At 48.6% G+C, this 254,673-nt stretch overlaps 111 protein-coding genes and 2 non-coding genes across 113 annotated transcripts in view; 58 read left to right on the top strand and 55 right to left on the bottom strand.

Moving 5' to 3' along the window:
• ASPWEDRAFT_342168 (uncharacterized protein) overlaps positions 1 to 1,721 on the top strand; it is a 3,903-nt gene extending 2,182 nt beyond the window's left edge. The window contains exons 2-4 of the mRNA XM_040833948.1: positions 1 to 675; positions 729 to 1,111; positions 1,164 to 1,721. The exon at positions 1 to 675 is cut by the window's left edge and continues 1,719 nt beyond it. Coding sequence (XP_040692471.1) covers positions 1 to 675; positions 729 to 1,111; positions 1,164 to 1,485 — 1,380 coding nt within the window. The 3' untranslated portion in view covers positions 1,486 to 1,721. The remainder of the gene's footprint in view (positions 676 to 728; positions 1,112 to 1,163) is intronic.
• Positions 1,722 to 2,352: 631 nt separating this feature from the next.
• ASPWEDRAFT_36463 (uncharacterized protein) lies at positions 2,353 to 5,343 on the top strand. The gene is made up of 9 exons (XM_040834468.1): positions 2,353 to 2,578; positions 2,632 to 2,763; positions 2,848 to 2,900; positions 2,950 to 3,852; positions 3,904 to 4,404; positions 4,454 to 4,623; positions 4,683 to 4,743; positions 4,807 to 5,026; positions 5,123 to 5,343. The coding sequence occupies exons 1-8, from the start codon at positions 2,461 to 2,463 to the stop codon at positions 4,921 to 4,923; spliced, it is 2,055 nt and encodes a 684-aa protein (XP_040692470.1). The 5' UTR covers positions 2,353 to 2,460; the 3' UTR covers positions 4,924 to 5,026; positions 5,123 to 5,343.
• A 935-nt stretch (positions 5,344 to 6,278) lies between these two features.
• ASPWEDRAFT_36462 (cytochrome b5-like heme/steroid binding domain-containing protein) lies at positions 6,279 to 6,900 on the bottom strand. Its single transcript, XM_040834467.1, has 3 exons — positions 6,692 to 6,900; positions 6,544 to 6,645; positions 6,279 to 6,472 (listed from the first exon to the last, which is right to left on the bottom strand). The coding sequence occupies exons 1-3, from the start codon at positions 6,813 to 6,815 to the stop codon at positions 6,330 to 6,332; spliced, it is 369 nt and encodes a 122-aa protein (XP_040692469.1). The 5' UTR covers positions 6,816 to 6,900; the 3' UTR covers positions 6,279 to 6,329.
• A 395-nt stretch (positions 6,901 to 7,295) lies between these two features.
• Positions 7,296 to 11,247, top strand: ASPWEDRAFT_24688 (uncharacterized protein; the record flags this gene model as incomplete). Its single annotated transcript, XM_040832650.1, has 16 exons — positions 7,296 to 7,449; positions 7,504 to 7,546; positions 7,597 to 7,646; positions 7,705 to 7,854; positions 7,907 to 7,991; positions 8,044 to 8,201; positions 8,253 to 8,335; positions 8,388 to 8,457; positions 8,505 to 8,523; positions 8,577 to 8,867; positions 8,929 to 9,322; positions 9,353 to 9,578; positions 9,634 to 9,825; positions 9,876 to 9,952; positions 10,024 to 10,261; positions 10,316 to 11,247. 16 exons carry the CDS (start codon positions 7,296 to 7,298, stop codon positions 11,245 to 11,247), a joined length of 3,162 nt encoding a protein of 1,053 aa, XP_040692468.1.
• Positions 11,248 to 12,526: 1,279 nt separating this feature from the next.
• Positions 12,527 to 14,385, bottom strand: ASPWEDRAFT_48935 (uncharacterized protein; the record flags this gene model as incomplete). Its single annotated transcript, XM_040837186.1, has 6 exons — positions 12,527 to 12,910; positions 12,961 to 13,121; positions 13,178 to 13,681; positions 13,738 to 13,809; positions 13,960 to 14,134; positions 14,314 to 14,385. The coding sequence occupies 6 exons, from the start codon at positions 14,383 to 14,385 to the stop codon at positions 12,527 to 12,529; spliced, it is 1,368 nt and encodes a 455-aa protein (XP_040692467.1).
• Positions 14,386 to 16,646: 2,261 nt separating this feature from the next.
• ASPWEDRAFT_48934 (uncharacterized protein) lies at positions 16,647 to 17,378 on the top strand (the record flags this gene model as incomplete). Its single annotated transcript, XM_040837185.1, has 1 exon — positions 16,647 to 17,378. The coding sequence occupies one exon, from the start codon at positions 16,647 to 16,649 to the stop codon at positions 17,376 to 17,378; it is 732 nt and encodes a 243-aa protein (XP_040692466.1).
• Positions 17,379 to 17,878: 500 nt separating this feature from the next.
• On the top strand, positions 17,879 to 21,416 carry ASPWEDRAFT_149311 (uncharacterized protein; the record flags this gene model as incomplete). The annotated part of the gene is made up of 2 exons (XM_040829570.1): positions 17,879 to 19,276; positions 19,329 to 21,416. 2 exons carry the CDS (start codon positions 17,879 to 17,881, stop codon positions 21,414 to 21,416), a joined length of 3,486 nt encoding a protein of 1,161 aa, XP_040692465.1.
• Positions 21,417 to 21,698: 282 nt separating this feature from the next.
• On the bottom strand, positions 21,699 to 23,347 carry ASPWEDRAFT_57397 (uncharacterized protein; the record flags this gene model as incomplete). The annotated part of the gene is made up of 3 exons (XM_040838333.1): positions 21,699 to 21,987; positions 22,042 to 23,041; positions 23,101 to 23,347. The coding sequence occupies 3 exons, from the start codon at positions 23,345 to 23,347 to the stop codon at positions 21,708 to 21,710; spliced, it is 1,527 nt and encodes a 508-aa protein (XP_040692464.1). The 3' UTR covers positions 21,699 to 21,707.
• A 166-nt stretch (positions 23,348 to 23,513) lies between these two features.
• On the bottom strand, positions 23,514 to 25,141 carry ASPWEDRAFT_735414 (sulfatase family protein). The gene has a single exon (XM_040839346.1). The coding sequence runs from the start codon at positions 25,078 to 25,080 to the stop codon at positions 23,647 to 23,649; it is 1,434 nt and encodes a 477-aa protein (XP_040692463.1). The 5' UTR covers positions 25,081 to 25,141; the 3' UTR covers positions 23,514 to 23,646.
• A 1,393-nt stretch (positions 25,142 to 26,534) lies between these two features.
• ASPWEDRAFT_106433 (Rcat domain-containing protein) lies at positions 26,535 to 27,246 on the top strand (the record flags this gene model as incomplete). The annotated part of the gene is made up of 2 exons (XM_040827808.1): positions 26,535 to 27,115; positions 27,171 to 27,246. 2 exons carry the CDS (start codon positions 26,535 to 26,537, stop codon positions 27,244 to 27,246), a joined length of 657 nt encoding a protein of 218 aa, XP_040692462.1.
• A 367-nt stretch (positions 27,247 to 27,613) lies between these two features.
• ASPWEDRAFT_36458 (Zn(II)2Cys6 transcription factor) lies at positions 27,614 to 29,332 on the bottom strand. The gene is made up of 4 exons (XM_040834466.1): positions 29,246 to 29,332; positions 28,743 to 29,195; positions 28,549 to 28,692; positions 27,614 to 28,495 (listed from the first exon to the last, which is right to left on the bottom strand). Exons 1-4 carry the CDS (start codon positions 29,303 to 29,305, stop codon positions 27,752 to 27,754), a joined length of 1,401 nt encoding a protein of 466 aa, XP_040692461.1. The 5' UTR covers positions 29,306 to 29,332; the 3' UTR covers positions 27,614 to 27,751.
• A 308-nt stretch (positions 29,333 to 29,640) lies between these two features.
• On the top strand, positions 29,641 to 31,729 carry ASPWEDRAFT_48929 (uncharacterized protein; the record flags this gene model as incomplete). Its single annotated transcript, XM_040837184.1, has 4 exons — positions 29,641 to 29,686; positions 29,769 to 30,345; positions 30,393 to 31,547; positions 31,711 to 31,729. 4 exons carry the CDS (start codon positions 29,641 to 29,643, stop codon positions 31,727 to 31,729), a joined length of 1,797 nt encoding a protein of 598 aa, XP_040692460.1.
• Positions 31,730 to 32,034: 305 nt separating this feature from the next.
• On the bottom strand, positions 32,035 to 33,725 carry ASPWEDRAFT_103026 (uncharacterized protein; the record flags this gene model as incomplete). Its single annotated transcript, XM_040827534.1, has 4 exons — positions 32,035 to 32,142; positions 32,195 to 32,602; positions 32,651 to 32,999; positions 33,052 to 33,725. The coding sequence occupies 4 exons, from the start codon at positions 33,723 to 33,725 to the stop codon at positions 32,035 to 32,037; spliced, it is 1,539 nt and encodes a 512-aa protein (XP_040692459.1).
• A 793-nt stretch (positions 33,726 to 34,518) lies between these two features.
• ASPWEDRAFT_36457 (BTB/POZ domain-containing protein) lies at positions 34,519 to 35,478 on the bottom strand. The gene is made up of 2 exons (XM_040834465.1): positions 35,403 to 35,478; positions 34,519 to 35,328 (listed from the first exon to the last, which is right to left on the bottom strand). Coding segments are annotated over exons 1-2 (594 nt in total). The 5' UTR covers positions 35,404 to 35,478; the 3' UTR covers positions 34,519 to 34,735.
• Positions 35,479 to 36,217: 739 nt separating this feature from the next.
• Positions 36,218 to 38,307, bottom strand: ASPWEDRAFT_36456 (uncharacterized protein). The gene is made up of 3 exons (XM_040834464.1): positions 37,551 to 38,307; positions 37,355 to 37,501; positions 36,218 to 37,308 (listed from the first exon to the last, which is right to left on the bottom strand). The coding sequence occupies exons 1-3, from the start codon at positions 38,172 to 38,174 to the stop codon at positions 36,370 to 36,372; spliced, it is 1,710 nt and encodes a 569-aa protein (XP_040692457.1). The 5' UTR covers positions 38,175 to 38,307; the 3' UTR covers positions 36,218 to 36,369.
• Positions 38,308 to 39,419: 1,112 nt separating this feature from the next.
• On the bottom strand, positions 39,420 to 40,271 carry ASPWEDRAFT_106000 (ATP-binding protein; the record flags this gene model as incomplete). The annotated part of the gene is made up of 1 exon (XM_040827780.1): positions 39,420 to 40,271. One exon carries the CDS (start codon positions 40,269 to 40,271, stop codon positions 39,420 to 39,422), a length of 852 nt encoding a protein of 283 aa, XP_040692456.1.
• Positions 40,272 to 41,861: 1,590 nt separating this feature from the next.
• On the top strand, positions 41,862 to 44,072 carry ASPWEDRAFT_105830 (uncharacterized protein; the record flags this gene model as incomplete). The annotated part of the gene is made up of 1 exon (XM_040827761.1): positions 41,862 to 44,072. The coding sequence occupies one exon, from the start codon at positions 41,862 to 41,864 to the stop codon at positions 44,070 to 44,072; it is 2,211 nt and encodes a 736-aa protein (XP_040692455.1).
• Positions 44,073 to 44,871: 799 nt separating this feature from the next.
• ASPWEDRAFT_36455 (uncharacterized protein) lies at positions 44,872 to 45,548 on the bottom strand. The gene has a single exon (XM_040834463.1). The coding sequence runs from the start codon at positions 45,176 to 45,178 to the stop codon at positions 44,936 to 44,938; it is 243 nt and encodes an 80-aa protein (XP_040692454.1). The 5' UTR covers positions 45,179 to 45,548; the 3' UTR covers positions 44,872 to 44,935.
• A 626-nt stretch (positions 45,549 to 46,174) lies between these two features.
• ASPWEDRAFT_149298 (uncharacterized protein) lies at positions 46,175 to 46,888 on the top strand. Its single transcript, XM_040829569.1, has 3 exons — positions 46,175 to 46,443; positions 46,502 to 46,572; positions 46,624 to 46,888. The coding sequence occupies exons 1-3, from the start codon at positions 46,214 to 46,216 to the stop codon at positions 46,665 to 46,667; spliced, it is 345 nt and encodes a 114-aa protein (XP_040692453.1). The 5' UTR covers positions 46,175 to 46,213; the 3' UTR covers positions 46,668 to 46,888.
• A 2,188-nt stretch (positions 46,889 to 49,076) lies between these two features.
• On the top strand, positions 49,077 to 50,349 carry ASPWEDRAFT_24673 (uncharacterized protein; the record flags this gene model as incomplete). Its single annotated transcript, XM_040832648.1, has 5 exons — positions 49,077 to 49,223; positions 49,270 to 49,374; positions 49,424 to 49,821; positions 49,871 to 49,935; positions 49,982 to 50,349. The coding sequence occupies 5 exons, from the start codon at positions 49,077 to 49,079 to the stop codon at positions 50,347 to 50,349; spliced, it is 1,083 nt and encodes a 360-aa protein (XP_040692452.1).
• Positions 50,350 to 51,201: 852 nt separating this feature from the next.
• Positions 51,202 to 51,381, top strand: ASPWEDRAFT_104217 (uncharacterized protein; the record flags this gene model as incomplete). Its single annotated transcript, XM_040827629.1, has 1 exon — positions 51,202 to 51,381. The coding sequence occupies one exon, from the start codon at positions 51,202 to 51,204 to the stop codon at positions 51,379 to 51,381; it is 180 nt and encodes a 59-aa protein (XP_040692451.1).
• A 1,575-nt stretch (positions 51,382 to 52,956) lies between these two features.
• Positions 52,957 to 53,849, bottom strand: ASPWEDRAFT_168660 (uncharacterized protein; the record flags this gene model as incomplete). Its single annotated transcript, XM_040830328.1, has 2 exons — positions 52,957 to 53,491; positions 53,542 to 53,849. The coding sequence occupies 2 exons, from the start codon at positions 53,847 to 53,849 to the stop codon at positions 52,957 to 52,959; spliced, it is 843 nt and encodes a 280-aa protein (XP_040692450.1).
• A 1,455-nt stretch (positions 53,850 to 55,304) lies between these two features.
• Positions 55,305 to 57,351, top strand: ASPWEDRAFT_168659 (F-box protein; the record flags this gene model as incomplete). The annotated part of the gene is made up of 4 exons (XM_040830327.1): positions 55,305 to 55,385; positions 55,446 to 55,855; positions 55,912 to 56,782; positions 56,836 to 57,351. 4 exons carry the CDS (start codon positions 55,305 to 55,307, stop codon positions 57,349 to 57,351), a joined length of 1,878 nt encoding a protein of 625 aa, XP_040692449.1.
• A 650-nt stretch (positions 57,352 to 58,001) lies between these two features.
• On the top strand, positions 58,002 to 59,840 carry ASPWEDRAFT_127531 (uncharacterized protein; the record flags this gene model as incomplete). Its single annotated transcript, XM_040829229.1, has 4 exons — positions 58,002 to 58,932; positions 58,978 to 59,105; positions 59,152 to 59,264; positions 59,313 to 59,840. Coding segments are annotated over 4 exons (1,544 nt in total), but the record flags the coding sequence as incomplete, so codon positions are not given.
• Positions 59,841 to 60,062: 222 nt separating this feature from the next.
• Positions 60,063 to 60,596, bottom strand: ASPWEDRAFT_36449 (uncharacterized protein). Its single transcript, XM_040834462.1, has one exon. It carries the CDS (start codon positions 60,498 to 60,500, stop codon positions 60,312 to 60,314), a length of 189 nt encoding a protein of 62 aa, XP_040692447.1. The 5' UTR covers positions 60,501 to 60,596; the 3' UTR covers positions 60,063 to 60,311.
• A 418-nt stretch (positions 60,597 to 61,014) lies between these two features.
• Positions 61,015 to 62,628, top strand: ASPWEDRAFT_127527 (uncharacterized protein). Its single transcript, XM_040829228.1, has 7 exons — positions 61,015 to 61,034; positions 61,103 to 61,390; positions 61,465 to 61,473; positions 61,531 to 61,575; positions 61,638 to 61,750; positions 61,802 to 62,305; positions 62,355 to 62,628. Exons 2-7 carry the CDS (start codon positions 61,295 to 61,297, stop codon positions 62,440 to 62,442), a joined length of 855 nt encoding a protein of 284 aa, XP_040692446.1. The 5' UTR covers positions 61,015 to 61,034; positions 61,103 to 61,294; the 3' UTR covers positions 62,443 to 62,628.
• Positions 62,629 to 62,949: 321 nt separating this feature from the next.
• Positions 62,950 to 64,387, top strand: ASPWEDRAFT_149284 (uncharacterized protein; the record flags this gene model as incomplete). The annotated part of the gene is made up of 3 exons (XM_040829568.1): positions 62,950 to 63,438; positions 63,480 to 64,173; positions 64,220 to 64,387. Exons 1-3 carry the CDS (start codon positions 62,993 to 62,995, stop codon positions 64,385 to 64,387), a joined length of 1,308 nt encoding a protein of 435 aa, XP_040692445.1. The 5' UTR covers positions 62,950 to 62,992.
• Positions 64,388 to 64,453: 66 nt separating this feature from the next.
• On the top strand, positions 64,454 to 64,525 carry ASPWEDRAFT_t75. Its single transcript has one exon. It is a non-coding gene; the product is annotated as a tRNA-Ala (tRNA).
• A 1,172-nt stretch (positions 64,526 to 65,697) lies between these two features.
• Positions 65,698 to 67,393, top strand: ASPWEDRAFT_180261 (cytochrome P450; the record flags this gene model as incomplete). Its single annotated transcript, XM_040831835.1, has 5 exons — positions 65,698 to 65,902; positions 65,949 to 66,796; positions 66,848 to 66,955; positions 67,004 to 67,170; positions 67,219 to 67,393. 5 exons carry the CDS (start codon positions 65,698 to 65,700, stop codon positions 67,391 to 67,393), a joined length of 1,503 nt encoding a protein of 500 aa, XP_040692444.1.
• On the bottom strand, positions 67,360 to 69,169 carry ASPWEDRAFT_149277 (uncharacterized protein; the record flags this gene model as incomplete). Its single annotated transcript, XM_040829567.1, has 4 exons — positions 67,360 to 68,398; positions 68,451 to 68,711; positions 68,762 to 68,862; positions 68,914 to 69,169. 4 exons carry the CDS (start codon positions 69,167 to 69,169, stop codon positions 67,589 to 67,591), a joined length of 1,428 nt encoding a protein of 475 aa, XP_040692443.1. The 3' UTR covers positions 67,360 to 67,588.
• Positions 69,170 to 70,055: 886 nt separating this feature from the next.
• On the top strand, positions 70,056 to 71,542 carry ASPWEDRAFT_168652 (uncharacterized protein; the record flags this gene model as incomplete). The annotated part of the gene is made up of 7 exons (XM_040830326.1): positions 70,056 to 70,439; positions 70,481 to 70,544; positions 70,588 to 70,673; positions 70,720 to 71,004; positions 71,052 to 71,333; positions 71,380 to 71,431; positions 71,484 to 71,542. The coding sequence occupies 7 exons, from the start codon at positions 70,056 to 70,058 to the stop codon at positions 71,540 to 71,542; spliced, it is 1,212 nt and encodes a 403-aa protein (XP_040692442.1).
• A 385-nt stretch (positions 71,543 to 71,927) lies between these two features.
• Positions 71,928 to 72,359, bottom strand: ASPWEDRAFT_168651 (uncharacterized protein; the record flags this gene model as incomplete). Its single annotated transcript, XM_040830325.1, has 1 exon — positions 71,928 to 72,359. The coding sequence occupies one exon, from the start codon at positions 72,357 to 72,359 to the stop codon at positions 71,928 to 71,930; it is 432 nt and encodes a 143-aa protein (XP_040692441.1).
• Positions 72,360 to 72,456: 97 nt separating this feature from the next.
• On the bottom strand, positions 72,457 to 73,654 carry ASPWEDRAFT_48919 (uncharacterized protein; the record flags this gene model as incomplete). Its single annotated transcript, XM_040837183.1, has 3 exons — positions 72,457 to 72,528; positions 72,871 to 73,492; positions 73,524 to 73,654. 3 exons carry the CDS (start codon positions 73,652 to 73,654, stop codon positions 72,457 to 72,459), a joined length of 825 nt encoding a protein of 274 aa, XP_040692440.1.
• A 791-nt stretch (positions 73,655 to 74,445) lies between these two features.
• On the bottom strand, positions 74,446 to 75,823 carry ASPWEDRAFT_341898 (uncharacterized protein). Its single transcript, XM_040833941.1, has 2 exons — positions 75,671 to 75,823; positions 74,446 to 75,619 (listed from the first exon to the last, which is right to left on the bottom strand). Exon 2 carries the CDS (start codon positions 75,598 to 75,600, stop codon positions 74,638 to 74,640), a length of 963 nt encoding a protein of 320 aa, XP_040692439.1. The 5' UTR covers positions 75,601 to 75,619; positions 75,671 to 75,823; the 3' UTR covers positions 74,446 to 74,637.
• Positions 75,686 to 76,755, bottom strand: ASPWEDRAFT_168649 (uncharacterized protein; the record flags this gene model as incomplete). Its single annotated transcript, XM_040830324.1, has 3 exons — positions 75,686 to 75,961; positions 76,010 to 76,259; positions 76,316 to 76,755. The coding sequence occupies 3 exons, from the start codon at positions 76,753 to 76,755 to the stop codon at positions 75,686 to 75,688; spliced, it is 966 nt and encodes a 321-aa protein (XP_040692438.1).
• Positions 76,756 to 79,262: 2,507 nt separating this feature from the next.
• On the top strand, positions 79,263 to 80,484 carry ASPWEDRAFT_168648 (SDR family oxidoreductase; the record flags this gene model as incomplete). Its single annotated transcript, XM_040830323.1, has 5 exons — positions 79,263 to 79,284; positions 79,330 to 79,503; positions 79,553 to 79,657; positions 79,705 to 79,916; positions 79,963 to 80,484. 5 exons carry the CDS (start codon positions 79,263 to 79,265, stop codon positions 80,482 to 80,484), a joined length of 1,035 nt encoding a protein of 344 aa, XP_040692437.1.
• Positions 80,485 to 80,781: 297 nt separating this feature from the next.
• ASPWEDRAFT_36444 (FAD-dependent oxidoreductase) lies at positions 80,782 to 83,025 on the bottom strand. The gene is made up of 5 exons (XM_040834460.1): positions 82,574 to 83,025; positions 82,319 to 82,519; positions 81,318 to 82,274; positions 81,153 to 81,270; positions 80,782 to 81,099 (listed from the first exon to the last, which is right to left on the bottom strand). Exons 1-5 carry the CDS (start codon positions 82,831 to 82,833, stop codon positions 80,929 to 80,931), a joined length of 1,707 nt encoding a protein of 568 aa, XP_040692436.1. The 5' UTR covers positions 82,834 to 83,025; the 3' UTR covers positions 80,782 to 80,928.
• A 621-nt stretch (positions 83,026 to 83,646) lies between these two features.
• Positions 83,647 to 84,745, bottom strand: ASPWEDRAFT_36443 (SDR family NAD(P)-dependent oxidoreductase). The gene is made up of 2 exons (XM_040834458.1): positions 84,205 to 84,745; positions 83,647 to 84,155 (listed from the first exon to the last, which is right to left on the bottom strand). The coding sequence occupies exons 1-2, from the start codon at positions 84,491 to 84,493 to the stop codon at positions 83,665 to 83,667; spliced, it is 780 nt and encodes a 259-aa protein (XP_040692435.1). The 5' UTR covers positions 84,494 to 84,745; the 3' UTR covers positions 83,647 to 83,664.
• A 497-nt stretch (positions 84,746 to 85,242) lies between these two features.
• ASPWEDRAFT_48910 (uncharacterized protein) lies at positions 85,243 to 89,694 on the top strand (the record flags this gene model as incomplete). The annotated part of the gene is made up of 7 exons (XM_040837182.1): positions 85,243 to 85,404; positions 85,468 to 85,765; positions 85,816 to 86,056; positions 86,114 to 87,173; positions 87,229 to 87,494; positions 87,551 to 89,489; positions 89,569 to 89,694. 7 exons carry the CDS (start codon positions 85,243 to 85,245, stop codon positions 89,692 to 89,694), a joined length of 4,092 nt encoding a protein of 1,363 aa, XP_040692434.1.
• ASPWEDRAFT_341690 (uncharacterized protein) lies at positions 89,632 to 90,287 on the top strand. Its single transcript, XM_040833938.1, has 2 exons — positions 89,632 to 90,115; positions 90,233 to 90,287. Exon 1 carries the CDS (start codon positions 89,720 to 89,722, stop codon positions 90,014 to 90,016), a length of 297 nt encoding a protein of 98 aa, XP_040692433.1. The 5' UTR covers positions 89,632 to 89,719; the 3' UTR covers positions 90,017 to 90,115; positions 90,233 to 90,287.
• A 1,205-nt stretch (positions 90,288 to 91,492) lies between these two features.
• Positions 91,493 to 93,916, top strand: ASPWEDRAFT_106212 (Zn(II)2Cys6 transcription factor; the record flags this gene model as incomplete). The annotated part of the gene is made up of 2 exons (XM_040827791.1): positions 91,493 to 91,719; positions 91,780 to 93,916. 2 exons carry the CDS (start codon positions 91,493 to 91,495, stop codon positions 93,914 to 93,916), a joined length of 2,364 nt encoding a protein of 787 aa, XP_040692432.1.
• Positions 93,917 to 94,624: 708 nt separating this feature from the next.
• On the bottom strand, positions 94,625 to 100,499 carry ASPWEDRAFT_36436 (type I polyketide synthase). The gene has a single exon (XM_040834457.1). The coding sequence runs from the start codon at positions 100,236 to 100,238 to the stop codon at positions 94,866 to 94,868; it is 5,373 nt and encodes a 1,790-aa protein (XP_040692431.1). The 5' UTR covers positions 100,239 to 100,499; the 3' UTR covers positions 94,625 to 94,865.
• A 203-nt stretch (positions 100,500 to 100,702) lies between these two features.
• Positions 100,703 to 102,081, top strand: ASPWEDRAFT_36435 (uncharacterized protein). The gene is made up of 3 exons (XM_040834456.1): positions 100,703 to 100,805; positions 100,856 to 101,306; positions 101,355 to 102,081. Exons 1-3 carry the CDS (start codon positions 100,756 to 100,758, stop codon positions 101,934 to 101,936), a joined length of 1,083 nt encoding a protein of 360 aa, XP_040692430.1. The 5' UTR covers positions 100,703 to 100,755; the 3' UTR covers positions 101,937 to 102,081.
• A 1,082-nt stretch (positions 102,082 to 103,163) lies between these two features.
• ASPWEDRAFT_65714 (cytochrome P450) lies at positions 103,164 to 105,021 on the top strand. Its single transcript, XM_040838816.1, has 2 exons — positions 103,164 to 104,119; positions 104,166 to 105,021. The coding sequence occupies exons 1-2, from the start codon at positions 103,314 to 103,316 to the stop codon at positions 104,812 to 104,814; spliced, it is 1,455 nt and encodes a 484-aa protein (XP_040692429.1). The 5' UTR covers positions 103,164 to 103,313; the 3' UTR covers positions 104,815 to 105,021.
• Positions 105,022 to 105,076: 55 nt separating this feature from the next.
• Positions 105,077 to 106,246, top strand: ASPWEDRAFT_149251 (amidohydrolase family protein). The gene is made up of 2 exons (XM_040829566.1): positions 105,077 to 105,211; positions 105,257 to 106,246. The coding sequence occupies exons 1-2, from the start codon at positions 105,163 to 105,165 to the stop codon at positions 106,177 to 106,179; spliced, it is 972 nt and encodes a 323-aa protein (XP_040692428.1). The 5' UTR covers positions 105,077 to 105,162; the 3' UTR covers positions 106,180 to 106,246.
• A 69-nt stretch (positions 106,247 to 106,315) lies between these two features.
• On the top strand, positions 106,316 to 108,294 carry ASPWEDRAFT_36431 (cytochrome P450). Its single transcript, XM_040834455.1, has 4 exons — positions 106,316 to 106,541; positions 106,590 to 107,033; positions 107,079 to 107,651; positions 107,700 to 108,294. The coding sequence occupies exons 1-4, from the start codon at positions 106,439 to 106,441 to the stop codon at positions 108,155 to 108,157; spliced, it is 1,578 nt and encodes a 525-aa protein (XP_040692427.1). The 5' UTR covers positions 106,316 to 106,438; the 3' UTR covers positions 108,158 to 108,294.
• Positions 108,295 to 108,653: 359 nt separating this feature from the next.
• ASPWEDRAFT_168638 (uncharacterized protein) lies at positions 108,654 to 109,201 on the top strand (the record flags this gene model as incomplete). Its single annotated transcript, XM_040830322.1, has 2 exons — positions 108,654 to 109,127; positions 109,172 to 109,201. 2 exons carry the CDS (start codon positions 108,654 to 108,656, stop codon positions 109,199 to 109,201), a joined length of 504 nt encoding a protein of 167 aa, XP_040692426.1.
• Positions 109,202 to 109,528: 327 nt separating this feature from the next.
• Positions 109,529 to 111,142, top strand: ASPWEDRAFT_127484 (uncharacterized protein). The gene is made up of 5 exons (XM_040829227.1): positions 109,529 to 109,585; positions 109,628 to 109,731; positions 109,775 to 110,122; positions 110,165 to 110,305; positions 110,350 to 111,142. Exons 1-5 carry the CDS (start codon positions 109,556 to 109,558, stop codon positions 111,080 to 111,082), a joined length of 1,356 nt encoding a protein of 451 aa, XP_040692425.1. The 5' UTR covers positions 109,529 to 109,555; the 3' UTR covers positions 111,083 to 111,142.
• A 116-nt stretch (positions 111,143 to 111,258) lies between these two features.
• Positions 111,259 to 113,169, bottom strand: ASPWEDRAFT_168636 (uncharacterized protein; the record flags this gene model as incomplete). Its single annotated transcript, XM_040830321.1, has 9 exons — positions 111,259 to 111,498; positions 111,544 to 111,680; positions 111,730 to 111,800; positions 111,844 to 111,927; positions 111,973 to 112,143; positions 112,190 to 112,526; positions 112,570 to 112,851; positions 112,899 to 112,972; positions 113,018 to 113,169. The coding sequence occupies 9 exons, from the start codon at positions 113,167 to 113,169 to the stop codon at positions 111,259 to 111,261; spliced, it is 1,548 nt and encodes a 515-aa protein (XP_040692424.1).
• A 307-nt stretch (positions 113,170 to 113,476) lies between these two features.
• On the top strand, positions 113,477 to 115,373 carry ASPWEDRAFT_168635 (Zn(II)2Cys6 transcription factor; the record flags this gene model as incomplete). The annotated part of the gene is made up of 4 exons (XM_040830320.1): positions 113,477 to 113,501; positions 113,548 to 114,177; positions 114,222 to 114,493; positions 114,537 to 115,373. The coding sequence occupies 4 exons, from the start codon at positions 113,477 to 113,479 to the stop codon at positions 115,371 to 115,373; spliced, it is 1,764 nt and encodes a 587-aa protein (XP_040692423.1).
• On the bottom strand, positions 115,349 to 116,429 carry ASPWEDRAFT_127480 (phytanoyl-CoA dioxygenase family protein). Its single transcript, XM_040829226.1, has 3 exons — positions 116,197 to 116,429; positions 116,055 to 116,147; positions 115,349 to 116,011 (listed from the first exon to the last, which is right to left on the bottom strand). The coding sequence occupies exons 1-3, from the start codon at positions 116,421 to 116,423 to the stop codon at positions 115,399 to 115,401; spliced, it is 933 nt and encodes a 310-aa protein (XP_040692422.1). The 5' UTR covers positions 116,424 to 116,429; the 3' UTR covers positions 115,349 to 115,398.
• A 267-nt stretch (positions 116,430 to 116,696) lies between these two features.
• On the top strand, positions 116,697 to 117,667 carry ASPWEDRAFT_149237 (uncharacterized protein; the record flags this gene model as incomplete). The annotated part of the gene is made up of 2 exons (XM_040829565.1): positions 116,697 to 117,259; positions 117,319 to 117,667. 2 exons carry the CDS (start codon positions 116,697 to 116,699, stop codon positions 117,593 to 117,595), a joined length of 840 nt encoding a protein of 279 aa, XP_040692421.1. The 3' UTR covers positions 117,596 to 117,667.
• A 1,032-nt stretch (positions 117,668 to 118,699) lies between these two features.
• Positions 118,700 to 119,244, top strand: ASPWEDRAFT_36428 (uncharacterized protein; the record flags this gene model as incomplete). Its single annotated transcript, XM_040834454.1, has 2 exons — positions 118,700 to 119,104; positions 119,153 to 119,244. A coding segment is annotated over exon 1 (377 nt), but the record flags the coding sequence as incomplete, so codon positions are not given.
• A 1,483-nt stretch (positions 119,245 to 120,727) lies between these two features.
• Positions 120,728 to 122,158, bottom strand: ASPWEDRAFT_48900 (uncharacterized protein; the record flags this gene model as incomplete). The annotated part of the gene is made up of 3 exons (XM_040837180.1): positions 120,728 to 120,743; positions 120,861 to 121,976; positions 122,028 to 122,158. 3 exons carry the CDS (start codon positions 122,156 to 122,158, stop codon positions 120,728 to 120,730), a joined length of 1,263 nt encoding a protein of 420 aa, XP_040692419.1.
• A 731-nt stretch (positions 122,159 to 122,889) lies between these two features.
• ASPWEDRAFT_65708 (cytochrome P450) lies at positions 122,890 to 124,611 on the top strand (the record flags this gene model as incomplete). Its single annotated transcript, XM_040838814.1, has 4 exons — positions 122,890 to 123,376; positions 123,421 to 124,078; positions 124,129 to 124,395; positions 124,448 to 124,611. The coding sequence occupies exons 1-4, from the start codon at positions 122,924 to 122,926 to the stop codon at positions 124,609 to 124,611; spliced, it is 1,542 nt and encodes a 513-aa protein (XP_040692418.1). The 5' UTR covers positions 122,890 to 122,923.
• Positions 124,612 to 124,861: 250 nt separating this feature from the next.
• Positions 124,862 to 127,392, bottom strand: ASPWEDRAFT_341528 (ATP-binding protein). The gene is made up of 4 exons (XM_040833935.1): positions 126,339 to 127,392; positions 126,051 to 126,291; positions 125,494 to 126,004; positions 124,862 to 125,442 (listed from the first exon to the last, which is right to left on the bottom strand). Exons 1-4 carry the CDS (start codon positions 127,227 to 127,229, stop codon positions 125,088 to 125,090), a joined length of 1,998 nt encoding a protein of 665 aa, XP_040692417.1. The 5' UTR covers positions 127,230 to 127,392; the 3' UTR covers positions 124,862 to 125,087.
• On the bottom strand, positions 127,393 to 128,266 carry ASPWEDRAFT_341527 (uncharacterized protein). The gene is made up of 2 exons (XM_040833934.1): positions 127,605 to 128,266; positions 127,393 to 127,554 (listed from the first exon to the last, which is right to left on the bottom strand). Exon 1 carries the CDS (start codon positions 127,930 to 127,932, stop codon positions 127,606 to 127,608), a length of 327 nt encoding a protein of 108 aa, XP_040692416.1. The 5' UTR covers positions 127,933 to 128,266; the 3' UTR covers positions 127,393 to 127,554; position 127,605.
• ASPWEDRAFT_180238 (uncharacterized protein) lies at positions 128,186 to 131,510 on the top strand (the record flags this gene model as incomplete). The annotated part of the gene is made up of 3 exons (XM_040831834.1): positions 128,186 to 129,087; positions 129,137 to 129,427; positions 129,817 to 131,510. The coding sequence occupies exons 1-3, from the start codon at positions 128,601 to 128,603 to the stop codon at positions 131,508 to 131,510; spliced, it is 2,472 nt and encodes an 823-aa protein (XP_040692415.1). The 5' UTR covers positions 128,186 to 128,600.
• Positions 131,511 to 131,686: 176 nt separating this feature from the next.
• ASPWEDRAFT_24640 (DUF899 domain-containing protein) lies at positions 131,687 to 132,398 on the bottom strand (the record flags this gene model as incomplete). Its single annotated transcript, XM_040832643.1, has 2 exons — positions 131,687 to 132,337; positions 132,387 to 132,398. 2 exons carry the CDS (start codon positions 132,396 to 132,398, stop codon positions 131,687 to 131,689), a joined length of 663 nt encoding a protein of 220 aa, XP_040692414.1.
• Positions 132,399 to 133,071: 673 nt separating this feature from the next.
• On the top strand, positions 133,072 to 134,199 carry ASPWEDRAFT_168625 (uncharacterized protein; the record flags this gene model as incomplete). Its single annotated transcript, XM_040830319.1, has 1 exon — positions 133,072 to 134,199. The coding sequence occupies one exon, from the start codon at positions 133,072 to 133,074 to the stop codon at positions 134,197 to 134,199; it is 1,128 nt and encodes a 375-aa protein (XP_040692413.1).
• A 145-nt stretch (positions 134,200 to 134,344) lies between these two features.
• On the bottom strand, positions 134,345 to 135,001 carry ASPWEDRAFT_735355 (uncharacterized protein; the record flags this gene model as incomplete). Its single annotated transcript, XM_040839345.1, has 1 exon — positions 134,345 to 135,001. The coding sequence occupies one exon, from the start codon at positions 134,999 to 135,001 to the stop codon at positions 134,525 to 134,527; it is 477 nt and encodes a 158-aa protein (XP_040692412.1). The 3' UTR covers positions 134,345 to 134,524.
• A 347-nt stretch (positions 135,002 to 135,348) lies between these two features.
• On the top strand, positions 135,349 to 136,307 carry ASPWEDRAFT_341487 (uncharacterized protein). Its single transcript, XM_040833933.1, has one exon. The coding sequence runs from the start codon at positions 135,708 to 135,710 to the stop codon at positions 136,206 to 136,208; it is 501 nt and encodes a 166-aa protein (XP_040692411.1). The 5' UTR covers positions 135,349 to 135,707; the 3' UTR covers positions 136,209 to 136,307.
• On the top strand, positions 135,350 to 135,449 carry ASPWEDRAFT_t76. Its single transcript has one exon. It is a non-coding gene; the product is annotated as a tRNA-Ser (tRNA).
• ASPWEDRAFT_180237 (uncharacterized protein) lies at positions 136,002 to 137,422 on the top strand. Its single transcript, XM_040831833.1, has 2 exons — positions 136,002 to 136,697; positions 136,760 to 137,422. Exons 1-2 carry the CDS (start codon positions 136,222 to 136,224, stop codon positions 137,229 to 137,231), a joined length of 948 nt encoding a protein of 315 aa, XP_040692410.1. The 5' UTR covers positions 136,002 to 136,221; the 3' UTR covers positions 137,232 to 137,422.
• A 234-nt stretch (positions 137,423 to 137,656) lies between these two features.
• On the top strand, positions 137,657 to 140,008 carry ASPWEDRAFT_36423 (tryptophan--tRNA ligase WRS1). The gene is made up of 9 exons (XM_040834453.1): positions 137,657 to 137,951; positions 138,002 to 138,261; positions 138,338 to 138,352; positions 138,402 to 138,624; positions 138,742 to 138,780; positions 138,829 to 139,080; positions 139,133 to 139,172; positions 139,230 to 139,326; positions 139,382 to 140,008. The coding sequence occupies exons 1-9, from the start codon at positions 137,803 to 137,805 to the stop codon at positions 139,669 to 139,671; spliced, it is 1,365 nt and encodes a 454-aa protein (XP_040692409.1). The 5' UTR covers positions 137,657 to 137,802; the 3' UTR covers positions 139,672 to 140,008.
• A 183-nt stretch (positions 140,009 to 140,191) lies between these two features.
• ASPWEDRAFT_168621 (ankyrin repeat protein) lies at positions 140,192 to 140,851 on the bottom strand (the record flags this gene model as incomplete). Its single annotated transcript, XM_040830318.1, has 1 exon — positions 140,192 to 140,851. One exon carries the CDS (start codon positions 140,849 to 140,851, stop codon positions 140,192 to 140,194), a length of 660 nt encoding a protein of 219 aa, XP_040692408.1.
• Positions 140,852 to 141,065: 214 nt separating this feature from the next.
• Positions 141,066 to 143,823, top strand: ASPWEDRAFT_36421 (tRNA ligase). Its single transcript, XM_040834452.1, has one exon. It carries the CDS (start codon positions 141,321 to 141,323, stop codon positions 143,793 to 143,795), a length of 2,475 nt encoding a protein of 824 aa, XP_040692407.1. The 5' UTR covers positions 141,066 to 141,320; the 3' UTR covers positions 143,796 to 143,823.
• A 105-nt stretch (positions 143,824 to 143,928) lies between these two features.
• On the bottom strand, positions 143,929 to 145,823 carry ASPWEDRAFT_341356 (putative Golgi traffic protein SFT2). The gene is made up of 4 exons (XM_040833931.1): positions 145,365 to 145,823; positions 145,050 to 145,170; positions 144,638 to 144,788; positions 143,929 to 144,215 (listed from the first exon to the last, which is right to left on the bottom strand). Exons 1-4 carry the CDS (start codon positions 145,582 to 145,584, stop codon positions 144,063 to 144,065), a joined length of 645 nt encoding a protein of 214 aa, XP_040692406.1. The 5' UTR covers positions 145,585 to 145,823; the 3' UTR covers positions 143,929 to 144,062.
• Positions 145,824 to 150,392: 4,569 nt separating this feature from the next.
• Positions 150,393 to 151,886, top strand: ASPWEDRAFT_104785 (basic helix-loop-helix domain-containing protein; the record flags this gene model as incomplete). The annotated part of the gene is made up of 1 exon (XM_040827675.1): positions 150,393 to 151,886. The coding sequence occupies one exon, from the start codon at positions 150,393 to 150,395 to the stop codon at positions 151,884 to 151,886; it is 1,494 nt and encodes a 497-aa protein (XP_040692405.1).
• Positions 151,887 to 153,138: 1,252 nt separating this feature from the next.
• On the bottom strand, positions 153,139 to 154,608 carry ASPWEDRAFT_36409 (putative mitochondrial 2-oxodicarboxylate carrier protein). The gene is made up of 5 exons (XM_040834450.1): positions 154,349 to 154,608; positions 154,269 to 154,279; positions 154,159 to 154,188; positions 154,015 to 154,098; positions 153,139 to 153,953 (listed from the first exon to the last, which is right to left on the bottom strand). Exons 1-5 carry the CDS (start codon positions 154,421 to 154,423, stop codon positions 153,242 to 153,244), a joined length of 912 nt encoding a protein of 303 aa, XP_040692404.1. The 5' UTR covers positions 154,424 to 154,608; the 3' UTR covers positions 153,139 to 153,241.
• Positions 154,607 to 156,266, bottom strand: ASPWEDRAFT_36407 (putative GPI anchored protein). Its single transcript, XM_040834449.1, has 3 exons — positions 156,074 to 156,266; positions 155,453 to 155,998; positions 154,607 to 155,394 (listed from the first exon to the last, which is right to left on the bottom strand). The coding sequence occupies exons 2-3, from the start codon at positions 155,988 to 155,990 to the stop codon at positions 154,796 to 154,798; spliced, it is 1,137 nt and encodes a 378-aa protein (XP_040692403.1). The 5' UTR covers positions 155,991 to 155,998; positions 156,074 to 156,266; the 3' UTR covers positions 154,607 to 154,795.
• A 538-nt stretch (positions 156,267 to 156,804) lies between these two features.
• Positions 156,805 to 160,048, bottom strand: ASPWEDRAFT_24630 (formin-mediated actin nucleation enhancer; the record flags this gene model as incomplete). The annotated part of the gene is made up of 2 exons (XM_040832642.1): positions 156,805 to 159,786; positions 159,854 to 160,048. 2 exons carry the CDS (start codon positions 160,046 to 160,048, stop codon positions 156,805 to 156,807), a joined length of 3,177 nt encoding a protein of 1,058 aa, XP_040692402.1.
• A 1,325-nt stretch (positions 160,049 to 161,373) lies between these two features.
• On the top strand, positions 161,374 to 165,749 carry ASPWEDRAFT_36403 (putative PAB1 binding protein (Pbp1)). The gene is made up of 5 exons (XM_040834448.1): positions 161,374 to 161,938; positions 162,280 to 162,460; positions 162,518 to 162,791; positions 162,849 to 165,209; positions 165,268 to 165,749. Exons 1-5 carry the CDS (start codon positions 161,769 to 161,771, stop codon positions 165,474 to 165,476), a joined length of 3,195 nt encoding a protein of 1,064 aa, XP_040692401.1. The 5' UTR covers positions 161,374 to 161,768; the 3' UTR covers positions 165,477 to 165,749.
• Positions 165,750 to 167,879: 2,130 nt separating this feature from the next.
• On the top strand, positions 167,880 to 170,722 carry ASPWEDRAFT_106016 (COPI-interacting protein CEX1; the record flags this gene model as incomplete). Its single annotated transcript, XM_040827781.1, has 9 exons — positions 167,880 to 168,002; positions 168,078 to 168,215; positions 168,304 to 168,414; positions 168,479 to 168,625; positions 168,675 to 169,048; positions 169,105 to 169,399; positions 169,460 to 169,663; positions 169,719 to 169,891; positions 169,951 to 170,722. The coding sequence occupies 9 exons, from the start codon at positions 167,880 to 167,882 to the stop codon at positions 170,720 to 170,722; spliced, it is 2,337 nt and encodes a 778-aa protein (XP_040692400.1).
• Positions 170,723 to 171,386: 664 nt separating this feature from the next.
• On the top strand, positions 171,387 to 173,462 carry ASPWEDRAFT_80095 (uncharacterized protein; the record flags this gene model as incomplete). Its single annotated transcript, XM_040839558.1, has 1 exon — positions 171,387 to 173,462. A coding segment is annotated over one exon (2,076 nt), but the record flags the coding sequence as incomplete, so codon positions are not given.
• Positions 173,463 to 174,107: 645 nt separating this feature from the next.
• On the bottom strand, positions 174,108 to 174,917 carry ASPWEDRAFT_103931 (peptide alpha-N-acetyltransferase complex A subunit ARD1; the record flags this gene model as incomplete). The annotated part of the gene is made up of 2 exons (XM_040827607.1): positions 174,108 to 174,490; positions 174,548 to 174,917. 2 exons carry the CDS (start codon positions 174,915 to 174,917, stop codon positions 174,108 to 174,110), a joined length of 753 nt encoding a protein of 250 aa, XP_040692398.1.
• A 314-nt stretch (positions 174,918 to 175,231) lies between these two features.
• On the bottom strand, positions 175,232 to 176,242 carry ASPWEDRAFT_36397 (NAD(P)-dependent oxidoreductase). Its single transcript, XM_040834446.1, has 2 exons — positions 176,189 to 176,242; positions 175,232 to 176,143 (listed from the first exon to the last, which is right to left on the bottom strand). The coding sequence occupies exons 1-2, from the start codon at positions 176,228 to 176,230 to the stop codon at positions 175,271 to 175,273; spliced, it is 915 nt and encodes a 304-aa protein (XP_040692397.1). The 5' UTR covers positions 176,231 to 176,242; the 3' UTR covers positions 175,232 to 175,270.
• Positions 176,243 to 180,043: 3,801 nt separating this feature from the next.
• Positions 180,044 to 180,909, bottom strand: ASPWEDRAFT_735332 (uncharacterized protein; the record flags this gene model as incomplete). The annotated part of the gene is made up of 1 exon (XM_040839344.1): positions 180,044 to 180,909. One exon carries the CDS (start codon positions 180,907 to 180,909, stop codon positions 180,112 to 180,114), a length of 798 nt encoding a protein of 265 aa, XP_040692396.1. The 3' UTR covers positions 180,044 to 180,111.
• Positions 180,910 to 183,400: 2,491 nt separating this feature from the next.
• On the bottom strand, positions 183,401 to 184,979 carry ASPWEDRAFT_180225 (uncharacterized protein; the record flags this gene model as incomplete). Its single annotated transcript, XM_040831832.1, has 2 exons — positions 183,401 to 184,715; positions 184,773 to 184,979. The coding sequence occupies 2 exons, from the start codon at positions 184,977 to 184,979 to the stop codon at positions 183,441 to 183,443; spliced, it is 1,482 nt and encodes a 493-aa protein (XP_040692395.1). The 3' UTR covers positions 183,401 to 183,440.
• A 1,133-nt stretch (positions 184,980 to 186,112) lies between these two features.
• Positions 186,113 to 187,338, top strand: ASPWEDRAFT_735324 (uncharacterized protein; the record flags this gene model as incomplete). Its single annotated transcript, XM_040839343.1, has 1 exon — positions 186,113 to 187,338. One exon carries the CDS (start codon positions 186,113 to 186,115, stop codon positions 187,325 to 187,327), a length of 1,215 nt encoding a protein of 404 aa, XP_040692394.1. The 3' UTR covers positions 187,328 to 187,338.
• A 1,236-nt stretch (positions 187,339 to 188,574) lies between these two features.
• Positions 188,575 to 190,027, top strand: ASPWEDRAFT_149185 (uncharacterized protein). Its single transcript, XM_040829564.1, has 7 exons — positions 188,575 to 188,713; positions 188,761 to 188,927; positions 188,973 to 189,348; positions 189,398 to 189,518; positions 189,571 to 189,638; positions 189,684 to 189,714; positions 189,762 to 190,027. Exons 2-7 carry the CDS (start codon positions 188,769 to 188,771, stop codon positions 189,880 to 189,882), a joined length of 876 nt encoding a protein of 291 aa, XP_040692393.1. The 5' UTR covers positions 188,575 to 188,713; positions 188,761 to 188,768; the 3' UTR covers positions 189,883 to 190,027.
• A 194-nt stretch (positions 190,028 to 190,221) lies between these two features.
• On the bottom strand, positions 190,222 to 192,927 carry ASPWEDRAFT_24619 (uncharacterized protein; the record flags this gene model as incomplete). Its single annotated transcript, XM_040832641.1, has 3 exons — positions 190,222 to 190,791; positions 190,841 to 191,413; positions 191,467 to 192,927. 3 exons carry the CDS (start codon positions 192,925 to 192,927, stop codon positions 190,222 to 190,224), a joined length of 2,604 nt encoding a protein of 867 aa, XP_040692392.1.
• A 1,043-nt stretch (positions 192,928 to 193,970) lies between these two features.
• ASPWEDRAFT_24618 (uncharacterized protein) lies at positions 193,971 to 194,441 on the top strand (the record flags this gene model as incomplete). Its single annotated transcript, XM_040832640.1, has 1 exon — positions 193,971 to 194,441. The coding sequence occupies one exon, from the start codon at positions 193,971 to 193,973 to the stop codon at positions 194,439 to 194,441; it is 471 nt and encodes a 156-aa protein (XP_040692391.1).
• Positions 194,442 to 195,451: 1,010 nt separating this feature from the next.
• On the bottom strand, positions 195,452 to 196,680 carry ASPWEDRAFT_105181 (esterase/lipase family protein; the record flags this gene model as incomplete). The annotated part of the gene is made up of 3 exons (XM_040827705.1): positions 195,452 to 195,652; positions 195,704 to 196,132; positions 196,195 to 196,680. 3 exons carry the CDS (start codon positions 196,678 to 196,680, stop codon positions 195,452 to 195,454), a joined length of 1,116 nt encoding a protein of 371 aa, XP_040692390.1.
• A 3,040-nt stretch (positions 196,681 to 199,720) lies between these two features.
• On the bottom strand, positions 199,721 to 200,588 carry ASPWEDRAFT_48879 (uracil phosphoribosyltransferase; the record flags this gene model as incomplete). Its single annotated transcript, XM_040837179.1, has 5 exons — positions 199,721 to 199,775; positions 199,823 to 200,027; positions 200,073 to 200,173; positions 200,223 to 200,370; positions 200,417 to 200,588. The coding sequence occupies 5 exons, from the start codon at positions 200,586 to 200,588 to the stop codon at positions 199,721 to 199,723; spliced, it is 681 nt and encodes a 226-aa protein (XP_040692389.1).
• A 109-nt stretch (positions 200,589 to 200,697) lies between these two features.
• Positions 200,698 to 202,845, bottom strand: ASPWEDRAFT_36387 (uncharacterized protein). Its single transcript, XM_040834445.1, has 3 exons — positions 202,552 to 202,845; positions 201,827 to 202,463; positions 200,698 to 201,765 (listed from the first exon to the last, which is right to left on the bottom strand). The coding sequence occupies exons 1-3, from the start codon at positions 202,814 to 202,816 to the stop codon at positions 200,934 to 200,936; spliced, it is 1,734 nt and encodes a 577-aa protein (XP_040692388.1). The 5' UTR covers positions 202,817 to 202,845; the 3' UTR covers positions 200,698 to 200,933.
• A 126-nt stretch (positions 202,846 to 202,971) lies between these two features.
• On the top strand, positions 202,972 to 205,616 carry ASPWEDRAFT_340476 (uncharacterized protein). The gene is made up of 5 exons (XM_040833916.1): positions 202,972 to 203,495; positions 203,573 to 205,098; positions 205,152 to 205,319; positions 205,394 to 205,485; positions 205,541 to 205,616. Exons 1-4 carry the CDS (start codon positions 203,127 to 203,129, stop codon positions 205,452 to 205,454), a joined length of 2,124 nt encoding a protein of 707 aa, XP_040692387.1. The 5' UTR covers positions 202,972 to 203,126; the 3' UTR covers positions 205,455 to 205,485; positions 205,541 to 205,616.
• ASPWEDRAFT_340230 (uncharacterized protein) lies at positions 205,503 to 206,200 on the top strand. Its single transcript, XM_040833913.1, has one exon. It carries the CDS (start codon positions 205,544 to 205,546, stop codon positions 206,150 to 206,152), a length of 609 nt encoding a protein of 202 aa, XP_040692386.1. The 5' UTR covers positions 205,503 to 205,543; the 3' UTR covers positions 206,153 to 206,200.
• Positions 206,201 to 206,275: 75 nt separating this feature from the next.
• ASPWEDRAFT_36385 (uncharacterized protein) lies at positions 206,276 to 207,228 on the top strand. Its single transcript, XM_040834444.1, has one exon. The coding sequence runs from the start codon at positions 206,318 to 206,320 to the stop codon at positions 207,140 to 207,142; it is 825 nt and encodes a 274-aa protein (XP_040692385.1). The 5' UTR covers positions 206,276 to 206,317; the 3' UTR covers positions 207,143 to 207,228.
• A 7-nt stretch (positions 207,229 to 207,235) lies between these two features.
• ASPWEDRAFT_36384 (uncharacterized protein) lies at positions 207,236 to 209,342 on the bottom strand. Its single transcript, XM_040834443.1, has one exon. The coding sequence runs from the start codon at positions 209,231 to 209,233 to the stop codon at positions 207,275 to 207,277; it is 1,959 nt and encodes a 652-aa protein (XP_040692384.1). The 5' UTR covers positions 209,234 to 209,342; the 3' UTR covers positions 207,236 to 207,274.
• ASPWEDRAFT_36383 (SIMPL domain-containing protein) lies at positions 209,337 to 210,374 on the bottom strand. The gene has a single exon (XM_040834442.1). The coding sequence runs from the start codon at positions 210,249 to 210,251 to the stop codon at positions 209,589 to 209,591; it is 663 nt and encodes a 220-aa protein (XP_040692383.1). The 5' UTR covers positions 210,252 to 210,374; the 3' UTR covers positions 209,337 to 209,588.
• Positions 210,375 to 210,580: 206 nt separating this feature from the next.
• Positions 210,581 to 211,386, top strand: ASPWEDRAFT_180217 (uncharacterized protein; the record flags this gene model as incomplete). Its single annotated transcript, XM_040831831.1, has 3 exons — positions 210,581 to 210,831; positions 210,880 to 210,989; positions 211,056 to 211,386. The coding sequence occupies exons 1-3, from the start codon at positions 210,769 to 210,771 to the stop codon at positions 211,384 to 211,386; spliced, it is 504 nt and encodes a 167-aa protein (XP_040692382.1). The 5' UTR covers positions 210,581 to 210,768.
• On the bottom strand, positions 211,378 to 212,397 carry ASPWEDRAFT_65682 (uncharacterized protein; the record flags this gene model as incomplete). Its single annotated transcript, XM_040838810.1, has 3 exons — positions 211,378 to 212,001; positions 212,047 to 212,188; positions 212,236 to 212,397. 3 exons carry the CDS (start codon positions 212,395 to 212,397, stop codon positions 211,619 to 211,621), a joined length of 687 nt encoding a protein of 228 aa, XP_040692381.1. The 3' UTR covers positions 211,378 to 211,618.
• Positions 212,398 to 213,544: 1,147 nt separating this feature from the next.
• Positions 213,545 to 214,308, bottom strand: ASPWEDRAFT_24610 (uncharacterized protein; the record flags this gene model as incomplete). Its single annotated transcript, XM_040832639.1, has 2 exons — positions 213,545 to 214,187; positions 214,238 to 214,308. 2 exons carry the CDS (start codon positions 214,306 to 214,308, stop codon positions 213,545 to 213,547), a joined length of 714 nt encoding a protein of 237 aa, XP_040692380.1.
• Positions 214,309 to 214,837: 529 nt separating this feature from the next.
• ASPWEDRAFT_168597 (uncharacterized protein) lies at positions 214,838 to 215,559 on the top strand (the record flags this gene model as incomplete). The annotated part of the gene is made up of 2 exons (XM_040830317.1): positions 214,838 to 215,450; positions 215,513 to 215,559. 2 exons carry the CDS (start codon positions 214,838 to 214,840, stop codon positions 215,557 to 215,559), a joined length of 660 nt encoding a protein of 219 aa, XP_040692379.1.
• Positions 215,560 to 215,622: 63 nt separating this feature from the next.
• ASPWEDRAFT_168596 (uncharacterized protein) lies at positions 215,623 to 216,692 on the bottom strand (the record flags this gene model as incomplete). The annotated part of the gene is made up of 2 exons (XM_040830316.1): positions 215,623 to 216,582; positions 216,639 to 216,692. 2 exons carry the CDS (start codon positions 216,690 to 216,692, stop codon positions 215,623 to 215,625), a joined length of 1,014 nt encoding a protein of 337 aa, XP_040692378.1.
• Positions 216,693 to 216,736: 44 nt separating this feature from the next.
• Positions 216,737 to 218,954, top strand: ASPWEDRAFT_168595 (uncharacterized protein; the record flags this gene model as incomplete). The annotated part of the gene is made up of 3 exons (XM_040830315.1): positions 216,737 to 218,040; positions 218,090 to 218,843; positions 218,907 to 218,954. 3 exons carry the CDS (start codon positions 216,737 to 216,739, stop codon positions 218,952 to 218,954), a joined length of 2,106 nt encoding a protein of 701 aa, XP_040692377.1.
• Positions 218,955 to 219,122: 168 nt separating this feature from the next.
• On the bottom strand, positions 219,123 to 220,701 carry ASPWEDRAFT_48878 (MFS transporter; the record flags this gene model as incomplete). Its single annotated transcript, XM_040837178.1, has 5 exons — positions 219,123 to 219,628; positions 219,676 to 219,759; positions 219,812 to 220,091; positions 220,137 to 220,550; positions 220,600 to 220,701. The coding sequence occupies 5 exons, from the start codon at positions 220,699 to 220,701 to the stop codon at positions 219,123 to 219,125; spliced, it is 1,386 nt and encodes a 461-aa protein (XP_040692376.1).
• Positions 220,702 to 221,105: 404 nt separating this feature from the next.
• Positions 221,106 to 222,724, top strand: ASPWEDRAFT_180214 (fungal specific transcription factor domain-containing protein). The gene is made up of 2 exons (XM_040831830.1): positions 221,106 to 221,253; positions 221,301 to 222,724. Exons 1-2 carry the CDS (start codon positions 221,244 to 221,246, stop codon positions 222,674 to 222,676), a joined length of 1,386 nt encoding a protein of 461 aa, XP_040692375.1. The 5' UTR covers positions 221,106 to 221,243; the 3' UTR covers positions 222,677 to 222,724.
• Positions 222,725 to 223,179: 455 nt separating this feature from the next.
• ASPWEDRAFT_168591 (uncharacterized protein) lies at positions 223,180 to 224,051 on the top strand (the record flags this gene model as incomplete). The annotated part of the gene is made up of 4 exons (XM_040830314.1): positions 223,180 to 223,250; positions 223,301 to 223,585; positions 223,822 to 223,922; positions 223,993 to 224,051. 4 exons carry the CDS (start codon positions 223,180 to 223,182, stop codon positions 224,049 to 224,051), a joined length of 516 nt encoding a protein of 171 aa, XP_040692374.1.
• Positions 224,052 to 226,092: 2,041 nt separating this feature from the next.
• Positions 226,093 to 227,178, bottom strand: ASPWEDRAFT_75347 (uncharacterized protein; the record flags this gene model as incomplete). The annotated part of the gene is made up of 3 exons (XM_040839536.1): positions 226,093 to 226,727; positions 226,775 to 227,053; positions 227,103 to 227,178. Coding segments are annotated over 3 exons (990 nt in total), but the record flags the coding sequence as incomplete, so codon positions are not given.
• A 158-nt stretch (positions 227,179 to 227,336) lies between these two features.
• Positions 227,337 to 228,664, bottom strand: ASPWEDRAFT_36379 (uncharacterized protein). Its single transcript, XM_040834441.1, has 3 exons — positions 228,572 to 228,664; positions 228,258 to 228,520; positions 227,337 to 228,210 (listed from the first exon to the last, which is right to left on the bottom strand). The coding sequence occupies exons 2-3, from the start codon at positions 228,263 to 228,265 to the stop codon at positions 227,385 to 227,387; spliced, it is 834 nt and encodes a 277-aa protein (XP_040692372.1). The 5' UTR covers positions 228,266 to 228,520; positions 228,572 to 228,664; the 3' UTR covers positions 227,337 to 227,384.
• Positions 228,178 to 228,754, top strand: ASPWEDRAFT_36376 (uncharacterized protein). Its single transcript, XM_040834440.1, has 2 exons — positions 228,178 to 228,210; positions 228,258 to 228,754. Exon 2 carries the CDS (start codon positions 228,275 to 228,277, stop codon positions 228,545 to 228,547), a length of 273 nt encoding a protein of 90 aa, XP_040692371.1. The 5' UTR covers positions 228,178 to 228,210; positions 228,258 to 228,274; the 3' UTR covers positions 228,548 to 228,754.
• Positions 228,325 to 228,819, bottom strand: ASPWEDRAFT_36375 (uncharacterized protein). Its single transcript, XM_040834439.1, has one exon. The coding sequence runs from the start codon at positions 228,740 to 228,742 to the stop codon at positions 228,566 to 228,568; it is 177 nt and encodes a 58-aa protein (XP_040692370.1). The 5' UTR covers positions 228,743 to 228,819; the 3' UTR covers positions 228,325 to 228,565.
• Positions 228,820 to 229,105: 286 nt separating this feature from the next.
• On the bottom strand, positions 229,106 to 230,373 carry ASPWEDRAFT_180212 (uncharacterized protein). Its single transcript, XM_040831829.1, has 2 exons — positions 229,944 to 230,373; positions 229,106 to 229,886 (listed from the first exon to the last, which is right to left on the bottom strand). Exons 1-2 carry the CDS (start codon positions 230,230 to 230,232, stop codon positions 229,243 to 229,245), a joined length of 933 nt encoding a protein of 310 aa, XP_040692369.1. The 5' UTR covers positions 230,233 to 230,373; the 3' UTR covers positions 229,106 to 229,242.
• Positions 230,374 to 232,519: 2,146 nt separating this feature from the next.
• On the bottom strand, positions 232,520 to 233,595 carry ASPWEDRAFT_168588 (uncharacterized protein; the record flags this gene model as incomplete). The annotated part of the gene is made up of 2 exons (XM_040830313.1): positions 232,520 to 233,493; positions 233,535 to 233,595. The coding sequence occupies 2 exons, from the start codon at positions 233,593 to 233,595 to the stop codon at positions 232,520 to 232,522; spliced, it is 1,035 nt and encodes a 344-aa protein (XP_040692368.1).
• A 228-nt stretch (positions 233,596 to 233,823) lies between these two features.
• Positions 233,824 to 237,051, bottom strand: ASPWEDRAFT_168587 (uncharacterized protein; the record flags this gene model as incomplete). Its single annotated transcript, XM_040830312.1, has 3 exons — positions 233,824 to 234,354; positions 234,422 to 235,274; positions 236,585 to 237,051. The coding sequence occupies 3 exons, from the start codon at positions 237,049 to 237,051 to the stop codon at positions 233,824 to 233,826; spliced, it is 1,851 nt and encodes a 616-aa protein (XP_040692367.1).
• A 2,216-nt stretch (positions 237,052 to 239,267) lies between these two features.
• Positions 239,268 to 241,501, bottom strand: ASPWEDRAFT_180209 (HET domain-containing protein; the record flags this gene model as incomplete). The annotated part of the gene is made up of 3 exons (XM_040831828.1): positions 239,268 to 240,282; positions 240,329 to 240,745; positions 240,821 to 241,501. The coding sequence occupies 3 exons, from the start codon at positions 241,499 to 241,501 to the stop codon at positions 239,668 to 239,670; spliced, it is 1,713 nt and encodes a 570-aa protein (XP_040692366.1). The 3' UTR covers positions 239,268 to 239,667.
• A 1,082-nt stretch (positions 241,502 to 242,583) lies between these two features.
• On the bottom strand, positions 242,584 to 243,597 carry ASPWEDRAFT_340114 (uncharacterized protein). Its single transcript, XM_040833910.1, has one exon. The coding sequence runs from the start codon at positions 243,432 to 243,434 to the stop codon at positions 242,730 to 242,732; it is 705 nt and encodes a 234-aa protein (XP_040692365.1). The 5' UTR covers positions 243,435 to 243,597; the 3' UTR covers positions 242,584 to 242,729.
• Positions 243,598 to 245,142: 1,545 nt separating this feature from the next.
• Positions 245,143 to 246,857, top strand: ASPWEDRAFT_65672 (uncharacterized protein; the record flags this gene model as incomplete). Its single annotated transcript, XM_040838808.1, has 3 exons — positions 245,143 to 246,389; positions 246,448 to 246,575; positions 246,851 to 246,857. The coding sequence occupies exons 1-3, from the start codon at positions 245,391 to 245,393 to the stop codon at positions 246,855 to 246,857; spliced, it is 1,134 nt and encodes a 377-aa protein (XP_040692364.1). The 5' UTR covers positions 245,143 to 245,390.
• A 477-nt stretch (positions 246,858 to 247,334) lies between these two features.
• On the top strand, positions 247,335 to 249,004 carry ASPWEDRAFT_36368 (uncharacterized protein). The gene has a single exon (XM_040834438.1). The coding sequence runs from the start codon at positions 247,471 to 247,473 to the stop codon at positions 248,611 to 248,613; it is 1,143 nt and encodes a 380-aa protein (XP_040692363.1). The 5' UTR covers positions 247,335 to 247,470; the 3' UTR covers positions 248,614 to 249,004.
• Positions 249,005 to 250,046: 1,042 nt separating this feature from the next.
• ASPWEDRAFT_340074 (uncharacterized protein) lies at positions 250,047 to 250,425 on the top strand. Its single transcript, XM_040833909.1, has one exon. It carries the CDS (start codon positions 250,081 to 250,083, stop codon positions 250,285 to 250,287), a length of 207 nt encoding a protein of 68 aa, XP_040692362.1. The 5' UTR covers positions 250,047 to 250,080; the 3' UTR covers positions 250,288 to 250,425.
• ASPWEDRAFT_36367 (uncharacterized protein) lies at positions 250,198 to 254,017 on the bottom strand. Its single transcript, XM_040834437.1, has one exon. It carries the CDS (start codon positions 253,962 to 253,964, stop codon positions 250,563 to 250,565), a length of 3,402 nt encoding a protein of 1,133 aa, XP_040692361.1. The 5' UTR covers positions 253,965 to 254,017; the 3' UTR covers positions 250,198 to 250,562.
• Between the last annotated feature and the right edge of the window lie 656 nt (positions 254,018 to 254,673).

Here is a 254,673-nt window from a genome sequence, read left to right as displayed (position 1 = left end):
TCCATGACGGATGAAACGACTGAGAACCTCGATCGGATCATCGACACGTATGCCCGACGCTCATTACGACCAATAATGTTAGTCTTCCGGGATTTCGAGATCTGGCCTCTTTCCTCTCAGGAAGATGATTCCGACACGGTGAACATCGGAGATATCCTCCATGATCTCACCTTCCTTTGCATTATGGGAATTCAAGACCCGCTCCGAAAAGGTGCGCGGGAAGCAGTGCAGACGTGCTATAAGGCTGGGGTGGTGGTTCGCGTTGTGACAGGAGACAATCTTCTGACGGCCAAAGCGATTGCCGAAGAGTGTGGGATTATCTCTGTTCCCGAGGATATTGCAATAGAAGGGCAGGAGTTTCGCGAGCTCGACGAAGAGCAACAGAAAAAAATCATACCTCGTCTGAGGGTTCTTGCGAGATCCAGTCCTGCAGATAAGCGAACGTTGGTTCTTCGACTAAAAGAGATGGGAGCAACAGTTGCTGTGACAGGTGATGGAACAAATGATGCTCCTGCGCTCACTGCAGCGGACGTTGGCTTTTCAATGGGCATTTCTGGTACAGAAGTCGCTCGCGAGTCTTCGTCTATTGTCCTTATGGATGATAACTTTGCATCCATTGTAAAAGCCATCATGTGGGGGCGAGCAGTCAGTGATGCCCTTAAGAAGTTTCTACAGGTAAGATATTGTTGTCTTGTATTGATCTTTGACAGTATCACTTACAATGATAGTTTCAAATCACCATCACATTCACCTCAGTCGGTCTAGCCTTCGTTTCATCAGTGGCTAGTTCGAGCGAGGTTTCTGTTCTGACAGCTGTGCAGCTGATGTGGGTGAATTTATTCCAAGACACATTAGCAGCTCTCGCCCTCGCGACAGATCCTCCACCTCCCAGAATACTAAACCGAAAACCTGAACCCAGATCAGCCCCTCTGATCTCGACAATGATGTGGAAGATGATCGTCGGTCAATCCATTTACCAGCTAGCCGTGACACTCGTTCTACACTTTGCCGGCAAATCCATTTTCTCATATACTACATCGCATGAGGGTGACCAACTGCAGACTGCCGTGTTTAATACATATGTCTGGATGAACATTTTCAATATGTACAAGTATGTACTTCCACAACAATCACCTACGGCTATAGACTAATACGATCCACAGCAATCGTCAACTTGAAAATCGAATCAACGTTCTCGAAGGCGTCACTAAAAACTGGTTATTTCCCTTCATCAGCCTGGTCATGATAGGAGGCCAAATCCTGATTATCTTCGTTGGAGGGCGAGCGTTTTCTGTAGTCCGCCTCACGGGGGACCAGTGGGCTTACTCGCTTGTTCTTGGGTTTCTATCCATCCCAATTGGGTTTGCGATTCGATTGATTCCCGATGTAATATGTGAGAGGGTCTTTTCCTGGCTCGGTAAACCGCTATTCAAGTTGGGTTCTTTTCGTTGGTGGAAGAAAGGGGCAGAGGACGGAAACTCGTGAGAAATATATATTTTGAGGCAAGTGGTTTGACTTGAATTGTCATACTGATTCATCATACATGTGCGGATTATGATATATATATCAAAGATCAATCAACGTCGAGCACCCTTCGATTCTCCTTTTACACGCCTGCCCATTCTAATTGTTACTACAGCCAGGTCTATGCTTAAGATTCCTGGGGTTTCCTTGGGTCTGGTTGCGATTCTAGCTTCGTTATTAATGAATTCAGCTGCAACAGCGTTTCGCAATGCATTTGATGTCGAACTTGACAGAGTATCTGTGGCTGAAGACAACCCGATCGTACATGAGGCAGATCTTGAGATAACAGTGGTTGCCGGGTTCAAGGTGGAGATGCTTTAGATGTACCTCAAAGTCAGGGCGTGTCTTCGACTGCTCTTTGGCAGAAGTGCAAATTGGATGCTTATCCACCAATGGAATTATTCCCTGCCCATCAGTGCCCACAACTCTAGCCATGTGCGCAGATGCACCATACCTACAAGTTCTCGGCCGTGAAATTTGTGATGGTGATCAACAAACAATCTCCAATATGATTGGCTCCCTGATCAAGACAGGCGGAGCAGCTTACTTGGTGGGCCGATCTGGAACCTTCTTAGCGCCTGTTTTCCTCAGGCTCCATAAACATGGATAGATTGTGACATAGGACAATTTGAAAGAATTGGAGAGAAGAGGACAAATAGATCACACGAAGCTAGTAACAATCAAATGAGCACCTCTCAAAGATGCAACCAATGTGTCAAAAGTAGAACATGACCCTCGCAGCAATACGACGATCGAAAACATGCCAAGCCCGCGCTAAAATACGCACAAATATCGCAGACCCTGAGGGGTGAAACGGCCTTTACACGGCAGGAAGCGGCAGACTCGATTTGAAATCGAGGATTATAAATACGGAGGGTTCTTTGTGCAGATGGAAGGTTTGCTATCTGTGACAACATTCCTGTTGATGTTGTGACAATGTTCGCTCACCAGACATTGTATGCCGCCTGGCTTGGCTTGGCGTTCTTTGTTTCTTTTACTGCGGCAGCTCTCCGAACATACAACCTCACAGTGCACAGTGATGTCAGATCTCCAGGTATAAAGAGCCTCCTCACTCAGAGCTGGATGTTCGAGCTGACTGAAGGAAAGATGGCGTCAGCCGAGAGGTCTATCTGATCAATGGCCTGCAACCAGGACCACTAATTGAGGCAAATGAGGGCGACAGCTTGGAAATCTTTGTCAAGAATGGCCTCTCTGTCGATACTTCTCTCCACTGGCATGGTAAGTGAACGGTCAACTCCAGATAATTCTTTATCTCTTATTTTATTTTACCAATTTGCAAGGACTGACGGTGCCTGACTGCAGGAATTTTACAACAGGGAACTCCTAACATGGATGGAGTCGTCGGCGTGACCCAGGTCAGTTTCTGCACCAAATCTCAACGACATCAGTTGCTAACCTCGCCAGTATCCCATCCCACCCGGCGGCAACTTCACCTACAAATTCTCCGTCCACTCCCAATATGGCTTTTTCTGGTACCACACCCACGTCAGAGCATACTACAATGATGGAATCAGAGGCCCGCTTTTGATCCATCCCTCTCCGTCGCGAGTACGTTCTTTTGAAAAGCTTGCGAACAGCACTCGCGAGCGTGATGCTCTTCTCCGGGCTGAGAAGAACGCTACAAATATTCTGTTGAATGATTGGACTCATGAGGTTTCGGATACTATCTATTCGCAGTATTTTGAGACGGGCGCGTATCCGTTTTGCGTTGACAGTATTCTGGCTAATGGGTTGGGAAGGGTTGAGTGCTTACCGGAGGATGTGCTTCAGTCGGAGGGAGGATCAGGCATGGGGATGAGTCAAGAGGCTATGAGTATGAGTATGACGCAGAATTCTGTATCTCCGTCTTCGTCGATGACAATGGCAATGAAGAGACAGATGGATATGGGTTCCATGGAAACGGAAACTGCCACATCTTCCCAGACGTCAACAAGCACGATGGCTATGGATATGACCATGTCCGCAATGCCCATTCCCTCGCAGCCTAGTACTGGCATGTCAAATATGGGTACAATGACAATGTCGGGCATGTCTCCGTCTATGACTGGAATGACTTCATTAAGTGCTCGCGGCTGTTCGCCTCCAATGATGTTTAGGGAAGGCTACAATGCTAGTTCGCTCCCACCTGACACATGCACCAATACCTCTTCGCCCTTGCTCACTATCCCTGCGGACTTTAAGAGGGGTTGGCTTGCACTGAACCTCGTCAACTCAGGTGCCGTTAGCAAGCTACATGTCTCTTTGGATGCGCATTCTATGTATGTCTACGCTGCGGATGGGCTATACGTTGAGATGCAGGAAGTAAAGGTAAGAATCTCATAAAGAGTATTCAAACCTTGTGCTTACTATACATCTTAGGTCTTGGAAATCGAAATCGGCCAACGCTATTCAGTGATGATCCGACTAAACCAGAAACCTGGAAACTACTATCTCAGATTCGCAACCTACCCCGACGATGATATGATGAAACAAGTGCTCGAGGGACAAGCCATCTTGTCCTATACCATGCCTATGATGAGCGGGAGACCTCCAATGAATGTCACTGCCGATCCATCCATGGAGTGGATGATGATCAACGGATCAGCGAAACCTGATACCAGCGTTCTTAATCCTTCGCTGCTTTCTCCCTTTGAACCTGTCAGCCCACCATTAGGAAAGGCAGACCAGACATACGCCTTTACAATCAACCAGTCTGACATCGTCACCTGGACCATGAACGGCACTCCATACATGGACGCAGAGATACCGATAATCCAAGGCAATGTCTCTGATGGTTGGAATGCGAATACGACCATCCATCTACCGTTCAACTCCACAATCGATGTTATCCTGAGAATCGCAAATGATACAATGGATAAAGTATGTCTATTCCTACGAGCCTACATGCAGACAATGCTAATAAATATAGATGGGCCATCCAATGCATCTGCACGGCCACAACTTCTGGGTGCTAGGATCCGGTACTGGTTCTTTCCCGTATGATTCAGTGACAGAAGCTCCTGAGTCCCTGATTAATCTTCGAAATCCTCCTTATCGAGACACCACGAATCTTCCTCAGGGTGGATGGGCTGCTATTCGGTAAGTTTCCTACTCAATCTTCTGAAGTTTTTGATCATTCCTGATTATTCGGTCTTTAGCTTTGTTTCAGACAACCCCGGTGCGTGGATTTTCCACTGTCATATACAGTGGCATATGCTGGTAAGTATCTCTAATGTGCACTGTTGCAGTCCGGTCTTGCTAACGAGGTCTTTTACCTTACAGAGCGGCATGGCTGTTGTGTTTGTTGAAGGAGAAGATCAGATTCCAGAATTGATTGGTCGGTCTGGTAAAGGCTCTACTGCAACTGTATCAGCTGGTGTCTGCAGGAACTCCCTATGAAGCTGCCTGATAACCGGCACTAGATGTACATCCCTTGAATAAATCTACAGCTATACCAAAGTAGGATCCATATTTATAAGTTTCAAGTATTGCTCATTTAAATGTAAGATTACAAGTACGCCCAAAACCTACCTTTGTTATCTGCCATGCCATGATTTCCCTAGATTTTCTGACACATTGTGACATCCACTCAAAACAGGAATAGATTCACTATTAGGCCTGGTACATCTTCTAGACATCATTCGGCTCACTTCATATTGATCATTCACATTGCAAGTTGTCTCTGCTGGCGCTCCAATACCAGTTCGATTTTACACCTGAAGCTATCATTGCTGCCGTGACGACCTTGCATTCTGTTCCTGGCTGATATACTGGGATGTTTGCTTTACTTAGTCTGTTTAGATAGTTTATCATATAAACCTAACTACTATATTATAATACTAAAACTTACTATATTTTCTCTTTCTCTCTCTATACTAGAATTATATTAAAATACTATATATAAATTTCTACTACATGTATTCTGAGTGGCTCACAGCTGCCACAGCTGAAGAAGCAAAACTTTTCATGGAGGAAAACCTGCTGTTCAAGATCCAAAAACGATCTATCTCTATAGGAGATATTCACTAATCCAAGAGATGTGAGATGTGCATCACGCAGCCATGGAGCTGAACTTGGTAAACCCCTATTCAAGTTGGGTTGGGGAAAGAAAGGGCCAGAAGACGGCAACTATGGCCATATCTCCTGCAGCAGTGCCACGGACAAGAATTTCTAGAATAGTATGAATAACCTTCTGATGGTTTAAGAACACCAAAATATCAGAAAAAATAAAGAGCAAAAGAAGACAAAAACATACAACAGCAGGGATTCGCTGGTGGTCACCCACCCAACTACTAACCTGCCGGCGTGTGGCTTAAGTACGGCTGAGCGGACGGGAAGCCCTGTTCTCCACACCCTGTGGTCGTATGTACTGGAACAACTAGTATTATAGAATATATAGAACGGTATTATATAAGTCATGGAATGTAGAAAGTTTCTAGATTAATCATGTGATCAGTCAATCCCAGGCTTAGAGCCAGTATGTACATCTAGGCAATATCTGGTATTAGAGAAACGATCGGAGGAAAGACGGAGAAAGGGCCGGAGCAATGATCAAGAGGTGAGCTCTATCTCCAATCGGAGAAGCGTATTGAGCTTTTGCCAGGCATCTTATGGCTTGAAATTTGTAATTGGGGGCTGCTGATTGCTACTAATCCTATGGCCTGGAAGATATTAATGTTTGGACTGGACAGACGTAGCAGATAATTGACATAATATCTAGAGACAAAGAGAGAAATACGTGAGGGTGAAATATAATCAAATTACAGTCATAAGAGATGTGTTTTATTCACTACCAGTAAGATTCCTCAAAACAGACGCGACCACAGCAATCTGGGCGAAAACTTGGGCTTTGGCTTCTCATACGGATTCGGAACGCCATCTGTCCGTCCCACTTGTAGTTCTCTATATCTTTCCAACGTCTGGGGACCATGGATCTGACGGAATTGCCCTAGCATCATCCATGGTTCAGTGTTCCCTTCTTATATGGAACCAACGACAGAATGAAAAAGACAAACCAACAAGAGCACGACTGGCCAGCAAAGTGTCTCAACGGCATTTCTCCCCCCGGGTGTCGCCGGCAGAACTCGGTCACGTCGTACACAATGTCATCGATTACGATCCCTCAAAACCGATCAGCACTTGATAATGGAAGGGAGAAGACACCCACAGAGTCTGGATCCATTCTTGCCATCCGCAGCCTGTACCTGAGACGCGGGGATATGTGGTAGGTGGTCTGTCGCCTGGGCTGTCTCGTGCTGCATCGAACCGAGCTTCGAGGAATTGTCTTCCATCTTCACTTTGATTCTCCAATTCTGGTCAAGTCAACGTATCCATTCGTTGAAATAATAAACCTCATCCAGGTCTCTTCCACTTGCTTTCTCCGCCTTCTCCGCGATTTTCGTCATCTCCGATGCGTCTCGGAGATGCAATAATATGGCTTACTCCGCAATACCCACAATTCCCCCGCACGGGACAAGGTTTGGAGCCCCTGGGGTATATTGGATTCGCGGTAAGTCCGCGGGTGATCGACATCTGCCATAATGTTTGTTTAAGACGTTAGCTTGAAGAAAAAGTTAGTATTGCAGGGATCGGAGACAAGTGGCTCTCAACTCTTATTCCGTGGTAGGGATCGGAGATGTGACCATGGAAGAATATGAATTTGGATATATAAGTCTCTCGAAAGGACTGCATTGTTCTATGTTGCATCAAACTGTTTAACAAGGAATTATTGCGCATTGAATTTGCAGATTTAACAAGTTGACCAAGCAAACATGTCGCCTGCTCTCACAATCACACCCGATACCGCGACAGCCATTGGAAGGTCAATGAAAAGTTGGGGTACTCCTCTGCCTACGAGAAAGCTCTCTCCTCACGAGGATGTTCATTTTGACAAGGCCCTGAAGCCTCGTGCTTATGAGATGGCTGGTAGGAAATCTCTCTCAATCAAAATGAGGTTCAACATGGCTAATATTACAGCAGGCACAGACAAAGCGTCCAAGGTCTTGTTTCTAAATGTTCAAATGTGGGTACTATTTTATTTACTGTTATGGAAACATCACTAATGATATGTAGTCTGGATTCCACTGGAGCCGAACCTTTCAAAGGCGACGTGTACATCGAAGGTGCCTTGATCCGAACCCTGCCAGTTAATGCAGATAACTGACACGGAATCTACAACAGGTGCTCATATACGGTATGTTGGGACCGTTCCGGGAATCGAAAAGCTTCGACTGGACCCCAGCGTCAAGGTGATCCAAGGTGCTGGGAGAACTCTCATGTCTGGCTTGGGGGATGCCCATACCCACTTGACATGGAATGGAGGCGCAATAGGTAATGGATCGATGAGCTGTGATTAAGGTTGGAAGGCTGAATATCGATACAGAAAACCTGGGCAATCTTGGAGTCGAGGAACATACACTGACCACGGCTCGGTCGGCGATGATGTATCTGGACTCTGGATATACCATGTATTTCCCCTGTCAGCCAGTCCCGACAATTATAGCTTATTGAGACAAACAGGTGCTATGGAGCCGCCTCAGCCAAGGAACGCCTGGATTGTGTTGTCCGCGATGCCATCAACCGGGGAATTTTGCCAGGGCCGCGATATCTAGCAAACGGCAAAGAAATTGCTCGAAGGGGAGGAGAGCTCGCACCAGGAATCACGGCCTTTGCGGACGGTATGTTTTACTTTACCATGTTTGCATGAATTCGCCATATTGATTTCTCAGGCCCACTGGAGATGCGAGAGGTCATCCGGAACCATGCGAAAATCGGCGTTGACCAGGTTAAGTTGAGCATGTCAGGGGAGGAGGTGAGTCTGTACTATGATGAGCCTTGTTGATGGTGATAACATTTGAGAATAGATATTGGAGAGCCGGGCAGCCAAAGACTGCTATTACACGGATGAGGAAACGGCAGCTTGTGTTGACGAAGGTATGTCGGCCTGTTTGCTACAAGATAAAACTGCTAACTCTGCAAAGCACACCGACAAGGCCTTAGGTAAGATCAAACTTCAATATAAAAAAGAAACAACGAGACTAATACGAGCTTAGAGTCTGCTCCCATGCCCGGTCCCGCGACTCGATCGCTCAGTGCGTCAGGCACGGTGTGGACGTGATCTACCATGCTAGCTACATCGATGAAAAGACAATGGATGAGCTCGAACAGAAGAAAGATAGGCACATTGTCGCACCAGGTCTGAACTGGCTGTATGCGACTGTCTACGAAGCAGGCCCTTTCGGCTATTCATTCAATCAGGCTGAAAAGGCCGGGTATAAAAACGAGCTGGAGGTAACAATCAAAGCCTGCAAGGAAATGCATCAGCGAGGGATTACCATTCTTCCGTAAGAATGCGCCTGTCCGCTTATTTGTCGAAGGTATTGCTAATTAACGTTCCAATTTCAGAGGCGGGGACTATGGCTTTGCCTGGACTCCCCATGGTACTTATGCCAGAGACCTAGGGCATTTCGTCAAACTACTCGATTTTACACCGATGGAGGCTATCATTGCTGCCACAGCTGGAGTGGCGAAACTGTTTATGGAGGAAAGCCAGCTGGGCAAGATCAAGCCGGGTTACTATGCAGACTGTATCTTGGTGGATGGACAGCCGCTTCAAGATATCAGTGTCTTGCAAGACCATGATCGGCTAAATGTCATCATGATTAATGGGCGGATCCATAAAGCATCGCACCGCGATTTTGAAAGCACTACGGCTATAGATGCCACTCAGGACGAACCGATAGAGCATGAGGAGTTCTCCAACTACATCACTTACCTAGATGACCAGAACAAGCCTCATGTAGGTCACCTGGACTTGGATAGATCTCAGATCACCCCCTTGGCCATGCTTTCCGGGGCGCCGGTCAGCTCTTTGTATCAGGTAATCGAGCTTCAAAATGCGGTTGTTCCTATGGGCGAGCCTTTCGCTTTGGATAGTGTACGGATTCAGCCGCCACTTAACGACCGTGACATTCTGGCCGTGGGTAAGAACTATGCAGATCACGCAGTCGAATTCAACAAGAGCGGATACGACTCGAGTGACAAGATTGATCAACGTGAGTCTCAAAGTTTCTCTTTTTATGTCGCAGTAACATTAACCGTTGACGATAGCCTCCCATCCGGTAATCTTCACCAAGCGAGCGACCAGCATTATCGCCAGTGGCGAGGATATTTATCCCCACCCAGAGTTCACCACGACACTAGACTACGAAGGAGAAATTGGTGTGATTGTCGGTCGGCCAGGGTTCCAGATCTCGGAAGAAGAGGCTATGGATTATATTTGGGGATATACCATCATCAATGGTAAGACCTTAATCTCTTGACCTCTGCTTATTCTAACCATAAAAATGTAGATGTCACCGCACGTGAGAGACAGAGAGACCATAAGCAGTTTTACCTGGGCAAATCGGCCGATTCTTTCTGTCCAATGGTATGCTATTTGATACTACAGCTGTGATATAATACACACATAAATGTATGTATAAAATGCTGACTGCACAGGGTCCGATTGCTGTACCAGCGGCACACCTCCCCAAGAAGCTGCGCGTGCAAACGTTTGTCAATGGCAATAAACGCCAGGATGCAACTACAGAGGATCTTATCTTTTCTATTCCCCGGCTTATCAAGACTCTTTCCGAGGCCATTACTCTTCGAGCCGGGGATATCGTGGCAACCGGAACTCCTGCTGGAGTGGGATTTGGGCAGAACCCGGCTAGCTTCCTCAAGACCGGAGATAAAGGTGAGCTTTCATTCTGTAAACCTGGAACCGACTACTGATGACTTTGTTCTCCAGTTGAGGTATCTGTCACCGGGCTTGGTCGTCTCTGTAATGTTATTGGGTCTCCCTCATCGGACAACGCCGTGGCTTCACGAGTTCCCCTTGAGACCCATCTTGCCAATCTTAACATCGAACGCACTTTGAATGGTACAGGGTTGACAAATGTGGGCGGAAAGCATGTCCATGTTCGCAAGATGGGCCATGGACCTGAAGTTGCTGTCTTTGTTCATGGTCTCGGTGGAACCGGTGAATACTTCACGCCCATTATCAAATCTAGAGACTTTGAGTCTCGGTATACAAGTTATGTTTACGACCTGGAGGGCCACGGATTGACGCCCACAAACATCGCATCCAAAGTCACGATTGAAAGTCTCGCGGACGATCTAGCAAATATCGTCACTTACACGGGTTCCACCAAGCCCATTACACTCATAAGCCACTCACTCGGCTGCATGATCGCAATGAGCTATGCTATCCAAAACCCCGAAAAGATCGACAAGCTTATACTTATGGGGCCCGTTGCGCCCCCTCTACCCCCTGCCAACCGTACAGCCATCGCAAGCCGTGCTCTCGCTGTGCGATCCAAAGGCCTCCTTGGCTCGGGAACGGCCGATGCCGTGAGTGATGCGGGCACATCCAACGCCACGAAAATGTTTCAGCCGGTTGCATATGCTGCTGTCCGGTCATCACTTCTTTCGCAAATCCCAGAAGGATACGCGAAAGCGTGTATGGCACTGGTAGAGGCCGAGGCGTTGGAAATCGAGAAGCTCACAATGCCTACTTTGGTTCTGACGGGAGATGAGGACAAAACGTCGCCAGTCGCGTCGGCTGGAAAGTTGTGCGAGCGTCTTCCGGATTCACGATTTGAAGTTCTACCATGCACTGGACACTGGCATGTGTATGAGAATCCGGACGGTGTGTCAAGGGCGATCAAGTTGTTTGCCTGACTCGACGGGAGCCATGTTAAGATACTAAGGCAAAGCGGAAAGTCTGCTGTGTTACTGACTTCCTTGTTGATAATTTTATACCTGAGTTATATCATGTAGGAATATCTATCAGAATATACTGATATAACTCTTTGATCTTGATCCTTGAGAAATCCTAGAATACACAAGCACGCCTATCACAGAGGATTATGGCAGTTTGACTTTTAGCAGTAACATTGATATATTTCAGAATCGCCAGTGATAACACAGTTCAATTTTTATACATACATCTAACAAATATTGTAACAATTTGCAAATCTGTACTCCTCCTTTCCTCAGTGTAATCGCAACCCTCAACCATCAATCATTCAATACAACAATTGGGTTCTTTTTCAATGTCAGCTTTAAACCCTGTCCATATGGATGAGGGCGACAAAGCGAATCAACTTCCTTCTTTACTATCCCCCACCCGCATTCCCGGAACTGATACTTCCGCATGATAAACGCCCTGGAGCCCTTCAGAGCACATCAATCATATCTCGTCCGTATGGAGCGCAATATTTCTCCACGACAGCATAGCGTCAGTCATCTGCGTCAAATAAACAATGCATCTATTATAAGAATCGGAGGTGCTTGTCATCCTACAAAGCGCCATCCAGGTGGCTTGTAGATTAGTATAATTGCTTATCCAGCTTTGATATATTGAGATAAAGTAAACATTGGGTGTGGACAAGGTGATGCACTCACCCCATCTATTCTGTACGCCCAAATCGCCCCAAGTTGAGCGACTAAAAGGGGCTTCGCCTCTATCCACAGACAGTATTGCTTTTTCATATTTTCCTTCACATATAATCCCTCAATCTATTATATCCGGTACATACGACCACAGGGTGTGGAGAACAGGGCTTCCCGTCCGCTCAGCCGTACTTAAGCCACACGCCGGCAGGTTAGTAGTTGGGTGGGTGACCACCAGCGAATCCCTGCTGTTGTATGTTTTTATATTTTTATCAGTCTTTTAACTCAATTATAAAACTATAGTGGTAATGTCAAGCAGAGCTGTGTGTTTTCATTGGATTTTCTCTTTTGGTCCCACACGGGGAAAGCGGATGAAACATCTATCAGCGCCTGCCTATCCTTTATCAAACTCAAATCTGTTAAAAGTATACCTAACAAGGCTACGAGATAAACTCAATGTGCCATCTTCACACTACTCTATCATTACTCTGACAACCCCATATCTCAATCTTTTAAGCAGTCTACAATGTTTAATCTATCAACTTTCATAACAGGTAAATTGGATCTATCTGCACCTCTCCTCATCCCCAGTGGCTTGTCGCTTTCTTATATTTTTCCACCCCATCCCCCACGCCACACAAAAGCAGCCGACGCCTATACCAGCCGACAAATAAAAGACATGGTCTATCCCCTTACTATAAGCCATCAACACCCCTGCCAGTCTATCCTTTGAAACTAGGCTCCGGATCGCTCCAGCCCCAGCAGAAACCACGGCCCCGGAATCCACGGACGGAGCGTATACCGCAAGCCCGGACTTCAAGCTGTTGATGAAGATGACTTGGCCCAGAGTCAGGAATATCGCCTGACCAAGAGTTTGGCTGAAGAAGAGGAGAGACAGGGCGATGGAGGTTTCGGCTTTGGGGAGGATGTTTTGGACGGCAATGAGGGGCTACATTGAGATATCAGTATATGTTTATAGATTGGAAATAGTCAACTCACCGCTTGAGTACCAAGACCCCGCCCAGCTCCGATCAGGATCTGGTATCCAACCCATGTTCTTGTTGGAGTAGACGATGATAAGAGAGATAGCAACCCGTTTCCAAGTGATAATAGTCCCGCGCTACTGATACTAAACGGAAGATAGTAGCCCACCTTTCTCACTAAAAAATCATCAGAGTCAATGCTATTTATGGAAGAGGTCGGTGAGATTCCTTACCCAGAAACCCAGAGAGAATAACAAGAATCAACTGGCTGATGATGCCTGGGAGCGTAGAAACACCACTCATCATCGGAGACACCCCCTTCACCACTTGAAAGTAAAGAGGAAGATAATATGTTGCGCAGGCGTTCATCCCCCCGAGGAATAACATAAAGAGACAGGAGCAAGCGACTATTCTTTGAGAGACCATGTGAAGAGGGAACATGGCCTCTGGACCGGTGCGGTACTCCCATGTCAGAAACAAGATGAACATGGTGGCTGAGCCGCAAAAAAGACCAATGACAGTGGAGCTATCCCAAGGATATTGGTTTCCACCGTAATCGAGTGCCAGGAGGAGCTGGATGATGGCTGGTGCGAAAATGAAGAATCCAATCAGATCTAATTTCTCTCGGATGATTTGGATGGTTGGGAGATGATCATTGGTAGATTTCGGTTCTGGGATAGTGACGAAAAGCAAGACAAGAGTAATGACGGCGCAGATTGGAAGATTGATGTAGAAGCCTGCAAGATAGATAATCGGCAAGAAATCCAGACAAGAAGACACACAGAGTACTTACACCATCGCCAGGATACATATTCCGTTAGCGCTCCTCCAATCAACGGTCCGAGGACAAGGCCGAGCTGAGCAACTAAAAAATCACAGGTCAGAGGAAATATACCAGGATGTATCAAACTGGCTTACTTACTCGCAAGCAAGATGGCGGTCATGGCTGTCAAAGAGCAATATTAGTGAGATTCCATTCAGTCTCCACACAGTAGAAAGGTGCCATGATGCATACGTGCTTGTTTCTTCGGTGGAAGGGATCTGGTAATAATCGTCAAGGCACCATTTTGGATACCTGAAGCTCCGATGCCTGCCAATGCCCGTGCAACAATGAGCATTTTCGAGCTGGATGCTAAGGCACAGATCAAGGAGCTGAGCATAAAAATGCCCAGCAGCGTAATGAAAATCCGCTGTCAACTGTTAGCTATTCCGCTAACAAGAAAATGAAATATGGGCCAGCGCACCTTGGTGTTGAAGTATGCATATAGCTTCCCGGTCAGTGGCTGAAAAGATGCACTGGATCAGATGTTAGTGGAGCCAAAAAGATAGTAATAATGACGGTCATACCTGGTGAGCTGATATGCACTACCATACCACGCCACATCAGAGAGAGAATGAAAATGGCTTGTGATTTGGGGAATTGCCTATGATGACATGTCATTAGTCAAGAGGAACATGGCCTAACTAGCAGTCCCTAGTATCTCAAAGCAAGCTTACCGGGGCAACGATAGAAGTATCAATAAGCACAAGAAGAGCAGCCGACGTCAAGGCCGACAACAGCAGCGCAAGCCTCAAGCCAGTGATATAGTCTTGGCGCTCTATTGCTGGCTCTTGCTCTTCAGTTTTACCCATTCTACCATCTTCTTCCAATATCTTCTCTTGGCTGGACTTCGGGGCCTGGGTTGAAGTAACATCGTATTTCAGCTTTTCCATTTGCTTTGGTTGATGTGTCGATATAGTTGCCGAAAACTCAAGATGTTTAGGAAATTGGAGCAGAAAGCGTCAATCAAAGACGAAGAGGATCAAAGGGGGCAGTTAACTCACGTGACCCCTATTTTATTCATTCTTGCGAATTGCAGCTGAGGTATGGTGGGGTAAATACTATGGAGTAAAGAATACAAAAAAGAAATGATAGCCTAGAGATCTGCACGTGGTTGATAATAGTACCGCAGAAATGTACTAGGTACTACTACTGTGGCTCCAAGGCAATGATCACAATTTGCGTAGACCACTACACCATCGGGATTCCAGAAATTCGACTGTTCAATTTCAAAAGCTTTATCGAACGGAGCTTGGCACTATCGGGCTTACCTACCTTAATTTTATAAAATCATTTAATTGGTTGGTGGGGGAGACCTCGAGAGCAAATATCAGACCCACCAACAATCCTTCGTGCTAGTACAGTAGTAGACCGTACCGTAGTAACTAGTGCCATCTGATCTCAGTGGATATCCCATAAAATCTCGAATCTGCATAGACGCGGGAAGGTTCAAACTTCAATAGTCTGAAAAACTCTGTTAAGCTATTTGACGTGTCTGATCTCAGCTGGTTCCGTTCCAGCAGATCGAAAATCGGTAATCAGAAGAGAGAAAGGAAGGGAAAAAAGATGCTTGACGATCACACGATCAATGTAGTCTTGAGTCTTGATAAAGATCAATTTTGTATTATGAGAATAGGACTTTTACAGAGAAAATGGGGATTGTCCTTAAGCTGTCTATAAAGAATGAAATGGAAGTTACTGAGTGGTTGTTCTTATAATTATTGTTAAATTCAGTGTTGGGTAGAAGATATATTTATATTATAGAGCACTGGAATCAACAAAATCGGCTTTGAAGATATCTACAGAGTAGTATACAGAGTAGAGAGATAAAAAATCGAAATACATACTAGCTAACGGAATCATCCCGTACAACTCACTAGATACAAATAATTAATGAATATTGTGGGGTTAAGAAAAAAAGCAAATACATATGAGGAAAATAAAAGAAATGACATAGAGGCTTATGATTAGCCAGATCGGAACAGCAAGCTGTATTGAGATCCTAGCTCCAGTACGCTAAGAAAATTTCATCAGGACCTAGTATTAATAGTGGGTCCTTCTTGTCTATAAGGCAGTCGTTTCTTTACAGAGTATATCCAATTCAGCTGTTAGGAAGGGGCACAGTCGACTAGCGAAATCGACTTTACTTTCTAGCTAGAGTGGCTATCTGAGGTCTTTAATCTATATAAAATTCCATAGCTTAGTCTGTCCTGATACCCCTAGGGAGGTCAGCATTAGGGGGGTAATTAGGGTTGTTTGGCGCATGCCTTAGGAACATATAGCTCCGCCTTCGCTCCACCAGGATGTTAATTCATACATAACAACAATAATATGTTAAAAGCTATACAAATAGAAGGAAAACATATTGGCTACATGGAAATAAACCTAGATATGAGCGGTGAAATGCTGCAAAGAAAGTGCAGTGATAATGTAGTAAAATCGTGAGCGATGATATGAATAATCAGTATAGCGTTTTTATCAATTACCATGCATGTTCATAGATAATTATTTATCTATCCAGATAAAACTCAAGCATCCACTGGGAGCATATTACTTATTGTAAGTCCTAATAGTTTAGATAAATCAATATGTAGATCATCGCAGAGACAGCCAAATATATTCTACGATGACTGTGAATATCCGCCATGTTGGATGATCCATAACAATAGCCGACATGAATGGCGATCTCACTCTCTACCGAACCCACTTATTCTACTAGCACTGAACGCTGGATTCAGCTGAGCTCAACTGAATGCTGCAGAATTTGTACTTCTTGAGTATTATATAAGACATAGACACTCGGGAGACGAAGATAAATTCTTGCGCTCTGTCCCCCAGACTTGTCATTCATTCAGGCAAAAACCAACTCTACCATTCACATCATGCCCCCGCTATCACAATATCACTTCGAAATACTACCTCATGACGAGGCGAGTGTACAGCAATGGGTCCCAAAATACATCGAATATCGCCTGAACGCACTCAAAACAGCCCCTGACAGCTTCGGGTCCTCCTACGAAAAGGAAGCCGGCATGTCCGAAGCACAATGGATTTCCATGCTCTGCGAGCCTGCTTTTAGGGTCATCATCGCTGTTCCCCGGGCAGATGATGGTACCCTGCAAACCCCTGTTTGGGAGAACGAGTGGGCATTGATTTCCAGTCTCTACGGACCTCGCTGTCACCACGAACCCTACCACGACAATGAAAACGACTGTCATGAATCGTCCTGGTTCCTCGGAACCTCGTTTGTTTCTCCTCAACACCGGCAACGGGGCATGATTCTGGAGGCCTTTGCCACAGCCGAGCGAGCAGCTGTCAGCGAGGACAGCCAGACTTTCCAAAAGCGACAGCAAGCTCAGCTTCAGCGCCGATCTGGGCATCGATCGAAGCCATTCCGAACACGCATGTTGGGCTCGAGCACTACTACGCACCCCACCGTCTTGAATTACTACCGAACAACTGGACTTGAAGTCTCGCATACGATCAAAAGGAGAGACGTTCCTCGACTGTGGAGGTGGAACATCTCGGTCAGCCCTGATAAGTTGGATGAGCTGGCCACTATATTGGTGAAGATTATTCCATGGGAGGGTGAACCTAATTTGGCGCGGCTGTAACAAGCATATTTGACTTTAATATGATTACCGAAATAGGAGATTTCTGCATAGTAATTTATGTCAAGCAGTTTGTATTTGATTATTTGTTTACCATGAGTTCAGGCCTATTGGTGTTAAAAAGGAACTGAAGTCGGCTTAGTAGTGAATTGATAATTCCATAACTTCTGCCAGCCCTACCCTGTCCAGCTAAGAAAGTAAACAACAATAAAAAGAAATCCTCTTCAGCCGATCAGAGTTGGTTGGGTCGATCTGGTATCCGCTCAAGAGAACACTATTGAATTCCAGCCCTCATGGGAAACTTAATATTGAACTAGTGATTCTCGAACTTTTAATTCCCGACAATCCTGATGGACGATCATTCAGCTCGGCAGTACAGGGGTACAAGCCATGAAGTCTAGTGAGAGGCAGATGATATAGAAACCCATATGAGATATTCTTCGTACGTCCGATCTTTCTTCTACCATATTTTCTTTCGCCTTGTATCTCAATCCCCATCAATAATGGCGAACTATTTGCTGGCCGAAGCCTGCCATGAAAACCAAAAGGCGTCAACCGCCCATTTAATCACACTTCTCGATCAAGTCGCCGACCAATTCCCAGATCATGATGCCATCATATCTCTCCATCAGGACAATCTGCGCTGGACCTTTGCTCAGTTACAGGAGAAGAGCATCCAACTGGCCGCCCGTCTATCTGCCAAAGGTGTTGGTCATGAAAGTGGGATCGTGACCCTCATGTATAACCAAGCCCAGTGGGCACTTCTTTTCTGGGCATCTGCCCGCCTGGGCTGCCAATTCGTGCCACTGGATCCGCGGGTGCTCGATCGCGACGCACGGGATGTTTTGTTTCTCCTGGACCAGCTGGAACCAGCAGCAATCTTTGTATCGACCGAGGCCATGGCGAGCCGGATTGACCAGATCACAATCGATCAAGGCCAACGGCCTATTGTACAGTGCGTTGTCAGCGACGGTGAAGAGACTACTATATCGGCTGGGTGGACGACGCTGTCCACAATCATGTCGGAACCCTTACTAGATATTCCTGCTTTGCCTGAGCCCGGGAGTCCAGATGATACATTGCTTATTTTGTTCACGAGTGGTACCACTGCACTCCCCAAAGGTTGTCCGCACACATCCATCTCGATCGGTGCCCAAGGGTTGGGATTTATGCAGGAGTTGAACCTAGTCCCCAGTTCTAATCTTTGCCAGCATTTGCCCAATTTTCATGTCTTCAATATTGCGTTTACTCTTGCATTCTGGCTGGCTGGTGCTACTGTCATCTTCCCAAGCTTTTCTTTTAACCCACAGAGCACCTTGCAGCTGATCAGATCCTACCAACGGGTTACAGCCCCCTGTGTCCCGGCCATGATACATGCTTTATTGAACTGTGTGTCGCCTCAGCACAGCTCTGGCGTTTCGTTTGAGGTTCTTCTAGGCGGTGCTCCAGTGACATTGGACGTTGTGAAACGTTGTAGGGAGCTGGGGGCGACAAGGGTTATGGTAGGATATGGCATGACGGAGGGCATACCTTTCGTCAATACCTCCCTCGATGACACGTCCTTGGACCTGGCAAAAAGGGATGTCTCTGTTGGGAAGGTATTCTACGGTGGGCGAGCCCGGATCTGTGCTGAAGGAAGTCGCGTCCCTATCCACAAAGACGAGATTGGCGAGGTGCACCTCGGTGGTCTTCCAGTGTTTGGTGGCTATATGGGCTTGAGTAATGGTTCATCGTATCATGAGGACGGGGTGAACTGGATAGCTACAGGAGATCAAGGGTATATGGACGGCGAGGGCTTTGTTTATATACTCGGCAGGTATAAAGATCTCATTATCCGGGGTGGCGAGAACATATCTCCGTTGAAAATCGAACAGTGCTTGGGCGAGGTGAATGGGATCAAGGTGAGTCAGCCTCGACCTGGTTTGATCAAGGGGTGTTGACTTTTTGTAATAGGACGTGTATGTTGTCGGAACTCCAGATGCTGTTGCGGGCGAAGTGCCTGTTGCTGTGATGCGAAAAGATCCTTCAGGCCAATTGCCAGTGAAAAAAGCCCTTCAGGTGAAGGCTTTGAATGAACTCGGTCCATTATTTGCCCCAGCGCGCATTCTTGATCTCCAGGATGACCTTGGAAAGGATAACTATCCCACTACAACCTCTGGCAAAATCCAGAAAACAGTGCTTCGAGAATGGGTGACTGAGCATCTCAATCAGGTCACCGTCGACAATCCAATCTCTTCCGACGACCTTACAGCAGAATTAACCACACTATGGTCCGGCGTAACGGGTTTGGAACCTAGGGACATCGACCATGATGCCTCGATACGAACCTTCGCCGATAGTATGATGCAAATCCAGTTTTGCCACCTGATAAGCCAAAAGCTGCAACTGGTCATCACGCAGACTGATTTGATCAAGTTCAACACAATTCGAAAACAGGCACAACTGCTCAACGAAAGAAAAAATGTCAACGACTCTCACTGTCGTGACTCAGTCCATGCTCTTCCGGCACAGCTCGACATGGAGCGGGCAGAAAAGGTGGCCTCTTCCAAGTTGGACGCGATTGGATTAGGATGGCATGATGTCGAAGAAGTCGTGCCGGTTGCAGACTGTGTGAAACGGACCTACTATGGATACAGGCCGAACTCGTGGAACACTCGGATGTCGTGGATTGCGAACTCATCACTCACTGTCGCAGATGTTCAGGCAGCCTTGCACACTTGGCTACAACGTCATCCACTGCTGCGGTCTACGCCTGTTACATATGATGCGGAACAAGATCTATATCTGGTCATGCATCCCAGTGAGGATTGGATGAGGCTACAGGTTATTGACGGCGGGATTGTTGAAGACATAAACAGTGTCGAAACATATAAGCTGAATGATCCCGACTATGACTACATCGATGGAAAAGGGCCGTTGTTCAGGGCTACTATTGTCAGAGTGGAGAATCCATCAGTTGTTGGAATCGTCATGCATCTGCACCATCTTACGTTCGATGCCCACATCCTGCTTCGATGGTTTCAAGACCTCAAGGATCTTCTAAACCGCAAGGACCAGCTTCTCAATTTCCACCCATACCGTGATTATATCGCAGACTACCAAGGAAACCGAGCTGGGCCCGCAGCCCAGAAAGCAGTTGACTTTCACGTTCACAGCATTCGAGGAGTATCGAGTGCAACGGATGCGCTGTGGCCACGGCAGATTGCACCACACTGGCTCAAAGGTGACAACCAAGGCTGGGTCCACAGCGACAAAACCCCCGGCCACCCCAGTGAGCGACCTCTTCTGGATGGAGACAAAAGCGTTGGAACCAGAGGTATCACCCGCGCTGTCCATGTGCCCAAGATCCCCGAATTGCAACACAAGTTTGCCATCACACCTCCGATAATTGCCAGATGCGCCTGCGCATTAATCAATGTCCGCATGACTGGAGCGAAGGAGGCAATCTTTGGACTTGTCGAATCAGGCAGAACCTGGCCATCTGCCGACGACAGCCACCCCGACAATAAAGGTATCGACATTTTAGAAATCGACGGGCCTACAATCAACCAATGTCTCAGCCGCACGACAATCACACCAGAGGAAACGGCATTCCAGCTTCTATCCCGGATGAGCAAGGATCAAGATGATATTGTTTCCCATATATACGCTCCCATGGATGAAATATGCCGAAAGCTGGATGAAGCAGACTCCAAATCCTTCCTCGACATCATCTTCCGCCAAAGCCTCAACTGGAGGATGGGAGGATACAAGGAACACGCCTCCGATCCCATCAAGGTCATCGAAAACATTTCTCGGTCCGACTTTGGTCTTTTCTGGCTGCCCGGGATGATGGAGGGTGATCTGTTACGACTGACTGTGAAATACGACGATGCTCAGTTGAGGGCAAAGGATGTGTACAATATTATGACGGAGTATCTGTGCGCAGTGGCCTGGCTTTCTGATCCTGAGAACGTGGATAAGCCGGTGTCCGAGTGCGAGTTCCAAGGTCGTGATATCGTGGACCTGGATCGCGAAGGGCCAGCTCGCTATCGGAGGTGATTATATTAGCTGATTATTTTGGAAATGAATGCATTGAACTTTTACTGTATATTGTAGTCTTCGTATGGCTCATATGGTCCATTACTCTGGGATTACTGCTGTAAAGTAGAGATTTAATATGCGGTATGTGCTGCTATAAAGATCGCGAAGACCATAAGGCTATGAGTATTCCACAAAAATTGTCTAAATATTTATTTTTGATCGAGCTTTCTACGTCTATTCCCAATACTAAAGGATTAGTTGTCTAGTCTATCCAAAGGAAAACACACAATCCAAGAAAGCACAGCCTGATCAAATCTTCGCAGTGCCCACCACTTCGACATCTGCATCCAGGCTCTCATCAGCCATATCTTTCAAAGCGCTATTCTCCCTGTTAAAATTGCGGACCGGCACCCCATCCTGAAACATCCGATCAACCTCTTCGAGAGATTTGCCCCGCATTTCCGGAACGCAGAAGTAAGCAAAGACAAGAGAACAGCATGCAAGACTCCCGAAGATGAATCCAACTTTTGCATGGAGATTCGCATATGGGGCGTTGAGAAGGTAGGGAACGCTGAATGAGAAGACGAAGCTGTTGATGGAAATGGATTAGTACGCACAGTAGTAAAAGTGGGAGGACGCATACTTTGTAAGAATATTGACGAACGAGGCCACCCGCTGCGTCTTATCACGCAGTTTCGGGGCCGGAAGCTCCGTCGTGATGATATAGTTGAGCGGATCCCAGCTCATACACAAGCTTGCAGAGGACAAGGCCGTGACGGCAACGATCGTTTGCTTCTGTGCCGCAGATGGAGAACTGACTGTTCCCAATGCGGCCATTGTAAATAGCCAGACGATCTGGAGACAAGAGCCGATCATCAAGAGGGGTCGTCGTCCGATGCGATCAGTGATGCAGATGGCAACCAGGCACGAGAGGGTGTTGATGCAGGAACTCATGATGGAGAAATCGAATGGATTTAGCGAGTTGAGCGATTGCACGAAGAGCGTTCCGTATGCGGCGGTAAATGGGGAGCCGGTTGCCTGGATGAAGAAGTTCATGCCGATGGCGATGAAGGTCCGTTTTCGGTTGCTTCCTTTGAATAGATCCAGGTACGTTCCTTGGTCTTTCTCTTCGTGCAGGGATAGTCGGAGAAGGGCGAGTTCCTGCTGGGGATCGTAGCCGGGCTGAGAAGATCGGAGTCGTTGAAGTGAGTCCAACGCTTCTTCAGCACGATCGTTAAGCAACAGCCATCTGGGCGATTCGGGAATGAACCAGATGCTACACGCTATGATTGTGGGAACGATATAGAACAGGCCTTGGGGGATTCTCCACGCAGCATTGCTATCGAGATTACTTGTTCCGCGACAGACACTGTTGATGATGATGCCGCCTAACAAGAGACTGGTCTGGTATGTCCCTACCGCTAATCCTCTGATCGGGGCAGGGACGATTTCCGCTTGGAAAACCGGACAAGTTGCGAGTTCCATGCCGATGTATGCATAGTTTAAGATTCTGCCCGCGAGGACTTGCTCGATTGTCGAGGACGTGATGAGAACCGTGGCAGACATCAACGCCCACAGTGACATGCAGAACATTGCCATTCTGCGGCCGTACCGTGCGCTGATGAGACTTCCCAGATATAGCCCTGGCGGTAAATGTGTCAGAGGCATCATTTGATCATTCGAACCGCAGAATTAAACTCACCTACAGCAAAACCGATAAAATTGAGGCTATTCAGCAAAGACGTCCAGTACGTTGGAATTGCCCATGTGTGCGTCTTTGCATTATAAACACCAAACTGTCGTTTGTATGCTGCCATTGCCTGGCTGGTAGCGATGCCCTGGTTATCGAACCCATAATTGAACGTGGATAGTGCGATCAAGCTTACAGAGCCTAACAGTTGAGGAGTGAAGCTCTGGTAGAACCGGCTGTCTTTGTATGGAAAGGGCATTTTAATGTTCTTTCTTCTCAGTAATTCTTTCATGGCGCATCATACGGTATTTATATTCAAGCCTAGGGAAGAGAGTGTGCCGTTCGTATCTTCATCTCAGTCGTGATACCTAGTATGGGTTGCGCAATAGAGTGGATAAGTTTGATTGGAAGGATATAGTTTAAGTTTGAGTCCGAGCACATGGTCGAGGAGATGATATATTGACACGACGGGAGGATTGGAGGCCTTAGCGCAGTCGATGCAGAATCCTCCATTAAGAATGAATACAGAAAACAGAAAATTAAACCGACCCTATTTATCTAATTATTAGATCCGGGTATCGCAGCATCAAAATCAAATCGATCGGGTATCTCCAGTCCCGCGTCAATGTGACCTTTCATTTCCAGCAGAGAGACACCGTCTTGGACCAGCCAAGGATCCTGCGTGTCGTGTTGCCATTTCTTCATTTCTGCTCGTAAGCTGAGCAGCAGAGTCTCGTACTTCGAGTCCAAGGCAAGATTGACAACTTCATTAGGATCTTCCTGCAAATCGTAGAGCTCTTCGGCTGGGCGACGGATGTACGCTTCCAACGGGCGCCGTCCAATCGTCACTTGCTCTCCGCGACTATTTCGGATACCCTCCCAAGAAAGCGATGCGTATAGATCCGTTGAGAACGGAAAGTCCAGTTTCCAAGCTATGTTGCGATGATACTTGTACCGATTTGTGCGGATGAAGCGAGTGGGATAGTAGTTGGTGATCTCGTGGAAGGTGTGTGAGCCAAACACCTTCTCCCAATTGCCCTCTACTGATGGATTGGAAAGAATCGGTAGGAGGGATTGGCCCTTACGCTGGGGTGAGGGAGAAGCATCTGGAGATTCGCGATACCCAGCCCAGTCGAGAATGGTCGGCAGAATATCTGTGAAAGAGATGAGGTTCTGGTTCTTCACCTCTCTAGCACCACCAGGCTGACGGATAATAAGAGGCAGATGGATGCCTGCATCATAGAGCGTCGTTTTGGAGTTCAGAAATGGCGGGCCGTTGTCACTGAGGAAAATAACCAGTGTCTCATCATCCACGTTATACTTCCGCAAAGCGTCCATGATCAAACCGAGCCCGCGATCCACTCTCGCAATAGAACGGTAGTATTCAGCCAGCTCTTGACGGACCTCGGGCATATCGGACAGGAAATCAGGAACCACCACCTGTTCGGGCTCGTAGATCTCATCCGCAGATGACACCTGATCATCACCGTTCCCGAACCCGCCTCGTGTAGAGTCCCGATGAGGATCCATGTATCCGACTGTAAGAAAGAAAGGACGCTCCTTGTCTTGCGCCAGGTCCAGGAACGACTCAACTTCGTCCGCCACCCATGCCACGTCCCGGCTTGGGCTTTCTACCACGACCTCCCAAGGATAAACAGTAGGAGGCCCTACATGGATCTTCCCAATGATTCCAGTCAGATAGCCATGGTCGCGCAAGAGCTTTGGCGCTGTTTGGATGTGATCGAAGGTCATAAAGTGATGCGTGAAATGGTTCAATCCATATTGGCCGTTTTGATGCGTGTGCAGGCCAGTGTAGATCACAGAGCGACTCCCACTGCACGATGCCGTGCTGGCAAAAGCATTCTCAAATAAGGTGCCATTTGTGGCGAGCGCGTCGATATGAGGCGTTTTGATGGCTTTCTCTCCATAACAGCCTAACGAGCGGCCTAGGTCGTCCGCAATGACTAGGAGAATGTTCTTTCGAGAAGCCATTTTAGCAGCTAAAAGAAGTTGGTAATCGATTGAGTATTCATTGCGCCATGGCTTATTTATCTGACACGGTATTATAGTTGGGATAGAGGAGGTCAGTGCACGTTGTTAATTGCTATTCCAGATAGCGTCAAAAGCATATTTCGCACCTCATACTACCGATGCGATTCAACCAATCAGTATATATCTGGCACAGCAGCCCGTTTCAGGAAAATTCCCGACTTCCGTTGAATCATTCCCGTGGTCAAATCACGCCATAGATAAGTCCTAGCCCCTGAGTAGTGTTGGAGAGCAATCAACTCTAGATATCAAATCCCCGAAAACCTTATTTGCTCTGGCTTTGCCTAACCAGTCGATTTGGGAAGCCTTTTCGAGATGTGGATCCTCGTCGCCATGTTGCTAATTGCATCTTCGACGTTGACAGCAGTGTCTGTATCTTTGATGAATCGAACCTTTTGTATTGGATTTGTGCGCAGCGTAAAATTATGCCTGGACCGCGTAGCCCAAGGCTGTACTTGCACTCGACTGTTGCTATGGATCTTCAAACTACAATCATCATCCTCATGTCCTTTATGTATGTTCATCGTTCTCGTCTTTGCATATGTCCGGGGAGACAAAGTTTCACCAAGAAAACTAGCCATCAAATCAAGTAACGTAAAGGAGCAAGGAGCCAAAAACTCTGTCGTATACTTGCCAGGAGCTCATCAGCACAGCTATCCCAGTGTTTTTATGATGCCATTCTTCTTTCGGTTCTTTTCTCGCATATGTTGAGCTCTTCCGGGGAAATATTACTAAGGATTCTTAGTAGGGTTTGCGGTACTGCCATGTGGTTGCTACGAAGACGCGACAACTGTCGGTGGTGACTGAGACTGCAGGACATTAATTGCTATATTTCTTCTCGTTGAAATGTTATGATGTGAGGATAAAAGAGGATTCCAAGTCTTCTGGCCTCTGGTGGAATAACTTCGATTGGTAAGTTTGGGAAAGATGGTAGGAGCCTGGAATGTGAGGCGATGTCGACTGCCTAAGCTATTGCCTGATTCGGGTGTCTAGGCATCATCTCTGTTTCACCCTTTCCCTCACAACCCAACATTCCCTTCCTCTTCCCTTACGCCTCGTTCTCTTTCTCATTTTTTCCGCCATCGCCAGATATCTGTCATCTCGACAGGATGGCAACTCCAGAGTCCTTCCTGTCAAATCTCAACAATGAGATTCAAGCTGTCGTCGACCGACTCGAAGAGCTGACTCATCTCTACAACTGGAGAGGCACTTCAGATGCTGACCAGGCCATTCACTTTCTCCAAGAAGAGTTGATCACGCGTATCGAGTTTTTGAAAAATCTTAGACGGGGTCACAGTATTAATAGAGCGCAGCCCGTCGCGAATGAGACACGGATGGAAATACAAGCAGAGGGTGACGGAAACCTAGCTGAGTCTAATACTGGCCAGAACGCCAGTATGGATGATGTGGATGTGCCAGTTGCAAGACCCGTGAAAATCAAGATCAATATACACCGACTGCCTGCTTTGTCGAAGCCAGCCCCTGCTATTTTCAGATGCACGGTATGCTACGACGACTATCAACCATCGAAGCTTGTCCGGTTGCCCTGCAAAGATCTCTACTGCACAAACTGTCTCAAAAATCTATTCCTCCTATCAACAAACGACCAAAGCCTCTTCCCCCCGAAATGCCATGGCCAGGTGATCCCCAGTTTTCTAATCTCGGGCAAAATGACACCCCAACAGCTCGATTCGTTCAGCAACGCCGAGATCGAGTTTTCCACAGTCGACAGAACATACTGCAGCAATACCGAGTGCAATCGGTTCCTTCATCCGCGCCAGGTCACATCAGATAGAGCGGGATGTACCCACTGTGGCAGCGTAACATGCACCATTTGCAAGAAACCTGCTCATCGGGATGACTGCCCCGAGGATCACGATCTACAGGCTACATTGGCTCTTGCTTTGAATGAAAAGTGGCAGCGTTGCTTCGCGTGTAGGGCCATTGTGGAATTGGATACTGGGTGTAATCATATGACGTGCGTGATCTGTTCCTCTCGCAAGATATGTAATGCCGCTGACGAAATCAAACAGATGCAATTGCGGAGCGCAATTCTGTTACCTCTGCGGAGAAAAATGGGGAACGTGCTCCTGCGAAGGAGACGAATGACATTTTTATAGATTAAGACATCCCAGGTTAGCACTGTGAAGTCGCTGGGTTTATTATAGGAGGTTGATTTTGCAGTGCCGTTGCTTTTATGTCTGAATATGTGAATATTACTAAAGAATGGGGATAGTAAAAGTAATTCTAGCTCAGAGACCTCTTCAGGATCTAGAAAGAGTCTGCAGGTGATAGTATTATTATATAGTAGAAGGTCCCACTCCCGCTAAATTCCTAATTCGGAAACCCCACACGATAACATTGGTGTAGATACTTAAGGTAGGTAAAGTATGACTAAATAAAGCAGTAAGCGCCCGTGACAGATTGAGCAGAGTCACCATACTTTTGTTGTTGTATGTTTTCTTTTTAATTTTTGGTCTTCATATCGATGTCACTATGACATAGACCAGGCTTTCGAAGAGAAGTCCTAAAACTGTATTTATGCAGTCTGCATGACTTGCGTATTAAATATCGAGATGACGTGTATATAAGCTTGAATATACAGACATATATACTACGCCACAGGGAGAATAAGTGACAAATTCTCCTCCGTCACAACCTTCGACATTCCAATGGCCTGCTGCAGACCCGTACTCCTCCCAATCTCATCCAGCGTATGCAGTATCCACTCCCTTACAGCTGATTCAGTGGGTGCAAATTTCGCCGCAAAGAACAACGGCCACAACAGGCGGAATGTACCCCCAAAAACCACCTCACCGGAGATAAAATGATACGGGACACTCGCACAAATCTCATCTGCCATCTGGGCGATGTTGGCGATACACTCAAGCACGAGAAGCTGATATTCAGGTGTCTGTTGTAGCGCCCCCAGACGGAGAGACATTGATTTGATGATCTGGTTGAGGATGATCCGTGTTTGGCGATAGTGGTTCCAAATTGAGGCAATGACGACACTGTTGTATACATGGTATCGGTCACCATACATAGGATATATATGATTGCCTAGTGATCTATCAACGACAGTATACTGCCAAAATGAACTTTGCGAAATAGCCCACGACTGTAGCTTAGCATCTAGATGGAGAGCTCTCGCGATCCATGACTCGATAGATTCGTGATTCAACTTTGCGCCATCAGCCTCGATATACAGATCGTTCATCTCGACGAGTAGATCGAACAAATCTTCAATTGGCTGGAAATGTTGGTTCCCCTTGGCTCTTGCAGCTTCGGACAATGCTGCTATCTTTGGCGAATTGTAGCTGTGGCTGGGAAGTCTGAAAAACATGCTGCTGATTGCCTGCAATAATGTATTAGAGTAGAATAGAAAGCTATTGGCGAATAAGTGACTACATTTTGAATACGCACGATGATAAACAATTCCAGCCCGGCCTGCGTGTCTAACTGCCCTGCGCCTCGTAGCTCGAGTAGCTTCGTCGCGCCATGAACATGGTTTATCCAGTTATGCAGAAAGTCCGAGGCTTGACATGTTATCATCTGCCATGGATGAGAAAGTCTCAGGTGACAACGTGTGGTAGGAAACCCACCTCATACCCACCCAGCAAGAACACAGCACCCAGAGTGGAGTCGGACAATGCCGAATCAGGGTGCCTGAGCGCGTTATTGGTCGCGCGCAGGGCTATGCCGTATTGCTCCGCTGCCAGTCGTTTTAATTCCGGCCTTCTCGGTATACTGGCCAGCCCTATGGCTTTGATGGTGGCTTGGAGCGCAGGAGAGGGATCTGTACTCAGTAGGGCTGGCAAGTACGACATTACACCTGGGTTTTGCACAGTGCCGACATAGTAGTGGAAGAGGTGAGAGATGGCTCGGTCGTCATTGGTGATTGAGACAGGCTGAGGAACTATTCTCTCCACAGTCGCACTGCGTGTGATGACTTCCTTGGTCTGATCGTAGACCCGCAGTGCATTGGGATCTCGATATCCATAGCATTTTTTATTAACTCGTAAGCATTGCGAACACGACGGCCTACCCCTATCGCACTGTATATTATATTTCAGCTAATGATTCCCCACTCTAGACACGTACTCACTGCCAGCCGTCGCTTGCGGCACAAGGCACATCCTAGGCTGATTTTTCCTCGGTAAATCATCGCAGGATGGATGTGGGTCTGATGAACACCCCCAAAGCGGTAACAAGTTCGGAGGCCCAAGAGCTAGCTGGGGAATTGCTTGCTTTTTAACTCCTTGGCTGCAGGAAAAACACAGCCACGGTTTGCAGATTCGGGCCGAAAGGCTTGCCTGCCCTGTTGGGGGCCTAAAAACGTCACCTGGCCCCACCTGTTTGGCCCCCACATTTCCTGGCTGAGCTCGTTGCTGCATTGGGGTTAGCGTCTATATTAAGATTTAAATCTGTATCTATGTCTATATCTATAGACAGACAAGCACATTCCTGGTTCTCAAAATAGTCACTTCAGTCACCTGGATCATGAAGGCTACTCTTTCTCTCTCAATTGCCTTGGGCCTGTTGCCCTGTAAGTCACTATTTTCGGTTTTGTATACAAATACTAATGCGTCCAGATGCAACTGCTGTTCCTCACCCACCAACCCACCGAGTTACACCGAACGGCTATGCCCCAGTCCATGCTACCTGTCCAGCAAGCCGACCATCTCTTCGGGGCGCTTCCACTCTGTCCCCCGAAGAAACATCTTGGCTCACCACTCGACGCGCTAAGACCGCATCAGCCCTAAAAGACTTCTTCGGACACGTCGAGATCGACAACTTCGACGCCGTCAGCTACCTCAACAACCACTTTTGCAACCCATCCAACCTCCCCAATATCGCCCTCGCCGTATCAGGTGGTGGCATGACAGCCGCCCTAACCGGTGCCGGCGCCATCAAAGCCTTCGATGCCCGTACCGAGGGTACAACTGCACACGGCCAGCTGGGTGGTTTGCTGCAGTCGGCTACTTATTTTTCAGCACTTAGTGGGGGCTCGTGGATGCTGGGCTCGGTGTATATGAATAATTTCACGACGATCTCTGCGCTGCAGGAGGACTTTTGGGATTTTTCTTCCCCGGCTATTATTTATGGGCCGGATAGTATGAATCGTACGCAGTTTTGGGCTCAGATCACGGCCCAGGTCAAGGCGAAGAAGGACGCTGGGTTTGTGACTAGTGATACGGATTTCTGGTAAGCGCCTTCTTCTTGCTGTTATTAAAGCATACTAACCGTTGTAGGGGCCGGATGCAAGGGTACTACTTTTTCAACGCCAGCCATGGCGGAGTCGACCTTACATGGTCTTCCATTGCAAAGACCAGCGCCTTCCAACACGGCGATATGCCACTCCCTCTGGTCGTCGCTGATGGCCAGTTCTTCGACAAGTCCTCAGAGGACGCCAACATGACAGATCCGATGTATGAAATCTCCCCGTGGGAATTTGGCACTTACGACGACAACATCTATGGCTTCGCCCCACTCGAGTATCTGGGCACTCGATTTGTGGACGGTGTCGTGCCAGATAACGAGACTTGCGTGCGTGGCTTTGACAATGCCGGTTTCATCACCGGCACGTCGAGCGATACATGGAACGAGGGAGGGAATGACATTGCCCAGACCCTACGTGCATTGATACATCAATACCCAGCCAACTCTTCCGTCGCAAAGGAGGTAAATACCTATCTCAATGACTTCCGAAGCGCCGTCAGCTCATCCAACTCAACCACCAACGGCCCCGCAGCCTACGACCCCAACCCATTCTACCAATACAACAAAGCCACATCCCCATTCGCACAAGACACACGCTTAACCGTCGTCGACGGTGGCGAAAACAGCGAAAACATCCCCCTCAACCCTCTCATTCAACGAAAGCGCAACGTGGACATCATCTTCGCCGTCGACTCCTACAATAGCTATGGCGACAACTGGCCGACTGGCTCCTCGCTCATGCACACCTACGAACGCACCCTCGCCGGTCTCGCCAACGACACCTCCTTCCCTTCCATCCCAGACAACAATACCTTCGTCAATCTGGGTCTGAATGCCCGTCCGGCCTTCTTCGGCTGTGATAGTTCCAATATGACCACCCCCGCGCCGTTGGTCGTGTACCTCCCCAACCAACCCATTACGTACATGTCGAACGTGACGATTACCGAGACGAGTTACAATGCGTCTGCCCGCGACGCCATGATTACTAATGGTTATAACATTGCGACTCGGGCGAATGGCACTTTTGACTCGAATTGGTCGACTTGTGTGGGATGCGCGGTTCTCAGCCGGTCGTTTGATCGAACTGATACGCCTGTTCCGGAGGCTTGTGCTCGGTGCTTTCAGAAATATTGCTGGAATGGGACGATTGATGATAGGACTCCGGCGCCGTATCAGCCGGAGGTGTTGTTGTCTTAGTCGCGATCTTGAACATGAGCTTTTCATCAGTATCTGTATAGTAATATAGAACACTAATAGAATTATATCCATCAATGATAGTCCAAGTTTGAAGTTACTGAACATGGAGCAAGGCGCTGAATAATTCAAAAAAGGGATAGGAAAACGGACTAGCTTTTATATTATATTATAAAATTCATTGTATCCTTTTTCCAGTGATTATCTTCAGTCGGTAATATTACTCGTCTCTAAGCGATCTTCTCCTACCTGGCTTACAACCCTTCGAGACAAGTAGTCTTGCGTCAGTGGTTAACTTGCTCTTACGATTCATTCTATTCTATTTACTATGCTAGGAAGACTGCAACTGGCAAAACAGTAAATACTAAGACTATTGTGATCTATAGACTGTCATGTATAATTAGATTATATTCGGATGAATTAATTATACTAGCAAGATAGGATATCGCAAATAAGAAAACGACACGATCTATAATAAAACTAGAATTCCTGTTGATGCCCCTGGATATTCCAGTCAGCAGTCAACCGTTGCGCTTGAGCCATTTCGTCGTCAGTTGGCATGTTGACGACCATTAGGTAGAGTACTTTCTGTATGAATGTCAGTCAATTCATGCGATATATCTGGGACCAGACGACTTACCGAACGAAAGAGGTTGCCTAGGCTTAAACCCCCAGCACCAGCTCCTGCACTGCCTTGTTGGTATGGTTGTTGATATTGATATTGTTGCTGTCCCTTGTGCTCATCGTAATGTTCAGAGTTAGAACCGTACGGGGCAGGTGGAGTACTCCGATTTTGGCCATGATCACCAACAGCCTGTATAGCCATGTTGACCAGTCCCAGAGGACCGCCACCTCCTCTCCCTCCCATCCCTCTTTCCATGCCATCCCGTCGTCCAGAGCTGGTTCCTCCGCCAGAGCCACCGTTCTGCTGTTGGCGGCCCATAATATTGGATAAACCGCTATGCATAGGATGCGTAGGATCAGCATATTTAGAGACGAACTTTGGTTTTCCAGCCTGGTTGAGGTGGCTATTTGGATTCTCCGCGATCTGTCCAACGTTAGTACCTCGAACAAGTAGGTATAGGTGTATACTTACAAACTTCGCCTGTGCCTTTCGATCCATATAATCATCCACAAATAACTTCCCACGTTTCATCTTCTCCTTGAACCCCTTCTGCTCGTTATCCGTTGCAGACGCGAGAAGGTCCAGACCCGGGAAGACGAGCTGTGCAGTCTGCATATTCTCCATTCCATTCGTGATGCCGTTGGAAGATTGAAATTTATGTTTCATTTTGCCCTGGCCGTCGATTGTGTTTTGGATGGTTGTGTGGACGTTGACGTTGGTGCGGGCGTTGACAGATGTCGGATCCCAGGTCATTACTAGACAGAAGAGGCCGCGGGGGTTGAAAAATTCCTTGTTGAGTTTGTCGAGGGCTTTGTTTTGTCTAGTCACTATTAGCATCTTATTCCTTAGTGATAGAGCTAGAGGGATCATACCGATACCGACTCTGCGCCTCAATAGCAACAGTTGTAGCAACCATAATCGCCATGGAAATCGACTGCGAAATCACAGTCGGCAGAGGCGAAAACGCAATCGACGCCAGATTAATCGCGTTGATCCACGGGTTCGCAAGACTGGCTTCATTCAGCGTCTCGATGAAATCAAACCACATATCCTGGTTGATGCCCATGTTTTGTAGGTCGGGGGCGTAGGCGCGGATAAAACCTCGCTTTTTATCTTTGGGACGGCGCTGGGGGATTGCGATGGGGTATGTGAGTCTGTGTATGGGGATGCCGTCTGCTGATGATGAATATGGGGGAGGTTGACGTTGGAGAAAGGCGCCGATGACCTTATCTGGGTTGGCGACGCCGGATTTGCTTTTGTGGGGTTTAGATTCGACGAGGGTGTCTTGTGCTTCGTCGAGTTGCCATGAGCGTTCGACTTCGTCGTGGGCAGCATAGTCTGCTTCAGTTGTCTTCTCGTTTGGAAATCCATTCTTCTCTTCTCGGGAAGAGTCGGAAGGGGATGGTGATATTTCACGTTCTTTCTGCTCTCGCTCCTTTTTCGCTGCTTTTTTCGACTTTTTGTATCCGTATACTTCGGTCGCAAAGCCAATGCCCGAGGTGACTCCGTGAACGAGCATACCAAGGGGACCTTCTGAACGGTTCATTTTGTTGTGATGTGTTTTCAATTAATATGTAGTAAGTATATGAAATATGAATCAATGAGGTTTCTAATGAATTCAGCTGCCCTTTTATACAGTCATGATGAACTTCAGAAAACACAGCCTCTATGCAGCATTTCCCAATTAGGCTAGTTGTTCGGAGGAGCCACAAGCCACAAACCTGCTTGGATCAAAACAAGTGGGTCTGATAAGATAGGCTAAGCCTGATACAGTAACCAGATCAGCCAAGAAGAGCTTGACCAGATTAGGATTCTAATAATAAAGTAGGAATGACTGTCTGAGTACTGGAAGACTCGCGCTGCGCACGCTATAGGCCCTGAAATGGTGAAAAGGAAAGAAGATGGATATGTGAGAGCCTTACGTATTCAAACTTGCCTTGAGATGGTATTGTTCTTTTGCGTGTGTTTCGAGGCTTGGTAGATGCTTCCGTCTTTGAAGATTTTATTGAAGAGCTTCTCCAACATTGCGGGAATGGCCTGAGCCAAAGTCTGCTTTAGCTATATATAATATGTCTTTCATTACCCCTTGCAGATAGAGCAAACTTGCTTAGAAGTGGAAGTCAAACTAGTATATTTGCCGCTGTACTTGCTGGACCTGAATCCTATAAATGAGTTTTTTCACTGAACTGAAAGATTGTATTAAGCGGCAATGGAGATCATATAGTGTGTTGGTGTTTTGGGTGCAAAAAAAGGAAGTGCAAAATAGCATTGTCGGCACGTAGGTCTGATCGTTGATATGAAGAGGTATAATGGAGTTACAGTTCTTTGCAAACTAGTGTCACCAGTTTTGTATACATACTTCGATTCTTCTTAAACCCTAGCCAGAAGACATTAACTACTATAGCGAAGACCCGGGATATTAATACTACTGAATGTTTGCTTGTATAATACATAACTGTAGTGATACAAGTCTTGAAATTTCAACCCGAGATATCTCGGACGCCCCGTAACTTTAGAGTCCTCCTTCATCAAACTTGACAAATCATTAGGAACATTTCATTCATTCGAGCCATGACTATGGTACCTTTCAGCTTCCAGGGAGACTCCAGACTTAACTCGCCGATCCAATAATTTCGAAGCGAGCTTCAAGAGAAAAGGTTGCGGAACATTTTCTGGTTCATTATAGTCTCGGAGCCAATCGCTGTATCCGTAATAAACGTACATATCCACAAGTAATTCGCGAATTGGAGCGGACTCATGTGTATTGCAGTATACATACTCTATCACTTCGCCAACAGGGTACCAAGAAGCCCCATCTTTTGCTTTTGAGAGGCTTTTCTCGATAATGGCGTCAATGACCGTGTCTTGGAATTTGGAATCTAGCAATTTATCGCCCAGGACATAGGCCTTGGCCAGCTCAAGGTATTCAGAATTCCCTGCGAGACCTGGTTTGTCGCAATACACAGGAAGTGCACCATAATAGAGCCAGTGCAGGTACAGCGTAAATATGTTCGGTTCTTCGTCTGGGAGTTTGACAGTGCGTTGTAAAGATTCCCTCCATTTACCCGCCATAGCCTTGTCAAAGAAACGAGAAGATGTGCGGACCAAATTCTCATGGACACTAAAGGGTTCTTGCTGATTTCCTACCACTACATCAACAGATCGTCCCATAAGTCTTTGCTAATGATTAGCCTGAAGCAAAGCCAAAAGGGGGAGGACTTACTTATTGCCCTCGTCCTTTGAAATCCTAATTTTCATTGATGACATATTGTTCTCAAAAATATCCCCGCCAAGTCTCGAATTGTTTACACAGGAAGACAGTGCTTGTGGGAAGGTCTTGTTTGGGTGGGGTAATGTGGGGCGTGATAGGAAGTAGAAAGGTTTCCAGTGCTTGACCGATACGTGGCGATATCCCTTAAGCAAGGTCACGTGTTCAAGGCGCTCCGCTGACCAGTGCATGGATTACTAACTAGTTAGTTAACTAAGGAGAGATCAATTGGAATGATGAGATGAAGCCGTACAGCATACGTGTATGTATGAAATGGATATATATGAAGGTCTGAGTTGCTATCTAATGAATGGGCGAAGCATTAAATAATGCTGTATATCAATAATTACATGAATGGGATATGTAGCGACCCAGGGTCATTAAGAATAATGAAAATATGGAACGAGCGAATGTAGTGGCCGGATTGGTCAGACTAAGCAATAGTGAAATCCCACTTTAACACCTACAACATGCGCATGATGTCACATGTGATATGGCGGGTTTGTTATCAGCTTATACTCTATATCTATTCTAAGGTGAACACTGAAACCTTAACACTGAACATATGAGGTTTGGGTCCAGATAAAGAATTCCTATATTCCTAAGACTTGGCGAACCGAAGTCATCAAAAATTGGAGATTCTAATAGTGATAATATGTATGCCCTCGTAGGTTCGTTGACTTTTTACCTTTTTTTCACTACGTTCGTTTTAGGGCACCATCAAGATCTGATTTTAGAATGAATATACAATATTATTATTATTGTTAACTCTCCCATATCAAAATATGCCATGGCCTAATCCTGTGAAAACTCCACTCCAGGGAACCAGGTTCGCCTCATTATCACCAGTACAAGACTAGTGACAGGTTTCCAGTCTGTCCTCGTCGATGAAATATCCTAAAGCTGGAAACATCATGTACAGTCAAAGCTCCTTCAGAAAGCCGACCTCGATAACTTTATCCGTTGGCACACGCAAGTTGGCCATCTTAGTCCGTGTGTTATCCCTCAACCAGAGAAAGACATGCAACAGAACCGTTCGCGCATAGTTTCGGCTCTTTTTGATTATCATTTCTTCTTTGCCGATAATGTAAAGCTGGCTATGTTTGTATGCGTCGTCGAGCCGGGCCAGGTCGCCACCTAGCTGCCCTTCGCTGACCGAGGGGGCGCCGGAGGGGCTGTCATGGGCAGGGGAATCCGGCAACTCGGCGTTCGTGAAGAGATATCTACGGATCTGATCGGTGATGACTGATGCCAGGTCAGGTGTGATGATGTGGTCGTTGTATCCGTAGCGCAGCACGAGACGATAGCAATTTGGGATGGCGAGGCGGGAGACAGAGTGCCGGTTTTCCAGGGCGACGGAGGGCGTCTCGAGGGGTCTGAGATGGAAGAAGACGACGACCTCGGGGATGCAGAGCAGTTTGACGAGGAACTGGGTGAAGACGATGGGGGTGGTTTCGCCTGCTTTGTCGAAGAAGATGCCTAGCCCGCGGGTGGTGCTGATGGGGGTGCTGCCGAAGCGGTCGGTGAGATGGAGATGGCCATCGGTGGTGGTGACGAGGTGGGATGTTGGGAAGCGGTCTTCGGCCTCTGCGAGCCATTGTTGTTCCTTGCCGTATCGCCAGAGGAGAAGGAGGAGGGCGAGGAGGGTGGCGAGGGTGATGGTGAGCCAGGCGCCGACGGGGACTTTGGTGAGGGCGGACGAGAGGAACGTGCCGTCCAGACAGGCGAAGACGAGGAATGGCAGGACGATGATGTATGGGCTGATACGCCAGACAAACATGGCAGCTAGTGAGACCATGCAGGTGTCGAAGAAGGTCACGAACATGACGCACACACCGTAGGCATTGCCAAGGGAGGTGGTCTAGAGGGAATAAGCATGAGGAGGAAGAAAACGTGGCGATGCTTACATTGTTATAGATGGATGCTACGAGTATTGTCCCGATCATAAGCAGCCAGTTCGCTACGGGGATATAGAGCTGGGCGTGGAAAGCCTTGGAGGTATGGATGATTTTGATCTGCGGAAAGTACGAGAGCTTCATTACTTGAGCAAGGAGCTATGCAAATAGTCAGCGCAGAGTGATTCTATCGTATGGATTGCCTCACCTGAAACGTGGCCGTGATGATAGCTTGCGATGCGACAATGGCAGCCAGAATTGCGATAATCAGAGCAGGATACATGGTTCCCGGCGGAGCAGCATTGAAGAAGGGATTGGCGTACGCCTCTGGATGAACGCTGATATAGGCTGCCTGTCCGATATAGGCCAGCAGCAAGCACGGAAACGTGTAGCCCAGCCAGCTGATCTGAATGGCTCTTCGACTGAACGCACCCAGGTCTGCAAAGAGCGCTTCGACCCCTGTGAAGGTCAGCAGGATGCCACCCAGCATCTTCCATCCGTGCTCCCCATGGCGGATCAAGAATTTAAATCCCAGAGCAGGATTGAAAGCGACAAACACGCCGGCATCATACGTGACGAGATTGTATATCCCAAACCCGGCGTTGAACCCAAGCCAGATAATCACTATTGGAGAGAAGGCAAGCGTGTTTTTAGATATCCCAAGCGGCTGCAGACAAAACAGCACCACCAGGATTGCGTCCGTAGTGCCGATAACAGTTCCCTTGGAGATGCCAGGCTGGACAACCTTGATGCCTTGGACGGCGCCCAGCACCGACTGGGCTGGCGTGAGCAGTCCATCCGATATAACCATGGTAACCGCCAACACGCCCATGACTTTCAGCAGCCCCTTGGCGAACGTGCTGGATTCCAGAATATGGCGCGCATGCTGGCCGGCGCTTTCGAGATCGCCCGTCACTTACCTCTTCATCTGGAGCAGAGAGCTCTCGCGCGGATCGCGATTGGTGATGTTCATCTGAGACAGTATTAGCTCTTGGCCATGTAGCAATGATCGGATGCCTACATAGCGACTCAGCAGAGAGTACGTGCTAAATGTGCCCCCTTCACCATCATTATCTGCACGAAGAATGATAAAGACATACTTCACCGTCACTATCATAAAGAGACTCCAAATGATGAGGGAGAGGGCACCGATAAGATCCTGTCTAGAGGGCGCCGACGTGAACGTCCCTGAGTAGACGTAGAGCGGACTGGTCCCGATGTCGCCGTATATCACGCCCAGCGATTGATACGACAGCCAGAGCAGCATTTTACCTTTGAAGACCTGCCAGGGTGAGTAACTATTCTAGCTAGACTGGTTGGATGCTTTGATACCTGCTTCTCTTTGAAATCACCAGGTCTGCGTAGCCCTGGGTTTTCATCCTCCAGGGCTGAGGGCATTCCAGCACTGGCCTGCTCGGGAAGTTTGGAGGGGGGGCGGATGTTGTAGATGCCATCGTGAGTCGTTGCTATGTCTGATTTGTCGTCAATACAGGAGCTGCCTGTTGCCATGGCTTTGAGGGAACAGAAGACGGAGTGATGTATAAAGCTTCACAAAATGATAACTGCAGAAAGGGTCACTGCAGCTTCAAGTTAGATGGTCACCGCCTGTCTTTATCATCTCAACAGCCTGTAACCACGGAAAGGTGCCTAGAGAAGAGGTAATTTTCAGAGCCAATACTCCAACCGTATACTTTGTGCTGGTGGCTTGACTGCGCCATTGTCAGCCACTTCCAAGTGCTGGTAGTATAATTGTGTAGACAAGACCTTGTGGTACCCAATCACAAAGCTTCGGACCAGCAAGAATAAACTTTCTGGGCTTAAGTGATATCATCATACAAACATCACGATCACAGTATTCTGTAGTGTTTACGTTTATATCTCTCCTTTGGTTTCTATTGTAGGGATGAAATCGTTTATTAAATATTCATCAAGCAAAATGGACCATCAATAGACAGTGTCCGGGTACATTTTAGCTTAGCATATTTTAGCTGAAAATATGATTTGTCTGGCTATATATATTTCTTTACCTCTGCTGAATACTATACATTAGCCCTGCGCTCTATCGACATTACTCCTATTACTCTTGTCCACCATCTTCCTGCCGCGTCCCCTTTTGAAAGTTCTGAAACTCGTTCGCCATGACCTTGCTCAGCCCTACAGGCCTGACCATTCTTGTTGCAGTTAAAAAGTGACGTCTCGATAAAGTTCGGTCATGAGTATCGAATGGTTGCTCCCCCACACACTCCGTCGCTGCAGTAACACACAGATTTTTCAAATCCGAGCCAGTATATCCAGGCGTCAGCTTGGCTAAAGTAAAAGGATCAATATCACTGGAAAGACGCTCCTCTCTCAGTAATAGGTTTAATATCCCAACTCTTTCCCTATCGGTAGGCACGTCGAGGTGAATATGGATAGGGGCACGTCGAACCACTGCCGGATCAAGATCCGTTGGACGATTTGTCGCGAGCAGAACGAAAGGCGATTCCAATCCACTCAGTATTCCATCCCATTCCATCAGAAACTGATTCAGCATCGACCGAATGTGTCTTTTCTCGCCGGCCTTGCGTGACCCCAGCAATGCATCGGCCTCGTCCACAAAAATGATGCAGGGGTACAGCTTGCGAGCCATAGAGAAAACCGCCTTGATGACTTTTTCATCCTCCCCGTGACATTTCTGCCAGATCTCCGCGGTCGATATTGATATCATGTTGAAGTTGGACGCCTTTGCCATGCCTTTTACTAGGTGACTCTTTCCGGTTCCTGGTGGGCCGTGGAGAATCGCCCCTGTCACTTTATTTCCTTTCAGCACACCGTGATTAAATGCGTTGGGCCTCTTGAGAGAAAGAGTCGTGACCTGTTCGAGCTTTTTGATAATTTGGCGATCAATGAAGATGTCCCCATAATCAGGGCAGATATTGTCTAGCAGCATAGTGGGGGTGGTTGGGCATCTCATGTGGGTATACTATAGGTAGTTATCGAACGCAGTCTGCCGCAGCAGTACTATCTGGAAGGTACTACGAATCATGACAGCTCTAGCGTATCCATGATTGGCCAGACTGACTGGACTGTTTGGCTAGCAAACTAACGGTCCGTAGGGACTTTCCTATACCTAATAACATCTTTGTAATTTATAATCCATGGAAGTAGTGAAATTGTTCAATTTTATATCTTAGAATTGTAGAATTAAATTTGGCCACATCACTCATGGTCCCCTGTAGTCATTGATATTCGATTACTCGCACCGATTTATCATTGATAGTGACTTTCCACCTTCTCCAACTCTTATATTACTACATTCATACTACATTCCAGTGTTCTCATAATCGTTACTGCGGCGATGGAAAACTATACAGAGCCAGAAACCGGTGTTTCGGGAGAGGAAAACCCCTCTCTAGAAGTGGAAGATACAGGGGAAACCAGGGAGAAAGCCGCCCAGAATATTGATGGAGATGAGCGTGCCTCGGGAGAAGATGGTGCGGATGAGGATCTACAGGAAAATGATTCGGTTCAAGGTCCAGTTGGGCTTATAACGGAAGACATCTATATGGTCGAAAATCAAAACGTGGTACCTTCCCAGTCGACAGAGACAGGGGCGGAGGAGGGGGCTGACAGTCTATGGCTATTAAATATACTGCTTGACGAGACTCCGTCAGCTGGAAACATCGCCGAAACCATGGAGACTGATATTGAAGACACAAGGCAAGGTTCTCAGGTTGGGCAGGAAGACCAAAACGGCCCCAGTGGTGAAGACACCTCGGTAATTCGTCAAATACCTGGGGACGATAGCAGCGGTCGATACGTCAAACCGGATAGAATGAGTGACTTTGGAAGTAACAGTAGCAAAGGGAATGAGGGAAAGTCCAATGCTTTTGCAGACCAAGAGCAAGAGGAAAAACAGGAAGAAGAAAAAGATGATGATAGCGACGAAAGTGATGACAGTGATGAAAGTGACAGCGGGTATGAATCATCTGATGAAGACCCCGACGATATCGAGGAAATCAATGATACATCGCCAGCGCGCCTGGAGTGGATACAGCAAAAACGGCTGGGAAACACACAAAAGTTCAAACATTACAAGCACATGGTGAGACAGGTGGATCGACTGATGTGTATGGTGGGTCTGGAAGATGTGAAAAACCACTTCCTAGCCGTCAAAGCCCGGGTGGAAACTGCCAAACAACGAAGCCAGAATCTCTCACAGATCCGGTTTGATCTCGTTCTGCATGGAAACCCAGGAACAGGTACCTTCATCTCTTGTGTTCTCCACTCATCTTCAAGCCCGGGCTCATGTAACTAGGTAAAACAACAGTGGCAAGGCTGTATGCAAAGTTTCTTGCCGGTCTAGGAGTTGTACCACCAGCCAGCTATACCTACCAGCCGGGATACTTCTTCCATGACAGAGTTTTTGACGTTAGTGATTTTAAATCAAAGCTCAGGGAAATGGACACAGACGGAGGGGTAAGAAGACATTACATCACATTCTTGATCCTAGGGATAGTTGGCTAATACGACACAGGTTATGGTGATTGATGGGACTCTTCAGCTCGTCAAGAACAAAATTGCCACCGAGGTATTTTTATCCGTGACGAAGGAGTACGCCGGAAAGATTCAACTCGTCTTTACAGGGGCCACCAAGCAGATAATGGACTTTTGTAATAACGGCGAGCTCCGATGGCGTTTTCCAGAGAGAATACAGCTGAAGGACCACACGGATGCCGACATACGCTACCTCATATTGCAACATCTCAAGAGAAACATAAAAGTCTCTTCAGTCGAGGGTGGTTGGGAGGGAGTCTACATTAATATCCTGGCCCGCAGGATTGGCCGCAGCAGGGGAGGAAATCAATTTGCAAACCACTGGACATTAGAAACAGATCTCGCAAAAGTCTTTCATCGTCAAGCGGACAGAATTCGGCGGCAACAACCTCTAGTCGCTTCAGAGGAAGCAGGAGACGATCCGATTCACTTTCTCACCAAATCAGACCTGATCGGACCTGAGCCGTCGGATATCAACAGTCAAATTGACGCATGGAAGGATTTACAAAGCATGACTGGCCTGGAAAAAGTCAAGGCAGCAATCAACGAGCTCATGCGACGCGCCCATACCAATTATCATCGCGAGCTCCAGGGAAAGGAGCCGCTCCAAACAACTCTCAACCGCGTCTTTCTCGGTCTACCGGGGACAGGCAAAACCACAGTGGCCAAGCTTTACGGACAGATCCTGGCCTCGTTGGGTCTTCTGTCTAGCAGCGAAGTTGTGATTAAGAATCCAGCTGACTTCATCGGGCAGTATATCGGCGACTCGGAATTGAACACCAAGTCAATCCTTGAGGCTACCGAGGGGAAGGTGCTCATCATCGACGACTTTCACATGCTGTATCAAGGGAATGGACATGGAACCAATGATTCAGACTCTTTTCGACTGGTCGTGGTAGATACGATGGTTGCTATACTGCAGAACAAGCCATCTGATGACCGTTGTGTTATCCTTATCGGATATCCAGATCTCATGCAAGAGTTTTTCAGGAATACAAATCCAGGGTTGCAGAGAAGATTTCCACTCGAGGATGCTTTTGTTTTTGAGGACTATGAGCTGAGGCATTTGAGTCAGATTCTTGACCTCAAGCTATCCCGAGACCAAATTCAAATATCAGAGAAAGCCAAAACTGTCGCTCTTGAGATGCTTTCCCGGGCTCGTGATAGACCCAATTTTGGAAATGGGGGCGACGTCGAGAATCTGCTGGGCCGAGCCAAAACAGCGTGTCATACTCGAACCAAAGACTCCCCGCAGCCGCCAGAAGTGACTATTCTAGAGCCACAGGACTTCGATTACGATTACAATCGAGCGTCACATCCCGGTGATGTTTGCGAATCACTATTCTCTGGTATGGTTGGCTTCGAGGAAATCATCGCTTTATTCAAAGGCTACCAGGAGATGGTAGCAGCGATGCGGCGACATCATATCGACCCGCGCCCCTATATCCCGTTTACTTTTGTATTCAAGGGGCCGCCTGGATCCGGGAAGACAACAACAGCCCGTTTTGTAGGCCGTATCTTTTATGAGATGGGCTTTCTTTCAACCTCCGAGGTAGTCGAGTGCTCTGCAACAAACCTGGTCGGACAGTACCACGGCCACACAGGGCCGAAAACAATAGCGCTACTGGAGAGTGCTTTGGGGAAAGTGCTATTCATCGACGAAGCCTACCGCCTGTCGCACGGGTTTTCCCCTCGAGGCTCCGGAGGAAGCTTTGCGCAGGAAGCAGTTGAAGAATTGGTGGACTGCATGACGAAGCCGCGCTATGCGCGCAAGGTGGTCATAGTTCTTGCGGGTTATAGTGGAGATATGGACAGGATGATGAGAATGAATCAGGGGCTGCGTGGTCGATTCGCCACGGATATTGTCTTCCCACAACTGCTCCCCGGTCATTGCTTGAAGCATCTTGAAGAGCAGATTGGAAAATCAAAAGTCACAATCAGATATGAGCCTGACCCGAATCGTGAAAGGAAAAAAATTGTCTTTCGCCTTTTTGCAAAGCTGAGTGGCACTAAGTCCTGGGCGAATGGACGAGATGTGGAGGCCTTGTCACGGAGCATCGTTGGCTATGTATTCAAAAATCAGGGAAAGGTAAAGCACGTTGACCAGCTTTCTATCTCTCTCGATGATCTTATTCTGTTCTTGAAGGACATGTTACGAAAGCGAAAACAGGGCCATGGGGACAAGGCACATTGACATGGATAGTGAGGAATGGCATAAGGATAACACACTTGTTGATAACACATTAACTGTACAAGTAATTTCAATTCAACTAATAAGGATAGCAGTGATAACTCAGTATATTGTAATAAATTCTCATAGGACACACTTTTTCAATCCCATAATCCCTGTTCCACTCCAAAATCATGACGGTTAGCGCCAAACTGGAGACAAATGCGACAGATTCTATATTTCCTGCATCCAGAACCACATTCAATGCCTTGGTTATCCTGGGCCAGATGAAGAGTGCAGATGTCACAGATGTTGACAGATGTTTTTTGATTTCATATAAATATAGGAATAGGTTCTCTGTCTATCGTCTCCCAGCTTTGTACTGTAACTAGGCATAATGTCTTGCATATCAGTGTTACCAGTTGCTTGCATCCACCATGCTAGCTTGTCGCCAAAATTATCCTGAGACTTGTGTTTTAGTGGATGGTTTGTGAGAATCTCGTAGATGATATTTGTATGGCCCTTCGGCACGGCCATAAACAGAGGCATGATCTGGGTGATGAACATCATGGCTATAAGATCTAAATATGAGCTGGTCCAGTCTATGGGATTTAACCTGGGCTGTTTGAAGGTATCCTTGCAGCCTTTGACTGCTGTATAGAAGAAAGTGTACTCCTGTCCATTTAGTATAAATTGTTCTATCTGCTTCTAAGGGTCTTTAAGATATGTGTAAAAATATCTATATAGCCTCTATTATCTGCCCAGATCTGTGCATTGTGTCTGTAAAGATTGTCAGTCTCTTGGATAGATGTACCTTGTTTAATTAGGAGCTTGATGATATTGACTTTGCCATGACTTGTAGTATAATATAATAGAGGCATACTGATTCAGCTTTGTTTTATATCACTGCCTGGGCAGTTGAGCAGTAGCTTTACTATTTCTAATTTACCGATGGTGATGGCTGTCCCTAGAGTGGTTGATCCCAACACAACATGTCTATTGTACGCAGCCTTGTGAATCAGTGCTGATTTGGATGAATCTATGTCCTTCTCATTCACATTTTCACTGCTCTCCAACAACATGTGAATAATCGCTGTGTGACCTTCTTCCGCGGTACACAACAGCGGCATCCGTCCAACGACGTTCTCCAATATCAGTCTTCGAGCTGGCTCCTCCGGCGGCACAATACGGTCAAAAGCGTGTTGGTAGCCCTTTGCCACTGTCAATTACTCCAAAAAGCCATCACCACTGCGGCATCGCTTAATCTCAGTCTTCATTTCCAGGAGCTGCTGCACAACGCTTTCGTTGCCAGTTTGGCGGGCTATTGCCAGAGCTATGCGGCCGTCTTTATCGTCGCAGTCGCTCTCGAACTGGCCGTTTCTCCGTCCGAATTCGATCTGTTTCCTTCCGGGGAGGATAGCTACTCATTTTGCGATCAGGGTGATCTTGGGTGCTGGGAATGTGAATGAGAAAAGATATTCAAACTATTCTAATATTCAGATTGATGAGTCCTGATTATAGTACTCATGTGTTGTGCTTTCCTCCGTCTATATAAAACAGACCCCGACGCAAGGGGTTTTGTGGATAGGCAACAGGACCTTTGTTGCCTGGTATATGAGGGTTACTGCCTATATTGACAGCAAAATGCCAGTAAGGGCTTAATTATGTGTCACATCTGATTGGGGACAGTACTCCCCCTTATTTGTGTATTAAGTAAAACAAAGCTACGGGCTATACTAACCACCACTATATAAGTCTTCCAGGGGCTTTCTGGCTTTCTTGTGTATACAGGCATAATTTGCAGATCTGGATGTAAAGAAAATGTTGGTTGAAGTATGAGCCCGTTAGCAAATATATATTATCTGAACAACACGACAGCGACATCTTGATAATATGGTAGATTATGCAGTACCCTACAAAATGAGGCTATCTTCATCGATATTAGCCATGTCCTATTTTATATTTCATACTTGAACCATGTCTCGTTCTCCAGACGAAAAGCTTGGCATCGCTGCTATACGAGATTGAGTTTTTTTCCCTCCGCCCTCGATCAGCCCAACTAAGATCTTGGCGGGTATACCCCTATATAACCTCGCATAACCCCGGATTCTTTTGTAGCATCTCTACAATCACAACCCAATATCCTCATATCCTAAACCATCACAATGCGCCTCAGCATCTACACCATCCTCAGTCTAACCCTCCCCCTGGCCGTCACCGCCAACCCTCTCGTCAAACGCAAAGAAACAGAGTGCACCATCGTCAGCCACGGCGATGGATGGGTCAACTGTCGGCGCCAGCCTCGTGTAAATGGAGAATACTGGGGTAAGGTTCAGAATGGAGTCAAGTCGGATTATTTGTGCTATGCCATTGGGGATTGCTATGAGGGGAATTGGTGAGTTGCCCCTACCAGTTCAGCTTGGTGGGCGTGGGTTTAGCTGACTGGGTTACAGCACCTGGGACTGGAATTTCGATATGGGGTGCTATATTAATGGGTACTATACGAGTTCGAAGTGCAGTACTGGTGAGTTGTCCTGGCATATATCTGTCGATTATATCTGACGTGTGATTCTAGATAACCTCCCCAAGTGCAAGGGGGAAATCCCACAACTATCTTAGAAATTGAGCAAGATAATACCATTATAGCAAGATAATACCATTATTATTTTCGTCTTTCGTGACTGGTGGTTGTGTGGCACTTTTAATACTCAAATACGAGGTTTCGCGAAATGCCACCGTTTCTGGTAGTGATCACCCCTTGGCAGTAGACACTAGTCATGGAACTAAAGCGGCTTCACTTTCTAACTCACTCTGGAAGACTGTATAAGGCTGCCCATGGGTTGGTATTACCAGTTGGCTATCTCAGACCGCGTGCTCGGCCCTCATTCGGTTGAACGGTCTGTTCCAGTCGAGAAGTAGCATAATACAAAGTCGAGAGCTCGCCGCGGATCTGGAAGCCTACTTGTAGAAAGACATTTAGATCTAAATGATCTCCAGCCTAGAAAAGGTTAGTTGGGCTACTATCATATTGGGATAGGTCTTACAAGACGACTCTCAACACTGGAGAAGCCGACATCTCGACACCGTTTGGTCGCCTTCCTCAGGAGGGTCAAAAAGCTTATGAAAAAGCGATAAGCGGATCGATTAGGATACCCGCACAACCAGAGGCCAAGGTAGGGAAGTAGTGCTTTGTCAGTGAAGAGCGGTGGCTATACATTATTGCCGATGCCACGATAAACTTTGGCTGGATTGCGGACAATGGTCACTTCGGAACCGTTTCAATTGCAGATGGGTACATTTCTTGCATGATCTCAGGATGCAAGAGGGTGCTTTGATTATGTGTATGTTGTGTGGGGCATTTCGTGCTGTGGTCGAGGATGTCGAAATCGAACTCACCACTGGCCGGTAAGGTTTTGCATGTCCAGAGATGTAGTCCGAGGTTGGCAATGGTGTACAGCTCATAACTTCCCCGACTTTGAGGATATACGGTTGTCGTTTTGTCGATTCAGCTCACCCCCTTGGCGTCACAATTAGCTCTGGCTCATATTTTCCGCCGTGCGGAAAAGCCTCACCGATTAGGTATCCATTTCATAAAAACAGATGGTTTTTCCTGATTTTCCGGATTGCAAAATATCCCCAGCACCAGGCTGGTATATCAGAACCCGGCTGAATATCGCGGGTATGATATCGATGAACTAAATGTGAAACCGCCTGTTGGTGTAGAGGATGGCCGATGTATAGTTTTCTGTTTTCCGGATCCACGACCAGGAACGTGACAGACCCCCGAGCGATAGATGGGACATGGGATACGACACAGACACCGTAAACAACATGGGTGCGGGTGTTTTTGGCAATTGAGATGGTTGAATCCGGCGCGCGCAAGGTTTCATGCAAGAGAGCGTGGATGGAATCCTTGGTTATATTATCTTTGAATGGGGCCCAGGCATTCTTAGTATGCTAACCATGGTTCCAGAAGCAGGACAGGTGGCTATTTGGTCATTTACCAAGTTGCGCTGTGTTCCTTGTTGAAAATGCCACTCATTCTCAGGTCCGAGCCAATACTCAGTACTCCGCATCGGTTGACACAGCTAGGAGGTAGGCCTTGGTCAGAGGGTAAAAAGAAATGGAAGCAACTGGACCTTGAAAAGCTGGAGTGGGGCGAAGAGGGTATGAATGGCGTTATTTTGGCAGGGGCCAGGCCACAAAAGCTCATTGAAAACCTCGATAAACAATATTTGTGGGCGCTGTTATTGAATCGTGGATAAACATGCCAAACTGAGGTTACATAAATATATATGCAAGGAGAATTCAAAACCCTTATATTAGTGATGATCAGGAACCCACGCATCTTGTAAACAATTACATCTCCACCCACGGAGAACACACTGGAAAGAGAAGGCAGCGCCGAGGAATCGGGGTCCACCGTCAAAATTTGTCTCAGCGCCCACGATCAAAAGAAATATTTTAGTGCTGATCAGATTGAGACTCTAAGGCTTCAAGATGTGATCGCCATGATCATCATGTCAATGCTTATGGGTCGATAGCTTAATATCATAGGGTACCAAACAGCCTTATGCTTTATGCTTTGTGATATGATGTAGGATGTATGGATGTACACAATGTCGACTATTGGCAAGAAACTTCTATGCTTCACACCACTCGCTTACTCTCGCCCGAATGTTGATTCCAGGCCTAGATTTACGCTTTTTAGTAGAATCCCATCCTGGCCGCTCGCACAAAACTCCCGATCGGTGGTAGCGAGAGGCCACTGGGGCGGGTCCTTTTCAACGCTTTGCCACTTCCACATGGTTTACAGCTGAGATCATGGTCGAGATCTAAGCCCTTCAGCCTATCACGGTGGACTATGCGCATGTCTTGCATCTCATTGCGGGCCTTTATCCACCCTTGAAACCCACCGAACACCTTTGCGTCACCCAGTCTCACCATGCGGCAGCCTTGCGGTAATTTTTTTTTTCTCTCTCTTAGGCTGTGCGTTTCGCACGACATTCGACGCTGTCAAGTATCGCCATGGGGGAGAATCGCAGCGTAGCGGTTCAGACCGTGGCGGCGGTGTTTCTGGCTTTGGCGTCCGTTACGACGATTCTGCGGTGCTATGTTCGGTTGGCGATTGTCAAGGGCTTTGGGTGGGATGATGGTATTATGGTTATGTCCATGGTATGTTGATAGCATTTTCAAAGAAGGCATACTCACGTTCAAAAAGTTCTTTTTCGCCATGTTCTGTGGATGTATGATCGGCGGCAGTATCTATGGTACTGGAAAGCACTTGACAGACCTTAGTGACGCGCAAAGAACTACAGCAATGGAGGTATGCTGCCTGTCTTGTGATATATAATGACCATAGCTAACAACAGCAGTATTGGTTCCTTTGCGACATTGGCTACTGTATATCCTCTATCCTGTGCAAAATCTCTGTCAGCATCTTCATACTGCGCATTACAATTGACCGCATGCATCGCCTGGTCATTGCCCTCATGGCAACTTTCGTGATCATCACCGGAATCATCTTTTTCGTTCTTCTCCTCGTCCAATGCCACCCCCTTTCCTACTTCTGGATGAGGCTTTCCACTGCTGCCTCGGGATCCGGCACTTGCATCAGTATCGACATTGTCATTGGTTCTCTATACGCTTTTAGTGCTGCGTCTGCCCTGTTTGACTTGACTATTGGTGTTCTTCCCATCCTGCTGGTCAGGAAGTTGAAAATGCGCACCGATGTCAAAATGGCTGTGGCTGGACTGCTGGGCATGGCATGCATGTATGTATTCCTCTTGGCCATGAGTGTAAATATACTAACCTCGTGGCAGTGCCTCAATTGCGGTCATCGTTCGCATTCCCTACATCCACACCCTCCACAACCCCGACTTTCTCTGTACGTCTCATTATCTTCATCTGCATCTCCTCTATTGACAAATCAGACGCAACAACCGGTATAGCCATCTGGTCCAACATCGAAACTGGCCTTGGAATATTCGCTGGCAGCATGGCAACCCTTCGACCTCTCCTCCGCAAATTCCGGGCCCCAACAAACCCCAGTTCACGCACTCGCACTTCGCCTCCTTCGCGTAGACATCGTTCGGTCCCTTTACATTCGATCGAAACATCACACGGACAGCATCAGCATCTTGATCCTATCGACGACAAAAGGTATGGTTCTTCTTTTGCGAGCGTCGAAATGGGACTGGAGAACGAGTCGGGAGCGGATCAGCAGCCTATTCTTTCGAAAAATACTTATGCGGCCTGTATCAATGTTAGGCGGGAGGTTCATGTCACGAGTACGAGATAGATCAGGTAAAGGATAGGTATAAAACGTTTTGAACACTTCCTGCAGAGATACACTGCTGACTTTAGAGCCCCCTTCTAAAATCAGCGCGGCTTGTCTTAATCGATTCGAGAACCAATCTATGCACGTCAATTGGCGCATCACCAGCACTGTGACGCGTTATCATCTGACAGTGGAATACCTTGTAGATAGAAGTTGCATCCTTTCTACGCGAGCTTGCACCAAGCACTAAACCAATCGTACGTCCTGAGAATAGAGCCAATATAGCTCCATTTCCTATTTGGACCTCAGGAACATTTCGGCCATGAACAGTTTCTGTGTTATCACCCGTGCTCATTTTGTGAACTAACACACCCTGTTCTGAGGACTAGGTGGCCTTCTAGGTCTACCTTCAGTTCGTTAGAAAAGGTGTGATGCCAGCTTAGGAACTGTTCAAGAGCCTGTACATTTGGACAATCATCGATTGAACAACTGATTTAACCGCCCTCAGAAGGGAATACAACCGCAATTCTGACACTACCTACAGGGTCTGTAACTATGCTGCTGGTCAACAGAATTATGGATTAATACTCAATCTTCGTGGAACCGAATATCTGGTCAATCAAGTGTCAAAGATTTACCCGACCGAAGCCACAACTGCTGGACCGGTACCAAAATAGTAGAAAATAGAGTCAATTCCTTTTCAACCTCAATTATCTTTTAAGGGTTAGGGTCGCATTTTCGGATGATGAGTGCCATCTCGAGGTGAAAGACTTGTTCCTTGGGTACGAGTTCAAGGCTACTTCTGTGTTGCCATGGCCCCTCCATTCTCTGAGTATGCGACGTTGAGCTATGTATGGGGAAATGCTGTGGAGAATGACCTACCAGCAACAACAGCAACCATTAGCATGCTGGAGACAGAGAACTTTCTTTTCCAATATCCAGCCTACAACAATTCAAGATGCTATGACAGCATGCGGGAAACTTGGTATCCGCTATCTCTGGATTGACAGACTCTGCATCATCCAAGATAACCTAGAAGAGAAGATAACTTAGATTAATGCCATGGATACCGTCTATAGCGGCTCTATTATTACGTTGGTTGGTTGATCCGGAACAGATGCCAGCTACGGTCTTCCTGGTGTTTCTAGCAGAAAACGATATCAATTTCCGGTCCTAAAGACACAAGGTTTACGCCTTTTCACGCAGAAATATGTCTATGATCATGCCTTTTCCTGCTCAAAATGGAATACCCGAGGCTGGACATTTCAAGAGGCAGTACCGTCCCCTCTTCTTCTATTCTTCTCTGACACTGGTGTCTTCTTTGAATGCCATCGCTATTGCAACATCAAGCAGGAAAGCGCCCCGCCTAGTCCCCATTCCTTAATTTTCACACTTCCAAGGCTCTCTCTGTCAAATACGCCCTTGCTTTTGGAAGAATACACGCGCCGAAGCCTCACCTTTGGAACAGACATTTTATATGGAATTTCCGGGGTCCTGAATGCAAAATTTGGGCCACACCACTATCTCGGTATACCGCTATATGATCTTGATCTCTATATCTGTTGGGGAGCATGCAGGCCAAACGCCTACAAGCCAAGGACCCAACCAGACAATGGTAGTATATTCCCATCGTGGTCGTGGTGCTCCATGGAGGGGCAGGTATGCTATAGCTTTAGTCAAACCAGCCAAGTTCTAGCACCACTGGCACTATGGGCATTTGTCTCTACTGGCTCTAAGGAGCATTCACTGCAACTCTTACAGTATGGAAGCTGTGATATATGGCATTCCTGGGAGGATGATTCCACTCACTCTGCTCCGGCAGCAATCCTTGATGCATGGCGGGAAGGATGCTATCCAGGAAATCTACCACCTGCGCTAGATTTCTATGGAACAATGTATCTGAATATTGGACATAGGACATCCTCAATGCTATTATATGACTTGTGCAAAACAGCTTATGGGCTGAAGGAGGATGATATGGCAGCTAAATCTGATTTGAACCGATATTTTCCCTCTTCTTGTGCTGACCTTGCATCTCAACCTGGGCGCCTTATGGCTTTTACTCAGTATATTCAACTTCCATTGAAGAAAGTACCAAAGGACAACTATCGCGAAGGGAGCTTCTGGCTTTACAATGCCGAGAGACGTCCTACAATATTCATTGATTGCGATTACGCGCATCTTGCCAGGCTTGATGAAATATCTTCGCAAACCCCAAATGCTACAGTCCACGTTATTGCTTTATCACTTGGGGAAGATGGCCCGAAAATACGTGATGACCTTAATAAGAAGATGGAGGAAATGGACCAGGATTCAACCAACTCTCATAATTCAGCAAGAAAATTCTCATTTTGGGATGAGTTGGAAAGCAAAAATTATTATTGCTTTGATTGCTATGGGAAAAAGCGGAAGGAATTCACTATTAATGTGATGATTGTTGAGATTAATGGTGGAATTTGCAAGCGACTTGCCATTGGAAAAGCCTACCTGAGATGGTGGGCCAAGCAGAGTCCCAAGTTTAGCACCTTCGTTCTTGAATAATGCTGATATTCAGTGTATCAGTACAGCATACCTATTCGCTATGACAGACAATCTTATCTGAAAAAAAAGGGCTCTTTACATGGTATATCAGTCGACAAAAGCAAACATCTTAATCTCTACACTGACCCGAGGCTTACAGTCCACCGTCTCTGGATCCTCAAACGCCGTATGTGCCACAGTGGCACCACCACTACTCGCCTCTGCACTGTCAAACTGTTTGAATATCAACGCTTCGTCCGGCCTCTGCCCGCTCAGATAATACCACCGATGGCTGTCCCGATACGCCACATGCCCCAGTTCATTCCACCCATGGGGAAAAGTCATTCGAATCGAGTGCCAGTCTTCTTGAGGATTGACAGATAGCCAGTCACACACGGCCAGAGGATCTTTGCGAACCGTCTTCAAGGGTCGCCAGACATTGATTGCCAGTACTTGGCCTTGTTTTAGGGCAGCCAGCTCCACGGGGTCCTTGACTACATTCTCCAAGTGATGTCTGGCTCCCTCGACGGTAAAATCCGAGTGCACGCCGTGAGCGGGGGCTTGGTTAGCGGCAAGCTTGTTGGTGTCGGTGGCAAAGCAGCGGATTCTGTGTGTAAATGTGACTGTTTTATGGGCGCCGGTTCTATCTCAGTCAGCTGTCTGCGCTATATTTGTGCCAGCAAGCAAACCTACACTTTACGAACGAGGTCTTCTGTCGCTGGAATCAGAGACTGTCGTATTTGCTCCTCATTCCAGTCCTCTAGTCCAGGGACCTCATGCCGGACATATTGAAAGCCGTTGGTGTCGAGAGTGAATGATGATTCCTCGCCTCGTACATCGTGAACCAAGACAGGTCGTTTTTCTTGATTGTCTTTCATGTTCACCTCAAACTGCTCGGGACTTGTCTTGGTAAAGTCAATTGTATCATGCTGGCTTGCGGTGCGCTTCCGGAATACCATGTCAGTCTGGACATGTCGTTTCGTGTCGAGTGAGGTTGCCATCTTGGATATCTTTAGTGCTTTTAATGGATAGTAAGTATAGTTTGATAGATATAACAATCGAGGTTTGACTTGCTTCTGCTTTTATATCTTTTCCCTTTGATTGTCTTGACGGTGATCTTGCCCAGATGGGCTGTTCTCGGCTCGGGTTCGGGATGAAATGCGCATTTTATGCGTGTTTGATGCATTGCAGGGAGGTTTAAGCAGGCCTGAGCCCAATTTCATGCGGGGTAGACCCACTTCCCGAATACGAACCCGAATACGTATACGAATACGAAATACCGGGTATCTTCAAAAATAGAAATGCAGATGAAGACCTAGGCTCATCTTGCCTCTGTTTCGTTGAACTGCTATTCCATCAATTAGCAATTCTTAGTTAAATATCAAGCACCTCGTTAACCACGTTCACTAACACCCGCAACCTGTTTAGCCTGCTTGAGAGTGAGATCAACTTCAACAACATGACCCGTCCCACCAGCACTCGGGCAAATCTGACCAAAAAATCTTCTTCGTCGCCGGTAATTCATCGAGTGTAGACAGTAGTGGCACACGGACTCAGAGCCCTAGATCAAGCATCCGAAGCGACCCTGCAGTTGGCGACAATATAGGTGGTTCGGGCGGTGATAGATTCCAGGGCAAGGAGGGTCTGGGTTGTTGTCAGAGGAGGAATAGTGCGCTTTATAGGCTTTTCTCTTTACTGCTAAGACAGAAACAAATTCTACTTTTCAGCCAGTAAAAACAACGTTGTATGCAGCTCACAATAGATGACGCTGTGCCAGGAATAGTCGTAGTTATTGATGTGGCTGCATGGATCGACGGCTATCTCCACGGTATTGAAGCTAAGACGCCCCATCGATGGCATTCAGGCTTTAAATCTTAGTAGCAACTCGATCTGTTTGTTTGGGCGTTCCATGGCTAAATCAACTTTGTTATGATTGATGTCAAATTATTCGTCCGTGGATCCGTGGAAGACTACAATGTGTACCAAGTGCCATAGAAGAGTAATTTGAGTACAATAGACAAATCAATATATAACCTTGGGTCTGTTTTATTTCTATATCAGCTGGTTAGTAGAGAATGAGGAGGTGGTCTTTTCTTTAGTTTCCTTTCTATCTGCTAATTGTTTTGAATATTTTTGTATTTCCTGTCCTTAGGTTGTCTTCTGGGCCATGTCAAATCTACTCTTACAGGTCAAGGCAGTGAATGTACCTGTCGGTGCCTTGCTGCCTTGCTCTTTGTTGACTCCCCCCATCTCTTTGTTGACCAGCCCTCCTCCTCGCCTCAACTTCCTCTCTTCTTTCTCCCTCTCACACAAGGGGATTGAATGTCCATATTCCTTTGGTCTGGTAACGAAAGCACCAACGACTAGGTTAATTTTTTTTTCTCTCCATACTCCCTCTGCATCCGTCTTTCCCTCACTTACACCCCGTGTTGACTCCAGATCTGAGCAAAAACGCCATGACTTCTGAGGGGGGTTCGTCGAGGTCGACCCTCCTCAAGCGGCTTCCAGAGGAACTGCTTGAGATGATTGCTAATCGGGTAAGTCTGAATCATCATGGATTAGAATTCCTTTACCACGTGTCAATCTAATTTGATCAGATTGCGTCTGCAGATGTCCCGAACCTTGCCCTTTCCTGCAAGACATTTCATCGTCTTTTGACCAGCCGTTTATACGAAGACCTGATTCTGGTTCCTTCTCGAGATGGCACTTTCTACCAATTCGCCAACCGGTCCCAAAGAACCTACTTTACTGAAGATGGTGCTCCAATCAAGATATCCCCTTGGAAATTTCTCAAAAGTCTGGAATTCAGAGCTTTGTCTCAGACGACTGACCGCCGTACTTGCGCTCTAGAATATGGAGATTGGCTAGACAATTATCTCGACCCAACCTTGAAGGAGAACTTCATTTTACGCCATAGAACACATCGTTTCGAGTTTCTGTCGTGGGTGTCTGGCAAGATCAAGGATGTATTTGGCCACATCAAACCAAACACCCTGTCTGGATTCAGGTAACACTCTATTTATCTAGGATGAGTTCCAACCATTGGCTGACTCTTTCAACCAGATGGCACCTGGGATGCTGTGTTCCGAATTCTATTCTAGGAACGTCTGGGTATATCCCCCGTCACCAAGAGCGCATTACGAGCTTGTCTCTTGATATAGATGGCTCATGCAGACATGCTCCATCTTACGAGGGACTTCTTCAGCTCAAACAACTTTGCGAATTCTCATGGCAGAATTTCAACCCCGAAGGTAATGACCTCGTGATATTCAGATCAGTCCTTCGGAACAATTCAAACCACCTTATCACTTTGGGCGTCAAGGGACCATCCTTCCTGTGGCCGACGCTCAAAGGCCTCGGGCTTGTATCTTCTGACGAAGACGAATCCATTGAATATGAGTACGCTGAAGATGAAGATCCCGAAAACATCGAGCTTCATTCGCTTCAGCACCTATCTCTCAGCCAGGTCGATATTGGTTCATTGAATGAGATATATGATTTTTCCTTTGATCTCACGAAGCTCCGCTCTTTGAGGCTGGGGAGTTGCGGGAATGTACCTGATCTGTTTCGCGCCATACAATTGAGGGCTGTGGTCAATCTACGAACTTTACATTTCATAAATACCAACGATGATGATGATACCTGTCCAAGTGTTCTCGACGCTCTTATCTCATTCTTGGAATCGTTCAGCGGTCTTGAAGAGCTTTTCATACTCAGTATCTACTTGAGCTCCCGCCATTCGGATTCTCTAGTCGCCACGGAACCCTTCCAGTCTCATAAAATGAAGTTGAAACGACTACTCTGCCAACCAATATACCACTATGACGGCCAGAGAGATTCTTACGTTCACGACTCTCCGCTGATGTTTCTGTCTCAGCTAAAACATTTGGAAGCTCTGGAATGTTTGGGAGCCTGGGTCAGCCCAGGATACGTGGTAGGTTTTCATCTTTGGTATATTTATGAATCCCACTAACACGCTTTCTCCAGAAACAGCAAATTCGGTCCAGCAGAATTTCCAGATCCATCAAGCTTATCCATTTTCGAATGGAGGGAACTTACTACTTACTACAGGATGTCGTGAAGGAGCTAGTCAAGTCTGGTTATCCCACAGACTTACTCCCTCCGTCTATCCATACAAGAGATCAGCAGGCCCCTAAACCTGACGACAGTAACGAGGCTGAAAGAGCACCAAAAATTCCCGAATCTCATTTTCTACCTAAGTTATTCCAATTCGCCAAATGGGCATTTCGACCAGAAGGACTTCCCAGCTTGCAGGTTCTTGCCTATGGCGATTTTGCAAACAACGACCAAAAGTGGACCCGTCTTCTTCTATGCCGCCATGACCCGAATGTTTCTCTTGACTCTGGGGGTGCATCCGATGATCTCCCATTCAGACTTGTACACCCAGAAAACCAACGCTGCTTGGGGGGAATTGAACGAGGTCGAGAGCTACTTCATGAATTTTCGGCTGCGCCTCCAGTTTACAAGCGAGGAAGTTTCTAGACCACGACTTGGATTGGAGCTAGTTTTGAGGTTGGAAAATTAGGCAATGGTGCTTTGAAAATGCTTGAAATCGTCCTACGATTTAAGTTGCAGTTTCGCACGTGTAGTCTTTTTCTTTTCTTTTCTGTTTTGTCTTGTTTTCAATTTTCTTCGACAAATATTTGGCCATGTGGAATGGTGATAATAAGCTGCCACTGAATCAAAGCTCCTTTAAGTAACAGTGAGAAATATGAAATCGGCTATCTTACGTTCAAGTCGATCTACGAACCCACTAAGTTCTTGGTGATAGAATAACGGTATCTATCATCAACTGGATGTACTCATCCCCGTAGAACTGAATACTAATTGCTTAGGAGGTGACATATTTGACATATTTTGGAAATTGCTATTTCCATGGTGGTATCAAATATTAAGTTCCGCCTAATTTTACCGCTTGAATAGAATAATAGATAATCGAGCATAAATTAGCCACTGACATCACTTTCTTCGTATTCCGATCATCTGCTGTGGTGGTCCATGGAACAGCTCTGTATAAGCCTTTTATTGTCGGGTTCTTGACGTAAGTGATGCGGGATAAGCCGCTGCCGCGTATATAAGAATATAGAATATCACAACTGCATTATTTCAATAATTATAACAACAATCCAGCACAATGGCACCGGTAAAAGAAGAAGATAGCAATAACCACCCAAATAAGATTGAACTCACCGAATCCACTGCATACGATAAACTAGGCTATAGCTTTTCATTCTGGAAAAAATGGCTTATCCTATCTGTGTGCTTCTGTATCCAAATCTCGATGAACCTCAACGCGAGTCTTTATGCCAACGGTGTGGCAGCGATATCTGAAAAACACAATGTCAGTGAACAAGTAGCGCGCATCCCACAGCTGACATTCCTCTGCGCGTATGCCTTTGGCTGCGAGCTATGGGCACCCTGGAGCGAGGAACTAGGCCGATGGCCAACCCAGCAGCTGAGCCTGTTTCTGGTGAATATCTGGCAGCTGCCGTGTGCGTTGGCGCCGAATTTCGCCACGTATGTCATCTGTCGGTTGTTGGGGGGATTATCGACGTCTGGGGGATCAGTTACTCTCGGAGTCATTGCTGATATGTGGGAAGCTGAAGATCAAGAATACGCGGTCGCATTTCTGGTTCTATCTTCTGTTGGAGGGTCGGTCGTTGGTGCTGTTGTGGGTGGGTTTGTCGAAGACCGACATCCTCTGCCGTGGATATTCTGGGTCCAGTTACTCGCCGGCGGAGTGGTGCAGGTCATGCATCTATTCCTAGTCACAGAGACACGATCGACGATCATCTTGGATAGAGAAGCGAAGAAAAGACGGAAGAATGGGGAAATGAACATCTACGGTCCGCACGAGATGCATGGCTTTGAATTATCAGCTCGCGATATCTTTATCGTCTGGAGTCGACCGTTTCATATGCTCTTCACGGAGCCAATTGTGCTGTGGCTGTCGTTGTTGAGTGGGTTCAGCGATTCGCTCATCTTCACTTTTTTGCAGGGGTTTACGCCGATATATAAACAGTGGGGGTTTGGGACGATTCAGATTAGTCTGGCTTTTATTCCGTATGCTCCCCGTTTTGGATATATTGGATGAAACTAATGTGATAGACTACTTATCGGATATTTCATGGCGTATATATCATTTCTACCGTCAATTCACATGTTTCGCAAGAGACGACGCAAGAATGGACCTGATTCTGTTCTGCCTGAAGCGAGGTTATGGTGGCTTCTCTACGGTACCTAGTTTCTACAAAGTTGATATGACAAGTCTAACATATATAGTGATACTCTGCCTCCCAATCGGCCTTTTCGGCTTCGCATGGACAAGTCTCGGTCCACCTCAAGTTCACTGGATCGCCCCAATGATCTTCACCACCATCATCGGAATCGCCAACGTACGTCCCATCAATCTTAACCATACTAATTACTAACAAAATGCTTAGTACTCAATCTACCAATCCTCAATCGACTACACCGTAGCCGCATACGGGGCGTACGCTGCCTCCGCAACAGGCGGCAACGATTTCGCCCGCGACTTTCTCGCCGGCATCGCAGCGATGTATTCAACGCCGATGTTTGAGAATATCGGACACAAATACTCATATGAGTATGCATCGACGATTCTTGCATGTGTTTCTGTCGTGGTTACCGTGCCGATTTACTTCTTTTATAAACATGGGCCTGCGATACGGGCGAGGTCGCCGTTTGCGAAGAGGATTGAGGAGGAGAGGCAGGCAACTAGACGGAGGAGGGAGAGTCTAGTTGAGAGCGAGAGGGAAGAGAAGAGAGGGGAAGATCATTTGGAGGTTGCTTAATGTTTATTTGTATTTTGATATATTTCTCGGTTATCCTTCAAATTATTCGCTATATCGTGAGAAAGCCACCCAGTAGGACACAGTGCTATAGTTTTATTCTATCGGGAGGAACCAAAATAGAATAAAAAAAAAATGAACCCAACCCGATTTGAACGGATAACCTCTCGATCTGGAGTCGCTGTTGTGCTGTTAGTGGAAGTTTTTAAAACCACACTTGGCGGTGAAACTTACAATGCGCTGCCGTTGCGCCATAGGTCCTATGGTTAGCAGTAGTTAGCGAAATAGATTTTATAGCCAAAGCCTAGATAGTATCATTGAATATCATCGAATCGCTTTCCACTTGGTCGTTCCTTACATCTGATGTTTCAAGGCTGGAGGCAGAGATTAAGATTCATTCAAAATATACGGAACTGCTATCAAGTTTCTAATATCACATATGGTCTATTTTGCAGTGTGAATATAGCTAATGACCAACCAGGCCCAGCCCTAACCCTCACCCTTATATCAGGACAGCTCAAAGAAAAATATGCTAACATAAAACATCGTATATTTAAATTAAGGTATCACAGTTATTGACTGATATCTAGGTCGTACATCAAGTCCGTCTTCATCACGTATTTTGTCCCGTTATGCACCGAGGTTCCCGAATGGAGGAGACCAGCTGATTAGGGCCTCGCATTCGTCTGCGTCGAGGACATCGTCGAGGACCCAGGCGTAGCAGCCGTCGAGGTCGGGGAGGCCTTGTTTGACAAAGTCGACGCGGCGGATGGTGGGATTGGCTTTGGTGTTGTCTAGGATGGAGGAGGAGAGAGACATTTTGAGATATTAGAAAGTTGATATGAATATGATGCAGTGATTTCAAGGATTAAATGCCCCGGGGCCAGTATTAATACTAAGATCTATCCATCCAGGGACAGAGCCTTCTAAAGGCTTAGACCTACGCGTACGCAAAGTGGAGAGCACAACCCAGCTTTACTTTTTACTGAACTGATTTTTTCAGCTGACCGATCTCCAACCATTGCTACAATCTCACCATGCGCCAATCGGCCACAGCCAGCCACTTGGTAGTGATTGAAGCTAGTTGGCCCCGATCTGTGTATGAATCTGTATCTGCACCTATTCGCGGTTAGCGGTCACGTATTATTCGGCTATTTTGCTGTAATTACGCCTAAACAACACCCACCGATCGCAATGCCAAGCCGCTAGCATAGATCGGGTAAACCCAACACACGCCCAAACAAGGCGGCTTGTGGTTTCGTGGATGCGCCATCTGCAGTCCCCATCTGGAGAATAATTCCAACTTATTATCATTGGCTGTGCGGAGACTGTCTTGCCGTCTCACTGAGAAATGTCTGCTTACTTTGAAGCTATCCATACCGACGATCAGTCTTGAATCATACGCTAACCTCGTATTACAGCGAACGGTCGATCTCAGCTGAAAATGCCTGACTAGTGGGCGTGAAAACCCCCGCTGTGTGCCGATGCGGTGGGATAGTTACTCCAACTCGTGATAAACCACTTTGTGATCGCCAGGTCGTCGAGACGTTGCTTCAGATAGTCTGCTGCTCAGTTGATTTTTCTCCTTTCTCATTTTTATCCCTACTACAGAAATGGCTACGCCTACAAGTGTTATCGCCGAGCGGGGTGTGTGTCCGATTCGCACCGCAGGATGTTTGATCATCGGTGACGAAGTCTTGGGTGGAAAGGTGAGTCGCGTGTACTTCAACTTGCACTGAATTGTATATATCCAGCAGACATAAATACTAATAGGTTCCGACAGATTGCCGACGTGAGTCACTTGATGGATTGAGGTCAACAAAGATATCCATATGACTAACCAATACAGACCAATTCGCATTTCATGGCCCGATTTTGTTTTGAACTCGGAATAGTACGTCATATTGAATGCGGGAGATATCCGCGTATCACGAGCTATGGCTGAGATTCTGCTAGGAATTGATGCGAATCGAAGTCATCCGCGACAATGAAGGCGAGATCATCGAGGCCGTCCGCCGCATGAGTAACGCATATGATCTTGTCGTGACAAGCGGAGGAATCGGTCCGACGTCAGTATACTGCATATTTCTTTTGGGAAAAACACTAATTTATTTTACTAGTCACGACGATATAACATTCGCCGCCGTCGCAAAAGCTTTCGACCTCGATCTCATGGTACACCCAGTCGCCCTGGAACGAATGAAGAGCTGGCTACAGTCCCTACGCCCCGACACCCCCGTCGATGAAGAATCCCCAAAATTCAAAGCCTTACTGCGTGAAATCAACATCCCCGTCGACTCGCGACGACCCCTCGAAGAGCAGGCCATTTTCAACCTCGAAGACAGCTATTCTCCAGTCCCAGTCGTCAACGGAAACATCCATATGCTCCCTGGAGTCCCCTCGTGGTATGAGAGATTGCTCGACGGGCTGAAACCGTATATTCTGCCCCGTCTGGATAGCGAAGCGGGCAAGATTCATCGCGTGTTGATTTCCACACCTCTGCCGGAGAGTGAGGTTTCGCTGTTTCTGGAGGGTTTCGCGAAGCGGGTCGAGGCGGATGATATTAAGGTTGGGAGTTATGAACGGACGGGCTATAAGAATAATACAGTCACGCTTGTTGGAAGGTGTGTTTTCCTTTCAGAGTAAGAGGTGTTAAAATACTGACTTTTTCAGACATCTCGATCAACTCGAACGCCTTGTCCCAGAGGTGGAAAAGGGAGTTAACGGTCGTCGCGTGATGACGGAAGGAGAGGATGATTAAGTATGATTATAGATAAGCTAAATTTAAATAGATCTTGGCTGTCGATCCAGCCAAAAAGAGTTTACGATTAAGTTACTCTGCATAACCCAGATTCCATTATAGATTGCCCTTCTCAATTCTATAAGTGTGATGGAAAGAACGTTTTCGAGAGCTGACACCCTACAAAACTCCATTTCTCGGGATGAGACAACCAAAGAACAGAAGAAGAAATTTTCGTTTTCTTTTTCTTGAACATAAGCAACCATTAATAGAAAACCATACAACAGCAGGGATTCGTTGGTTGTCACCCACGCGACTACTAACCTGCTGTATAAATCCATGAAAACTGCATATAGTATCGGGTATTGCCGGCTGTCCTGCGCCCTGTGACAAGTGCAGTCTCCACTCGGGCCATTTTTCGCATAATATCATTGGTTGAAAAACCACTTATGTCGATCTCCGGTTGTACCCGAAGCCCTAAATTTGCATATTGTAAGTGGAATGGATATTCTTCAACCTTGATCATTTCACACATCTAATAACTAAACCACAGACTGGGTCAGCTATCAGCATGTCGACAACCACAACAGCCGTCGAGCTGCAAGAAAGCCACGCAGCGCACAGATCTGTCAGGCCGTCTGACGTGGTGCAGGCGTCTCTCCAAGCCGACGCAGAAGCTCCCGACGGAGGTCACGCCTGGGTTGTCGTTTCCGGCTGTGCCATTCTCACCTGGTGGTTCATCGGCACGTCGTATTGCTGGGGTATTTTGCAAGCCGCGCTGGTCAAGGAGGGCGTGTCCTCGCCTTCGACGCTGGCTTTTGTCGGGTCTCTTGCGCCAGCGTGTATCTCGTTTCTGGGAATCGTCAATGCCAGAGTTATTCGCAAGCTGGGAACGAGGACGTCTGCGTTGATTGGGGTGTTCATATTAGGACTGGGAGAGGTGTTGAGTGGGTTTGCGGTGCATAGTATTGGGGGATTGTTTGTGACTGCGGGGGTTGTGTTTGGGGTTGGCATTAGGTATGTTTATCCTCTTGGTGGTAATGTGTGCTAATTGGCAGTCTCTGTTTTATGGTCGTGTCGGTTGTTCCAGCGCAGTATTTCAAGGCAAAGAGAGGGATTGCCAATGGGATTGTGTATGCTGCGGGTGGGCTCGGCGGTGCGGTCATCAGCTTCATCCTGAATGCCCTCCTGCAACATGTGGGAACCGCCTGGACATTCCGCATTCTCGGCTTCATGACATGGGCCACTGGCTTACCGGCTGCATACCTCATCAAACAACGCACCTCCATCCCGCCCACAGCCCTCATTGACTGGCAACTCCTCCGCGACCCCCGCTTCCTCCTCCTCTTCGCAACCGGCGCCATCGCCACCTTCCCGCTGCTCGTCCCGCCCTTCTTCCTCCCCCTATACACAGACTCGATGAACATGGCCTCCAGCGCAGGCGCAGGCCTCGTCGCCGCATTCAACTTTTCCTCCGCGCTCGGCCGTCTCCTCTGTGGTTTCTGCAGCGACTTTATCGGTCCTCTCAACACGCTCGTTCTCTCCCTCCTTCTCAGTGCGTTGAGCATGCTCATCCTCTGGCCTGTTTCCACATCCATCGCTCCGCTGGTTATTTTTGTCATCATCAATGGAATGAGCAACGGCGGCTTCTTCTCGACTATGCCCACAGTCGTGGGGAACGTCTTTGGCTCGGCCAGAGTGTCTGTTGCGATGGCGATGGTGGTGACTGGTTGGGCCGGGGGGTATCTTCTGGTATGTACCTTCTACTGTTTCCTAGGTTGTATGCTGACTGTTCTAGGGTGCTCCAATTGCTGGGTATATCCTCGACGCGTCTGGAGGGGAAGATAGTGGAATTGAGGCATATCGGCCGGCGATTTTCTACGCAGGAGGAATGGCGCTGGGAGCGGCTGTTGTTGCGCTCGTTATAAGGTTGAAGACGGATATGTCGCCGGTTAAGAGGCTGTAACTTCTTGCAAAGTTTTCAATTCAGCACTTCATAGAATTATAACACTCCATTTCACTCTTATCCAATGGGCTTGTGGTTTAGTGGTATAATACTCCCTTAGCATGGGAGTGGTCCGGGGTTCGATTCCCCGCGAGTCCATTTTTTGTTTTTTGTTGGTCTAACTAATGGTTAAGACACATACTTCCTTCTCTTGTAAAGAAGCATTGATGATGCTTTCAAGAAGTCGGACGAATGTTAATAGGCCAGACAGATAGTCTTAGACCCAGGCCAGATTGTATTTGAAGCCAAGTATTACCTTGATGTTGGTAATGGCGACCTGGTGACTGTTGACGGACTGTGGCGAGGTTATCGATGCGCTTTGATTGGCTTTTGGCTGAAATATAACAAGGTAGGCTGGTTGTCACTATCGAATCAAACTGTGTCTGATAGTATTTAAATTCCATCAATGCCGCCTGTCTCTCTCATACTCACATCTACCAGCCTACTATCAATCATGTTAGCCAGTAAAGGAACTACTGGGAGTTATATATAGCCCACATTGATTGTATATACTTTCAATGTTTAAAGACATGCGCTTGGCTTTTTCTACCGACTTTATAAATCTGTCTGTAATTATCTCAGGGAGCCTTTATTGTCATAAAATATGGAGTAAATCCCTGCTTTATTCAGGAAGAATTCATTCCATCTTCCAAGAGATGCTTGTGAGAAGGATAGAAATTATATTCATTGGTTATCTTTTACCTATTTCTTTTAGTCCTAAGAGCCCCGCTTTTCCTATTGTAAATAGCAGATCTATACAATCCATTATATACCAAGCACAAGGAATCAAAGCCTCTATCTTATCCCTCTTCTACTTCTACAATCAAAGTAAAGGCAGTGGAATTCTGGGAAAGAGCCAGTTTCCCGTTGCACAGAGATATTCCATTAAAGTGTTTACCTACTCTGGGGTAACGTGGCGTGAATTGTATTCGGACAGAATGACCAATCAGAAGACATGTTGATACATGACCCAGTAGCAGTTGCAATTCGTTCTTCGCTGTAGATAGAACACATAATCCATCATATAAGTTCATTCTGCTTAGTTTGCAACATTCAATGCCTAACTATCACGGATAGATATGATACCTGTCAAATGCTGACATCAACCGTGTTCTTACTGGGCCATGGAAGTTGGTCACTGCGCCGACTGGTGATAGCCGTTAGAGATGGTCTTAGCGTCAACTAATGGACCACCGGATAATCTCTTAAACCCTGTTAGCTGATTTTTGACAGCTGAAAATTTGCATCTGCAGAGAATCCTCATCACCACCATGGGGTACCAGCTGCTTTGCATCGGCTGCGTGGCAGCTGTTATATATCTCGCCATTCGAACCATCTATCGTCTCTATCTTCATCCCCTCAGTAAATTTCCCGGACCGAGGTTGACTGCCATTACACACCTGTATGAGTTTTATTACGATGCGGTTAAAGGGGGGAAGTTCATGTGGGAGGTTGAGAGGATGCATGAGCAATATGGTCAGTCCTGCCAGTATCTCTTGATGATTATCTAACGAGATAATAGGCCCCATAGTCCGAATCAACCCGCGCGAGCTACACATTAAAGACCCCCATTTCTTCGACCGAATCTACACCAGCAAAAGGCAAGAAAAGGACAAGTACATGGTGCGAATCTTCGCGAGTCCGCTCTCCGCCGCCGCAACAGTCGACCATGACCTTCACCGAATGCGTCGTGAGCTGGTGAATCCCTTCTTTTCAAAGCGATCAGTCATGGCGCTGGAGCATCTGGTGCAGGATAAAATTGAAAAGGCCGCGTCACGTCTTGAGCAGGCTCACAAGGACGGCACGGTGGTGTCCGTGGATGGGCTTTTCGCCGCGTTGACGGCCGACGTGATCTCGCATTATACATTTGGAGAAACAATGAGAATTCTGGACACCAACGACCTGCGAAATGACTTTCGAGAGGCGGTGGTTGGGGCGGGTGAGATGTGTCATCTGGGACGGTTTTTCGGATTTTTCCAATCGATTCTGGAATACGCGCCTGATCTTATTGAGCGCGTTCAGCCAAGCGCGAAGGGATTGTTTGATTCCAAGCGTATGCTCGCAAATAGGGCCGAGGCGACGATGAAGGGTGATTTTGGAGAAAGTGCCGGCGGGATGAGGACAATCTTTGACTCGCTCTTGGATAAGTCGGTTCCTGAATCCGAGAGAGCAATAGCGAGGGTACGCGATGAAGCGATGACGGTGCTTGCTGCAGGTACGGAGACAACGGCAAGAGTGCTCGCCGTGGGTACATTTCATCTATACCGTGATAGAGAGATGATGATCTGGCTGCGAGAGGAGGTGAGGCAGGTGATGCCTGAACCGACTAGCAGTGTTCCATTGTCGCAGCTGGAAAAGCTACCATACCTGGTATGGATCCATCGCATACCCAAAATTCGACTGTACAGCTAACCAGATCAGACGGCCGTGATCAACGAGTCCCTTCGCATGTCGCATAGCGTGTCCATCCGACTACCACGTGTTGCGCCGACACCGATCGAATACAAAGACTATACCATTCCACCGGGAGTAAGAACTGCAATCAATTCCCCATTTCCATGAAGCTAACAGCCACAGACACCCGTCAGCCAAATCCTCTACTTCATGCACACAGACCCCTCCATCTTCCCCGATCCACACACCTTCAACCCATCCCGCTGGATCAATGCATCCGACAAGGGCGAACGCCTGACTAAATTCCTCGTCCCCTTCACCAAGGGTCCACGCATCTGCGTGGGAATGAAGTACGTATCTTTCGTTCAATTTAAATAACTTCAATTAATAGATGCTAGTTTGGCATTCTCGGAACTATACCAGATGTTTGCGGTTCTTGTCCGTCGTTTCGATCTGGAAATATACAAGACTACTCCTGAGAGTATCCGTATTACCCGCGATTTGATGATTGGATTGCCAGATTCAGATGCGCTGAGAGTGAATGCGTTGGTTTCGGGTGTTGTCAGAGATTAACTTCAATGTATTTAATTTACGTGATACCTTGTAGTTTTGTCTATGCCATTTGTCCCCTGGGAAAATTACTCCCTATAATGGCGGCATGTGCTTAGTATATGAAATAGGATTTTAACAACATATATTCAAGACAGTTCAAAATCTGGTCCTTCACACCATACTATCCATGCTACCTACCCGCAATGAGTTCAATATTCAATGAAGCAGACCCAGTTTGCGCGCCGTGAAGCCCACCACTCCGAACGACGCCGTGACCCCCGTGAAGACAATAAGCCCACCAAAGTTCGTTCCATACGCCAAGGCAAATGACCTTCCTGACCAGGGCCACTTGGAATTAATCACGGCTTCACTTATCGGGCCACAGGCTATGGAGCCGACACCGCGGATGGCCGTGAATGAACCCAGCAAAAGGCCCACTGGAGCCGACTGGTCTTTCTCTTTGACGTTATGCACGATGCCAGGCCATGTTGCGCTGGCACTGCCGGCGAAGACACCGTAGAGGACGGCAAACACGCACAGAGGAGGCAGGGAGACAGACACGCCCCATAACACGACCACGCAGATGACAGTGCCTATCGTGGCTAGGAAGATGACGTCGGCTACGTGCCAGCGGTCAATGAGAAATCCGACGAGAATGAAGCCAACTACCATGCCGGCGTTCATGGCTGTAAGCGCAACTGTTGTGCCGAAGCCGGATTCGCCAGCTACTTGTCTGGAGAAGGTGGGGAGGTAGAGTGTTGGGGCAAAATATCCTAAGCCTTGGAGGAGATTCCCAAGTTGAAATATAAGGAATGAGGGGGACTTGAGGAACGTAAAGCTGATATGTTGTGGCTTCCGGGTCTGTGTGGCGGATACTTGGACACGAGGCTTCACAAATGGTAGGAAAGGAGACACAAGCAAGAAGACGATGACAGCCCATGCCCACATGGTGACTCGAAATGAGAAACGTGAGAGTGCCAGCTTTGCAACGTTTGGAAATATCACACCCGCGACGCCGGTCCCAGCCTGTATTTGTCAGTATCACTCTGGGTATAAAGAATTATGGTAGATGACTTACCCAGCAGGCTCCATATGCCAGTCCTTTTCTCCTTACAAACCACTCGTCAATGAATACTAACACTGGATAATAGAGCATACACGCACCGAGCGGATAAACAATTCCTTGGGTTAACAAGAGCTGCCATACACGGGTGGCGAACGAAGACGAGACAATCGCAATCAGCACTATCGCAAGACCAACAACAATGCTCACTCGACTGAGATGAGGCCATCGTTGAATGATAAACAAGCTGACAGGCGAAGCCAAGTACATAATGCCCTACGATCGAATGAGTAATCTGGCCCTTTGTCGAGCGAGGATACACATACCAAGGCGCATGAACCTATCATCGAGACAAGCGATTTGTCTTGGCTGAATGGCTCGTTTGTGGTATAGTAGTCTTGGAAAACACCGAAAGAGTATGGAAAGCCTGGACATTCGTAACATTAGTTGTATCCCAAGATATCTAGAAGACACGTACCCCAACTCATCATCTCAAAAACAAACGCTCCCGCTAGGCATAACCAAGCATCTCTGCCTCCATCGACCGGCGGTAAAGAGAATTCTCTTAGCCCAGATTGCTCATTTTCACTCTCGTTCTGCTGATTCACTCTCACTTGGGACTCCTGTAGCTCGATTTGACATTCAACGTATGGAGAAGATGGCCCTGCTGACTCTATGTGATCATGGTAGCCACCAGGAGTCCCGGTACCACTGTGGACAATCAAGCCATCCATTTTGATTTTTACGACTACGAAGAGTTCGATGGTGTGGGAAGAGGACTCTTTGTGCCATCGAATAACCCCACCCACGTGATGAACTGGCTGATAAATCCATCATCTATCATATGCAGGCCAGATGCAAATCGGATGGAGAAGCCGATGTGAGCTGTTTTGGGAAGAAACCATTGGAGGACTGATTCATCAAAGCCAATGGATTTTCATACTGAAACAGGAATGTGTCTCCATTCTGAATACCTATATGTGGCAGGGCTCATCAAATATTGGATGGTACCTAGGTCATTTCCCAGAGACGCCGGCGTTGCACTGTTGGACGATACCTCCTTCCATATCCTTCGGAGTACATCGAATGTCGTAGTTATGGCCCGATCCACCCAGCCGCCCTAGAAGTCGTAGCTTGTCATGGTAGAAAAGATAGGAGGGGCAAAAGTTACCCGTTCAACATTCTGGGTAGGATGTGAGGCTTTTTGTAGCATGTGTACTTGAATGACCATACCCCTCTTTAGGTACTAGGGTCGGATAGAATACCCGGTGATACCAGGATCGGGATACACTGCTATTGGAAAGAGGTGGAAAAGAACCCGACCTGATCGGCATACTCCATACCTTATCGAATACCTAGTAGGATAGAATACTACAAAATAAAGGATTGAATCAATACTATATCTATAGAGATGGTAAAAATTAGGTAAAAAATATAATAATGCGTAGATATGACAGTCCGCGGACTGATTTTCCGGGGTACATCAAATGTCAACATGATATCACTGGCTGTCATTGTTTGTGTCTATAAAAAGACAAATAATAAATCCCCAGACTTATTCTACTAAATATAGTCCTAAAAATCAATTCAATTATATTCAAAAGTAGAAAATAATCTAAAATGGCCTCAGCCCTCCCCAAATACAGTGTCACAGACGCTCCTCCCTCCTACGACTCCATTCTCCAGAAAATCGACAACGCTGTTGGCAGAGACAGATCCCCCGAAAAGTACCTCGCTGTCGCCAATACCCTCAGTGACAGGGAGCTCACCGTCATCACCAACGAAGCAAAAGACAAGCCTCTCCCGCCGAGGGCGACAGTCGCCATGGCCAAAGCGGCGGAGACTGAAAAGGCGCAGCAGGGCCTGAGGGACGCAGCGGGAAGTGCGACGCAGGCGGCACAGGATGTTCTGGGTATTTTCGAGGCGGTGCGGTTGAAGATTATTGAGATTGGTAAATTCACAAGTCGGATTTTCTGCCGGCTTTGCAAGGACATCAGCAGGTTGGTTCTATTATCTTGTGAAGATGAGTATGCTAATGGTGGTAGACGTTTGAGCAGATTCTCACCGATAGTCGAGATTTGGCGGTCGATATCGGTCAATATGCATCTTGTAGGTACCTTTAAGTACATAAGAACACAGGTAACACAGACAGCCTTTGACCGGGTCGTCGTCGAGTTCTGCGCCAATCAAAGCAACACAGTCGAGCAGGGAATCGCGCAGATCGAAACCTTCATCGCAGTAGGCATCATCTATCCACCTCTATCAGACCTACTAACAATCCCAGAAAGCAGACGGGCTCGAAACCAAAGGCAAAGCCATGAAGACCCGATTCGAAACGCTGGGCAAGGAGTTCGGCACATTCGTCGTTTCTTTCAACGACTGGGCCAAGGACAAACAAGAAGGCATCAACAAGGAGGTCCAAGCGCTGCAAGACCAGATCAACGGATTGAATGAAAAGGTGAACCGCCTGGAAAAAGCGCTGGAAGGACTGGGTCTTTTCCTTGGTGTTGGATTGCCTGTGCTGGCTGCTGGTATTGCGCTTTCTGGTCGTTTTGCTCCTTTGGTTGGAGTATGTTGTCTTCCTCTCCTCTTCTATCTGCCATACTAATAACATAGATTGTCGGTCTTACCGTTGCCATTGGAACAGCCGGCTCAATCGCCGGAATCGCCTCTGCGCTCTTAGTATTCCGAAACCAGATCCGAGGCAAGGAGAACCAGATCAACAAGCGAGGGCAGATCACACAGATCCAGGACGCTCGTAATGGGCTGACCAAGCTGGGCACCGAGAAATTGACCAGCTTCTCTGAAGCCGTCAATATGCTGTCTGGGTTCTGGCAGAATGTTGCAGTGGATGCGCGTGCAATTAGGGACTGGCTGAAGACGGGGGCGGATTTTGCGGTAGGTTGTCCATTGTGATGTTATAATGGGTATACTGACAGAGTAGTCTTCCCCGGCTTATATGAGAACAAATCTGGACCAAGGGTCAGGATCTGTAAGTTTGATGCTGGATGATGGTGCTATACTACCAGTATGTACTGACCGTTGCAGATCAAAGCATGTCGACCTATCTCGATGCGTATGCTCGAGGCATTCAGCCCATTACGTAGATTTTACTCGATCAATAGGCAACATAAGAAATAAACTGGATCGCCTGTGTTACTATAGACCGACCCCGGAGACAGTCAATGAAAAACCACAACTCTTTTAAGATTGAGTACTTTAAAAAGATTCATCCCAAAAACTTTAATCTTGATAAATTAATGGCTTTAACCAGACCTCTTTATACACTTGAAACATGGTAGGCGTAAAATGTTCTCTTCAAAATGAATTTGTCAAAGCAATATAATACTGAAAGGAAAATACGATGCTATCTTGAACAGAAGAATGCGATCGGCTGAATTGGTAATTGAGAGAGACCGGTTTGTGCAGATATGCGTTGACACTGCCTAGATAGCTAGGCAGTAATCAGAAATCATTCCAGTTACAGAGCCATCAAGCTACCCAGGAATGGAGGTTCGGCGTCCGAGTCCCCGGGACGTGGAATTCGGGGTCAATAGTCAGCTGGACGTAATACACCCTCTTTCCTTCAATTTGGCTAGGGTTAATGGCAATGGCATTTCCGCCCAATCTTTTGCGATCGAGATTTTGCCACCGAATATCCCGACCGTCTTGCAGATCGGGGTGCCAAGGGTCATTCCAAATGGCAGTCGCTTCGAAATTGGCGTCGGTGGTAAGGTCACACCACACACTGTAGTTATGGAATCCGATGACTGCGGCGAGATTCTGGTGTCCACGACCTTGGAAGAGAAGAACAGCCGATCCTCCACTCGGTCTAAAGTCCAGCTGGATGTAGCTGGCGTTGTGGTGGGTGTTGATGGACCACGTTGCTTCGTGGCCATCGGTTCGGCGCACATTTTCATTCATATTCCCGACCGGAATTGAGAAGGTATACCGATCCTCAACCCTCATCCAGCCCGTGGCATCAAACCGGCTGGTGTCTGGCGTCCGTATGGATATCTCCCTATCGTCTGTGGGTGGGGTTTGCTCGAGCTGATTTTTTTTCGTCGCTGGTTAAAGGTCTCGCATCTTCAATCTTGATGTATTGTGACGGGCCACCTTCGGTTGCTCGCTGCAGAAGAATTGCCCGTAGACCGGTTGGATCTCCTTGGCGCGGTGGGTGACTATGGCATCCAAGTACTCCCAGGGCTTTATCCGGCTGCCCTTCGATGGCAGGCAGTTCAATCAAAGGCAGTTTGATGTGCAGGCCTGCATTCGTCATCTCATAGGGCCGCGACGGCTCCCTTGTCTGTAACACTTCCCCACTCAATTCCCTTCTCCCCCGCTCATTCATCTCCCTGCAATTCCCAAAATCTTCAGGGCATGTTGCGAGTACATTCCGAGCTTCATCGCGGTCCGGATCTGTCGCGTCAATCACTCTCCGCCGCAACTCGGGATTTCTGGTCGTCCGAGCGAACAGCGTCTGGTCACTAGACACCTTCATGATCTCCAGCTGCAATCTCTGAAAGGCCATCTCCCCCTCGCCGTAGATCATGGGCATGTGGACTCCAAACAGTCCCATCAGGCTGTAGGCACGGTCTTCCAGTCGGCTTGTCTGTCTGCCGCTCGCCCACGACATCCGCTGCGCAACGCTGGCTGTCGGGTCGTTGAACAGCACAACCCCGCTTGGGATTCCCGTCACCTGGCTGATGATCCTCTGCAGACTGGCCTTGGTGCCGATTTCATCCCAGTGGGAGTTGAAAAAGACCATGTGCAATGGGGCCAACAGCTCCTGCAATGTCCATCCACGCGTAAACCATCTACTATGGTGCAACGCAGCAAAGCCGGCATCGCCGGAGTTCCTGACATCCGATATGTAGGTACAGCAGACTACTGACTCACGATACCACAGAAACATGGAGTTGAGGGCATGGTTGAGCTCGACCGGGTCGGTTTTGTTGATGCAGCAGGTATCGACCCAGGCATAGTCGATGCGGGCTTCCCTTGCCTTTTGGCAAAAGGCTGCGATTTTTGCTGTATCCGGTCTTTGCCGTTGGGCGCTCCCAGACGGGCTTGATGATGTCTTGATACGAGACTTCCTGCTCAGATGGACCCCAGGTATGCGACAGGATGGCGTATTTGGGAACGGGGGTTACCGTCCCATCATTGTTTCTCCTTGGAAACTGCTCAAGCTGGAGGGTGGTTGTGTTGAGGAGCTTCATTTTGAGGGTTCAGAAAGATAATCCAAGATGTGCGTGCAACAAAAACAAGTCGAGCATTTGCTCTGCTTTTATCGCCTCGTTGGTACTTTTATCTCTTTCAGCCTGGCAGACACGGAGGGGCATACTGCTGAACTGGTCTGCCGATGAATGCACGTCATTCTCAATTGGGTTTATGCGGTCTTTCCATGCATCCCATGCATCTAATTCATCTTCTATCATGCATGTATATGTACACCGTTTTGTAAGATCCCTGGACGCAACACGCCCCTCATACTGCGAGTCTTTGTCCTGTGGCCATTCGAAAACTATCCCGCGCTTTCCGTGGTGCCACGTTGGGCACGAAATTTGTGGCCGAGTGCTATATCGGCCTCAGTTTTCGACTTTTCATCCGCTCGGCCGAATGTGGTATGGGTTGCCAAAGAATATCACGGATTTTATCGAGCAGTGGAATCAAGCTGTTCCATGACTCGTAAAAGTAGAGTCGCGCCTTGAAAGCATCCGAATAGAGCATACATTTATTCAAGGTAGTTTTCAGCACACTTATGGATGATATCCAGTGCGAATTTCTCACTGGATGCAGTGTTTCGGTCAATATCCGCTGGATAATCGACACTTTGGCTAATGCCTCCGGTTGTGCTGGATAGGATATTCATGATACGAGGGTGAAATATGGTGGATATTCCTTGGAGCTCAAATATACTTCGGGTGCCGACTAATTACTATAACCGTGGTTGCTTCATCAGGAGAAGTTATGTTGGCATGCGGTATTTCGAGAAAGCCACGAGAACCACATTTGTACTACGCAGAGACGGAGGCCAACAGGGTGAGCATGGAAAAGAGATAATTCATTGTTTGCAGAATGACGAAGAGGCGTATACCCGATCTACTGGATAAATGGTGAAGATTGCCACATTCCAACTGAAGATGGTCATGTGGACTTTGGACACAGAATACCATCCGCATATATTCGTACAAATGATCTCCTAATCCAGATATCCGCTTATGGGAAGATAAACACATAGCCGAGTTTGCCAACACCAGTCTTCTCCCAGTCCCATCCAATCTTTCTCGGGCCGTTTCCCCAAACACCGGGTGACCTGCACCACAATGGCATCTGGATTTTTTGAACTGGTCAACTTCACTACGCGTGCATTGCATGAGCGACAGGCTGGGCTGGGGATGGCATGCACATATTTCGACAGAGTTCGATGCGGACAGATGAATATGTCTTCCGTACGGACCGCCCGAGTGTCATTCGGGATGGAATATCGCGTACAGATAAACATCTTCTCGTCAGCATGGTAGAGCAGAATAGCCATCTCCACATTTCTGTATGCATAGCACTCATGCACGAGATATCTCCCCTTCGCATGGGGAACAGACACAAGAACCCCCTTATCGATATATCCACAACTCCTTTTCTTCCTTCCCAGTAAATAATCCTCGATCCGCAGTCTATCTCGAAACGTAATCACGATACACGGACACAGGTCAACGAGACCACTGGAGATTGCACAGTATCTCGTCAACGGGTCATTCATAAATTTCGCAGGACTAGTGGGAAATTCCTCGCGCGGATGCAGTTTCTGGCATCCTTGGCAATATGCCCAGTGGGTGTCTTCTAGTGCGATTAAAACATCTGCTCGTGTGTAGTTCCGGTCGCAGTATGGTCTGTAAGGGAGGAGGCGAGGGAAACGGAGGTCGTCGGCTGGGAGGAGGGGAAAGAGAAGGTGGTATAAATCTTTGCAGGTTAGAGTCAGTCGGACTTTATCTGGGAGTGGGAGGAACCATAGGATGGCGAAGAGGAGCTCGAGGGGGAGTTCGAAGAGGATTGATTCGGTAATTTTTCGGCAGAGGAGTTTTTGTATTATTCTCCAGATTTGTATCATTTTTCTGATGGTTGATGGGTTGAGGTGGGGGAGTTGAAGTGAAGATGGAAAATACATCACGATTTGTTGTGCATCGCTGCCTAATCAGAACCACAATATTTCTCGTTAGGTTGCCTCAAGATTTTACCCCGATTTATGGATATTAAAAACGTTTCATGATAGTCCTCCTAGCCAACACTCCATAAGAAGTCAATAAAAAGAGCAAGGCCGACCAGGGGCCCTGATTTCTGCTAGCTAACATGAATGCCTTGGTATTTCCAACTGGCATGCTTGCTAGGTGCTCCACGAAAATATCAAAAGGGGCTGTCTCAAAGTCGGTGAAATTGAAGAGCTGGCTCTTGCATAGAATCAAATGTCCGCCATCAAAATAAGCCTGGATGATCCGTCCTTGTCGGCCCATAAATGAAAACAGTTGAATCTATAATCCTTAGCGATGGCATGAATAAGCCCAGATGATAAAACATACAGGGATGATAACATGCTCTTCAAAAAGCTTGAAACACATTCTACTCTGCATAGCTGCAAGAATCACCAATATCTCGCCCCTTAAAACTCTCTCATCGCCCGTAATATCATGCAGTATGGTAATCATCAGATGCGGCGTATCCAGTTTATTCTCAATTCTTTCCCATGACTGAGTAGCACGAAACTCAGGGTCTTGGTCATAGTAAACAGTGGCTGCGTATCTCTCTTGTATCATCGATTGCGAAAAGCCCCTTCATTATCACGTATTAGCAACTTTATCGAGTTAGAGGGCCATGCGTGATCTTACTCTTGATACCTCCAGCCCATCAAATTCCCCAAAGAATGTTTGAAGCCATCAAGTGGTGGCATTCCATGTCTTCGGGCGCCATTGAACCTCCAAGCCATTTGGTAGCTGAGATCGATTGCTTGAGTGAAGGGGCCGGAGCGGGATATACTCTGTAATTCGTAATCAGTTACTGCCAGCCATTCCTGCGATTCACCATCTTCGACAATCGGGTATTGCTCCAAGATATCGGCTGAAGAGGACTGGAAGAAGAGTCTTGTCGGGTCATTCGCAGAATGGACTTTGATCTTGAGCTGGAAAAGATCATCGTCGTCCAGGGCATGCTTGGTCATATCCCGGACAGTATAGAAAATATCAGATAGGAATTCCAGTATGTCTGCTCTTTGCTTGTCCTTCTCATCTCCCCACAACTGTTGCTCTGTCCACTTAAAGTAGCCAGACATGACGCTGAAGATATTATAAATGTATACTTGGGTAAATATATATATAAGACGTACCACGAATGTGACGCAAATTTTATGGAAGATGACATAGTGGTGTCTGCCTGGTTTTATCCCATCCATGGATCATACCGCACATAAAACCCAACGCATAATTAGTAATACCTCTAAACCCCTCGATTCGACCACTTCATGCCCAATATTATGATATCATAATCTCCAATCAGTCGTCAAATTAAGCTCACTCCTCATGCAGGGGACAAATGCCAGATCCCCGAAACGGTGGGTACCACAACCCTAATAAGCCTCCCGGATTCCCCGCAGATCAAGATTCAAGGCTAATGCCAGAAAGAACCCATCCGCCGGTCTGTGCCCTGCAAACACCCGTAAGCCAATGGGGATTTTTGCGTTTTATGTTGTGCTTCGGAAAGGAACCGGGTGGCTTGTGTGACTGGGCCCAAGCTCCAGAGTGACACGGACTCATGATCCTGCATGCAGAGTGTACGGTAGATCGTGGGCTGGCTGAGGCTATGTGGTTAAGCAGGTTCGAAGATCTTGGCAGGACAAAGCGTGTGTGGGATCTGCTGTAGGGCGTGATTTACTTCTGACAAGGCTTACCTTCAGCTTCTAGCCTACTGCCGTAATTCCGAGGGAGGTCATATTATGGGGCACGATTGAGGAATACCACTGGTCTGATCAGCGACAACCTCGTCCTTCTACTCCGTATTTCCGTATACTAAGACAATAGACCTCTCCGGTCCACTATTCCTCCGAACTGTTCATCCTCGGCGACATTCTCGATTTGTCAGCCCTACACCAGATAAACCCTATCGGCATTCCCCCGTTCCTCTATTTGTAAGCAGTACTTACACACTAACCCCCCTAATCCAAAAACTCCCCGAGAAAACAAAAACCCACCGTGTTCTGGTTTATCTCTCACCCGTCCCCCGTGTAGTCATGAGAATCGGTAGACATCCTACCCAATTCGGTTTAGCGCGTCGTGTCAATCGCGTTTAAGCTTAGTGGGGCGCTAACCTAAACCGAGTGGGTCCCCACCTGTCAAAAGGAGACGTCGGAGATTCGGAGTGCCAGATTGGGATAGGGCATGCCACGTCTTCGGGTGCTGGATTATTAATGCCGGACAATACTGTAGAATGTTTCCGTGCGGGGGAATGCTGGTCCGTTGTTAGTAAGTAGGCAGGGGGGTTTACTTTTTGTGTCCTTGCGGAGTATCGACGGTGTGTAGAGGAAGTGGTGAGGATGGCTGTTGTACCTACTCTACCAGTTGTTTTGGGTTTTTATTATCGCTCATTCCGGTGCTATGTACCATCATGTGAAATGTTACTGATTACGCGATATATAAGAACGGTGGTGTTGAGTAGACCAATATGTGTTGAATACATATATATTCGACACCACGGGTATAGAGCCAACATAGGGAGACCAGCACCACATTCTTAGCATCGTTCGAATAAAGTACGTGCTCAAAGGAGTAATCAACCAACACAATTTAAAAATATTTTATAAAAACCTCGTCCCCCCGCCTCGAAATCCAGCCTGATCAGGCCTCGATTCCATGGCTGCAAGGCCTGAATACGACTCATGTCTCATCAGATAAGATCTTCTCTGCCCTGGATGGAAATAAATTCCACGTGGGCACAAGGCGTTCCTCAACAGTCATGGTTTGCACGTGCAAAGCTCGATAAGAGTAAGATCATTCATTCCCAAAATGGAAGATACATCTGGATCAATGAGTCCAGAGTCCATTTTGGGACAGATTCTAGAAGGAGTTTCCGCATGGAGATGAGGATGGATTACTAGATTGGGAGATACATAGACAACCAATGAAACTAATCATTGAATGGAAACTACCATTAGTCATTCCCCTCTTACAAAACAATCAACGGAGTTCTGGAGTCGGAGTTGGGCTGTGCTGTGTTCTCCTTTGGGCGGGTGTGCCAAGTCCGAAACTCCTTTGGGTAATGCGTTGACAGGGATCTGAGTCGCCGAATCGGGAAAGGCGAGGTTTTGCTTTTTGCTTGTATTTTTTAATTCTTGATGACTAAGGTGTGTATGGAAGGGCGAATACGAGTGCTCTTATTCTGTACAGTATATAGATATTAAAAATAAGAATAGATCGACAATTAGATTGAGTTTATCTAGTATTATTGATATTGATATTGAATATCGTGGTTGTATTGCGTTTGCGTAAATGCTACAGTTCTAGCCTTCTAGATGGCTTTAGATGGCGAAGCGAAGGCGCATACAGATCGAGCTAGGAACCAGACTGCTGGATATCAGTACTGACTCAAAAGCTTTCCTCCGTTAAGTCCGCAATCCGTGTCCGCATCCGTTTCTTTTTTATTGTCCGGATTTAGGATTTATGAAGCGTATATTAAGGCCATGTCGCCGTTGGATAGAGAATACAAAGACGAGGGTACTATTTAAATACTTCTTCATCCTCATCTTCAACTGATTGCTTAATCTTTGCTTAATCTACCGTTCTAACCATGACTCGCGTGCTCCTGACAGGTATGTTCCCTGTATGCTAATGAAAGACTATACTAATTTTACCAGGTGGAAGTGGCTTCATTGCCGCCCATGTCCTCGAGGCTCTTCTAGCCCGCGGCCACTCTGTCGTTACGACTGTTCGCTCCCAGTCCAAGGCTGAAGCAATCCAGCGAACCCATCCAGACATTGGTAAGGATCGTTTGTCGTTTGCTGTTGTTGAGGATATTGCTCAGCCGAATGGTAAGTCTGTTCTGCAGGTTCTAAAGGGATAAATACTAATGAAGAGCAGCTTTCGATCGCGCGGTCGTGTCTGATCCTCCTTTTGAAGCTGTTATCCATACTGCTAGCCCATATCACTTTCATGCTAAGGATGCGAAGGAGCTGTTAGATCCTGGTATGTTTTATTTATCATTCCTGTTGTGACAAATTCTGACTGTCTAGCTATCATCGGAACTACTGGCATTCTCAAGTCCATCCAGCAACATGCGCCTCTTGTTAAGCGAGTCGTCGTGACATCCTCTTTCGCTGCCATCAACGATGTCTTTGCAAAATCAGCCGGCAAGATCTACTCAGAAGCAGACTGGAGTCCTATCACAGAAGAACAAGCCAACGACAGTCCTGCGAATGCATATCGCGCCAGCAAAACCTTTGCCGTACGTATCTCATCTACTTACCAAGACTATTCTAATATGCGTATAGGAAAAAGCAGCCTGGGACTTCATCTCTACTCAGAAACCCCCCTTCACCCTCTCCGTAATCAACCCCCCTCTCGTCCTCGGCCCCATCACACCAACCCTCACCTCCCTCTCCACCCTCAACACCTCCAACCAACGCATCCGCGACCTCATCTCCGGCGCCGCAAAGGCACACTGCCCACCAACAGGGAACTACCTCTTCGTCGACGTGCGCGACCTCGCCCTCGCGCACGTCCTCGCCGCCGAAAAACCCGAAGCAGCCGGGAAGCGCTTCTTCACCGTCTCGGGCCATTTCTCGAATAAAGAGATTGCGGGGATTATCGGCGAGGAGTTTCCTGAGTATAAGGAGAGACTGCCGACGGGTGAGGCGTTGGTGTCCGGGGATTATCCGGCTGATGGGGTTTATGGGTTTGATAATGGACGGGCGAGGGAGGTATTGGGGGTGAAGTTTCGGGGGTTGAGGGAGTGTGTTGTTGATGCTGTTAGGAGTTTGGTGCTGTTGGGGGCGGATGAGTATCAGGGGTAGAATTACAGTTATTGGTATAATTTATTTAAATTGGGATAGATTAGATGGTACCTGGTACCCTGCTTGATGCATGAATCCATGGGTGATGCCATGGATATAGATTACACTGCATTCCATTAGTGACAGATTTCAAGACATGTGTTTACAGGGATAAATATCTTATAACAATGTCATTTTATAAGATAAATACTTCTTAATAGCAATAAGAGAAAAGGTTGCGGTATAAATAAATGGTATACTCCATTCCAAGAAGAAGACGTATTTTAACCCGCGGCTTAGCAGTTGCGGTAATAATACCCCATACCCAAATTACATCAAACAAGTATTTATAACAGTAAATTCAAATTCTCAAACTCTCAAAATCTTCACCTCGATCTATAAATATCTACATAAACAAAATCGCAAATAATTAATTAATACCGATCAATCCAGACACCTCTACGATTAAGTAGCCCGACACAACCGTCCATCATCTTCCTCCACCCACTTTTCACTGCCCACCGCAGTGTGCGCATAGAACTGGCCCTCGGGATCGTACTTTTGCTTGATGGATAGGAGACGGTCGTAGTTGGGTCCGTAGAAGGCTTCTTGCCAGTTTGGTTGTTGGGGGTCGGCCTGATTTATTAGTTATTTTTTCTTTTGTATACATGGGTGTAGGTGATGCATACCTCGTTCATGTAGCAGCCACGGTCGTCAGTGAGTGACTCCAACAGTGGGACCCACTTATTGGTCATATCGTTGGCTAGTTGTTTCATCTTTTTGAGGTTCGCGTGTTCGGGCCAGGATCTAGACGGATTAGTATGTATACTTGATGGGCTGGGAGTAGAACGTACGTTGAGAGAATAACATCCATCGCGGCCGTTCTCCACGTTGGGAGAACAGAGTTGTTAGTCTGTCCGGCCACAGCAGATGAGACATTCAATCCGATACTGACAAAGGTCACGCCGTCCTGGGTGATTTTGCGCATGGCAGCGGTGAGGTCAGAGTTGGACTGTTCAATCACTGACAGTGGGATCAATTTGCCGCCGTATTGGCCGTTGTCGACGAGTTGGGTTGGGTTTGGCTCGATGAGCGTGTTGTAGTGGTCCAGGTATGACGGGGAATGTGTGAGATTCATCGCGTAGCTGATGTTCAGGCTGTCCAGCTTGTCGGTAAAAGGCGTGATCAGTTCAAGGGCCTTGTCCAGAGTGGTGTCGGGCAGAGTCAGAGGCGTCAGAAGGAACGAGGAGCTCTGGACACGCGCAATGGCCATGCCGCCAGCGGCTGTCAGAACAGGAACAAGAGAGTGGTAGTATTCCACCGCTTCGTAGAAGGGATCGAGGTTGTTAGGGTCTGACTCGAACTCCAGAACGACACCGGCAACGGGGAATTCGGGGAAGATCTTGGCTGTCATCGAGGTGACGACGCCGTAAGTACCACCGCCGCCACCGGTCAGAGCCCAGTAGAGGTCTGCATTCTCCGTGGGTGAAGCGCGCAGCTGGCGACCTTTACCATCGATAACTTCCCACTCCAAGATCTGATCGGCTGCGAGTCCGTATCGTGAGCTGAGGGCCGAGTGACCACCTCCTTGCGCGTACCCTCCAGCAGGACCGACAGTGGCGCATTCACCACCGACCATGACCATGTTTTCCTTGTGCACTGCAGCATAGACTTCTGCGCCCTGGACTCCGGCACCAATGGTGACTGCAGGTCCGGTGTATTTTGCCGAGGAATAGTCGTGGATGGTGATGTTCTTGAGATGATGCGTCCAGATGGAGAGACCACCGGCGCCTGAGGATTTGCCCATGTAGCTATTTTCGTTAGCTTTGTTTTGTGCCATGATAGAGTAACTTACTCATGGCCAGTGTTACGAATCACAAATCGGATGTTCTTTTCAGCAGCAAAAGACATGGTCCGGGCGATTTCCTCTGCAGAAGAGACATTGACAGCATACGACACCATATTTCCCAGACGACAAGGACTGGATGGAGATGTGAATGGGTCGCAGCTTCCATTGGCCACAGCAGCAGCCATGATAGATGAAGAAGACTCATCACTAATCGATGGTTAGAAAATAACTCCAGGATAAAATATACTAAAATATACATACTGCAAAGCAGGCTGTGTCCACTGATCCTGGAGATACTGGCACTCAGTCGCATTGTAGTTGGGAGCATGGCACGGCGAAGCCAGAGGAACAGTCTTGATCAGTCTCCCCGCAACAGAGGAATTGAACTGCGACCATTCATCAACCGACGGCCAGCAAGACGAATTCGGCATGCATCGACACTGGGCCGCAGAAGTGGTGTTCTGCAGAGCCGACGTGGCCCCGACAAGGGCGAAGAACAAGGATGAAGGCCTGATCTGCATTGTTGCAACTGCGATTGCGATGAATGAATGATTGCATCTGAAGTTGATCGAGGGGATACATGCCGGTAGATATAGAGAATCGAACACGGGAAAAGCCTCGCCCGGGACCGCGTCATGATGGCACGATGCTGCATGCAGAGGCAAGCAATGACCCAAAGGAGCTGTCTGGGTGAAGGTGAAGGTGAAGGGGGGACAATCCTTCGTATTTGCGAATTAGCCCCAAAGGGAAGTGGATGACTCCGACCGGAGTAAGCAGCCAAAGGGGAAATCTGGAATAGTTCGGTTGGTTAGTTTCAGTATACGAGCAGATCAGGCCATTGGTTGGCTAGTCTTGATAATATTATTGTCAAAGATAACAATCGTGATTATTATTCTCAGCCCATACAACAATTATATTATTATTATTAGACCCACGTTATTAGACCCACGTGCTGCCGGGAATAAATCTGGACGACGCGGTAAGATACCCCGCCACTAGTCCTAAAGGGGTATCCTGGGTCTTTTGCATACTGTGCGGTATTTTTAAGACCACGAGGGTTTTATACTGTGGAATATTACTGCCTACCAGGTACTCTCAGCTATGTCTATATCATTGAATATTAGCAGTGGTTTGATAGAATTTAAAAAGATATTGATATTCTAGACTAAATATCCATGTCAAGTCACTCATAATAGTGTTAAATACTATTTCCATATTTGATACAATGCATAGGATCATCAATCTGAAACAACTGATCATTACAGAATGGAATAATATGAAGTGTGAATAAAATCAATTAAGCAACTGAGCAAATCATTATACTAAATCTAAATCATCACTGCTATATACATCTAAAACTGTGTGCCAACGTGGATACCTCCATCAGCCAGGATGTTGGTACCAGTGACAAAGCTCGACAACGGACTGGCCAAGAAAACAGCAACGTTCGAGATCTCCTGGGGCCCTCCCAATCGCTTGAGGGGAATCTTCAATCGCTGCTCCTCAACCCACTCGGGCATCAGCTTCGAGTACTTCTCCCACGGGCCACCCTCGCAGAGAACAGGACCAGGCGAGATGGCGTTGACACGGACACCCTTGGGGCCCAGGTAGTGCGACAGCTCCTGCACATGCTGCAGCTGCGCGGCCTTGCAGGGTCCGTACGCGGCCGGAGGGCTGCGGTAGAACTCGCGGCCCATGAAGGAGCTCTGGACGATGACGGAGGCCTGAGGAGACTTGATCAGGTAGGGCTCGGCGGCTCTGACAAACTCCACGAAGCCCATCACGTCGATGGCGAAGCTGCTCTCCCAATGTTCTGTCTCGCCTTCCATGTGCATGGGGGATGCTAGATTATGTCAGTATTTATCCATCATCCAATGTCAGGGAGAACGAACCATTGGCAATGAGAACATCGATGCGTCCGTGACGCTCTGCAGAGGCGTTGACCCAGTTCACAATGGCTTCCTTGGAGGCAACGTCAAAGGCAGTTCCAAAGGCACGGGCATTGTTGCCCTCAGGCAGAGACTGGTGGACGTCGTCGTATTCGGTGTTGGTGACAGTACGGGCGCAGTAGGAGACGTTGGCACCTTCACGGAGGAATTGGCGCACCATGGCCTGACCCATACCACGGGTACCGCCAGTGATGAGGACGTGGGCGCCCTGGAGACCGGTGTCGAGAGGCATTGTGTAGATGTTGGAATTGAAGATAAGTTAAGATATTTTGAGAGGAAGAAGTATTGGAAGTTTGTTGGATTTTGTTTGGAGTTGGAGAGACGGTTGGGAGATGATTCTGAAAACAAAGAGGGGCATTTGGCCAGCTATATATGTCTTTGTTCTGAGCCCCGCTGGCTAGCCCCTCTCTACTACTACCCACAACATGATCGACTGAATTTTCCACACTGTTCGGAGCCTAACGGCTGCCACTGCCAGCATCCGAATCGGGATCTCCAGGGCGTTTCGCCGACTGCCTATTGGGGCAGATCGTTTGGCTGCTCCATTCTCCTTATGGACGGCCCAATCGGGCTAGCGCGCCCCACTAAAGCTCTGATGACAAACGAGCTTGACGCTGGGCGCTAGTCCCGATCGGGCCAGGGGAACTCCGAAACTCCTTTGGGAGGTCCTTGGATGGCTTCCCTGCCTTCCCAATCGGGACAGACAAAGATGGAATGCGATGGCATTCACTGTCTTGATCGATAATCAGCCTCTACGCTCTGGCACGGAGACTTTTTTTTGATTTATAAGTCTGCTAAAGCTCCGTTCATCATGGCATTATCAACAATCCTCTCTCATTATTTATTTAAGCTTCGCATGGTGCATCTAGAAGGCGATCATTCAATATCCACAGCGTCATGGAGAAGCACCACGACACAGCTTCTTTACATCAAGACTCTGGTGACAGTGGCATGGCGACACCCGTCAACGCCGAATCCATCATGGCCAAGGAACACTTGTCCGATTCCTCCAACAGCGTGGCCGTCGAGCCAATTGCCCTGAGCGTGAAACGCTTTCTATCTTCGCGAAATGGCGAAAAAACCAACAGCCAAGCTTCCAGAATTGTCATGGACCATGTCACGGTCGAAGGGAGTGGTACAGGAGTAAGTCGCGACTGTTCTTGATCATTTGTTTTTCAACGTTGGACGCTGACACACGAGTTGTAGGCCCTTCCGGCCCCCAGTGTTCTCTCCGCATCCAAGTCCCTCTTTGGCGTCTTGGAACCTGTTCAAGAAAGACTGCACAAGCCATCGTCGCGACCCATTCTTCGTGACTTCTCTGCTGCCATCCAACCAGGCGAGATGGTCCTGGTGATTGGAAAGCCTGGTAGTGGTTGTACCACCTTCTTGAAGACATTGGCTGGCATGTGGGAAGAATACAAGGATGTCCAAGGAGATTTGACTCTGGGAGGAGTGTCCATGAAGGACGTCATCGACAAAGATCCCCAGGATGTCGTGTTTTGCAGTGAGTCTTCCTCTCCTCTCTTGCGGATCGCAATGACTGACCAGACACAGGTGAATCCGACGACCACTTCCCCACACTCACCGTGTACGACACGCTGCGCTTCGCAATCCGGGCCCGCTGTGGTCCCAAGCCATCGTCGGAGCAGGTCAACGAGATGGTCCAGCATCTAGCCCAGCTGGTTGGACTGGGCCATGTGCTCAACACCAAGGTCGGAGATGCATACGTCCGGGGTGTCAGTGGAGGTGAGAGACGCCGCGTCTCATTGGCTGAAGCCCTGGCAACATGCGCAAAGTAAGTCGATCTATCTGCGATCTGCATGCTAGACAAGGGAGACTAACCTTATCCCAGACTGATCTGCTTGGACAACCCGACCAACGGTTTGGACTCGTCGACTGCTCTGGAGTTCATGGAGATGATGCGCGAATGGACGCTGCAGAGCCAGTGTGTGACTGCTATGAGTGTCTACCAGGGCAGTGACACCATCGTTCCATACTTCGACAAGGTCATCGTGATCAACTCCGGACGCCAGATCTTCTACGGCACCATCCAGGACGCCAAAGAGTACTTCCTCAGCCTGGGCTTTGAGTGCTCCTCCGCTACCACCACCACCGACTTCCTCAACTCCATGTCCGCCGACCCCGAGGTTCGCCGTGTGCACGAAGCCCGCCAGAACCAGGTTCCTCGCACAGCCGACGAGTTCCAGAATGAATTCCGTCGTAGCCCTCACTTTAACGAGCTTCAATCGTCTGTCCAGCGGGCCAAGGCTCTTCCTGTTGTGCCCCGTTCTGGCAAGTCGACTCACTATGCTTTGCCTCTTTACCAGCAGATTGCATACTGCACTACACGCCAGGTGCGCATCATCAAGCACAACTACAGCGCCTTGGTCACGGAGGCTATCTGTATCGTCGTTCAGAGTTTGATCCTGGGTACCTTGTTCCGCGACCAGTCTCGCAGCACTGGATCTTTGTTCATCTTCGCCTCTGCCCTCTTCTACTCGGTTCTTGTTCCTGCTTTGCAGGCCATGGCTGAATTCCGCAGCACATTCGACCAGCGCCCGCTCATTCTCAAGCACAAGCGTTACCGACTTTACACACCCATGGCTTATGGATTCGGAATTATCATGACCGATATTGTTTGGAAGGTCTTCGCCATCTTTTGGAACATTCCTCTGTACTTCCTGACTGGATTCCAAATGAATGCCGCCAACTTCTTCACCTGGTTCGTCGTGGTGTACATCGAGCACCTTGCCTTGTCCATGTTCTTCCGCTCTGTTGCAGTGTTCTCGTCCAACATGCACCGTGCTGTGCTCCCTGTCGGTATCTTCTTCAACATGTATGTCTTGTACACGGGTCTGTACGTTCCCGCACCTCAGATGCAAGTGTGGCTCGGCTGGTTGCGGTACCTGAATGTAAGTTCTTTGCACCCTTTTTGATCGTTGGAGTGTTTGGCTAACAAAATGACAGCCCCTCTATTATGGTTTCGAATCTGTCATGATCAACGAGTTCGCCAATTTGACCTACGACTGCAGCCTGAAGGACTTGGTCCCATCTGGGCCTGACTACACCAATGTTGCCAACCAGGTTTGCGCTGTCGTCGGCTCTGAGCCTGGACAGAAGTTTGTTTCTGGAATGGCATACATCAAGGCACAGTACGGGTTTGAACAGTCGAACCTGTGGCGCAACCTGGGAATCAACGCTGCCTTCTTCATTGCTTTCGGTCTGAGTTCAGCGTGAGTTTGACCCCTTGCTACCCCCAATACCTGATCAAGTTGGCTGACAATGATAGTATCGGTATGGAGCGCCTTAAGCAGCCCGCAGGACAATTGGCAACTGTGTTTTACCGTGGCTTGGACAAGAAGTCTTCCTCCCGCCCAGGATCTTCCGACCACGAGAGTGGCCCCGTCGATCTCGATGTTCCCCCGGTACAGGAGGAAATCACAACCCCGAACGCACCCATCGAACAGCAGCCTCGCAGCCTGGCCTGGAAAGGACTCAACCTCGACATTAAACTCAAAGAGGGTCAGAGACGTCTCCTGAACAACTTGAATGGATCTGTCCACAATGGTCAGATGAAGGCTCTGATGGGTGTCTCTGGCGCTGGCAAGACCACTTTGCTGAACGCTTTGGCTGGTCGCTCAAAGGTTGGAGTCTTGTCTGGAACGATGACGCTGAATGGACAGGTTCTTCCCAAGTCTTTTAACCGCCACATGGGATACGTGCAACAGCAGGACATTCACCTCCCCACCCAGAGTGTACGGGAGGCCTTGCAGATGACCGCCCGACTTCGTCGCGCACAAGAGGTCCCCCTTGAGGAGAAGGATGCTTATGTCGAACATGTGATTCAGTGGCTAGACATGGGATCGATTGCAAACGCTTTGATCGGAACTCCTGGGGCTGGTCTCAACCTGGAACAGCGCAAGAAAGTCAGCATCGGTGTGGAGATGGCTGCGAAGCCGGACATTCTATTCTTGGACGAACCCACCTCTGGTCTCGACGGACAATCGGCTTATTCTATTATTCGACTCTTACGACGACTTGCAGACTCTGGACAGGCAATCGTGTGTACCATCCACCAACCCGCTGCTGAATTGATCTCGACATTCGACGAACTGTATCTGCTGGCCCGTGGTGGTAATCTGGTGTACGATGGCCCATTGGGAGAGGACTGCAACCAGGCTGTCGCTTACTTTGCGCAACACTCTCGCCCCTGCCGGGCGAAGGAAAACCCTGCTGAATACTTCCTGGAGGTGATTGGCGCCGGTACACGTCAGGATGTCCAGACAGACTGGGCGGAGATCTGGAAGCAGCACAGTGGCAAGGCCTCGGACAAGGAGAACGCACTGGTGCCATCTGATGGCGGCTCATTGGAACGTGGGGGCCATTCTTCGATGTCACTCTACGCCGCTCCATTCCACTATCAGATGCTAGTATTGCTCAAGCGAACATGGCTCTACTACTGGCGGGCTCCGGACTATGCCAGTGCGAAGCTGTGGTTGAACGCTGGTAACGCCTTGTTGAACGGATTGACCTACCTGAACTCGCCCTTGACCCAGCGCGGCGCTTACAACCGCGTCTTCTCATCCTTCATGTCGCTGATTGTTGGCCCTCCATTGGGACTGCAGGTACAGCCGCGGTTTGTGACGCTGCGAGACCTTTTTGAGCACCGTGAGCGTGAGAGTCTGACGTACCACTGGTTGGCATTTGTCTTTTCCGCCATTCTGGTCGAGTTGCCTTACGCCTTTATTACATCTCTTGTATACTGGCTGTTGTGGTACTACCCCGTTGGCTACTACACCGACTCCAACCATGCCGGATACAGCTTCCTGATGTATCAGCTTTTCGCCGTATTCGCCACCAGTCTCGCACAGCTGTGTGCCTCGGCAATGCCCACAGTGGAGGCTGCCCTGTCTGCCAATGGCTTCTTCTTCATGTTCTGCAATACCTTCGCTGGTACCCTGTCGCCTCAACCAGACACTCCAGCCGGGTGGCGCTGGTACTACAAGGTTTCGCCCCTCTTCTACTTGAACGAAGGGGTCGTTGTGGACACCCTGCATGATCTTCCCCTCCACTGCGATGCCTCGGAGGTGTCTACCTTCCAGCCGCCCAGCGCGTCGACATGCTACGAATATGCTGCCTCCTTCCTGAAGGATGCCACGGGCTACCTGGTCAACCCCAACAGCACAGCCAACTGCGAGTACTGTCCATACGAGAACGGCCAAGCTTATGTGAGTAATTCCCGCATGCTGTATCCACAGCGCACGAATATTTTGACGAATTGATTGGCTAACTGGTTATCCCTCTTAGTACACGCAATACGACTACAGCTACAGCCACCGCGGCCGAAATGTCGGCGCGTTCATTGGGTTCATTGCATTTAATTTCACCATGGTCTTGGTCATTACTTATCTGACGCGTGTTCGACGCCGCTGACAGGGGATGCGTTAAGGATTGGAGTATGGTTCATTTCTGGGATAATTATGATTTATTTTCAGGGATTGGTTTCCTTTGGGTTTTTTCTTTTGTTTTCTGGAGGGATTCCCAGATAAGTCTTTTTTTTCTGTTATTTTTTTATTTTTGTTACCCCATCGATATATCGATACTGTATGTAATACCGGCCCAAAGATCGACCGGCCCGATCCGGAGGGTCAGCAGGGCAAGACGTGATGAATTTGGACGTTTTCAGATAGAGAAAAAAAAAACAGCAATAGAAATGATTGTTACTGATGAGTCACTCCCTCTGGATAGAAAGTGATGGCAGCCCAGCTGTCGTGGAGGTGTCGGGGAGGAAAATAACCTTCGTCAGGAACCGTAACGGAGGCAGATCAGGACAGCGTCATGGCGGCCCGATAAGGTAAGATTCGTGTCGGAGCAGGCCCGAGTGCCGATTGGCCAGAGCAGCCCACGTGACGGTACTTTTGCCCTCCGATGTTACCCTTACTCTGTTGATTATTTCCACTGACACAGACAGAAACACTGATGGACCCCCGTTGAACCCATTGGACCCATTGGACTCGTTCGACTCGCTACCAAGATGTGCCGCCATGGATCTCGATCCTTCTGCCGGTCGTCAGCATCGTCACCCGTCTCGGAGATGTGACTGAATTACCCTTCTCGGCCATTTCTGTTTCGGGCGGGGGAACAAGCCAAGCGACAATCTCATTTATTCTTCGGTAGGCACCGTTCTAGCGTGCGCCCGTGGCTTTGCGGTTTTCTGGTACCGACGTTAATCGTTATGAAGGCGATGGATGCATAGTTTGACATGTCGAGTTGAGGCTTTGCTGATGGCTCGTCACATGACATTCTCGGTGTTGTCCGTTCGTACCTTTTTCCCCACGGCCGTCGAAATTGGTACTCCTGATGGGGACGAGGGAGAATATGGAGCAACGGGAATCCTTCAGGCGACAATCATGACAATCCCCTCATTTCTGAGTCTCCCGCTCTCTCGTGTTCAATGTCGTGCAACCCCCCAATCTCCAGGGTTGTCACTGTCCGGATCTCAACCCGAGCCTCTCACAGCCGGTCCTTACACAGCAGAAACGGATTGCAAACCCTGGTTGAAGAAGCGGATGAGCCAGAATAGAATTTGAATGGAGGTTACCGCGCCAAGGCATCTGTATGGACCGCTAAGGGGTTATCTTCGTGACGAGACGATCTGGATGAGTCCGGCCGGGCGGGGATGAGCATCCCTCTCATGCGTGTCAGACGGGAGAATCAAACAGACTGCCAAAGTCAATAATGGCGCTATTTTGGCGGCGACGAGGGCGAATACGATGGGGAGAAAGAGGGAAAGAAGGGGACGAAGAAGAGAAAAAGAACGAAAGCGGGATATCGTCGGTGCTGCTTTGGCTGGGCCAAGCAACGATCACCGGCTGGCTGAAGTGGTGAAGCGATCATGGAGGCTTATGAGGGGGAAGAATCTGATCTGACTTTTGATATATTATATTAATGGGTTTAATATAATATAATATTATCCGACTGCGTCCGTGCTTGAAACAGACAGAAAATAAAAAAAGAAACCAAAAAGGCGTCCATCAGATGCGCGGCTGTTGACTCCGTTTTCTTTGTTCCTTTCCGTCCCCTCTTCCTCTTCTTCCTCTTCCCTCTTCAGCCTCGACTTCGCTATTTCTGTCAGTCAACTCCTGCTTATTTTACATGTCCTCCCATCGAGTCTCTGTTTAATCTCTCTTCCATCTCCTTCTCTCCTTCTCCCACCCTCCCTCTCTCGGCCATGTTCTCCACCTTCTCCGCCAATCTCAACTCCACTGATCGCCCCTCCGAGCAACCTGCCGCCGCTCCCCGTCCTAAACGTAACCAAGTCGTGCGTGCCTGCGACTGGTGTCGCCTGAATCGCATCAAATGCGACGATAAACAGCCATGCCAGAACTGTCGTAACCATGGTGGCTACTGCAGTAACACCAAGCAGTTTGAAGCCCAGTCCCTGCCCGCGGCTAATCGGTAAGGTGCCCCTATTCCCCTCCTATTTTTTGCTTGGTAAGCAAATGCTGACAAATGCAGGGAAATCCATCGCCTGCGCAATCGCCTCAAGGACCTGCAGGAACAGCTAGACAAAGTAACCGAGGAATCTAAAGCACAGGCTGCAGCTGCCAAATACCCGTCCCCGCAATCCTCGAATGCCTCGATTTCCAGCCTTACCGCACCCACTGAGCTCCCCGTTTCGGCCCGCAAAACGTGGGATGGGATTGCTGACCCGGAGTCTCGGACTGGCCGGGTCATCCATTATGGCCCGCTCTCGTCGCCCTATATGGTGCTGCGTCTGAATCGGCACTTGTCCGACTCGCTGAACCAGCCGCATGTTAAATCCCCGCTTCCCGTGCGAATCTCGCAGCTCCACCGTCACGCTCCCACCATCTCGCAGGAGCAGTTGTCGGATGACTCGGAACGGCCTGATCTGCGTGTCGGGCTGAACGAGGTCGAGGATCTCTCCCGCGACCAGGAAGAGTACTTTTTGGTTCTGCTGTGGCAGGCCTATCACTGCATGTACCCCATCATCGCCGAGGAGGAGTTTCGAACCTATTACGATTCCCTCTGGGCCGGGACTAACGGTCAGCAACCGCGCCAGCCATCTGCGCTTGTCGACAGCCTGTTAGCTGTCTGCATGCAGTATGGTAGCATGTTCCTGGTTGATGATGACGACATGGCCGACAGCGACAGTGATTCGCAGGCTACCCATTTTACTACAGCCGCACATGCTTTCTACCGTCGTAGCCAGCGCACGCTGATGGAGAAACTGGAGAATCCTTCGGTGCACACTCTGCAAAGCCATATGTATTGCATTATCTACCTGTACAACACCGCGTCACTGGATACCGCCCACATGCTCCTCGGGTTGGCCATTCGGATCGCCCAAATGCTGCGCTTGCATATACGACCACTGGAGCCGACCCCGAAGCACACACAGGAGCTGCACTCCCGTATCTGGTGGACTTTGTACCAGTTGGATAGCCAGATCTCGATGACGCTTGGTCGTCCACCGATTATCAACCCAGATGACGTTGGTTGCCCGATGCCCGGGGATTCGGGCGAGGCCGTAGAGCTCTCAGCGACGGTGCTGGTATCGCCTCCGGACGAGGACATTAGCTGGCTGAGCTTCCACACGCAGTACGTCCGTCTGACTGCCGCGGCACGTGCGGTGCACAGCGCCTTTGAAGCTCGCACTATGCAGGTCTTGCAGTCGAAGAATTTCCAGGATATCCACGAGGATCCGCTAACCCTCGAGTCGCTCGCGGGCTTCCTGGGCAGCGAAGTTCGTACATTGTATGACTGGGTACAGGGCGTTCCAAGATCGCTGAAAAACCAACGTAAAGGTTCAGCTGAGCCCTTCTCCACCGATCGGAAGGTATTCAACTTGAACCCTGCTAGCCCGCTCTGGCTGCAGCGTCAACGCCTTCTCCTCGAACTCATCTACCACCATTTGCAAATTGCCACCTTCCGCCCCTTTGTGCGGTTCCCTCCACGGGACAGATCTGTCACACCCTTGGCAGACAGTCACAGCATTTCTTGTCTCAACCATGCCGTAGTCCTAACCATGTTGCTGCATCAAGTCCTGTCGGAAACAGACCTCCTGCGCGGATGGACCCCCATCTTCCAGTACCAGTGGGACGCCACTATCTGCATCATGTCCTTTGTGCTCGCGAACCCAGTGTGCCCCCCCACACCGGCCGCGCGCAAAATCCTGCCGACAGCACTCCGCACTCTGGAAAAGCTAGACCCATCCTTTGCAACGGCAGCCAGCGCCGCCCAGATGGTCTGGGAACAGTTCCGCTCCTCCTCGACGCCACGCGGATGGTCATCGCTCACTCCCCCAAGCCAGGGCCCACCAGAAGTAAACCAGCCCCCATCCACAGGAATGCCGTCCAACGGCATGACCACCACCGCACCCGGCGCCGGGCCAGTGGTCGTCGGGTCGAACATGTCGCCCACAGACCCGTTCTCGGGCCTGCTCACCCCAACCAAAATGCCCCCCAGCATGATGATGGGCAACAACTTCCCAGACCCAAACATCACCCCACAACTAGATCTCATGGATCCGTCCTTGAACCTGCCGCACGATCTCCTGATGGGCACAGGTACACAGTGGATGTCAAATGGTGCCATGGTACTCGATTCCTGGCTGGGCTATGGATCTGAATGACATGACCTATCTTCAATTCATCCTGTTCTACCCATTCTCATGAGCTGACGATTCTGATGACTTTTGCTTCGTGTAAACGCCGCTTGGTGGTAAATATGATATGTAGGCGGTACAGATTGCTTCATATGTTATTTTATTTTTGTTGGAGTTTGTCTTCTTTTTCCCTTTCCCTTCTTTTTTTTTTTCACTTTCCTTCGATTTAGATTGATTTAGATTTCTGGATATCGGTCGTTGTCTTTCAGGCTCGGTGGTCGTGGTATTCAATCAATCAATTTCTTTCATTTCAATTTTTTTTTTTTTTTTTTTTTTTTTTTTCATTCATGAATGTCGTATGTTCTGTCTTGGGCTCGTCGATTAAGTCTTCGTGGTCTCGAGGTTGTATCGAATGTTCAATCCTAGAATTAAACTTAGATATTGAACAAGTAACAATGCCATTGAGAACTTACTATTGTCTCACTGTCTTCGAGTATTGTTTAGACCTCTGGTTATAAGGGCAAACGCAGATACCAATCTTCTATTCACAGCGCTGTATATAGAAGCAGAAGGAGACGTGCCCGGCACTGACGAGTCAGTTTACGCCATTATCAGAAACACCAAAATCAACAAGTTGCTTTTTTACCAAATTTACTTTTTCTTTCAAACTACTACAAGCTACAAGGGAGAAAGGTTTCCATCAATCATTATGTATAGATTAAATCACCCGACTGTCTAAGAAGCACAAGTCCAAGTCTAGCATAGCCCAACAAGTCGATCCAAGCGAACACCAAAAAACAAGCAAAGACAAAGTAAGCGCGATCAACAAATTCAAAAACATAAGCATAATCAGCAGGGTAAGCAGAAACAATCGTAACAATCTGGTCAATCTATATAGTAAAGGTAAAAGGGAACAGTAAGAGGGTGATTCTGAGTCTATCCATCCATTTTTGCACACATTTGCGCTGTCATGCAGCTACTCCTTGGAGCCGATCTTCTCGGCGAACCAGCCGACGAGGTGGCTGACGGTGGGGTGCGACCAGGTCAGGGTCGGGGGAACCTTGATCTTGAGGGATTGCTGCAGCTGGCGGCGGAGAGTGACGGTCATGACGGAGTCGATGCCGAGGTCGGAGAGGGCAGCCTTGGAGTCGACGTCTTCGGCGGCCATTTGGAGGACAGAGGCGACGCAGTTGCGGATCTTGTCGTCAAGGTAGGTCTTGAGTTCGGGACCGGAGGTGGGGATGGCAGCTGCTGCGTCGGAGGGACCAGAGGACTCAGAGTCCGACGAGGCGGAGGCCTGGCGGCGGACGGCGATGTCAGCGAGGGCTGGGGAGGGGAGAGGCTCGCCCTGGTCGAAAGTGAGGCTGCGGAGGACGACACCGTGGTCGATGTCGTATTTGGCGAGGTGCATCCAGGCGCCAAAGGCTTCGTCGGCGGTGACGTCGGTGATGCCCTTGCTTTCGAGCTCGGCGTTGATGAAGTCGGTGGATGCGCCCATGCCCATTCCGCGCCACGAGGTCCACTGGAAGGCGACGGCGTTGTCGCCCTGGTTGCGGCGGTGGGTGGCGAGGGTATCGAGGAAGGCGTTGCCGGAGCCGTAGGAGCTCTGGCCGGTGAAGCCGACGAGCTGGCCGCAGGAGGAGAAGAGGACGAAGAAGTCGACGGATTTGGCGGGGAAGACCTCATTGAGGACGAGACCGCCGGTCACCTTGGGGGCGAGCACGCGGGAGAAGGCGTCCTGGGTAGTTTCGAGGACGAGCTCGTTGTCGAGAACACCGGCGGCGTGGACGACACCGCGGACTGGGGGGAGAGCGAGCTGGTCCAGGGCGTCGGTGAGCTTCTCTGCAGCGCTGGGGACACTGATGTCCAGGGGAAGGACGTGGACGGTAGCGCCGCGAGTCTCGAGGTCCTTGATCTTAGCGATGACTGGGGCCATGGCGTCTTCGGCTTGGATGTTGGCCCAGGTGCGGCGAGAGGGAAGAGCACGGCGGGAGATGAGGACGACTCGGCGAGCACCCTTGGTGACGAGGAAGTCAGCCACCGCGAGACCGAGGGCGCCGAGACCACCGGTGATGAGGTAGGTGCCGTCAGCGCGGGGGAGGAGCTTCTGGGTGGAAGAAGCCTTGTCGGCGGGGATCAGACGGTTGCGAGGAAGAGAGCGCAGGCGCATGGTGCGGGCAACTCCATCGCGGATGCGGATGATGTCGGAGCCTTGGATGTAGCGCATGGTGGTGAGAGGGAAGTTAGTAACTTCAGTGTCAATGAGACCACCGAAGTGGTCGCTGTGCTCGCTAGCGATGACACGACCGAGACCGACAAGAGGAGCCTGAGCGAGAGCAGTGGGGTTCTCGCCTTCAGCGGTAGTGGTGGTCACTGCGAAGACCTTGGAGGGCAGCGAGTTGTTGATGACAAACTTCATGATCTCGAGGAGTTGCCAGGTGAAGGCATCAGCCGACTTGGGGATATCCTGCATAGAGTCGACCTGTCCGGGGATGTAGACAATAGCGGTCTCCTTGCTGTTGAGAGGGAGGACATCGCGGTTGGCAGCGAGATCATCGGCGTTGGAGAGTTGGAAGATCTGAGTCTTGCCGGAGATGGTGGCAGCGTACTTCTCGCGGAGAGCAGCATCGTCCGAGATAAGGACAAGCTGGTTGATGGGCAGAGGCTCTTCGGCAGGGACAGCTGGGGGCCAGGCCATCTGGTGGACAAGGCTCTCCATGCTGCCGCTGACACCAGGAGTGCCCTCGATCTCAGAGAAGCGCATGGAAGTGAACTTGGCGACGACATTGCCAGCCTCATCGCAGACACTGACGTGGGAAGCGAGGGTAGAGTCAGAGGCCTCCTGGACATACAGCCAGCCGACCTTGGGAGGGTTCTCGCGAGTGAAGATGTCAACACGTTCGATCTGAGCAGGCATGCGGAGACGGGGCTGGTCGAAGAAGATGGTCGAGCCGACCGAGGTGGCAGCGTCCAGAATAGGAGCCCAGGAAGATGCATCCCAAGGAAGCTCACCATCGGCGGGGACAGCAGGAGCGGCATCGACTCTGGCGATCATCTCCTTGGTGTTTCCGTAGTGCTCGGTGATGGCCCAGGGGAAGCCCATGGCAGAGACACCGACCTTGTCGAGGTAGTCGATGGAGAAGTCGTCACGGAGGCGGGTACCAATGCGGGCCTTGGTGGCTTCGACATCAACGGGGGCATCGGGAGTGTTGTTCTGCTTCTCCCATCGTGCGGTAGTGTGGGTGACCCATGAGGAGTCATCGCTGGAGCTCTGGTTCTCCTGGATCAGTCGAGACATGATCTTGACTTCATCGCGCTGGGCGACAACCTGCACGGATCGAGGAGCGTTGATCGCGACAGGGACGCGGAGGACCACATTGTCCAAGACAGTGGCGCCGGTGGATTTGACGAAGGTGTTCACCAGACCAGCAGCAGGAACGATCTCAGTGCCGTGCAAGGGGTGGCTGCCAGGGAAGGGCTTGCTGTCGTTGTCCAATCGAGTGGTGTAGACAATAGTGTCAGTACCGGCAACACCAATGCGCTGACCGAGGAGAGTGTGCTTCTCGACATCGTGGACCTCAGATGCATTGACGGGGCCAGCGGCAATGTTGCGCCAGTAGGGCTTGTGCATCCAGCTGGTGTTGGGAACACCGCCAGCCCAAGGGCCAGACAGCTGGGACTTCCAGTCGACCTTGGTGCCGCGGGTGTGCAGCTGGGAGATGGCGTGCAGGATGCTCTTCTCGCTGGGCTTCTTGCGGGCAAGAGTCGAGATCATGGAGTAGTCTTCAATACCGGCATCCATGATGGTCTCGTTGATGGAGTGAGAGACCAATGGGTGGGTGGAGACCTCGAGGAAGACACGGTAGGAGTCGTCAACAGCAGCGCGCACAGCCGAAGTGAGGTGGACGGGGTTGACCATGTTGTTGGCCCAGTAGGTGGCACCGCGCAGATTCTGGCCGCGGGGGTCACGGAGGGAAGTCGAGTAGAGCTTCGCGCGAGTAGGAGCGATCGGGTTCAGGCTGTCACCAAGAGACTCCATGAGAGGAGCGACCAGCTGGTTGAGCATGGGGCTGTGGAAGGCAATGTCGGTGCGGACAGTGAAGGTTTTGATGGATCGCTCCTTGAACTCCTCGGCCTTCTGGGCAACAGCCTCAGTCGATCCGGCGACGACACAAGAGGAGGGAGAAGAGTCGATGGCGACGACGAGATCCTCGCGACCGGCGAGCTCCTCAGCGACCTCCGCATATGGCTTGTTGACGAGGATCATACCACCCTGGCCCATGACCTTGCGGTAGAGAACAGAGCGACGGGTGATGAGGACAGCTCCCTCTTCGGGGGTGAGGGCACCGGCAACGACACTGGCGGCAATTTCACCGACGGAGTGACCGATGATGGCCTGGGGGTAGACGCCGCGGCTGTTGAGGACAGCGGTGATACCGATCTGCATGATGTAGGTGAGGATCTGAACGTGGTCGGAGGCCTCGAATTCGCCGCTCTGCAGGAGAGAGATGGGCGAGAGACCGATCTCAGCCTGGACGATCTCATCGAGAGGCTGGATGGCCTGGAAGAAGACCGAGTTCTGAAGCAGCTCCTTGCCCATGTCGGCCCATTGAGCACCGTGGCCAGAGAAGACCCAGACCACGTCCTTGTTGATGTCGGATCCGTAGACACGGCTCTGCGAGGTCCAGGCGTTGTTGGTGCCGCTGGCGAGCTGTCCAAGAGCCTTGAGGGCGTCTTCCTTGTTGTCGACAACGACGGCAGCGCGGTAGTCGTGGTGGTCGCGGCGGACGGCCAGGGTCGATGCGATACGCTTCAACTCCTCCTGCGAGCCAGCGTTCTCCATCCATTCCTTGAGGACACCGGCCTGGATGGCGAGACGCTTTTCCTGAGGCCCAGAAAGCAGCAGCACGGTCGGGCTGTTGGGGCTGGAGGGAGACAGGTCGGGCGTCTCAGGGAAGTTGAACTCCTCGATGACGGCGTGAGAGACAGTGCCACCGTATCCGTAGGAGCAGATGGCAGCGCGGCGGGCCTGGTCGCTGGACGGCCACTTGGTCTCCTGCTGGACCACCTTGAGGCCACTGTTGGCCCAGTCGACCTTCTTGGTGAGGTTGGTCAGATTGGCCTGGGGAGCGAGAACACCCTTTTGCACCGACATGACGGCCTTGATGAATCCCATGGCACCGGCACCGGCCTCCAAGTGACCAATGTTGGGCTTGATAGAGCCGATCAAGCAGGGGGCTTCGGGGTCGCGGTTGGCACCGTAGACAGCGGAGACAGCGGAAACTTCGGTGGGATCGCCCAGAGGAGTGGAAGTCGCGTGGGCCTCGACATATCCGACCGTGAGGGGATCGACGTTGCCGACCTTGAGGGCAGTGTTGGCGACGAGCTGCTGGGCTTTGGCGTTGGGGGCCATGATACCGTTGGTCTTGCCATCCTGAGCGACGGCAGTGCCCTTGATGACCGCCATGATGTGGTCGCCCTCCTGGATGGCAGTGGAGAGGTTCTTGAGGACGATGGCAGCGGCACCTTCACCACGACCGTAGCCGCGGACATCGTTGTCGAAGGAGCAGCAGCGTCCCTCGGACGAGACAGCGCCGGCCTTGTCGAGAACGCGAGTGAGACCAGGGCCACAGAGAGCATTGACACCGCCGACAATGGCCATCTTGGATTCACCAAGGATGATGGACTGCACACCGTGGTGGACAGCGACGAGAGAGGAGGCACAGGCGGCGTCGACAGCGGTGCTGGGGCCCATCAGGTTGAGGTGGTAGGAGATACGGTTGGGAACACCGCAGTAGGCCGTGCCGATGCCCATCCAAGCCTCGACGTTGGGAAGATCCTCGAGGACCAGCTTGGAGTAGTCGTCGGAGTTGACACCCCAGAAGACCGCAGTGTCACTGCCCGACAGGTTCTTGGCCACGATACCGGCGTTCTCAAGAGCCTCCCAGGTGACTTCGAGGGAGAGACGCTGCTGAGGGTCCATCTGCTCGGCCTCCTTGGGAGAGATACCGAAGAACTGGCCGTCAAAGTCCTCGAGACGGTCGAGGAAGTAGCCACGCGAGGTGGTCTCCTTGAGGATCTTGGCGTTGCGAGGGTCGCGGCGGAGATACGGCTCCCAGCGCATGGCGGGGATCTCACCCGAGGCATCCTTCTGGTTGAGGAGAGACTGCCAGAGCTGCTCGGGGTTGTTGTTGCCTCCAGCGACACGGCAGGACATGCCAACGACGGCGACATCCTTGGAGAGGTTGAACTGGCTGAACTCGGTGTTGGGAGTGCTCAAGCCAGAGTCGTGGACTTCGGGAGTCACGTAGGAGGAGACATCGGAAGCGGCAGACGAGAAGTGAGACATTTTGATTGAAGATTAAGATTAAGATTAAGATCGAAATCTGAAGATTGATTGAATGGATTGATTGACTGATTGATTGATTGCTTTGCTTTGCTGTTGCTGATGAAGAAGATTGAGACGGGGAAACAGGGCCTTTTATCGTTGAGCGAGTGTGAATAGCTTCGTTCCCCTTTGAGAACTCCATCTTGAAGAGACCTAAAGTTAACTCCATAACTCCATCGACTCCATCGGCTGCCATCTCCAGCAGATCGAAATGCACGACAGATTGGGAAAGACGTTTTGGGAGCAGGAGATCGGAGTGCCCAAGTGTCGGATGTGAAGCGGCAGCATAAGCCCTAGGCGGAGTTGGGGATGTCCCAAAGGAGCAATTAGTGTGCCACTCCGAGGCAGGGGTCTACACACAGACTGACACTTCATCTTCAACGAGTCTATACAATATATATATTGAACTTTAAGATGTACTTGTCCTCATCAGAGTTACAATTCTATCATCATCAGAATCAATACCATCAAAGTCATCATGCCCTTCGTCCCCTTCCACAACTCGGCCGGCCAGTCCAAGATCGTCAAGTAAGACCACTCCGTCACACTAAAATAGCTTCATCTCACCACCAAATCAGATTCGGCGGGCTGCTCACCACCGAATTCCTCGAGCCCCCACCTGGAAGATGTTTCCTGTTCCGCCAGACGTATCGCCACAACGTCGAGGGCCCCATCCCCGACAATCTGCGCCAACTGATCAACAGCCCCAACCGACCTAAAGGCCCTCCCCCACACTTCCACCAGTTTCAGACCGAGTATTTTCGTGTTGAGACCGGGGTTATGGGGATTAATGTCGATGGCCAAGTTAAGCGAGTTACCAAAGAGGATGGCGAGGTCTCGGTCAAAGCGGGTAGCATTCACAACTTTTTCATCCACCCCGACTCGGAGGAAACCATGACGGTCTATCTCAGTGCGTCGGACTCCGGGATGGACTACCAGCTCGATCGCATTTTCTTCGAGAACTGGTACGGATACTGGCACGATGCTCTCCTCCACGGTGGTGGTCTCGACTGGATTCAATTCCTAGCAGTGCGTTTCCTCTTATAAATTAACATTCTCTCATACTAATTCCACCAGATCCAAGACGGCGGAGACGCCTACACCCCCGCCCCCGCCTGGGTGCCTTTCCGCCGCCAGGTGGGCTACTGGACCTGCGTGATCGTCGGCCGCTGGATTGGCGGTCTTCTCGGCTACAAGCCCTTCTTCCGCGAGTACACCACCGACTGGGACTTTGCAGTGGCCAAGATGAAGGGCTCCTTCTTCCAGCGGCACCTCGTGCACGAGTCGTATGCGGCGGAGAAGTCGTGGAGTGAACAGGTGGCTCTCGAGGCCAAGTCGAGGCCGGAAAATGCCGAGTTTGAGCCGTGGGTGCAGGACATGTCGCCGAAGCAGTTGGAGTTGGGGGAGCCCAGCTATGAGGGGGGTGTTTTTATTGACCATGCCAGTGGTATTAATGGACATGCCAATGGACACACCAATGGAGTGAATGGCGTCAACGGTCATGCTAATGGCAATGGATACACCAATGGTACTAATGGATATACAAACGGCCATACCAACGGCAATGGCTATACCAATGGGCACACCAACGGCAAGGCAACCAGCGTGGAGATTGAGAATGGAAGCGCCCTGAAGAAGCGACTGGCCAATGGGAACTGATCTATTTTTACTTTTACTGTTTTTCCTTTTTTGCTTTTGATTACTTAATTTGTCTGTTTTAGCTTGATTGAGTCATTTAGCTTCATTATTTAATGATTGATTTTCACTATTTTACACTATACTCTTTTGGCTATCTTGTTCAACTTACTGCACAACATTATAACATTATATAGACAACATGCTACTTCTTCATCTTCAAATTCTGTCTCTTTTGAATAATATTTGATATTATCTACCCGAAATTAATTTTAAATTCGATGTAACTGTTTAGAGTTCCACTGAACTCAATTCTAGTTTGCAAATATATATATTTCCGACACAGAAAAACCACCGTAAACTGAACATATAATGAACTATAGATCAAATGAAAATTGTGGATTCTATAGAAATGCTTTTAAAACATTATCTCTGCAGATATTATATGTATTTTATACATGCCTCGAGTTCTTCATGATTATTTGACCACGTTGACTATCGTTGCTCATATGTAAGATAGGTTTCTCGTTATCTCAACCACCGGTTAACCGAACCAATGACGCCATTCAGAAGTATACCAGATAGAAATCTATCAACAATGAATATGCAGTACTTCTGAATATATCAAAGTATACTACAGACCAGCAATACAATGCCAGTAGCATGTCAAGAATGATCTTCATATGATATACGTACTATACACATGCCAAGTACAGCATCATCAACTCTACTAACGCACTGCAGAACAGTTGTCAACGCTTTGTCCTCCCATCATATCCAATGCAACATTCACAATGCAGTGCATTGATCTCGGCTATCCTGTCCAATACTTACACTTTCAATAACTTCCGCCGCCGTCCGAACCGTCCACCGTCCGCCAACCACGGCCAGCACGCAACCTGATCAGCACCGTATCAGCCATGCCTACTGGAGAATCGACCAAAGAGGCCATTGACGGATTGGGAAGACAGAAGAGGGAGAGAGACTCCGAATCTCCTTTTGTTTGCTACGTTCTGGCTTTCTGTGGGTGTGATTTTGTAGTATATATACCTCTGATTCCCCTTCTTTTGACCACAACCATCCACAACAGAATCAGAGAACAGCCAGAGCAGAGCAGAATCAGCAGAATCACCATGGCACTCTCAGAATCTCCCTTTTTCGTCTTTTCAGCTATCGTTGCGGCCATTGTTGGCGTTTTGTGGCTTATTCGTGCTGCCTTGCAAGCTGGCCATCGTCCGGCTTCACTTCCTCCGGGTATCTATCTATACTCCTCCATATAGCTGTTTCTGACCAGATAGGCCCTCCCACCGTTCCGATCTTTGGCAATGAATTGCAGATTCCAAAAGCACACGCTCATTTTCAGTATCTCATCTTCATCATCCTACTCTGGTAAGTACTAACATGGCCAGATTCATGAAATGGGCCCACGAATACGGCGGCATCTTCTCGCTGAAACGCTTCAAAAACACCACCATCGTCATCAGCGACCGCAAACTCATCAAAGAGCTCGTCGACAAAAAGAGTAATGTGTATTCTCACCGTCCCGCTTCCCTCGTCTCCCATCTAATCACTCACTCGGACCATCTGCTGGTGATGCAATACGGCGACACCTGGCGCATGCTCCGCAAGATCGTGCACCAGTTCTTCATGGAGCCGAACTGCGAAAAGGAGCACTGGAAGGTGCAGGAGGCGGAGGCGAGCCAGATGCTGTATGACTTTTTGACGTCCCCGGGTGATCACATGTTGCATCCGAAACGGTACAGTAATAGCATTACCAACTCGTTGGTGTTTGGGATTCGGTCCAAGACGGTGCGAGACGAGTATATGGAGAAGCTGTTTGCGCTGATGGAGAAGTGGTCGTTGGTTCAGGAGTTGGGGGCGACGCCTCCAGTGGATGATTTCAAGCTGCTACGCATGCTCCCGCAGTGGATGCTGGGTAACTGGCGCAATCGGGCTCTGGAGGTGGAAAACCTCATGCAGTCGCTCTACTCGACCGTGCTGAATCAGGTCCGAGACCGCCGCACAAAGGGCGTCTACCGCGACTCCTTCATGGATCGAGTATTGGATAAGTTGGAAAAGACGCCTCTGTCGGAGAGTCAGTTGCGGTTTTTGGGGGGCGTGCTGATGGAGGGGGGGTCTGATACTTCGTCGTCGTTGATTCTGACTGTTATTCAGGCTTTGACTAAGTTTCCTGCGGTGCAGGCTAGGTGTGTATACACTGTATACAACTGGTATAGGAGGCTGACTGAATAGGGCACATGCTGAAATCGACCGAGTGGTTGGGAGTGAGAGATCGCCAGGATGGGCCGACTTTGCTGAGCTGCCGTATATCAACTGCATGATCAAAGAGGCCCATCGCTGGCGACCAGTCAGTCCATTAGGCGTTCCGCACGCGGTGGCACAGGGTAAGCATCTTATTGATATTGACATCTATCATACTGACTGGAAAGACGACTATCTCAATGGAATGCTCCTCCCCAAAGGCTCCACCATCGTCCTCAACGTCTGGGCCATCCACCACGACCCCTCCATCTATCCCAACCCCGAACGCTACGAACCGTCTCGATTCGAAGAATATCCCTCCTTAGCCCCGACCTACGCTGCCTCCGGAGCAGAGCATCGCGACCATTACGGCTACGGAGCCGGCCGCCGCATCTGTCCCGGCATCCACCTCGCCGAACGAAACTTGTTTATCGCCATCGCCAAGCTCCTCTGGGCCTTCGAGTTCACCCAGCCAACCGGGAGCAGCAGCGATATCGATCCTGAATCCGGGGCGAGCCAGGGGTTTCTGCATTGCCCCAAGGACTATGGGTGTGGAGTGCGGTTGCGGTCGCCGGAGAAGGGGGAGACGATCGTGAGGGAGTTTCGGGAGGCAAGGGAGGTGTTTGAGCGATTTGATTAGCTGTCTGGATCTGTTTTGGGCGTTTGTCTGTCTTGTTTGGGTTGTTTTTCTGGTTTTTTCTGTTTTGGGCTGCTTTGAATCGGAGAATTGGATTAGAATTAGAGTTAATGTTGGTCTGATGGTGGATGGCATTGTTGGATTCTCCATGGAGATTCGGAGTTTCTTAATCGGGAAGTATCTGGAACTCCGAATATCCTCACTTTCGCCAAAGAGGGAATCTCAATTCATCAACTTATTATTTTTAAAATATAAATATCATCATGAATATCCTCATTTTCATCAACATCATCTACATCATCAACAAATACAGTAAACAATACAGATAATCACATCGAAATCAGAATCAGAATGAAGATCGACGTCCACCACCACTTCTACCCCCCAGTCCTCCGGGAAGGTAAGCTTGAATACCCTCATTTTATAGCTAATACTAACAGTACAGCCATCGACGCTGCCGGTGGTGATCCCTCCGGATGGTACCTTCCCCCCTGGACCCTCGCTCTGGACCAGGAAATCAACCGCATCATGAACGTGTCCACCACCATCCTGTCCGTGACTGCTCCCGGTCCTGTCATCGCCAAAGAGCCTTCTGCCGCCGCCCAACTCGCCCGGGAATGCAACCTCTACGCATCGCAGATCCGCGACGCCAACCCCAAGCAGTACGGCTTCTTCGCCTCGCTGCCCTCCCTCTTCGACACCGACCTCGCTCTCGAAGAAATCCGCTACGCCCTGGACATCCTCAACGCAGACGGCGTCACCCTCTTCACCCGCTACGGCGATGGCAACAACTATCTCGGCCATGACGCCTTCATCCCCATCTGGGCGGAACTCAGCCGTCGCAACGCCGTCGTCTTCATCCACCCCACCCACCCCGTCGATCTCAACCTTATCAACCCCTCCATGCCACAGCCCATGTTCGACTATCCGCATGAAACCGGCCGTTCTGCAATGGACCTCATCACGTCTGGCCGTCTCCGCCAGAACCCCGGCTGCAAGGTGATTCTCTCGCACGCAGGCGGGACTCTCCCCTACCTCATCCACCGCTCCGCCACCATGCTGCCCTGTATGCCGGCCGACCGCAACATCGGCATCAGCAGGGATGAGATTCTGGAGACAGCGAGGGAATTCTACTTTGACACGGCGATCTCCGCAAACGAAGTCACGCTGCAGGCGTTGTTTGCGTTTGCCAAACCGGGCCATGTCCTCTTTGGGAGTGACTTTCCCAATGCGCCGAAAGATGCGATCGTCCGGTTTACGAGGTTTGTGGAGGAGGAATTGCCGGATGGAGTTACGGTGGAGGTGCAGAGGGAGAATGCGCTGGAGTTGTTTCCGCGGTTGAGAGAGGATGTTCAGGCGCATCTGTGATCTACAGTATAATGTATCTCCTTGTGGAGAGTCTACCTTTATAGTAATGCATTTATTCTCCTTCGAGTAGCGAACCATGTATGCCTGAATGGGTAATTCTGCAGATCATCGTCCATCTCCGAGACTCCATCAGGCAGTCCTGAAGATACTTTCGGAGAACACGCGGGGTGGGATATTGCTTTTTCCATATTATTTAAATCAAGCCATGTCTTGCCTCGACTGATCATACAGCAACAGCATCATACAGCATACAAACAAGATGGAGCCAATCGTCTGGGTTTTCATATCAATTCTGGCCTTTTTGGTCTTTGTTATTCGGGCTGCTCTCACCTATGGCCATCGTACCAAGGATATGCCTCCGGGTGAGTCTTCACCAGATCTATATCTATACAAGATACTAATATAGACAGGGCCTCCCACCCTCCCCTTCATCGGCAACGTCCACCTCATCCCCAAATCCTACACGCACATCCAATTCACCGAATGGGCCCGCAAATACGGCGGCCTCTACATGCTCAAAGTCGGGCACAGCAACATCGCCGTCGTGACCGACCGACGCATCGTCAAGGAAGTCGTCGACCGGAAGAGTGCCCTCTACAGCCACCGTCCGCACTCGTTTGTCTCGCATGAACTCATCACAAAAGGGGACCATCTGCTCGTGATGCACTATGGGCCGAAATGGAGACAGTTTCGGCGTCTCGTGCACCAGCATCTCATGGAGTCGATGGTGGATAGTCAGCATTTGAGGATTGTGAATGCCGAGTCGATTCAGATGGTGCGGGATTATATGCGTGATCCGGCGCATCATATGGCGCATCCGAAGAGGTGGAGTAATAGTATTACCAACTCAATCGGTATCTCCCCTCACCCTTTATCTATATAAGATACTAATGATGCAGTCTTCGGAATCAGAACGGCCAACCGCCACGGCAGCAACATGAGCCGTCTCTACCACCTCATGGAAGAATGGTCGCAGATCATGGAAACAGGCGCCACTCCTCCAGTGGATATCTTCCCCTTTCTCAAGAATCTCCCCGAATGTTTCTTCGGCAACTACATCACCAAGGCGCGCGGCATCGGCACGCAAATGGAAACACTGTATCAAGACATCCTGGCTACCGTCGTCAAACGGCGCGAAGCAGGCATCGACCTCGGCACATTCATGGACAACGTTCTCTCTAATCAAGAGCAGAATCAGCTTCCTCATCATCAGCTAGCCTTTATCGGTGGTGTGCTTATGGAGGCGGGATCCGACACGAGTTCCAGTCTGACCATTGCGATTGTGCAAGGGCTGATTCAGAATCCGGAGGTGCAGAAGCGTGCGCATGCTGAAATTGATGCTGTTGTGGGCCATGGAAGATCGCCGGTCTGGGAGGATTTGGCGAATCTGCCGTATATTAACATGATTATCAAGGAGGGACATCGGTGGAGGCCTATCCTGCCGCTGTGTTTCCCGCATGCTTTGGGTGAAGGTATCCTCTTCTTTTCTATCTTGTCGATTAAGTGACTAACATGTATAGACGACTGGATCGACGGCAAATTCCTCCCCAAAGGCACCGTCATCATGATCAACACCTGGGGCATGCACATGGACCCCAACCAGCCACATGATCCCGCCAAATTCATCCCCGAACGCTACGAGAACCACCCCGCCCTCGCCCCCGAATACGTCGCCGGAAAGTGGGAGAACCGCGACCACTACGGCTACGGCGTCAGCAGACGCATCTGTCCGGGCATCCACCTCGCCGAGCGCAACATGTTCCTGGCTGTGGCGAAGCTGCTGTGGGCGTTTGAGTTCCATGCGGGCGAGGGCGAGAACGATTCGGATCCGGTGAGTGGGTATCAGAATGGGTTTTTGTACTGCGCGAAGCCGTATGGGTGTGAGACGGTGGTGAGGAGTGAGGAGATTCGCGAGACGGTGGAGAGGGAGTTTGCGGTTGCGGAGAGGGAGGTGTTTGCTGAGTTTACCGAGGGTTGATCTATCTATTTTTCATCTTTTTGTTTTGAGATTTAGATTGTTTTATGGATTTATGTTTGATGAGAGTGCGGCAGATATTTCCTTTTTAGGGTATACTTGCCTATGGCATTTAAATACTGCGTAATTCACAACTTGACTTGAAGTATACAAAATGTCCATCCATCTCGGCAGGGCTACACCATGCCTCTAACAGGCTACGGACTGGAATATATTTAAATCCTCCTGCGCAGACCAAGTATACAACGCTATCGAAGACGGCCTCGTCACTCGAAAGACCTCTTCATCGCCTCGAAACTGTGGCCGACTTTTCACGCTCCACAATCCGTACACCCGATTGCGCAGAGACAGCTAGCAGACTGGGGAATTGACTACTTTGACCTCTACCTCATCCACTTCCCTGTATCCTGGAATACGTCGATCCAGACCACCGCTATCCACCGGGATGGTCAGCGGATAGCAAGAGAATAACTCTCACTCATATCCCGATACGCGATACATGGGCCAGCATGGAAGCCCTCGTCAACGCAGGACTAGCAAGAAGTATCGGGGTAGGCAATTTCAACATCCAACTTTTGCGAGACCTGCTCTGCGTGACGCGTATTCGTCCATACGTGCTACAAATCGAGCATCATCCCTAGCTCGTTTAGAGACGGTTACTCGAGTACGCCCGGGACAAGGAATAGCTATCACAGCGTACTGCTCTTTCAGACCGACCAGCTCTGTGGCTGGCAAGTCGACAGCTGCAACTAAATACACGTCCCTACTGCAGCATGGACTCATTCAAGAGCTACAATCGACATCTCAGGTTCTGCTGCGTTGGGTGACGCAGCGTGGGATTGCGATTATTTCGAAAAGTAGGGACGAAGAACGTATGCGCCTGAATTTGGATGGAGAGTGGAAGCTTAGGGATGAGGAGATTGAGCGGATTAGTTCTTTGGATGCGGGAGTGAGGTTTAATGATCCTGTTGATGTATGTGCTGAACACTGAAGATGAGATGATACTGACGGTGACAGCATGGGTTTGATGTTCCGGTTTTTGAATGAGCTGTTATGGAATGGGTATGATGATTAGTATAATTCTTATCCGTAATGCATGGATTATCTTACAGCTATTGTAATTGTATGTACTGATGATAGCCTCTCCTTACCCGATTGGGATAGCCTTCGCGCGGCAAATATACCCACAAAGTCTGTGTGTAGAATCATTGTTAATACCTGACTGTAAAATAATCTGAGTTAGCTGCTCTAAATCTATCACGATCATCTTCATCATCCTATACGAAAATGGAAGCAACGGAGCATACAATGTCAGTTATCAGCCAAGTCGTCACAGCCGAAACACCACGGTCTATACGGCAGACGGAGCACTTGAGCAGATCAAGACAGTACATCATAACCATGCTCATTCTATTCTGCAATTTGACTCAAGTATGTATGATGAGAATATATTCGAATGTAACTAATAAACAGTTCATTTCCATGTTCTCAACAGTCGCAGGAGGCTTCGAACTCAGCGCCCAACTCGGGCGTGCTGTTGGACCAGGACAGGCGAATTGGATGGCAGCTGCATATTCGTATGTCTCCCACAATCCCAGCCAGATGATTCTAACGAGACAGACTCACGCAGAGTGCATTCGTCCTCATCAGCGGCCGACTCGGGGCGATATACGGCCACCAGCGACTCGTTCTCCTCGGAGGAACCATCATCGTGGTCTGCTCGATCGGCAATGCATTCTGCACGACATATGATTCCTTCGTGGCTGTTCGCGCGCTGACAGGCGTTGGAGGGGGGATAATCATGCCGAATGCTGTGGCCACGTTGACCATCATGGTGCCACCCGGTAAAGGACGCAACTTTACGCTGGCGACGTTTGCTGCCTCGCCTCCGATCGGGGCGTTGATTGGGGCGTTGATGATTGGTGCTTTTCTGGAGAATTCCGAGTGGAAGTGGCATTTTGTTACTATGTATGTTTACTTATCTGTGGTGGATGAAGCTGATGATGGTAGTGCATGTATCGAGACGGTCTTTCTTGTTGGTCTTTTTGCCATCTTCCCCTCGGAAGAGCCGGTGGATAAAGATGGCAAGATTGACAGTGTCGGCATTGTCCTTGGCCTGGCAGGACTGTTCCTGTTCAACCTGGCATGGAAGTACGTACACCTCTTCATCAACCAAATTATACTAACCCATACAGCCAAGGCCCTTCCATCGGCTGGGACACTCCCTACGTGATCGCCCTCCTCATCCTCTCCCCAATCCTCTTCATCGCCTTCATCGTCTGGGAAAAGAAACACCCCCACCCCATCCTCCCCCTCTCCATCTTCCACACCCCCAGCTTCAAAGCCCTCACCCTCGTCGTCCTCTTCATCTACATGTCCGTTGGCATCACCCTCTGGTACATGGTCGCCTGGCAACAACTCATCCGGAACTGGACCGTCCTCCACGTCGCCATCGGCTGGATTCCCTACGGCGTTGGTGCGTCTGTTGCCGTGCAGATTGCTGCGTTTCTCATTCCTAGACTGGAGGCGCAGTATATTCTCGCTATTGGGTGTCTCACCTCCATCATTTCCGCAATCTTACTCGCAACCATGCCAGCTACCCAAACCTACTGGGCGCAGATCTTCCCCTCCACGCTCATCGGCAGCTTGTGTCCTGATTTCGTGTACGTCGCGGCGCAGGTCATCGCGAGCAACAGCGTGTCCAAGCGAGAACAAGGCCAGGCGGGTAGTTTGATCGGCACGCTGAATCTGTACGGGAATAGTCTTGGCCTGGGGTTTGCGGCGACGATCGAGACGCAAATGGGGAGTGAGGTGGGCGGGTTTCGGGCGGCGTTGTGGTTTGGGGCTGCGTTGTCGGTTGTGGCGTTGGGGTTGGATTTGCTGTTTGTTAGGGTGGAGAGGGTGAAGCAGGAGGGGTGGGAGGAGTAGATGGTATTACTGTCAGTATGCATAATCTATAATGAAATGAAAATGAAGATATTAGGTGTCTATCTTGACATACGAAATAGTCATCCAGCCGCGTCTCCGATTCCCAATGCGGTAATCATTCTGACTCCGCGCGATGATTCTTACTCTTCCTCATCTCGTCCAGGCAGTGTCTTCTATCAGTTCTTTTTGTGATCTGATACCTCCGCCACAAGCCTCTTCCCTTGTCTCTTTCCCTGACCTTCCTCAACAACCTCACCCTGAATGACACCAGCACCAAATACCTCATCACTAACAGGCGGATGAAACACCTTCCTCCCCTCAGTAAACCAAGCCAGACCCATCGCAAAGACAAACGCCCCCATCACCAAAATCGTATAGTTCATATTCAGCGTTGTTAATGGTTGAGATTGTGGGATCTGCTAATTAGTACTACACTGCACTTTAGGGAGGAGGGGGCTTACAAAAGCAACAATCACGACGAGGACACAGTACCCCACAGAGATGATATATATGGGTTTTGAGAAAATGCGAAAGTTCCACCGGTTGATGGTAGGGAGGAGGTTGGATTTTGTGGCTAGGAGGATTGTGGCGGGGAAGCCTGTGTAGGCGTTAGTGAGTATTATCTATATAATAGCAGGAGGATATACCGAAGCTGATGATCATGCAGACGGTCTGGGAGCCTACGATGGCGTTGAATGCAGCATCCGAGAAGAGATATCTGTCAGGTTAGATGGAGAAAATAAGAAGAAGAGAAGACCAACATGACTCCCACCAACCCAACCAGAAAGTAAGGCAAATTGATAGACCAGAATGGAAGATGGGATCCGGGGGAAAGTTCTATAAGCCTAATATAATTAGTATATTTGTCATAAAACTCCTAGGGACCATACTTATGATTCCAGAACAAGCCCCCATCACGCGCAAAAGCATAACCCTGTCGACTCATCATCACCGCACTCCCAAGCGCAGATGTGCCGTTATTCAGAATCAAAAGTAAACAGAAGATAATCGCAGCTGTATTACTCCCGGTTGCAGATCGGATGAGTTCTAGAATTGGTACACTATACTGATCAGTAGGTTAATTACACCGTGGATGGTGTGACGTACCCAGTCTTAGTATTAACAACCGTTGTGATATCTGTGATAGAAAACCCCAGGACGATAATCCATATCACGCCTATTACCGTCTGTGAAAGTATGACGATCAGCATAATTCGAGGCAGATGGCGCTTCGGTTCTGGTATTTCCTCTGCGAGATGCGCGGGCCCATCCAGGCCCATGAGCGTCCCGAAACTGCTGAAAAGCCCAAGAAGGACTGCCATGGCGCTGGACGAATATCCAGTCTCATTGGTAACATCCACAAAGACGAATCGGGGATTGGCCTTTGGGGCCATCACCAGCAGAGTGATGCTGTAGGCTATAAACCCGAATATAGTGGCGTATGCTGCTCATGGTTAGATCTATATCATAAATGGCGGTGTACTTACATCCAATAACTTCCAATGTGGGAATCCCCTTTAACCCCCACAGATTCACAGCCCAGCACGTCGTGACGATGGCCAGGTAGACGAGGAAAAGCTGCCATCGCGTAGACACGTCATAGTCGGGATTACACAGATTGGCAAAGCCTAGTACGAGTGTGGCGACGATCGAGCAACATCCGGCATGCGTGAAGATCCATCCGAGATAATTCAGCCAGCCGAGTGGGTAGGCGATCTGGCGACGGTACGGCTCGGGAATTAAGAAGCAAGCGTAGTGGTAGGCGCCGCCTGATATGTTGGTTTAACTATCACGCAAAACAGGGATGATGACCTACCGGCTGTGGAAAATCTCGAAGCACACTGTGCCAAGGATAGGACGATGCAGATGGCTCCGATTGACGAGCCGATACTAGCCAGTGAGGATGAGCCATAATTTGTAGAGGGTAAGACTTACAAGCCATATAGAAGCGCAGGAAGACCACCAGCAGAGAGGCCGACGAAAATGATAAAGGACATGCCTCCAAAGACATTGACGGTTAGCCATCCTAGACTGATGGCACTCCAAATTCCAAAGGTCGGTTTCTGCTCGGACTTTCCTAAGGACATGTTGCTGACCTGTTGATGCTATCAATTGGGTATCCAGTGACTTGTATACTAATATCATCATCCCTTGATAAGTTGAGATGTGATGCTGTATAGAGATAAGATTAGATTAGATATGCTCAAGATAATGATAGCCAAAGCGAGACTAATTCAGTAAAGTCTCTGACAATAGCCAATAATAAAGACTCATGGTCTTAATCAGTGATATGACATTTCCTGGATCCTGATTCGTCCCTCCCTGATAGCCAGCTTCCCCGCATCTTAGATAGCCAACCCAGCAACATCCTCCCATCAACATACCTGTGCAACAATGAACGGCAAACGGTCTCGTAGCGGTAAGTCTTCAGGATTATCTATTTCTGATCTCATCTGACTCTGCAGGCTGCCTGACATGTCGTAGACGACACCATAAATGCGACGAGTCGAAGCCGACCTGCTTGAATTGTCGACTGCGTGGCGCGAAATGCGAGGGATACAGCATTACACTGTCTGATTTTACCGTGCGTGATGGGTTTAACGGTCAGATGGTGGCCAGGGCTGTCAGGGGTAGTCCTAGAGAACGATCACGAAAACGGTTAAGGACAGTATCAGAAGAGAGTAATCATTCTGGTGACTCACCAGACGCTGGGCAATCTAAGGATGACTCTGGTCTATCAGACAGCCAACGCGTTCAGGAAGAATGGCAAATTGACCCTATCACCACGACGAATTCAAGTCCAATGGCCCTGCCAGAAGGCATGAATATCATCCCTGTTGATGGGTCTTGGTGGAATTCTCCTGCAAGATCACGAGCTGCAACACCAAGCGTGCTTATGGATCTGCCTGTGGTGCCGGATCTTGAAAGTCTCGACTGGACACTACCTGATCTGGTTGCAGATGACAATATTGACGAGACACGAGATGCTCCCACCACCAGCACAGGTATCGAGGAAGGCTTACTCCAGCTAATGGATAAACCTGTGCTCTGGTCAACGCCAGACGATCCCTTTGATCAATATCTATTCTCTCACTGTACTTCATCTCCCCATTATGCTCGGGCTATACTGACTTAGCAGACATGGATAACCTCTCCCTCCGCCTCTACCCAGTCAAACCAGACCAGAATCCCTACAGAGTCGTATATGGCACGCTAGCCGCACAGTCTCAGCCTCTCCTCAAGACAATCCTCTTCGCTTCTGCCTTTCATCTATCTAATCTCGGCCGACTGCCGAAATTCGCGCTCCAGCCATACCGCGATGCCATGCGGAAGGCGTTTCGTGATGCTGTCGTATCGGAAGATCAGCTAGTGGGTGTTGGTGCTACGGTTCTTTTATCGATTGTTTTTGATGTATGTTCACCCGGCCCTGTTCTTTACTATGCTGATATTTCAGGTGATTGGATCTGGGTTGGAGAGCTGGAGCTCCAAGCTGAACGGGTGTCGACAATTATTCAAAAAGGCACTCGCTCGCTCTAGCAGTCCGATTGACGCTGAGCTGCAGTGCATGATTGTGCAGTATAACTGGGCGGCGATTATGAGTCGGACACTGTTGCGAGGGCAGACTGGCTCTGAAGAACTCGAATGTATAGATGTAGCAGATAACACAGACACTCCCGAGAACATCGACGCGGCATATCACCAATCGCACTGGTGGCAGAACCTGCCCGACCACCGGATGCATCTTCTCCTCCGCGAAGCAACAGACTTATCCCTAGCCGTCGACCGGGTGAAGACAGCACCAGAGTCATCCGTCGATGACCTCCTCCAACTAATGCCGCAAGCAGGCGAACTGCTCGACAAAATCAACCACTGGCATCCAGATACCTCCCAGGTCGACCCGGAGTACGTCAACTCCGTACACCTCTTCAACACCGTCTGGAGACAGGGGATGCGATGCTACGTGTATCACGAGATATACGCGCTTCCGTCCAGCGATGCACGAATTCAAGGATGTGTCGAGACATGTGTTGCGTCTTTGAAGAGTTTATCGTGGCTGCAGGCGTGTTTGTTCCCTGTGTTCATAACTGCCATCCATGCGCAGACGAAAGAGAGTAGATTGTGTTTTGAAGAGGGATTAATGAGGATGCATACTTCGTTGGCGTTTCAGACGCCGGTTTCGGTCATGCTGATGCTGAAGAATATCTGGGAGGTGAGGGATGCTAATCCTGGTAGGATGAAGTGGAGGGATATTATCAAGGAGTCTGGATCGGAGCTGAATATTCTCTTGTAACTAAACTATTGACTGTGACTGATGTCTAAACTGTGACTTCTTCGCCTCTGATATCCCCATATCCAAACGGATCCTCACCTCCCAATATCCCAATCGGATCCTTCCCATCAACATGTCCACAATTCGGCTGGCTAACAGAATATCCCAACAAAGCCTGCACCTCCGGCTCATAAGTGCCCACCACATCCCTCTCAATCGCCAAATACTGATTCTCGTCCGCACGCATTGATCCTCGCGTCATATGACACGAGTAGATAATCCGCCTCTCCGGCGGATCCGTCTTATTCTCCCCTGCCCCATGCCAGATACTCCCGATGATGAACACCGCATCGCCCTTTTTCATCTCGGCAGTCGAGCAGAGAGATCGGTCTGCTGGGCCGCTGATCGCGGCTTCGGGCCACTTGTGCGAGCCGACTAGGACCTGCGTCGCGCCGTTGGTGAAGTTCGTGTCGACGCCAGCGAGGAGGAGGCCGAGGAGGGAACTTTCGCCGCTTCCTTCGAGATGCTCAAAGTGCTGGGCCATGTCGTCGCGGTGGAGTTGTTGGGCTGTGGATGGAGAGCCGCGGTTGAAGGCTTCCGAGACGGCCAGGACGGGATGGGAGGTGCATTTGTAGCGTTTGCCGTCGCGGTAGACGATGCTGTATCAGTCAGAGTTATTCTATACAGAGTAAGTTGACTTACGATTCTTCCTTTAGCAATGCCTTGGCCGTCTCCCGGAACGTGGGATGGTTGATGGCCTTGTGCGCGAAGGTGCGCGATTTGCCAGCGAAGCCACTATACAGTCAGCATAATAAAGCATAACCAATTTTGTTGGAGTACTCACCTCAAAGGAGGATCAGTCGCATCAAACAGCTTGCCCTCGTACTTCCCAAGCTTACTCCAGTAAGGCTGGGCTTCTTCGTGGATCTTGTCGATATCTTCAGGACTAAGAAAGTTCTTGATGATAATGCCTCCATCGCGGTTGATGACGTCCACAATCTCCTGGATGGGAGAGGAGGCGTCCAACTCGACGACTTCGGGGTTGTGGGCTTGGTGGGGTGGGTTGGGCATTGTCAGTGTGTAGAGTGAATGTATAGTCTGATAGTCTGTTTGTTGGGGTTCTGGATTAATTGAAACGGTTTATTGTATTTATTGACAGTGTATTGATATCATCGCCAACTGTGTCTGTTTTGGGTTAGTGTATGATTTCCCAAAAGGGTAATGTTAGCCTATATCCATCACTTAATTCCTCGTCAACTATAACCACTTTGATATTATATCATCCAAGTCTTTATAATGCTACGACACCACACCCGTCTCAGCCTACAATTCATCAACACCATCATGCCTCAAGTTAAGCACTTCTCTGCCTCCGCCGACCCCCACGATGTCCTCCAATACCTCAAAGCAGACGGCGTCGTCGTCATCGAAGGCGCAACAACCCGTCAAGCAATCGACGCCGTTCTCGAAGAGCTCTCTCCATCTGTATCTTCATCCCCCCAGACCTTCGGTCTCGCAGCCAAAAGCAGCACCTTCGCCACCCACCTCCTCATGAACCCGCTGTACATTGATCTCGTGAAACGTATTCTGACCAACACCTGTATCATCTACTACGAGCGTGAACGAACCGTCTCTACCTCCGAGCCGCAGGTCTCGTGTACTTCAGTCATCACGGCAAATCCTGGTGCGGAGGGTTGGGGTCCTCGTCGCCAGGATGAGTGTCACCATGTTCCGCACCCTGCGAAGCGGGAGACGGATTTTGGGATTCTCTACGCTGCGACTGATATCACTCGAGAGAATGGGGCGGTTAGAGTGGCGATTGGGTCTAACCATTGGACTGATACTCGCTATCCCCACGAAGACGAAGAGACTCTGATTGAGCTCAGAAAAGGCGACGCTATCTTGACGTGAGTATCTACCCTCCCCTAACTATAATATCACATATCACTAACAGGTAGGTATACAGCCTCGGCTCCGTCTACTACGGCCAAGCCGCAAACACAACCACCATCCCCAGCACCCTCCTCGTCGCCTTCGCAACACCCGGATACCGTCGGCAAGAGGAAAACCAGTACCTCGCTGTTCCGTGGGAAGTGGCTGGGAAGTATCCCACAGCTGTGCAGCGGTTTTTGGGGTATGCTGTGAGTCGGCCGTATGGAGGGTCGGTTGAGCATATGGAGCCGTTGGATTATTTGAAGGTTAAGGGGGATTGGAGCAAGTATATTCCTGTTGATCTGATTTAGATTGGTTGGTAGAATTGTGTTATTTGGAATGACGTTATCATTGGCTTTCATCTTCCATCATATACAAACACGATACAACCGTCGAAGCTCAAGTAGATGCTGACTAGGCATTTCCTTTCCAACCGGGCCATCTGTAGAAACCTCAGTCTCATTACTTAACTGCCTTGAAGTGAATTACTCAATATTATTTACCAGCAGTACGTCACCCTTAAATCCCGCAAAACAGCCACGAGATGAAACAGCATTAATAGCGCAGATCATCATGCAGCGTCTGTGGACTCGATTGGCCAGTCACCAAAGGAATCGTCAATTTCTTGTTGGGGATGAATGGAACCTCGGAAGCCATTGGGGCCAGAAGTTGGGGCCGATTGTGATCCTGCAGGATGCGATGATGTATTCATTAATGAGGGGAATCAACGTGGAAATTAAATACGGGGGAGTCGGCTTTGATCTAAAATAGATTTTGGTTGACTGATGGGTGTTATGAATAATTTGATGTGAAAGATGAAGATTCCTGTCTTTCCGCATCACGTCACACCGCAGTAGATAATGAATAAAAATAAGCCAACAGGACCTGAATATCAATTATGCAAAATATTATCTTTAAATTCATCATATGATGAAAGCAGACCAACTCAGGGAGGATATCCAATAAACAACACTCTATCCAACACCACCTCTGTAGACGAAACAGCCTAGCCTGCCAATCGCCAACATCGCATACGTCAACTGCAGATCTGAACAGGTAAAACTAATGCGGATCCTAATCAGTAGTGCGAGGCTTGGTCGGTGATAAGCATTCGAAGCAATTCTGCATGGGGCCGGAAATTGGGGCCAAGTCAGATCTGGATTCATCCATGCATAATTTATGAATTATGGTCATATCATGGACTATGGCTGCTGAGGATCTACGCCAGTATTGCCTTGTAAACGCCCAATTGGCCCCATAATCCAAGTTTCGCATTACAACTCATGTGGCGAGCCAGAATATGTCGCATTTTTCTAGGAAATGATTGTCTTTCACCGGTTTCCATGTACTTGGAAAGATATAAAAGGGAGACAGATATCTTCTCATCATCATAGTTCCATCATCAACCACAATAACAACTACTCTCACTCGTCTCACCATGAAGCTCTCCATCGCCCTCGCCTCCGCCATGCTGGCATCCATCGCTTCCGCCGAATACACCGGCAACCTCTTCTTCGCGAAAGCCGGCAAATGCTCCGACGAAGGCGAAAGCGACCCCCAGATGGAAATCTCCTACCCCCCCTCCGACGGCGGTGTCTGGTGTAAAGAAGTCACCTACAAGTCCGAAAACTACGGTCTTACCCTTGACATGATCAACGCCGGAAGCAACTTTCCTCCCAAGTATCTCAAGGGATGCTCCGACTCGGCGTGCAAGAAGTGCGGCAAGGCGGACAAGATTACATCGCAGGATACGGGCATTCGCATTGACTGTGCGCAGCTGACGAATGCGCCTTATGTTTACATTGGGGATAGTGATTAAGGTTGGTTATTCTTGGACTGTCGAGTATGCATTGGCTGACTGTAACTAGGCTGGTTCATGCACTATGAATATCTGGTTTCTTTATGTTGTTTACTCTAGCACTTTGATGTACTACTATAATTCCAACTTCCTTCGGTGCCTTTCACGACATTGTCAATAAGATTTAAACAGTAGATAACTTATAACTCGTCATCCTGATGTTTCCAGTACATACGACCACAGGGTGTGGAGAACAGGGCTTCCCGTCCGCTCAGCCGTACTTAAGCCACACGCCGGCAGGTTAGTAGTTGGGTGGGTGATCACCAGCGAATCCCTGCTGTTGTATGTTTTTCTTTTTATATGTTTTGACGGTTTGGTGTTGTGTTTTCGGTCTTTCGTCTTCCTCCTGGGCGACTGTCATATTCTACCAATAAAAGAGCCGGAAGAAGTTTACATGTTTAGCTGCCCTTCGTAGTCTTCGTCTTCGTCGTAATCGTCAAACAACCCGGCACCAGCTCAAAGGGCGCATAATTCTAGATTCCACTGAAGCTCCAGGAATTCCATCGAGGGAGTGGAAGCCCCTCGGGGTCCACAGTTGTCAAGGTGATCACTTGGCCGAGAATATCAACTGAGTATCACAGTCGGTTAAACACAAGTTCGGCCCATTGTTGGACCTTCTCTCTGGGCCCGAAATTTCCAAGGACATTCCAGAATTCTGCTCTTTTCATGCTTGTCATCTTGGCCATCGAGGATGGCACTATGTGACAGCGCTCTTGGGGGTGTAGCCTTTGTGACGATACATTGTTCTCGGTCCCTGTCAACACTGCACGAGTATCACGGACAAGTTAGCATACCTCTCATCCTCATCAAGTGTAGTGCTTTTTCAGACAAATACGGACCTCTTCATTTGCCTCTCGATGGTGGAGTTGGTGCTGAAGACGCACTTCTTCCCTCCGCAGATTGCATGATTCTGGGACTTGGGGCATGAACAAAGGGGCGCAGTTTTTCACTTGGTCAATCCCAGATAGTTAATCTCCTATCTTCTCTTATCCGAGATAAGCTGTCTACATGGCAGGTATATTGGCAGCCTGAACAGCGCTATTGTTTTCAAACAGGCACGCAAATTACATTGCTTTTCGAATTCATCGGCCAGTCACAATGGAAACCACAATTAAGGATGAATCTTGTTTTTCCCCGCTGGTTTTCTATGATTCCGATTGATCTGATAAACTTGCTCGGCGGTAGGATTCTTAGTAGTGGTTAGAGAAATGAAGGTGGTATCAGTGCAAAACTGCGAGAAAAGGACGAGGATCACTGCCTGGAGGTAATAAGGCAGCCAAATTCCAGAACAGGCATTCACCGAGGCCCTAAACCTAAAGGGGACCGCACCATGTCATTTTTGCAAGGGTGAATATAAGTGGCATCAAGCTAGGTTTACATAATATCATGCCAATTAGCCTACAGGAAGGTCTGCAAATAGGTCTAGCCTTTTTGACTTGGATATTTATGGTGTCATTATTGTTCTGGAAATGGTAGATACTACATAGATGTCTGGACATAAGAATAGGTCCTTTGCAAAGGATATATTGATTTCGAGTAGCTCGGATATCAGTTATGCCAGTAAAAATAAATACTTAAAAGGTATTTATATTTCTCTGTTACTGTATGAACTTGTAGAACTGTATATCTAGAAATATCTGAATGCGCATAACAAGAGCAAGACGAGAACGGCGATAGAACGGATAGAACGCCAAATTACAGAACGACAAGAGCGATACTTTGACCGCAAGATCCGCCTCAGCAGTTCCCAAGCAGTCGCAGAAATCTGCTCAAGCCTGGGCGAAAAATCATACTGACCGACAGCGCGAGCCTGGAAAAGCTGCAGTCCCCTTCTTTCTCTCTCTTCAAGGCGCCCCCAGATCCGCTCCGTTTTTGTCTCTTTGAAGTTGAACGATGTTCCTAATATCTTATATAGCCGGGCCACGGGGTGCAAGTCGGGCGAATGCCAGTCTTGAGATGTCCATATTGGTTCGATATGCCATGGGATGCGACGGGCTCTCACTATCGCGTCAAATATGCTTTTCGTGAGCACTCTGCCATGCTCTCCACTCACGGCATGTACAATACCAGCACTGCCCTTTGCCAGATGAGCCAGTAACCGGTCCACGACGACATCCACAGACACTTCATCCAGCGTGCACTCCCGGTCTGGGTTTGCGGACCGGGTCCCCACCTTGAAGGTAGTGGAGGGCATGAAGATCAGACTTGCTGCTGCTATGGTCGTTGGCGTTGAGCTGGATATGCTAAACCCGGGATAGGGAAATTGCTGCGCTGGACCGATGATGGACGGGCGGACGATGAGCAGTTTCTGCGCTTGATGGCAGAGCATGCCGTTGAGCAGTCGTTCGGCCAGGTGCTTTGCGTAGGAATACGGCCATGCAAAATCTTGTGATTTGAACTCGACACTAGATCCGGTTTCCCGGAGATCTTCCCATTCCGCCCAGGGACTTCTTACGGAGGGTTTGAGCGGGTAGAAGCGCTCATCGATGTGGACTTCTGTCTTGTCGGTCTCTTTATGCAGGTGGGAATTGCAGTACGCCGTCGAGACGTATACAAAACGGTCGAGGCGATCGCACGTCAAGGCTAAACCGGCTATTCGCTGAGTCGCGCCGGTGACGACATCCGATATTCGGTGAAGAGGTTGGACCAGGTTGATGGATGATGCCGCATGGATGATGATGTTCACTCTTTCACGGACAGTCACCAATTCATGCTCGGAAATCCCCATATTTGGCTTGAGGATGTCGCCTTGGATAGGGGTGACCAAGGTAGGATCTGCCAGAGCTTGGGCAATCTTTGGGGGGAGATATTGCTGCCATTGCTCGTGGAGACGACTGTTACCGTTAGCTATGCTTCATATAGACAATGTCTCAACGGTTACATACGAGAGTCCTCGGCAGAGCAAGTAGATATGGGCGGGCGATGTCTGAGTGATGATCCGATGCACAAGAGCTGTTCCCAGAAAGCCAGAGCTGCCTGTGATGAAAAGGACCTTTCCATGGTAATATTCCCACATGATGACTGGTAGATACGCCTGAGATGGTGGTATAACAAGTTGGATCTTCTATATGGGAAATCGCCAGCTTCATTGGTACCTATTTAACTGGCTTCTGTTCCTGATACAAACAGACGGTATCCCTTTCCATTGGATTTGTGTAACATCAAGAGGTCATGAGTTACGCTTGGATAAACAGGGCGTCATGATCAATTTCGCTGATTGGCACATTGATGAGGTGATTGTTTGTCGATTTGAAGGCAACTTTCAGGATACTCGATCTATTGATTTAGTAAGATGGATTATGCACGATAAAGTTTGGATTTCTATGACATGATAAAAAGCGGTATTGAAGAATGTGGGAATTAAGCTTTCCCTGCCAGGTCACATGCCCAGCATGATGTATAGCTGGAATGCTCAGGTCAGAGAGGAACAGGCAAGGAGATAAACTCCAGATACATGACTCGCTAGGTTTGGCATTGGACAGACAGCCCTCTCCAGATAAGGTTTGTCAAGCAGTCATTTGTAAGATCCTGCATCTGACACAAACCTAGATGTATGTATATCATTCCTGTGTCACAGCAACTTCAGTGTCACCATTCCATGCTGCCCTCTCCTTTAGGTAAACCCAAATCATCATCTCCTTCCAATTTAGGCATGACAAGCATCATAATAAAACATTGTGTCACCTTCCATACTATATATAAACAGAGTATTGATCGAGTTCGTCTAGCTTCAAGATCCATCTAACTCTCTCATTCCATCTAAATCCCTCAAATTCATACAATGATTGTCCTGCCCATCTCAATTCTTTCCACCCTTCTCTTCTCCATCTTTTTCATTGCTCGCCAGGCCTTCCTTAGGCATAAGCGTAGCAAACATGCAAAACAACTCAACGCTGAAAAGTGCGCGCGTTCTCCCGGTGGTCTGCTGGGTATCCGCAACTTCCTGGGCCTCAAGAATGCCCACTCCGGGGGGAGAATGCCCCATCACTTCCAACGCCTTCATCAGCAGTACGGTGCAACCTTCAACATTGCCGCTTTAGGCAAGGAGTTAATCTTCACCATCGAACCGGAGAACATCCAAGCGCTTCTCACCACACAATTCTCTGAATTTGGACTGGCCCCGTCTCGGCACGACCAGTGGTTCCCCCTCTTTGGTGAGGGTATTTTCACGGATGATGGCCGCCTCTGGGAGCATTCAAGGAAGATGCTTCGTCCTCGGTTTACCAAGGACCAGGTTCGTTTGTTCTCTCTGCATTCCAGCATTTCTGACACTGCAAGGTTCCTGACGTGGATTGGTTTGATGTCCACTCAAACCACTTTATCGATGCCCTGCCCAAGGACGGTCGTCCGTTTGATATCCAAGAGTTGGTGTTCCGATTAACCCTCGACGGAGCCACCGATCTCCTCTATGGCGAATCGGTGGATTCTCTCGTCTCGCCTCTGTCAAACCAAACTGGCGTTCCGGAAATGACCATCAACGGCAAGAAAGGCTTCGCGGAAGCGTTTGAGCACTCGCAGTTCGTCGTCTTCCAGCGGACCTTCTCACTCGGGTTTCACTGGCTAATCAACCCTCCCGGGCTCAAAAAGTCGAGTGCCATAGTCCATAAGTTTTTGGACTACTTTGTTAACAAGGCACTGGATTCTCACAAGCCAGATGCCAAAGAAGAACAAGGGAGATACTCCTATCTCAAGGCCCTTGCGTCATATAGCAAGGACCGCAAGGCAATCCGGGATCAGATGGTGCATGTTATGCTCGCCAGTCGTGATGACACTGGCAGCCTGCTCGCTTCATGCTTCTACTTTCTGGCTCGAGATAAAAGAGCATGGGGGAAGCTGAAGGCAGAAGTCACGCAAGCTGTACAGGACCACGATTCCACGAAGATCACCATCAAGGAAATCCAGAATCTGCCATATCTGCGGGCGGTTGTAAATGAAGGTATGATCATTCCCATCCTCCTTTACTATAGACAATATCTAACGTATCAGCACTACGCCTGTTTCCCCCCGTCCCCATCAACGCACGCGTTGCGCTCAAAGACACCACCATCCCCGTCGGCGGCGGACCCGACGGACAAGCACCCGTCTACGTCCATCAAGGCCAGACAGTCTCCTACTCCGTCTGGGCTCTCCACCGTCGCCAGGACATCTGGGGCCCAGACGCAGACGAGTTCCGACCTGAACGATGGGACGAGCTCAAGCCTGCTGCGTGGCAGTTTCTCCCTTTCAACGGTGGGCCTCGCGCGTGTGTTGGACGTGAGTTTCTCAACAGAAATAAGAAAGATGTCGATTGCTAATGCACATGAAGAACTCTTTGCTCTCGCTCAAGCCAGTCATTTGCTGTTCCGGGTCTTGGAGCGCTTCGACGTTCTCGAGAATGCGAGACCCGGTCCGGATATGGGCTCTCACCCACGGATGCATCAGACTCTGACTATGTGTCATGAGAAAGCCGTTGAGGTTCGGCTGTGCTGAGCGATGTTGCATATATGGTGGCATATATGCTGTTGAGGTTTATATAAGTAGGCCAGATTGAATCATGCAGTAGTGAACACTTGCAATATCACTCTATTTATCTTTATAAAAAGCAACAAAGTATATTACTCTACAGCCTAGCAGAAAATATCCCGAGCCAGTATTCATCAGTATAGACATAATATTGGCCAGCATAAGCAAGGGTTGTTGTTGTTCAAGTGGTGGTGGAGGAAGATGTTGCTGAACCGTGAGCGAACCCGTCAAATGAACCCGTATAGTATTCCCATAGCTGACCGTGCAGGTGAAATACGCAAGTAACCACAACATCCCCTTTCTCGCATTTAGCGGAGGCCACGGCGCAAAAGCCAGCCTCAGCTCCATCTCAAACGGGATACAAATTATGTTCCGATTAAATAGCCATGTGCTGTCAAATCAAACAATATATCATATATATCAATCATCAGGACTAGACAAGACTATATCCCATGTAGTTCGGCATCAATCTCTCTCGTAGCATGCAAAACCGTCCGAATCTGCTCCATCTTAAGCGCTCTCTTCTCCTGGATAGCAAGAAGGTTAGATATCTTGACAACATTCTTAATCTGCCGTCCGTTCATAGGAAGCAGTGCCAAACGTTGATACTCCTCATCTGTCACCTCGGAGCTGGCCCCTTTGGACTGGCTGACGAACCGTCGCCAGATCTGGTCTTTGGGTGTTGGTTCGAGGTCGGGATAGTGCAGGGTCAGGTGGATGCGACTTTGGAAGGCCCGGTCGATGGAATCGGCGCGGTTGGTCGTCATGAACAAGATGCCGCGGTAGTATTCGAGGAGGCTGATAATTAGCTGACATCTCATTAGAAGAGTAAAGGGTAGGGGCTAATACCGAAGAAAAACAGCGACAATCTCATTATGCGTCAACTGGCTCATCGACCGCTCCTGCAGAAATACATCACACTCGTCAAACAGCAATATGGCATCCCACTTTTCTGTAAGCTCCAGCACGGTGTTCAGCCGCGACTCGACGGGTTTAGCATTATGGCCCAGCTCTCCGGCGCTGAGTATATATAGTGGTTTTCGCATCTTGTCAGCGACAGCTTCGGCTGTGAGTGTCTTGCCTGTTCCTGGGTTTCCGACAAGCAGCATGATAATGCCTAGACCTTTGCCTTGGATGATGTCGTCAAAGTCGCCTTTGTTGGCGGATTGGCCTTCTAGGAAGGATAGGATTAGGTTCTTGTATCCCGTGGGTAGCATGAGGTTAGGAAATGCGTCGTCGTTCCAGGTTATGTCGCTGATTTGGTCTACGTTGAATTTGCCCCAGCTTTTTGTCTTGAGTGAGTATCCCCGGACGTGGGTGGTGCACAGAAGGAGTTGTTTGTCGGTGAGGGTATGCAGCACTATCAACAATCAGTATTGTCCACTTTCTCGATAAAAGTCACCCACCAGGTTCAATTCTCTCCTCCACTGTCAGCTCTCCTATCTCCAGCTTATTCTGCCCGAGTCGATCACCACGCTGCAAAGCTGGGATCCGACACCTACCAGCCATTGGAAGGGGTCCTACGTGCTGGTCATCGGAGACGTTGATTTGGGGTGTAATGGCCGAGTCCAAGGCAGCCAGACAGATGGCTTCATCTGGAATATCGTGAAAGTACGATGCAGCATCTATGATGACACGTCCGTCTACCTAGATGTCTTGTCAGTATCAATCATTCACAACGCAAATGTACATACATTACGCTTGACCTGCTTTCTCTGGACCTGCTCCAGCATCAGCCCCGAGTACGCCTTGTAGTGAAACCCATGCAGGTCTCGAAATTTCTGCCCTCGAAGAATCGCCCTTTCTTCAGCTTCTTTCTGTGCTGGATGGAATGATGCAGGGAATACACCCAGATCTGTGATACGTCGTGTACCACTGTACGCGCCGATCGCCAGACATCCTGTCGCATATCCAAAGCGCTGGCCGTCCCAATCCACGAATCGGGCCTGTATACCCAGAAATCCTTTATCGTTATACTCAGCGCTGTCGATGATAAAAAAGCGATCCTGACCTGCAGCCGCCGCAACCACACACACCGCAGGTTCAAACAGCGCCCAAAGCAAAGAGTACGTGATGACCCCATGAGCTAACAGATCGTTGACCTCGGCCATAACATCACGCAACTCTGTATGCAGCACATCATACAGAAGTCGCGAGTACGCAGCTGCATCAGGATCCCCTCTCTCCTGCCTCTCCAAAATTCTCGTAAAGCGTTTCCAGCGGTAAAAAAATGGACGAAACGGCGCTCTGAAAACGACCTTGTTCAGCGACGTCGTGATACCTCTATACCCCTCAAACACCTCGCTCAGCGTCTTCTTCAGCGATGCATTCTGGATAACGACTGAGTCGAGCACTAAGGCCTTGCCCTCGCCGTGGTTCTTGCGCATGCGCACGACGAGCGCCTTTTGCTTGGTTTCAGCCTTTTCCTCGACGGCCGTTCGAAGGTCTTTTGGATATTCCTCGACCCAGTTCTTGCAGCAGGAGCATTTGGGTGTCCCTTCGTATAGGGTTTGGATGGTGCATTCTGAACCATCTGGTTCTTTTTCCGTGGAAACGTTGGGGTTGGTGTTTGGCGGGGTAGACATATTGAAACTGGGTTGCTTTGCTGTAGACAAGGCTCTCGACTGGAAAGTCGGTTTATTTATGTTTATTTACACTCAGCCTCATAACACGTGCTAGTTAGGTGCCAGCCTTGTCACATAAAAGAGATGCAATTTCCAAGAAATAAACCCTGTCCATACTATATGTTGACTCATCGGTGTGTCCTGATATAATTTTACTGTTAAAATACAGAAATATAGATATCCAAGGTCAAGTATAGTGACTATTCAGCTTCTGTGCAAGTTCCAGCCTCCATGATCCATCTCAACCATAAACTAACGCTGTCTACATTGCAACATTTAAACTCTTCTTATATCAGTCAGCATATCTCCACCAAGAAAAAGGTACAATATACACACCTCAATTCTCAACTAGCTTCTCCGTCCTCTCACGTCGTGCTTTCAGCATCTCATTCAAGATATCCATCTCAATCTGGACTCTCGTCTGCTCATCCATTGGAGGGCTGCCATCTTCTGTGCCTCTTTCCGGGTCTGCATTCTCAGGTATCTCTTTTTTGGTGCGCTTGATCAAATATTGAAAGCATGATATAACGCATCCTATGATGAAAAAGGATAAAACCAATCCCAAAACGCATGGAAGGGCAATCCTGAACACAACACCAATAGTGGCTCCGAGGACTTTGAAGAAGGCTTTGAAAAAGCTATCGCTGTCTCTGATTCTGACCATTTTGGGTAGATGGTAGGTGGGAAGTGTTGGTATGGATTCAGTGGGAATGGCTTATTTAATATTGCTGATACTGGCAAGGCTGTGGTGGTGGCATGTGCCATCGCAGCTCTGCTTGGCTGCATATACGAATTGAATTATGACTTGCTGTATATCAGCACAGCCTTCTGGGTTAGTCAGGCTACAGGTGTTGTTAAATATAGTATGCCTATAATCCTCGTATTAATGTCATAGCATTTTCTGATGCTCATCACTGGTTTTTGTTTAATCCACACATTTCCTGCACTTCCCAGATTTCAGTCATAAACATCATTCACCATGCTGTACTTTATTTTACCTCTGTATAGTCCATCCAAAGTATGTATAATGCCATCCTGGATTCCCGCCGTCAGATCAGTGGAGGTCCGGACGCAATTGATTCAAGACACACAATAAGATCATCTATCTTCTCAGATAACTGTCAAAGTAAAACGTTATCATTCATTATCAAGCATTGTTGCACTCTTGTTTACATAATTCTATCTTAAGTGGGCTTCATACCCTACTGGCCAATCAGAACAGCGAGATATCATGCCACCGCCAAGAAAAAAAAGAAGAACTTGACAACTCCAGATTCGAGATCCAACCAGCCACTCCATATAGATCTATATCAGAAAAACGAAACAGACAAAATGTGTCAAGCGTGTGTTCCAGGTGTTTCAGTCGATGGCTACGACTGCGACTCGGATTTAGATCTCGAGTCTGATGACGGCTGTGCCTGTCCCCATGACCATAAGGAGCATCACCACGAACATGAGCATGAAGATGAACACAATCACGAACAGAAAGATATAAACAAGGACAACTACTCTCAAGTAGTGACATTCCCCTCTGATCCCTTCTTCACCCGCCTCATCAACGCCACACACCAATACCAAGATCAAATCATCATCAACGACAGTGCCCAGGGGCTGCAACTCACCTACGCCCAATTCCTGCAGGATGTCCAGGCCCTCCGGTTGAAGATCCAGAGTGCAGTTCCTGCAGATGTGCTGGATGCAAGTGGTGTCTTTAAAGAGGGTGTTGACGCCAATGTCGGCGTGCTGGCAGAGATCCAGTATCCGTTTTTCGTGGCCAGTTTGGCCATTCTTGCTATGGGGGGTGTTATTGTGCCTATGGGTGGGTTTTCTTTCCAGGTTTTCTGGTATTTTATACTAATTATTACAAGGACATGAACCTGAGCCCGAACAAGCAGTCGCTGTTTTGAATGAATCTAAATCGACAGTTCTGGTCTTCGATCCCACCCAGACAGACCTGGCCACAGCAATCAAAAAAGAGGATGAATCCATCACCCAACTCCCTATTGAAATCAACCAGACTCAGAAGAATCCAGAGAAACTCGGATTTGCCACCGCCGACGACGTGGTCATCGCCCCCGAGCGTCCGGCTCTTCTTCTGTTCACCGACAGCGACACACCTGCCGTGTTGACCCGCCAGACTTTCTACGATCAGGCCACTGGTAAGGCCATAGCCACGACGGAGATGACTGATGCGACAATGTTGTGTATTCTTATCTGCCTGTCTTCTGGGCCGCCTCCATCATGAATGATAAAATTGCGAATATTTCAATATATTTCCGCCTCTCTTTGTGGGGGGCGATGGGGACGACCAAATCAGGACTAGCGGGACTCAACCCCCAAATTGGGTGGATCCAATGTAGCCAATAAACTCATCCCCGCTAGTCTGTATCCGGTTAGCGCCAGTGCTTGGCAGCAAATCTCTACATCAAATATAGAAAGAGCAATTCACTTGACAACCAACAAACACCACCCTCCAGATTCATAACAGAAGAAATAAGAAAAAATTACTCACTTAGTGTATTTTTGCTTAGCTGTCTACTGTTCATAGAGTCAATTGCAAGTTTTCTGAACTATAGCCTCGACCTCATGTCAGGTCCTGGAAGCACCGATGGCGCTCAGCCGTATTCCTCCATGGCTGGGAAGCTGGACTCCAACCTCCTCCGAGCCCTTGAAGTAATGGGGTTCGACTCCATGACGCCTGTCCAACAGCGTGTTTTGACCGAACTGCCCAACTGGCGCAGTGACTGCCTCGTCCAGGCCAAAACTGGCACGGGCAAAACTCTCGCTTTTCTGCTACCTGCGTTGCACTGTCTGCTCCAAGGCTATTCGCCGCCAAGAGGTCAGGTCGGCGTCTTGATCATCACTCCCACAAGAGAACTCGCCCAGCAGATCGCAAAGTCATGCGATCAACTAACATCACAACTGGCGAAGCCTCTTGAGTGCCACATCGCAGTTGGTGGAACGGCTCGGGCATCTGCTTTTTCGCGCTTCATCAAGGGAGCGCCATCTGTTTTGGTGGCGACCCCGGGACGACTCAAGGACTATCTCTCCGACCCCTCTGCGGCTGAGAAGCTGTCTAATATCCAAACTCTGGTTTTGGATGAAGCCGACACTATGCTCGAGACCGGATTCATCGCTGATGTGAAGCAAATTCTCCGACTTATTCCACCAAAGAGCACCGGCTGGCAAGGAATGTGCTTTTCCGCCACTGTTCCTCCCAAGGTCAAGGATGTGGTCAAGGTTGTCTTGAAGCCAGGCTACAGTAGCCTTTCGACCATTGAAGAGAACGAGGCACCAACGCACGAGAGAGTACCCCAGTACCACGTACTCATGCCGGGGGTGGCAGACACATTCACCACACTCGCCTCCCTTCTCAAACTGGAAATCAAGAGCAGCTCGAAAATCATCGTCTTCGGCGTTACCGCAAACATGGTTGCTCTCTTCGCAGGACTCTTTTCTCAAGGCTTGACTCCTTTGAGGGTGTTTGAGATTCACTCCAGACTCAATCAGAGCGCTCGCACCAAAACTACGGCCCAATTCAAGGAGGCAGCTGCTGGAATCCTGTTCGCCTCAGATGTCATTGGTCGTGGCATGGATTTCCCTAATGTCGACTTGGTTATCCAGGTCGGTTTGCCATCCAACGGCGAGCAGTACGTCCATCGTGTCGGTCGTACAGCCCGAGCTGGCAATGACGGCCGCGCTATCATCCTTCTCACCGAAACCGAATCTTTCTTTATGAGAAACAACCGCCACCTACCCATCAAACCCCATCCGCAGACCGACGCAATCAACGAGGGCGCCGCCTCATGCGCCGATGCCGTCACCCAGGCTATGTACGCCATCGATGAAGAGAAAAAGCAACGCGCCTACTCGTCTTTCATCGGTTTCTTCGCTGGGTCCGGTCTTCTGAGACAGCTGCGTCTCGATAAGGCCGGTCTTGTTCAGCTCGCAAACGACATGGCTATGAATGGCATGGCGTGCCCTGAACCTCCACCGATGGAGAAAAAAACCATTGGCAAGATGGGCTTGAAGGGCGTTCCTGGATTCAACTATGCGAGTGGAGGTGACTCTTTTCGGGGCAGTTCCTCGAGACCGCGCAATAATCCTCAGGGCAAGATTCGTGATGCGCTGAGCCCTGGGGCTGGCGGAGACCGAGGTGGAGTTGAGAAAAGACGTGGAGGAGGTCGTGGAGGTCGTGGGCGTGGGCGTGGAGGGCGTGGTGGAAAGCCGAGGGGAGCATGAGTTTTTTAAAGCCATAGCATACGATATAAACCTCCATAGACATTAGAGAATACCTGCTTATACATACAGTTAATCAAAACATAAATACACCAATTACTGTTCCGCCGCCCCATTAATTTCATTCTCCCTTCATCTCTCGTGGGCACATACAACGACGAATAGAAACGCAGAACATGTCAGTACTCATCATGACGACGGAAGTTATTCATCCCATTCCCAACCTCCTGTCGACCCAACGGCGTCATATCCAAAAGGTGGTATGTAGAGAGGATAACCTCCAACCCACGATCACTCGTGTCATAAGTATGATACACCTCATCCCCCTCCTTCAAAAAAACACAAAGACCAAAGTATCCATTCCCCGGCTTCCAGGTGATCTTCTCACCCGCCCGTTCCGCCTCCTCCCACGCTCGGTGCGTTTTCGCAGAACTATAAAACGGAAACTCCCATCCCAGCCGGTTCTTATACGCAGTCACCTCGTCCAGAGTGGCCGTCGCAACCGCCACAAACGAGGTATTCCTGCTCTGCAAATGTCCCAGGTCGGGGATATGGTCCATGCAGAATGAGCATCCCACGCAGCCTTGCGTCTCGCCTGGTGATAGCATGAAGTGGTACAGGATAAGCTGTTTCCGGCCGTCGAAGAGATCCGGAAGACTCTTTTCTCCGGCTGGTGTGTCGAATTTGAATCGCGTGGGGTTGGGGACTTGCACTATGGGCAGCTTGCGGCGTGAGGCTGCGATGTCTTGTAGTAGGCGTGTGGCGGCTTTCTCCTGCTCGAGGAGACGAGCTCGTGCTTGTTGGTATTCTTCTGGGGTGGCGATTTGGTTCTGCTCATTGTTAGATGCTGTTGGGTATTAGTGGATTGCGCAAATGTACTTTGTCTGCCATGTTTGCTGTATTATCCTTTGGCATGGATGTTGTTAGGTATACTGATTGAACTGAGATTGAAGATGTTGGAGTGAGCTGGATGTAGCTCTTATTTGATTGGTCAATTTTATAGTGATGATGTCATCAATCTAGCATGTGAGCGCTCAAAGCGGAAGCTAGGGCTTGTCATTAGGGCTATCTTCTTGTCGAAGAACTGTTTTTACGACGCTTAAAAATTTATCGGGATATAAAATGACGGAAAACGAGCTAAATAGAAACACGTAAAGATAGATACATAGAATATATAGTTATAGTGCTGTCTAGGGTATTTTGAATGTGTCGTTCTCACTGGATAGGTAGTACTCTCTGGGTTGTTTTGTATACGACTGATCAAGACGGGATCCGAATCACTTTCTCATACCCGTTCTTTGCAGTCAAGATAAGCACCTTTTTTATTTGAAAAAGAAATTAATTAATTAAAGTAAAGAAAGCTCTAGTAGGGGATTTTTATCATGGGCTGAGATACAGTCAGTGAGCGGCGGCATCTTTTCCCAGGAACGGACGGGAGTTGAGCATCCCCCCGCAGTCATTCACTGGACTACTCCCAGCCTCAATATTTTAACCTTTTCCTTGACACCTCTGGCCTTTGCTTCTTCACCATCTTCTCAGACCTCAATCTACAACCACCATCAACATGCGTCTCCCAGCAGAGATTATCATCCTAATTGTCAACTTCCTCATCCCTCCCAATCCACCCCTCGTGTTTCCTCCTAATCATGAGGTGACAAAGACCCTCCTTAGCTTCACCCGAGTGAGCAAGCTTACCTATGAGACTGCCAGGGACCTCTTGGTGAAGCATTGTCTCTACCTCGATTCGAAGCGTTCCGCCTGGAAACTGCTCAGCCAAGGACCACCACTCCGTCCATTTGTACCGGACAAGAGGACGACGAATCTAAAACAAATTCGGTTTACGCCTCTGGGGCTTTACCTATCCCTGCCCTGGAAGGATGCGTCGAGTTTTGATTCGGGTGAAAAGCAGACAGATTCAGATGAGTCCGCCGAGTCAGGCGAGCATTGGATAACGCCAAAATCCGCATTGGTTGAGCCTCTTATATCTGGTCTTAGTTTTCGACTCCGACGATTGGTAGTCGATATACTCCCAGAGGGGATAGACGACAGTTTTTGGGAGGAATTACATGGTCTCTACAAGTCGCATGTTAACATGTTCCCTCTGCAAGAATACTGCTCCATCCAAACCAGTTTTCCCTGGAATTACTCGGGTATGCACGTTGAGCCTAAGCTATGGTTCTGGAGTTTCAGGGAGAATCTCCGCCATCTCGCTCTCACTAATACCAATGTTAGCGGAATCAACTTCTTAGTTAATCTCAGTGGCTTGTCTCACCTCACTCATCTGGTCTTTACTCGGCCACATAATCTGTTGGATCCATGTCCTTCTTTTCCTGGTGGGCGAAACTCCCTCCCTCGTTTGCAACGCGTCTTGATCGTAGACACGCCAAGAGGGCACCAGCGTTATGCGCTACATTCAGGGCAACATTCGGAACCGAATTTTGTGGATCGCCTACTGGAGATTCAGGATTTTCCTAGCGCAGCGTCGGGACATGGTAATTTGAATACAAGATCTTCTTTCAGTATCCTATCTGTGGCTGTTCCTTCCAAAGATGATGGCCACTTTCCTAATGACGACTGCCAGGCTTGGGTACGCCGACATGTGCTGGATGGGACTTTGTGGGACTTTCCTGACCCTACGGGGCCAAGCCGTTTAGTGCTCAAGGATATGGTGGTCTACAATGATCTGGCATGATGAGCATGTTCCTCGAAGATCCATTCTATCACATGTGATTCCTTCAGTTCGACACAGTGAGATACAAAAGAAATGGTCACATAATTCTGGAAAGAATCGCCGCATCTTTCTATTGTGTATTTACTGTTTTTAATATCTTTGAATGCTTTTTCATTCTGGTTTTTTCCTCTCCTGTCTCTCGAATATCGCATTCAATGCCATAGATACACTCTTGGATTGTATTCCTAAACGACTGAACTTATTCAATGTATCAAATAAACAAATCGCATAATAAGCACCAAATTCACATATGTCCGGTGTATATCTATCCCATCCATCAATGCCCCTAAGAGACTGCACTCTTCTGCTGCAAGTTGCGTCTCGCCCGAGCAATCAGCTCCCTCAACCGATCATTCGCTTTGCCATCCACAAACATGAAATTCCTGGCAATCTTCTCCCTACTTTCATCCATGGTCAGGATAAAGATATATTCACGCTCGAAGCGCCATTCCTCATCCAAGAGGCCATCGTCCTTCACTTCATCTCGGAAGTTGGCCATGCTTGTAGCCCAGATTGTGACTTGGCTCTTTTCTTCGTTTGCAAAAATTTCCTTTGGGATTACTGGTATGGTGGAAAAGACGTCTTTCATAGCGGCGATATGGTTGGTAAATGTGATTGGATTTTTGGGTGGGTGAGGAGAGATGCTGGACGGCGCGAATTCGCTGGTTGCTGTAGGTGTCAAAACGGCAAGGAGGGACTCGGAAGAGAGATTTGAGAGGCCGTTAAGAAATGAGAGAGCAGTCTGATGTATCTTTGAAGACATTATGGCTGAATGATTAGGTTAAATCAAAGTTGTTGAGACTTGTTTGGGAAATAACTAGTGCTCCAGAGCATAGTATATATATACACCACTATACCACTTCGTGTAAATTTTCAAAATCGGAGTTTGGAGTTAGCCTTTTTTTTCTCGACCGGAATTTAGAATCTGTCAGTTTTATCCCCAGGTTATTACCCTCAATGCCAATATGCTTATGGATGATCTTTTAATCCTTCGTTGCTGCACAGCTGTTTACCCCGGAGTATTCGGGGTTAAGATCCATGATATCTCCGGGGTACGGATAGCTGTAATATTTGGTTATAAGTGTAAACAAAGGAGAACCGATTATCTAATGACACGGTGCCCGAGTGGTTAAGGGGATTGACTCGAATTCGGAAGAAAATTCTGACATCAATTACATTCGTGTGCGCATGTTCGAATCATGCCCGTGTCGTTCTTTTTTTTTCTTTTTCTTTTTTATACATACAACCAACAACGCAGTTGGCGAATTTGAACTCTTCACTATTTTTCCTTTTCATTATTTTTCCTTTTCATTATTCTTTTTTCAATTGACTTATTTATAAAATACGTTCATAATTACTCAATGCTAGTTTAGGCGCTCAAAACCCAGTATTAACAAATTCCGCGGTTTTGTTGATGTTTCTCGCTCTCTACTCGTGGCAAAGAATTTACTCTGATAGCTGCCTTGTATATGATTGATTTCCCTAGGTTATTTGCTTGCATTCAGAAACGGAAGCGGCATGGTGGCTTCGAGGATTCGGCCTTTGGTTATTTAAAGGACTGTCGATTCGACCCTCCACGCAGCGTCAATTGTGCTGGAAGTCATATTGGCAACATCTGGCTATGGAATCTGCGGCTCATCCAGCAGGAAAACCTGGTTTGTGTAGAGTCAAGCAAGGCCCATATATCTAAGGATTATTTCAACCACCAATTTAAACTTTCAAATACAGCGTTGAACTTCTACAAAACCTTTTCGTCATTGATCACGGCGCCTGCTTTGTTGATGGATCTATGCAGACAAAAAGCTATAACCACTGGTTGTAATTCACTTTGTCATGATGATTCTTCCATTTCAATCAAGATATGCCTGGGTGCTGCACCGCCCTTTTTCCACTCCCGTCTTTCTCACTCTCCCCTCTTCCTCGTCGACCTTCCTTCCCATCTGACTTCTCTATCCCCGAGTATCCCTTAGGGTGTTTTCAACCATGGAACCCGGGAACCTGCAACGCCAGGGCTCTGCTCGCCACTCCACAACCGAGCAAGTGATGCTTGATCTTCTCCGAAGTGACTCGAACCCCCCCGCCTCCTTGACCCAGACAGCGAAGGCTGTAATTGATTTTGAATTGTCAAAATGTGACACGAGAAGTGGGTTCCGACCAGAACTTGGCGTCTACAATGAACTGTTTAAAAAATCGACGAACTGGGGGGCCATACTCCGGAACCTGTATTGGCGGGCTCGGCGACAATCCGCAGTATGGGACGTTTTTGAGCTTCTGGTGATGAAGGGTTTCATAAGCCCAAGCTGCTTGACTATCTCAGTGGATCTCATGTCAATGACCCGTGAAACTGGTATCATTACGAGTTTGCTGAATTGCTTCTCGACCCCTTACCACGACATGTACGCAGCTGATCGGGGCGACATTCCTTTGCAGTCGACCAGTTGGAACGCAGATACCCAGTGGTAGGATCTAAACATCCTGTCTTCCTGTTACATCTGACCTTGGGTCTAACTTTTATGATTAGGCTCGCAACGATGATCGTCCGCAGTGGCGCGGAACTTGAAAAACTTCTTGACACAATCCATGCCAGTCGCTTTTTAGGTGAATGCCTACCGGAGGAACTAGAACTCTTCAAAAAGATGCACCCTGAAGGGACAGCAAACCTATTATTGAATCCCCGGGAGCGGGAGCGGGAGCGGCACGAAAGGCCATGTGCGGATTATAGCATTATGCCAAAAGACAACATTTTTGGATTTTGGCTTCCCCATGGCCTCAGAAGCGAAACACTTAGCACGCATATCTACCAGTGCAAGGAACGTTTCAACAACATTGAACGCGTATTTCGGGAAGTTGAATGTATTTCAAAGGATAAACTCTGGCTTGAAGCGGAACAGGCGGATTTCTTCGACCAGAATCAAGGGTTGCTCCCTGGGGGTGATAACGACTACCCAGACATCAATATCGAATACCATGATTCGAATCTGCCTTGCATATGAGAGCTAGCCTGAAACTCCCTCGCACTTCTTCTTCTTCTTCTTTTTACCTCTCCCTTCCTGGCTGTCTAATCATGTTTTCTCTGGCTTCCTAATGACTTATCGTGACTTTGGCGTCCAAAAGCCGTGGACGATGCTGGGCATACCATGGGCACTAGTTAGAAGTTACATAATTAGAAAATAGGAACTGCTGCTTATTATCACATCTTTTGCTTGATAGCATTTTCTTGAGGAAAAGAAGGGAACTACTACAGGAAGCTACAGCCCAATTCTTTTACGAAAACGGCAACTAGGGCTCTCTTCTAGGGCTACGATCATGTTCCTAGCCATGTATCTCCACGTGACATCACATGATACCAAATCCAATTGACTCACGGGTCATGTGACATTCCAGAAGCCCCTCACCCCACATAGATTGTCGGCGCCGACCCCTCCATCGTGGGACGCTTTCGGGACTTTTTGCTTCATTTTTCGGAGCATATCTACGATATTGCCAGGGCGGTTTATCCATTTATTCATTGCTACATAAGCCTCCTTAGTCAATTCCCTGTGCCTCCGAGCTACACCGGCAAACATGGCGGCTCCCGGAACTGAGACGGTCCTCCCCCTTCGTGATGACCAGAAGGCTGCTGCTACGGAGCAAGAGATCAACCCTTGGGACGTTCAAGCTGGACAAGATGCGGATGGAAACGCCCTTGCCTTTGACTACGTCAAGATTTCGCAGTACGACCGAACTTTTCCTTTATGGCTGGGCCAATCACTGATGGGAACAGGAAATGGGCGACCAAGCTGATCGACGAGGATCTCCTCCAGCGCTTCGAGCGATTGACCGGCCACAAACCGCACCGTTGGTTGAGACGCGGTCTCTTCTTCTCCCACCGTGACTTCGACAAGATCCTCGACAAGTACGAGTACGGCGAACCCTTTTTCTTGTATACAGGACGAGGACCGTCTAGCGATGCGCTGCACTTGGGTCACACCATTCCTTTCTCTTTCACAAAGTGGCTGCAGGATGTCTTTGATGTCCCTCTAGGTATGTCGAAGACTCTCCGTCTTTACCCCATGGTCCTGTTTGGGGCGATTCAACACATAGCTGACAATGTAAATAGTCATTATGCTTACAGGTAAGACTCGCATCATCAAGCCACGCGGGCTATGTATTGACCGTAGCAGACGACGAAAAGGCGCTCTTCAAGGAAAAGCTCTCATTCGAGGAGACACACAAGTTCGCGCTACAAAATGCAAAGGATATCATCGCATGCGGTTTCGATCAGAAAAAGACGTTCATCTACAGTGACTTGGAATACATGGGAGGCCATTTCATGACCAACATTTGGGAATTCTCGAAGCTCATCACTTTCAACCAAGTGCGAGGAGCATTTGGTTTCAACGAGAGGTCAGCAGCACCCATTCCCTTCGTCTCCATGGCAAAAGATATACTTGATTGCGCTTGCTTTCATTGCGCATAGCTTTCGCCACGCCATAATTGCTCTATTGTACTAACATATCGCAGCACTAACATTGGTCGAATCATGTTCCCAGCTGCGCAATGGTAAGTTATTCCACCGCAACTGCCCAACTTCCGCTGACTCTATGACAGTGCCGCCGCCTTCGCGACATCGTACCCACATATCTGGACCGACAACCCCGACCCACTCGCTGATCGATCGAAGGCTATCGCAAAGATCCAGTGTCTGATTCCAATGGCTATTGACCAAGATCCTTATTTCCGACTTCTGCGCGATAACTCCCAACGTATGCGATTCCCGTCGCCAAAGCCTGCTTTGATCCACTCCAAGTTCCTCACAGCACTGCAAGGTGCTGGCGGTAAGATGAGCGCAAGTGACGCCAAGTGAGACTACCTCCGATATTTCTAGATGAGCGTTGACTGACACCACTTGAAGCTCTGCAATCTTCATGTCGGACACCCCTAACCAGATCAAGGTGAGATCCGTCAGCCCAGTCTTTTTGTAAGACCACATCGCTAATGCACGGTTGTAGAACAAAATCAACAAGTACGCCTTCAGCGGAGGAAGAGACACTGTGGAAGAGCACCGAAAGCTTGGAGGAATCCCCGAAGTGGACGTCTCGTTCCAATGTACGTGTTTTGCTAATCGAGTTTCTTCTGTGTAGATGATCTAACGAAGTTATAGACATTTCCTACTTCGAAGAAGATGACGCAAAACTGAAGGAGATTGAGGACAGCTACCGAAAGGGCGACCTGCTTACGGGAGAGCTGAAGAAGATGGCCATCACATTGCTGCAGGGATACGTCAAGGACTTCCAGGAGCGAAGAAAGGAGGTCTCGGATCAGCTACTCAGGCAATTCATGACGCCTCGGAAGCTGGAATGGAACGGCAACCCCAACCCGACACCAAAGCCTCAAAAGGCACCAAAGGGAGAGAAGGGTGAGAAAGGAAAGAAGGAGGAGAAAAAGAACTGAAGAAGTATACATAATAGAAATACGTCAAGGGTTTGGACTCTGGAAGAATGATCATTTCCAGCAGTCTGAACTCTGACTGGAAGCAGACACCTCAAGATGCCGCGCGGGAGCTCACTGTTCATTGCAGTCTAGGGTATCGCTGTACATTGGAAGGCCCCATAGATCTATCCCAGGCTACGGCCATGCAAATAAGCCACAGGCAATCAGAATTTCGAACTAGAATATTATGACCAGATTCACAAGTTTCATTTTTGCGCATCAGTTGACAATCTTGTAACATATCTCGGAAGCCCTCTCATAGATAACCAGGCTTGAATTGCCCGATATTGACCTCTGGCAGCATGGTAGCCATGCACCACGAGGGATTCATTCTATTCCTTCGATGGAACAGAAGAACGGAGGGTGAGGAGGTTGTAACCTCTTAACGATTCCAACCGAGAGGAATGCCGGATCAGCAGGCGATGCCCATACTAGGAGCTGGGGTGACAGATAGGTAAACGTGGTAACATATATGGTCCCTTTAGTCTGTCCTCTGTCGCACTTCTCTATCCTGGGTATCGATGTTGGCGCCGCTGATGGCATCCATAACCAACTGCCGCAGCTGATTCTGCGTGGCTTCGCTGTGGAAATCCTCCCGGGCAGCCAACTCATCAATCCTCCGCTTGAATTCTGGATCCACATCCTCTGTTCCTGCATTTGCCTCTTGCTCCGACACTGTCCCCAAGTTCATTTGAATATTAGCCGGCAGCGGCGGGGCGGGGTTCAAGGCATCCATCGACTGATCGGCCGGCGAAGCGGGTGGCAGACCCATAACCTGTCGCAAATAGGCTGCAATATCAGGGAATGAGCCGTCAGCCTCGATGGTCTCCTGTGCCGATAACCCTTCATCGTTTTTCTTGTTGTAGTCCACTCCGAGTTCCTCCACTAGGCATTTAGCGATCGACAGTTTCTCCGTCACGAACAGGCAGGTTTCTCCATCTTCGTCGAGGATGTTGACGTCTGCGTGAAATTCCTGAACGAGAGCTCGGAGGAGATCGCGATGGCCGTAGGAAGCGGCAGCGTGGAGCAGCGAGTAGCCATGTTCGTCTTGACCGGAAGCGATGGAAGGATTCGAGCGCAGCAGAGTCAGAAGGGCGGAGGGGTTGTCGGCAGCGAGAATGTAGGGGTTTGGTTGAGTCATTGTGGGCTGTGGAGTCAGCAGGCGGGCTGAGAAAAACAATAGTTGGATTATCTCGTACCTAGATGATGAAGATCCGGTGTTTAATTATCGACAGGAAGGAGAAAAGAGGAGATGGATGAATCACGGGCGAGGCTGTCGGTGGCGCAGGGCCGAAATCTTCTTTTCTGCCCCGCAAAAATAATGACTGATTTATTTTCTTCCCGACGGTGACTGTGACGTCTGTCTCAGTTTGACTCACGACTCTGAATGAGAAAGGGCTAGATTCTTTGTATCTTGCTGATCAAGGCGAGAAGACTTTGATAAAGGGGCTTTAATTCTTTCTGGACTTCTTTATCTCTGCAGTCTTCGTTTCGCACTTGTGTTACCCCCACCTCTCTGTCTCGCTCTCTTCCCCACCAACAATCGCGCACATCACCACGTAACGACTGGGAAATATAGCAATAGACTGTCATTGGAAAAATCACCCATCATGCCTCAACAGGACCCTACGCAGGTCGCACAGCTCGTCGAAAGCCTGGGGGCTGCCAGTAAGAGGTCCAAGACCGAGGGCAAGCGCGCGTTCTCATGCAAGAAAACCACCTTTCCCGTGGCAGGCTCTGACAACATCTCGGTGGATTCGTGGAGGTTTATGGACTGGGATTACAAGCGCAGCGATCTCCCTACATATGCGCGAGGTCTTTTCACCACGAAGAGAAAGGATGGCACCCCCGAAATCGCTGTCCGCGGTTACGACAAGTTCTTCAACGTCGATGAAGTGAACTCGACCAGATGGAGGAATATCGAGACAAATACACGGGGTCCCTACGAGCTTAGTGTGAAGGAAAATGGTTGCATTATTTTCATATCTGGACTGGAGGATGATACGTTATTGGTCTGCAGCAAGCATTCGACTGGAGTCCGCAGCGACGCTGAAGTGAGCCATGCCCAGGCCGGTGAAAAATGGGTCGAGCGTCATGTCGCGGCTGTAGGCAAGTCTTCGAAGGATCTAGCGAGGGAACTGCGAAGGTTGAACGCCACAGCCGTAGGAGAGCTCTGTGACGACAGCTTCGAAGAGCACGTTCTTGCTTACGACCAGGCCGCCTCGGGCATCTATATTCACGGTATCAACTTTAATCTGCCACAATTCGCAACACTGCCCAGCTCCGAGGTTCATCAATTTGCCGATTCGTGGGGCTTCAAGAAAGCGAACTTTGTTGTCTACGATGATATCAAGTCGGTCAAGGAATTCCTCGATCAATGCGCCGAGACTGGAACATGGAACGGCCGAGAGACCGAGGGATTTGTGATCCGTTGTCAAATGAGCGAGGGTGGCGGGCCATACCAGGATTGGTTCTTCAAGTACAAGTTTGAGGAGCCATATCTCATGTACAGACAATGGCGTGAATGCACCAAGGCAGTTATCGCGGGCAAGCTTCCCCGGATAAAGAAACACCAGAAGATCACTGAAGAGTATCTGCTTTATGCCCGACGACAGCTCGCCCAAAACCCGAGCTTGGGAAGGCTCTACGCCCAGAACCATGGAATCATTTCGATGCGGGAAGGGTTCCTTCAGGAGCGAGGCTTGAAGGGTTCTGAGATTATCGCCATGGAATCAGCCGCCGCAGGACAAGAAGTGACACAGAATGTCATTCTGGCACCTATTGCCTCGCTCGGCTCTGGCAAGACCACCGTGGCTCTGGCACTTACCAAGCTGTTCGGATGGGGCCACATCCAGAACGACAACCTCCCAAAGCAAAAGAACAAGGGAAAGAAGTTTGCCTTGGATATAACCAATGCTCTCGGACAGAGCCCCGTCGTGTTCGCTGATCGTAACAACCACCAGAAGCGCGAGAGAAAGCAACTCATGGACGATGTCACTCCGGTTATTCGCGACGCCCGATTCGTCGCACTGCATTATGTCCACGAACCCAAGGGCCAGTTGCTTCCTGGAATCAGAGAGGTGACCCGACAGCGTGTTCTTGAACGAGGAGACAACCACCAAACCATCCGAGCGGGCACCAAGAACTCCGAGGAGATCATCGGTATCATGGAAGGATTCCTCAGCCGCTTCGAAGCTGTCGACACAGAACGGGACCCCGACGAGAACTTCGACGAAGTCATCAACCTCGACGTTACAGCATCATCCCGCGAAAACCTCGAAAAGGTCGTGGCAGCCCTCCACGCCGCCTACCCCCGCATCGTAGACCGCATCCCTTCATCGCAGGAACTAGACGACGCCATCAACTGGGCCATGACCGACTACCACGTCCAGCTCGACCTCAGCCACACCTACGGCTCTTCTAAGCAAACCCAAAAGAAAGGCGCCAAACCCCCCAACAACCCCTCCTCCCAGTCCGCCGCACCACCCATCCAGTCCCCCGAAGCCCTCGCCAAAAAGATCGAATACTTCGGCATCTCCCTCCCAACCTCGGAAGTCTCCTCCCTCCTCCACTCCCTCTTTCCCCCCTCCACCCCTCCCACCCAAGCACGCCTCTACAACCAACTCGTCAACTCGCGCCGCGTCCAACCAGCCTTCCACGTCACCCTCATCCACCGCGCCTCCAAAAAGGACTCCCCCCATATCTGGGACCGTTACGCATCCCACTACATCGACACCCTCAAAGCATCCCCGGACTCCAACGCCTCCGTCACCGGTAGCCCCACGCTCGCCCCCGCGCGCGTCCGCCTCGAACGCCTCATCTGGGACTCCCGCATTATGGCTTTCGTCGCGAGAATCATGCCGCCCGATGACCAGAGTGTGTCGGACTGGCCCTGCGCGAATGCGCTGCCGCACGTTACTATTGGGACGGCTTCGCCGGACGTCAAGCCCAAGGAGAGTAATGACTTGCTGCGGCGCTGGCTTGAGGTTGGGTCTGGTGGTGAGACGGGCATTTGGGAGGCGGAGATTCCGGGCGTGAAGGTCGTTCAGGGTTCGATTGGGGTTGTTATGAGCCGGGGAAAGTAGATTTGATATGAGAATGAGAGTGAGAAGGCGTTGATTGATTGATGTTAATGAGTATTAGATAAATGATATTTTTAGATAAAAAGTCACTGCAATGAGATATGATTCATGTATGCAAGCAGGCACTGTCTTACACACGACTCACGTCTAGATGCCACACTCATAATATACAACCATCGTATAATTCATCCTCTTATCACCTGTTAATACAAATAAACGTATACATTAGAAATTATATCATCCCCAAAACTTGACTTCCCTCAGCTCAGCTCAACCAGCAACCCAAGACGTAACACGCTGCGCCCCAAATCTACCCATAAACTGCAATCCGGTACTTCCCATGGGGAAGTAGCTGACAAGGTACCAAAGCAGGGCTACAAGTTGGAAAATGGACGAGATGAGAGTTAGGAGGGTGGAGTGGAGCTATATTTTCAAAGACGTCAGTGGACAGGGGTCATTCTAGAATGTGTGATAATGTAGGTGCAGGTGCCAGAGTGATGACGATGATGATGGATGAAGGTTACGGGAGATGTGCGGGTAGGCAAAATATTCGATAACCGTGCATGTGTAGGATGATGTCATTTTGGATCTGGGGGTTCCCAGTCCCGCATGGTGATTTGGTTGTGTGATGGGAGCATGCAAGATCTTTCGTTTTTTGGCATCGAGGTTGCAAAAAAACATGGAAGACTCCTTGTCCATGATCGTGGTGAATGACCCACCAACAATCGCCGAAGGATCTAAAGCCGTTTACTTGCCGCAGAAAGCGCACAAATGGCTTGGCGGGGGGGAGGGATCGAGGCAAGGAAGTGAAAGTAAAGCAAAAGCAAGGAGGAAAAAGAACTTACCCCGATAGCAAAATAGAGGGTTAAGGCAATGGAACCAAAATAGGCGGCCGTAAAGGGAAGTCGTGATCCCGAGACCAGATGCTTAGCGTAAACCCAGGGTCCCATGAGGACCGCCCATGATAGCAGAAATAGCAACGAACCAACGGACCATCTGATTCGAGGAAGAAAACACCGGTTAGTCAAGAACCCTTGGCAAGGAGGGGAGAGGGGGTGGTTAAGCTGGGGAAAAAGAGGCGCCCTGTCACACACTCGAGATGCTGAGAATGTGTCTGGGCAAGATCGCACTTGTGCAGGGTCACAGCCACAGCATGACAGGCTACACCGCCTCATGCCTTCCAAGGCTCGGAATGTCAAGCTGTGGGGGGAAAGTGTATGTGCGCGGTATGGAATTCCGAATGGAGGATCAACTTACAGAATGGCGAATTTGCGGGGTTTGAGCGACAGCACTGGGAAAAGGAAAAAGCAAATAACAAAGCATAGAGCGGCTCCAACATTACAGGCGAAAAAGATCAACATCCGATCCCAACGATTCACTGTGTAGAAAACGTCAAAAATCAGCCTCTTGAAACAGACACGAGCTAAGAAACCGAGAGCCTTGCCACTAAGGCTCCAGTGAAACCCATCCAAACGCAGGAACTGAAATCTCGTCACCTGGACCGGGCGGTGCAGCAAATAGGGGACATGGGTTCGAAGGAAAGTCGGTGGTCATGAGTTCGGGGCGACTTACAGGCAAAGACACTGTCTTCCTCCTCCCGTCGACCTGCAGCTCCGGGACCTTCATGGGTGGGTAGTTGCACGTAACCCTCGCCCTGTCCGAACGGATTCAAGGATGACAACTTGGAGAGAAATGGGGTTGATGATGACGAGTTGGTGCGGACAGGGAGATCCGCGTCTCGACGAGACCAACCCAGGGAATTAACCGAGTCGCGAAAGGAAGTGGAGGCCATGGTTCTGTGTTACCGGGCAAACCCCGTTCGCTGAGGGAGGGTAGTGTACGAGGCTTTCTCTGCAGAGAAGGACACTACAGCCTTAGTGGGAAAGGAGCGATAGACCTCTCGGGTTGAAGGACTGGGATGACAAGCTGAGGAAACGCCTGCAGGGACTATGCACGACGGGAACCAGTATGCGCGTGCAGATGATCTGCAGGTATCAACGGTGGAGGGTGAAGCAAGGCAAGGAAGGCAATGGGATCGAGCCAAGGCGGAGCAGATGACTGCTGCACAGCTGAATTAGACTCCCGAGGAGCTTGAGCACGGGGTAGAGCTAGAGGCCGCTAATACAGTAGTCGCTTGGGATGTCGTAGGTGATAAGCTTGTGATCGCCCCTGTTCTTCCAATAAGAGGCGCAGTGATGGTAGAGGCAGTCGATTCTAAGATACCCCCTCGACGCAGCTTGACTAGGGTTGATTGGAGAAGTCGGTGTATGTATGTATGGTATGGTGGGTGGGTTGGAAACGGTGTATCTGGTGCAACTATCACCGAGCCGATCCGCGACAAGATGGGAAAGAGCTGTGTGGCTCGAAGAGGCGTTAGGGACGCGAGTAATGTTGGATAACGAGTATGTACGTCGTAAGAAGGTTGGAGAAGCGGAGGATAGACTGCGGAGAAAGGAGGGCGATAGGGTAATAGAACGGAAGGTATTCAGGCGGCGTAACTTCGGAAGAAAGAGTTATTTCGAGCAGGAGATCGTCTCTGGTAGGCTACAGTGATGGAATCTGTCAGATGACTGGATGAGGAGAAAGAGGAGGGGGGAAATAAGGGCGAAGAAGGAGGGGGGGGGGGGAGGAAAGGTGTGGGAGAGAGTGTTGGTAAGTAGGGTGGGAGGTTTCAATGGGATTTGCGAATGAGGTTACATACCTTCCTGATCCAGGGAAAACCCGACTAGTGGCAGAGGTGGATGAAGAAGAAGATGACGATTCTTGACCTGGTCAACAGCGAGAATAACGAGAATAACGAGAAGATGAAACCATCGCGAGACGAAGAAGTCGACTTGCGAAGTTCCGCCGGCTGAGCTGCTGGCCAATCAGCGGCTGTGAATGTTGATGGAGGCCTGGTGACAGAGCTAGTCCGGAAGGGGGATAATGCTTATAGCTCTGGCCAATGGAGGCCCGTGGGAGGGTCCGTGGTGGAGGGTAACAGGGATGTGATTGGAGGCAAGGAAGGCAGCCCACATGCGCCACCGCCCGGCGTCTATTTATGAGTCTGGGGTTTTTGCTATGCGCTTGTACCGCTGTATTTGTATATTATATGATATATTATATATTTATATTATATTATTGATTGTAATAAGAAACGGAGTATCATTATACGTTATGTGTTAATATATGTGTTCCGTGGCGATCATGGGTCGATCCTTGTTGATGTCGACTGCAGAAGTCACCTACAGCCACTAGTTCCATCATCGATAAGACTCCTCATTTGGAGTACCCTCCATGGCTCTATTATTATTGCAGTGATTGCACTGAGATTGCAATCGTATCGGAACAACTCCGGATGATCGTAGATCAGCCATTTTCTCTTGAATCAAGCCATGCAGGAGTATGCCATCATCAGTTCGGGTATATCTACATCTGTATGCTACACAATGGACAGTCCCGAGAGTAACAGGGTCCCCCATGATAAGCAGACTGGTTGACTATTCTCCCTACCCGTTCATAGGGTTATGTGCATGATTACAAGGCATTACAAGGCAACCACCAAGACAGACACAAGTAAATCAAGTAAGACGCAAATCAAATCACACAAAGTTAAAGCAAAGCCCGACTCCACGAATCTCTTGCCTCCATCTCTCTCAACTCTCCTCATCTTTCGCTCTCTCCTTGCATTAACCGTGGTTTAATCGGCCATGCACTCCGAACCTTGACGGGACGGGACGGACATGCGGGAAGCCAACGATTCATTGTTAAGTGGATGGATGAGATCGACGTCATGGAGCAAATGCTAGTGCTACCAGTAAGAGAGGTATGAAGCATTCCAACTCCACATTCTTCATTCGATTCCAAATACTAGCAATAAAGACGGTCAAGACAAAGAGAGAGGGAGAGAAATAGAGTCGCACCATGAGGTAACACCCACAGCGGGAGGCGACATGATCCTCCAGTGTCACGGACCGCCTGTGGAGGAGTCAAGACGCTCAGATATCATTATTATTGTTACGAAGTAATAATTAGGATGTATTACAATTCTGTCCAAGCTCCAGCGATCATGACCATCCCGATCTGTCGACGCACTCAGAAAGATGAGACACAGTACCCTGAGAGCACACTGATAGGCCATTCGGATGTTGATTCCAGTCGATCCTGGAGGACGACTATACGCACTATAGAGTATGCACGTAACTTGAGATCTCCCACATGGTCTGGCTATTCAGAGATTATCTTGATTTCGGCCACTCCAAGCCCTTCGGTCCCTCATCTGATACATTCTCACCTCTTCGGCAGAAACACCCGAGTGAGTCATGACGTTGGTTGCTCGACTCCTTCTGGGGACAGGTGACGAATCGAGCACATTGCTTGCTCATGGGATTTGGCGTTGTTTATCTTCCCTCCGGACTGTACGACCGCCAACCACCTTGATGCTTTGCTGCCCCCCCTTTATCGGGCTATCCAAGTTTCGCACACACACCCTCCATCAGCACATAGCTTTCGCGTTTTCTAGTTGATTTCCTAGCCTATCATATTGCTCTTCCCCCCCTTGGAGATACTGTAGATGCCAAAACAGGCGCAGTCATAGCACGTAATCCCGTTCTCTGTTAAGCCTCTTCGATTTGACGATCGACACCCTGCATGACCATGACGACGGTATATCAAATGAGAGGGCTTGGAGAACGCCGCTGAGTCCATAAAGCCTGCATTCTCGCTGTTGTCTTTTGAAGTTTTTTTTCTTTTCTTTTCTTTTCTTTTTCAGTTGAAGCTAGACAGATACTTGAAATCCATGATTCGCTCGACGAAAAAAGCGTCATCTTGAGCTCGAGCCTTCCAGTAAGTGTTGGGTCTGTTCTCACCGTCTTACGCTGCGAGCCTTATTCCCGTGTTTTCCCTCTTTTTTCTTCCGTGAGGGATCTTTCTGCCTATCTGAGGCTCTGCCACGTGTGACTGCCTTTTAATATCCCGTCGTCTCTTCTTTCTTCTTTCTTTCTTTTGTTCTGACTTACATCTGTTGTGTTCCCAATCTGGTGGGGTGTGCATTATCTGCAAGCCACTTGCTTACTTTATATAGCATCACCAAACCCATCAACATACCAACATTTATCAGTTCAACTATCAACTGTAAGTATTTATTATTTATTTCTTCATTATTTCTCTTCTTTTCTTTCTCTATTCTTTTTGTATTTCTTTCTGTCTTCATGTGGGGCAAATCGCGGTGAGACTCGAGTCCGAGCATACGGAATACTCTATACCGATACCCCTCTTTATGCGGAAAAACGGCAAAACAAAGGGACGGAGACAATTCCCAGAAGAGAAAGTCGTTATTGGAAGAAAAGAAAGTGTTGTGGACACACTGTTCGAAAACAGTCAACATGCAAACCACCGTGACCGAGGGGTTCACCGGCATCACGCCAAGGAGAGGAGACGATCTGCTTGGGATGCGGGGATAATCTCAGGGATTCACCGGAGAAGCAAAGAAGACGAAACAAACACAGACGCAGAAGGGAAACAGAATAATCAAAACTGGAGAAACCAGCAAGTGTTTCACTCCACACTCTGACCGCCTCTAATCATCATCGCCCCTTGGTTTCGACCGCTTCGCTCGGCCTGTCGGATTTTCGCTGCTATTCTTGTCTTTTGCCTCTCTGCTTTTCTCTTTCCCCCACCATCCTTCCCTATCGTCTATCATCATCTCTCATTCCTCTTTCTATCGCCTGTTATTTCGCCCTGGTGACGGCTTCCCCCCTGCTCTTTTATTTTCCCTCATCTCCGGATTTCCGCCTCCTTCTGTCCGTCTGTCTGTCTCTCTTATCATCCCGCATCGTCCCCAGTCCGTCGCTTCGTCGGACCCATTGGGGCGCCTTTTTCTCCTTTTCCTTCCACTTCCACCTGGAACTTCCTCCCTTTTCCGTCTCGCTTATGGCCTCCCTTCCTCTCTGTTGATTTTTCTTTTCTCTGTCGCTTTCTCTATTTCTGCCGTCTTTTTTCTCTCTCGTTGCCAGCTACTCACTGCGCTTCCTGTCAGACCCTGATTTTCTTTGTGTGCGCGATCCACCGCGGCACTGCCTAGACATTCCTCGATTCATTTCTGGTATGTGACTGACTCATCTTCATTTTTGCCTTCTTTGTTACATCAGTTGGCGTGTCTCGCGATCATCATTAGATGATTCTTGATGCTCACACTGATGCCTACAACAAATTCATTGTTTCAGGTTTTGCCTTGTCTTTTTTATTTATGTGACTGATCGACTGACTGGGTATGGTCTCCCTAGGTTTCGCATTGATCTTCCATCCAATGAATTAGCGCCAGCGGCTTTTGTCGATCCAACAAATAGCCCACGCATATAGAATCCATCGCCACCCCGTCACTTCCATCCACTTATCTTCGTTGCGATTCGACGAACCCATCGACTTCACCAGTGCCCGGTTTTGGGCCTCTTCGATCCTACACCATACCATCCTGTGAGTTGGATCTCGATACCAAGGACATTTCACCAGCGATCAAGCCTGCCGACTTGTTTCGAGGGCTTGTTAAGCATCATGGCCGAGACGAGTATCTTCATAAAGAATGAGCCTGACGATTTCCGCAGTGACATAAACCCTTTCATGATGTCGCACTATAATCAATTCCCCAACGAGGGCGTAGACCCCTCCGAACTTACCATGCAGAACAGTGGCTTCATGTCATATCCCTTCTCATCCCAGCAAAACATGTCCTCGTCTTTCAATTTCGGAAACTCCGGCATCGATACTGATGAGTTGCTTGACCTGGAGATCAGCGGGCCTAACGGAGTCCCGCGGAACGACAACATGAACTTCCTTCAGGACCAACATTCCAGTGCCGGTATTTCCATGAGCCACCCGGGTCAAATGGGTCAAATATACTCCAACACCCCGGATGGTGCTCCTATGCACAGCCCCTTCATGCACAACAACAGCTTCAACAACTACGAGCAGTATCGCAATATGAACCAGCCGATCCAGCAGAGTTCTCCACATCTTCAGAGCAACTCCCACTTTGAACAGAGCTACTTGAACACCAAGGGGCGCCCGACGCTGCAGGTGGACCGAGCATCGACCGATGCTCGTAGCCCGATGACTCCCAAGACGCCCGCCATGGGTGCGCTGGCTCTTGGAACCCCGGAATCCGGTAGCTTCCCCACACAGCCCATCAGAACTGCAGGGCTTCAACATCGCCACCAGAAGACCCTGTCGAACCAATGGGATGGCACCCCTAACAGTGCCCACTCTTATGTCGAGTCACCAATTTCTTCCCCAGGCCACCCATCCCACCATGCTGGTATCTCCGAGATCCTTAAGTCTGGAAAGCACGCCTCATTGCCCGCCAAGGTTGATACACACTTGCCCGGAACCGGTCAGGATTTGGAATCACAGGAAGCCAAGCGACGCCGTCGCAGGGCCTCCCACAACCTGGTGGAGCGTCGCCGTCGTGACAACATCAACGAACGTATCCAGGATTTGTCGCACCTGGTTCCCCAGCACCGATTGGAAGATGACAAGGTGCGGAAGCAAATTGTGAACAACACTGCCATGTCTGCCACTGGAGCCAGCTCGAATCCTGCCACATCCCTCCTGGCCGGAGGCAATGGTCGCCGCGCCACTGCTGGTAACATCACCATGGGTCTGCCAATCGAGGAGAAGGAGAAGGGACCCAACAAGGGAGACATCCTCAACGGCGCAGTGGGGTGGATGAGGGACTTGATGTGGAGTCTGCACGTCAAACTCCAACAAGAGTCCGAGCTTGCCGAGTTGATCACCAGCCTTGGAGGTACCTGGCCGTTTGAACAAACCGAGGAAGAGAAGCGCATGCGCAGTGAGATTCTTGACGCACTGGAAAGGAACGATCCCAACTCTTTCAGCTACACCCGTGGCCCTGGAAGTGGTCTCCGAGTGCCCAAGCACACTAACATGGCTGGTGACGCTGTGTCAGGAACTGCCGCCCTGAGTCCCCAGAGCCTGAGCCCGTCATACAACAGCGGAAGCAGCTCCGGGGGACCCAGTCAGGCACAATACTGGAACAGCTCGGGACACGCCGGCATGAGCTTCAAAGAAGAAGACGAGTACGCCATGGAAATGAATTAAGTGCAGCAATACTATTCCTCCAGCTTAAACAATCATTTTACCTACGAATGCATGCCATGACATGTTTTGCATATAAGGCGTCACACGGGGTTTGGACGATTGACCGGCGCACGCGGAAGACTTGACGGATCATAATGATTTGTCTTTTATCTTGTTTCATTTGATCTAATACTGTTTTATGATATTCCTATGGGTTCCTGGCAGGTTTTTTGTTTGGCTTTTGAGATTATTTTTATCCTTGCTTTTCTTGATTCAATTCTGTATTTCCGGCATGGGTTTATTGCATATGAGTCATTCGCACATACATCGAGAGATTTCAGAATGATCACCACGGTGCTTGAGTTTGTTTGCTTGCTTTTCCCTCGATGAGCAGTGAACTCTATGCATCCGTGTCTGGATAGCTGTTCTTTTCTTCTTCTCTTTCTTCCTGGCTTTGATTTTGTTTATCTTTATTCCCATTCTTACATCGATACCCTGTTTTCTGTTTTTAGTTTTATACATGCTGCTTTTTCGTTCTGATCTCGGATGTTTTTTTTATATTATTTCCTATTTACTATCAAGGCTATGCGATATGCGATCTGATCTGATTTTACATGTTTGTTTGTCGTTTTTTTACATAGCCCTATCGCGTCCTTTCAGCTGGCTTGTCACGCGATAATTACTATCTTTCACTACACCCACCCATAATTCAAACTGAGGGCTTGCTTTCCTCTCATCTTATCATATATTTACATTGCGAGTCATGTTCCGTTGTACTGCACTGCATTATGTTGAGTTTGATCGGCTAGTACGTATACGAATCAAGTCGCATCTGGCAGAATTGGATCCTCTGATTTGCAGACGTAGTGAGTGATATATACAGGGGTTGGGTATATGATTGACATGCATATAGCCTAGCTAAGGTCGCACTTGACGGGAGTAGCCGTTATATTCTGGTTGGCTTGTACCTATCATATCGGATAGATGAGGCTAGACTACGGAGAAGACAAAAATATCGATAATGTAGCTGACTGATTTGACAGGTCTATGTATGCTGGTAGATCATCTATCTATCATAGATAATGCAGATGCAGTGCAGAATAGGGACAGGGACAGGGTTGTAGGTCATTGTGCATGCATGCAAGATAAATAAAAAACATCAGTTGCGTGATCAGATCAAATTCAAAAATTCAAGTTGAATCGAACTGTATGATTTTTTTCCGTAGATAAGGTACTCTGTAAAAAAAAATCTTTTGAATTCTGTAGGAAGGAAGGGTATCGTCTTTTTTGCGTTTTGCGCTCTGTCTTGGCCGAAAAGAATTTTTGCTTGAAATTTTGATTTTTTTGTTTGGCTTCTATCGAAAATTTTTGACCATCTATTCCCCGCGCATACCACGGAAGAAGTCCATGACACCGGTGAAAACGACCAGGAGGATACCACCACCGGGACCGAGACGGAGAACCTTGGGAGTGAAACCCTTGTACAGGGCGGAGAAGCCCTCCTCCTTCATGACGGTTCCCAGGGCAGGCCAGGCCCAGTTGTACTTGGGGGTCTGGCCGGGCACCTTGGTGGTGTTTTGGATGCGGGACTTGACCACGTCCATGGGGGTGTTGAGGACGGTACCGGCAGTACCACCGATGGTACCGGCGATCAGGTCATTACGGGTCTGTTGGCTCTTGTTGCCGGGCTCGACGGCGGGGAGCTGAGCGCGGACCTGGAAGATACAGCCAAAGTAACCGGCGTTCCAGAGGATGTGGCGCCACAGGGTAGATTCGAGACCGTTGTACATGGCGAGGGGACCCTCGGTCTTGACGATCTTCTTGACGACATCAAGCATGCCGTTGTACTTGCCTGCCGAAGCCTTGTCCTGGAGACGAATCTTGACAAGCTCAAAGGGAACAACGACGAAGGACTCGGTAGCACCGGCGGTGGCACCGGTGAGCACAGCCAGCGACTGGGTCTGCTTCTCGACACCGAACAGGCCGCGGTAGAAAGCGCCCCAGCTATCGTTGGCGGCGAACTTTGTGGCACGCTTGGGGGCCTCCATCAGGATGGGAGCGGAGATACCACGGTATAGACGGGAGGCACTGTGACGTGACTGTTAATGGTCGCTGAGCATTGACAACCGCTCGATCCATGCGCACATACCCTTCATTCTTGATGATCTTGCGGAAGCAGTCGAACATGCCATTATACGATTCCTCACCGGCGACGGCAGCGCCCTGAAGCTGACTGTCGCAAAGAGTCAATAAAGCAATTCCCAGACAATTCAGCGACCGGGTTCCTACTCACACTCGTGTCTTGACCACATCCAATGGGTACCTGGTAAACGAACAAATCCCGTTAATATAGCCGAACGTGGGGTGACTCATGCGATTATTTTGAAGGGAGAATTTTCGTACATGATCAAGATCTAATTTGTGAAGCAATTGAATTAGCGACGCTCAAACAGAATTCCCCTTGACAGGATTACCAATCATACCTCAGAAATACCGGCCACTGCACCAGCAGCAAACTGGTACTGAAAAGGGAGGGGCTTTTGAGTGGTGTTGGACATGATGGGCGCACAACCAAGCTTATCGCCTGGGGATAGTAGAAATTGAAAAGAGGGGAGATTTATCCAAACGACTGTGGAGGAGGAGAGAAGGGAAAAAGAAAGAGGAGAAGAGAGAGATAGATGGAGAAGAAAGTCAACTGACTTGCCGACGGCCTGTGGAGGTTGCGGCAGGTCGGAGAGAGTCGGTCGTGCTCACCGGGTAATGACCCAAACGGGCAGGATGCGCACGTGTGGTACGGGTATTTACCGTATTTATCATTTACCCGCCCCACGGGGTCTTGCTGGCTGCTGATATCGGCATCACCTTCCGCTTGCATCGTCACTCGTTATTCATTCATGCAGTATTTATTTATAGTGTACAATATTCAAAAATCACCACATCCACCATATACCCAGGATACTAATTCCCAGCACCTTCCTCACTGTCTCCCAGGACTGCCGACTCGCCGCACTTTCAGGCTGACTCTTGACCACTGTCGCCGTCGGCGTTCCACTCTCCATAGCTGTACAGCTGGAACCACAGGCAAATCCAGTTGGACAGCATCCTCCACCGTCACTCGCAGCGCAACTGAACCAACCGCCCGCGCATTTCCCTGTTGCCGTTGCCGTGGGCTGCACTGGTGCCACAATTGTGATATCGTTCGATACAAGAGTTGTCGACGATTTCGCTGGACAGGAAGTTGTATCACAGTTTCGTCCCGTCTGACAACATCCTCCCTCATACACGGCAGAACAGGCATAGAACCCCGTCGGACAGACTGATTCGGTTTGGCTGGTTGTGGTTTTCTGGGTGGTTGTGGCAGTCGAGAGGCCTGTAGGTCGTGCGGGGGGAACAAATGTACCGGTTGACTCTGTGGCTGTGGTAGTTCTGGTACTCAAAGGCGTGCTTGGTTCCAAGGGAGCCGTATCGGTGGTAGTCGACACCATCACGGTTGAACTCAGGGTCACAGTGATCGTACGAACGCGTGCGCCTAGAAAAATTAGCATGAGTATCTCCCAAAGAGAAATGGGAGAGGATTGGATACTCACAGCCACCACTGACACAATCATAACCAGGAATACAGCAACCACCTCCTAACGACGCCGGGCAGCTCGTATAATCCTTTTGGCAAGAACCAATCGTTCCAGAACACACCTGTCCCTGCGGACAACACCCCACATCTCCCGATCCAGTATCCTGCACCAATTCACAAGTATCCCCGAAGCTGCAACAGCTATCCGGCCGATTAATCGACGTACACCCGAATGTACCAGTGGGGCATTTGAAATCTCTCCGAAAACGCAGCGAAAATGGATCTAATTCCAGAGCAAGACTCGATCGAAGCGGATACGATCGACCCTGCATTCCTGGATCATGTCGTGAATCTGTAAGATTATCATCCCCCGTTGACCATCCTTCATGTCCGAAATCCCAGTAGTTGAAAAAGAATTTCTCCCCTTCATCATCGGTCATCTTCTTCACGCCTCGGATGGGGGTTGGCTGTAGGGGATTCGTATCGATTGGTGAGCTGCTGTTTGCTGCGTGGGCTATTGGTAGCACCACAGCTAGGGCTGTAGTGACCCGCATGGCGTAAACTGGATTCAAGTCAGCCTCATTGATGATAAACAGACGAGAGGAGATCAGCATCTGAACCGACTCAAAGTACATACTGCGTACTGGAAAGGAAAGCTATGCAAGAGCGATAATTCGTATTATTCGTGAAATCGTCAGAAATTTCGAATCAATGTAACATCAGATCAGGATCGACAAGCAAAGAAGATCATCTTTGATGATCGTCCAACAGCCAAGTGCCAACTTAATATGCTTAGCAATGGCCGGAAAAGCGATGGCTGGGGAATTGAAACAACGGATTGCTTTGTTAGGCAGCAATTCTGCGGGCAGTTCCCCACCGCCTTGTGATACGTTATCTTTCGATAAGATACAGATTTGTATACAACTACGATAATGATAATGATAATCAGAACATACTCAACGACTCAGATTCAGAAAATATAAACTAGAAAACATGCTGTATGGTGTAGTATAACAGAGAAGAAGAGGTGTATGTTTACCATCTGCCCCCCATAGTATCATCGCAATGGTCATAACAGGCCACAACAGTGGCAGGGTATCGAAAATGAACAAGAGGGAAGGAATTGAAGTGCTGAGAGCGAATGACTCTTTGCCTCACCAGCACGCCAGGGATGTGAGCGCTCAAATGCCGGGGAACGTTGATACATAAGGAAATTCGGTCAAGGAAGGTCAAATCTTGGGCTCATGCATGCGTTGGACAAAAAGAAACAACAAAAATGAAATGCAAAGGAAAGACAAAAGACTGACACGGGAAACGGGTAAAAGGAAAACCAACGCCCATTTCCAGGTGAACCAATCCCAAGATGGATTATTGGTCCGCATGGTCTGCTGGGCTCTCATTCTTCGACTCCTCATCCTTGCTGCGCTCTTCCTTCTTATGCGGCTCTTCCTCCGAAGCTGGGGCGTTTTCCGGGGATTCGTCCTCCTTCTTTTCCACCTCTTCTCCGTTTTCGCCAGCGGTTTCATTTTCGTCGGTGGATTGCTCGGCGTCGGCTGATTGCTCTGCGTCGGCTGATTGCTCCGACTGCTCAGGTTCCACGGCGGCCGCAGCTGCTTCAGCCTCAGCCTTCTCCATCTCAGCCGCTCGAGCTTGCTGTCTCTCCCATACCTCCTTTCGGATGCGCTCATCTTTAGTTCGGCGCAGTCTTTCAGTTTCTTCCACACCGCCACTCTTTTTCAACTTGCCTTCTTCAACGAATTTACCGAGTTCTTTCTGGAACTTGCCAATTCGGCGGGTTTCCAACTCCTTTTTCCTGGCCTTTTCCGCTCGTTCGATGGCCTCGAGGCGGGATTCGTGGTTAGGTTGTAGAGCGCGAACTTCGCCCAGGACTCCATCCTTGGCCTTCATGGGATCGACTGCGGGGTCAATCACCACATTCCGCGAGGTGCTACGCAAGGTAACACCCCCAACCTCATTTTGAACGGCCTGCTGCTTAGTAGCTTGCTCAACGAGAGCAAAGGTCTGTGCGGCCTTCTCGAGGTCATCCTGAAGATCAGCGGCAAGGTCTTCCTGCATAGTGAGTTGGTCTCGCTCCTCGCAAACAAGTTGCAGCTCCTTCTCCCAAATCTTTGTCCAAACCGGCTTCTCCCGCTTCAGGAAGTCTTGCATCTTCTTCATTTCCCTAGTGACCGCACTGATATCCTTGCTCACACTCTCCAGTTGTCTGGGGAGTGGACGCACACCACGGCTCACAACATCCTTACGAAGATCTTCAACCAGATCCTGCAGGTCATCAACACGTGCCACGAGCCGCTCGGACTCATCTGCAAGCTCCTTCTTTCCGGAATTGATTCGAGAGCGACCGGCATCTCCTTCGAATGATGGCACAGCAGCATCGGCAGCGACAGTTTTAACCCCACCAGCCTTGGTCCGGATTGCGCTCATCGAGCTGGTAATATCTGATGTGAAGTTCGAGTATGTCTGACGCAAAACAGCCAGATCACGCCGTAAGCTCTGCAATTCAGCGAGTTGGCTAGTGCTACCAGTAATTGGGCCCTTGCGGGCCTCGCCAGTTTTCGAGGTGCTTGCGACAGGCACAGGAGGAGCAGCAGCCAGGCGAGCCATCTCCTTGGCTGCCTCTAGCTGACGATCCGAGACCCGCTGCATGACATTTTCTTGTCCATCCAGGGCACCCTTGACGCCCTCAATCAGGCGACGGACACCGCCGAACTCGTCATCAAAGTGCTTTTTTACCTCATCCAAAATATCGACGTTTAAAACAAGCACTGATCGATCCTTCACATCATTCAAGTCCTCAAGTTCATGTCGAACACCCGATACTGTGTCTTGTATGTAAATTTCAGGTAAATCAGCCCCGTTGCTATGCGTATTCCAAGCAAACTTTTCAATAAAGGCCAGTTGTAGTCTTCCAATTGTGAGGCCTGCAGGGCCTTCTGGAAGGACATATTTCTTGATTTTGCTCTTGTACTGCAAAAATAGCGTAAGATCCTTTCCAGGAGACGGGTGCTCACCCGAGAATTGGGAGGATCTGGGGGGAGTAGAAACTGCAGTGGAAGGCCTCTGGCGGTCGGATGGCGGTGTTCCAGGAGCTATCGCGGTATCTATAGCGTCTTTCACTGGCTCGAATGCTTCCGCAAGGGATGGCTCGTCCGTGGGGCGAGACAGTCTAGCTTGCGATCCACCTATGTCGGGGGTATCAAGGGTCTCGTTATCCGGGGGCTTGGGAAGTTTGTCTTCTGGAGTTTTGAGAATCGGCGAATCCTCCACTGACGGTTCGGCCGGGAGTTCAGCTGGGGGTTTGGCGGGCCCTTCCACCGCAGGAGGGATGATGGTTGGCACCTGCGACTGGCTATTTTTCGCTTGATGGGATGATTCCTGCGCACGATTGGCTGTTGATTTTTGTCTCCCATGGGCAACGGAGCCCCGCAAGCGAACAGCATTCAGAGACTCTCGAACATCACGGCCTCGGTTTGGTATGGGGGAATTTTGGGTTGGAAGAACTGGAACACCAGCTGTCGAGGTACCGAGGTGTTTCTGTATTTGGTATGCAGAAAATCTCCGCGATGCACGTCGCTCAAGCTCCCCACTTCTTTGCAGGGCACCGAGAGCATCGTCCTGCTTCGGAGGGGGAGGTGGCGGTGGATAAGCGGCAGCGATACTGGCTGCAGGCGTAGTAGCGCCTTTTGAATTCGGGTCGTTCTCGGATGGCTGAGAAAGAATCTGTTGGGCTTCGCGTCTTGACGCTTCACGTTCAGAATAGCTTGTTCCTCGCGGATCTACTGGCGAGCCAGCGGACGCTCGGGGCTGCTCTTCAATGGAACCATTGCTCCCATAGCGACGACCTGACCGCCTCGGTGATGTTACTGACGAAGCAGCTTCTTCGTACATCTGATTCATAGCGGCCTGTCCGCTAGAAACGCTCCCCGCACTTGCCTGTCGTCCGGACACGCCTCTGCTATCTTCTCTCTGTTGCCGAGAACGTAAGCGAGCCTGTTTCTTCTTCAGGCCATGGAGGAGATTAATAATAATGTCCCTAATGCGCGGGAGATACCGATCGAGACTTTGCGTTGAGGCATCCTGACTGAGTGTATCTTCAAGAATCGTACGAAGCAGATCAGGCACAGGGCCGAGGTCTGAGGTGTCGACACCGATAGCATTGAACGCGCGACAGGCAAGGTTGAACTCATACCCCAGACGCACATAGACATCCGAGACTTCATTCTCCGAAGCCTGCCTCCGGGACCATTGTGTCAAGGTTTCCAGCAGTTGCTTTGTGGCAACCAATAGATGTGTCACGCTCTTCTCGATCTGGGAGATTTGCCTATCGTGCTGCGGGTAGAAACACCAGGTATTAGCAAAAAATCAAATAATGAAGTAGGTTAGGAATCAGACTCACCACAGCACCCCTCGAAGACTGGGATCTTGTCGATCCGGAGGAACTGCGAGGCGCGGAGGATTGAGAAGCCATGACGGAATCTGCACTGCCTACAGACCCTGTTGGGTTGTGCTGGGCTTGTGCCGACGGGCTCCGTGAACCAGACTCTCCACCGTATGGGCGCTGGGTGCGAGAGGAACTGGAGGCGGACTGCATGTGTGGAAAGAAAGCACCTCGTTCTTGTTGGGAAACAAAGATGGAAACTAGATGGCGGGAATCGGTCGGAGGTGAGGGGGGGATGGAAGTTAAAAAAAAGACGAACAGGGACAGGAAGGGATGGCGAATGCGTATTGTTTCAACAAAATAAAAGAATGAAACAAAAGAAATGAAAGAGAGTAATAATAATAATAAAAAAACACCAGCCTCCCAGTGGGCTCTTTTTTCGGTGATTATCCAGCTTAGGTCGTCAGGCACGTTGTGTCCCCAAGGCTGGGTGTGCGATCATCATCCATATTTGGGCAACCTTACAGACAACCAGGGAAAGTCACATGCTCCGCCCAGCCTCCGCCTTTTTAGCAGGGCCACCACCATGCCTGGAGGGATATATCTACGAGTCTGGATTGTTTAGGAATAATTTCATCGTATAGACTTGGCCATGAGTCTCATGGTGTCAGTCAATCTGACTGTATTGTTAAAATCCAGATTGGGTGTTTGTTGATTCCTAAATTTAGTTTCGCATGGATTCGGCAGCACCCGTATGTCAGACTGCAGATATTATTATTATGTCCGTACAAAATCTCCGTATTATCGCATCTTATCACGGTGCCAATGGAGTGGTTCTATCCCGGAGAAAGAAGGGTAGAGAGAAAGAGTCCATGTGGTCTGGAGTTCTATTATGTATGATGTATGGTTATGGTTGGCATGGCACTAATCATACATGGATGGATGATAACACCCCTGTCGTCCATCCGAAGCAGCGTATATCAATCCATCCTTGCACGGTGGAGTGTTTCAGTGCTATAGGTGGGCGGGAACGGAATCCCTTGGAAGATCCCATGGAATCCAGAGAACAGGAAAAGAACAACAGGAAACGCAAGTTAATCAACCAATATGTACTGTTTATAGAATACATGATGATCTTCCGATCTTCGCAAATCAAAACCCAACCCTGGTGAGCTCACATGGGTGGATCTGGGATTGCCGGGCGTAACACATCCAGATTGGCAAGCAAACTGTAAGGTAGTGGAGTGAGGCGACAGATGGCGCATCCAGTAGCGAGCACACAGAAATAATTCAAATAGAGTAGGACTCTGTACTCTGTGCGAAGTAGATGAACATATATCATTATTGGACACGTAGAATACCTTGAGATACATAAATAGTTGAAGATTGATATCATAACAATGAATCCATCCCGGGCTCCACTCTGACTAACCCACACCGAACTGCACTGCTGGTTCCTGTCCCCACCCCAACCAGCCAAAACCTCCTCCATCCATCATCATAACCAAAAAACTAACTGATCTAGCCGCTGCTGCTGCTGTTGCTGCTGCTTCTGGTCTGTCTGTCTGTCGTCTTTCTCCAGACACAAGCTCCCTCCACCCCCCTCTCCTTCATCTTTTTTCTTCTCCCCTCTTCTTTTTTCTCCACCCTCTCTTATTTTCTGTATATTCTCTATCTCCCATTGAGGCTTTGCTCCTCTTATCTTGGGTTTCTTTTCCCTCTTTCCCTACCTTTGTCGTCTCTCCCCCGCTTCTCCCTCCATCTCCACCACCCGTCCTACTCTGTCCACAACCATCCCGACTTGTTGGTGCAGGCGGTGTGCTGTGGCTTCGTGCCTCCCCATTCTTCTTCTTCTTCCTTTTTTTTCCACTACAGCTTTGCGTCGTGCGAAGTTCCACGACGCGAGTTTGCTCTTGATTGACGATTGAGCTCGATGTCTTCCACCGTCAACTCCATCCCGGCTGCCAATAGCGCATCTGGCAATGCCGTTAACGCGCCCGCGCAGAACCAGGGTAATAGGCCCTCGCTGAGACCCAGCACTAACTCCAAGGCGTCCGATGGCGGCCGTCGCCAGTCTGGCAGCCCTGTCGATGGCGGACAGAGGTACGTTGTTCGCTCTTGTCCACTCATTCTCTCCCCATTCCACTCCGCCCGAGCCCTGGGGATTTCGGTTCCGATTCACCGCTGGTCGCCATGCGGGTGTAGGGTGCACATGGGCTCGGAAATCCTTATCAATTTATTCTTTTTTGAGCTTCTTGCTGTCCCTTTCGATCACCTTTCCCCTTCTACTGCCACAAATTGGCTCTGCCCTGTATCCAAGTCCCGTTTTGACCCTGCACTTGGGTAGCATGGCTTGCAGTGCAGCACGAATGCCAATTGAGTCTACGGAGTATATGGGAATTTATCAATATCAAATGCTTTGACTAACCGTTTTCTCCTTTTAGGCGCAGCAACTCTCAAAAGGCTTGGTCCCAAGGCACAAACCCCATCACCCAAAGAGCGTCCTACTCGCAGCAAAACGGAAATATGAAGCAATCCTCATCTCCCAAACCGGCTTCGAAAGAATCCAACACCCCTGATAACCATGCGCACGATCGTCTCGTTTTCCTTCTCACTAGCTTTATTGTAAGCTTGCACACTTTGATCATTTTCACCAGACGGCAAAAAGCTGATTCTTGACAGGGTCTTACCGCTATCATAACCACGAAAAATGGAGAAAGCTTCACTGGAATTTTCTCTTCCTCGTCTCTCGAACCCAGTGACTCGTCATTTTTGCTCAAGATGGTTCAACGTGCCTCCAAACAGGACCCACAACGAACAAACGGTGTTAGCGATGTTGCCAGTCCCTTCCTCGGGTCGGCTCCAGAGCACAGCATGGCCTTTGATGTTAAGGATATAGTGGATATTGCTGTAGCAAACGTTTCCACAGCGGATGTAACAGCCAAGACAGCCAATGGTATGCAAACATTCATTGTTTGTTCCTCTCGACCTTGATTATCTAACCTGAGTGTAGGTGCTGCTAGTGGCTTCAGGACAGACGTCGACATTTCTGGAAATCTTGCGATTCGCGAGCGCACTCTGAAGCGCTGGGAACCAGCCGCCGAGGATGAAGTGGACATGTCTCTTGAGAGCACGGACAGCTCCACGGCGATGGGCTGGGATCAATTCGAAACCAACACACGGCTCTTTGGTGCCGTCAGTAGCTACGACGAAAACCTCTATACTACCCGGATTGACCGTTCGGATCCTACCTACAAGAGAAAGGAGGCAGAAGCTGCCCGTATTGCCCAGGAAATTGAGGGCACCGATGTGGTCAACTCGCACATGAGGGAGGAGAGAGGCCTGGCACCAATTGATGCTGGTGGCCATGATGAAGAGGACAAATATAGCGGGGTCCGTCGTGATGAGAAGGATTTTCCGCCTCTAGTTTCTGGGCAGCCAAACAAATACACACCCCCAGCGCGCAGACAACCTGCTGCTCAACCTGCGCCCGCGCCCGCCAGCACTCTGAAACAGCCCGCAACAGCCGACCCAGCTTCAGCACCTGTCCCTTCGACGGAGACACCCCCCACCCAAGCCTCGCAAGAGAAGGAGTCAACTCCGGCCGCTAAATCCGCCGCTGATGCAGAGCAGAAACCGGCTGCAGGAAAGGCTGCACCGTCGATTGCTTCGGCCCCGAAACCGACTGCCGAGAATGCCACCTCCAATGTAGAAGCCAAACTTCTGGGCCACTTCCGCGAATTTGCTAATAGTGAGAAGATGAAAGTGCAGGAACGTCGGCGTAACCAGGCTTCCTATGATCGAACGCTCAAATTGAATGAGTTGATGAAATTCTCAAAGAACTTCAAGCTTGCCACGCCGGTGCCGAAGGATCTGGTCCCTATTCTCGCCAAAGACCGTAACAAGCAGGAAAAGATCATCCAGAGAGCCCAGCAACAAACAGATGAGAAGGTGGATTCCAAAGCTACACCAGTGACTGCTGAGCAGAAACCAGCACCTCACGCCCCCGGCCAAAGTGGAACAATGCCGCCACCGGCACAGTCTGATCGTCCAACTCAACCCCGTGGTCGCCCGATGTATCCACCCACTGGTCCGCACGCTGGACCAGGTGGACGACTTCCGCACCAGACGATGCATCCCGGTCGCCCAGGCACTGGCATGCTCAGTCACCGCCTCGCAGACAATTTGCAGCAGCGTAAAGGGGCTGCCATGGGACCGGTTCCATCGCCCTTGCCCATTCACGATGGTCGAATTCCCCCCACTGGCCCCGCTGGTGACCAGTCTGGTGTGACTAGCCCAAGCAAGACACAGACGCCTTCTTCAGCTGCATCCACCAAGTTCAACGTCAGGGCTATGGAATTCAAGCCCAACCCAGCCGCGAGCACGTTTACCCCTGGCGGTGCATCGGGTGCTTCGTCCAGCCCTCAACCATTCTTCAGAGGCCGATCCATCTCCCGTGCTACCAGCCCATCCGCCTTTTTCGGTGCGAAGAAGCCACGGCCTATTGCTGAGCGGCCATCTCTTAACGACCAGTTTAACCCCATAAAAAGAATGAAGAAGGAGAGTGCAGAGCAATCTGAGAAGGATTACACTTTCAATGGAGGCATTCCCCCGGCCTACAAGACTCTTCCAACATGGGATGCCCCAGCGGGAAACGAGGAGAAAACCTATTTGCAAATGTTTAAGCAGCCGCCTACCGTGCCTTCGATCTCGCCCCAAAACCGCTCGGCATCGAACCCCCAGGCTCCTCACCAACCCCAGCTGCCCTTCCAATTCCAGCAATCGAACCCGGGAATGCCTCCGGTCTCTGGCCCACCCCATGGGCCTCACCATCTTCATCCTCAGCAACATCACGGATCCGGCCCCCCTCACTTCGATGACCATCGGATGCAAATGTCTGCCTCGACTTCACAGATCTTCCCGTCACCCAGACTTCAGCATAGCCATGTAGGCTATCCGTCTCCCATGGCTCCTCATGCACAGCTTGCATTCGGGCAGCCTGTACCACAGTTCTATGTTAATCAGGGAGGCCCACAACCTGCTCACATGAGACATTATCCGGGCGCACCGCAGTTCGTGAATCCACAGGCAACAATGGGTGCCCCTATGATGGTTCAGCAGGCTTCTAGTGGTCCGTATATGGGCGTTCCTCCTTATACCCCCCAAATGCAAATGTACTCCCCAAACCCCGGCCACGCGTATCCTCAACATGCACCTCCCCCTCAACCGCATAGTGGATTCCCGAGCCCTAGTCGAGGAGCTCCCATGATGATGCATCAGAACTCCCAACCGGGCCAGCCGCCACAGCCTGTCATGTTCATGTCCCCCGGGCAGCATGGGCAGCCCGTGTATGCTGGTCAGCAACCAGGTCACAGTATGTAGTCCGCGAGCACTCAGTAATCGAGTATGGAATGTCGCTAATGCCTTTACAGTGCCCCCCGTCCGAGGCAATTATCCTCAGCAGCAGCCGCACTTCTCATCCAGCCCTCACCAAGTTCACCAGTACCCTCCCCACCAGCACCGGACACCAAGCAGCGGCTTCAATCAGATCCCTCAGATCCCACCTCAGATGCCTTCTCAACCACCGCCTGCTGCCGCGTCCGGTTCACACCCTCCCGAAGCCGCTGACGAAGCGAAATGAGTCTTTTCGGACCATATGACCAATCCTGCGAGACAAAATCCACCTCGCTGACTTCGGATATGCGAACACCATAACCAACGCTTACGTCGAGCGCCCCAGCTTCGCTGGATCTTGACTAGGTATTATTTCACGATCGAGAACCACAAATATTTAACGTGATTCAAGTTTCGATATACTGTCGAAGCTTATCTGTACTTGATTTTTTCCTGATGGTCGTCCGCGCACCAAAAGCGTATGCCGCTTGAGGTGAGCAGCTACCAACATCATTACTTAGTGAGTCCTGAATTCCCGGGCTTTTGAAACACTCACTAACAGACTAGACAAGTTGGCCCTTGACCTGCATTCTTGTTTGCCCATGGATATCTCGGTCTGGCGAAGGATGTATAAGAAAATAACTGGGGATGTATATGCTGCATGGAGACGTCCTTGAATGCTTGGGGTGTGTTGTCGACTATATAGGCAACCTATACCGTGACTTTTAGGGGCGTCATTTCCTGCTCCCGCCTATAATATACAACGCCTTGCGGGGCGATTTGCACCGAATTTATGAGATGGATTTCTGCCAACCCCACATGCTACAATCTTGCCGATACTTTGTCGCTGGAAACGGTATAAGCCAGTCGTGTTCTGGAAATTTTCTTTCGGTTGTGTTGTTTTCCCATTATTATCTAAATCTTCTATGAACTATGTGTGACAGGGAGTGGGGGTTCTCGACGGTAGGCTTGGAAAGGGAATGCAATATCGAAGCCCGGAATTTAGATACTCGCAACGTGATAAAATGCGGTTGGGCAGCTGGCAGGTTGTGTTAGGGTCGTTCCCAGAGGGTTTATGATGGGGTGTTACTGAAAAGGGTGGTATATGGCGAAGGTTGGGATTTGAAACGATTGATTGCTAGTGATGTTGAATGGCAGAAATAAATGGCAAGATATATTCTTGTAAGAGATATGAGCATTCAGTAATTCTACATGGTACTATAAACAACAAACAGGGCCTCCCCAGAAGGAATTCAAGTTTCTATAGTCATGAGTTAGCCACAGGTTCAACTCAGAGAACAACCATTCAGGTTATAGTGAGGCGTAGTCAACATCTCCTCAGGTCTTTTCAGTTTATATTTGGTCTTCATTCGAACCAAAAAAGTCGAAGCCAGCCGCGGTACTTTGTTTCCCCCAATTCAGTCCAAACACAAGCAGACCAACTGCCATCGCAAATGCGACAACCGAAAAGCACCAAATCCGCCCCTTCAAACCGGACAAAGCAACAAGTTCCCCCATTCTCCAAATTCTCCGTCTCTATCCCAGTCCTACCTCCCTCGATCTCTTTTCCATTCCAGCAGTATATCAACGGGGAGATAGACAGAACGCCCACTACAACCCTCAGTCCATGTCCGCCGCAGCCATTAGTTCCTGATATTCCTCATAGAAGCAAAGCGGACGCAGGAACCCCAAATTGCGGCGTGGCTAATATGGAATATTGTTTTTGCTATACATATGGCTCTCCAAGATCCGTAAAGCCGTGAATCTTGCGACTAGGACCCTTTTTGCCTTTCAAAGCCATGTGCCTGCGTGACCAGGAAGGGAAAAGAGACGAGGGAACAGAAAAGGAATATCCACTTCGAACCGGAAAAAGAAAAGTCCCCACCGTTCTGAACGACATGAATGAGGGATCCGACGGGTTTCGGGACGAGATGATGCTTTTTGGTTTGGACGAATAGGGGGAGTTCCTTCGGCGAGGCGACGCGTTTCGAGGTTCACGCGGTCTGACCTTTTACCAGTGTCACATCATAGGAGATTTTCGTTGACTTGGACTGTGGTGTAGAAGGTGAAAGGGGGTGTAATATGGGGGAAGCGTTACCTATGATCGTAGATGTAGCTCAGGTCGTGGAGGTAGTAGGTTTGTTTGTAGGGTAGAGAAAACTAAAGATAAGCAGTAAACAGTTAGTCGCGTACGTACGATTTGAGAATAAACATTATAATTCCAATGAAGATATTCATAAAGCCAAAGAAACCTCTAGCATCGTGTGGAAGACAGGCGTTCTCTGCAGGTGTGGGTGTTGGCAAGAAGAGACGAAAACGAAGCAAAAGAGCTCGACAAGAACTGCGGAGCTGGCAGGCGGCCCTAAACCGCATCGGGGCGGGGTACCGGCGGCCAGCCATAGGGGAAGTTCGGCCAGGTTGACAATCATCTGTCTTTCTCTGGACAACGACATTATCGAAGCTGGGGGGCTATTGTCCAAGCTTATGTTAATTCCTTGAAATAAGGTTCACCAAACACGATCTCACGAAATCTCTCACTCGTGCTGAGTGCCCGCGGGTTGTGTGGTGCTGTTTCTTGCCCCCACCATAAGAGCCAGCGATTCCTCAAATTATTGCATGCCCCAAGTAACGATACGAATCGCGTGTCACCATGGACTTTCTCAAATCCGCCGTCGCGTCTGCAATTGCCAAAGGGAGCTCATTCCCTTACTCTCTTGGAGACCGAGTCGACATCGACGATTCGATCTGGACACTTCACAATGCTACAAAACGGGTACGTTGGTGCAGGCTGAGACATTTTGGAAGGGGAAGCGCAGAGGCTGACAGAATTCATCTTGGACGTTTATAGGAAGACGGATCGTCCTGCAGCATATTCACCTTCGATATAGCCTCGAACAAATCCCGTTTACCACTTGCGAAGAACGCCGTTCGAAAGTCGCGGACTCTTAGACACCCGGGGGTAATCAAAGTATTGGACACTATTGAGGTATATTGACACCGTCTGATGGAATAAATGGCCGTGACATGCTTTGCGGTCACCTTTTTGCATACGCGCGAGTGCTTACAAGGCATAGACGGAGGCCAATATATATATCGTGACCGAACGGGTGGCTCCCCTCTCTTGGAATGTGAGGCGGAGGAGTCTGAATGAGGAAACAGCAAAATGGGGACTGTATACGGTAGCGGTATGTTTTCTGCAATCATTCCCGTCTACTCTATGAAAGCTAATGCCAGTGAACGGCTATATAGTCCACGCTCAAGTTTATCAACGAAGATGCCGCGTCTGTCCATGGTGTTGTGAGAGCATCATCGGTATTTACAAGTGAAAGTGGCGAATGGAAACTTGGGGGCTTTGAAGTGCTGAGTTCAATGAATGATGAGAATGCAGTTATATACGTGAGTCCGCTGCCATCAATTTCTAGAGAGTGTGCTGATTTGAATGCAGACATACGGCAGTATTGTACCCGATTCTGCACGATTTACTCCCCCCGAGGTACTAAACGGTGGCTGGGACACCATCAAGCGCCATCCACTATCAGCGATCGATGCCTACGGACTTGGGATTTTAATCATCGAGGTCTTCAACGGCAGCTTCTCCGGAGGAAATCAGGTTGGCAAAACAACTAATATACCACCGAGCATGCAGCAGAGCTACAAGCGCCTCTGTACAGCCAATCCTAAAATTCGTCTCAGCCCCGCGCATTTCGTAGAACAAGGAAAGAAAAACGGCGGCTTCTTCAATACACCATTGATCCGATTGACGGATGACATCGACAGTCTCGGCCTCAAGAACGAGGCTGAGCGAGAAGAATTCATCAAGTATGCTCCCCTTCTTGGTTTTTATACATATTGTACGGAATACTCATTTGGAACAGCGAACTAGATGACCTTTCCGAGGATTTCCCTGAGGATTACTTCAAGATGAAGGTGCTTCCAGAGTTGTTAAAATCGGTCGAATTTGGTGGTGGTGGTCCTAAAGTGCTCGGGGCTATCTTGAAGATCGGGGCCAAACTGACCCAGGAGGAGTACAACTCCAAGCTAACACCTGTAGTTGTTCGCTTGTTCGGAAATCCCGATCGAGCATTGAGGGTTTGCTTGCTGGATAACCTGCCTTTGATGATTGACAACCTCACACAAAAGGTCGTCAATGACCGCATCTTCCCTCAAATGGTAAGTCTCCACAAGCTGTGTTTTTTTTTTTTTTTTTGGCCGAATACTCATACTCTTTAGACCTCTGGATTTACCGATGTCGCACCTGTTGTTCGAGAACAAACAGTGAAGGCTGTGCTGGTAGTCATAGGCAAATTGAATGACCGGACCATCAACGGAGAACTGCTCAAGTTCCTGGCACGAACCGCTAACGACGAGCAACCGGGAATTCGCACAAATACAACCATTTGCTTGGGCAAGATTGCCAAGAATCTTGGGCAAGGCGTAAGTAAAGAATACTTTTTGATATTGGAATCAGGGAGCTGACATCGGTTTAAAGTCACGATCCAAGGTTCTTGTCGCGGCCTTTTCGAGATCGGTCCGAGATCCATTTGTTCACGCACGTAATGCCGGGTTGCTTGCTTTGAGCGCAACGATCGAATTCTTTACTGAAGAGGATTGCGCAGTCAGGGTGATTCCCGCCATCTGCCCAGCGCTTCTTGATAAAGAAAAGTAAGCCAAGTCTCGATTTCACCGTCCTTATATTGCGGCATATCTAACCAGACGAATAGGATGGTCCGGGACCAAGCGAACAAGGCACTCGATCTTTATCTCCAACGTATTCGAAAATTCAGCAGCACTATGGCCGACACGGCTTTACCATCTTCAAGCGCCCAGGACAGCACCGGGGATGCCCGGATTGGAACATCAAACGATAACTCTTGGGCGGGATGGGCAATCTCCTCGTTCACTAATAAAATTACAACGGCTAATGGAGAAATTCAATCGACTTCCAATGGCACCAAGCCAGTCGAGGCAGAGGCCGCACGCTCTGCATCTGTTCCTCGCCCAGTCAAGTCGTCCCCGTCAACACAGTTGGATTTGCCAAAACAGACTTTGCGACCTACACCTCAGCCCCTCAATCGCTCATTATCTGACCGACCCGCCCCTGCGCCTAAAGAACCGGCGGACGATTTTGCAGACGATGCTTTTGATGCCTGGGGCGAAATGGACGATGAAGACGAAGACGACCCTTTTAGCGCTGCGACAAGCACAAAACCTTCCACTGATCTCGCTCCGGCATCTAAACCGGCTCAAGCTCCATATGATGACGGCGGTGAACCCGATTTCGCTGGGTGGCTAGCTGCCCAATCCAAGGCTAAGGCAAAGAAGCCATTGCCAAAAGGGTTGAGCAAGACTCCTAGCACCACCAGCGCCGCTTCTCGAACTGTAGGGGCTGCCAGCACGAGCAAACCGAAGACTGTTGTAGCGCCGGCCAAAAAGATCGATACAAAACCCAAGGATGAGGATGAGGATGATGGATGGGGAGATGCTTGGGATTAATGGGAATTGTGCTGTTTTGTCTATTTATTTCTTGACATTGGAGGCGGGGAGTTCGGGAGCTCTGCATATATCATGTGGCCAGTTTGACTGTTGATGTTTTTGATACCATGGCTTTTTTGGCGGTAGAATAGACTTTGCACTGATATTGAATTTTTCGTATATTAAGTACGGCATCAGATCTTTATTGTATTCTATTCTATTCTATTATCTTCTTTTCGACGATACTCGAAAGCCGAAACTTGATGCTTTATCGATAGCCGGTCAGCGGGCCTTATCGAACTGCCGGGAACCAATCAGCGACCGGGACGAGCGGTTCCCCGTGATCCCCAACGCTCCTCCACCGCCGTCTTTCTTCATTCATCGTCAGCGTCCTGCCCGTGGGCTGCTTTGATTATCCTCGGCTGTAAATGTGCCATTTCAGATATTTTTAATGGGTACGCTAGCTGTATCTCCCCTTCTTAAGCCGTGTCACTGGTTGACTGACAGTTTGGCCGTTCAGACAGCGTCTAGGCGATCATAATCCTGCTGCCTTCCCCGACATCATCCTGCGTGCACCGGGGAGGCTAGATGTTATCTAATCGCTTCTCAGGGATGCATGATCACTGATCAGCGTCATATACATCTTAATTACTGAGCCTCTCCCCCTTGTCGATTGTTTTCCGTGATGGATTCCGATGAGGCGCCTCCTCCGCCATACTCTGCTGTCGACCCATTGGTCGGCGAGAACAATGGTAGGAATACCAACCAAGCGTCATCGACGGACCCCCAGCGGTCTTCCCTTCAGCTCCGCGGCGGAAATGCACCGTTACGAGATATATTTTCCAGGAGTGGCGCAAGTTCCGTTTCTGATGAGCCCATGCCCGACAATTTCGTTTCTGCTGCCGCTTATTTCACAGAGCGACCACCCAGCGTCCATGACGAGCGGAGCATCCTCCATCACCACTTGACCATATACCCGCGGAGTCAGTCAAAGGATTTTCCGCGTCGACCTCGCTGTTGGAGTTCACGAAGGGAGGAGATAATTCAGCAGGACTGGGATATGTTCCTGAGATATCTTTTCCCTCCACATCTCGGGCTCGCGGCTTCATCTGGACATCTTCCCCGTCAGTTGAGAGCACAAATACAGCGGGATCGAAAGGATCGTCCACAGGAAACAGACGAGCAGCGCAAAATGCGGATTGCTGCTGTGATTGAGGAATGGAATCAGTACTTCTTTGAGCCTCGTGCAACTCGCATTGTGTTCGTCTACGTAACGGACCCCAAAAATGCGCCATCATCACCTCTTTGTCCCAAGTGTTATCCTGCTGCAACGCAATCTACACAGGAAACCCAACAGCCGCAGGCTCTTGAGGTCGCTGGAGGCCGACAGTCCACGCTCCCAAACTTGCCGCCGGTCCCGGGTCAGCCTGTGGTGCCCCAAGCAAGCGCTGGTGGATATTATCCTGGGACTTATGCGTTTCCGAATACTCCCGCTCCTCCTACTCCTGTTCTCCCTGTTGTTCCTGTCACACATACACCATATGGCCCTCCCGCATTCTATCATCACCCGAATCCTTCCGCGCCGCCCCCTCCTGCATATCCGCCTCACCAACCCTATCCATGGGGATGGAATAATGCGCCATATTATCAGCCTCAAAGCACGGCGCCGTCCAAAGGTGGGCCACTCGGCTGGTTCTCTCAACTGGCCTCCCAGGCCCAAAAGTACGGCGAACGTATTACCGAACAAGCCCAGCAGTATGGGGATCAGATTAGCGCACAAGCTCAGTATTATGGACGACAGGTTGAAGAACAGGCCGTGGCTCATGGTCGCTGGATCGAGCAACAAGCTGGCTTTCATGGAAAGAAAGTCGAAGACCCCTATGCAGGTGTGGTCAATCGGCCCCAGGGGAACTGGGCTGTGAACGATCCACGCTACCAGGCTTACTATGCAAATTACTACAACTACCACTATCCCAATCAAAATCAAAATCAAAACCAAAATCAACAAGTCAGCGGTGTGATAACCGCTCCCACTGAAACTAACACCGCCACCGCTCTCACCACCACCAATAACAACAATCGAAGCTTAATCACTCCCCCTCAAAATCAACGTCCTCGAAGATCTTCTGTTGATTCTACATCTTCTGAATCATCTCTTACATCCATTGATTCAATTTCTACGACTTCTGATCTGAGCTCTTCCGACCTTGCTACGGTTCGTGCGCAGCTCGTATCATTAAACGACCGCCATGACCGTGAGCTGTATGAGGCGGCAGTGGGCCTTCGGCGACAGCTTGATGTCTTGCAAGAGTCCCGACGCCAGGCACGTATATCTGGGCGTGGATCGTCTTGGGGTAATGGATGGGGAAATTACCCGCAAAACCATGGATATGGACGTGGTAGCTGGGGGCGATGGGAATCGCCACAACAGCAGCAACGGAGCTGGGCCGAAAAGCGAGCTATGAAGGAGGAGATGCGAAGCACCAAGAAAGCCTTCAAGGACGTAATACGTCGTGCACGGGAGGAACAACGTGAGCAGCGACGAAGTCGGCGAGCTCGTCGGCGCCAGGAACGCCGGTCAAGGCAGACACAAAGAGAAGAAACACCGCAAGAGCTGCCTCTGGAACAACGCTTGGAGAACTTGGAGTTGGATAGGAATGGTGATAATCCTTCCACCGTTCGATCATCGGCGTCGTTTCCTTCCACTGCGCGGTCCGTCTCTAGCTCCGAAGTTAGTGACATCAGTTCCATCAGCACACCAAGTCCTGCATCTTCACATGTAAATGTCAGAGACACTGCCCGTGCCAGTCTCGATGAGGATAAATCGAGCAAAGACATGCGAAAGCAAGCAAATGAGCAGCAGAAGCAGGCAGAAAAGAAGCGCAGAGACGAGGATAAGGCAGATGGGTAGCTTTAGCCTTGCCCATGGAACAGTGACCACCGGGCAATCATTGATTCGACAAATTCTTAAGGCTTCATGACGGGCTAAGGCATTGAGGAAAAATGTGAAGCGAAAAGGCGAGCCTTATCAAAGATATTGCTGAGTAGGACCCGGTGGTATGATCCTATTTCATTTTTTCTTCATTTCGTTGATTATATCTTTTGTTCTCGTGAGATATATTGGCGATATGGGCGGTTTTCATGATGTTATGACATTGCATTCTCATATACATATTTGGCGGCGTACAGGTCGAACGTTGCATAAGGATTGTTTTCTATTTTATCGTATATTTATTCGAGATTGATATCTTAGTTTTTTTTCGCATGTCTCGTATGTATCTAAACATGAGTATAGCTAGTTTTCTATCGGGTGCTCTCCTGGAGCAACCGATTCTATCATTGTATCGCCGTGGCATGAAATATTATCGGTCAGAATATAGAGGTCTATGACCTACGAATTCACACCCTATTGAGGTGCCGACTCATTCCGTTCAACCAAATCGCCAACACCCAAGCCCCGGCCGACCTTGACGCGAACCATCTTGTCACCTTCCTTCTCCTTGTCCTCGCTCTTGCCCAACTCTCCAACCTCGTCACCCTCGTCAGCCTCCTTGTCGTCACTCTTTGCACGTTCCTTGTCCTGTTTCTCGATTTCCTTCCAGTTCAGCCACATCTTGGAGAGGTCCATGTGCATGGCGTAGGCATCCTCGCCGTCAGCATAGTACTTGCTCTCGACCTTCTCGACCTCGAAGCCCAGTGTGTCACGGTAAAGGCGCAGGGCGGCAGTGTTGGAAACACGAACGTGCAGGGAGACAAAGTGAGCGCGGTGAGATTCGGCCATGGCACGTTCTAACTCTTAGCAATCTGATACTTCAGTTGGGTGGGGAGGATAGAAGAAAAACGTACGACTCATTCTCATCAAACGCTCAGCAATTCCCAATCTCCGGTGTGTCCTCATCACACTCAAACTGGTAATATGCCCATGCTGCACTCCATCGGTCGGCTCCTCCTCCATCTTCGCCAACACATACCCCACCACTTTGGGGTACTCTCCGGCGACGGACGCCGACCCCGCGCCGTCACTGGCGGTGTTTTTCGCATACCCATTCCGGGGCCGCACGACGGCGACAAAGCTCAGCTGGGGCCAGGTGAGGGCATGGTAGAGGTAGTATTTCAGGAAGTAGTTTTCGGGGAGGTTGGTGATGTTGCAGGTTTGGATGGAGGGGAGGAGGTCGATGTACGAGGGGTACGAGGAGAGGGGGACGATGTCGACCATTTTGGATTTTCTTGGCGGGATCTGGTTTTTAATTTTTTTGATTCCCTCGTTTTCAGTTGGTGGTCCCCGGGTTGGTCTGCTTCAATTGAGGGATTCGCAATTGGCGATAACGAATTGCTAGCAATCTTGAGTGCGGAGCGGAGATCAAATGATGATGAGATGGAAATCATGTGGTCTGCGCTAACCCGATTTAGCTTGCTTCCTCAGGCACGTATTTATTTGCGTCCAACTTTCAACTCATTAATCTCCATCACCTTGAGATCTTCTATAGGGGATGGTTATGGGAATTACAGATAGAGTTACTGATTGAATTCATGAAGCGCAGTAATTACTCAGGCTTATTAACAAGGAGTTCAAGCATCGTTCTCAAACTTCAGCCCAGCTTCCTGTCTCACAGCACCATAAACACCAGCCACATCACCCCGAGCACCCATGTGCTCCTTGACTTGAGCCATATGAGCATCAACAACTTCAACGCCCTTCATGGTAGCCCCAACCGACTTAGCCATGTCAAGAGCATGACGAGCATCCTTCCGGGACAGATCAACAGCGAAAAGCGGCTCAGCACGCTTGTGGTAATCACCACTACGCATGCGGTTGGCATAAGCAACATAGGGACCGGGAAAGACAGCTTCGATAAAACCCTGGAGTGCATCAGTTCCCAAACCCGATTTCTCTGCCACGACTAGACCCTCGGCGATGGTCTCCACCATTTGCAGGACGAAAGTGTTGCCCATGATCTTCAGCTGGGACGCCTTGGAGGGCTGCTCGTCGCTGAAGTCAATTACAGCCTTGGAGATGACGCCTGTGGTGTAAGGCTTGACTTGGTCAATGGCTTCCTTGGCACCGGCAAGAACGCAAATAACCTGTCCTGCCTCTGCCATAGCGGGGGCGCCAAAGACTGGGGAGGCGACAAAGGACGCGCCGCGCTGTTGGATACTGGCAGCGATTGAGGTGGTAGTGTTGGGGTGGATTGTCGAGCAGTCGACGAACAGTTTGCCCTTGACGTTCTCAGTCAGGGCAGCGGAGATGGTCTCCTGGATTGCTGTGTCATCACCGACACAGGTGAAGATGATATCAGCCTTTGAGACGGCATCCTGGATGGACGATGCGACGGTGGTGTTTGCATTCTGCGAGGCAAAGGTATTGGCGCGAGAGATTGTTCGGTTGAAGATAATCAATGGGGAGCTGAGGGGTCCTTTGGCAGCCAAATTTTTGGCCATGCCCTAGAATTGTTAGAAGAGATTATTTCAAGAAGGTTTATAACGTACTCGGCCCATGTTTCCCAGTCCAATCCAAGCAACTTGAGCCATTGTGAGTGGTAGTTGATTATAGTGGTGGTGGATATATATTTAATCAAACCGACGGTTTAACAACGGATGAAGACGTAATGAAGATGAAAAAAGCCCATGAGAGGCACAAATCACGAATTTATAACTTTCTAACCATTCTACCGGAATGCTTACCAACCACGAAAACACGACATCCAAATGTCTCCGTAAAGTCCGTGGCGTTACTAGAAAACATTTCTATATCGAATCCGGAAATGGTTTAGACTCCGCTGGTGCTGATCTCCACTCTGTGGCTCCGAGGTTAATCCTACATACACAAAAGGGTGCATGCTATAACAGGGAGGAAAATATCAGCTGGAAGTAACTAGAAGAAGGGATGATTGCTTAGAAATCGCGAATAAAAGTAATATATTGTTTTGATTGAAAGATTCATCGTGGGATGAGGGTGGACGGTGGATTGCTGGACACGGTCTAGTGCTCTTGTTTGGGAATAGGGCTGTTTACCTAGACAAGTCGAAGAAAATTGACTGTGTTTGATATTCTCCCTTCACAGAGTCTTGGCTGCTGACTGCTCCAGAGGGCCAAGATAAGTACATTCGCCATCCCGAAGGGATCTCGGTGCTAGGATTGCTTTGTTTGAAGAGGCAGGTAAAGAAGGCAGTAAGTCGTTATACCCTGTTGGATGATAAAATTTAGTCATTGCAGATGTCTTTTCACTGGGAATGGAGAGTACAATTGGCATTCGTGAAGGATTCCTTTGGTAGCTATCTGGATTGACGCATCTAAATGCGGCATATCTAGATTCTGGTCAAGTCATTCTGTCGAGGTAGCTGTAGTTGATTGTAAGGCTTTTTCTTATTTTTACTCAGTGCTGTTCTTTGATGGTAAAAATAAGATGCAACTACTTTTGCACCCCGCAGTCTGTTGAGTGGCTGCTGTATTCGGGGGAGGTTTCTCCTCCCCCGAAGAGACAAGACCCCTCAACGCAGCGGAAAACTGAACCTCTTTTCCATCACTCTGACACACTCGTGTCCTTTAACTATGGAGCACTTTCTTCGAATTTTCTCTTTGATCAACCTCGAAATGAGCCACAGTCACGCCGGAAATGCTGACTGAGAGAGCCCCGATGCTCACTGCAGAGCAGTTCAGCTCAACACTGTTGGCTGGTCTTCTGGACCAGCCTGATGTACTCCGCCAGTGCGGAACTTGTTTGCGTGGTTGTAGGTGTAAATCAATGGTGAATACAAGCACACTGAACAGCTGACATACACTCAACTTCGTCCAGGACTCCTTCTTCCCACGCTGCTATGCTCGTTCTTCTCTTCTTGTATAGCCCATCTGTGCGGGCCGTGTCGTGGCTATTTTTTTCGTTGCGTTAGAGGTTCTTGTCGCGCTGGTTTCTCTCGTTATGTTGGTGAACATAGTCCCCCTGGTCAGCGATAAGGGAGTGGCAATACTCAGCACGCATAGAGGAGGAAGGGAGAAGGAGACAGGAATATAACGATAGGCAGAGAGAGGAAGAGTCCCGTCTGAGGGAAGAGGAGCCCCGGCGCCAAAGGCAAAGGGGAAAGCGAAAGCAGAGACGAAAGAAGAGAAGCCAGGGAGCAATGATGTCCCAACGAAGCCAATATGAGGTTGGAACAGGGATCGAACTCTCTAGCTGAATATGTTGAAGTGCGAGAATTGTTCCATGTTATCACTGGAAGATACCCACTTGATCATTGTCCGTGAAACCCCCAATACACAGTGATACTTAAAAGACTGAGTATGTCAAGTATAAACCATTTGAATGCAACATCTAAACCGCATAGTATACCAAGAAGAGGCATACTCGCGCTCGAGGTGATAAAATTGCCTAGAATCAAACAACATCCATCCCCTCCTCCGCCTGACTCGCAACTATCCTCCTCCCTTTTTGCTCAAGAGGCCACGAAAAGGTCATACAGAAAGTTTCAACGCATCATGTCCCCTGCGCGTTTACATACAATCGAGACAGATTCAAATGGAAATACCGGCGCTTCCCGGCGAATACATGAAGACTTATATACGATAGATCAAGCAAGAGTAATTAGGATGTGTGAAGCGACGAAAGGCCATTAGACAGTTTTGAATTGAAGTATCCAATGCTGCATATCTGATTCATCAAAACCCTGTCGAGAGCCAGTTGCATTGGACCAGGATCAACAGTGATATCATTGGCTAAATATACTATATGATATAATTCCGTGTTTCCATTCTCCCAATTTATCCCTTTCTTTCTTCGAAAACGTTGGAGAAAAAAAAAAGAAGATAACCCCCTATTTGTGACAGCCTATTGTCCTTTGGAGTGGTTAGCTCAAGTATTCTAAGGTAGCTGGAGGTTTTCTGGGTGCATAATTGGCATACATAAGTGTCTCAAGTCTCAGCTGTGCCTTGGGAGTTTCACCAATCTTGATGAAGGTGGGTACCTTCCAGCCATTTCCCGGCTGCCGACTCGATGCAGCTGAGGCCACATAAAGGGCTTGTCTCTTGTGGCGCTCTTTCTCGTGTTGCCTCTGCTTCTATTTCCTTTTTGTTTGTGTTGCTACTCGAAGGTCGGCGAGATTAGCCAGAAGGCCAGAACGACTGGAGGAGACGGGGGGTGCGGAGGGCGTGTTTGCTCTTGGGACAAACCCGAGGACGTTAGCTATCCAGCACGCATGTATCTAGCAGTAATTGATACTCACAGTCATTCGAAGAAGACTATCAGGCGGAGATAAGAGCAGAAAGATGATAAGGACAAGCACGTAGTCAACTGTTGATCAGTGAGCATTGGGCATTTTTCTGCCAGCATTTTAACAAATATAGATAATGATGACAATTATAACCACCTAGCCAATTACTTTCAGTTGCTCGAGGCTGAGATCAGCCAGCTTTCAGTGGCATTTGATGGCGAGACGGAGATGAGGTTTCAAATTCCCGTCGTTCATTATCGTCCTGTCGGTAGGTACAGGATAAATCTGGGATATAAAGTCCCGATGGCCATCGTTGAAGTAGTATGTCGTTGTATAAACCGCTGAAGGTAGGAAATTCGATTCTGGCTCCATGAGAGCTTCTATTTGATGCCAGCTCCTGTAGTCTTCAGCGTATCTTAAACTCATTTGTCTGAGCTGTAGCCGTTGTATCAATCAGTCTTTGCAATGATATTGCTCGTTTTTGAGGCTGATAAAAAGAGAAAGCTCAAAGTAAGCTGTTTTCGTGTTTAAGTAGACGAGGATTGAGGGGAAGTGAAGGGAAAACTTCACTCTGGCTGCGTTTGGGGAGCCTTCCGCCTGTCTGGGAAGGTGAAACTCGCTAGTGAAGGGAACATTCGACAACTGCACATAAGGCAACCACTATAGCCGTGATTTGAATGGCCACCTTAGAGCACCCAAAGACAGCGCTTTGTATTTGAGGATATCATATATTTAAGAGAAGAATATCATTGTTTCCTATGGGGGAACTTGGAACTAGAATCTGTAGGTTTAAGGGTCCTGCCGTATTATTATTATTATTATTTTTTTTTTTTTTTTAGTTTAGATAAAAATGCCAAACATGATGCTATGTACACAGCTATTATTGTGGTGATCTATGGTATGCAGAGAGAGCTACGGTAGGTCATAGAGTGTTAGTCCCGCCTATAGTGCATCGGTATATCGCCATCCCTGCCCGATGGATGGTTGTGGTAGTATTGTTAGACTAGAAATGAGCCGATGAAAATTAATTAGCATTTACAAAGCGCTAGAAGCAAACTAGATAGTCTTGAATTGAAGTATACAATGCGGAATAGCAACTCATCCTGTTCAGGAGACCTTGACCTGATCTTGACCTTGGCCTGCGAGCTTCGAGAGGCTAAAATACGAGCTTCTCGCTCCTCGCTTGACACGAGACAGCCTGACGGAGGCTCAATCGAGTTCCCAGTTTTCTGTCTGCTTTGATTCCTCTCCCATTACCTCTTCGGGAAGGCGAAACCCTCTCCGCTGGATACAGCAGCCACACTCAACTGTGCAATGCACCACTCCACGGCCTGCCGCAGCCCCCCTTTCACCTTTCATATCTCTACGGGGCTTCTCACAGCACCCACATTCTGCAAAGCAACAGCCAAACCGCATCATGCACTCGAGTTCACCACTGTTTTTGAAGGGATGGCTCAGGGAGATCATTGGGTAATCCCGCACCCAGGCGGGCTCATCTCTATATAAACGGTATGAATCAGCGAGGTTTTGAGCATTCACACCCATCTGTATCCATATCCTGTCAATCTCCTTGTTTGTCTCCTCCAAAGCCTCATCGTGGTTTGAGCTGTCTGATGGTATATATTGCTTATCGCGTAGATACAAATCCCGCTGCAACAGCGCATCGAATGTCTTTGTGTAGTCATGAATAAGCGCCATTATTTCTCTTTGCTTCTCCTTGTCCTGGTCGGATGTAAAGGCGTCTGCGAGACATCGCACGATGTATCGACGTTTTCTGTATGAGTTTCGGTGGCAGTATAACTCCAAATCCCAGAGTACAGAGCGACCTTTTCTGTGGGCGACTTGAACACATAGAGCAAGGATAGTCGCGACAAGGGCGTGGAATAGGAGCGATGTTATTGGAATTTGGAAAATACTGGTTACTGTCATGAAGGCGACAATGAAGGCGAGATTCCACATTGTGCTATCGTTAGTAGTAGCAAGGAGTGATGAGTTGAGATAGAACATTTCTGTCTTTTCAGCTGGGATGTTCTTCCTACAGTTGCCTGGAGTTTTGTTGTCGTTGTCATTCTGACGGGTAGATGGACTGGGTAGATTATTAAGCCCTAGGGCTAATTGAAAATATGCGAGGTTATAGAACGATAATTCAAATAACGACCGTAACTATCCAAGGAATAGGAAGCGCGTCATAGTTTGATAGCTCTCACTCAAATAAATAGTATGATTCTCTGCCAAACTATCTGATTATAATAGTTTCATCATATAAATGGAAATGAAGTCCTACCGATCAACGACTGAATTATGCTCGAACAGCCCAGTCCTTGCGTATCCCCTGACGCAACTTCGAAAACCAACATTTCCCCTTCTAGGGAACGACACAAGAGAGTCAAGAGTCTACCACTTCTCCCTAATGAGGATGCAGTTGACAGGCCCACCGGAATTTAGGTTGCGGGTACTCCACCCATCCGGGCCAATAGATAGGGGCATAAAAGCATGCGGGGAGGTGGGGCCCGAAGCTGTCCTCTCCAGGTTTAGAAACAACTGAAACTATTTCGTAGCTGACCTTCTGGAGTTAAGAATAAAATTATTTCATCAAATATCTCCATACAGTATCTCCCCTGTGAATCGGATATCATTACCTGTAACAGCATACATATGGAAGGTCTATTCCGAGGCGGACGTTAGCTGGCTTTGCATATATATCTAGAAGGTAGAAATTGTTATAGAAATTAGGCTACCTGATAATCCTCTACAGAAACCGTTTCATATTCGACCATTGGCAAACGATGATCTCCAGCGCTTAGTAGATCGTTTCTTCTAAACAAGAATAAAGCCCGTCTGTCGTTGTTGAGGATAACGACCCCCAAGTCAAGTGGGGTATAAGACGTTTTACCTAGATGCAGCCAACGAACAACTCATCCCGACGCCAGTCACACAAAACAGTATTATCTCCTAGTAATCCCATCCACGGGGTGGCAAACTGGCAATGGTACTCATTTCGGACTGACTTTCACCGAACCAACCGAACTGATCGGCACATCGCAAGAACGACTCTACACATCCCGACTGACCTGACCTCGACATGAACGTGTACATCATACTAACTACGCAACCTAGACCGAGATGGAACGCCCCCCTGACACTTGAACATCCCCCAAAACACATCACCACATCAGACACCCCAACTCAAACAGCAACGAATACATCAGCCCGAGCGGTCTCTTCCGCGCCTCCAACCGGCCACACCCGACAAACCCGACGAGCCCGACATTCCACCTACCCATACAGGAAATAAAGAACCAACCAAACTCTATATCCCACACTACGGCGAATAAAAAGTGACCGCAGGAAGCGTGGTCGAGTTGAAGATCCCATCTGCCCGAACGGGATTGCTTTCGCAGAGGTGACTCCGAACCACTCCGACTCGAAATCACGGCCACAGTCGTATTATACATATATCCGCTGTTGTTTCAGTCTCTGCATAATACCTACCAATCAGGGGTGCGTGTTATTCACGTGGGGAAGGTGTATACGTCTAGTGGCAATTCTATCAGCGAATGTGTAGTTTGCAATGACAGGGGTGGGGAAAAGTGCAGAAAGCCCATGTGAAGATAAACTCTAAACGTTCAAAGTAACAAGCTTTCAAGGGTGTTGGGAAGAAAAAGCAAGGGGGACGGAATATCTAATCATCTAATCTAGATTAGATCAAAACGATCAGTGGGAGGGTGTGACTGCCGCCGTTACCGACGGGTTGCCGATCATCCCATCCCCTGAGCATCAAGGGACTAGAGGAATTGACTTTCTCTTTTTTAAAAAGTTAGGTAATGAGTTGCTGAATAGAGTAATTTTTTATGAACGCTCATGAATATAATGAAAGAGTGGATATTGCTGATTAGGATGGACATGAGACATGTTCATCATGCAATAGTTGACTCCACTAACACAGCCTCGTTGTATGCACCTATTCTTCTAGTTGATGGCAGCTAGGTGAAATTTCTTCTACATCTAATCTTAACTAGCATGCAACTAGAATGCTTGGGCATTCATCGTACTTTGGTTGGCCGTGTTGAGTGGATTTATATATAATGTGGGGACTAGGAAAACCACCAAGGTTACATTGTGGTTGCACAAGGTAGGGATTCAGGGATTCTTCGGCAGAGGAACTCTTTTATTTTTGCCTTGTTTCTTTTTCCTTTCCTTTCTTTTTATAGAGGCTGTGCAGAAAAAAAAAAAAAAAAAAAAAAAAAAAAAACCTTGACGTCAATCAAGAACCAATACAGAAGTCTAGAACTTTACTAGGTTTGAGCGCGCCGTGGTTACGGCGACAGGGAATATAAACTTTTATAGCTCGCTTAGAATATTTCAGCACAAAAAGTAAACATTTTACAATTTTACAACGCAGAAAGTTACCTATGTACAAACAATGCAAAGTAAAAATGATGAGAATTAACCGAGAAGAAAATGAACTCTATACTTTTTAAAAGGAGATAAGAAGAATATTTTTCAGCCAATAAAGGCATAGCCTGGGTTGATCAAGTTTAAGACTGCTCTTGAGCCGTCTGTTCAGGCTCCTTTTTCTGACGCCACATTCCACAAAGCAGCAGCAGGAACGGGATAGTACCAAGTAGAATGAAAGTGACCAGGGTGAACGCCCATCCACGGCCCATCGCGTTCAGCATAGGGTCGATAGCAGCAGACGCCGCAGCAGAGAAGAACGAGCGCACCATATTGTTGGCGGCGGTTGCAGCCGCCGGCTGGGCAGTATGCAGATCAACCAACAAGGTAGAAGTGGAGATGAAGCCACCCGTCTGGCCCATGCCGATGAAGAAAAGGAAGACTTCGGGCGCGGCAAGATGCACACCGTAGTTGATGACCCAACCAAAGGCGAGCACGGTCAAACTGCCCATGACGACGAGGGGGATGGTGATCATGCTGCGGGCTTTTTCGACGGGGACGGCCTCGTCGCGTTTCTGCTGTTCTTGTTGTTCGGCAGTGCCGGTGTGGGAGATCTTTGCGGCGAGACGGCGGTAGTTCCAGTCGAGGAGACGGCCGGTGACGAAGGAGGCGACGACGGAGCCGGTGCCGAGGGTGATGTAGCAGAGACCGATTTGGAGTTCGTCGAGGCCGTATTCCGAGGAGTAGACTTCTGTGATGGAGGAGAGGACGGTCATGTTACCGCCCATGATGACACCGGTGACGACGAGGACGATGATGGAGTTGGCATGGCAGACGACGGCGAGGGGTTTGAGCGGATTGGGGAAGCGCAATTTGCCGTGTATCTTCTCTGGTGGGTTGGACTCTTGACTGTCTGCGAGAGAAGGCTGTTTGGCTTCCTTGTGGCCGAGAATGTACTGGATGAAGGGGCGATTCCACGACTGTGCAGGGAGAGATCCATCACCGACGACATTGCGTGCAGTCTCAGGTAGGAAGAAGAGAAGAGGGAGGAGGAAGACGCCCGATGCGATGGTCAGAAACCAGAAGATAGACCTCCAGCCGAGATACTGAGCGAGCAGACCACCGATGATAGGGCCAATGGCTGGACCCATGAAGTTGCCCGCCATCACGAAGCCCATGATGGAGCCTCGTTCTTGTTTCGTAGCGACATCAGCCACGGTCGCTGCAGACAGCGCAACACTGCTGCTGATTCCTGAACTCTGCAGACATCTCAGCACGATCAGGGCAGCATAGCTGTCCTGCAGAGCGAGGCCAATGTTGGAGGCGATGTAGATGACGAAACAGATGATGTAGGCGGGGCGACGGCCGGTTTGGTCAGCGAAGCTACCGAGGAACATGGGCGCAATGCCCTGGAAGATCTGTTGATCACTGTTAGCATGTGAATTAGCTTTGGATGTAAGTGCTGAGGTACTCACCATGTAACTAGTGACAGTCAGGTTGATCAACGAGGACGACACGCCCAGGTCCTTGGCCAGCGTATTCAGCGCCGGGAAGTAAATCTGCGCAGACAATGAGGAAAAGAGACCAGCTCCAGCGGCAGTAAAGACAATGTATTTCTTCATAAACGGGCTGAAGGAGCTGTACGCCTTGGGCGGCTCCGACAGCGAAGAATCTGAACTCATGGTGACTTGACACTTGACGTGAGTTTGAAGAGAGCAAGACCCAAGAGAAAAGAACCAGAATCAATCAAGCGGTCAAACGAATTCCGGCTGTTAAAACCAAGCACAGTCCCGTCCTTCTGCCCCCTTTTCACTGCTATTTCTCAATCCACATCGGAGCTCGACAGAAAAAGAAAAACGACGAAATGAAATGATGCTGCACGTTGACGCGGAGGCCTTGGCAAGACCCGTGGGATGGCCCGCTGAAAAGCTTGAGATGATGTGATTCTTGGCACAATCGCCTGAAACAGAAAGCAGTCAAGGTCCCAAAATCGAGGAGGATGGAAATCATTTCCTCTTGGCGGTGCGATCGGCCAGTGCGTGTTTCGGGCTGGCCAGATGATGTGTATTATATACACGAGTAAGTTACCAGCCCCTGGCCAAGAACCTTGGAGGAGAGACCCACCGGCCCCACTGATCTGCCTAGCCGTTGCTATTTGCTGACGGAGTGGGGCCTTATTAAGCATAATCCGACGCCTAGATTGATTGATAACTTGATTTCCATACACACTACGCAATGCACATGGGATCTGCACCCTGCACCCTGATCTACACAGCACACCCTGATCTACAGTCTGGCGAGTCTGGCTACTTTGTCGCGACATCCGATCTTCGCTGATGTGTACCCTGATCTTCACAGCATGATGCATTGCTGGCGGTGTAAGTCGCGGCTATACCCACGAGGCAGTCACCGAGGCAGCCGGATTGGCTCTTCGGCACCCTACAGGGTTACAGATTCAGTCCGTCATTAAGTAATGGATTCGTAGAGTATTCACAATACCACGACGGCGAGGCCAGATTCAACACTTTCACAGGCTCGTGGGTTTCGGGGATTTACATAACGCAAACTCAACAGAGTTTCAACTCAGATGGTGTGATGCCAGGACGCGAGTCGAGGAAACTTCCGTTGATGGCCATTCTGAGCCCTAGTAGGCAGTAGACACGGTACCTTGAGCAGCAATGGCCATCATCGATCTCAGGAAAACAATATTTAAGTCTCTCTAGATCCGTCCAGAAATTCCATGAACCAACTCTCTCAACTCAATTAATCCCCGAAAGATCTCATTTCTCCTATCCTACATTCTCTTACAATCACTATGGCTTCTCACATCGAACCCTCATCTGTCACCATCGTCGGGGCTGGTCCCTGCGGATGTGCCTTTGCCGCTGACCTGGCCAGCCGGGGCAAGTCTGTCATGCTCTACGGCCACCCTGACCACCGCGGTGCTATCCCCATGATCGAGAAGAACGGCGGCTGGCTGACGGCCAGCGGCGAGGTCAGCGGAGACTACCAGATCCAGACCACCAGCGATCTGTATCTCGCCATCCGACACTCTTCCTTCATCGTCACCACCGTCCCCTCGTACGGCCAGGATGACATTCTCACCGTCCTCAGCCAGTTCGACCTGCGCAACCACACCCTCATCATCAATGTCGGCAACTTCTTCTACCTCTCCGCCCGCCAGAAGGTCAACGCCTACGCCATCCTCGAAACCGACATCTCCCCCTACGCCACCCGCATCACCGGCGACCAAGTCTTCGTCAAGGGCTGCAAGAAGAGTCTCGCCATCTGGGCCGAGCCCCCCACCACCCAGATCGAGCGCCACAACCACCAGGCCGAGCTCGCCCTCCGCCGCCAGGTCGAGTCCATCTTCTCCCAGAACCTCGTCTGGTGCCAGTCCCTCCTTCAAGTCGGCCTCAACAACATCAACCCCGTCGTGCACTGCCCGGCCGCCCTCATGAACGCAGGATGGATCGAAGCCACCAAGGGCGACTTCTACTTCTACGCACAGGGCATGTCGCCCGCCGTCTCGCGCGTCACCGAAAAGGTCGACGCAGAACGCATGGCCATCGGGCGCGCCTACGGCTTCGACCTCGTCGATGTCACCACCTACATGAACCAGAACTACACCCACGACCAAGCCTACGGCAACTACCACGACTTTGCCAGCACCTCCGTCGTCCACAACAAGACCAAGAGTGCCCCGACTAGCATGAAGCACCGCTACCTCCTCGAGGACATCCTCTACGGTATGGTCCCCTGGTACGAGCTCGGTCTGAAGTGCGGTCTGCCATCGCCGACCATCCGATCCCTCATCGAGATGGCCTCGGTCGTTAGCGGCTTCGACTACCTCGAGCATGGTCGCAGTCTGAGATCCGCGGGACTCGGTGAGGCTACCAAGGAGCAGGTTCTGATGGCACTGGGTGGACCCGTCAACGATGCTCCCGCCGTGTTGGCGCCTCTGTCAGATGCTCATCTGAACACGCTGGAATCGCATGCTCCACTGCAGAAGCCTCAGGTTGCTGCTTAGGCTTGGTCCCCAAAATTTCTTTTCATTTTTTATACCTATTTCTTTTATTCATAGATTGTTAATTTCCTTTTTGTTTTCAGTTGATAGATGTAGAATATCTCGAGCAATGAATTATGTGATGTGAACTGTCTTCTAAACAAACCTAAGCATTCATCCGTAGCCCAATGTGTCTACTGGCCACTACACCCATAGCCCAACTAGCCTCATATAGTTACGGTAATATCCGACTCCAACTGGTCCCTGCATCTGGACAAATCCACTAGTCCATCCAATAAAAAACCCCAGACCACCGCCAAGTCTCCCACCGAGTCCCTTATTCTTAGTAATACCACTAGTTATGCAGACCCAAAGCTTGTTATTACCACCTCGTGCCAAGGCTGTAGCATAATAAAAACTAGTATTTCTTGGCCAGCGCAACGGCCAGTTTTTCTTGTCCGCTGTTACTCCGTATTTACTCCGTAGGCTACAGCCTATAGATTGTCGTTAGTTAGTAATTCCAGCCTCAGACTGTTTCGGGGTAATGGGGAGATGTCGATTCTGGGATATGAATGTCCGTATTGATCTGATCGAGATTCATAGCGGTGAGAGCACACTATTTATTTGTTATTAAGGTATTTCTAGGGCCATTGGTGATATTATAGGTGCCCACGGATGATAATCTTAAAGAGTAAGAGCAGCGGAGGCAAAGTTCAGAGGTACTGCGGTGTAGCTAACAGGTGAATCGGGTTATAGGAATAGAGACAAGAATAATGTTGGCAGTCAGATAGTTTACAGAATTAATCAGTCGGAGTCTATCGGAGACGAAACATTTTCCATACGAGACGAAAGTTTAGATAAACTTGTAGAAAGTTCGCTGTCACATACCGTGCCCTTTACCCATGGTTACATGGCCATTCGCGGAATATTAAACCCATTCTTTGGTAACTTCATGGTCGAAACCTAAGATTAAATTCGATAATAATGTCAGACGATGAGTTACCAACTAGAGTAGGGCAGTAGAGGGTGAACTACAAGCGACACCTTCTGTCTTTATATGCCTTTGTCCCATAGACGGATATAATCAACCGGAATAAAAAAAGGATTATGAATGGATAAATATTTATGCCACGGAACCTTAAATAGCAGAGACAATGGATCTCTCCGCGTGGTGCCGCGTTTGACCTCGGTTGTGAGTGGATGATGTCATGACCAATGCTCCGACAACTTCATCGAAGAATGTCAAAAATTTGTGCCAATAGCATCTAATATTATTATCCAATTGCATTAATATGCAGGTATATGTTATGCGGTTTTAGTAGATGTCATAGTTGAATGTGCCTGGCAAACTGCAGATATCCCCGCAGCATGCACGTTGCAGGGTATTCTCTAAGCCACAGATCTATTCATGTGAGTATGCTCTAATATCGTTAATATCCAACTAATATAGTCATCAGACTAGTTCATGTCAACAAATAACCCTCACAATGGCCTCTCTCAGCCATTCAATATAGTCTCGTGGGTCGAGTTCGGCATAGCATTCCTCATATTTGCCCGATTCGTCACATGCTGGAAGATCATCGATCACTTCCCCATCGACTTTCATCTAGCGATGGTGACATTCGTATGTATACCTTTCCTATTCAGTATTCCCTACTGATTCAACCAGATACTCGGTACAGCAAGCAACGTGATGCTCACAATAGGCGCTGCATACGGAATTGGCATCCCTCGATTTATCCTAACTTCAAACCAAATATACAACGCCCTCCTATACGGCTGGGTAAACCAATTCATGGCTCTCCTCGTCATCGGTCTGGGAAAGGTGACTATCGTCGCCTTCCTGCTACATATACAAGGCTATCAAACACGTCCTCGAACTATATTACTCTGGTTTATCGCGATCACCGGTCTCGTGATAAACATTATTGCTGCAGTGTTAGTCATGGTTCAATGCTTCCCCATTCAAAAACTGTTCGATCCTAGTATCCCGGGACGTTGTCCGGGACGGAAAACGTTGCAGGTATTTGGATATGTGCAGGGTGGTATGTATATTTATCCATTTTATCTTTTTGATACTGACGTATTTGAAAGCTGTGTCTGCTTTGTACGATATTATGCTAGCCGTATACCCGATATCGATATTTTGGGGCGTTCAGATGTTCTCCACCTCGACTAAAATAGGGCTTTGCATGTTGATGGGATTCGGCATAGTGTAAGTATAGCCTGAAGCTGAAGCTGAGGATATCCATACTGAGATTGAGTAGAGCAGGAGTCTGTGCCGCAATAAAAACAGCCAAATTGAGGCTTCTCACGGGCCCTTCCGATTCAACGAGTACGTATTCTTATGCATAGCTAGGTGATGATTCTGACTATTTAGGTACCATGGCGGAAGTAATCGTTTGGAATCAGTAAGTAATTCGTTCAACTATATTAGCAGTTGGAACTAACAGATTAGAACGGAAATGTGGGTTGTCTTCATATCGAGTTGTATACCGCCCACGAGAATATTTTTTAGGCGTCTCTTTGAGAGGAGTAATGCTGGCGTTCACTGTGCTATTGAGCGGCTTAGTGGGTGATAGGCTGCTTTTCGTTTAGTTATACATCACATATTAAATGAGAGGTTTTTACGCGGTTTCTTAATGATAGGGTCATACCTGTACTACGAAGATGGATATAAGAAATAAACAGCCATGGCAGATTGACTAACCTGCGTACCTGAAGCTGAAAGATGATGTTGAGACAGAATGCAAGTCTAGAAGGCATCAAGGTCTATATGGCGAGTAGGAGCGCCAAACTGCAATGGAGATTGAAGCAAGAAAATGATTTCTGAATCCCCACGGGTGACGGTATGGTACGCTTAATATCCGTTAGGTTATCGACTCACATGAATTTCCGGCCTTGACCCTATGGATTGTCTACTTAGAATGCTTTCTGTCATAGACGTAATAACCCCCAACCGTGGAATCTCCCCTCAATTTCCATTTATGCTCTGTTTCATGTAGTTTCACTCGGGACCTACTGTCTTCCTCTACGTCAGATATCCAATTTTCGGGTCGGTAATCTCTTTCATGATACATGCGGTTAATAACGGAGGCGTGTAGTTGAGCATTTATTGGAATGCATCGTGGATTGCCATCCAGAGAATTACCCAAGGTCAGCATGTCTGATAGCGACATGCGGATGGGAAAGGGGCGGTGATATCCAGACATTGACTGAGGCGATGGCTCATTGTTGACGTCGAAGTGTCTATGCAGCGGGGCTCTTCTGGAGGCAGAATATAAAAGCTTTTTCAACCCCTTACCGAGAAAGACGCTTTCCGCATCTTTTGTGCTGCTAGTGTGTCGAAGAAGCCCGAGCTCTTGTCTTAAGATATCTTGATTGAAACACAGGCCAGCCTTTTGAGCTTCACGAGCCATCCAGACAAGAGGGATATGACTAAGATCCCAGCTCTCGCCACGGGCTTTTGGGGCGACTCCACCAATATCCTGAGCTTGTCAGTGGTGTTAAAGTGTGTGAAAGGGGACTAGTACTCACAGCATGACCACCTGTGAACCAGACTTCTTGGACATCTTGATTATGATGATCAATAGTAATAACCTCACCGACAAGGCTTGGATGGGATGCAGCTTGTTGTTCATCAATAGAAACCGCATGACGAATTATATGGGCCCGGTTTGAAACAGGAACACGTGGTGCAGAATGTTTGCCCTTTTTTAGATTTGATTCAGGCTTTCGAATGACTGTATCAAATAAACCCAAGAATGCGATCCTGACTGGTTTGCATCTCTTCTGGCCAAAGTCCTTCATCTTAAAGTATTGAAATCTTTCTTCCCATCTATCCTTGGCATTGCTGACTTTTGTTGCACGGTCATTCCATGCTTGGTACAGCTCCCATGCTTGATATACCTCCCACGCTTGATATGCCTTCCATGCACGCTCCCACTCAGGCACTCCCTGACGGGTGAGGAAGACACGGTTTACACCGACAATACCGATATTCTCAAGCATTCGGGCGACCCAATGTGCTACATGAGCTCCAGTGGAGAATCCGAAGATAAATATCTCTTGCTGAACATTGCTAAAGCTGTTCACCCTGCCCTCAAGCCACTGCAGAGGATATAATCAGTACTATTTCGTACCCAAAGACCAAAGGAAACTACCTGATATGTGGCCTTCACGCATGCCTCAACATCCTCGTCTTCTCCACCGATGGACTGATAGTAGGAAACTTGCGACTCGCCATCATCACCAAGCATGCGAAAGATTTTTTGAATATTGCTGTTTCTCCGGGCATCTACTCCACCCAGGCCACTTCTCCTATCGAAGCAAAGAATAATCTTGCCATTTGACTTTCCCTGTTGCTTGGACAAATACCTCCCAAACCCTCTGGTGATATCCGTTTGGTCGAAGGTTTTGCACTCCGACAGTGATTGGCCAGACATCCGCATCCCTGCGTCACCTCTTGCCGTCAAGTGTTTCATTACGTAAATTGTCTTGGGAATATTCCCGTAAGAGCCAAGGAAAGAAATGTTTCTCTTTAACAGAGGACCAGATCTCATGAATTGATTGTATCCATCTGTCGTTGCGATGAGTGATATTCCTAAGAGAGCTGGTTCAATATGATTAATGTCCCGGCACTGTAGAATCAGCGTATGTGTGCCAACATCCTTTGCACTTTGCCTCACTATCAGAGGTGCCTCCAGTTTGATACCTCTATTGGTTACTGTAATGGGGGCGACATCCTCTAGAAAGCGGAAAGGGATGATGGAGCGGGACCTTTCAAAGTCTGACGGTGACTGTGCAAGCAAGCCACTGGGACGACCAGGTGCAATCTTTGGACTTTCCCATGCAAATAATGTGTGATCATCGGAATCCTTCATAATCTCTTCCTGTAGTCTGATAAAAGCTCTCTCACCTTCTCCATATAGAAGCGGCATATTGACATCAAAAATTCCCATAAGACAGTAAGCCACGTCCTCGGTTCTTGTCGTGACCCTCCCAGAAGCCCATGACATCCGCTTAGCGATGCTGAATGCGTGGAGCCAAGACGTTCCCTGTAGAATGGCTTCATCTATGCCAGTAGTTTCATGTACCAAAGAGCACAGGTCTTTTTTACTCCCTATCTCAGACCAGTCGTCTGCAAGAAAGATCAATTTTTTTGGTGCGATAAGCTCTTGGAGTGTCCAGCCCCGTTTGAACCATTCGCTCTGGCTTAGGTCGGCCTGTAGACTCTCTTGGCAGCCACCATGCGATGGATTTTGCCAACTAGCGCCACAATCACACTGACTGCTATCATGACGGACATCGCGGAGATAGGCATAGCACACTCCAGCTAATTCATACCAACGAAACATTGAATTAATTGCTTCGGACAGCTCAGCACTACTTTCTTTGTTGATGCAACAGGTATCGATCCAGGCATACTGGAAGCCATCTTCTTTTGCTTTTTGACAGAAACCCGTGATTTTCTCATAGCTTTTCCCATCTCGTTTGTTGCCATCGACCATTTCTTGAAAGGTGACTTCTTTCTTTTCCCACCTATGGGAAAGTATCGCGTAAGGTGGAATATCATCTGCGAATTCTTCGAGATTGAACGGGTATGTCGTGTGGAGTAGGCGCATATTTCTTCGCGAGCGCTAGGGCAGCCTGAAGAGAGAGACTGAGTAGGAATACCTTGATGTATTGATGACAGGTTCAACTGTACCTCGCTATATTGGCCACAGACAAATGCGACGCGGGGTCGTGTTGACGTGTCTTCTGCGGGCATATTGCTTTTTCTTTGGCGCCAATAAGATGCCAGGGTATTTTGGAAACCTACAGGGATTGGGACGAAGAACAGATATGTATTCTAGCCAAAGTTAATATCGACGAAGAAGTGGACGATGTCTTGTTGTCGACAGAGATGATGCTCCTCGAGGAAGGTGTCTGGCGAGATATATTATTAGCCCAGACTGGAGATACGGGCTAGAAGGTGGGCGGGTTTAGAGACGCCTTCCCATTTGGGAAGGGACTAACCCAGTTAGGGCAAGATTGGAACTATTTCATTGGTTGAACCTCGCTACAACCCCACATCCAGGTGCAATCACAGCGTTTGACTCTCCATAAAGAATTATATGCCAAGTTTAACATGAACATGGGTTAGATCCGGCATACAGGCAGAACTGCTGCCCAGGAGTGAGCAAAAAGCGAGACAATATCTCTTTATCACTCATACTTATCCTCCACTTCGTCCACACCAGTATACTGACTCTGAAAGCTCTTCAGTGCAGCCACAGCTGATTGAAGTAGGCCACTGGCAGTTTCAGTGCTGCCATATATTCACGGATAGCCTGGACCAGAAGCTTACACTGCCACCGTGAATGGCCATTTTACCCTGCTCTACTTCACTGATCTTATGTCACTTACCTTCAGGTTTATATCTGCTTCGTCCCACGGCTCTTTTTCCTTCTCTACACACTTCTCTGGACACTTTCTCTTCTCACAAATTATCATCCCTTGAATGACTTAAACCAGAATAGCCATGGATCCCACAAACACCAGAGACGAAGAAGATTTCAACGAGCCAAGCCAGCGTCGAAGAGACCTGGAGAAAATGAACCAAATCCTCAATAACCTACCCGTTCCACGACCCTTTTAGGCCGTCTTGGTGTTGTCCAACGTCGAGATGTTGGCCAAGTTCGTTTGCGAGGCAGAAAAATTGCCATACTTACTCGAATTCTGCATGCATAGCTGTGCAGCTTTGCCACTCGTGTGGAAACAAAAGGAAACCCAGCTGGCTCCGTCGTGTTTCGGAGATTTCGATGAAAGTTCATCAGAGGATGAAGAGAATACACTCGTGGACCATGTAAACGAAAGAGATGATGTGGCCTGTGTGATAAGAAGATCACCACCATCGGTGGTTGCTCATATCTACCCAGTACATCTCCTCGAGACAGGAAAGACATATCCTTCATTCTGGGACATGCTGCGATTTTCTTGGACATCGGACCGTGTCTCAAAATGGCACCGACAAATTTTCACAAACCCCGAATACCCAGATAGACCGTTTGACTCAGTCAAGAACATGTTATGCCTGGTCCCAGGTGTCCATCGGATGTGGAATAATGGAAACTTTGCACTGAAACCAGTCGGATAGAAAGCAGACATGACCGAGCTCAAGGTAGAATTTTTCTAGCAGCCTGAACCAGTAGGTAGTATGGATGACAATATCCCCGTTAACACCATTTGCTCGTCATTCCGTGGTCTCAATGAGATAAAGCGACCCAGATCCAGGCCAATGTATCTCATCATTTGCCAAGGGGAAGTCTGCAAGAAGTTAAGACTAGTGATCGGATTACCATCACCACGAATGATACAGATAGACTACCCTTGCCGAGTATGGATCATCTCGACATGCAATTTGTCCTGTCGAGGATTGACAACCTATCTAGGGCTGGAAAGGTGTTAGATAATGGGGATAGATATGGGATTGGCGTGAGAGGGTAGTACAAAGCCTGGGAGGCGATACAGACCCATTATAATTAGTTTTCTAGACATCACTTTGACCGTTACTTGCTATAATGTGATGTACATTAGTCAATCACCTATCATCAACCATAAACGCAATAGACACTGTCTTACCCCCTGAAAATATCTCGCAGAGTTTAAATTTGTACGCCGCATTCCGGAAACGACACATGAAGAATATCTGCGCCACATCGTGGGAATGGGTTCGCCAGGAAACTCTCTCCTCAATGAGACATAGACTCATTGCCCGTTTCATTCTGCCGTCTATCGGTGACCAACTCACCGATATGATCAGCCCATGGTCATGGGAGGAGAGAAAATCAGTTCTTACCACTACCAATTAGATCGAGAAGCACCGCCTCGGCAAAAGAGACACAAAGACTGTCAGCTATGGAAGCCTGTTTATGCTTTGTGGGATATTCGCACTCCCTCTTTTCGGTTATTGAGGCTATTATTACTCCAGCGGCTGAGAGGGTTAGGTTTTCAAGCCGGTTTGAATAACCAACTACTCGGCATGCCCGTTCCTCTGGTCTATACCAGCATTGTATTGCTAGGAGGCGTGGCCGGTGGATTCCATCCAATCTTAAACGCAGGACTAGAAAATCGAAAATATGTAGATGATATATCTGAGATATTACGCTAGAGATACAAATTCCAGTCCGATCTATTGCGGCCACAGAAAGGGCAGAAGTACGGTGCACCGGGTATGAGGTCTGCTCGCCATCTCCTATCGCAGTTAGGACAGACGTAGCCCAGGTCTTTGTCTATGATGATCTGCTGGATCTCGCGAGAAATGCTCTTGTAGCCATTATCCTGGTGCCCAGAGAATCTGACCATATCCTGCAGGACACGTCAGCCATTCTGGTTCCATCGTCAAGGTGGCTGACATACCATATGATTGGCCAGGATGGGAAAACTTGGTTCTCCGTCGATAGTAGCCGATTCCTCTGAGACAATACAAGACTTGAACATTGGGATCGTTTCATAGAAACACACGATCCTGATGCGCGCCCCTTCGTCTTTCCGTTTCTCGAGGAGATTGTGGAACGCTCGTCGTATTTCCAGCAGCTTCTTCGACCTTGGCTCTAGTAGTCTTACAATCTGGCTATTGGTGGGTTTGACGAGGTTTACTACCCCTGCGAAGCGTCCACCCCAGGCAGCCAAGCTTGCACCTCGATGAGGTGTTCCAAGGAAGCAGATACCGATGGTGTATGTCTCAATGCAGCGTAGGTAGTGATCGCGGCTTTCTCGGGCAGTAATGAGAGCCTGCTGTACAACGAGACCTCCAAGGCTGTGTGCAATGAAGACCAGTGGACGAGTCTTTTTTCCCCGTTGTTAGCCGACGGATCTGCAGGTACATATGGTAGATGGATGGGACATACAGAGGCCTTCCTCCGGTATCCAGACAAACAGCCCAGCAGGTCCGCAGAGTATCCGGATATCGATTCCTGTGACACCTGATTCCAAGGGCGCCAGACATCCACTTCATAGCCAAAGACCATGGTCCGGGCATCTTGGAGGTCTGCACCGAGGAGATCCTTTGGCCAGTAGACGTCTTCCTTTTCGTGATACCATGTTCTGTGGGCATTTCCCATCAGACCGTGGACAAAGACGATATCCACAGTTGCCTTTTCTGGATCATTGACAACTGTGATACCGTAAGAAGGCTGCTCCCCAGATTCCAGCTTGGTGGACGGTCCAGCGCCGAGGTTGGAAACGACCTGGAAGGTCTCTATCGATAATGAAGACCGACCTATTGAATCTGTCGATGGCAGTGACTGTGGTGATGTTGAGACACAGGATGACTGCGGAGAAAGATCCGCGTGTTTGGCAGAGGCCAAAAGACCCTGATGAGACTTCCGAAACATCGAGCCAATACCCACTCCTTGGTTGCTAGTTCTGTTTAGATATGCAAAAAAAGAAACCATGACAAGGATCGAGCTCCTGTAAGAATTATACAGAAGTGTTAGTCTAGAGATAGACGTAGGCTCTTTTGGCTCGACTGAACCATACCTACATCATCGATTGTTAGTCACGGTGGTCTGGCAGCACTTCATAAATGAAAAGACATGAGTGAGAAAAATATCTATCTATGTGATTTTGTTCTACTGGCAAAAAATCCATAGCAGGCTGTCGGGAAGATTTTTCAAAGTTGCTTTGAAGGCTTGCAAAGACAACGTACCAGGCATCCAGTAACACACGGGGCGATGTGTACTTTATCAGTCATGACTGGTCCAATTCACAAGTCTCATACAGGACTGTATGGACACCTATCCAGGCAATTTAACACGCAAACATAATGCAATGTTGAGTATAATATCCATGGGCAATCCATGCTGGGTAGCAATTTTAATCCATGTCAGCTCCAGTTGGAGAGACTTTGTGTCGATGAGTAGATGCTGTGCAGGTTTGCATCTTTAGAAATGTATCCATAGGCAGTCCATAATAAAGACACATTGAGCAATAATCCATGGTAATCCATAATGGATAGCAGTCATAATATTAAAAAAAAAAGGCTCCAGTAATCCAAATGGTTCGGCTGATGCATATGCAACATTAAGCAATATGTATAATATCCACGGCAGTCCATACTGGATCGTATAAAAATCCCAGGAAAAGAATCCAAATGATCGGTTGATGCATATGCGTCATTAACATAATGTATTTGATCCATGGCAGTCCATACTGGGTAGTATCAAGATTCCAACATGTCCGAAAGGCTTTCAGGACATGGTCCAGGGAATATTGAGTTGTATTGAGACGATATCGCAGAGAGGAGAAGAGATTCCGAAGGGGGTCCAGAGACGATAGACAAAGTTGAAAAGAGGTATTCAATATCGAACGTGATGACCATTGATGGTGCACAGTGGGATATACGTACAGAAGGGAAATGCCCAGAGATGTAAGAGTTGATGGGTATGTGAGACTCAGTGGTGTTTCAGGTAATGAAGTGTATAGACGAGCTTCCAGGTAGAGTCCAGATCCGGAATTTCAAGAGAAATATTCTTCTCGCCTGTCGAGGATCAGTCGCGTAGATATGTCGCGATCGAAAGATCCAGGATCCAGGAGTGACGATGCGATATAACCAAAGGAAAAGACGGGAAACAGTGTAAGGGAGAAGGCGGAGGTGGGGGTGAAATGGAGGAAAGTTAGAGTTGCCACGATAAAAAGAATACAGTAAAGAGATAATTAAGACAAACAGCAGAAAGACAACGCTTGCTGAGAATGTGAAATTAATACAAAGTCGAAGAGGGTGTACATTGGCGATGCCCTGGGTCTGTGGTGGTTTTATATTTGGAGAGCTGGATGACTATGCCAAAATTGGTGATAGAGCATAGGCGCATATTATTATGCATGTCTTGTGAAAGGTCCTTGTTGTCCACTCTGATTCGCTGCCCTGACAGAGCGTAATAATAGTAGGCTGTGCTGCAGCCTCGTATTGCAGGCTGATTATCTCCCCTCAGTAATATTTGGGCAGATATCGACAATATACGATAATCGAAATGAGGCAGACCATGGGATATTTGGAGTTGGGCATTAAGGCGTCAGCGTGCGAGATATATGATATCATGCCAATCACTCTTCACTTAAACCCTGTGAATAGTGTTCAGTCAGCTTGGATTGTGATCTCTTACTAGCCCATTAAAAGAATCGTGCTGCCTTTACCTTACTAGAATGTAGAACATGTAGTATTCAGCTGAACCTGGGAAGCTTCAGCCACCTCTTTATCAGAGCTTCTCATTCAATAATTCGAGGTGAGGGGGAAGCCATCATCCCCGCAAACTGCCCAGCTCTCACTCTCCATGGTGAGGCTGTGTGATTACTCCAGGCGATACGAAGAGCACCGCTATCTGTCTATTCCTACCATACTCACCATGCTAGCAATAGTGTGATCACTCCAGAGTACCTATTCCTGCTGTTGCCGTTTAATATATTATGGTTTAGATGCTTCCTTAAACAGCCATATGCATACTCATAGGCTAGGTTCCTACAACTAGACCTTCATCACTTGCGGGTATTCGTGGAATTGAGATTGTTAGTGCTTACTCTTCGGACTTCCCTTGTCAATCTATTTATGGACCCATTGATGCCTGATTCCCAAGGTCACGAACTTGGGTTGACCCACTTACCGAGGCAATTGGGCAACACCTGACCGGGCTTTGCGGACTTGGAAAATGGTAGAATGAAGCCATGCGTGCAATCGCAGTATTATTATGGGTACCATCTTTGTTGTTAAAGAATTTATGTCTATTGCTAATGTTCCTAGACCGATTCCTACATCGAGCACCGACAAATCCATGCGCTACTAGCATCCCATCCCCTATCATATATATACTACGCACACCTAGTAGGTATCCAATATTCAAGATGGAGTTTGTAGTGAGGAACGAGCTTTAATATATCTAACTGAATAAGTGATGAGGGTTCTTGAAAGACCATATAGTTGATATATATTCAGTTAAAGCTATTCAAAGTCGTTGCCCATTACAAAATACTACAACTTGAATGCCATTCTACGAGGTCTACGAAATACATGGTAAGAGATGAGTTACCAGTAGCGAGTTACCATCCACCACTTTTATTTTACCTGTCAAGTAAGTATAAGGTCACGTTGTGTGTTGAAGAAGGGGAAAAAGAGAGGATGAACCTCTGGGGCTGGAGGAAACGGCCGTATTTATACTCGCTAGTCGTGCCTTACTAACCAGGCCAAAGATTCTGCCAGAAACATTCTCAGTACCTTATGCTATGGTTAATCTTTATTCGGGAATGTTGTACTTGATCTTGTGACTTGTTGTATCCCCGTTATTGTATCAGCTGTTATTCCTATCATTATCGTCATCATTGGTATCTTATCATGGGTATCGATAAGCGATAAGATAGACTACCTAATACCCCGCACAATAACAGCTAACAAGTCCCATAATATCGATCCCCAAAATCCCCAAGTCCAGGACTGATGCAGCTATCAAGAGTCAGCTCTATTATATTTTATCCAGTACTAACACTTACTTTGAAGGAGTAAGCTCCTCATCCACCGCTGCCGTCACGATTTTGAGACCCGGAAATTTCTCAGCCACAATATCTAAACCCTTTCGCGACGCGAGTATATTCACGAGGACAATGTTTTCTTGGGATACGCCTTTATCGAGGAGGACGTCGACGGCTTTCATTATCGATCCGCCCGTTGCGAGCATCGGTTCGAGGAGTAAGACGACTATCATTATTAGCACTGAACAGGTGAAGAATAGCTGATGCTTACTATCGTCCGCCATGCGAGGGGGAAACTTGGAGTAGAATAATTGCGGCAGACATGTCTCCTCGTCGCGCTGGATGAGAATCTTGCCAAAGCTGAGTTTTCCCCTTTATCCCTGTTAATATATCCATGAGAATAAGTGAGCAGTGAACTTACAGCCATGACTCTCGTAAAACATTCTCCATACTCGCACCTGCTCGTAGGATACTTACCCCGCAAACACCCTTCGCCGGAGATACACCACCGAAGGTGCCCCCGACTGGGGTTTTGATCACGGCATTTTCGAAGGGGATATGATCGAGGGCTGAAATCATCAACTCTGGACTTATCTAAGTAATAAGCCGGCATACCTGTTGTGATGACTTCACGACTGATCTGATGTACTACCGTCGCAAAAGTAGAAGTTTCGGTCGTGAGATCGCGGAGAATGGTTAGTAGATGGAGGATATGCGTCGTCTGTTTCAGAACCGTGACTCGGTCTAAAGTATGAGCTGGGTTGGTATATTTGCCTGTTGATTGCATTTTAAGAAGAGAAATATTCATGTGGGAAAAGAGGGGTATTCGCCTTTTATATGCATACCTACGTGGTTGAGGCCCGATCACTATCATTATTAAGTGCATAGCTACCCCTGTTATCTTATCTAATAGAATATGAATCCATTCAACATAGCAAGATATTCTAAAAATTTCCTTTTCTGCGTCTTTTTGTTAAATATTTTAGTTATATAGCCGTGCCCAGGAAGGCGATAGTTAAAGAAAGAAAGAAAGATAGAAAGGAATGTGCATCATTACTTCCTTCTCCTCAGATTCCACTTCTTCAATGATTTGCTCTAAGCCATATGTGCAGCATATCAGCAGCCACTGTTGCTAGCAAAAGAATTTAAATGGTTTGCAAGAACTACAAACATAATGGTTGCAAACGGCACATTTTGGCTGATTGTCCCAAGACTTCGGCCCATCATTGCACTGACAACATACGTACAAGGCTCGTTGGGTATGTCCTAATCTTAGTGTTGTAGATGAGGCGGCAGTACTTGGCTGAGGAGAAGTTTCTCCATGACTATAGACGGCCGTTGGACTCGGATGACGTCCTTGCGGTATACTGGATGTAAAGGGTGTTTGCTTCGAATCCACTTCCATGTCTGTATCGAAAGACTCAGCTGTACCTCGCGTGGAGGTAGGCTCGTCTAGATTTGGTATATCCTCTCCAAGATCTAACCGTAACTTTTGCAGCGTTTTCCTTTCACTCTTCTTATCCGTTTCCGAACTTGGAATGTTTTGGTACTCCATGCCGTCGACATTGGGGGTTGCGTAGGCGCCAGATGAAGTCAGTGACTGCAGTGCCAACCGAATCTGATGCCGCCCGATGTGAATCTTAATATGTTCGCGAGATATCAAAGCTTGCTGACAGAATGGACAGATCGCAGAGGAGTTGGCAGAAGCCTGCCGCTCACAGAACCGGTCAAAAGTCGAAGGAATATTCTCATTGACCAGGTCAGGGTGAATATGAGACAAATGGGTTTGAAATTCTGGTAAAGATCCGAAACTCACGTGACAGGTCCCAGGACATACCCATTCTCGTCTGTGGAATTGAAGCTCGTGTTCAAACCACTCGCGACGGGACCGAAAAAGCTCATCTCCCTGAGCGCAGCTCTCAAATGTGCAAAGGTACGGTTGCAGATCTTCACAGACATGTTGTCTATACAGGGCGTCAGTATACCCCGTTAACTAGTTTGTCTTTATGCCTACAGATATCTCACCTCCAGTTGTGTATACCAGCCGGGCATATTATAGCGTGGCAATAAGGGCACTCGAAAGGATGCTTCCCATCTGACCGGGCGCCTGAAGGGGGATTGGGGATTTGAATTGTCTCACAATCGATATCAAAAGATGTAAAGGACGTGGTGGATGATGTATCTGACATGGAGTCTTCTGGTTGCCCCATTTCGGTTGGTACGGAAGATACTGTCAGACCCAGGACCAGAGTCGCTGGTTGCTCGTCATTGTCTTCTTCTCTGTCCGATGCTAGTTCCTTCCCCAATGTTTCGTGGCTCCGCTCGCTATATCTGAGAAGCTGTCGGCGTCGTAAAGTTGCGTCCACACATCTTTCTTTAAGCTTTGGACTCAGAAGGGGAAACGCTGAATGAATATAATCTGTATCAAAGGGTTTGAAAAATGACACGTCGACTGTCTTTGATTGGGCATACTTGTCGAAGGGAGCGGGACGTCGAAGGGTTGGGCCCAGTCGTAGTAAGGAGCTGATAGCACTGGCGATGGATTCGTGTAGACGTTCGATTCTCCTTTTTGGAAAAGGCTGCTGTATTTCTTCCCACGACCAATCCGAGTCAGAGTCGTCGTCACCGTCATCATTGACAGAGGGATTGGCAATTGCAGTTACTGTAGATATAACTCGAACTTGTTAGCAACAGGATAGAAGGTTCAATGGAACAGTACTGATCGTATCGTGACCGAATAATTATCGTACCCCAGAGTAGGTCATCAATCAGGCCCAGGAGAATATCTTCAACGATATCTCGGATGTGGGAAGAATCGCACAATTGCTGATCCAGAGAAAGATGCCCCTTGAGATGCGCAGAATGATCGCAACACCACGTCTTAAACCTTGCACTCTCTTCCGCGACTGTCCTTATAGCTTCCGAAACATCATTGTCAATACCCTGCCGTGCCAGCGCGCAGGTAGTTTCGAAGAGTTTAAGGCATCGGACCACTCCTGACGATATGGACTTCATCGAGAAAGTCACTCATGGTGATAGCTGTGGTGTTTGGAAATCTTGCTTCTGTTATTGAGGGGAAATGAGGGGAAGGAGGGGCAGCCGGCGCCAACTCATTTACCCCCCTGTCGCTTTCAGTCGCAACTCGCGCCAGCCTCTTTCATCGCGAGCGGAATTCCATTCTCCTTCCATCCAGTTAAAAGTCAATGATGCACTTCCAATTCTGAGAACGAGATGTCTCGATACTTTTGTTGCAAAAAGGCCGGATGAATTCTATTGGCATATCTTCAAGTTACCTATGACCCATAATTAACGCAGAGCCAGCAAGATGACCACCTATCTAGCTTCGGCACCAGTCGTCCTCCAGTCAATGCAATCTATCATTGACATTCTCCAAGACTATGCGACAGCAGCAAGCCAATTGGGTATAAGGCATAGGGGGAGCAGGAGAGTTCGCGATCTGATCTTGGCGCTCAGAGTCGAACGCAGTGTCCTAATAGACATCGTGACCCACGTTTTTGGTCACCAATCCAATGATATGATCGAAGGTCGGACTGCTCCGACTGACGAACAATTGCAAAACAAGATTAAAGCCGCTCTTGGGCCCTCGTTGAGACCAATCCATACACTTCTGCAGCAGCTTCTAGGGATTGTGCGAGAACTTGCTGGGTTATTAAACCTCGACGATAGCGATCAGGTAGGCTGTTTGTCTCTGGAGATCTCAAATGTAAAAGAAAGCCCCCGGAATAAGTGCTGATGCGAATTATTATTTAGGAACCTTGGAAAAAACTAACCGATAATCGTCGCGGTACCGGCCGTTGTCCGACGGACGCTCTCGCTCAGAACGACACAGATAACCGGTTTTCAGAAGCATTTATGATCCGATACGAAGGATTCAAGCTAGCCTGGCGTAATCAGGGATTAAATGAATACCAGTACAAGATCAATAGTGTCAACGAAAAGCTACAATGGCATGTCGAGAGGGCAAAGCAGACTTCCAAGAGTAAACTCCAGAAGGATCAGCTCCGGCGACTGGACAAATGCCACAGACAAGCATTCGTTCTCTCCCGAGTTTTTGGTTCACAGCAAGGCTTCGATTGCAGTTGTCGAGATAAACACCTCGTACTTCTCAGGTTGGAAAATACGTTGCCTCGGAACGTGGACACTCTTTGTTTCTCTCAGACACCGGTATTTAAAGTTATCCTCCATAACCCATCGATGCCGAGAGGGGCTACCCGGCTCTTGGGGAGAAATAGACGATTCTGGCAATGGGCTGAGCTTGATACCTGGATGAAGGATAAAAAGCAGCTCCGCCTCACACCGTTTCAAGGGGATTCCAGCGACTCTGAAGATTCCTTTGACCTACCAAAGACCAGTACAATCAGGGACAAGATTACTCGATTCCAGGAGACCATTCTCTGGCCTTTATCAACACCTCCACCACCGGGTATAAAGAGTTCATTGAACCTTTGTATCGCCGCTCTCGAAGTGCAATATGCCCAAGACGGCATAATCGGCATGTTGGGTACTAAAGATACGGGGTCCCTCCAAGTTCGTGTGCAAAAGCCAAAGGTTGAGTCATGTCCCTGGACCTCGGTCTTGTCCTTACGCAACATCATCGAAGATCCTGCAATCTCACTGACAGCATTTCCCACTGAGTCTCGACTGAGATTGGCGTTGACCATGGCAACGAGTGTTCTCCATCTGTATGAGACCTCGTGGATACACCGGAGCTGGACTGGGAATGATATCCATTTCATTCGCTCTCAAAATGGTCTAGTGCTGACTGAGGCTTTCGTATCACAGTCGTCTTTTTCACCAGATGGAGGGATTTTCCCAGGGGAGATAGCACCCAGCATTCTTGAACCCACAATATTCGCATTGGGCAAACTTCTTACCGAACTGTCGCTGGATCACACATGGGACGACATCCGTCAATATTACACGCGGAAATCCATGCCGGAATGTAACAGCATCTTGATTTTAGATATGGCAGTTGTAAATTCAATTCTTGACAACGCGTCAAACGAGAACCTCCCGATCGCCGACCGTCCTTTTCATGCGGAAGGCTCCTACTATTTAGAAGCCGTACGAACGTGCCTAACCTGTGATCTTGGAGAAAAGTTCTTTTTGGATAAGGATGGAATGCGACAAATTATATACCAAAGAATAATTTGCCCGCTGCAGTTTGCTATGGAGGATAATGGGAATATGCTTCATACCCATCCCGACCTTGCTGAGATGGACATAGAGGAATGTCAATTTGGGATGTTTGATGATAGGGAGGCCAGGCCTGAAGCGTATAACACATAATAACTATTCCCTGCTAGAAATTATACGCTGACTCTATAAGCAGGATGGCTCTGGCAGAGGAATGGTTCGACCTTTTCCGCGAAAACGTCTTTCCCCTACTTCCCAGACGAAGTTTAACGCCAATACGAGGCCTAGTCAAAGTTGCTATTCTGGACACTGGGATTGACCGAAATGATGCTTTTATTAAAAGGAATTCGTATCGCATTAAGTACAGAAATTTTGTGGTCGATGATGACGATGCATGCCCTACTGATACGAATGGTCATGGTACATTCTGCACAGCCCTCCTACTGCAAATTGCAGAGAATGCGGACATTTATCATGCACGGGTGACTGCCAGTAATAGTTTGGAAAGTCCGGAATCTATTGTTGAGGTGGGTAGACCTATACAGTGATTTTTAATTGCACCAAACTAACGTATCTAATCAGGCAATGCAATGGGTAATCCGGGAAGGCGTCGATATCATTTCACTCTCATTCGGCTTTCACCGTCGTTCTGTGAGTCTTGAGGGGATACAAAACTGCATCCTGTCTGCATACAAAGAAGGGATTGTCATCCTTGCCGCTGCAAGTAATGACGGGGGCAATAGGGGCATAGCATACCCTGCCGATCAGAACGAAGTGATATGCATTGGTTCTTCCGACGGAAAAGGAAACAAGTCACCATTTACCCCTGGTCCATATCCATACACCAAGAACTTCAGCACACTCGGAGAGGGAGTAACGTCTTCCTGGCCCTCGAGTCTGAGTTCGAATGGTAGGGGACGAACGAAGGTCATGTCAGGAACGTCAGTAGCGACTCCTGTCGCCAGTGGCGTCGTAGCGGTAATCATCGATTACCTGAGACACTTGCCTGCAGGAGTTGATGAGAATCTTGAATTTTTATTATCTCAGCTCAGAAGTAAGAAGGGAGTTGAGGCAGTGCTTCTTAAGGTATCGGAGGTCAGCGATGGGTTTAATTATATCACCCCGTGGAGGTTATTTAATGAGAGTAGAAAGAACGGGATAGATCAGATTTTACTAGATGCACTCCGAAGTTAATCCAAATTATATCTGACCTCCTTAATCTGAAGCCTCAATTGCTATCAATAGTGATCCAAGTCGCTTATCGAATCCCTGTTGCAGGGATATCGAATTACCCCGCCAGATCGTCTTCAGCCTTCCCTCGGACCAAGACACATTTTCCATCCAAAACCATCAACAATCATGGCGAACCAAATCAAGACTTACTTCTTAGTCCCAAACTGGGACTTTCCTCCCGACTCCATCACTCTAGGATCCATAATAGACGATCCATTCAACCCGTCAACCCCCCTCTATACCCCGGATACTCTGCACGAACACGATCTCAACATCTTCAAAACCACCAAATCCAACCTCAGCCAAACGATCGAACACTCACGAACCCGAAAAATTGGCCTTTTTGCCAAATTCCTCCAAATATGCGGTCTAGGCGCGGAAGCGTCAATTAGCCGTGAACACGCTGACATCAGTTCCTATTCATTCGAGAAAATGGATACAGCCTGGATTTCCCCATCCCAAGACCTCATCGAACAATTGGCATCACATCGGGATGTGAACAGTTTCCTTAAACAAACAAACTACAAAGAACCAGTCTACATAATAACAGGCATCAAGACAGTCGAAGGTGCAAGGGTAAGAACACTCCACCGAAAAGACCGCGGGAAAACAGCCATGTTCGGTCTTGATGGATCGGCTACTGGATTACCGATTTCTGCTGGTCCGCAGGTTGATATCAGTCGAGGGGATGTAGAGGAAGCGCAGTTTGAACATTCGTCGCCGTTTGTGTTTGCGTATCGGGTGGTGGAGGTAAGAGTTGATGGGAAGAAGGGCGTTAGGGGGAGAGAATATGCGGAGGGGGCTTTGTTTGGGGTTGGGGATAGGAAGGAGACGATGGGAGTAGCTACAGGTGGTCTTTCTGGGGATTACGATATGTATGAGTCTTTGGATGAAGATGAAGGGGAGTGTGTTTGTGTAATTCCTGTTGATGGGATAAGTGTAGTCAAATAGAAAGCCAGAGTAGATCGAAAGGGAAATGGAAAATAAAATGTCAAAGGAATAAAACTGTCATGCTTGAATCAATACCACATGACTCCTAAGCGGTAGAAATCGTAATGAGACCATATAGGGCTGTATATTGGTTTATATAATAATAAATATCGCATGTTCCATGTTTAAATCAATATCAGTGTCCGTTCCTTTTCCATTTATGCTGTCCAGAGCTCCAACCCGTTCCACCATGGGTAGATCTACGGTAAAGGACCCGATTCTGCTATACATTGTCTTGCCTTCCACTTCTACCGGCTCTAGTATCACACCCAACAAATCGCCGTAAGACCTGGCTAAACAGGCGTGTCTAGATTTGGTTCCGCTAGGTATTGTGTAGCTTGAATCATCGGGTCGACCAAATACCCGATGGGTAGCCCCTGTTGGCTCACGGCAATAGGGCATTCCGTCAATCGATTCGATTTCTAGACAGACTGCTTCAATTGTCAAAGTAGCAAGCAACACCTTCTGACCTTGATGGTTGTCTTTGGTTGACATCAAATCCCAGCTCTTTACATGTGCCATTACCTTGCCATAAGGAACACCATCTAGTGGGCCATCAACCGACGCCCAGCTCCAACTTGGCACTTTGATCTGCCCTTGGCCGTTCTTTTCCTCGATGAAACTATGCATGCGCCTGGGTGGTGCCTGCAATCGCTTTAGGCCTTCAATGTGTACTGGTGCCCAGTGGAGACTGTGAGGTAGCATCTTCCAAAAGTGGCCCACAAGATATTCATCATTCATGGTTTTCCCCCACCGTGTTGCAATGGCCGATAGTGCAACCAACTTCTCTTTCTCAGGACATGTTAAACTCCGCTGAGAATACTCCATGACAATATTTTTCCACATACGCTGACAGAGAGACGTATTCAATCGATCCGGCATGATCTTGCGCTTCAGATGATCCATGTTGATTAGAGTTAGATCATCCGATACGATTTGGATCCCCTCTGGAAAAGATTCGCATCGGTTGTCACTCTCGAAGCAATCCCAAAAGAGCTCACCCAGCCCAAAGCTGAGAACGCGTGGAGGAAGAAGCCGCTCCTGTAAAGGCCACGCGCGGTGCCAAAGTGGTTGATTGTAGAGCGCATCGCTATAGTATCCGTCACAGAAAATTGTGCACTTGTCGCTGCCTTCAAAGAATCCTTTTCCTTCCACTTCAAATGGCGGAAGTACACTGGGAGAGCACCCGCCTATGCAGCTTTGATCTGGATCTTTAGCTCTGCATAGAGCCAGACAGATAACGCAGTTGGAATACACATCTTCCATCCGAGAGGACTCGAAAAGCCATTCTTCATGACAGCCTTGGGCGATACAGAGCGCGTCAATCCAGAGATAGCGAATGGCAAACTTGCTTTTGGAGAGATTCTTGATGAAGTGAATCACCTCTTGAAACGCGCTTGGAAGCTCAGATATAAGAATACCCTGTTGAAGCTCTGACAAAAGAAGACCCCGTGGATATCTGGCTTGCTTTTCAGCCACCAGGCAGGGAAAAGACGAACCATCACCCCAGCAGTAACTCAGGGCCGCATAAGGGCCGGATATCTTCTCCTCTGCTGTCACAACAATCCGCACCGCGCCTTCCTCTAATACAAGCAATCGAGTGGGGACAAAGGAGGGCTGAATGTTGTTCAAACATGTTGCATGATGATTCAAACACTCGTCCATCCATTTGTGAGTGGCCTTGATGCCTTGTTCGAGCGCAGTCTCTGAGCTTCGATCCTTGTTACCAAGACCTATGCGATAGACACCACTTGGAGTAACGTTTAGCCAGTAAGAAAGACCTTCAGGGGTGCTTCCATCGTCTGCCAGTATTGTGGCCAGTATATTGACGTCACCTATAGTCCCACTCGGGCCACTCATGTGTTGAATGGGGAACACCAGACGACTCCCAGGGACGTCGCACTCTGCAAGGATCCGCTGCCATAGATGCGTGCAGATCCGACAACCTTGTTCTTTCGCTCTGACGAAAGATTCGAGGCTGCGATGATGGACATGATACTCCCAGTGGGCTCGTTGAAACATAGGTTTGCATATCTCACAAATGTTGGCCATTTTGAGTTCTCAATCGAAAACCTTTTTATTATCTCACAGCGATGTCCAGGCCGGCAGATGGCCCTTCGTGATGAGATATCGTGATGGCTAATTAGCCAACATCCCCGCCATTAGCGCGATCCACAGTCGATGACTTGTCATGGGTTTATTGGATGATGCTGATGCACCTTTACCAGAAGGTCTACCTGGGTAGCGGGGTGTGGTAGAAGACGGAAATGAGTGGTTGGATCGTGATACTTTTGGCTAGTAAGCGCCCAGATCTTTCCCTGACTGCTAGCTACCATTAAAAAAGCAATTAATCATATTTATTATTCTTGATCACGCATTCATACCTAATCTTAGTATCTGTTTCCCCTCACTCGCCTTTAAAGTTCACCTGCACCGAATTCGTAACGTCAATATTCCTCGGCGTCAGATCCAAATCCTCTCTCTCATCCTCAGCCCCCAACCCCGGCGCTGCCATGCAATTAGCCATCATCCGCGGGGGATACCCGTACGAACAATCCGTATCTGTAATTTCCACCGGCACGACCTCTCTCCCAATAACGTCCGCGTAGTCCTTCGCTTTCTGAATCGCATCCACCATTGCCTGTTTCCTCGCGCGAGAGGAGAGATCTTTCTTGGTTGCGTCTGTTAACCGCCAGTCCACATTGCAGATCTCGATATTTGGGTGCGCGCTCAGACGGCCGGTGACTTGGCCGAGTCTTTCAAAGTCATGGAATGTCGCCTCGAATGAGATCTGGGAGAAGTACACCCGTTCGCGGGGGTTGCCGTCGTTGTCGCGGGGGACTTCTGACCCGCTGCGGACGGACTGGGTTGAGAAGGCCGAGACTGGAGGTGATGACTCGGCTTGGAGCTCTTTGAAGGTTTGTTGGACTTGGTTTGCGGTTGCTGTTGCTTCTTTGGAGACGATGTCTTTGGAGGGGCCGTCGGATTTGACTTGGAGGGAGAGGACGGCTTGTTCGGGGCGAGCGTCGATGGATGAGTTGCCCGTGACGGTGATAGTGATAGGTGCCATGATTATCTTGAATGAATGGAATTTAATGGATATGTTAGAAGACGTTGCGATGTAGGGAAACAAAAATGAGAGGAGAAAAAATTGGAGAAAATAAGCGCTGTTTATATGTGGCTGATAGAAGTGACGTCATGGGGCTGTGCTGTGGCAGTGGCCCGGCAATGAGGTTACATTAGCAACAATGATATTATTATGGATTTCATGTGATAAACATAATTTAGGAACCCGTGTGCTTAATGTTCATATAGTATTGTGAAGATGATACCTGATGATGCTCTGCCAAGTCAATGCAGAGACGTCAAAACACCTGCCTATAGACAAAGACGATCAACCTCAATATGGCAACGAAAAAAAGCAATCAACCAAATTCCAGTCCAGGGGTAAAGATAGATATCATCGAATTGCAGAGTCGACATACAGCTGCAAACCGGACTGGCTATGAAATAGATGATCCGCGGGATATGGTATACCCTCCCAGGGTCAATTGCAAGTCTAACGATAGAGAGATAGTGGCGCCGTGATGGCTTCTCCGGCTCAAGAATGTCCAGAATCCCGTACAAAGGAACAAGCGCTAGACAAAAAGGTTTGACGAAAGGGGTCACGGATAGAATTTCGACGAGTCATGATGTAGAATCCTGCGGTTGCTCTCGGCTATGATCGATGGGATGGAAAAGCAACTTACAATCCGACTGGAAGCAAGCGAAAACAGGGATACCAGATCTTCTTACCAGGTTCGCGCACGTTAGTTGCTGGAGGTATAGTCTGGTCTACCTTGGTATTGCAGACTGATGTCTCTGAATCGTATAGCAAACTGAAGGAAGAAGCGAAATGGTGGTTTGAGCACTCGGATGGGGATGTCAGCATTGTGCTTATCATAGCTATCAACCAAGCCTATGTAAGGTTTGAGATAGTGCAGCGGCCGTTGCAGATAGCTCCATGCACCACTCAGCCACGGCCTTACTCTGTCCAGCAGGTGATAACGACTCCGAGTACTGTCACTGGTGGTCCCATGATTCTTCCGTTTCAGACTTTGTACGACCGAGGGCGTGGACAAATCGAAACAGGCATCGCTATTACCGCGGAGGACTTGAGAGATATCGCTGATGATATTTCATGGATCAATCTGAATGAGGGATAACGATGGAATTAAAGTTCACTATGCGTGTAACCTCGTTCCGGGATAGAAGCCGTAGACTAGCAGTGCCAGCTATACTATTCCGTCGACTCTAAATCTATAGTCACGAATCCACAAACAGTATTTTGGTGCCTATTGAAGGTTCAGCGCTCCTTCTGTCTCTCTGCTTTGTCCATGGCAACCTCGGCTCTTCTTGCAGCCTCCCTGGCATCATCACTCAGCTCTTCCCTCACTCTCAATGCCCCCCATTGGCTCTTCCAGAAGTTCCACCGTTCCATATTGAAACCCCTCTCGCCGGTCCAGAGCTGTGTCTCGTTTCCCCAACCAGTGACCCACGGATTATTCTGCTTATCGGCATTTCGGAATGGGTTATAGAGAAATTCCTTGCTGGCGAGGATGAAGTACTGTGCTGCGGCAGAGACATTGCTCTCCTCTCTGGCGGTAAGTCTCGTAAAATCGATCCTCCTCTCCAGTGCTTCCACAATAACAGCAACGCCCAGTAGTATCCATCGATAATAAAAGCGCCGATGAGGCGAGCAGTAAAGGCATTGGAGTTTATCCATTGGGCGCATATAGGTTGGAGAAGAGGTTTGGCTCGGTAATGCTGGGCACTCAGCGCTAACATCATCAGTATTATCACTTTCAGGGGAAGGGAGCACTTACAGTTGAAATCATTCCTCCAGTTCTCTCCAAAACCTACATCTCTTTCATATGGCCAGATTATTTCATTCGCCCCTTTGATTTTCGGAAGAGCCAAAGTACTTGGAGTAGATTGAGGATATCGTCGTGTGGTTCCTGGTGGCCCCTGGCTAGGAAGAGCAGCAAGGCCCAAAGCCTTCCAGGCCGGCTAACACCAGGCCCCGGAATGGTGGGCCATTTAAGCCGAGAAACTGTATCCTGCAATGGGATGACATCATCGAAGTACGAGGTCAGAGCGGCGACTTCGAAAGGGTCCAACTTGGTGTCCATCTCATTCGCAATGCCTGCAAACCATTTCGCGTATTGGCTATCCATGATGCAGAGTTGACTCGCAATGAAGAAAGGGTGAGAAAAACATGAACGAGAAAGAGACGCTGAACAGGCGTTGGGAGAATTGGAGGAGACTGAAGTTGTCCAGATTGGGCAGGACCATTGGACGTCAGAGCAAGTGAATCGGTAGTGTCACACAAACAGCGCAAACAATGCGTTGTATCATCACCCCAGCCAGTATTAGAATCCGACTGGCCATCAGAGCCTCTATGGAATTATTCTACATTTCGAGATCGGTGATAAATCTGTACCGGAGATGTTTCGGGTAATTCTTGGAACTAGTAATATGAAAGTTATTAGCAATTGAGCACAATAAGGGTATGATTGTAGAAATATTCTATTCTTGGGGATGCTGGAGAATGTCTTCAATATTGATGGTTGGATTTCTGGCGTGACTGGTGCACCTCCTTAGAAAGATGGCATCAAAACAGCCAGCGAGTCGACTGGGAGAGACTTGATCACAAATCCACATTCCACCACGCCTGTCAATAACGCTAAATCTCACCACAATTACGTGCTCAAAAAGATCCAATATCGGAATTCTCCTCACCCAGATAAATTTTAGAAAATACCCAAACGGAATACACCAAAATATCATACAGTCGAAAAGCCAGCTGCGGTCAAAATAGGGCCTGTGGGTCTGTCTGGGTCTAGATCCCGACCCGAAAAGTCCCACGGGTTTCTCCTTTTAGTGCCAGATCGGCCTTGATGCCTGATAAACAAGGCGGTCAAGTGGGACTTGGCGAGCCCTAAATACACGACATCGTGGAATTATTCTGGCAGTAGCAAGCACAACGTGGACGAGATAAATTCTCTGCTGAGATAAAAATGAATTTGCTTGGGTCTATTTGTAAATGCCAGCTTGAATAATACTATGGAGGTTTTCACGTTGGGTTGCTTCGAGTGCGTGTTATATATAATGGAATGAAAGTTGAAACCACATGACAGACTTCTTTTTCTCTACAAGATCAATCTACAATGTAGAAAAATCCGAATGAAGGTTCAATTTCGTATTCGATGATTGAATCATACTGGGTACCCAAAGGTAGCTCGACTTTTGTTATAAATGTACTAGATACATGTAACCAGCTACCCATAATGTGTCAAAGCAGACTTCCAACAGCCGCGACATTTAGTCGTCCGCAGGTCTCTGCCAATCCAAGTTGACAAAGATAACCTCAGCAGGCTCAGACGGGCCACCAGCATGCTTGACCAAGATGGCACCCTGCTTGAGTTCATCGTAGAGCTCCTCGAAATCCTCACGCAGCTCACCATTGTCCTTCTCCAAGAAGTCCTCGATCTCGGCATATCTCTCGACGTGGGCGTCAATGTCGAGTTCCCTCTTGATGATGTCAATCAAGACCTGGTTGCCAGGAGCAGTGAGGAAGTTGTTGGGCTCCCTAGGGCGAACGTGGGCGTAGATCCAAGCCTGTCCACCGGCAAGGGCCTTTTTGTTTTCCTTGATGAGCTTGGGAAGCTTGTCCTTGGCGCGTTCAACTCCACTGGGATCGTTGCTGTAGTGGGCGATGATAGTTCCCTTTGTGCTCACGATGACAGCGCCAATGCATCCGACGAAGCCGTCACTGCCGAGCATGGCCTGGTCGTTGCCGAAAGCGAGAAACTTCTCATCGTTCTGGAGGACGGGAGTAGCGCGGTTGACGAGGTCGTCGCGGAATTCTTCGAATCTGGGTTCGAGACGCTTGTTGAGGCCAGCGACAGCAGGCTCAAAGTGAATGGACCAGGACAGAGACATGTTTCTTCCATAAGGGTCCTGGCTGTTTCTATATTAGCTGAAGCTTGGAATGAAACGCGTCAAGAGACATACCCATCGAACCCAGTCCACCCAGAGACGCAGACGGACAGGAACGAGAGAAGGACGAAGAGCAAGGACAACATCTTGCCCTGAGACGAGATCATCTTGACGATGAAGCGAGTTGAGAGAGGAAGGTGGTCAAGAGAAGAGATGATGAAGGGAGGAAAGGATGAAGAGGTTGAAGGATCGAGAAGGGTGGGTGAGAAGAAGTGGGAGAAGGTCAATGGGAGGAGATATTATATGACTTCCCACTAGGACAGAATTTTCCAGTCACATTTTCTCTCTGCAGTGAATATTCCAGTGAATGAATCAGTAAATATCAGAGTGAATATCAGAGTGGGGCTCACTGGGAAATTTGACAGCAAAAATAAAAATGAAAGATTTTCTAATACAAGCCAGCCTCTCGCTCGACTTCCCTTTCTGGCATAGCCCCTCACACAGAAGGACATCGACTTCTTTTTCTTTCTCGATCTCTCCTTCTCCTCCCCAGACCTGCCAGACTGCTCAGCTATCCACTGGTGTTAGACAGCTTCGTCGTGAGTATCGTATCTCCCAATTTGTATGCATTTTTCAAAGAATCGTTTCTAATATCTGGCTCTTTAGAACGCCGTCATGATGGTCAAGAGCCTGATCCCAGCGTTGATCCCACTGGGGGAGATGGTTGCTGCGTATAGCGGCAATCATCATGCCTCCCCGACGTTGAGAAATGGCAGTCTCTCCAGCATTGTGAATACCACGTCAACTGCTTCAATGCCGTATTCCTCGCCAAGTTCTCAGTTCAGCTCTTGGGATACGGACCAGTCCGTTGATATCCCTTCAAAGTCCTTGGACAAGAGAAAGATTCCTACTATGCTCACTATCCCTGGACCGGAAGACTTGGAACTCATCCCATCGACCAGCACCGAAGCTCCTGTGGTCACAGTTCAGACAGGACTTCCAATGTCAACCGACTCGTCGTCTTTGGATTCGTCGTTTCAGGCTACAACTGCAATGGACCCCCTTCCACCTGCTTTTGCTGATACAATGGCACTAGGAGCGGAGACCTCATCTAACAATGGATGGTTCACTCTCCCAGGCCTTCCAGTGTGGCTGTCTATGGTCCTCCCTACACCGGCCTTGCCCTCTGAGCCAACGTCGGGCTTGGATCCAGGGTCTCCGCATCACACAGCCTATGTCGGATTGTTTTCCTTCCCTATGGATGAGGAGCCCTCAACATTGCCTATCAGTCAGTTGTCGTCAACTGTGCAATCATCGCCTGAGGTTTCAGAGCTGGTTTCTATCTTGGAGCCTTACTTGTCTGCATCGGTGACTACAGAGTCGTCTTCTGCAAGTGAAACATCTTCTGCACCGCAGTCTTCAGAGATGTCTTCTACGATTTCTTTACCTCTTGTAACAACTCAAGCTGCTTTGACGTCTGTGACTACAGCTCCAGTGAGCTCGGAACCGTCGTCCTCTACCGGATGGTTTTCCCTGACCTGGATTCCACCATGGCCATCGTCGGTCTCGTCTGTTCTGGATTCCAATTCCGAGTCCTCTCCAACTGCAATGCTCTCGACGGCGTCGTTAAGCCCTGAGACTTCCTCTGACAAATGGTCTTCAGAGCCACCGGCATCGCTGCAATTGCCTCCTTCGTCGGGCTCAGCTCCAACTTCAATGGCATTCACGACAGATTTAATGCCTACAAGATCATCCGATTCAGAGTCACCGTCGTCCGTGAGATTGCCTTCGGGAATATCGTCATCGGCCTCATCGGCTTCAACCTCAGAATTGCTTTCTCCCCCGGCATCATCCTTCACGTCTGAATCCGTGTCTGCAGAGCCATCGGTGCCAGTGTTTTCTAAGTCGGACGGATGGTTCTCGCTGCCATGGTCTCTAGGGCCGTCAACTTCAACCATGGTGCCATCGGTTACCTCCCCTGCAGAATCCATATCAACAGTGGCGTTGGGCCTAGATAACTCATCGTCTGTCGCATGGTCCTCTATGCCGTGGTCTGCGGTGTCGTCTACATCTTCGCCACCAATGCTATCGCATTCTCTGTTGACATCTCCAATGGTCTCGGAACTACCAACTTCAACTTTCCAATCCCCAGTTACATTCGGTTCGGAAACACTATTTTCGGCGAGCGATTCGTATTCTTTGTCACAGCCAGCCGTCCAATCGTCTTCTGCAGTGTTCCCAAGTGTCTCATCTCCAGGTCTGTTTCCTTCGATGTCACCCTCTCCAGAGCCATTGAACTCGGCGCATCTATCGTCAGATCTGTCTTCCAGCCGGTTGCCTTCATCGTGGATTTCCGTCTCGACATCTTGGCCATCGCCATCTCGTGTACCAACTTCAGAGGCCTCGATCTCGTCACTGCACTCGCCTGAACCATTGCACTCAGCATCGGCGCCCTCCAGCCTGCCCTCCTCGGTACCCTCGCCTTCGCCTGTGCTGTCAATATCTTTGTCATCGTCGAATCCTGTGCCATTATCATCGATTCAGTTGACTTCAGAGGTCTCTTCTCCAGTGGCAATGTCTTCTGGATCATCTGTCCCGGTACAGGTGATATCGGCCAGCTCTCCAATTCCAAGTTTATTCCCACAGCCCGGCTCAAGTGCTTCACCGTCTCTCTCCACGCCGACGTCCGAACCGGTGAGCTACACTTTTGGATCATCTTCAAGCTACCATGTGTCGCCGTCGTCTATCCCGCAATCCCAAACCACTACAGTGGTATCAGAGTACGATTCGACGTCGACCCCGGACTCTTTCAGATTCACTCGGACTGCTGGGGGAATCATAGATGATGACGGAAGCGATGATGATGACAATTCTGGTGATGATTCTGGTGACGACTCGAAACCCCCTTCCCCGCCAGGACCCCCAGGACCCCCAGGACCACCGGGGCCTCCGGGGCCTCCTGGTCCACCCGGTCCGCCCAAGCCTCCTGGACCTCCTGGACCTCCCGGGCCTCCAGGGCCTCCAGGGCCACCCGGTCCCCCAAATCCTAACGACCCATCTGATCCACATGACCCTTCTGATCCGCCTGAGCCTACGGACCCGTCTAAGCCCACAATCCCACCGACGACCCCAGTACCGAAGACCACCCCGCGGACTACGCCCAACGGTAGTACAACAAGAAGTTCGTCGTGTAGCATGGCGTCATCGAAGGTTTTGTCGACCGAGTTTGTTTATTGCACAGTGATCTCGACACAGGTCGCCCGTTCCCCAACGACATTGACGTGTTCAACATCAACCAAGTCCAGAACAATCACGGGCTGCGATATAACGGGAACGCCGATGACCACTACAGTGACGTCGGATCGAACGAAACACGATCTTTTGGAAATGAAGACCTTTATTGTCAGCGCAACGCCTTCCAGCTTTAATCCACTCGCGATACAAACGTACATGGTCAGCTCGACCCCATCGAGCTTTAATCCACTCACGATGAAGACGATCCTCGTTGGACCCAGTTCTTGCAAGGCGCCCCATTGGAGACCTCCATTGACGATGGACAAAATTCAGGTTGGAAGTTCATCGCCCGGGCCATCCCGATGTCGCTCAAGGCCCCCGCTCAAGATGGAAACGATTGTTGTGGGAAGTCCATCGCCAACCCCAACACGTTCGAAACATGCCCATCCTCTTATGATGCATACGATCACTGTTGGAAGTCCAACGCCGACTCGAACAAGACCAACTCACAAGTACCCGTTGATGATGTCGGAAATATTCGTTGGCCCGTCCTCTATTCTCAACATAACATCGTCTATTCCTTTCCATAACCATTTGGGCTCCTTGCTACCTCCGCCGATGCCTACTGTGACATGCGTTGAAAAGTAAGTACCTTCTTCTTGACCACCATAATCACTACTGACAATCGCACAGAGCCGGTCCCCACATAGACGTCGCATACTGCGAATGTACAGAACCTGGATCACTGTTCAACGCCCCAACCATGTTCGGAAAGAGCCCATGTGCCTACACTACCAGACCAAGAATCACCATCGGTGCAAAGCCAACTCAAACAGCTGCCACCCTAAGCCCCTACACGTTCACAAACGGCCACAGAACCGTCATGGAGTGTCTCGAACCAGCGACATCGATGTTCGATGAATCGATACCCGTCACCTACTGCCCCGAAGGCGCAGCCACGCCCGTTCAAACACTCCACCCCCAGCCCGGCACGGCCACGATCCACGTTTACGAAGCATGGGACACGGCGGTGGTCGTTAATTCGGACTTCTTTCTCACGGCAGTGATGAAAGATGTCGATGGGGTGGTCGTCTCGAAGCAGGACAAGGTCAACGGAACACAAATGAACGAGAATGTGACCATCCCCATCGACACATTCCCCGAGTCCCCGTTGGTAATCACTCCCTGCACGGATATTGACAAGGCCGACGGCTTCGACAGGCTTTCGTTCAATGTGCTGCAGTTTGAAGTCCTCGATGTTGCTTTTAACACGGAAGACGACGACGAAGACAGAAAGGGTAAAGGAAAGACAATTCCATACTGTACTGTCGGCAAGTGGGACGAGGGTGGCTTTTTGGAGCATCTTTGGAAATTCATCCAGGCAATCCCTGGTGTCTCACTAGCCGAAGAGCTTTTCTACGGTAGGACGGATATTGGATTCATGCCGGTATGTGTATCCTCTTCCACCCTTTCTTGCGCTATGCGAATACTAACTTGTGCGAACCTCTAGAACCGTCAAATGGATTGTTATGTGATGATCCCCGAATATGTGCCGTGATTTCGACTCTGCCAAACGTTTTCTCTTGTCTACCCTGGATATTTGTCTGATTAGATACCAATTGAATATGACTCCTTTGTAATTCAATAATTCTTCAACCCCATTCGTATCTCTATTCGAGCGTATACTCAAGTAACGTAGTTCATATCCCTGCTACACTCAATCCAATCAATCCCTCCCACCCGAAAACCGACTCCTCGCCCTCATCCACCCCCCAAACCTCAAAAACCCAAACGGAATCAAGCACATCCCCAAACTCAAAATGCCCAGCAAACTACACCCCCACGGAATACCCAATCTCTTAAACATCGGCACAGCAGCCAACGGCAACACAGCTCCGAAGATACTCCGACAACAACTCGCAGCAGCCATCGCACTCGCCGCAAACTCATGGTACGCGTCGATGAGGTAATTTATCAATGCGACGAAGATCAGGAAGAAGCCCGCTCCGAACGGAATCCCAGCGAGCATGGGTACGATCCAGTGGATATGGGGCGATGATGTCCAGCCGAGCCAGAAGAGGGCGAGGACGTAGAGCGGTCCGCCGAGGCAGGCGAGGGGGAGGCGTTGGTATTCTTGGATCTGGGACCAGGGGGCATTCTGGGATTTTGCGATGTGGAGGAGGGAGTCGTAGTAGAGGAAGATGGCCATTCCGAGAATGGCTCCGAGGGCGACTGTTTGGTTAGTTAGTTGATGAGGAGAATTGAGGTTAGGGTCGTACTTGGGAGAAAGGCTAGGCCTGCTACGCCGCTGCTCATGCTGTATATTCCTTTGAAGATGAGCGGGTATGCTTCGAAATACATGACTATAGCTAGGCATCAGTAAACTTATCACCCGAGAGGGGGTTGCCGACTCACAGAATATCGCACTAGCATATGATAGATAGAGACAGGTGAAAGAAATGATCGGCTCGCAGAAAATCATATACAGAGGTCTAGTCAACGCCTGCGTCAAATTCCTTTCGACGGGCCTCGCGTCCTCATGCTTAAGAACCGCTCGACATGTCTCCGGAAGAAAAAGGGTGGGAATCAGTGTTACACCCGCGAGTATCAGAGCGACCCAAAAGATCCATCTCCACCCCAGCGACGCTATGAACCCAGATATCATCGGAGCGAATTGTGGACCCGCTGTTGTTATCTGGACTCGTTAGAATAAGTCATACCTTCTGAACAGAATGCTTACAGCCATCGAAAGTGCCATGGTCCGACCACGAGACCGAGGCGAGTCATACACATCTGCAAACAAACCTCCCGTCACGGCAATGGAACTAGATGCGCAGATTCCACAAAGCGCTCGAAAGATAATCAATGCCGGCCAGTTCGGGGCGACAGCGCAGGCGAGAGTGAAGATGGTGAATAAGATGAATGTTCCGACCATCACCAATCGTCGACCATAAACTTCGCTCATCGGACCAAAGGCCAGAGGCCCGAATACGTATCCGATTAAGAAAACTGATGTTGGCAAAACATGTTGTGTCTCGTTTCGGACATTCAGACTCGAGGCGATGAAGTCGATTCCGCCGCTTGGGATTGTCGAGTCAAAGACGCTATTGAACAGCGTAAGGAGACCAACAAAAACGACAAAAACCTTTTTTCGCTGAGAGATAATTGTTAGACCTGAACCTTGGTTGATACAATGTTCTTACCTGGCTCCAAGTATATGGGTTTTCGACGTTTCCAGGCGTTGTTCTCCCTTCTAAATCGTAGGTTGTCCGATCGTTCTGGGAATTGTTCAGCAAGAACCCCATTTTCCGGTCACAATGAAATTGTCCAAACTTTACGATCCAAAAATTGTCTTTCACCTCAAGTACATATTTATACCTCTCATCCCATAAATTCACTTCATCAAAGTAATCTCCAAACCCCCGCACGGACAGAACCCACTATAGATCAATATCCCCCAATCAGATTGCGGCGAGTAACAGGGATTAACAATCCAGGGCAACTGATAGCGCCGCTAACCAAAAAGCAGATAATTATGATCCTAATCAACGCCAACACTCTCTTTTTATCTTTTTTGACTCATCGTTGCTTACGGATGACGGGTGCCCATTCTTCCCACGCCCGACGGAGGGAATTTACGGTGAGTGCGCTTGGGATCGGATAGCCGGTATGTGCTAATTCCTTTGTCGGAAAGGGCTGTTGGAGATGTCGTGGTCGTAAAATCAAGTGTGATGGGGGATCGCCGTGTTCGAATTGTCGCCGTCTGGGAGTAGATTGTGATAGCGTCAGTACCAAACTTGTTTGGGTTCAGGATGGCCAATCTTACCGATCTACCGGGCGACGATATATGCATTGTGGTAAGTAACTCGATTCCCCGAACTTGCATGATTCTCACTAGGGACAGAACGCACCTGGGCAAACAACCCCCTTCTTTCATCAGATATAGTCGACCGTCTGATTGCGCAGTGCGACAGTATCGAACCGGACAAACCATGGCCATCGAATGCTAAGAACAGCCCATTTTCCGTTTTTCAGGCTCTCATCCCATCAAACTCATTGCTGTCAAACGTCAACAAGATGCTAGCTGCTGGACCAACCAACGCAACTCACACAGACCCCCAAAACAAGTTTCTTTTCCATCACTATGTCAACCACGTGGCGAGCGTCATGATGCCATTCGAGCATCCCTGGAACCCATGGAAGCTGTACTATCCTGCCGTCTCACTACATGACACCCTTTCAGAGGAGAAAGCTTTGTATCATGCAATCTTAACTCATGCAGCATTTAATCTGGGTCATTTGGGTGTTGATCAAAGTAGGATGATGGCGTTGGCTACAAGGCACTATAATTCGTCAATTCAACATTTGAGCAAGAGTATTCGGAGTGGAAGACAACGCTTCAGTAGCACATTAGCGGCGATCATGACTTTGATGATGGCAGAGGTATACAGTGGGCAGTCCAGAAAATGGCAGCATCATCTGCAAGGTGCATGGGCCCTCCTCAACTCACAATATAGTGATCCATGGAAAGAATCAAGATTTGCATGCTTTTCCACGCAGAGCTTGTTGATAGTCAAGATAATCAGCGGGACTTCTTTGCCGAATACCGAGACCACCGAATCAATCCAATCCGACCTTCCTTTATTCTCCTCCCCCATCCTATCGACTCCGCAGTGTGGATTCACGATCGGGGCTCAACGGGCCCTCCTGGAATGTATTTCGATGATAACCGTGGCTGGTCGACAGATGCAAGCCAAGAATTCGATAAACACTCGACTTGCGGTCGATCGTATAGTTGCTGATGTTCTAGGTCGTCTTGAGGAATGTCAGTCTCAGCTATCATGTTATAGTGGCCAATCGGACTCTTTGGGGCAGGAATTGGCACGATATCAACTCAACGCATTCATCTTCGCAACGTATATTTATCTGCACCGGTCCCTGTTGGACGTTCCACCGTGGCGAGTTGCACATTATGTCTCTCTAACCTTTCAGAATATATCAGCATTTTGTACGAAGAGCATTGGCAATTTCTCACTGTGGCCGGCATTTATCGCTGCGGTAGAAGCATACACGGTGAAGGACGTGGATCTGGCACAGGCGTGGCTGGAGCAGTCTATGTCCTTTGGTCTGGGGAATCGATTGCTAGTCAAGCGAGTGGTCGAGGAGGTCTGGCAGAGAAGAGAGGCGATAAATGGAGAAACTGGAATGGAAAAGGGACTGATCACGGTGGACTGGAGAAAGGTGGTAATGGATCTCGATGTTGATATCCTGCTGGTTTGACCTACGAAGCCCTAGCCCTAGCCCTAATGTATATTGACTACGTCCCGGACCACTACTGTCTTTACTCTGGGTAATGTCTACCAGCGTATGAAGGTCATTCCCTGAATCCATGGAATTGTAGAAATAGTCAAGATGGCGAAACTATCCTTCTGCCTAGTTAGTGAAGATAGTATTCTGCAGATATAAAAGATGAAGCTATCTCAGGACCAACTCTTCTTTCCATCTCAACTCCATCTTTGGTTGGCTTCGCCTTCCTGCCAACGGCTATCGCGCCTTCCTCTAGCCGCGTCTTCCGCCGCTGGCGATGTCGACAGTTTCTTCTCTACATTCCGAATTCCCCTTCATTGAGCTCTCACAGCACGCACAGCCATCAAAATGGCAAGTCGGCAATTATCACTGGCATGGCCTCCTTCGGGCTATGATACCTGGTACATACCGCCGTCAAAATAATTGATGACACATTGAACCCCCTTCAATTTTCCGCCTCGTGGCAACTGGCCTTCATGGTCTTAGAGATCGTCTTTGGCGCGATGTTCTTGTGGGTGCCGCCAGTGCTCCAATACGCGGCCCATAGGTCAGTTCAAGATAAAGCATGGATGAATTAATGTGTTGACAATTGATAAGATGGACTGATCCTGCACTGTTTGGCCTTCCCCACCGGCTCCGGCTGCCTCCTCTGTACCTTTTCGTGGCCGGCTTCGTGCCACCTCTCCTCCGCCGCCTCTACCGCCGAGCCCTGCACCGCTACCTCCGACGGCGACGCTTCTTCCACTCAGGGTCTCATGGATGCCGCCTCTGCTCCCACGGTCTCTGCCAGTATGGTCGGCCTTCTGGTGGCGACATAGGGTCGTTATTCGGTACGGGCAAGCGGGAGGTGTCCCCTCAGGTGGGAAGGGCGCCCCAGAAGGCGTAGGAATTCATGTATATAGATTGTCATACCAAGATGGTTTTCAGTCCGCGGTCAATGGAAACACTAGAAGAAACTGAGAAGGATGATTTTTGTTGATAATTCATAACATTCAATAGGAGCAATAATATTGGTCATATCCTATAGAAGAAATGTAGTATTATCCTGTCCAATTTTTCACTTTTTGTTCAGCTCGTCAGGATCGCGAAATCCTCTCCATCGTACTGACCATCTGCAGGACCACTGCCACGACCACGGCCACGGCTGCCTCGTTGACCACCTCGCCGGCGCCGCTGACTGCCTCCACTGCCAATATTGCTCTCAGTCCTCTCAAATCAGGTATAACTCAGGTATAACTCAAAATTCATAACTTTGTCTTTTGCCCTACGTTGGTGTTCACTATGGTCAGTCCATGGAGGCCGGGATCTCGCAACAAACCCTGTCGAAGTCATCATGGCCACAAAATAAGCTACTAATTTGCATAAGCATTGGTAATAATTGGGCCCCATGGCTTGCTACTATAAGCCGACGTGCATATATGACCTTAGCAAAGAATAGTAGATTTAATATCATGCAACTTAGAGGATTACTGCATGGTAACTATTTAGTCGATATCATAAATGTATTAGATGATATCAGAAAACTGAAATAACTGAGGTACCTACCTCCTCTTCGGCAATTCCCGACCGGTGGTGATGATCGATAATTAATATTGCATTTTTAAATCATTATTAAAGGAGAGAAGGCAGGCCACCGGCCACGAGAAGGCGCGGGCGAGGCTGACGTGAAGGTAGAAGACGAGGCAGAAGAGGCATGCGGGGAGGTAGAAGCAGGGCGAGAGACAGACCATCTTTTCAATCATCAGTATATCAATTGATAATTACTCGATATCGAACTGACCTGGGGGCCGCGTATTGGACGGCAGTGGGTGAGAACGAAACGAGCACCACGAAAGCGCCCACTATGGCCACGAGGGCCAGGAGCCACACAGCGACGAATTGATTTCGAACCAGACAGTTCTAGTAGAGAGTCCATTTTGACGGTTTTCGCGCTCTGGGTGGTTGACGTTCTACATGGAATGTACGATGCAGCAAGCCCAATAGCAAATGTTGTTAGTGCGCCTATGCCTTTCCCTCTTCCCTTATCTGTCTCCTGCTTCATCAGGAAAGCGAACCCCTCACCATCTTATACAACAACCACATTCAATCGTGCAGTGCAACTTGTTCTTGCCGAATGTTCCATATTGACCCTTTTGTGTCTTGCGGGGCTTCTTGCAGCAGCCGCAATCGCGGAAACAGCACCCGAAGCGTAGGCACCTAATCTAATCAACAAATACTTCGATAGCTTGTCCAAAATGTCATATAAATTGGGACCTCAAAAACATCCACTCTATAATCTTCCGCCTGAACTCCAACTTCTGATCATAAATTACTTAGACTTCTGGGATATAGTTGCAGCCATTGAAAGCACCTTGTTCACTCCATAGTTGCCTGTTGGATCAGATCATATAAGAGAGTTTGATGAAAATGGCAATACACTCTTGCACATAGCAGTAAAACAGAATTATGAAAAAGCCAACTAAGTTCCTACTATCTGCTGGTGCTATTACCAGTATACAAAGTCAAGTACCTAAGGACCACGCAGCCACTGCGTTATTATTCGTTTAAAAACGAGGGAATCTTGCTATCTTCAAAATGATCCTCGACAGAGGGGTGAGTGTTCACGAATGGAATTATAGCGGCGTATATCCATTCCATTATACTTTACAGAGCGGACGTATAAGCATTGTCCAGCTTCTTCTGACATAGGCGCCGAGCAAGAAAAAAACTATGATATTGAGACGTGTTTACATTTCGCTGCTAGTAATGGACATATATTTTTAGTACGTGTGTTAATCTCGCATGGATCACTATTGGCACCGCTACTTAGAGGCGTAACAGCTCTCTGGCTTGCCGTGGCTAATGGAAACCTTGGTTGTGTTCGGCCTTTTCTCGAGGCAAGGGCAGCTGAAACGGAACCTCGTGGTTCTGTCTGGGCATGGCCTCTATTGAATCTGGCTGCCGGAGGGCCTTATGCTGCACAGGCAGGTGATATAGCGTGCGAACCAAGCATCAGGGAGATATCCCGGTTTCCAGCTCCATTTTCCAAACCAGGAGAGAAGGAGTTATGGGCTGGGATTATTCGACTGCTTGCTACATCGGGTGTAGATGTTTTTGGGAAACTTGAATCCGTAACTCCACTGCACCTTGCTGTTATCGTTGGGGATTACTCTGTATTGGAAATTTTGTTAGATACTGGTGCTGATATCCACGCAGGAAATGAAGATGGACGGCCCGGGGTTATATTCGCTCCTCTCCGTTGGAATATAAAGATATTGACCGTCTGCTGTCAAAGACAAAGCAAGAAAGGCTAAATGAGATGAAGCCAGTGATATAAGTGAATCCAAAATTAACACTAAGAAGATTATGCACAATATATGTACTTCTGTCGTCATCATTTTCTACTTGCTGCCACAGATGTCTTCAAAAACACCCAAAGTATGCTTCCAAACCAAATCGCCTGCTCCCTTCTTGTTCAGCTCATTCAGAACACTCATATTCCCCCTCGCCGAGCCATCCCAGTTGAGAAGATACGCCCCAGACCACTTAGCTGCACCTGAACCATCGCAGGATGAAGGGTACTGCAAGCTAGTCGCTGCATACAAATGCCTCTCACCCGTCTCGACGACAGGTACCTCCCAGGGCTTCAACAGGAACATCAATCCACTCAAAGCCGTCTTCGTGATCATCCCGCACTCGCGGAGCAGATTTGTCCTCACGAGACCGGGGTAAGTATGCACAAATGAGGTGTGCGGGTGCAATTCAGCGAGTTTCTGCATACTGAGAGATGTCATGGTGATGGCGTGGTTTTTGCAGTTGCGGAGAGAGTAGTTTGTTTTCAAAGAGAGATCATCCTCGATGAGATGCGCTTCGCCACCGGCTTCGAGGACGGAAACCACACTCGACAGACTGGGTCGGATTGAGGAATTGGACTCTTTAGGTTTCTCAGTACCTGCTTTGGTTAATTGAGGCAGCAGGTTCGCCAGAAATCGCATGCGAGAGTAATAGTGCAGACTGAACTTTTTATCCAGTCCTTCGTCGGTTTCTGCGTTCGTTAGCGAGTAGCCCATTACTTATATCAGCGATACGCACCATCTGGGCCCTTATTAGTTAAAATGCCACTACTCAACACCAACAAATTCACTTTCTCCTCCTTTTCCTGGATGGCTTTACAAGCCTCATCTACCGCGCGCAGGCGCGTCGCATCGCACTTGATGAAACTGACTTCTCCAGATGAATTAACCTGGCGCAATTCATCAATAATTTTCGAAGCCTGCGCTTCATTTCTTCCAACGAGATAGACGCGTGGAGAAAGCGTGTGCTGCACAAAAGCGCGAGCGGTGGATTCGCCGATTCCGCTCGTTCCGCCGACTGGAAGATGTTAGCTTGGAGGATATGCCGGTTAAGAGGGGATAGATACCGAACACGGCGACGAGATCAGGACCGTAGTCCTTGAGAGCCAAATTGCTCTCTCGTACTGTTTCTAAGGATACCATTTTGTGCATGCGTTGTTTGTTAGAGGTTTGGGGAATGAAAGAGCTGCTGTCTTGATATCATGATGTCAGGTGATGTGAAGTGGGGTCGGCCCATCCAATCACAGCCGCCGTATGTGCTATCTACCGCACTGATACGATAGAGATGTTTTTCAATCTTAGCCACAATGATTCAAAATGGATAACTTCTATCATAGATTCTATATCATCTATATATATAATACATTATATAATACCGTCGTATACTCACGCTTTTCCACGAGGGACAGACGAAATCTCATACATGCCCTTCTCTCCCAGCATCTGAATCGTCCCTCCCCGAACCACGGGATCTCCGCTGGAATCGCATCGGGCACCGGCACATCATCCCAGTATGCATGAACTGTCTTGTCGCCACGGAGGATCCGGTTAATATTCCTCATTGTGCTGTACATTGTTCCCCAGCTGAAAGGCGGGTCCATTCTCCCCCCAACATCGTGGATATCGGAACTCTTCGACGAGAGTCCAGCCGGTCGATAGCCTCCTACTAGAGCGGGATATGTTGAGAAGCATCGTAGGTCGCCACTGCCGCACATGCGTCCCAGTGCCACGTCGATCTGAGCTCCGGTGTCCAAGTGATCCCCAATGTCGGACGGGCTGACGGAGAGTGCGGCGAGGATTCGCTGGGCGCCGCGGTAGCTGACGGCGTACATGCCGGTGCACACGTCATCGCTGGCGGTGCAGACGAGGCGAGCGTGATCGGGTTTCTCGATGGGAGGGGGGTTGCGCAGGTAGGGTAGGAAACGATGCGGTGGGAGGACAGTGGGATCGTTCGGGGTGAAGAAAAAGGGCAAGTCGGTGTTGCAGACCAGTCCGCAGTGACCGAGCCAGATGATGTCCCATTCATCGCCGTATGGGGAGTCGGTGGGGGTATCGCTCGTTCCTTGGAGGGCCCGGAGTGCGATCGCAAGACTCTGCAGTTGGCCCTTGAACATGACGTCCCAGTCGGCGTCATCTTCCAGTATAATCGCAGTGGCCACTCTCTCTTCCACGATGCTATCGCGTGGTCAGATTAGAATGGAAGACGGGTAAAAGTCGCATACCGCTGCATCACATTCACATGCGCTCGTCGAGCCGCATACTCGTTCGGCTCGTGGTCGAAATTCCAGTTCTAGTAATATCAGCAGCTGATAGCATCAAGCTCTGGCATTTGGATCGTCACATAAGGGTAGGATTTGGCGTTGACTTGGTCGGGAGTAACCCCATCGACCCAGTCGACATGAAAGTCGGTAATCGACGCACCCAGGATAATATTATCCCGCTTATCCGGTCTGCTGGGGAGGTTTATTCCGAAAATCTTGTGAACCTGGTCTTTTGTCAGCAGGAGAGTTGATGCTTCGAGCAAACCGATTCATACACCCAGAGTCTCATTGCGAATAGCCTGGATGTCTCTCCAGACCCCCCGCGAGCCTCCCCGCACCGAACCTCGAGCATGAGGACCCGGCCATATAATGAAGAGGATCACGATCACTCCGACCACGTAGAGAAGGGGTCGGAGGAGCCGTTTCTGCACTGTCGACATGACCATGTTTATCTGGGCCCGACAGGAAGACGGCAGGATTGGGAAGACATGCTAGCGACGCAGGAACCAACGGCGGTCCTTAAGTCACATGCGTTTCATTTCTCCTGAACATCTCAGCTTCAGATTTTAGGCGACGAAGTGGAGACGCAATTTTCTGATTGAAGCTATTGGGCTGTTGACGCTTTTGGTTGGGCAGGATTAAAGCAGCGGATAGCTCCGAGTGGGGCTCGTGTTATAGTTAGCCGGGCTAACTGTATCTGGCTAGTGTGTGATGGCATTGGATTTAAAGAGTCAATGACTACAATACTATTAACTAACCACGAATATGTACGTGGATATGTATCATTGTCATCAATGTCCAGTAGAGGAGGAAGTTTAGCTATATTGCGTAGCTGATATATTCTTCAAGTCAGTTTGGTCTTGTTCGTAAGTCATTGCCTCAATTTGCATTGGTGGATGCGTCTATATACAATATTATTTGACATTATTTATATTCAATGGTATGATCATCTCTTCGTCCGAAACGACGTGCGAAGCGATGTTCGAATCGACTTCCGCCCTGACGCATCCAGTTCAGCGTCAATTTCAGTAGCAGGCATCTCCGCCGGCTCCGCTTGCAGCTCAGCAATATAATTTTGGCGTCGGTGATCTGGATGTGCATAACGAGCTGCAGAGGCCGCAGCAGCAGCCGCATTATACTCTTCCATCTGTTTCACCATAGTCCTTCTCTTTGCGCGTTCCCGGAATGCCCAACCCCCCATGATCATCGCCATAATGAAGAGTGGTGCACCAACACCAGCACCCACTGCGACGAGTTTGCCAGTATCTTCCTCCGCGGGAGTGGATGATGATGTATCGGCAGGACAATCTGTTACAACGGGGGCCGTACTGCTGGTCTCGCGGCTAGTGACAGTTCCAGATGGAATCGAGGTGGTACTCGTGGCCCCAGAGGTCGGAACAGCAGTTGCAACAGTTTTGTAGATGAAGCTGTCATGTAAAAGGCCGAGGGTAATCATGGCTCCGTTGTCTGGGCCTGTATCGCTTGTCGTATTGCATGGTACGCCTCCGTTGTTTCCACACCAGAATGCATTCGGTGCGTCTCTGCCAAGGCCTTCACACGGCCAGATATTCACAAATCGGTTTGTAGAGCCTGGAGATGGTTTGTTAGTATGGGCAGTGATCGATCATAGGCGTCAAGGTAACGAACCTTCCATGTCTTTACAGTAGTCCGGGCAGATGTTCGTGTCGGTCCAGCCTCCATAGCAAGCTCCTCGGTAGGGCAAACCAGCACCCCCAAAACACAGACCGCTCGTCAAACACACTTCGTTCTCCAAGCAGCAGGCGCTCTTTGATGCGTTTGGATCACACGGATAGTAGTTGGCTGCAACGGTGCCATCTGGATATGTACAGTTTTTCTGTATGCTCGGAGAGGGGAATAGCGATAGAGTCAACAGGAAGGTGAGGACCCAAGCCGAAGACGTGCACAGCCTCCCCATTCTGAGTATATTATTCGCAGGAATGACCGTGGAAGGAAGAGAAAGACAAAAGACGCATGACAGAAAAGCGCGACGGGCTGGGTTGGCAATCCGCCGGGGGAATCAGCAGTTTTAACAAACCGCCGCACAGGACCCGCCCTGTGTGACGGACACACATCCTGCCTGACGGGGCTGGCAAGAAGGGTCTTTTTGAGGCCAATGGCCGAGGGCAAACACCCCGCTCGAGTGGTGATCGGGCGCTTAAAACCTTGGGCGGCTACATACACTCTATACAGGGGATCATGCGCGCTGATTGGGTCGGTAAATGCGCCAAGACGCCAAATGTTTGAGATAAGATAGCATTGGCGAATCAGCAGCTTTTATCTACCCGTGTGGGTCTGCTTTTCTTTGTTCGCGATGCTTGTCTTTCCGACTGTCAGGGCCCTTTTTTCAGTCAATATTTCGATCAAATAATTGCGAAATCATATTATCCAGGATATGGCTGTCAAAAGCTCATTTAGATGACAGGATCATTTAGCGCGATCATCTTTCCTAATATGTGCCCTCCTTGATTTCTTTTTATTGGTGACACTGATGGCTACACTACGGATGCAGACCTCCTGCGCCGCAGGGTCGAAAAACCACCTACTCGACCACGCTAACCACATACAGCATGTGCAACTGGGATTTTCCATTTTAGTCTGTCACCGTAACTAGCTAGCAGTTGTGATGCTCGTGTTTGTGATCGGTGATAAATTTGGAATAATTCGGCAGAACTGCGGTGTCCCTCTAATCTTGAGAATTTCCCTACTCCTCATTTCCTCCTTTACTCAACTAATTGTATACAGTCCCCATGAAATCCCAGATAATAATAACTCCATTCCCAAACTTTCTTGTTTATCAGCTGAGACTTTGGGACTACGGGGTATTAGAGGTGGTCTTGCATAATTTATCACAAATTAAGCCATATTTACAACTCCATCTACAGCGCCATTTTTATCTGCAAAAAGGGGAAGAATCAAATCACCGCCTATTCATGAGTAGATCATTGTTGTTATGAGCACTCGAGTCTCCTCGTCATCACTGAGTTAGCGAAACGCTTCTGAACACGAGCCGCAGATCAAAACGAAAGAGACGGGAAGCACCTTGATTCCAAAATGACAGGCTTAAATTACTCAATGTAACGCTGCCCGGCCGGTGAAATTTTTTCTCTTCGCTCTGATTGGGTTCCAGACTGTCGGGTCGGCACAGCGCCTGCGTATGCCGCTTCGATGGAGGGACGATTGGCTGCATTGATCCCGTGTCAGAATGCGTTGGCAATGCTAGATCGAGCTGCAGGGATTCACGATGTCATTGGGATTGCGAGTAGGGCTGATTCCAGCCACATGTTACAGGTTCGTAGGGTGTCGGCCAAGATCACTCCGGCGTAAACTTCTTTGAGCATTCTTCCCGCGCTTGACACGCGCTTCTCAGTCTTTAGGGTGTATGAATCTGATGTTGAAACATGAAATGATTCAGCCTTATCCTTTACCCTTGGAGAATGTCAAATATCCGTATCATAATGTTGCCCTCGATTGCCAGCGATTGTGCTAAATATATATCCGCATGTCTATGTGACCAAAGTGAAAACAGAACCTTCATTTTACCAGAAATAATTGGAAAGAAAGGTCAGATCTACCGCTGGAAGTAAAGGATCAGCTGTTTTTCTTAGAAGTTAGATATGGGATCATATACACATTGGGCCAAGTCATCAAAGTAAGACAGGTAAAGGGCGCTTCCATTGTCGTCGACAAATTATACGCCCTCAAGTTACTGTTATGTAGTGTCGCACTTTCATTATATGATTCAAAATATACTGCAAACTGTATGATTAAAAAATATTCTCGATCTCTCCAGACCGAATTTTTCTTGGGTGCTTTCAATTATATATCTCAGGTCAAGCCCGCAACAGTTTAGATTTCCATTGGTGCAGACTCCCGCAACACAACAACATCTATCAGAGTAAGCCTGACCTCACCGTAAAATCCCTTACATAAGTAGTCCCCCATCTTGCACGAGTTTTCCTGACATCTCTCCTACAGAGTGTTCGTAGAATCTAGACCTCGCGGAAGATGACTATACCCAACAGGAACTCTCCAGAAGAAAGAGTCGGCCACGCGAGATGCCAAGAATACCTGACGCGACCCACAGTTTGCCCTTTGAGGCCAGACCCACTCCATGTGTGCCAATCTGACAGCAGGAACGGCGAGATAAGCTTAGATTGGACATAGATCTGACATGTCAAGCATCAATTTCATTATATGACCTGTCAATCAACCTTAACACCAGACTGTCGACTGCTATTATCCCGATAATCCTTCAAGATAGACGTAGGTTTCCCAGAATATCCCACCTTCTCCATCCACTCGCGAACACTCTTGACCCGCGTCGGCAAGATCTCATCCAGCAATTTATAATCCCGTTTCGTCAACTCGTCTTTCCAGACATTCCAGAACCCGGAGAAGTTCTCTCGATAAGTAAACAGCGTCGTATCGAGCGGATCAACCGAATGGCCCAGTTTCGCGTCCGGTTCTGAAAACACGCCCAGCCGGAAATACTCATCCAGTGTCACGTCCTTATACACTGCTTTCTGGCCCGTGAACTCCGTAAACGCCACAGCGAGATCCTTCCACCCGATATCCTCCGTCGCAACATGCAAATTCAACCCGTTACTCCGCGTAGGATGACCAACAATCCACCGTGCATACCACCCATAATCCTCCAAATGAATAAGCGGACACCTCGCCGTCCCCAACGGTGCCGCAAAAACCAACGTCCCCGGATCCCCCGGGTCCGGAAACGGGCGCAACATCTCCGACAATCCCTCGAGGTACATACACGACGTGAGAATCGACCACGCCATCGACTCCGTCGTCTGCGCGGCGATAAACTCCGCCACCTTCCCCTTTGCGTCGAGATGGCCGCACCGGTATTTGCGGTTGAACTGCCCTAGTTTCGACCCGTACTCGAGACTCGCGTAGATGAAGTGTTCGACGCCGAATTCGCGCGCCAGCTCGTACATGCGTAGGCCCCAGTAGATTTCGGATTTCTCGCCGATGGCGAAGCCGTTGGTGTTTACGAAGATGTAGTTCATGCCGCGGATGGCTTGGCAGAGGGTGGGCTCGTCGTAGGGGTTGCCTTCGAAGATGGTTACGCCGGGGAGGGCGGAGAGTTCGTTGGCTTCTTTCGAGGAGGAGCTGCGGGTGAGGACACGGATCGTGTATTCGGAGTCGGAGGCGAAGGCTGGACGGTTAGAATTGCTTTCTGGATAGCTGGGGACGCACCTTTGACGACGGGCACCCCTTGGGCACCTGTTCCCCCTATCACCAGGATTGATTTCTTCATATTGAATTTATAATGTAACACAATCAAATGATCATAGTATAAATGTAGAGCGGGCCCTGAATGCACTGTTATTCGTATGACTGACAGTTCGTTTGTGTATTGTTTATTTATGACAGCATATCTTCGTCATATCATCGTCACGAGTTTTCTTTACAACAGGAACCTCCACCAACATAGATGTCCATAAATCTATGACACTGTCAAAATTCTATTTCCGTATTGAGTGTATTAAGTTGGAGCATCATCACCCTCGGTTTCCAAACGCCCCTCAAGCACATTTATAGCCTGGTATTCATAGAGCAGCTCACGTGCTCGCTCAATATCAGCCAAAGGATGTTCACTGTCTGGATGTACGAGTCTGAATGGAATATCATGAGGTGCTTCTGAATGTTCAACTCCGCTGTGACGACAGAAAAGTATGCGTGACCATTTTTGACCCTCATCGGCAAAGTCCCCGTAGGCAAGGACCCGCAAATTAGGAAAGCCCTCTGCCCCGAAAGCCCATTTTGCAAAGTCAAACAGTTGGGGTAAACAAATGGTGTCAGGTGGATATAGGTCGACTTTCCCAGGGCCCTGATGTCTTGGTTCGGTTGGAACACATAGACAACGTTTGTAAACAGAAGAAGGAATCAATTTCGAGGGATAGCCGGACTTGATCAGTTCTTGTAAAACATCCTGCGGTGTGTGATAGGTACCTCTCATCCGAAAATGAATAAGTTTGATCGACTCGCAGTCTCTGCCAGAGCCAACTTGCGCTCTCTAGGCACACCCTTGTAAGTATGGCGCAGTATAAATCATGGAGAGCGTTTCAGAAAGGTTAACCTACTACAAAATTAGGTTCTACCCAGATTCCCAAAAGTTCCAGAGCCGGTAGAGTTTGGAGTGGAGGCAGTAGTGGAAACGAATCTCCTAGGACATTATTATCCATTCCTTGCTCCGGCTCGTCTGATGATCGGCAAATAAGTCTTCTCAAGGTCATTTGGTGCGAAGTGAATGGACCCACAGAAGAATCAGGATCGAGATATAAGAATTCCATGTCTGATGTTACACAGAGCTCCTCGAGACCACTAAAAGTTGTCAAAAGCGAAGCAAGATCAGAGCCGAGATTGGCGTTCCTCTCATCGTGAAAATCTGAGAGGTGTAATGTGCGCAGACTGAGATCAATCTTTCTCGAGGCCATAGTTCTCATGAATTCAGGTGTGCCACGACAGGTGTTGAGTTCTAGAGAATGTAGCTTCTTGAGGTCAAAATAGAAAGGATCCGTACCATTCCATAAGCCGACAGGAGTCCTGTGGAGGGATAGATGGCGAAGGGAGGGAAGATAGAAACCCTTGGGGATTTCAACCTCTTCCGTGGATATTAACCCAATGTAACAAAGAATGAGGTGAGGATCCGAGTCCTCCCATCCAACGATATCTCGTACTTCCACCTGAAGACTGGTAAGATGGCATGCGTTATTTTGAATCACTGATCGGAATATTTCAAATTCCTCTTCCCAGGAAATGCCCCGCCACGAAAAGTGTCGCAGTTGTTTGAGGTAGATAAGTCCTTCAATATAGAAGCCATGTCTACAATAGCCGTCTGTGACTAGTGATAAACTCGTAAGAGCTGCCTGGCTCATAGGAATATACCCATATTCACCCAGAATTGAATTTGGAACACAGCAACCCACATGCCATCTGCGGAAAGATTAGCCCACCGACCCAGAAAAATATTCTGCCACCAGTATCAAAGTACCTAAATTCCCGTAGAGTATTAGGTATAACCATATGGAAAAGAAGCTTTGCGTCCCCGGGTACCCGCTCCGTTAGCTGTTCATGTTGCAATTCTTTTTGTGCCACCAATTCAGAGTCTGGATCATCTAACATGCATTGCACATTATTCCAGCATAAATAACGATGTCCCCGAAGGCTGTAGTTAAGCGCTAAATGCTTCAAATATCTCCACGGGGTGATCTTTTTGGCGACCCCGTATTTTGGGAAGTACGTTCTCGTCAAGGTGTGACCGGGTACTCGAAGCACACTTTCACGATATCTGAGGACCAGCGTGTCGTACAGCCTTCTTGTGAGAATTCGATGAAAGGCTTTGGATACGAGGGCGAGATTCTGGAGATCTGTACGAAATGTCTGGGCAAATCAGTTATCCAATGATTAGGTGGGAGGTAATCCATTGATATCGACAAGGCACTCGACATACCCTATCTAGAATCATCTCAATTATTTCCTCCGGTAGCCTCTCCACCAAACGAGCTCATCTTGTCTCTGCTTGATCCTGGTCTAAAAACGAAGACTTTCAGTTAGAGATGACAGTAAATGGAGGATAGGACGAGAAGAGACGAACCATTAGATCTTGGGATTGTATTAATACTTTGATGACGCATTCTACCAGATTTCTCTGGTCAGGCTGAGTGGGAGAGGGAGGTTGTTTGGAGGATGGTGGGGTTGTCGAGGAGAGATGGACTTGGGACTCAAAACAAAGAACAAGGCACCAAGGCACCAACAACAAACGAGGGGATCCCCTTAGTAACCATTTTCTATTCACGCTCTTAATAATGGCTTGCAATTCGATACCTGTCAGAGAAATGAACAGTATATATAATTGACATGATGACGTCTGATATTTACAGGCACTGAATCACAAGTAGATGACAGGACGGAGGGAATAGAAAGCGCATATAACCGAAAAATAAGCATGGCAATAGAAATGAGAAGAAAGACATTATCTTGACTGCCTCAAGACCTTGGATGCTTCTTGAGCAAGTGTTCCTTGAGGTTATCCTTGCGATTGAATGTTTTGCTGCAGCCATCAACATCGCAAGGGAAGGATCGAGGCAAGACATGGATATGTTTGACGTGTCTCAGCAGATCAACATCTCTGCCGAAGTGTTTCTTATAGGTACAGCCTTCCCATCTGCACCTGAAAAGAGTAGTTTGGTTTTTCCTTCAAGAAGAAGTGAGCATGGTTTAAATAATCACTGACTGGAACATACCTGGTAGCTGTAGATTCATCTTTCTGTTGTTCGCTGCCATGGTCAGGACAAGATACTGTTGTATCTTGCGTGACAGATTCTACCTCACTATTGGCGCGGACTGCACATTTATGATGGTAGACAGGAGAATGACTTGTGCCAGGGATATTCTGTTGCGCATCGGTAAAGCTCCCATATCCCATGTTGTATCCTCCGGGGAGCCAGTCTGATCCAAAAGCTAGGTGGTTCGACTCAAGGCCAGCTGCAGCAAGTGAATGATTTATAGGTCCTGTGTTAAAGCTGTTGATTGAGAAAGGTCCCATGTGCATTGGATTGGAGGCAGTATTAGGCAGCATCGTGGCTGAAGTTTGTGACACAAGTCCTTGAGGAATGGACAATTGGTCATCCAGCCATTGGGCGAATGGACCAAAATAACCGTAGTCTGGTAGATCTCTGGGCCAGGAGACTGCGATCGGAGAGCCAGACATGTTTGGCAAAGTTGTCTGCAATGGACTGATATACTCCGGTCGGTGGTGGATGAGGAAACTCGGGTTGATTGGTTGAGGGTGTTGAGTGGATCCCTGTCAAGTGGGTCGGCGGTCGGTCCGGGAGGGAACCGTCGAACGGCCGGTATGTACAAAACGGGGTAGAAAGTAAGAGAATGAATAACGGAAGGTGATAAACAAGAAGAAAGTAAATGGAAAAGTTCAATCCGTTATAATATAGTTGAATGCATTGATCTGTGCAGGGCTAAGATGACCAGACTCTTATTTCTTCGAGGCTATTTCTCTATTTATCATGTCTTATATTAGAGAAGGGAGAAGTAAGATGGAGGGAGAGGGTGTGGTCTTTTATTATGAGTGAAAGAAAAAAAAAAAAAAAGCTGGATGCTAGTACGGCTGTCCAGTGCCTTGAGATTGTCAACCAGAATGGACCAAATAAAATGCAGGAATAATGCAAATTATGGGTCCGGACACCTTTTTTTGGTTTAGTGTTGTCCAACTGCTGCAACCATGGTGGACTTCGATTTTTCCCAAAAACCAAGAAAACGATGTCTGTCTATTTTCGATCGCAAGCCCCATTGACAGCCGACAGCGCCCGGAGTTGATTGGTTGCCTGACGAATAATCCCGGGTCAACCTTCCCCACTCTCGTCCACAGCCTCGTTCCAGGGCAGTCTCCACTCCTCGTCCAGGGCAGTCTCCACTCCTCGTCCAGGGCTGTCTCCAGACCAGTCACGCTGAGGTAGTTTTATGTGCTGTTTCTTGCTCGCTGATGTCCGCCACCTGCCCATGATGGCGGGAATCACGATAGTGCTCTGGAAAGCCACCATTATGGTTTCAGCATTAGCCACATAAGCGTGGCTTGATTCAGCCTGATTGGCTGGACTGAGCAAATCTTTCTGCTTTCAGGTTAGTTGTCAGAATGCCTATTCGCATACTATTTCATTTTTATGCCCCATAATATTGTTCATATAGCAAATTCATGGTAGGTATACAACGCTCTACCACGTTTTATATAATCGGCATCAGACGAGAAAGTATATATACAGAAGCAAAACAAGACGTAGATATCCACCCCCGGATTAGCGACTTTCGGACTCAACGCGGTGGCCTGTGAAATATAATATGCTGATCTAGGATAGTTTATCTCATGCTGTGCCTGCAGGTCTGCTGTTGCGGATAAAAGGACTTTCGGGGGCCGGTTGAGAAGACTTCTTTTTGAATAAATAGACTATCACCAATAGTTTTTTCCGCAGCAAATTGCACCACACCTACAAATCTCTCATAAGGTATACTAACCATGACATCTCTAAGGCATATATCATTTCTTCCATTTAGTACTCTACTTCCAGTTCTTACTAGTAATGCAAATTCCAGCATCTTAAATATCAAGGACATTCTCAGAGACACCATTGCAGCAGGCACAGGCCTAATCTCTATAAGATCATAAATAACCACATTATGAGGTCTAATTTGACTGAAAATATAAACATTATCATTCCCTAGACTATATAGAACAATTATATCATGCTTCTCATCAAACATAGATCTTACTGGAGCGGAAACAATTGGCAAGGCGCATAGGTATCACGCCCACTGTATGGTCGTCCGTCTTCATAGTGGCGGTTGTATGTACAACGATCAGTGATAATAATTGAAATGAGTGTAGATTATATCAGCCTTGTAGGTATTATGCACCGTCTGTAACATAAATTCAAGATCAGTTCTAGATATTTTATATTTTATTTTATTGGTAGATGTGGTTGATGTGAGCTTACGTTGGAATTCTGGATGAGAGGGTAGGATGGGTCGAGGCTCCTGTTGGAAGTACTACGCGGATTGCCAGTGTTATGTGATCTTTTTGGTGTTCAAAAATCCACGCTAGACCACGTTGCAAAGGGGCCTGGGCCGATAACTCAAAGGAAACGGTAGAAAGTGTGGGAAATTAATAGATATCTTTTTTAAACGAGGGCAGAGGGAGGAGACGCGGTCAGAAGAGCTGAAAGTGAGTTCCTCGTGGCTGGGAGCGGCATAAAGAAGCAAAAATGACAGTAGTCAGTAGCGTGTCTCATCATTACAATCACACTTGTCTGGATACATAGCGGGTTGTCGGGTGTTGGTGCCTGGACAGATTTGCAGGGATTCTCTCTTTCTGGCTCTCTTATTGGTAAATTGGTCACGGTGGCAAGGCATATCCAGACCAATCAATAATTGGGTTGGATTATCAAGCCCTCAAAATTTAATATTAACCTTGCCCTACTGTTTGGCGCTCTATCTGAATCTGATGGGATGGATGCCGTTCTAGATACCCTTGAGTCAAGGCTTCACTGCTCTGGCCCAGCACCTTTCCCAATTTCTCAGTGCGAGTAAGTGCAGGCTTCCGCCTCTGGATACTCATCTCCAAGGGTACCTAGAATTCTGTCAACCGGAATCGACCATCAATATACACATAATGCATAATTATGTGACCAGGCACAATTTTGTAGCACGAATGTATTTTGATTGAGATTCCATCCGAGGGATTGGCGTGAGCTGCTCAAAGGTTCTGCAGAAGCTTGACCAGGAGACAAGGCAACAAATCGTGCCTATATAATGCCGTTTCCTAAACAACCTTGAACTCCTCAAAGATATGACCAGCCATCAAAGCTTCACCCTGCATAAAACCGTGAATATACGCTCCTCCAACGAGCTGATATTGGCTTTTCTTGCCCGTTTCTCTCAGAATGAGGGGCACGCGCGAACCAGATACAATCCATACCGAGTCTCCTTCCCGTACGGATGTTGTCGCAAGGCCGAGATAGCCTGCGCTGGTTCGTAGAAGCCTTGTTTGCGATGAATAGCGTAGTAAAGCACTGTACTCGGCGGCTTCTAGAAGGTCGCCGTTCACTGGTTGAGTCGAATTTTCGCTGTTTTTGAGCGGAAGATAGCCTGCTGATTCTGTTTCGTGCGGCGAAGCAAGCTGGTATAGTCCTTGCAAAAAGGAATCTCTCTCTACCGATGGAGGCTGGCCTTCCCACTGCCGTATAATTCCAATCACCCAATGATGGAATGCAGCCTTGAATTCCTGTGCAGCCGGATATGTTCCGCGTTGAGGAGCTCGGCCAGCTGTGTCCGTGATGAGTGTTCTCCAGAACACCTCAAACTTGGATTGTTTTGTGTGATAGATGTCGGGAAGAGTTGATAGAATCGCCATCCATTTGGGAAAAAAATGCCGGGCCTCTCCTAGTTAGGGCTTCTTCCTTGGACTCGCCGATCTGAGCGACAAGATCAAGGCAGAACCCGCGCAGAATCAAGGCCGTGTTGGGTTCGTCAATTCCCAGACTTCTGGGTAGGTTTCCTGCAGCTGCGAACCGTTTGTATCCAATCATCCCAAGGCCCAATATCTTTGTGCAGGACCAGTCCGGGACCCAGGATGGGAGGCCTTTCACCCTTTGAAAGTCCTTTCCCTCGCCATGACCCAGAAGCAGTAGATCATCTGTATCTTCCAATATTTGAATTGCCGCTTTCGTGAATGTGGCGACAACAGAAAACTCCCCGTACGTAGGTCGCAGGCGCGGTTTATCCTTTGTGTAATGTTCCTGGAGGCCAAGGAGGGCATATACCTTGTCTCTAGGATCTGAGGATTGAAATTCCCGTCCCCTGGTGAGGGTATATAGGAAGGCCCAGCCCTCTTTCGACGACTGTATCTTGGCATTTGAGTATAGATACAGCGGCAGGGTATGGTTGGAATGCCCTTTGCTAACTATATCACTTACACCCATGTTCAGGAAGTGTCCCCAAGACGTCAGCGTCAAAAAAGCCGACACACCAACAATATCCATCCACTCGACAGAATATCCACCACAATACGCCACAACTTTCTTAGCAAGTGCGAGCTCCTGGATGATCCACGCGCGCTTAAAATAGACGCGTCTCCAGAAATGTCTGAACGAGTCTCGCACCTGCTCGTCGGCAAGGGAGCTTAGGACAGCCGCAAAGTTTTCCGTCTTTTTCATTTTGGGGACATCTAGCGAGTAGTAATCGTGACAAAGACCCCCCAGGCCTTTGATCAAAGTGAACGATTTTTCGGTATGAACGTCCTCCTCGCCTAACCAAGCAAGCACCATGTCGGCTGAGCGGTATATCGTTGCCATGAACTTGACTTGGCTCGCCCTCTCCGCCAGGTCTTGCTGATTGATACAGACAGCATCGATCCAGAAATTCTGCGAATTGAGCTCTACGCTGCGCGCTACCCTCTGCAGAAAGTCGTGTAAATTCTGGGTGACCAGGATAACACGTCCATTGCATCTGATGGGATGGGACGGAACGTCTGTGACCCCTCGAATGCCCGCTTCAGCCGTAGGAGGGCCCCATGTATAGTAGAGAGCGACAAACCGGGGATTATCATACAGATCCACAATATCGAGACTTGATTCAATCTCGCTGTTGCCATTCATGGCAGGGTGGATTTTCAACAGCCTGATCTGACCTTCATGACTCAGAGAGCAATAGTTATAGTGACGATTGGGCAAAGTTGACATAGACATTTTTTATGACACACAGAATATCCCATACAATATCTTGGGGGTATTATTTTAAGTACCTGAAGTATTTAATTACACTTTTCAGGCACAAATTAGAACTACATGGCATTGAAGATGATTGCTGACATCACATGACAGTTGGGCATTGTTGCCATACAGATATACTCTGCCGCCCCCACCAAGATAAGACAGTAGAAGGGATAAAGCGAACTCAGATGGAAGCTATTTTTCCCACATTCAATTCAAGGTTCTTTTAGGTCGGATTTATCCTCATCATGTGTACTCAGGGAGGGTTAATTATTTTCTACCGTCCTTTTATACAATCCCCTTTTGTATATCTCCAAGTACATACGGCCACAGGGTGTGGAGAACAGGGCTTCCCGTCCGCTCAGCCGTACTTAAGCCACACGCCGGCAGGTTAGTAGTTGGGTGGGTGACCACCAGCGAATCCCTGCTGTTGTATGTTTTTCTTTTTTGATATTTTATTGAACGTCGGATGGCGTCTTTAGGTTGTCTACACCCATTTCCATGAAAAGAAGTTGAACCAGGGAAAGGAACCACACCTAAATTCGTGTATACCAGGCTCGACTTGGATAGATCTACGGCGACCCCCGACTTCGATGATCGGCGAGCCATGTTAATGGATACAGTTTCTCCATCCGATAGTGGTTGACTGGTTTCACGACTCCTTCAGCCATGACGATGGCAGTATCTACTACATCTATAACATCATCCACAGACTCACCCTCGCATAAGTGCTCTCGAGCGGGGCTAAAACGGGAATAGGCGTTGGAGTTGTGGCGGGTGCTATCTCAACCATAATCTTGTGCTCTGCTTGATGCGGCGACGGAAACTAAAAACCCTATATCCACAGTCCAGGCCCAGGCCCAGTGGTATTATGGTTTACCTTAAACCAGGACAGGCGCGTTTACAATGGAACAGAATGTAATTTCTAAATCATGAAAACACTATCTATCATATTCTATACCTTAAGTGGCTAGTATAAACATAAAGAAAATAATGTATACTTATGATAGATCAAGTCTTGTAATTAAATCAACTAAAATATACTATGTGAGCAGAGAACTAAGCCAAGCCAACAAGGCCTCATCATAAGGACCGTAACACATCAACAAGAAACCTAGTTTGAGGACGAAGATCCATTAACCCCCTCCTCAATAGCATCCTCAATGTTCTGGATCAAGTCAGTGACTTCACCAATAACCTCATTAACATAGCTGTCAACCCAAGAGATGATGCTGTCAACTTCCTCCTCGATCGCGTTGATAAGAGAGTTGATCTCATCAAGCAGACCCTGGAGCCAGTCATCGAGGTCGTCGCGCTTAGCCTTGTGAGTCTGCGAGCAGGTCTTGCTCTGAAGGGCGTCGACGCGGCTCTTGGAGGCAGCGACGGCGTTGGAGAGACGCTTGAGAGCGGCGGGGGTGGAACCGGCGATAGGGGCGGGGGTTCCAGACGGCACAGCACCGGCAATGGCGCTGGATGCGATGCCGGGGACGGTCTGGTCGATGCTCGAGCCGAAGTTGTTCAGCGAAGCAGTGATGTTGTTCAGCAGGCCGCTGGCACTGCCAGGGAGACCGCTGTTGGTCTTCAGGGCGTTGATGTTGTTCTCCAGACCCTGGACGCGGGGGAGGAGGCTGGACGACAAGGCAGACTTGGACAGGACCTTGTCGACGGCGTTGGGGGTGGAGGCATTGGCCTGGACAGCTTGGATGTTGGTCAAGGCGTCAGCGTACTGCTGGCCCAGAGAGGCAGAGGCATCACAGAAGCCGCTGGCGGTGGCCATGGAGGCAAGGCCAGAAACGAGGAGAAGGGACTTGAACATCATTTTGGCGGTAGTACGAGGAAGGATTGGATAGGTACGGATAGTATGGAGGAGGTTTGATGTGGATGAGGATCAGTCTTGGAAAACAGGCAGGAATATATAGGGCGAGAAAGAAATACCCTCAGACTGTGATGAACTATATCACTGTCGATCTTAAGAATTGTTGAGAAATATCTGTACTCGATAGGATCGATGGAACGTGGCTAGTCTTTAATAGCGTCGCGATAGTGGATTCTTGTGAATCAATCAACGTCAATACATCGCAACTCTGTACCCGGTTTTGCTTTTTCTAAATATTACTTTTTTCTGATGCCATGTTCGTGGAAGGTGCTCCTGGGAAACAATTTCATTTTGTCATGTATAATTGAGAATGGTGTGTAGAACTATCTTAATAGATATTCAATCATCTGCTATTAACAGATGGCTCAAATACTAATGAGTACAGAAACAGGAACCAGGATGTAAGCATGTGCGACAATTTCTCAAATCGACTAGAAAATGACATAGATTTCCTGTGTAGAGTTATGATTGCATAGTGGCCACGCAGCGCTAGAATTGCATAATTAGTCAATAAAAAACAGGGGCTTGATAGACTAATTTATCAAGCGAATTGCAAATCACACAATGATCTAATAAGGCTGGTTGATAATTGCTTATTCTGCTTAGACTTTGATGGTGTGGGTTTCTTCAACCGCCGCTGAAATCAAGCATCAGGATCCTTGGGGGGCCAAAAGACAACGCAGCTTTATATGTGTAAGGTGGCTTTTCTTATAACTGCCGCAGAATTGAGCAAAAACCTTAGGGCATCTTGTTTTGCTTGTGTGGTGCGAAACATTAATTCGAGTTAGAGAGAGTTATGTTAGGGCCCTTCTTATAAGATTAGGTTCTATTTTAACTTATAGTACTGAAGCAAGTGCAACAGGGAAATTGAATAAAAATTTTGAATCACTTAACCAGCAGTTACCCGACTTGGTATGTAAGGTAACATTATTTGGAAGGAACTTTACCTTAGACTAAGGGTCAGAAGGTGAGCTACCCAAACCATTAAACAACCTAGCATGTTTAACTTGTGAACACAACAGCCACAAGACGACCAACATAATTGCTTTAAATATGTAGTCCAACTAAATTATCTTTAGAGTTCCTATCCATGCGCCCAAACTTGCTACAACGCGAAGCCGGGGCAACCCCGTGTCTGAATCATGGCGATTTGTACGATTGCGAAGCTAACCTAGTCGACTAATCTAACTAATTTGATTAGTCAAAAAATAATAAGGATCGATAACTAACCGACCACATCTCATACATAATATTGTATATCGGGCTATCTATCGCTCTATCTTCCCGTCAGATTTTCCCATCTAATAGTGGGTCAGACCCGTCGGGGACCAAACGATGTGGAGTGAAGATTTTTGGGTACAGATCTTGGCATGCGGCTTTGATTTGACATAGAAACCAATTGTATAATAGAAACAGAGCCACCATGCTGTAACTGCGATCAAGAATATGTCCACGTGAGGAACCCGCCAATGGGGGCTGCAAGTTACCCCACAGTTTCCACGGAAGCAAAATCATGCAGGGCGATGGTTTTGCCAAGTAGCATTATGTCATGATGCTCTCGTGAAAGACTATATGCGAATCTCCTTTCTCAACCTGTCTCCTCGTCTCCCTTTCCGGGGTGCCTTATCTTCCTATGTGTATGAGGACAACTTGAAACCAGCCAAATAGGAAGAAATTTGATATGTCACTGTTTGCACAAGAGCGACGAGACATACTGCATAATAAATAGCGCTGTCAAAAACTGGTGTCACACTGTATTTCGGGATCTCATTAAGTTTATCCCTGCTGCGTTTTCCCCGCTGCGTTTTCCCCACATCATCTGCGGGCATTACCACGCAACTACCTGATTAGGAGATATCTGTCTACTTGACCTAATCACGACGACTCACTTCAATTTCTATGGCCAATATTGATCAAACCCCCAGACGAGTGTCTCAGGGAAGCAGATTGGGCGACAGTGATTGTCAAACGCCCAGGCCCCATTATCGGAATATCAAAATTTTTGAAGATGGCACTCACTGCCATGTTCTGAAAGCTCGAAATTCAGGACATCCCTCCAATTGGCTGTGCAATACTTTTGCACGTTTAATGCAGAGATACGGCCCAAAGGGGCCGCCTGCATCCGAAGCGACCAATGAGCCCAGCACGATAGAATCCTTCTCCAAAAAATATGGAAAGTGCGATAAAATCCTCCATTACGGCTCTTCCACCTCGGTGAAATTATATAGTAAGAAAGCCTCGATATTTTCGAGCGATAAAAAACTATACGCGGTCAAAGCCTATCACCGATTGCCTCGAGAACGTATGGATCATTATCGTCACTCCGTAAGAAGCATATCCTCCTATGTCGATCACCCCAATATTGTTCGAACGATAGAAGTTTGTTACAATGAAAGAGGGGATCTTTACGCAGCCATGGAGTATTACGATGGAAGCAGTCTTCACGCCCTGATCGCCGCATCGGGAAAACTTGCAACCGTCGAAGCCGACTGCTTCTTCAAGCAACTTATGCGCGCAGTGTCGTATCTCCATGACAATGGAATTGCACACCGGTATTTGAAGACTGAAAATATTCTTCTCACCATCCATGGTGCTGTCAGGGTTGCACATTTTGATGGCGCGGAGTGGTTGCAAACAGGCTTGCAGCCAATCTCACATGCATGGAGGTGGTCTGGAAAAATACCATACATTGCACCAGAAGAGTTAAAAGAGGCAAACAGCGATTACTATGACCCTAGGGCGGGCGATATCTGGGCTGCAGGATTAATCTATATGGCTATGAGATGTGGTCGACTCCCCTGGAGTATTGCCAGGGAAGAAGAAGATAGAAATTTTGAAGAGTATCTCCGTGCACGCCAGCAGGAAGATGGGTACTTTCCTATTGAGGCATTATGCAAAGTAGGTGTTGGACCGTGTGCATTCCATGATGAACCTTAGGCTAAGTATTACTTACTAGGAACATCGCTGCAACGTGATCTACGCCATGCTGGATCCAAAGCCTCACCGTCGCCTTACAGCATCTGATGCTCTTCAATCGAAATGGATTCATGAGGTTGTGGTATGCAGTGCGGGGGAGACAGGGCAGTAAGTGAAGAATTATAATTATTTCTCATTGATACAGTATTGGCGCTGGATGGTTCTTGTTGTCTGATATCTTTGGATCGACTCAATCTGCATTGTCTATGATAATACGTTTGATATAGCGCATGATATGAGGAGATGTTATGCTTGGAATAGGTAAATCATCTTTCTATTTTTAAATGGCTTTATAAAGCTAGTTTTAAAATTTGAAAACTTCTGATTAAAAATACAAGATAATAATATTTCTTTGTTTTAAAGCTATATATTTTTTAATGTAGCCTATAAGATAGTCAGTCTTGTTAAATACAAATAATCTACAATTTTATCAAATAGAGTTTGACCTGTCACCGAAGAGGAATAGTACGACTACTTCCGGCCCTTCTGGGCTTAGTAGGTCTAGGTGGTCAATCCCAGAAATGGAAATTGTATTCTGCGCGAAAAGAGTTCAGCAATAGCAAGAGCACAGGTCCACCCTCAGATCACTGTTATTGGAATAGCGATAGAAATAAAGATATAAATCAGATGATAGAAATGTAAAAGCTAGGATGACCATTTAATATCAACTGTCGATTATTCTAGACCGTAAAATAAGTCCTCGTGACAAGTTACCCATGGTACGAGTGCTTGACTCTGGGTACCTAGCTCGGATGATGAAACAATAATGCTGTAAGATCTCGACCTCTATAGAACGTGAATACATTGACAATGTATCCAATATCTTGCATGACTGTTCGGCGACTTATATAACTGCTAGATAGACCATGTAAACTCACCCTCGGGTTAAAGGAAGAGCGTGCCACACCATAAGCTTCTTATTCTTCTATTTCGAATACTATCCCTTCTTCATCGCCTTGTAATCTTTGTCTGATCAATTCCCTTACTGAAAGGATTCTTCAAGATGCCCGTGGAAGACTATGGTGTATGGAAATCCTTCCCTATCACATTCAACTTTGAACACAGAGACCCTGGGGATCCTACCCCTCATTTATATCTGTATTTTGTCGATAAGGAGAACAGGATAGAGGAAAACAGAAACCAGTATCCATTACCCCCTTCTGGGGGTGATTTCCCTGGCCAAACTGGACGACATGAAGCGAAGCCCGGTTTGTTCGAAGCGGCCATTAATATCAAATCCGGGTTTAAACCCAATCCATTACTCGCCTTCTGGTACGAGAAAGACTTCAAGCATCCCATAACGGACAGACTTAAGGAGCTTGATACGCCTAAATTTTACTCCCTTCAAGGTCCAAGCGGCCGAGGTCTCGATTACATCCGAAGTAATCTCTTTCAGACTAAATCCGGAAAACTCGTTCCTCATGATACGCCTGAGAAGGGTGACGATATTATCGATTTACTACACCCACTAATGAGGGATGTGGTTGAGAAAAACGCTACCCTCTATATCTTTGGCTCTCGTTACGAAAGCGAAGATGGTATCCATCAGGTTCATATGAACCAGGGCAACTACAAGACGAGGAGCGACAAGTGGTACGAGGAAAATGGTATATTCCAGGATGGTGGTCTCATAATACACTATAGCGACGAACACAATGCCGACAAGGACAAGTGGGTGGCTGTTTTTCTTGCATTTGCGACACAGGCGACCCATACTCGTGACACCCACCCGGAAGGAGTCCCTGTTGGAGATGAAACCTGGTTTGAATATTTGACTTTCCGTCATGCAGACAATGTTCCAAGTAAGGGAGCGCCTGTGTTAATCACCGAGGCTCTAGTGAACCCTGTTGGCCCTGATGGTCAGCCAGGAACAGAAGTCGAAACAGTCACACTTACTAACGTCACGGATGAAAACATCTCTCTTGATACATGGAAAATTCTTAATTCACACGGGGACTTGGAACAAATATGGGGGATAAGTATAGGGGCCAAGGGATCTGCAGTTGTTCAAGTACCAGATTGTCCCCTTTCAAACAACGGTGATACTATTACCCTCCTTGACCCTAATGGGATGAAGGTACATGGAGTTAGTTATAATGCGGCTCAGGCCAGGCGACCGGGAAAACCTGTTGTCTTTTCCATCTAATATTTCAGTCCAGCTTGGAACCTGCTCTGGGGAAAGAAAATTTACGGGTGTCTGACGGGCCCAGGAAAGGCCTAAAGGTCTTTTGTTGCCTTGCTCTTTTATCCTCTTCTTTTCTTTCTTTCTTTGCCTTTTTATCTATGATCTGAAAGTCTGTTCGCTATCCAAAAGTGATTTCACTAGCTCAGATCAGAATGCCACTTTTGAAGTCCACGTTCTTTATATCATGAATTATTCTTCTTTTGGTTTCTTTTATAGCTGGAAAGCTCCAATAATTCCGAAAGCTGAGTATTTACTCGTGGGTTGATGTCAAGTCTTAGGTATACTCTGATGATTACAACTTCATAACCCTTGCCCTTTTTCAATAGGGAATCAAATTAATGAAGTGATCAAGTACATTAATCATATTATCTGGTCTTAGTAATGTATAGTTAGCTATTTGACTTATTCTTAATACTATTATAGACACTCAAGCCGAATTATACGCGAACCATCCTAGTGGACAATCAGACTTATCTTGTCAGAATAAAGGAGAGATTTTCATTTGGACACGGCTGTGATCTGCATTTCATGTCAGAATGATGTACCGGTACAATTTCGCATTGAAACTGGCTCTAACGGCTTCAACAGTGCGAGAGACTATTTTTAGGGTAGCTAAGCCTAGGTAGCTTTAACGCCCAAATAACTCTAGCTTACAATTATTGCTGGATAGACTGATAATGATAGCGTCATACGCTATAGGATATGGAGTTCTTGCTCTAGAAGGTCTGCTGGTTATGGCTTTTAATACGAAGTACACCTACCACTGTTGATTTTACCAAGTCATGTCACCGACCGCAGACTTCAGCTCATTTTGAGTTAGAGGTTTGTTATTGCGTAAGCTATGATAGCACATCTTTTTCAGCTGACGTGGTACCTTTTCCCAGAACGTTAACTGATATTTCTTGCCTGTGTCATGCCCTCCTTGATTAGTTTATCTGGGCGCGAAACCCAGTTCACTAACTTAGTGTCTTTGACAACCTATATTTGCACCATATCGACTTAAAAGCTTATTTCTGACTTTTAAAGAAAGATATGATATATAGTACGTGTTTAGGCTATCGGGTTTCTTACATAGTATTGATGTTAGTTGCCTTAATGACAGGCAATGAAAATTGAATGTGAAAATAGGCTGCTATATCCATAATAGTTCGCCACACAATTCTAATTAGGTTCCTAACCATGGGCTGAGTTGTGCATATTTTTAATAAATTCGCAATGTGACAAGCCACGGATATAGAAGCTATTATTCCAGAAATAGCAAAGCCCATTAGTACAGAACTTCTAGATCTCTTAGCTCCGAACCTTCACTGAACCTAGACTGGTCGATATTTCTGTCGAGGTTCCGGTATCGACATATGCAATGATATCATGCATCATGGAGCACCTTTGATTCCAGTATATCTAATATCCGGCAAACATGCGTCCTGTATGAAGTCCATGTTCTTGACTTATGATTATATGCTAACCTTGCTTACAATAACATTACTATATATCTCACTCTACCAATATCTTATACGAAGACGGCAGTTCCTTATATCAGGATGTGATGTGGTTGGGCCTTCTCAGTCTTCCTTTGTAAATCTCAACTCATCCATGGCTGGGGAGATGTTGGCCAACGGACGGTGGCATATATAGCTGAGAAAAACCTAGACGCTCAGAGTACTCAGCTAATAGAAGATCTCCTTGGTGGAGGAACCGATGATATTTCGGATGCAGCAGTCTGGCCTGATGCGCCTTGGACAACCCTTGCTTGTGTATTTATTACAACGATCAGCTGCTGTCCAGTTCTAAAGGTGCATCATCATTAGGAAATTGTACAATCTGTTAGATACTCGCTACACTCCCTCCCTATTTTAATGAATGTTTATTACACTGCATCTTTCCTTTGATTATTCCACATATGGAAGCTCCTAAACACCACCAAAGACCAAAAGGCTTTGAATATTGACTCTGCCAAAGCCACGTCGATACAGAAACTCGCGGCCACGGTGGACAGGAAACTCGGCCACGACCAGGACATGAACATTTTCTGGACTGATGCCAGCTTCCTCTAAGAGCTGCAATACCGCATACAATGTCTTCCCAGTGGCAAGCACATCATCCACAACCACCACTGACGCGCCCTTGGGGATCGAATTGCGACTCATCTCGATTCTTGTCTCTTTGGAATCGCTGGATCCCGAAGACGAGATATGCGATGCAGATTTGGGGATGGAAAATGTAGGCGGGGGAAGCTTGCCGGCTTCTCGAATGAGCGTCAGGGGCACATCAACCCGCAAGGCCAAAGCCGATGCAAAGACAAAGCCACCGGCCTCACAAGACGCGATCACATCGACTTGCCCCCAATCGCCAATGAAGTGAGAGTGAAGCAGAGACGTGCACAAGGCCAGCCCGCCCGGCTGCTGGGAGATGTCGAGCACATGGCGGAACTCGATGTTTGGGGATGGGAAGTTGGGGATGGAGGGCACCATGCTGACCAGTCGCTGCAGGTCATCATCAAACATTGGAAACAGAAAGCGCTCTGCAAAGCCTTTTGCCACTTCATCTCCAGGAGTGTCGTTGTCAAAGATGAGACTGGGGTGGTAGTCCAACGCTGTTGATTCCGGTTTGATATTGTTCTTTTCGCCGTTGCCATCATGGGAATCATTGCAATAGACCCCTAGGCGGGCCCGCCGTGTACTTCGACTAACTTGAACGCGGACATCGATCAGTCTGCTGTCTGGCACCAAATGTGAGAATGCTACAACTGGAGCCTTGTCTCTCATCCCAGTGATTAGTAACACATCCACATCTACAGCGTCATGAATCACATCTAGAAAATGCTCTTCTGGCAGCCGAGGTCGAAGCTGCACCTGGTCCTGGAAGAATTTCGTCAACGCTAGCCGGTGTTGCTCTTTATAAGCACGGTCACGAAGTAGGAGGTTCAAGTCAGCACCGGTAGCTGTGGCATATTCTCGCTTGGTTGCGTCGCTAATGCTGGCTACACGCGCTGTAAGTCTTTTATTGTACTTGCTAAGCTCGGAGACCCAGAGCCCAGCGCAGTAGTCCTTCCCGGCGCCGCTTTCGCCCGTGACGAGAATGATGACCTTCTGTTTCACCGGCGATGGAAGGAGCGGGCAAGCATAGGGCAGCACATTATGTGGGTCAAGGGTGCGTTTGAGATAGGCCAGACGCCGGCGGTTTGGCCCAAAAGCCCTGGTTGCAAGCACGGCATCTCGAGGGTCTGGCCCGAGATCTGCGCCGTAAACTCCGGCGCTCAAGGGCAAAAGATCCCTGGCAACATTATATACCCACTGCTCAGCGGCTTGAGCGATATCAGTTCCATCTTGGTCGCGGGGCCAGACACCAGTCACCACGCAGGCAAAATCCCAGTCTCGACAGCCGAAAGCAGTGTCATCCGCTGCCACATCACTGACAGCACCACCACCATGCAGGAGATGGAGATAGCAGAAAGGGGAGGGACGAGTCTGAACCGCCCTGACAAGGATATCTGCAACTTCCACTCCTCCTATATCCGTTAGGAATAAACATCGTTTGAATGCGGAGGTCTTGCCACCACCGTGACCGCCGTGCATCTTGGACATGTACATTTCCGCCTCAAACAGACCAACGCAATCCACGGCCTCAGAAACATCACCCGGTCCCAACAATGTGCTGACAGACGTGGAAAGAGGTGTGTCAGCGATGCGTCCACTCGTTGACGATTCGAACATAGTCACGGCAAGATGCATCTGACCAGAATCCCAGAACAGATACGCGTCTGCAGAGCAGTTCCGCGGCTGGTTTCTGGCAATCAAATGATCGAAATCGCGCAGTTTGTGCCTCGCCTCGAGATTGTCACTCAGCGGGAAAACCCAGTTTCGAACCAAGTGCATGGGAGCCGCATAAGCTTTGAAAGTAACGCTAAGTACAATGCCAAAGTTGGTCCCAGCGCCCTTGATTGCCCATAAAAGTTCCTTTTCATTGTCTGGGCGCACCGCACCGACTGGCCGATGCCGCTCTGGGACGCAGCCGACACACAGGATCTCGCTGGAGTCGACGGTGACCATGACAGCACCAATGATGGCGTCGCAAGAGAGCTTGTGTTGCCTGGACAGGTGCCCCATACCGCCCTGTAGCCATAGCCCTGCGCCTACACTTGGACGGGCTCCCAAAGGCACTGTCAGGCCAGCTGCCATGGTCTTGTGGATGATATCCCCTGTCTTGCAGCCGGATTCGGCAACTACCACAGAACCATCCCCAGCTGTGAGAAGATGGACTTGGTCAAAGGCAGCCATGTCGACCGCGACGACGTTGGGCCACAAACACTGGCCGCTGTGCCCTCCACCAAGAACAGTCAGGCCGACCTCATGCTTTAGCGCCCATTGAATGCACTGTTGGACATGTCGAATCTCTGTCGGTTGAACAATACAAGCACAGCCATGGAGACTGGCCTCGCGGTTCTTCACTTTCTTATCCCCTTCCCAAGGCACCTGTGCCGTCAACTCTAGCAGAGACGTTGCATGTCGGGTAAACGCTACCATGGTGCTGGGCGAACTGAACAGGAGATCGCCTGTGTGGGGTTTCTCACGACGGCCCAGATCGCGGCACACTCCACGCCACTCGACTAGGATAGCCTTGTCCGCCTCGGTATCCTGCGGAGCAAACCCGGCGATGAAGGCAGCGAAGTTATTTAGCACGGCGTCCTCATCTGCAACCCGAACAATCCCGGTAGGGAAAAGGGTCGTTCGATGGCATAGCAATCTTTCGAGGTGCAGGCTCTCCCTGCGATGGAAAACCACCACCATTGCGCCTGGTCGTTCGACGAGCATCTCCAGCGCCTTTTCGATGAACTTTTCTCTGGGTTTCATGCCGTACATGCTGTGACAAAATAGAATCACGTCGAATTTCTCATCAACATTGTTGCTGTCCAGACTGTATGGGACTTGATGGATAATGGGCGGGCTTTCCAGACAGGGCAGCGGGCAATCTGAATCCACAGAGCCACAGAGCCATTCTTTCGCCTTTGTAGCAAACAGGGTATTTGGCTCAAATGCAATGTATTTCGTGATCTTCCGTCGTTGAGAGATGGGAAGACATCCCAGTACACTTTTCGGGCCGGGTCCGATCTCTAGCACTGAGATATCGAGACGCGGATTAAAGAGGGGAGCCAGCAGATGAGAAAGCTGAGAAACAATAAACTCTTCATATTCTAAGCCCTGCGAAAAGATATTGAAGCCTTCGGCGTACTGTGCGTCCGAGAGATACTGCTTTGGGGCTGATCCCGTGGCTGTCTGCCTCAGGGCCGCTTTGAGGGAGGTGAGCGTAACCATGGCCACAAGGAAGAGAATGTAGATGGAGGAGAGTTGTGCTGACCAGCCAGTTTATTTCCATCAGCAAGTTTAAATAAGAGGCACTCATCGATATATCATACAAGGCTGGCTGGCTGAAAGAGGGGCAAGTGGGGAAGGCGCAACAGCAGGATACCTGATTGGTTGTACGTTAAATTTAACTAGCCGTAGCCGCTATCAAAATGTAGACAAACAAGTGCAATCAGTTTTTCCAATCATGTCTATTATCATTGGAAGATGAGTAGAGTATTGATAAAGACAGAAATATTTGTATTATGTTCAAATCATTCACTGCCCTATCATAATAAGAAGCAATCCCTTTTAGATGTTGTGGATAGATACCGCCACCAGTGTACATATTTCGACCGCAGTTTAGCATGCGAACTACCAGTCTTCAGACTATATTATACCCAGAATAAAACATATGACTTCATTATTCGCGTCTACCATACAAAGTCATATATAGCTGGCGGCAGTTAGAGCTGTAGAGTTTTTGTGTCACATATCTTTAAGGTTGCTGGATCTTTTCTATTTTTATAGCGGCTACGGCGAGTTAAAGCTAATCGTTTAGCTAAGAAAGCCTCCCGCTGCTTTAGAGCAGATAACGCTTAACCCCGATCGATTCCACGGAACCCCGTTTCCGCCGCTCACCCTTGACTGGGCTTCTCACTCTATCTCATTTATCACAGGG

This window comes from Aspergillus wentii (assembly GCF_001890725.1).
Source record: "Aspergillus wentii DTO 134E9 unplaced genomic scaffold ASPWEscaffold_2, whole genome shotgun sequence".
Lineage (NCBI taxonomy): Eukaryota > Fungi > Ascomycota > Eurotiomycetes > Eurotiales > Aspergillaceae > Aspergillus > Aspergillus wentii.
Note: the sequence above shows the minus strand (reverse complement) of the source record. Positions and strands in the feature narration are given on the sequence as shown.

Bases quoted from the DNA above. Each gene is read 5' to 3' on its own strand.
- ASPWEDRAFT_36463 (XM_040834468.1), top strand. From the start codon at position 2,461: ATGTTCGCTCACCAGACATTGTATGCCGCCTGGCTTGGCTTGGCGTTC. The intron at 2,579-2,631 runs GTATAAAGAGCC...ACTGAAGGAAAG, and splicing joins CAGTGATGTCAGATCTCCAG to ATGGCGTCAGCCGAGAGGTC. The intron at 2,764-2,847 runs GTAAGTGAACGG...GCCTGACTGCAG, and splicing joins TACTTCTCTCCACTGGCATG to GAATTTTACAACAGGGAACT.
- ASPWEDRAFT_36462 (XM_040834467.1), bottom strand. From the start codon at position 6,815: ATGGAAGACAATTCCTCGAAGCTCGGTTCGATGCAGCACGAGACAGCC. The intron at 6,646-6,691 runs GTGGGTGTCTTC...ATCGGTTTTGAG, and splicing joins CAAGAATGGATCCAGACTCT to GGATCGTAATCGATGACATT. The intron at 6,473-6,543 runs GTTGGTTTGTCT...GGATGATGCTAG, and splicing joins TGCTGGCCAGTCGTGCTCTT to GGCAATTCCGTCAGATCCAT.
- ASPWEDRAFT_735414 (XM_040839346.1), bottom strand. From the start codon at position 25,080: ATGGCTTCTCGAAAGAACATTCTCCTAGTCATTGCGGACGACCTAGGC.
- ASPWEDRAFT_36458 (XM_040834466.1), bottom strand. From the start codon at position 29,305: ATGATTTACCGAGGAAAAATCAGCCTAGGATGTGCCTTGTGCCGCAAG. The intron at 29,196-29,245 runs GTGAGTACGTGT...TATAATATACAG, and splicing joins GCCGCAAGCGACGGCTGGCA to TGCGATAGGGGTAGGCCGTC. The intron at 28,693-28,742 runs GTGGGTTTCCTA...CATCCATGGCAG, and splicing joins TCTTGCTGGGTGGGTATGAG to ATGATAACATGTCAAGCCTC.
- ASPWEDRAFT_36456 (XM_040834464.1), bottom strand. From the start codon at position 38,174: ATGGGCGTGTTGGCGGTTACCATGGTTATATCGGATGGACTGCTCACG. The intron at 37,502-37,550 runs GTGAGGCAATCC...CTATTTGCATAG, and splicing joins TCATCACGGCCACGTTTCAG to CTCCTTGCTCAAGTAATGAA. The intron at 37,309-37,354 runs GTAAGCATCGCC...TATTCCCTCTAG, and splicing joins TAGCATCCATCTATAACAAT to ACCACCTCCCTTGGCAATGC.
- ASPWEDRAFT_36455 (XM_040834463.1), bottom strand. From the start codon at position 45,178: ATGCCGCTGTTGTGTACCGCGGAAGAAGGTCACACAGCGATTATTCAC.
- ASPWEDRAFT_149298 (XM_040829569.1), top strand. From the start codon at position 46,214: ATGCGCCTCAGCATCTACACCATCCTCAGTCTAACCCTCCCCCTGGCC. The intron at 46,444-46,501 runs GTGAGTTGCCCC...ACTGGGTTACAG, and splicing joins GATTGCTATGAGGGGAATTG to CACCTGGGACTGGAATTTCG. The intron at 46,573-46,623 runs GTGAGTTGTCCT...GTGTGATTCTAG, and splicing joins GAGTTCGAAGTGCAGTACTG to ATAACCTCCCCAAGTGCAAG.
- ASPWEDRAFT_36449 (XM_040834462.1), bottom strand. From the start codon at position 60,500: ATGTCTCTCTCCTCCTCCATCCTAGACAACACCAAAGCCAATCCCACC.
- ASPWEDRAFT_127527 (XM_040829228.1), top strand. From the start codon at position 61,295: ATGGCTACGCCTACAAGTGTTATCGCCGAGCGGGGTGTGTGTCCGATT. The intron at 61,576-61,637 runs GTACGTCATATT...AGATTCTGCTAG, and splicing joins TTTGTTTTGAACTCGGAATA to GAATTGATGCGAATCGAAGT. The intron at 61,751-61,801 runs GTCAGTATACTG...TTATTTTACTAG, and splicing joins AGCGGAGGAATCGGTCCGAC to TCACGACGATATAACATTCG.
- ASPWEDRAFT_341898 (XM_040833941.1), bottom strand. From the start codon at position 75,600: ATGTATTTTCCATCTTCACTTCAACTCCCCCACCTCAACCCATCAACC.
- ASPWEDRAFT_36444 (XM_040834460.1), bottom strand. From the start codon at position 82,833: ATGCAGATCAGGCCTTCATCCTTGTTCTTCGCCCTTGTCGGGGCCACG. The intron at 82,275-82,318 runs GTAAGTTACTCT...TAACGAAAATAG, and splicing joins ATTCGTAACACTGGCCATGA to CTACATGGGCAAATCCTCAG. The intron at 81,100-81,152 runs GTATGCATCACC...CTAATAAATCAG, and splicing joins GTGGCTGCTACATGAACGAG to GCCGACCCCCAACAACCAAA.
- ASPWEDRAFT_36443 (XM_040834458.1), bottom strand. From the start codon at position 84,493: ATGCCTCTCGACACCGGTCTCCAGGGCGCCCACGTCCTCATCACTGGC. The intron at 84,156-84,204 runs GTTCGTTCTCCC...GACATAATCTAG, and splicing joins CGATGTTCTCATTGCCAATG to CATCCCCCATGCACATGGAA.
- ASPWEDRAFT_341690 (XM_040833938.1), top strand. From the start codon at position 89,720: ATGGTTCATTTCTGGGATAATTATGATTTATTTTCAGGGATTGGTTTC.
- ASPWEDRAFT_36436 (XM_040834457.1), bottom strand. From the start codon at position 100,238: ATGTCTCACTTCTCGTCTGCCGCTTCCGATGTCTCCTCCTACGTGACT.
- ASPWEDRAFT_36435 (XM_040834456.1), top strand. From the start codon at position 100,756: ATGCCCTTCGTCCCCTTCCACAACTCGGCCGGCCAGTCCAAGATCGTC. The intron at 100,806-100,855 runs GTAAGACCACTC...CCACCAAATCAG, and splicing joins GGCCAGTCCAAGATCGTCAA to ATTCGGCGGGCTGCTCACCA. The intron at 101,307-101,354 runs GTGCGTTTCCTC...TAATTCCACCAG, and splicing joins ACTGGATTCAATTCCTAGCA to ATCCAAGACGGCGGAGACGC.
- ASPWEDRAFT_65714 (XM_040838816.1), top strand. From the start codon at position 103,314: ATGGCCAGATTCATGAAATGGGCCCACGAATACGGCGGCATCTTCTCG. The intron at 104,120-104,165 runs GTGTGTATACAC...CTGACTGAATAG, and splicing joins TTTCCTGCGGTGCAGGCTAG to GGCACATGCTGAAATCGACC.
- ASPWEDRAFT_149251 (XM_040829566.1), top strand. From the start codon at position 105,163: ATGAAGATCGACGTCCACCACCACTTCTACCCCCCAGTCCTCCGGGAA. The intron at 105,212-105,256 runs GTAAGCTTGAAT...CTAACAGTACAG, and splicing joins CCCCCCAGTCCTCCGGGAAG to CCATCGACGCTGCCGGTGGT.
- ASPWEDRAFT_36431 (XM_040834455.1), top strand. From the start codon at position 106,439: ATGGAGCCAATCGTCTGGGTTTTCATATCAATTCTGGCCTTTTTGGTC. The intron at 107,034-107,078 runs GTATCTCCCCTC...CTAATGATGCAG, and splicing joins TAGTATTACCAACTCAATCG to TCTTCGGAATCAGAACGGCC. The intron at 107,652-107,699 runs GTATCCTCTTCT...TAACATGTATAG, and splicing joins CCCGCATGCTTTGGGTGAAG to ACGACTGGATCGACGGCAAA.
- ASPWEDRAFT_127484 (XM_040829227.1), top strand. From the start codon at position 109,556: ATGCTCATTCTATTCTGCAATTTGACTCAA. The intron at 109,586-109,627 runs GTATGTATGATG...ACTAATAAACAG, and splicing joins TATTCTGCAATTTGACTCAA to TTCATTTCCATGTTCTCAAC. The intron at 110,123-110,164 runs GTATGTTTACTT...TGATGATGGTAG, and splicing joins AAGTGGCATTTTGTTACTAT to TGCATGTATCGAGACGGTCT.
- ASPWEDRAFT_127480 (XM_040829226.1), bottom strand. From the start codon at position 116,423: ATGCCCAACCCACCCCACCAAGCCCACAACCCCGAAGTCGTCGAGTTG. The intron at 116,148-116,196 runs GTGAGTACTCCA...CTGACTGTATAG, and splicing joins GCGACTGATCCTCCTTTGAG to TGGCTTCGCTGGCAAATCGC. The intron at 116,012-116,054 runs GTAAGTCAACTT...TGACTGATACAG, and splicing joins GCATTGCTAAAGGAAGAATC to CATCGTCTACCGCGACGGCA.
- ASPWEDRAFT_341528 (XM_040833935.1), bottom strand. From the start codon at position 127,229: ATGTCTACCCCGCCAAACACCAACCCCAACGTTTCCACGGAAAAAGAA. The intron at 126,292-126,338 runs GTATGTACATTT...CAAGACATCTAG, and splicing joins GAAAGCAGGTCAAGCGTAAT to GTAGACGGACGTGTCATCAT. The intron at 126,005-126,050 runs GTGGGTGACTTT...GATTGTTGATAG, and splicing joins GGAGGAGAGAATTGAACCTG to TGCTGCATACCCTCACCGAC.
- ASPWEDRAFT_341527 (XM_040833934.1), bottom strand. From the start codon at position 127,932: ATGGTCAGAATCAGAGACAGCGATAGCTTTTTCAAAGCCTTCTTCAAA.
- ASPWEDRAFT_341487 (XM_040833933.1), top strand. From the start codon at position 135,708: ATGATTGATTTCCCTAGGTTATTTGCTTGCATTCAGAAACGGAAGCGG.
- ASPWEDRAFT_180237 (XM_040831833.1), top strand. From the start codon at position 136,222: ATGGAACCCGGGAACCTGCAACGCCAGGGCTCTGCTCGCCACTCCACA. The intron at 136,698-136,759 runs GTAGGATCTAAA...TTTTATGATTAG, and splicing joins TGGAACGCAGATACCCAGTG to GCTCGCAACGATGATCGTCC.
- ASPWEDRAFT_36423 (XM_040834453.1), top strand. From the start codon at position 137,803: ATGGCGGCTCCCGGAACTGAGACGGTCCTCCCCCTTCGTGATGACCAG. The intron at 138,625-138,741 runs GTCAGCAGCACC...AACATATCGCAG, and splicing joins GCATTTGGTTTCAACGAGAG to CACTAACATTGGTCGAATCA. The intron at 138,781-138,828 runs GTAAGTTATTCC...ACTCTATGACAG, and splicing joins ATGTTCCCAGCTGCGCAATG to TGCCGCCGCCTTCGCGACAT.
- ASPWEDRAFT_36421 (XM_040834452.1), top strand. From the start codon at position 141,321: ATGCCTCAACAGGACCCTACGCAGGTCGCACAGCTCGTCGAAAGCCTG.
- ASPWEDRAFT_341356 (XM_040833931.1), bottom strand. From the start codon at position 145,584: ATGGCCTCCACTTCCTTTCGCGACTCGGTTAATTCCCTGGGTTGGTCT. The intron at 144,789-145,049 runs GTAAGTTGATCC...TCCTCGAATCAG, and splicing joins CCCCGCAAATTCGCCATTCT to ATGGTCCGTTGGTTCGTTGC. The intron at 144,216-144,637 runs GTAAGTTCTTTT...TTGAAAATATAG, and splicing joins CCCTCTATTTTGCTATCGGG to CTCCACTCCACCCTCCTAAC.
- ASPWEDRAFT_36409 (XM_040834450.1), bottom strand. From the start codon at position 154,423: ATGTCCAACACCACTCAAAAGCCCCTCCCTTTTCAGTACCAGTTTGCT. The intron at 154,099-154,158 runs GTGAGTAGGAAC...TCTTTGCGACAG, and splicing joins GATGTGGTCAAGACACGAGT to TCAGCTTCAGGGCGCTGCCG. The intron at 153,954-154,014 runs GTATGTGCGCAT...GTCACGTCACAG, and splicing joins AAGATCATCAAGAATGAAGG to TGCCTCCCGTCTATACCGTG.
- ASPWEDRAFT_36407 (XM_040834449.1), bottom strand. From the start codon at position 155,990: ATGCGGGTCACTACAGCCCTAGCTGTGGTGCTACCAATAGCCCACGCA. The intron at 155,395-155,452 runs GTGAGTATCCAA...TAATTTTTCTAG, and splicing joins TGATTGTGTCAGTGGTGGCT to GCGCACGCGTTCGTACGATC.
- ASPWEDRAFT_36403 (XM_040834448.1), top strand. From the start codon at position 161,769: ATGTCTTCCACCGTCAACTCCATCCCGGCTGCCAATAGCGCATCTGGC. The intron at 161,939-162,279 runs GTACGTTGTTCG...TTCTCCTTTTAG, and splicing joins CCTGTCGATGGCGGACAGAG to GCGCAGCAACTCTCAAAAGG. The intron at 162,792-162,848 runs GTATGCAAACAT...ACCTGAGTGTAG, and splicing joins AACAGCCAAGACAGCCAATG to GTGCTGCTAGTGGCTTCAGG.
- ASPWEDRAFT_36397 (XM_040834446.1), bottom strand. From the start codon at position 176,230: ATGGCTCAAGTTGCTTGGATTGGACTGGGAAACATGGGCCGA. The intron at 176,144-176,188 runs GTACGTTATAAA...TAACAATTCTAG, and splicing joins GACTGGGAAACATGGGCCGA to GGCATGGCCAAAAATTTGGC.
- ASPWEDRAFT_149185 (XM_040829564.1), top strand. From the start codon at position 188,769: ATGTCAACAAATAACCCTCACAATGGCCTCTCTCAGCCATTCAATATA. The intron at 189,349-189,397 runs GTATGTATATTT...CGTATTTGAAAG, and splicing joins ATTTGGATATGTGCAGGGTG to CTGTGTCTGCTTTGTACGAT. The intron at 189,715-189,761 runs GTAAGTAATTCG...CTAACAGATTAG, and splicing joins GAAGTAATCGTTTGGAATCA to AACGGAAATGTGGGTTGTCT.
- ASPWEDRAFT_36387 (XM_040834445.1), bottom strand. From the start codon at position 202,816: ATGAAGTCCATATCGTCAGGAGTGGTCCGATGCCTTAAACTCTTCGAA. The intron at 202,464-202,551 runs GTACGATAATTA...TTATATCTACAG, and splicing joins GATTGATGACCTACTCTGGG to TAACTGCAATTGCCAATCCC. The intron at 201,766-201,826 runs GTGAGATATCTG...CGCCCTGTATAG, and splicing joins GCTGGTATACACAACTGGAG to ACAACATGTCTGTGAAGATC.
- ASPWEDRAFT_340476 (XM_040833916.1), top strand. From the start codon at position 203,127: ATGACCACCTATCTAGCTTCGGCACCAGTCGTCCTCCAGTCAATGCAA. The intron at 205,099-205,151 runs GTATAACACATA...TGACTCTATAAG, and splicing joins AGGGAGGCCAGGCCTGAAGC to CAGGATGGCTCTGGCAGAGG. The intron at 205,320-205,393 runs GTACAGAAATTT...CATTCTGCACAG, and splicing joins AGGAATTCGTATCGCATTAA to CCCTCCTACTGCAAATTGCA.
- ASPWEDRAFT_340230 (XM_040833913.1), top strand. From the start codon at position 205,544: ATGCAATGGGTAATCCGGGAAGGCGTCGATATCATTTCACTCTCATTC.
- ASPWEDRAFT_36385 (XM_040834444.1), top strand. From the start codon at position 206,318: ATGGCGAACCAAATCAAGACTTACTTCTTAGTCCCAAACTGGGACTTT.
- ASPWEDRAFT_36384 (XM_040834443.1), bottom strand. From the start codon at position 209,233: ATGGCCAACATTTGTGAGATATGCAAACCTATGTTTCAACGAGCCCAC.
- ASPWEDRAFT_36383 (XM_040834442.1), bottom strand. From the start codon at position 210,251: ATGGCACCTATCACTATCACCGTCACGGGCAACTCATCCATCGACGCT.
- ASPWEDRAFT_36376 (XM_040834440.1), top strand. From the start codon at position 228,275: ATGCGCTCGTCGAGCCGCATACTCGTTCGGCTCGTGGTCGAAATTCCA.
- ASPWEDRAFT_36375 (XM_040834439.1), bottom strand. From the start codon at position 228,742: ATGGTCATGTCGACAGTGCAGAAACGGCTCCTCCGACCCCTTCTCTAC.
- ASPWEDRAFT_180212 (XM_040831829.1), bottom strand. From the start codon at position 230,232: ATGGGGAGGCTGTGCACGTCTTCGGCTTGGGTCCTCACCTTCCTGTTG. The intron at 229,887-229,943 runs GTTCGTTACCTT...AACCATCTCCAG, and splicing joins CTACTGTAAAGACATGGAAG to GCTCTACAAACCGATTTGTG.
- ASPWEDRAFT_340114 (XM_040833910.1), bottom strand. From the start codon at position 243,434: ATGATGTTCAAGTCCCTTCTCCTCGTTTCTGGCCTTGCCTCCATGGCC.
- ASPWEDRAFT_36368 (XM_040834438.1), top strand. From the start codon at position 247,471: ATGCCCGTGGAAGACTATGGTGTATGGAAATCCTTCCCTATCACATTC.
- ASPWEDRAFT_340074 (XM_040833909.1), top strand. From the start codon at position 250,081: ATGAAGTCCATGTTCTTGACTTATGATTATATGCTAACCTTGCTTACA.
- ASPWEDRAFT_36367 (XM_040834437.1), bottom strand. From the start codon at position 253,964: ATGGTTACGCTCACCTCCCTCAAAGCGGCCCTGAGGCAGACAGCCACG.